Source organism: Amblyraja radiata, chromosome 2, assembly GCF_010909765.2.
Source record: "Amblyraja radiata isolate CabotCenter1 chromosome 2, sAmbRad1.1.pri, whole genome shotgun sequence".
Classification (NCBI taxonomy): Eukaryota; Metazoa; Chordata; class Chondrichthyes; order Rajiformes; family Rajidae; genus Amblyraja; species Amblyraja radiata.
This window is the reverse complement of record NC_045957.1, coordinates 125756039-126023349: the sequence shown is the minus strand read 5'-3', so window position 1 is coordinate 126023349 and position 267311 is coordinate 125756039. Positions and strand designations below refer to the sequence as shown.

Sequence of the window (267311 nt, the reverse complement as noted above, 5' to 3'; positions counted from 1 at the left end):
GTCTGAATGACAAATAAAGGATTCAATTCAATTCAATTCAACATACTTTCTCAGGCCTTCACATTTTTCCTGGATTATTGTACCACGTATGACATAAAATACCAAGAACATTGGTTACACAGGCATGGATGCATGGAGAATAGAGAAGGCCAATTCGCAATATGACAAGGTGGTGGCAGATGGAAATTAATCCTGATAAATGAGATGTAATGCACTTTGAGAAATAAAATTTTGGTTGGGCTTATAGAGTAAATGGCAATGATTCTTTAAAATGCTGATACGTAGAAAGACCTTGGGTTTCCTGTAAGTGATGACAAATGCAGATAGGGTATTGTAAAAGGAATTTGATATACTTGCATTCCATAGGCTGAGACACTGAGTATAAGTGTCGGGATGCCATGTTGCAAATGTATAAATATAGTTTTGACCATACTTGGAATATTGTCCATAGTTGCTGGTTGCCATATTTATGTCGTTATAAGGAGTGATTGGATAGATTCGATTTACTCTCACTTAGATGTAGGAGGATGAGAGGTGACTTCCCAGAGGTTTATAAGATTAAGAGGAGCACGTTTAGAACAGATAGTATCTTTGTCTTTGTCCCTGCAGATGCTTCCAGACTTACGAAGTAAACATAGAAACATAGAAACATAGAAACATAGAAAATAGGTGCAGGAGTAGGCCATTCGGCCCTTCGAGCCTGCACCGCCATTCAATATGATCATGGCTGATCATCCAACTCAGTATCCCGTACCTGCCTTCTCTCCATACCCCCTGATCCCTTTAGCCACAAGGGCCACATCTAACTCCCTCTTAAATATAGCCAATGAACTGGCCTCAACTACCTTCTGTGGCAGAGAATTCCACAGATTCACCACTCTCTGTGTGAAAAATGTTTTTCTCATCCAGTCCTAAAAAATTTCCCTTTCATCGTTAAACTGTGACCCCTTGTCCTGGACTTCCCCAACATCGGGAACAATCTTCCTGCATCTAGCCTGTCCAACCCCTTAAGAATTTTGTAAGTTTCTATAAGATCCCCCCTCAATCTTCTAAATTCTTGCGAGTACAAAGTACTAGAAGTATTTTCAGTTTAATCTATCTTTACTTTTAAGTTCCAGTAATTATTTAGCTATTCAGTGATTAATAACGTTTAATTCAGAATTGTAAAACTAAATGGAACTGAACGATGGAGACAGGGTGCAACGTAACCCCACTCCCCACTCCCCACTCCCCACCCCCTCCCCCTCCCCCATGCCAGGTAACATGCTTAATGCTACTTAATAAGGATGACTGTCTTTCCACATTTGTCCTTCCAAGATTCAGCAGTACACTTCACTTCAAAGTACACTTCACATTTGTGTGCACAGATATCCATCTGCCATAATTCTGACCATGTTGCCATCCTGTCAATGTTATCTTTGTCAGGTTGTACCAAGATGGCAACTTTAAGACCATCTGAATTAATGTAGTGCAATCCCACAGCCTAGATAGAGTGGATGTGGAGAGGATGTTTCCACTTGTGGGAGAGTCTAGGACTAGAGATCATAGCCTCAGAATTAAAGGACGTTCTTTAAGGAAGGAGACGAGGAAGGATTTCTTTAGTCCGAGGGTGGTGAATCTTTTATTTGTTTATTTATTTATTTATTATAATTTTATTTATTAGAAGTACAGTACATTACAATAATACAAGCCAAATATAACTTATTACATTTATTGTACCACTTCATTTTTTAAGCTTTAAAAAGAGAAAAAAGTAAAGAAATTAAGAAAGAATCGTGATAGTGTGAAAAAGTGATCACAAAGAAAGACCCATTAAGCAAAGAGTTAGGGATAAAAGTTAAGAATTAGGCCGTAGAAAATAAAAAAGAGAAAAAGAAACAAAAGCTCTATCATAAAGACTGAGCAGAAAGGGATATACCAACTTTGTATTTTTCATCCCCCCCTTACCAGATCCTGAAACCATTTATTTTTAAAGTATTGTTGCACCTTATACTTGTAGTAAGTCGATAAATGCAGACCACGTCTTTTGAAAGTGGTCTGATTTGCCTGCAAGAAGGAGTCTCATATCTTCCCAGGTGCGAGGGTGGTGATTTGTGGAATTCTTTGCCACAGAGGCTGTGGAGGACAAGTCAGAGGATATATTTAAGGCAGAGATAGATATATTCTTGATTAGTACGGGTGTCAGAGGTTATGGGGAGAAGGCAGGAGAATGGGATTAGGAGGGAGAGATAGATCAACCATGATTGAATGATGGAGTAGTCTTGATGGGCCGAATGGCCTAATTCTGCTCCTGTCACTAGCTTATCATAAGATCTATATGCAAGGCAGGGTCATTAATAAAGATTGTTCAGAATAAGGAATATTGGGAGCTCCAGACACACCTGAACCTTTGGAATCAGTTGGAGCTGACGATAAAAATAGAAACTGAAAAGCCACAGCAGATTTATCAGTGACTAAGGCTGCAAATGAAGACCATTCATCATTACAAGAACTGTGTGTACTTGAAAAACATGGGGAGCTATAATTGAATCATGCTCCAAGAATTGGTATATTCATTTGTTTGATCTCTAAAAAAAACCTGCTAAAATGTACACTGTTTAAAAACCCCAAGACATAAGAAATATCTAACATACTGTGGCTGCATTGCTATATTTTTGTCAGACGCGTAGAAAAAAAATTATAATTGGCAATTTTAGTGCAAATTACTTGGTATACTTTTTATTGTTCTCTACCAAGTATCCTTGCAGAAATTAGATACCAAGTATCCTTGCAGCAATGGGAATTAGATGTTTAAAAAGTAATTCTGCATTATTCTTTAAAAAAAAGTGTCTGTTTCCATCTCTCTGGGCATGCAAATGTTGCAGTTACCATATGCACTGCTGCATTTGACAGGAGCTTTCAAATTAGTAACGTTGGTGCTGTCAGTGCATATTAATCTGTATCAAATAGGTCGAAGGGAAATGTTCCCAACATACATTTTCTCTATAATAAACAATATATGAAACTTTCAGTTTTGAGAGAAGCATATTTTTGAATATTTAGTTTCTGTTTTAGTTTTAGAGGGACAGCATGGTGCTTTGGCCCACCAAAACCATTGATCACCCATTCACACTAGTTCTATATTCTCTCACTTTCTCATCCACTCCCCACACACTAGGGGCAATTTACAGAGGCCAATTAATCTACAAGCACGCACGTCTTTGGGATGTGGGAGGAAACCAGATCACCCGGAGGAAACCCACGCAGTCAAGTTCAAGTTCAAGTTCAAGTGAGTTTATTGTCATGTGTCCCTGTATAGGACAATGAAATTCTTGCTTTGCTTAAGCACACAGAAAATAGTAGGCATTTACTACAAAACAGATAAATGTGTCCATATACCATGATATAAATATATACACACATGAATAAATAAACTGGTAGTGCAAATAGCAGAAAGTGGTTGCTAATAATCAGAGTTTTGTCCGAGCCAGGTTTAATAGCCTGATACTCACAGGGAAAAATAGCAAACTCCACAAATGTTGTATCCGCAGTCTACAATCTGGATCGGATCTGGATCTTTGATGCTGTAAGGTGGCAGCTATGCCACTGTGTCACTGTATTATTTTATTTTAAAGTTAATTTTTTTTGTTATGTATTGTTTCCACAGTTGCCTGCCAGCATAATCATGGAGTGGTTAAAAAAAAAATGCATTGGTGTGAACCTGGATAAAGGCATAAAAGAACAAATTAATTAGCTTTATAATTACTTATATCAATGCTAGATTTCTACATCCTGAGTGTTTTTGGACGTGAAATCATTCTTAACCAATTAACCTAACTTCCAGTGGACATAGGGAATGGCACGTGCTGGAATCATGAGCAAAAAACACAAAGTGCTGGAGTAACTCAACAGGTCCGACAGCATCTCCGATGAACATGGATAGGCGACATTGTGGGTCAGAGCCCTTCCTCAAACTGAAGTAAGGTTTCGACCTGAAACGTCACCTATCCATGTTCTCCAGAGATTCTCCAGAGATGCTCCAGCGATTACTCCAACTCTTTGCATTTTTTTATGCCTGACCTAACTCCTACATCACTGAATCCTTTGTAATTAGAGAACAGTGACTCCTTTTCAAATTTACAATACGTGTCTTATCACCTGGTACTTTACAATCTGGTAGGCTGTAGTAACTGGTAAATCTGAGGAATGCACTAGATGATGAATATACTGGAATATATTTGAGCAATAGAATCACAAGCAACTACAGATGCAGCAATCTTAAGCAATCTTTAAGCAGTGCTGGAGGACCCTTGCAATCTGAAACACCGTCTGTTCAATTGCCACTGACTGGCCTGTTAAGTATAGAAACATAGAAACATAGAAAATAGGTGCAGGAGTAGGCCATTCGGCCCTTCGAGTCTGCACCACCATTCAATATGATCATGGATGATCATCCAACTCAGTATCCTGTACCTGCCTTCTCTCCATACCCCCTGATCCCTTTAACCACAATGGCCACATTTAACTCCCTCTTAAATATAGCCAATGAACTGGCCTCAACTACTTTCTGACTCAGAGAATTCCAGAGATTCACCACTCTCTGCGTGAAAAATGTTTTTCTCATCTCGGTCCTAAAAGATTTCCCCCTTATCCTTAAACTGTGACCCCTTGTTCTGGACTTCCCCAACATTGGGAACAATCTTCCTGCATCTAGCCTGTCCAACCCCTTAAGAATTTTGTAAGTTTCTATAAGATCCCCCCTCAATCTTCTAAATTCTAGCGAGTACAAGCCGAGTCTATCCAGTCTTTCTTCATATGAAAGTCCTGACATCCCAGGAATCAGTCTAGTGAACCTTCTCTGTACTCCCTCTATGGCAAGAATGTCTTTCCTCAGATTAGGAGACCAAAACCGTACGCAATACTCCAAGTGTGGTCTCACCAAGACCCTGTACAACTGCAGTAGAACCTCCTGCTCCTATACTCAAATCCTTTTGCTATGAATGCTAACATACCATTCGCTTTCTTCACTGCCTGCTGCAGCTGCATGCATACTTTCAATGAATGGTGTACCATGACACCCAGGTCTCGTTGCATCTACCCTTTTCCTAATCGGCCACCATTCAGATAATAATCTGAATAATCTCCACAACTTTGTTTTTACCTGATTGGTTGATTAATAGGCACCAACCAAGCCCTACATTAACCCTATTATTTTTTTCTCTCCACATTCACATCAACTACCACCAGATACTACCACTAGTGGCAATTTACAGTGGCCAAGTAACTTCCCAATCTGCACCTCTTTTGGAAATTTGGAAGAAACCAGAGAACATGGAGGAGATTAAATTGTCACAGAGACTAGATACAAACTTCACACAGGATCCCGAGGGCAGGATTGAACCCAGGTCTCTGGTGCTGTTAGGCAATGGCTCTACTGGCTGCACCAATGTATCATGCTATCTCAAAGAAAAGAATGTCAAAGAATCTTGAATTCATCCTCACACTCAAAAAGGTGTTTGATTTGACAGCGTAAACACGTGGCCTAATTTATGTCATGTTGCATTCAAAATATTTCAGAATACCGCAACCCTGAATTTCCCCTGAATAAGGGGATTAATAAAGTTTAATCTAATCTAATTAGAAACAAGGAATTACAGATGCTGTTTTGCAAAGAATGACACAAAGTGCTGGTGGTAAATCTTCTTTATCTTTTCATCTTGGGCCTTTGACAAACCATCTGCCTACCAAAAAAATCATTCACCGTACCCACCTATTTCACGCCAGGATTTGTCCTCTCTCCAGCTCTCTTCCAGCTTCCCCCGCCCCTCTCACCACCACAATTTCTGAAAGAGGGTCTCGACCCGATATATCGCCTATCCATGTTCTCCTGAGATGCTGCACGACCCATTGAGTTACTCCTGCACATTTCCTTTTTTTTAGGGTTAACATTACTATCTTTTGATAGTCCAGGAGTACGTGGATGAAAATGTAAAAGTATAAAAGTGGAAAAGTGAGGCTGGGACTATCCCAACATTTAAGAAACAATTAGACAGGTACATGGATGGGACAGGTTTGGAGGGATATGGACCAAGCGCAGGCTGGTAGGACTAGTGTAACTGGGACAAGTTGGACCGAAGGGCCTGTTTCCACACTGTATCACTGTATGGCTCTATGCCTCTATCATTTAATTACCATGAATCTTGATTCTGCGATTTTATGAGAAAGAATTTGCCGGGTTGCTGGGATAGGGAACACCTGGGATCGTGGTACAAAATGATCTTTATGAACACAAGTCTGGACAACCTGAACTGAATGGGATGGATAGCTCGTGATCTTTGCGTTTGGCTGGAATCCTTCCTGAGCCCACACACAGCTGGTTCTTTAAAGAGAAAAGGAATGATGGCTCTGTAAAGCAGTGCACAGTTGCATTTTTAAGGAGAACACACTTACTAATGGAGGAAAATAAACACTTGAAGAAGTGAAAAAGTTGAAATAGAGTCATAGTGTGATACAGTGTGGAAACAGGCCCTTCGACCCAACTTGCCCACACCAGCCAACATGTCCCAGCTACACTAATCCCACCTGCCAGCGTTTGGTCCATAATCCCTGCAAACCCAGTCCTATCCATGTACCTATTTCTTAAATGTTGGGATAGTTCCTGCCTCAACTACCTCCTCTGGCAGCCAGTTCCATACATCCACCATCCTTTGTGTGAAAAGAGTCCTCCAAGAGATGGCAATTTTCAGGACACTTGAAATGACAAAAGTTGTGCTGAAAGCTGAGGATTGAAAGGCTCAAGAGGTTTTAGAGTTTACTGAAACATCAACACAGAAAACTATTGTTGCTTAGTGACAAACACATGATATAATAAATTGCAGGAAAAGGGCCTTTTAGGATCCATTAGACTGAAAAAAATATATCACAAACGGTGCATGGTTCTTTCAAAACGTATAATAAACTATTAATTTGTGGTTTACTGTGAACAGGATGGGATAATAGTAGTGATAAAAGCATTTCTGTGGTTTAACAGTTTAGTATATTGAAGTCATTGCCGCATGAGATGTTACAATTGTAAAGTGCTTCTATGTTTGTAGCCTTCACTTTAATACCTAGTCAAGTGTGTTGCAGGTGGGGGCTGAGGCAGACAGCAAACTCGTGGGGTTGGTCTTACCTGAACTCCAGGGGAAGAGGTGGGTGGCTGGCAGCTGAGAGCAGGAGCCTGAGCGTTGTTGCTAGGGACCCAAAGGAACATTCGTCAGCCTCCCACTGAGAATTTGGCAGGAATGGATCGGTGAATGCTGTGGTCAGGGAGAGTGATAGAGGCCCAGGGCAGGAGAGGGTCAAGGCTTTTTTTATGGAGCTGGAAGAGAGTAATCCATTTGGATTCATTGTGGCCAAAAACAAAATGACAGTGCCAGCCGTTCATCGGTCCCACTCATGCCCATTTATTTTTTCCTGGCATTTGAACCCGGGGTTGCAGTAAGTTGGTATTACAAATACACCATGCTTCCATTGAGTAGTTGGGGCTTTGATTTGATTTGATTCATTATTGTCATATTGCCGAGATACTATGAAAATCTCTTGTCTGTATGCTATCTAATTTAATTCAGATAATACTATACATGAATAGGTTTAGGTTTAAGTTTAGTTTATTATTGTGAACCAAGGTACAATGACAAGCTTTGTTGTGCATGCTATCCAATCAAATTTAATATTATACATAAATATAATCCAGTCAAACTCAAATACAATAGCAACAGTAAAGGATAATGTACTGAGCACAGAATATACAGGTAATTGTCAGCATTATATTGCCATAGTTCCAGAAACAAAGTCCAATGTCTGCAATGAGGCATAGAGACATTGGACTGCACCCTGGTTTGTGGAAAGCCCATCAGAAGCCTGATAACAGAGGGAAAGAAGCTGTTCCACACTGTGGTGGTGTGCTCTTTCAAGCCTCTATATCCTCTTCCCGATGGGAGCGGAGAGAAGAAGAAATTAAAGGAGTCGGAAATGTCTTTGATTTTGTTGCCTGCTTTCCCGAGGCTGCGTGAAGTATAGATTGAGTCAATGGCGGGGTGTCTGGTCTGTGTGATGGGCTGGGATATATCCACACCTCACTGCAATATATTGTGATCTTGTCCAGAGCTGTTGACCTACCAACCTGACAGTGTAGAATCAAGTCATATACTGTGCTGTACTGTACTGTACTGTACGCAATGAAATGCTGTACTTGTTTTATCATACTGTGGTTGCAAGTGCCATTTTCTACGCTGTGGTCTGCTGGGGTAACAACACCACTGCTAAAAACAGCAAGAAGTTGGACAAGCTGGTAAAACGAGCTAGCTCAGTGCTGGGGGGGAGAGTGGACTCTGTGGTGGATGTCCTTGAGAGACTTATGAGGAGCAAGGTGCTTTGTGTTTTGAATTGAATTCTGTCTTTAATTTGTCTTTAATTTGTGTACTAGTCATGTCTCTACTATTTATTTCATTCCGCTTACATGTTTTTCCTCTACTTGCTAAATTTTTGTAAGGTGTCCTTGAGACTCTTGAAAGGCGCCCATAAATAAAATTTATTATTATTATTATTAAGGTGCTGGTCATCCTCGACAACTCCGGGCACCCCCTCCACGTATTCTCGAGGAGCACACGGAACAACAACCAGCTCCTCTCCCTGCGCTGTAGAACGGAGCGGTTCAGGAGATCCTTCACCCCTGCAGCCATTAAATTTTATAATACTGACCGCTAGGCTGTATGGGGATGCTTTGCATTTTTAATAGTTAATTATTGGGTCTTTTTAAGTATTTATTGCTTTCATGTATTGTCCATATTGTATTTTATGTATTTTTTGTCTGCTTTCATTCTGAATGTGTGGGTTTGTTGGTTGTTGGCTTCTGGACATCTGAATTTCCCTGAGGGGATCAATAAAGGATTTATTATTATTATTATTATTATTATTACTATTATTATTATTATTATTATTATTATTATTATTATTATTATTATTATTATTATTATTATTATTATTATTATTATTACACAAGTACAATGCGTAGACCAAAAATAAAAATATCAGATGCAGGATATAGTTTTCAATTTTGTAGTTCTGAGGGAAAATCCAACATCCACAATGAGGTAGCATGGAAGATTGATACAGCTTCTGTGAATAGGTTGCATCAGCAATGCACCTCTTCAATTAATGGCATCGGTGAGAATGCTGATATTTATTGCTAAATGAAATTATTCAACACTGCTATTGGATATGAAATTCCTAGATTTGAGGGGATTTTGGTAAGATACTTTTAAAACAGGATGGATGTAACTCGAAGGGTAAAATAAAGACGTGTTTTCATGTTCTTGCTGCCCTTGAACTTCTAGATCCAAGATTCAAGATTCAAGAGAGTTTATTGTCATGTGTCCCTGATAGGACAATGAAATTCTTGCTTTGCTTCAGCACAACAGAACATAGTAGGCATGACTACAGAACAGATCAGTGTGCCCATATACCATTATATAAATATATACACACATGAATAAATAAAGTGCAAATAACAGATAATGGGCTATTAATGTTCAGAGTTTTGTCCGAGCCAAGTTTAATAACCTGATGGCTGTGGGGAAGTAGCTATTCCTGAACCTGGTCGTTGCAGTCTTCAGGCTCCTGTACCTTCTACCTGAAAGTAGCGGGGAGATGAGTGTGTGGCCAGGATGATGTGGGCCTTTGATGATGCTGCCAGCCTTTTTGAGGCAGCGACTGTGATAGATCCCCCCCCCCCGATGGAAGGGAGGTCAGAGCCGATGATGGACTGGGCAGTGTTTACTACTTTTTGTAGTCTTTTCCTCTCCAGGGCGCTCAAGTTGCCGAACCAAGCAACGATGCAACCGGTCAGCATGCTCTCTACTGTGCACCTGTAGAAGTTAGAGAGAGTCCTCCTTGACAAACTTACTCCGTAATCTTCTCAGGAAGTAGAGGCGCTGATGAGCTTTCTTAATAATTGCATCAGTGTTCTCGGACCAGGAAAGATCTTCAGAGATGTGCACGCCCAGGAATTTGAAGCTCTCGAACCTTTCAACCATTGACCCGTTGATAAAAACGGGACTGTGGGTCCCCATCCTACTCCTTCCAAAGTCCACAATTCAGTTTCTTGGTTTTGCTGGTGTTGAGGGCCAGGTTATTGTGCTGGCACCATATGGATAATCGCTCAATCTCTCTTCTATACGCTGACTCATCCCCATCAGTGATACGTCCCACAACAGTGGTGTTGTCAGCGAACTTGATGATTGAGTTCGCACTATGACCGGCTACGCAGTCATGAGTATAGAGTGAGTACAGCAGGGGGCTGAGCACGCAGCCTTGACGTGCTCCCGTGCTGATTGTTATTGAGGCTGACGCATTTCCACCAATATGAACAGACTGTGGTCTGTAAATGCGGAAGTTGAGGATCCAGTTGCAGAGGGATGTGCAGAGACCCAGTTCTGCGAGTTTGGTAACCAGCTTGGAGGGGATGATTGTGTTAAATGCCGAGCTGTAATCAATGAATAACAGCCTGACATATGAGTTTTTGTTGTCCAAGTGGTCCAGTGCGGAGTGGAGGGTCAGCGAGATCGCATCCACCGTTGGTCTGTTGTGGCGGTAAGCGTTCTGCAGTGGGTCCAGGTTTTTGTCGAGGTAGGAGTTGATTTGCTCCATGATCAACCTCTCAAAGCACTTCATCACCACCAGCGTTAGTGCCACTGGTCGATATTCATTGAGGCACGTCACCTTGCTCTTCTTGGGCACTGGTATAATTGATGCCCTTTTAATGCAGGTGGGCACCTCAGACCTCAGCAGTGAGAGGTTGAAAATGTCCGTTAAAAACTCCAGCCAGTTGGTCCGCACAGGTTTTTAGAACATGACCGGGTATACCATCAGGTCCAGGCGCTTTTCGAGGGTTCTCCCCTCTGAAGGATTTCCTGACGTCGGCCTCTGTGACTGAGACTGAAATGCCATCACAGCGAATGGGGACAGTGGATAACTGGTTTGGGACGCGATGGAAAGTAGCTAAAGTGTATGGGTTGTTCAGGAGCAAATGGAAAGGCCATGCAAAGTTGGTATTCACAGTAACAGGCGATTTATTAAAACTGGTGCACACCAGGAGACCAGTCAAAGCTGATCTCCAGAGTATGACTTTGGTACAGCTTTTACATTCTCAGGTGACAAAATTACACAAAAACCTGATTAACAGTAAAACTAGGTCTGGGTTACAGAATGGAGGTTACAGAAATACTTAATTGGGTAACAAACTAGGTCTTGATTACAAAATAGAAGATATAGAAATACTTAATTAAGTAATGAACTAGGCTTTGATTACAGAATAAATTGATTATGAATGAATGAATGAATGAATGAATGAATGAATGAATGAATGAATGAATGAATGAATGAATGATGAATGAATAGGTTTATTGGCCAAGTATTCACATACAAGGAATTTGCCTTGGTGCTCCGCCCGCAAGTGACAACATGACATACAGTGACAGTTAGGAATGATACATAAAACATTAAACATTAAACATAATTATCACAAATCTAACATAGTTCACAGTAGATCCAATTTCCTGTTACAACGATGGGTGCATGCTATAACATAATAAATTAAGTTCATGAAACTGTCATCAATACTGCATTCTATGTGTTCAAGAAGGAACTGCAGATGCTGGAAGATCGAAGGTACACAAAAATGCTGGAGAAATTCAGCGGGTGCAGCAGCATCTATGGAGCGAAGGAAATAGGCGACGTTTCGGGCCGCTGAGTTTCTCCAGCATTTTTGTGTACCTGCATTCTATGTCTCTACTTGTAGGCGTTGTCTGCGGTTCCCTGTTGCCACATTAGCACACTCCACATCCCTGTTTACTAGTTATTAGGCCTCACTATTATTTCCCCTTCAACAGTTGTAAATAGTACACACTGCAACCATATGCAGAGCGGTGGAAGGAATGAATGTTTAAGGTGGTGGATGGACTGTAAAACAAGTGGATGATGTTGAGCTTCTTTAGTCCTGTTGGAATAGCACACGTCCAAATTCCTGTCCTGGGAGTCATGGATCAAATGGCTCTGAGGAGTCGGGGATGAGTCGCTCCCTGTAGGATACCCAGCCTCTGATCTGTTCTTCGAGCCGAGCGGATACTCAGACTAAGATAGAGAAGCTTTTTTGTGTAATAGACTCCATCACTGCTGAATGATTTGAATGGCAATCCTAATTAAGAAAAGCAGAAGAGGTATAAAAACATTCTAGTTATTTATTTAATGTTTTGGGAATTGTGGATAGCTGGTCAGCATTATCAGCTATTATTGCCTTCTCTAATTCCCCTTGAGATGATGGTGAAAAGCGCTACTTTGAACTGCTGCAGTCTTACAATTACTCCTCCAGTACTGATCTAGGTTTAGGTTTAGGTTTATTATTTGCACGTGTACCGAGATACAGTGAAGAATTTTGTTGTGCCTGCTATCCAAACAAATCAGATAATACTATTCATAAATACAATCAAATCAAACTCAAGTACAATAGGCAGAGCAAAGGGGAAGATAGATTATGCTGAATATAGTTCTCATCATTGTCGCACATCAGTTCCATAGACTAAATCCAATGTCCACAATAGGGTAGAGGTGAATTGGACAGTACCCTAGTTTATGAAAGGACTGATAACCGAGGGGCAAAAGCTCTTCCTGAGTCTGGTGGTACACTCGTTCAGGCTTCTGTACTTTCTGCCAGACAGGAGCAGGGAGAAGAAGGAATGGCCAGGGTGGGACAAGTCTTTAATTATGTTGGCTGCTTTTCCGTGGCGGTATGTGTAGATGGAGTCAATGGTGGGAAGTCTGATCTGTGTCATCTGAAAGGGTGTTCCCAGTTTTAGCACAATTGACGACAAACAAACAGCATTATGTTTTAAAGGCCGTGTGCTACTTGGAGAGGTGCATGCAGATCCCACTAGGGGCGCCGCATTGAAGGCAGACTGCCTACAGTGTTCGTTTTTTTCTATCTTTTTTAAAATTTTAGTTTGTCTTATAAGTTTGTGTTTGGAGTTTCTTTACTTTTTTTATGTGGTGGAGGGTAAGGGGGAAACCGCTTCTCAGTCGCTTCCTGGCGAGGACGTGACTATTCTCCGAGTCGCGTCCTCTCCCCCCTCTTTGCGGCCTGCCACTGGATCGGAGTGGCCTTTCCTGCCAGGGACCCGGACCAGAGCTTCAGCAGAGGAGTCGCAGCGCTGGATTCTACTTGGATCGCCGTTTGAAGCTCCGGAGTGCCGTCCCAACATCGTGGAGCTGAGATTTGAAGAGCTCCCAACGCGGGCGGCGCTGACCTCAACATCACGGAGTCCCTGGGACCCTTTGCCGAGGGCCGCCAGCTTGAATCTCCGCCCAGCGCGGCCTGTGGACTCTGAGAGCCGCGGACTCTGGTAGGAAGCGGCCGATTCGGAGGTCCAAGCCGCGGAGGTTGTTCTCCTGGTCCGACGTCGGAGTTCCATCCCGGCTAGCGAGCCTGAATATCGGGTATCCCGTAGCGGCGACTGCGGAGGGCTCGGGAGGCCCCGACCATGGGTGAACATTAAGAACAACAGAGGAAGAAGACTGACTTTGGTGCCTTCCCTCACAGCGGGAAACTTTGATTCTGCTGTGTGGGGAAGTTTTATGTTGGACTCTATCGTGTGTTGTGTACTTTATTTTTAATTGTATGGCTGTATGGTAAACGCTCATTTCACCGTGCCAAGCGGCACATGTGACAAATAAATGTATCTTGTATCTCGTATGTGCTTGAAACTGCTATCCGCTTTGATGGTGGAGTTTGGAGGTTTGGGATACCTGTGAGGAGAGCCTACGAGCGCAAATAAAGTGACTTTTGTGGGTGGTATGAACTATAGCCACAGGGGACTACGTATTGGAGGGTATAAATATTTAGAATAGCAAGCACTTTGCTTTCCCCTGGATTGTGCCAAGCTTCATAAGTGTTCCTGAAACTACAAATGTCCAGGCAAGTGAAGATTATTGCATTATGCTACTTGTAGATGTTGGAAATATTTTGAGGTGAAAGAAGGTGAATCATTCATGACAGCATCTGAGCTGCTTCTGTTATCATGATATTTATATGGCTGGTCCAATGAAGTTTATGACCAATAAAGGGAGCCAGGATAATGATGGTGGGACTCAACATCAGAACAATGTGATTTGGAGGGGAGCCTAGAACTTGGTGTTCCTCTGCATCTGCTACTCTTGTCCTTTTTATTATGGTCGATATTTGAGAAGTGAAATCAACATAACCTGGACATTAGAAGCAGTGCATTTTGTAGATGGTGCATCTCGTGAAGAAGTCACATCAGCGGCTGTATTTCCTGAGGTCTCTGCGGAGAGCAAACGTCTCACAGCCGCTGCTGTTGTCCTTCTACCGATGCGCCGTGGAGAGTATCCTCTCCTATGGAATCCTGGTGTGGTTTGCCAGCTGTACTGTGGCTGAGAGGAGGGTGTTGCAGGGAATTATAAAAACTGCGCAGAACATTACAAACGCCCAACTGCCCTCCTTGGATGACATATATAGGGCCCGATGCTTGCGCCGGGCCACAAATATCAAGCAGGACACATCCCACCCTGCCAACCACCTTTTTACTCTGCTACCCTCTGGGAGGCGATTCAGGACTCTGAAGGCTCGCACCGGTAGACTAAAAAATAGCTTCTACCCATGTGCGATAAAAGAGCTAAATTCCAACAGAGAACGCTGGGGAAGCAAAATGTAATTCCAAGAAATGCCGCCAAATTCTTTTAAATTCTTTTAAATTCTTTTAAAATACCTATTTATTTTTTACTAATAAGTGTACATATGTGTTAATGGTTGTCGTGTTTGTATTTTTTTAACCGGAGGAGATGTAATGGAATTTCGTTGCACAGTATTGTGCAATGACAATAAACGTATTCATTCATTCATTCATTCATTCATACAACAGCCATTCTGATGCAGGGAATGAATGTGTTGGATGATGGATCAGGTACCAGTCAAGTCAGATGTCTTGTCCTGGGTAGTGTTCAGGACTGATTGTTTTTATCTGCATAATGCTTCCGATAAATATATCGCTCCTCTAAATGCACAAATTGCGTAACTGTTAGCTGGTGTTCCTCAGGAGTGCAGGAATGCTATGCGGTGTGCAGTAGCTCGGCAACATTGGAAATAGTGAGATTTGGCAGAGGCATCAGTTAAATGGGAAAAAAAACTCTGAACCAGATTTTACTGATGTTGGACAAGAGAAAAGCTAATTGCTCCCAGGAGAAGAGTAGGCATTGAAAAAATATCAATGAAGCTGGCAGCGTCTGAATTAAGCTGTTGCTTTTGGCAAAGTTTTCTAAACCGCTAAGAACACAGTTATTGGTAACAGGAGAGGACAATTTTGGGGAAAATAAGGCTTCCAGCAACAGCAGTACTCCCACTTGGCTTTCAGCTCTTTAACAATGAACCCTCCCACACACCCATACATAAGCCCCATGCTCAGGGTTCACACAATCCTACCCAAATCTCCCCAGATACCCACTGTCTGAGTTCCAGCTTCTCAGTAGCGTCGGGTATTGGAATACAGTGAAGATCAGACCCTGCACCAGATGCACACGAATTTCCCCTGGAACTCTGAATGGAACCTGCATGGTCCAGTGGCCTCTTCAGGAGCACTCAGGAGCACTGAGTTGTCACATAGGCAGGCATCTCAGTGGTTCAATTCAAAAGGTTATTTATTGGTCACATACACCATTGGTGTAGTGAAATGCTTCTTCCCAATGCAGCACATAAAAAAGGTATACAGACATAACAATAATAAAGATATTTAAACATTAAAAAATCATCCCCCCACAATGGTTCCCATTATGGGCACACTGTCCAGTCCCCATCCCATGTCCACACATAGCAATTGGCATCTCAACAGGTTCAATTGAAGTACGCTACTAAATATCCATAGCACATTCTGTTTCTCTGTTTCATTTTTAGATTCAGTTTAGTTTATTATTATATACACCAGGGTCAATGACATTCCTTGTTTGTGCAAAGCTTATAGAATCAATGCTATGTTCCGTTTTGGTCTCTCTAACTAGGGAAGAATGGAGGGAAGGCAACAAATGTTCACCAGATTGATTCCAGGGACCACAAAATTGTACAGGCGGATAGATGGGGCCAATGAGGTCTGTATTCACAAATGTTCAGAAAAAAATGGCAGGAGATCTCATTGGAAAATACAGATGTCTGACACGCTCGATAGTTGCTATGCGGAGAACATGTTTCATTGGTTGGAATGGGGATATAGAAAGGGGCACAATATCAAAGTAAGCTATTTTAGACTGAGATGAGATGAAATTACTTCACTCAGAAGTTGAAATAACTTGTGAAATTTTCTACCAGTGAAAGCTTTGGAAATCAAGATACTAAATATATTAAGAACAAGTATGGTTTTGTACGTGGAAGATCCTATTTCACAAATTTGATTGTTTTTTGAAGAAATAACCAAAAACATTGACGAGGCCAGAGCCGTAGATGTTGTCTATATGGATTTCAGCAAGGCATTTGATAATGTTTTGTATAGTAGGCTGCTCTGGAAGGTTAGATTGTAATGGATTCAGGGGGAGCCAGCTAACTGGATAGAAAATTGGCTCTATGGAAGGAAGCAGTGGGTGATGATGGACGGTTGTTTCTCGGAGTGGAGGACTGTGACTAGTGGTGTGCCTCAGGGATCGGTGTTGGGCCCATTGCTGTTTGCAGTTTATATTTGTAGAGAATATACAAGGTATGATTAGTAAACTTGCAGATTATACTAAAATGGGTGATACTGTAGATAATGAAGATGGTCATCACAAATTACAGCAGGGTCTTTATCAGTTGGGCAAGTGGGCTGATGGATGGTCAATAGTGTTTACTGTAGATTAATACAAGGTGTTGCATTTTGTGAGGTCAAACCAGGGCAGGACCTTCACAGTGAATGGGGAGTGTTGTGGAGCAGAGGGATCTAGAAGTGTAGGTACATTGTTCCTTGAAAGTGGTGTCATGGGTAGATATGGTGGTAAAGAAGGCTTTTATATACATTGGCTTTTATCAGTCAGGGTAGTGATCATAGAAGTTAGGACGTTTAAGAAGGAACTGCAGATGCTGGAAAATCGAAGGTAGACAAAAATGCTGGAGAAACTCAGCGGGTGAGGCAACATCTATGGAGCGAAGGAAATAGGTGACATTTCGGGTCGAGACCCTTCTTCAGACTTAGGATGTTAATTTACAGTTGTACAAGATATTGGTGGGGCCACATTTGCAACAATGGAGTAGGAAAGGTGTTGTGAAGCTAGAAAGAGTGCAGAGCAGATTTATGTTGACAAGGCTTGCTGGTCTGAGCTATAGGGGGAAATGGGCAGGCTAAGACTCTATGCCTCTATGACCCCAAGGAGATTATTAAGAGTTCTGCACACTAAAGAGACCAACAGCTTATGGAGAAACAAAAAAATTATGCATTGAGATAGAGGATCAACCACGTTTGTTTTGAAGGCACAAGAGACTGCTGATGTTGGAATTTTTAGCAAAACGCAATGTGATGGAGGAACCTTAAGAGCAGGCAGCATCTGAGAGGAACTAAACTGGCGATATTTTGGGTTAGGACCCTTCTTCAGACTGATTGCTTTCATTGTTTTGAATGTGGGATGGCTTACCATTTATATTATTTATGTTTCTATATTTCCTTCTCTGTTTATGGAACCTATGATGAATGTTCCTTAATCCACAGAGACCATCTACAAGATGGAACTGGCAGCAAAGCAAGATATGGGGGCAGTGTAACTTTTTAATGGTACAAAGTCAAGCTTCCCCAGATAAAATGGGTTAAATTACCTCAAAATATTGCTATGATTCTGTTATTGACTGAACATTGAGGTCACTTTCACTGTACATGCTTTATCAATTTTCATTTCTACTATCCACATCGGTGAATTATGGACAAAATTCAGATGAATGATCTGGTAATAGATCCCTGTGTTTTCTGCTTGACTTTTTACTTCAGATTCCCAGCATTTACAGTGTTTCGTTTTTGGATTCACCATTGTGCTTGGTTGCAATCATGTTTAACAAGCGCACCAAATAGCCAGCAGCAACTCCCCCAATGTCTCACAAAGGAAGACACAAAGTACTGGAGCAACTCAGCAGGTCAGGAGAACATGGATGGGTGATGCTTTGTGTAAAGGAGTGGAGTCTGACACACTGTAACCTTTACTGAGTCTTTAATCAAGGCACATGTTACACACATCCCAGTACTGACTGCATCTAGTCTTCAGGCGTACTGGAACCAAAGGGAGGAACAAGAGGAGGATATCACAGTTATACTGATATGGCTGGGCGTGGTTAGTGGTTATTGAGGTAGCTACGTTATAGGTTGCATGCATAAACCATCTACACTTTGGGTCAGGATTCATCTTCAAAACTTTCAGTCTTTAGTAAACCAGCACCTGCACTTCCTTGTTTCCCCAAACATGTGACATTCATTTGTAGGTTTTCCCATACACAACAATTGAAAAACATAAGATAATTTCTGAAGCTGTCAATTTAGCTTAGTTTAGAGATATAGCATGGAAACAGCCCCTTTGGCCCACCATGTCCACACCAACCAGCAATCCCCAGACATTGACCTATCCTACACACACTAGGGATAATTTACATTCATGCCAAGCCAATTAACCTACAAACCTGTACGTCTTTGGAGTGTGGGAGGAGAGCGAAGATCTTGGAGAAAACCCACGCGGTCACGGGGAGAACATACAAGCACTGTGCAGACAGCACCCGTAGTCGGGATCGAACCTGCGTCTCTGGCGCTGAAAGCACTGTAAGGCAGCAACTCTAATGCTGCGCCACCGTGCAGTATTTATGAATACTTGGCCTGACTCCCCTATATGGAACAGGCTGGACCAGTTGGATTTCTGGAGGAACATGACCCTTCCCTGAGAGTAGGTATTCATAAAAGCAACGGAATATTGAAGCATATTGGAAACGGCTATGTCTCTTTAAAATTCATAATATTTTTGTTTACTTAAAGTGTGATAAGAAAACATATTGCACATTTTTTATGTATCAGCATATGATCTGTACCACTTTATTTTAACCTGATGAATTTTAATATAATGTATGAGCATTCAGTGTATTCCTCCACTTCAACAAATGTCGATATTATATTTCACAGAACATGCAGAACACAAAACAGCACAGGAATAGGCCCTTCGTCCTACAATGTTTGTGCCAAACATCATGCTGAGTTAAAATAATCTTCTCTGCCTGCACGTGATACATAGAACATAGAGCATTGAACAGTACAGCATAGGAACAGGCACTCTGGCCACAATGTATGTGCCGAACATAAGACCTAAAGAAACTAACTTTATCTGCCTGCACAAGGCCGATATACCTCAGCATATCCATGTGCCTATCTTAAAGGCCTGTCCCACGAGCATGCGACTGCATGTGGCAAGCGCGACCAAACCGGAAGCGGGGGCCGCGCGGAGGTCGAGTGATCCCATACGAGTTGACGTGAAGTTCGAGCAAAGTCCGCGGGAAGTTCGCGCTAGGCGTACGCCGTCAAGACGCTGCGTACGGCGTCGAGAAGATGCGCACGCCCGTCGAGGCGGTGCATATGGCCTTAATTCGGCTGCAGGCTGGCAGGCCGTTGCTGCGCGGAATTTTTGGACAGTGTCAGTATTGCAGAGCCCCGCGCGATGTCGAGACCAGCTCCGCACAACTCCATACGTCGCCGGTGATCGAAGTGGGACCGGCCCCGCGAGGCTGTACGGCTCAAGCGACCATGTTAGGTCGTGCTTGCTGCATGCAGTCGCATGCTCGTGGGACAGGCCCTTAATAGCCTCTTAAATGCCACCAGCGTACCTACCTCCATCACCAGTATGTTCCAGACATCCACTACCCTCGATGTAAACTTGATCCGCTTATCACCTTTAAACTTTGCCCTCTCACCTTCAAGCTTTGCCCTCTACTGAGTACAAGGATTTTAGCAAATCACATATTTAGGAACTGTCTATGTATCGATTAGGACTACAGCAGGCTGTGATAGGCAGTCTAAGACTGATGTAACTAGTGCTCCTGATTGTGATGATATGTAACATTCTATGCCATTAAAAAGATAATCAATAAACTCAATTTGATTAGTGTGTGTCCGTAAGCAAAATGTAACAAAAAACAGTCTTTTGTTTCATTTACCAAATCTATTTATTGAAGCTTGACTTTGTATAAAGTATTACGTAATTGTAATTAAAACACTGAAGAGAACATTTGAAACAGTTGGCCTCATTGCATATGCAAAAGCATATGCTACGATGCTGTGCACAACTACAGGTATAAGTGCCAATTTTAATCATCTCAAGAAGTAGGACAACTATTGAGGTCACCCCTCCTATTTGTAATAAGAAGGAGAAAAACAACTGTGTTTAGAGTGCTACTTACCATAAAAAGTCTACTGTTGGGTTGTTTCACAGCTTGGTTTGGGAACAGCTCTGACAAAAGATTGCAAAAAATTGCAGAGAGTACTTGATGTAGCCCAGTCCATCACACAGACCAGACTTCTCACCATTGACTCCACCTACACTTTACGCTGCCTCGGAAAAGCAGCCAAATAATCGAAGATTTGTCCCACCCTGGCCATTCCTGCCTCTCCCTGCTTTCGTCCGGCAGAAGGTGCAGAAGCTTGAATGTGTACACCACCAGACTCAGGAACAGTTTCTTCCCCTCTGTTATCAGTATTATGAACGGTCCTTCCATTAGCTGGGATACGGTCTGAATCATCTCTACCCCGTTGCCAATATTGGACTTTCTTTATGAAACCGATGCTGAGAACTATTATCGGCACTCTGCATCTTCCCCTTTGTTCTGTCTGTTGTACAGGTACTTGAGTTTGACAATTATATTTATTTAAAGTACTATCTCATCTAATTGGATAGCATGCATGACAAAGCTAATCAATGGTACATGTAACAATAATATACCTAAACCGAAACCTAGACAAATGTAGTTGGAAAAGACAGTAAATAAAGCATGAAAGTGCCGGGATCATTTAACAGATCAGACAGCTTCTGTAGAAAAAGTTGTCATGTTGGGTTGGATTGTCAGTCCCCGTACTGCTGTCTTGTGAAGTATTTTCCAGTTAGAAGCTTATTGATGGCTAAGCCAGCCACCTTATGAATGGGTGCTCACTGACAAAAGCTGTTCTTCTCTGGGTTGCTGGAGGTGGATATCCCCAGGCTTTCCATGCACATTGCTGGAGGAACTCAGCAGTTTGGCCAGCATCTGTTGGGGGGAAAAAATTGTCCATGTTTTGGGATGAGATCCTGTATCAGGACTCTTTCCCCTTTCTTTTCCCTCTCGACATTCCTGAATCCCCCACCCTTCACAGTGGCACATCGGTAGATTGCTGCCTTACAGCGCCAGAGACCCTGGTTCGATCCTGGCTACAGTGCTTGTCTGTACGGAGTTTGTACGTTTTCCCCGTGAGCTGCCTGGTGCGTTCTCCAAGAACTTTGGCTTCCTCCCACACTCCAAAGGCGTACAGGTTTGTAGGTTAATTGGCTTGGTTTAAATGTAAAAATTGTCCCTTGGATTAACATTGATAGTGTTAAGGTGCGGGGTTCACTGGTCGGTGCGGGTTGGTATCTCTCCAGTGTGGCACGAAGAGCCTGTTTCTGATTTGTATCTCTAAACTAAACTAAACTAAGATTCTCCAACAGTTTGCTTTCCTCTGCAGGTTCCAGCATCGGCAGTCTCTTGTTTCTCTCCATTAGCAGCATGCCTCGCCTTTCAGTTATCCAGCTCTGCGGAGCTTTTCCAGGGGAAGTGTTAAGTTATCTCTGGCGCAGGCTTCTACCTGCATTCCGAAGATCATTGACTCCGTCTTGTACTCTGGGCATTGTTGGGGAGGATGCAATGGAAGTTTATTTGCATAAAAGCCCTCATCAGTTTAGAAATCCAAATTAAAAGCTAACAAGCCTGTTTTAAGTAAACAATTAAATGAAGACAGAAGCTGGCCCAGTAAACCTTTTTTTCTGTGGTATCTTTAGAAAACCTTTGCACAATCAAACCATATACAACAATTATGGCGGATGTGCAGGAGTGGGGCCCTATTTGTGTATCATTTTTATTTTATATGGATGTATGGAAATTTCTTCTCTGTAAAGCACTTTGGCTTCAACGTAATTTGATTTAAAAGTGCTATATAAATAAAAATTACTTACTTACTTACTTACTTACTAATTAATGCTAAGGGAAAGGAGAAAAAAAACAGGAAAAGTCAGGTATAATTACACTGTTTAAAATACAGATACATGAATAAAAGTTCAGAGAAACATGAGACAAACACAGGCAGATGAGACTAGTTCAGATAGACATCATGGTCAGCATGGGTGATTTGGGCTGAAGTGCTTGTTTCCTTGCTGTGTAACTCCATGACTCTATGACATACCATCCAATCTTCCTCTGATTTCCTCCACAGGCATTCTCTTTTTGTGGCTAAGTGGCATTCAGAACAGTGACAGTGAGAATGTAATTATTACCCACAGTTGACACTAATTGTTTAACATTTGGAAGTAAATTACAGCTGGTCAACCATAATTATTGAGCGGATGGAGAGTTAGAATTGGTACCAGACAGAGGGCACCAAATGAGCGGTGAAAGTCAAAGGTTGTGGAGAAAGAGAAAGAGGACACGGTAAATGTGAAAGGGAATTAATACGTAGGTTGAACTCTGGTGATGTCAACAAGGCTTGGCTACAATCTTAACCTCAGCTTGGTAATTGTTTGTCAGAAGGTTTCCTTGCCAAGCTATGTGTCAGGTGGTCCATCTATGGTTTTAGGAGGGACGACAAGGTTAGTTTAGTTTAGAGATATACAGCATGGAAACAGGCTCTTTGGCCTGTTGAGTCAATACTAACCATCTATCACCAGTTCAAACTTGTTCTATGTTATCCCACTTTCTCATCCACTACTTACATACTAGGGGCAATTTACAGAGGCTAATTAACCTGCATGTCTTTGGGATGTGGGAGGAAACCAGAGCACCCAAGAGAAACCTACAGAGTCACAGGGAGAACGTGCCAACTCCACACAGTCAGTACATAAGGTCAGGATCGAACTTGGGTCTCTGGCACTGTGAGACAGCAGCTCTAGCAGCTGCTCCACTGTGTCACCTTTAAGAATGTTTTTTTGTATTTCAATTATGGTCCAAGTGTAATACAAGCTCAGTTACTCTGAGGTAAATGATTAGCCTTTTCATGGCAGAGGAAGCACAATGAGCTAAATGGCCTGGTCTTTCCTCTCTTTCTCCTGTTCTCATACTACACAGAGAATGATCTGGCCTTCCCTGTATTAAAGCCCCTCTACTGTCCATTCCCGTGACCATTCCCAAATCCATTCCTGGACACTTACCCTCAATATAAGATTTATTCCATTGGATCCCATTGCAGTGAAGATCAAAAGATAGAAACAAAAAGCTGGACTAACTCAGCGAATCAGGCAACCTCTCTGGAGAAAAGGAATAGGTAACGTTTTGGGTCAATACCCTTCTTTAAACTGAGCAGTGATCATCCAATTGCTTTTATTAGTTCAATGGATGCATCTCACCAACTTCATAGCCATTTTGATCAATAAGATGGGTACCAGGACTTTACTGTGGCAAGTTGGATAACATTTTAAAAATTCACCTTACTGCATTTTATGACAGTTTGAAGTTTATAAAATAATGAGGGACATGGATAGAGTGAATAACCACTGCCTATTCCCCATGGGAGGAAAGTCTATAACTAGACGACATTGGTTTAAGGTGAGAGCGAAAAGATTTCAAAGGGAACTGAGGGGCAACCTTTTGCACCCAGAGGGTGAGACATACATGGAACAAGCTGCCAGAGGTAGTGGCTGAGGTGGGTATCAATATGACATTTAAAAGACACTTGGGCAGGAACATGGATAGGAGAGGACAGACACAAAATGCTGGAGTAACTCACCGGGACAGGCAGTATGTCATGGATAGCAGGTTGGCCGGATGGCAGAAGGCAAAGGGTGGCAATAGAGGGGGCGTTTTCTGGTTGGCTGCCAGTGACTAGCGGAGTTGCGCAGGGCTCGGTGCTGGGGCCGCTACTCTTCCTGTTGTATATTAATGATTTGGATGAGAAGACTAAAGGCTTTGTGGCCACGTTTGCAGATGATACAAAGATATGTGGAGGGGCAGGGGAGGGATAGGTGGAGAAAGCAGGGACTCTGCAGAAGGGATTGGGCAGGTTGGGAGTTTGGGCAGAGAAGTGGCAGATGGAATACAGCGTGACGAAAGTGTGGAGTCATGCATTTTGGTAATAGGAATAAAGGCATAGACTATTTTCTAAATGGGGAGAAAATCTGTAAATTGGAGATGCCATGGAGACTTGGGAGTGCCTGTACATGATTCCCAAAAGGTTAATTTACAAGTTGAATCAGTAGTAAGGAAGGCAAACGCAATTCAAGCATTTATTTCAAGAGGACTAGAATACAAATACAAAGAGACTCTAGAGGTACTGGCAGGCCACATTTGGAGTATTGTGAGCAATTTTGGGCCCCTTATCCGAGGAAGGACATGCTGGCTCTGGAGGGGTCCAGAGAAGGTTTATGAGGATGATCCCAGTAATTAGTGGGTTAACATATGATGAGCGTTTGCGGGCACTGGACCTCTGCTCGCTGGAGTTTGAGGGGAGCCCTCATTGAAGCATACAGAATAGTAAAGGGCCTGGATAGGGTGACGTGGAGAGGATCCTTTCTCTGTGGAAGAGTCTTGGAACGGAGGTCATGGCCTCATAGTTGAGGGATGTTCCTGTGCAGAAGAGATGGGGAGGAATTTTTTTGGTCGGAGGGTGGTGGGTCTCATAAGGTCATAAGGTCATAAGGAATAGGAGTAGAATTAGACCATTCGGCCCATCAAGTCTACTCCGCCATTCAATGATGGGCGATCTATCTCACCCTCCTAACCCCATTAGTGTTGAGGTCCCGACCACGGGGGAAAATGGAGGAGGACTGGCCAATTTTTGTGCCTACCACCACAGTGATGAATGCTGTGGTGGATGTTTGTGTTAAATTTTTATTGTGTTTTTGTGTGTTCTTTTTCATTGTACCGCTGCTGGCAAATTCATTTCACTTGCAATTTATGTACTAATCAAGAATCTATCTGTCTCTCCCTTAAAAATATCCATTGACTTGGTCACAGCTTTCTGTGACAAAAAATTCCACAGATTCACCACCCTCTGACTAAATACATTTCTCCACGCCTCCTTTCTAAAAGAAAGTCCTTTAATTCTGAAAGAAAGTTCTTTAATTCTGATGGGTCTGTGGAGTTTGCTGACGTGGAGGCCATCAATGGATATTTTTAAGGCAGAGATACTGTAGATAGATTCTTGATTAGTATGGGTATCAGGGGTTATGGGGAGATATATCAGCCATGATTAAATGGCGTAGTAGACTTGATGGATCAAATGGCCTAATTCTGCTCCTATCAATTACAAACTTACGACATATGTAAAGAGGATGCCACTGGATCAGTATTGCTTCCGCATTACCTGAATGATGACCATTCAGAAAAGATTTGATCATTCTGCTATTTCAATTTAAGTAGCTCCCTGATAGATTTCAGCTTGCTTGAAAATGAAATAAAGAAACGCCTAGAGTGGATGTGGAGAGAATGTTTCCAGTAGTGTGAGAGCCTAGGACCAGAGGGAACAGTCTCAAAATAAAAGGACGTATCTTTAGAATGGAAATGAGGTGGAATTTCTTTAGCCAGGGGGTGGTGAATCTGTGGAATTTATTGCCACAGACGGCGGTGGAGGCCAAGTCATTGTGTATTTTTACACTTGAGATTGGTAGGCTTGTGATTAATAAGGGTGTCTAAGATCACGGGGAGAAGAAAGGAGAATGGGGTTGAGAGGGAAAGATAGATCAGCCATAATCAATACCATACGATACGATACGATACAATGGAACGTTATTTATCCCAGGAGGGAGATTGGCAACAGTCATAAAAACACAAAATACATGAAACATGAAATTAAACTGACGAGAGGAAAGGATTGGGGGATGTGCAAAGATTGGGGAGGTGGGTGGGGAGTCACTCAGTCTTCCCCACGACAGAAGGGAGAGAGGTCGTACATCTTGATGATCACAGGGAAGAACGATCTGCTGTGGCATTCTGTCCTGCATCTTGGTAGAAACAGTCTTTTGTCGAAGGTACTACTCAGGTTGACCAGTGTGTGATGGAGGGGGTGAGCCGTATTGTCCAGAATGTTCCCAGTTTGAGGAGCATCCTCCTCTCCAAGACCACCTCCCATTAATCCAACTCCGCCCCCAGGATGGAGCCAGCCTTCCTGATGAGTTTGTTGATCCTATTGGCAATCCTGTTGATCGAATGGCGGACAGACCCGATGGGCCTAATGGCTTAATTCTTCAACTATGACTTATGGTCTTTTGGTCTAAAACTCCTCCCAATTTACTAATGGAGAATGCACCAGTAAAGTTACAGCAGATTTCTCTGATCTTTGCCTTGGCCTAGGCACAAAATGTGGAGTAACTCAGTGGGCCAGGCAGCATCTCTGGAGAGAAGGGATGGGAGACGTTTCGGGTCGAGACCCTTCTGCAGTTCTTTCCTACACAAGGAATACAGCCTTCCAGGAACAGCAGACAGATACACTGTTGAGACCTCTCTAATGCACATATGAGATTCTCCACTGCCAACAGATATTTGGAAAAAATTATCAGGAGCCTCTTGAAGTAAGTGCATTTATTTAATTCCAGAAAATTAAAAAGCTCATCTTAGATAAATATATTTTATTATGTTCCTCACCAAAAGAATTATGTTTTAAAAACATTATTTGGCATGACCGATCAAACAGAATAATTTGATAACTACTCAAATTAGAAATTAATATGCTTCATTCTTAAAAAACAGCCAAATATATTAATATTGTACTTGTTGTTATTTTTTGCAACACACTAATTCTTACCAGTTATTTTGTTTCAAATATGATAAATCAAGTTTAGCAAATGCAACAATTTATGAGTGAAGTTATCACAGATACTGCTAAGATTTCAGTAAAACAGTTTCAGATTTTTGCAATTAAAATTGTTCGTGAGAAACAATTGCGAAGTAATTGTTACATATTAGTGATCATTTCCACGCTTTGTATTATTGTTCTTCCCAGTCGCTCTAAGAATTGCTTTTAGATTCAAAAGCACGGTGCCTTATTTGAAATTTTAGCCATTTATTCTTGCTAATTGAGAGCACTTGAGATAAAATTACAGAATAAGTCTGTGTTCAAAAAGAGCAAGAAACAGAAGGCAAGCCCATCCTAGAATCAATCCAATGTTCTGGAAGATGAACAGCAACCAGGGCTGTGTTGTTTGTACATGTGTCATCTCAGGAAGCTGTTGTAAATCAAAAAAAACATAGTTAACTTATGATAATGCAAATGTTTTTCTTTGCATTCAAAAACAGAGCAGTGCATGCTTGAAATATGAAAACAAAGAAATCCTGGATAGACAGCAGGTCAGGCAGAAACTGTAGAGAGAGAAACTGAATTATCAAGTCAGTTTATTGACCTTATTACTGCAATCTTTTCAGTTTGATTTCTGCTCGGTACATTGCCGTTCAGCCAAAACTACAAAGTGGTGCATTGGGCCTCTGGTAGTCTGTAATCAACTCAGGAGTGGTTTCTTGCCTTCCAAAAGGCCGCAAAGACATGTGTTATATTATATCAATGTCGATCTTTCGACAATTCAAGAAGCTGTTTCACTGTAATAACATTTTAAACGAGCAATCTAATTTCTTCATAGATCACATATTTTACATATTCCAACACATTTGGTTAGATGGCACCAGTTGCAATTGCTTAACATCAGAAATTTGGGCAAACCCCAGTAATGCTTGTTTCTCATAGAGTATTTTAATGATACTCTACATGTACTATTTCTACAACTCATATGAATTAATACCACAAGACCGCAAATTACAATAATTTGATTATTTCGTGAAGGTCGAGGTAGAAATCTCCTTTTTTTGCTCTACCAGGGACATGCCCTTCAGCCCGCACTATTGGTGCCGAACATGATGCCAAGATGAACTAATCATGTCTATCTACAAAGATCCATACCCTCAATTCCGAGATTATCCATGTGTCCATCTGAAGGTGACTATGAGAGGGATGACACGCTGAATCACGAATGGCCCGTTAATTTCAACTAACTTCAGGGTTAATGACCAAAGACAAATTTCAATCCCATACAAAGCAAAATTTCAATTAAGAATCAAGTCAAGAGTGTTTTATTGTCATATGTCACATCATCATTACAGCATCATGAGCAAAAGACAACATGGTGCAGGAATTCATGCACGAGATTGATCCCTGGGATGGCGGGACTGTCATATGAGGAAAGATTGAAACGACTAGGCTTGTATTCACTAGAGTTTAGAAGGATGAGGGGACATCTTATAGAAACATATAAAATTATAAAAGGACTGGACAAGCTAGATGCAGGAAAAATGTTCCCAATGTTGGGCGAGTCCAGAACCAGGGGCCACAGTCTGAGAATAAAGGGGAGGTCATTTAAGACTGAGGTGAGAAAAAACTTTTTCACCCAGAGAGTTGTGAATTTATGGAATTCCCTGCCACAGAGGGCAGTAGAGGCCAAATCACTGGACGGATTTAAGAGATAGAGCTCTAGGGACTGGTGGAGTCAAGGGATATGGGGAGAAGGCAGGCACGGGTTATTGATAGGGGACGATCAGCCATGATCACAATGAATGGCGGTGCTGGCTCGAAGGGCCGAATGGCCTCCTCCTGCACCTATTTTCTATGTTTCAGCAGATCAGGCAGCACCTGTGGAGAGAATGGACAGATTACATGTTTGGGTCAGGACCCTTCTTCAGACTGGGAGAAGGGCATCATGGTTGGCTTTGATGAAATATCGGAGAAAAGTGCCATTGTTCAGATGTTGTGCAAGGCAGTATAGTTATGAGGGAACTAATATTGCATTTCCATTATGTGTCTTTTGAGACTGGATAAAAATAATATCTTCTCGCCAGAATTGCTATTGAACATGGATTAGTACTGCACTCAGACTGTATTTCTGTTACATTTACAAATCATTATTCATGTCAGGCCAAACACTGTTGCAAACCTTAAGGATGGAACTGCAGATGCTGGGTTAAACCGAAAATAGACATAAAAAGCTGGAGTAACTCAGCAGGACAGGCAGCATCTCTGGAGAGAAGGAAGGGGTGACGTTTCGGCTCTCGACCTGAAACATCACCCATTCCTTCTCTCCAAAGATGAGTTAATCCAGCATTTTGTGTCAATTTCCTGTTACAAACCTGTTGTGCTGCTGCAACTTCAGACTCAAACCCAAAACGGAAACTATCCATGTTCTCCTGGGATGCTGTCTGACCCATAGTGTTACTCCACCATTTTTGTGTCTTTCCTTGGTAAACTTCATATGTAGTTCCTTGTTTCTACAATGTTATCGTTCCATTTTGGTACACATGACAGTAAAACACTCCTGAATCTCCCTTGAACAGATGTTCTTGGTTCTTGGTTTCTTGGTCCTCCAAAATATTCCAAATGGAATTTAAACTAGAGGTGGTACCTCATGGTGGTACCCCATCTCCCCCCTCCCCCACACCTCTCTCCCCCTCCCCATTCCTCTCTCCTCCCCTCCCTCACCCCTCTCACCTCCCCCTCTCCATCTCCCTCCTCACCCCTCTCCCTCTCCTCCCCCTCCTCCTCCCACCCCATCCCTCTACCCCCCACCCCCTTCCCTCTCTACCCCACCCCCTTCCCTCTCTCCCTCCGCCCCCTTCCCCCTACCCCTCTGTCCCTCTTCCACCTCTCCCCCTACCCCTTCCTCCCCACTCTTCCACTTCTCTCCCACTTATCCCACCCCTCTCTCTCTCCCCGTCCCCCACCCATCTCTCTCCCCCTCCCTTCCCCCTCCCTCCCCTCTCACCCCCCACCCCTTCCCCTACCCCCTGTCACTCTTCCACCACTCCCCCTACCCCTCTACCCCTCCCTCCTTACTGACTCTTCCCCCTTCTCTCCCCCCCTCCCCCCACTCTCCCTCCCCACTCTCTCCCTTCTCTCCCCCCCCCCCCTCTGTTATAAGATGAGTAAATGTAAACGTAATGTAAAATGTTAAATACATGCAAAATGAGTTCAAGAAACCCACTGAACAATACACTTTCATAAATAAGTAGCAGGCTCCCGTGCGGTTAAATAAAAAATAAATTGTTTCCTCTGCCCAGTTTTCTCCGTTAGGGTTCCCTGGGGACAAGCTGGGTAAGAATGTTGGAAATGGAACATAATGTGGGAAAACGTGAGATTATTCCTGGTTGCAAGGGAGGGATAATAAAACGGAGTTGTTTTCATCATTGAACATACAAAGATCCTCTGCTACAGTGGCTCATGATGGCATGCAGAGAGCAAACATGCAATTACCACAAGCAACTTTAAATGCAACTTTAAATGCAGCAAGTACGTTGGTCTTCATCAAAGGAGGCTTAAATATTAGAATAAAGCAATTGTGTTCTGGGTGTGCTCTCCCGATAGCGTGTAGGCTTGTCTTCTCTGTCCAAAGGGGCTGTCCCACTTGGGCGTTATTTGCGCGTCATTTACGCGACATCCTAAAAATTGGTTGGCACGTCGTGACGCTCGCGTGATGCGCGCATGGTGCATGGTGAGGCGTGGTGGCGTATGCAGTGACGAGCGGAAATGTGCGGCGCCCCAGGATATTGCATTGATCAAAATCCTCGTGCACCACCTGCGTGACGTATCCCTTGCGCACGCTGACGTAATGATGGCATACGCTGATCTACTGACGACGTACGTGTAGCGGGTGGTGATGCATAGTTATGCATAGTGACGCACGAACATTGCTATAGTAATTTATTATGCATCAACGTGCATCAACGTCCATAACCATGCGCCACCCGTACGCCATCGGCGCGCCATTGGCGCACAATTTGAGCACCGCATCACGTGACCACCTGGGTATAAAGCGCGAGTAGTTTTTAAACTGAGAAAACCCTTGCCACGGTGATTGGACTAAGAACGAACAACATCGCAAATGGCTCCCAAAAGAAGCAGGGTCCTCAAGAGCACTCGGCGCGCGACTGTCGTTCTGCTAGATGATTTTCGCGCGACTGTCACTAACGGCCTGACGTGTAAATGACGCGCAAATGACGCCCAAGTGGGACAGGCCCTCAAGAAGGACATACCTGGCTTAGAGACTTTGATTCACTAAATTGATTTCTGGAATGAATTTCCTTATGAAGTAGGGAACGGCCCATCACGTTTACGCTGACTTTCAAGACAATTCCATCAATCTCATTCCCCCACTTATTTCCCGGTAACATGTTCTCTCTCACAAAATATTAAACTCCCCCTTCAATTTCCTGCCATCCATATACACACGGGTAAGTACTAACCGTGTAGGAAGGAACTGCAGATGCTGGTTTACACCAAAGGTAGGCAATAAATGCTGGAGTAACTCAGCGGGACAGGCAGCATCTCTGGATAGAAGGGATAGGTGATGTTTCGGGTCAAGTCCCTTCGTCAGACACACAAATCAGAATGGGAGATGATCACATTGAAATATTCTGAAAGGGACTAAGGGGCAAGAGGTTGTTTCTTCATACTGCAGAGCATAGAATTAAGGGGCAAATATTCAGAATAATGAATGAAATATAGAGACGTGTCATTGACCTGAGAGTTTGGAAATGTCTGGAATTGGAATGTGTATGGTCAATAACAGGGCGGCACGGTGGCGCAGCGGTAGAGTTGCTGCCTTACAGCACTTGCAGCGCCGGAGACCCGGGTTCAATCCTGGCTACAGGTGCTGTCTGTACGGAGTTTTGGTTTCCTCCCACACTCCAAAGACATACAGGTTTGTAGTTTATTTGGCTTGGTGTATGTGTAAATTGTCCCTCGTGTGTGCAGAGTAGTGTTAATGTCCTGGGATCGCTGGACGGCGCAGACTCGATGGGCCGATGGGCCTGTTTTCACGCTGTATCTCAAAACTAAACTAAACTAAATTTTAAAAAAAACTGAATATGTTTAAGACCAAGGCTGTGAGATTTTTGGGGACTGAATAAATCAAATCACTTGATAAATACTAGGATTAGAATGAATATGGTGTGAATGGATGAATTATCAGCCAAGATTTTATTAAACAGGGGAATAGGACATTGAGGGAAGTTAGTGTAGAAATAGCAGGGGCTATGACAGAAATATTTCAATTGTCATTAGAAACGGGAATAGTGCCGGAGGATTGGCGTACTGCGCATGTTGTTCCATTGTTTAAAAAGGGTTCTAAGAGTAAACCTAGCAATTATAGACCTGTTAGTTTGACGTCAGTGGTGGGCAAATTAATGGAAAGGATACTTAGAGATAATATATATAAGCATCTGGATAAACAGGGTCTGATTAGGAACAGTCAACATGGATTTGTGCCTGGAAGGTCATGTTTGACTAATCTTGAATTTTTTGAAGAGGTTACTCGGTAAATTGATGAGGGTAAAGCAGTGGATGTTGTATATATGGACTTCAGTAAGGCCTTTGACAAGGTTCCTCATGGAAGGTTGGTTAAGAAGGTTCAATTGTTGGGTATTAATGGTGGAGTAGCAAGATGGATTCAACAGTGGCTGAATGGGAGATGCCAGAGAGTAATGGTGGATGGCTGTTTGTCAGGTTGGAGGCCAATAACTAGTGGGGTGCCACAGGGATCTGTGTTGGGTCAACTGTTGTTTGTCATGTACATCAATGATCTGGATGATGGTGTGGTAAATTGGATTAGTAAGTATGCAGATGATACTAAGATAGGCGGTGTTGTGGATAATGAAGAGGATTTTCAAAGTCTACAGAGAGATTTAGGTCATTTGGAAGAGTGGGCTGAAAGATGGCAGATGGAGTTTAATGCTGATAAGTGTGAGGTGCTACATCTTGGCAGGACAAATCAAAATAGGACATACATGGTAAATGGTAGTGAATTGAGGAATACAGTTGAACAGAGGGATCTAGGAATAACTGTGCACAGTTCCCTGAAGGCGGAATCTCATGTAGATAGGGTGGTAAAGAAAGCTTTTGGTGTGCTGGCCTTTATAAATCAGAGCATTGAGTATAGAAGTCGGGATGTAATGTTAAAATTGTACAAGGCATTGGTGAGGCCAATTCTGGAGTATGGTGTACAATTTTGGTCGCCTAATTATAGGAAGGATGTCAACAAAATAGAGAGAGTACAGAGGGGATTTACTAGAATGTTGCCTGGGTTTCAGCAACTAAGTTACAGAGAAAGGTTGAACAAGTTAGGGCTTTATTCTTTGGAGCGCAGAAGGTTAAGGGGGGGACTTGATAGAGGTCTTTAAAATGATGAGAGAGATAGACAGAGTTGACGTGGATAAGCTTTTCCCACTGAGAGTAGGGAAGATTCAAACAAGAGGACATGACTTGAGAATTAAGGGACAGAAGTTTAGGGGTAACATGAGGGGGAATTTCTTTACTCAGAGAGTGGTAGCTGTGTGGAATGAGCTTCCAGTGAAGGTGGTGGAGGCAGGTTCGATTTTATCATTTAATAATGAATTGGATAGTTATATGGACGGGAAAGGAATGGAGGGTTATGGTCTGAGATGGGACTAGGGGAAAATAAGTGTTCGGCACAGACTAGAAGGGCCGAGATGGCCTGTTTCCGTGCTGTAATTGTTATATGGTTATATGGTTATATGGAATGGATTTAAGGTGCAGATTAGTCTGTTGCATCTAATGCTCTTACCTTGCTCACATAATCAAATATAGCCACTATCAATTTAAATTTCTGTGCTTTTTGAATTAAATTTCTGTCGTACACTTAATTTTGGAATGTGTATGGTCAATCATCGTATCACAACATCATTACTGCCCAGAGAGCCCATTTGAACCATTACGATCATGACTGTTCCACATGGAGCAATCCATATATTCCTAGTCCCCTTCACTTTCTCCATTTCGTTAAAAATTCTTTCCCTCAAGGGCACATCTGATTTCATCTGCAAACTCCAACTGGTTCCATCCCCATCCCATTTTCAGCATTTGAAGTAAGTGTATACAATATTAGGTTCACTGGCTATACCGTTCCACTACAATCTAAATCATACCAATAATATTCAGAGGCTTCAGGATTAAATACTGGAGGAGTGCTTGTGATTGAAATAATTATATTTTGAGTATTGGACTTTCATTTTCACTTAAATTCCAGATTCTCAAATCATATATTCCTGGAGTAAGATTTCTTTCATAAGAATATAAGGAGAAACAGTCAGAAAAAAAGGATGGGGAATCTTAATAAACAACACATCTTCTAAAATATTTATTTACAAGAAAAAATACAATTTTAAAGAAAAGAATGTCTGTAATGTGACATCAATGTATCCTTGACTAAAATATGTTTCCTTGTTTATAATGATCAATCAAAGAATAAAATTATCCTTTTGCAATTTGAGGTCAAGGTATATCAAATTGAATTATGTTTTAATAGCATGAACAGTGTGTTCATTCCATTAAAGACATAATGTGATTTTTAAATTCCTTTATCTTATCACTGGATATCCTAGCTTGATCAACAATGGCCTACTCCAGCCCTCTTCACCATTTGTCATGACAGATTGCAATCCCAAAGCCTGCACAGGCTGGAGATGTTTGTGCTGATGTGTAAGAACTAATCTGAGACAGACTGTTCTGTGATCACCATCAGGAACAGTCTGCAGGTAAATGGGCAGATCCAGGAAATGTATAATTATGAATAGTTGCCAACTGGGTGAAAGACTGAGCATTTTAAAAGCAATGTTTCTTTGGCTGGATTTTGCCTTATAATTTAACTTGTTTTGCTATGAAAGATTCCTTGTCTGACCTTTATGAGTTTTCCCTTCTCCAATATTTTAATCATTTTCCTTGTTTTTTTGTTTGCTTTGAAATGGCATTGTTAAAATAGATGCGGGATGTATATATACATATATTTAGTTTAGTATCTTTGGACATTCCAATCTTGCTAAATTAATTGAAATGGATAAGATTTTGCTGATGTCCTTACACCATTCAGCCCTTCGAGCCAGCACCGCCATTCAATGTGATCATGGCTGATCATCCCCAATCAGTACCCCGTTCCTGCCTTCTCCCCATATCCCCTGACTCCACTATCTTTGAGAGCCCTATCTAGCTCTCTCTTGAAAGTATCCAGAGAACCGGCCTCCACCGCCCTCTGAGGCAGAGAATTCCACGGACTCACCACACTCTCTGTGAGAAAAAGTGTTTCCTCGTCTCCGTTCTAAATGGCTTACTCCTTATTCTTAAACTGTAGCCCTTGGTTCTGGACTCCCCCAACATCGGGAACATGTTTCCTGCCTCTAGCGCGTCCAAACCCTTAACAATCTTATATGTTTCAATGAGATACCCTCTCATCCTTCTAAACTCCAGAGTGTACAAGCCCAGCAATGACCTGCATGTTTTTACAACATTATCCACTGTGGAATGTCTCTATTGTAGTGAACTGCAGCATTTTACAACTATCTGTGCATGTAGTGTTGTAAACTCCAAAGAAAAATGCTGCACGAAACATATCCTGTAGGCTAATCAAAATGGTTCTGCAGATTACATGAGAAAGTTTGCAACTATCTACCTCCTTCACCATGTCCACACCCAGCTGCACAGCACAATGATTTTTTATTGCAAATCACATCTGCTGTATCAACATGAAGTACTTTCATTTATAAAATTCACAACATGCTGTGGTAGAGTTGCAGCCTTACAGTGCGAGAGACCCGGGTTCGATCCTGACTACGGGTGCTGTCTGTACGGAGTTTGTACGTTCTCCCCATGACCTGCGTGGGTTTTCTCCGAGATCTCCAGTTTCCTCCCACACACCAAAGATGTAAGTTAATATGTTTGTAAGTTAATTGGTGTGGTATAATTGTAAATGGTCCCTGGTGTGGTATAGGATAGTGTAAGTGTGTGGGGATCGCTGTTCGGCATGGACTCAGTGGGCCGAAGAGCCTGTTTCCGCGCTGTATCTCTAAGCTAAACTAAATTAAATCAGGACATCCTAAAGCATTTGAAAGCCAATGTAAGTACCTGTACCTTTAAATTGCAGTGACTGTTGTAATACTCAAAAGCAACTACTGGCTTTGTGTTGATCAGACTTCATTTCAGCTATATGCATAATTAATCATGTACATGTCTTTAATATGTGACAAGAATAAATAAACAACATGAAGTTAAAAATTATTGATTGAATTGATTGGAAAATGCAGTGAATACAGGCCCTTGAGCCCACCAGGTCTACCCCCAACCATCAATCACCTGTAGACGCTAGTTCTATGTTATCCCATCTTCCATCCACCCCCTAAGCACAAGGGGCAATTTATAGAGGCCAATTACACTACAAATCCGTAATTCTTTGAGATATGGGAAGAAACCCGAGCCACACAGTCACAGGGAGAACATGCAAACTCCACACATACAGCACCCGAGGTCAGGATCGAACTCTACCAGCTGTGTCAAGCTTACCATGATCCAAATTAAAGTAGAGCAACTGATTAAAACTTTCTACTTACACCTTGCTTTGACGGGAATGTGAGATGCAGGAAAATTGCAACATCCACTTTGCATTTTAGTGAACTAGACTCATAGAACCATCGAGCGCAGAAATAAGTCTTTGGCCAAAAATATCCATACTAGTCATCAACAATCTATCTATATTAATCCAAATATTATGAGCGTGCATCAACAAGTTGTGTCCCAACAATGTCAATACTAATTCTCATTTCAAGATTTTTTTTTAAATTTGGGGTCTTACTTCATCTTGCTCCAACAGTTAAACTATAAATGACATTGGAAAAAAATCATCAAATGGACAAACTGCCAGGACCTATACTGTGAGATTTGCTAATAAATACAATATGTAAAGAAAGTATTGTTTATCTTCGTGAATCTTTCTGTTATTGAAAAACTATAAACAGTACTTGTAAATCAAACATTATACAAAACCTTTGTGGCATAATAAGCTCAAAACCCTTTCAGATGAAAGTGGGGAAGTGTGTACTGATTAGGCTTCAAGCTGGGTGTGGAATGCAAAATTATCCACTCCTTGCTGATTTTAATGTGAAATTAAACACTACATAACATTCAATGAAACATTAAAACCTGCAAGAAGATGTGAGAATTCTTGCATAACTATTCCAGCATTATGAAGGAGGGAAAAACAGAAATCGGGTAGATGCACAGAAACTCTTGCCCAGAGTAGGGGAATCGAGGACCAGAGGGCATAGGTTTGATCAAACAAAAAATCCCTTTGTATGAAATGTTTCAGTATATATCAGTCTACAGAGGAGTTTTAAAGTGCTGGAATAACTCAACGGGTTAGGTATCAATCAATCAACATCAATCAATATCCGTTTTATTCATCACTTGCACATAAAGTAGCCGTAGATAGTCTTCAACATAGTCGAAGGGAGGTCGAAGGGAGGTCGAAGGGAGGTCGAAGGGAGGACGAATGAGACCGAAGGAGGTCGTCTACATAGTCAAAGGAGGTCTTCAACATGACATTTTTTCAAACTCTCCTAAACTTGCCAATTAGGTCGATGCAGTGCGACAGCCCTTTTAGGAAGGCAAATGATTTAGGTTGGCCATTGCTGCTTGAGGATTTGAGTGCAATAGTAAAGGTGTGCCTTGGTGACACTAGACCTGGAGGCACAACATTAGTTACAAGCCTCCAGTAAGAAAAATAACCTTCCACCGTCACTCTCTGCTTCCTTTCATGAGGCCAATTTTCTATCCATTCAATTATCTGTCTTTGGGTCCCATGGGATCTAACCTTCCAGAGCAGCCTAACTCGCAACCTCGTCGAATGCTTTGCTGAAATCCATGTATACAATATCTATAGCTCTACCCTCATCAATCTTTTTGGTCATATCTTCAAAAACTCAATCAGATTTGTGAGACACGACCTCCCACATACAAAACAATGCTAACTCTCCCTAATCAGCCCTTGTCCATCTAAATGCACGTGTAACCTCTCCCTCAGAATACTCTCTAGAAACTTTCTGACCACAGATATTAGGCTTACTGGCCTCTAGTTCCCAGCCATTCCTCTGCAGCCCTTCTTGAATAGAGGCACAACGTTTGTCACTCTTCAGTCTTCCGGCACCTCATCTGTATTTAATGACGACTCGTAAATCTCAGCCGGGGCTCCTGCAATTTCCTCCCGAGTTTCCCGCAGTGTCACAGTGTCCTCAGATCTCAATGAAACTTTGAAAAAAATTAGTGAACTCTAGTGTAGATATGGGAAGGCATTAAAGACTATGTCTCACAGTCGAAAAACAAGGATTAAGCCATTTAACACAGAGGTCACAAAACATTTCTTAACATGGATGATGAACCTAGAATTCTCTACCTCAAAGAGCAGTGGAGGCTCAGTCATTGATGGCCTTCTAAAAAGTGATGAGAAGGAATCAAAAGATACAGGTATAAGGAAGAAAAATTGTGCTGAAAGAGTAGAGCAGCCTTAGTAACATTAGCAAAGGAACATTAGCAAATTTGCAGATGACACAAAGCTGGGTGGCAGTGTGAACTGTGAGGAGGATGCTATGAGAATGCAGGGTGACTTGGACAGGTTGCGTGAGTGGGCAGATGCATGGCAGATGCAGTTTAATGTGGATAAATGTGAGGTATCTACTTTGGTAGCCAATACAGGAAGGCTGATTATTATCTAAATGGTGTCAATTTGGGAAAAGGGGAAGTACAACGGGATCAGGGTGTCCTTGTTCATCAGTCAATGAAAGTAAGCATGCAGGTACAGCAGGCAGTGAAGAAAGCGAATGGCATGTTGGCCTTCAAAACAAGAGGAGTCGAATATAGGAGCAAAGAGGTCCCTTCTGCAGTTGTTCAGGGCCCTCGTGTGACCACACCTGGAGTATTGTGTGCAGTTTTGGTCTCTAAATTTGAGGAAGGACATTCTTGCTATTGAGGGAGTGCAGCGTAGGTTTACAAGGTTAATTCCCGGGATGGCGGGACTGTCATATGCTGAGAGAATGGAGCAGCTGGGCTTGTACACTCTGGAGTTTAGAAGGACAAGAGGGGATCTTATTGAAACATATAAGATTATTAAGGGTTTGGAACATGTTCCCGATGTTGGGGGAGTCCAGAACCAGGGGCCACAGTTTAAGACTAAGGGGTAAGCCATTTAGAATGGAGATGAGGAAACACTTTTTCAAACAGAGAGTTGTGAGTTTGTGGAATTCTCTGCCTCAGAGGTGCAGTGGAGGCCGGTTCTCTGGATACTTTCAAGAGAGAGCTAGATAGGGCTCTTAAAGATAGCGGAGTCAGGGGATATGGGGAGAAGGCAGGAATGGGTTACTGATTGTAGATGATCAGCCATGATCACATTGAATGTCCCCTCAGAGATAAAGTACTTTTTGATTTATTATATATACTGGCTCGAAGGGCCGAATAGCCTACTCCTGCACCTATTGTCTATTGTCTATTGTCAGCCATGATGCTATAGAATGGCTGTTCAGGCTTGTGAAGCCAAATGCTCTAATCCTGCTTCTATAACATGTTCATATGCTAAATTGATTGAACTCTTTCAGATGAATTGCATATGAATGAATAGGAATATGCATATGAATTGCATATGTAAATTGCATATGAATGAAACTCCTCTGAAGAAATAAGGAATTGCAGATGCTGGTTTACAAAAGAAGACACAATGTGCTGTCAGCATCTCTGGAGGACATGGATAGATATGTTTTCGTTGGGACCCTTCTTCAGACAGCTCCGACTGCCGGCCCACGGCCTACTCCTACCGTGGGCGCGGCGGGGATTTGCCATCAGGAGCGGGGTCCCTCGCCGGGGACCCCTGGAGAGGAGCTCTGACCGCCGTTCCTGCGGTCTGCGGTGCTTCCGGCTGCAGCGCGGCAGGGTCTTTAGATCTTCGACCGCCGGCCTGCGGCCTACACCAACCTGAAGCCGCGGTCTCCGGTGGGGAGGCACCGATTCAGGACTTACCTGGACTTTATCTGGACTTTACCTTGTCTACACATCTGGACGCCCGCAGCGGCGGCTGTGGAGTGTTGAGATCCCGACCACGGGAGAAAATGGAGGAGCACTGGCCAAATGTTGTGCCTTCCAACACAGTGATGAATGCTGTGGTGATGTTTGTGTTAAATTTTTATTGTGTTTTTGTGTGTTCTTTTTTTCATTTACCACTGCTGGCAAATTCATTTCACTTGCACTTTATGTGCAAGTGACGAATAAAACGGATATTGATTGATACCTAACCCTTTGAGTTATTCCAACACTTTAAAACTCCTCTGTAGACTTACACCATCGCCCCGCGCGGCTTGGAATGGCCGCGGGACTTTGCGAGCGCACGCCGGGGGCTCTAACAACTAGACCCGGAGTGCGACCTTGCATCACCCGGCATGGCTTTAATGGCCGCGGGACAATCGCCATCGCCAGCCGGGGGCTTTGACTTTGACTCTGACTCTGACATCGGGAGGGGAGAGTGCAGTGGAGAGATAAGTTTTTTTGCCTTCCATCACAGTGATGTGATGGATGTTTGTGTAAACTGTGTTGTGTCTCGGGTCTTTTTTGTTTTGTAATGTATGGCTGCAGAAACGACATTTCGTTTGGACCTCAAGGGGTCCAAATGACAAATAAATTGAATTGTATAATTGTATTGTATATATACTGAAACATTTCATACAAAGGGATTTTTTTGCCTTCTGGTCCTCGATTCCCCTACCCTGGGCAAGAGTTTCTGTGCATCTACCCGATCTATTCCTTTCATAAATGTATACACCTCTATAAGATCACCTCTCATCCCCCTGTGCTCCAAGGAACAGAGACCCAGCCTACTCAACCTCTCCCTATAGCTCGCTCCCTATGACCATATGGGTTTTCTCCGGATGCCTGATTTTATCCCAAATCGCAGGGACATGCTAGTGGCCAGGATAAATGGCTGCTGTAAACAGCCCCAGAGTGTATTGGTGAGTGGTAGAATCTGGGGAGAGTTGATGGGAATATGCGGAGAATATAATGACATTAGTGTAAATGAGTGCTTATTGGTCATTGAGGATGCCAAAGGTCTTGTACCCATGCTGTATGACTCCACGCTCTCTTTGCATTCAGAATCAGAATCAGATTTTATTCGCCAAGTATGTTTTGCAACGTACGAGGAATTTCACTGGCCAGGTCAGTCATACAATTAAACGCAACAGACTCAAAAACACATTTTAACTTGAACATCCACCACAGTGACTCCTACACATTCCTTACTGTGATGGAAGGCGAAATAAAGTTCAAGTCGTTCCTTTTGTTCTTCCTCGGTCTCGGGCCTCGAGCCCTCCGTTGACAGGACGGTCTTGAATCCCGTAGCCGGTGGCATTCGGGCCCTCCGCGTCGAAGTGTTCAGCTGCATCGTGGGGTTGTCAGCTCCCCCGCGCCAGGCGATCGAACCTCGCGTCGGGGCTGGTCGAACCTTCTGCGCCGTTGGAACTCCCGACTAGCCTCTCCCGAGACTGCGAGCTCTTGATGGTAAGTCCCAGGTAAGGGATCCGCTCCGATGTTAAGTCCGCCCCCCATGGTGGGGCTCACGACATTCCGAGGAGGCCTCCAGCTCCAGTGATGATAGGCCACAGAGCCCGGAGAATGTGATCCGAAAAATTGATCACATCTCCGGGAAGGTAAGAACTTGAAAAAAGTTTCCCCCGATCCCCTCCCCCCTCCCCCCACATAAAACAAACCGAAGTACATTAAAACAAACTTTTAACAAACACTAAAAATAACAAAAAGATGAAAAAACGAACAGACTGCCGGCAGGGCAGCCATCTCCCCGGTGCCCCTGGTGGTCTGATTCCTAGCTGATTCCCCCACTGAATATTTTTATTTTGGTTGATTGATAAGAACAAGGCACTATTCTTCATCTATCGGCATTAAGATGCAGACATACCGCGCGAGAATGTAATCAACTCACCATTTCTACTAACGATAGGTAGAGGAACATCCCCGCTGTCACTGTGAAAATCCACTGCTGAACATTGAGATCAGCCGACAGAGAAAGGCCAATGTAGAGTCCAATAAAGGCAGTTAGTGCACTGAGTAAATTCATCAGAAGAGCCATCTTTACTGATAAACCAGAGTTCAGAAGTACAGCAAAGTCCCCTGAATCAAAAGAAAAATTTGTGCCATTATTTTAAGATGCATGCGAAGCAGTACATTAAATACACTAAGCATTTCCTCACTCACAAAAACAGAGGATTCGATTATTTAAACCTGCCAAATCTACTTATTCTGGTGGATAGGGAAGATGGGTGGAGATGACATACCTGCTACATCATCGTAAAACCTGCAAGAGGTAAGAGAAGGTATAAAGTGCTATAGTAACTCAGAGGTCAGGCAGCATCTCTGGAGAACACAGACAGGTGGTGTTTCTGCTCGGGACCCTACATCAGACTGGGGGATAAAGCTGGAAGGACGTTTTACATTTATAAGTTTCCTTTTAAAGATTGAACTATATTTACATAGAGACCAGGAGGTCTATATTCATTGTGTATTTTGACACTGGTCTCATATTAGGTTATACCTGTTATTGTAATCCTGATCCCTATGTATCAATACCATTGTTATGTTTATCATTATTCTTTTTGCTCTGTTTTTTATGTTTTATTTTTGCTTTTTTTGGAAAAAACCCAATAAAAAGATTTAAAAAGAAAGAAAGGACATAATAAAGCCCATCAAGTGATATCTGGATACCGATGTGGGAGGGGGAGAATGGGGTGGGTGGAGGGGGGGGGTGCAGGGTGGAAGGGGGTGAGTGGAGGGGGCGGGGTGGGTGGAGGGGGGGGGGGGGGGGGGGGCTTGATAGCCAGATATTTGGATGAAGGCCAGAAGCGAAATTACAAAATGTGTGAGATCAACATAGAGGTGGTGCAGTCAGAGGAAAGAATATTGGTGGAAGGTGTCAGGGGGAGCGAGATGGGGAGAAATTGGTACAAATCCAGGTGAGGCACAGGGAAGAGCATGAGGGGAGGGAGAAATTAATAAAAGTGGAGGGAAAAGGAAGGGGGATTGTAGATTAGTTAACTAAAATTGGAGAATTCAACATTAGGTTGTAAGCGCTATCCTAGTGGGATACGGTGCAGTCCTTTCAGTTCATGTGTGGTCCCACCCAGACAGTGGAGGAGGTCAAGGACAAAAAGGTCCGTACAGGAATGGGAAGGGGAGTTAAAACGGCTAGCAACCTGGAGATTAAGCAGATCTTGATGGACTGAGCGGACATTGGAGGCAACTGGATCTCTCGGTTGCTACCAAACATAGACCAGAACACTTGGGCGTGGGCTTGGTCCACCAGGGGCTGCTGGATCTCACTTAACATTTAAATTGTGCACAGGCAACATTTTATATTGGAAGTGCAGTTACTCATAATACTAACAATGGATAATCTTGCAACAGCAGGCCAGGTAAGCAGCAAATGTGTGAGAAAGAGTTTGGCTGAGCACTGGGGAAAAAACGACCCGTGTGAGACCACATTCCCCCAGCATGTCTGGCAACGAACAGTTGTGTCTTCAGAGGGGTAAGGGGTGGTTGGGGGGTGGGGGGGAGGGGTTGCGGGGGGGGGGGGGGGTGGTTGGAGCGCTGGAATGCCCCTCCCACCCGGAGTGGCCCGTCCTGCCTTGCAAGTTCAGTGTGACGTGACTTGGATTTATTTTTCCAAAAATCGGTGTATGAAGAAATCGGGCTGTTTTAAAAAAAGTTCAACGATTAATAACTTCGGAAATATAGATGGAAATGCGACGGGAAGATGTTTATCGCCACCATGAGAAAACTGTGGGTAGGATGTGTGAAAATGGGAAGGCTGTGGCCTAGCGTTTGGAAGAAGATAGGAATGAACCAGATTGACATGCACAGAGACACAAACAAAAGAAGACTTTTAGTTATATAGAGATATTGTACAGCCAAAGGATTCTTTCCTTTGGGTCAATGTTGAATATTCAACATGTGTACCTCTTTCTAATGGTAAACGTGTTAATGGTAGCAGTATTCACTTGTACCCAAGTCTTAGCTTGTGCAAAGGAAACCTGTTCTAAGTACTTGAGCAGCATTTCTGCTCATATTATAAGGACATGCTTTCAATAACACAAAGGCTTTTCACCATACCTCAGGATACCTGACAACAATAAACTAAGCTAAGCTAACAGGACCAATGGAAGACCTTTGGATTGAGTCTCAAAATAACAGTCGAGTGATCATGGTGCAGTAACCCATTGAAAGATTGTTACAAGAAACATTGAAAGATTACTCCAAGAGGTCTGGTGCATTTTTAAAGGCTGTTAGTTAACAAAAGGAGCAAGTTCAGATTATTCATTGTTATTAGTTCTGGAATTTGATAAGGGAGTGATCTTACGAAGAAAGTTTGACAGTTTTTCAATAATTTACAACATCGAGTACGTAACAGAATTAATCATCATTGCATGCAGATAGCTCATTTATAAATGTGAATTTCAAGAAATCGGTGGATTAAATATTTGATAGGAACTCACCCATTTCATGGGGAATTTCATGAAACAATATGGCAATAGTCGTGGTGATCCCAGTCTCGATTGATGATGAGAAAGCTGCACCAATAGCCAATCCATCTGCAAAGTTATGCATGCTGTCTCCTACCACAATCATAACTGCCAACACATTCAGTGTTTTCTCTGGAAAGAAAGAAACTCACTCAGGTTAGACAACAAAAATAGAATTTGGATATCCTTATATTGGATTTCTCTTTCTAATTTGAATGAGTGATATTGATACTTAAAATTGATTTCTATTTGGCTTGGATTAGAAAGCATTTCAACTGTAAAAAGAGGCTGGAAGCTCCACCATACCCAAACATATCCACATCCACTTACTTTAGTCGTACAGTGAGTATGAGGTCTCTGTTAAAATATTAAACAACAACATTTCAATTGAATTCAGGATTTGGCCAGACCCATATCCCCATCCTTCCTGCCGATCTCCCAAATGCTTATTCATGTACACGGGGTGTCCATCACTATGGCATTCGTAACCCAGGAAGGCATATATGGAGGATGAGCACTGAGAGAACATAACAAGGTGATTAAATTACACATCTGTGTAATTTGCTGTGCTTTATAAATATATAAATTTGGCTAATTGTTAGCTGCTAATTATTTTATTGTGCCCAAGTTAGCACTATACTGGTCAGCTGGTCTTTTTGCTGGTTTTGCAGTCAGATAAGGACTGAGATGGTTCTTTCATTTAGTTTAGTTTAGTTTAGAGAGATACAACGTGGAAACAGGCCCTTCGGCCCTCCGGGTCCATGCTCACCAGCGATCCCCACACTCTCCTTCACACTAGGGATAATTTACAATTATACCAAGCCAATTAGCCTACAAACCTTTACTTGTTTGGAGAGTGGAAGGATACTGGAGATCCAGGAGAAACCCCATGCAGGTCATGGGGAGAACGTATTGAACCTAGGTCTCTGGCACTGTAAGGCAACAACTTTACCACTGTGCACCATTCTCTAAACCCTTGAGTAGATCTGGTCTACTGCTGAGTTCCCTATTCTCAATCTTTCTTCTTTCTTCTTCCTCTTCCTGCGGTTTGTTTGCCCTTTGCCGTGGCTTATTCTAATCATAATCATAATAATCATAAGCTTGTCCGATCCTTTAGGAATTTTACATGTTTCTATAAGAATCCCTCTCATCCTTCTAAATTCCAGTTTCATCAGGGCCCTGTACAACTGCAGTAGGACCTCATTACTCCTAAACTCAAACCCTGTCGCAATGAAGGCCAACATACCATTAGCTTTCTTCACTGCCTGCTGTACCTGCATGCTTACTTTCAGTGGCTGATGTACAAGCACACCCAGGTTTCATTGCACCTCCCCTTTTCCTAATCTGACACCATTCAGATAATAATCTGCCTTCCTGTTCTTGCCACCAAAGTGGATAACCTCACATTTATCCGCATTATACTGCATCTGATATGCATCTGCCCACTCACCCAACCTATCCAAGTCACCCTGTAGCCCCATAGCATCCTCCTCTCAGTTCACACTGCCACCCAGCTTTGTGTCATCCGCAAACTTGGAGGTGTCACATTTAATGCCTTTGGTTTCTACATTCATCTTATCTATTCCCCTTAAGTTCCATTTTGGCTGCTTTGTTATCAAATTGATATGGATGTTATTGTGCCAACTCTGCTGCCTCCTGGCAGGCTTTGGACCAGATCAAGATGGCTGCTGTCAACAATCAACCACACAAGCTTCAAGAAATCTCCTATTCCCACGTGCTTTTGGCTGTATGAAAGGCAGACATCCTGAAGGTCAGAAACTGGTATATCTGACCATTTGGTCCATTTTGCTGGACTTAGCATGAGTTCCATTTAATAATTGCTGAAAAGCCTTTTACCACTGTCAGGTTGATAGGACCTTCCAGACTGGTCTCGCCCCAAATAATGAATGAGGCCCATTTGCCACACAGGGGTCATTTCACCTCAGCAGATACCTGGGCAACACAAAAGTGAAGCGGTAGACCTGCTGCCTTACAGTGCCAGAGACCTGCTTTTGATTCTGACTATGGGTTTAGTTTAGTTTAGTTTATTATCACGTGTACCGAGAGACAATGAAATGCTTTACAGTGAAGTGGTGTACAGAGTTTGTACCTTCTAACCATGACCGCGTGGGTTTTTCCAGTTGTTCCGGATTCCTCCCACACTCCAAAGACGTTCATGTTGGTAGGTTAATTGATTTTGGTAATAATCCTAGTGTGTAGGATAGTGTTAGTGTACGGGGTGATCACTGGTCGGCGCAGACTTGGTGGGCCGAAGGTCCTGTTTCTGCACTGTATCTTGCTGTATCTCTAGAACTAAAAACCTAAAACTAAGATACCAGTCAGGTTGGAGGATGAGCTGGCTCCGGCCCTCTGCAGAAGGTAAATGTGGTTGGGCAGGGTCCGCAGGTGGTAAATCCTGGCAGTGGCCTGGCTCCAGGCTGATCTGACCACTCACAAACTCGCTTCCTCACCATTCAGCTGCCTGATGCAAATTGTACTACAAACGTGGGAGTGGAAAAGGCATTATACCAAAACAACTCTGTCACCAATTGGACCCAAGGAGACAATATACAATATATACAATACACAATATTTATTCATTGTCATTTGAACCTCAGTGAGGCTCCAACGAAACTCTGTTACTACAGCCATACAAACAAAACAAATTTCTACAAGACACACAAACAATTCAATTCACACAAACATCCATCACAGTGAAACTCCTCCTCACTGTGATGGAAGGCAAAGTCTTTTCTCTCCCCTGCTCTCCATTTTTTTCCCTGAAATTCTCCCGATTTTTTTCTCCCGACGTTGAATTTTATAACCAGGCTCACCTATGCTGAGTCATAATATGATAAACACATCATCGAGAGGACTTCACTATAACATTCAGAATATATAACAATATAATGGCAGCAGCAATATGCATGAGTCCCTCAGCAGTTCTCTACATAACCATATAACCATATAACCATATAACAATTACAGCACGGAAACAGGCCATCTCGACGCTTCTAGTCCGTGCCGAACACGTATTCTCCCCTAGTCCATATACCTGCGCTCAGACCATAACCCTCCATTCCTTTCCCGTCCATATAACTATCCAATTTATTTTTAAATGATAAAAACGAACCTGCCTCCACCACCTTCACTGGAAGCTCATTCCACACAGCCACCACTCTCTGAGTAAAGAAGTTCCCCCTCATGTTACCCCTAAACTTCTGTCCCTTAATTCTCAAGTCATGTCCCCTTGTTTGAATCTTCCCTACTCTCAGTGGGAAAAGCTTATCCACGTCAACTCTGTCTATCCCTCTCATCATTTTAAAGGCCTCTATTAAGTCCCCCCTTAACCTTCTGCGCTCCAAAGAATAAAGCCCTAATTTGTTCAACCTTTCTCTGTAACTTAGTTGCTGAAACCCAGGCAATATTCTAGTAAATCTCCTCTGTACTCTCTCTATTTTGTTGACATCCTTCCTATAATTAGGCGACCAAAATTGTACCCCATACTCCAGAATTGGCCTCACCAATGCCTTGTACAATTTTAACATTACATCCCAACTTCTATACTCAATGCTCTGATTTATAAAGGCCAGCACACCAAAAGCTTTCTTTACCACCCTATCTACATGAGATTCCACTTTCAGGGACTGTGCACAGTTATTCCCAGGTCCCTCTGTTCACCTGCATTCTTCAATTCCCTACCATTTACCATGTACGTCCTATTTTGATTTGTCCTGCCAAGATGTAGCACCTCACACTTATCAGCATTAAACTCCATCTACCATCTTTCAGTCCACTCTTCCAACTGGCATAAATCTCTCTGTAGACTTTGAAAATCTACTTCATTATCCACAACCCTACCTATCTTAGTATCATCTGCATACTTACTAATCCAATTTACCACACCATCATCCAGATCATTGATGTACATGACAAACAACAGTGGACCTAACACAGATCCCTGTGGCACCCCACTAGTCACTGGCGTCCAACCTGACAAACAACCATCCACCATTACTCTCTGGCATCTCCCATTCAGCCACTGTTGAATCCATCTTGCTACTCCACCATTAATACCCAACCATTGAACCTTCTTAACCAACCTTCCATGAGGAACCTTGTCAAAGGCCTTACTGAAGTCCATATATACAACATCCACTGCTTTACCCTCATCAATTTCCCGAGTAACCTCTTCAAAAAATTCAAGAAGTTTAGTCAAACATGACCTTCCAGGCACAAATCCATGTTGACTGTTCCTAATCAGACCCTGTTTATCCAGATGTTTATATATATTATCTCTAAGTATCCTTTCCATTAATTTGCCCACCACTGACGTCAAACTAACAGGTCTATAATTGCTAGGTTTACTCTTAGACCCCTTTTTAAACAATGGAACAACATGCGCAGTACGCCAATCCTCCGGTACTATTCCCGTTTCTAATGACATTTGAAATATTTCTGTCATAGCCCCTGCTATTTCTACACTAACTTCCCTCAATGTCCTAGGGAATATCCTGTCCGGACCTGGAGAGTTATCCACTTTTATATTTCTCAAAAGTGTCAGTACTTCCTCTTCTTTGAATCTCATAGTTTCCATAGCGACTCTATTTGTTTCCCTTACCTCACATAATTCAATATCCTTCTCCTTGGTGAATACCGAAGAAAAGAAATTGTTCAATATCTCCCCCATCTCTTTTGGCTCTGCAGATAGCTGTCCACTTTGACTCTCTAATGGACCAATTTTATCCCTCGTTATCCTTTTGCTATTAATATAGCTGTAGAAACCCTTTGGATTTACTTTCACCTTACTGCCAAGCAACCTCATATCTTCGTTTAGCTTTTCTAATTTCTTTCTTAAGATTCTTTTTACATTCTTTATACTCCTCAAGCACTTCATTTACTCCATGCTGCCTATAATTATTGTAGATCTCCCTCTTTTTCCGAACCAAGTGTCCAATTTCCCTTGAAAACCATGGCTCTTTCCGATTTTTACTATTTCCTTTCAACCGAACAGGGACATAAAGATTCTGTACTCTTAAAATTTCCCCTTTAAATGTACTCCATTTCTCTTCCACATCTTTCCCATAAAACAAAATGTCCCAATTTACTCCTTTTAAATCCTTTCGCATCTCCTCAAAGTTAGCCTTTCTCCAATCAAAAATCACAACCCTAGGTCCGGTTCTGACCCTCTCCATAATTATATTGAAACTAATGGTATTGTGATCACTGGTCCCGAACTGTTCCCCAATGCATACCTCTGCCACCTGACCCGTCTCATTTCCTAACAGGAGGTCCAGCACTGCCCCTTCTCTAGTAGGTACTTCTATGTATTGCTGCAAAAAACTATCCTGCACCCATTTTACAAACTCCAACCCATCCAGCCCATTTACAGAATGTGTTTCCCAGTCTATGTGTGGAAAATTGAAATCTCCCACAATCACTACCTTGTGCTTACTACTAATATCTGCAATCTCCTTACATATTTGCTCTTCCAATTCTCGCTCCCCATTTGGCGGTCTATAATACACCCCTATAAGTGTTGCTACCCCTTTCCCATTTCTCAGTTGCACCCAAATAGCCTCCCTAGATGAGCCCTCTAATCTATCCTGCCAAAGCACTGCTGTAATATCTTCCCTGATAAGCAATGCAACACCTTGCCCCTCCAATTCTATCACACCTGAAGCAACGAAATCCTGGAATATTTAGTTTCCAATCACAGCCCTCCTGCAACCATGTTTCACTGATCGCCACAACATCATACTTCCAGGTGTCAATCCAGGCTCTAAGTTCATCCACCTTTCTTACAATGCTTCTAGCATTAAAATATACACATTTAAGAAACCCACCCTCTCTTATTCTCTGTTTATTGTCTTTCTCCCCTACATTTTGGGTCAGAGTGCTACCATTCTCTGCCTCCTGCCTCACACACTGACTGCTAGCTTTCCCAATTTGAGTCCCTCCCCCCAACCATACTAGTTTAAAGCGCCACTTCATTGTCCTAATCTATTCCCCATATGGATATCCCCATCTTGGTGCCCACTTGGTGCAGTGATAGAGTTGTTGCTTTACAGCGCCAGAGACCTGGGTTTGATCCTGACAACGGGGGCTGTCTGTGCGGAGTTTGTATGTTCCCCCTGTGACCGCATAGGTTTTCTCCGGGTGCTCCGATTTCCTCCCACAATCCAAAGACGTGCAGGTTTGGACACGGCAATCTATTGGGTATGTATATATCTCCGTGTAATGAACAGCCCTGAATTGCAATCATGTTGCAAGTGGTGGCAAGCTCCCGCAAGGTGCAAGCTGATCAAGGGCCAGTGATCAGAGCTTACAATTCATCACTGATTTTAAAACAATGGATTAGTGCAAAGAAGGCAGATCCACATTAAACAGGACATTGAAGTGGCACCTACAGGTATGTGCATGTTCTTTACTTGCCACCTCAATCCTGAACTTAGTATGATGCTTTTAGCATGATTTAAAAATGAGGTTTTGATGTGTCATGAGATGTGTCAACATGCTAAGGAAATGGAGCACTATTCTTTGTTTGTTGCTATTTGATCCAGAAATGATTGCTCGTATGACCTAATGTAAACAAAGCAGTGTCTACACACTATTTATGCATCCAAATCTTATACAAATAACTCATACCGTCATAAGGGATGGGAGTAGAATTAGGTCATTCGACCCGTCAAGTCTACTCCGACATTCATTCTTGGCTGATCTATCTCTCCCTCCTAACCCCTTCTCCCCATAACCTCCGACACAAGGTACTAATCAAGAATCTATCTATCTCTGCCTTAAAAGTATCCACTGACTTGGCCTTCACTGCCTTCTGTGGCAAAGAATTCCACAGATTGAAGAAATTTCTCCCCATCTCTTTCCTAAAAGAATGTCCTTTAATTCTGAGGCTATGAACTTTGGTCCTCGACTCTCCCACTGGTGGAAACATCCTCTCCATATCCAACTTGTTTCTAAACTCCTTTTGTGTGTCCTGCAATCATTGAAAATGATGTACTTACTTGTGTCATTTTCAGAATTACTGCCTATTGCATTGTCGGTAGGGTTTTCAACGTTTTCTGAATCTTCTGGATTTCGCTGTTTTCGAAATGGGATAAAGTTAAAAATATATAACCAAGACCAGCTTGACAATCCTTTTAATGTATTCCCTGCTAAACATTCACAATCAATGTTATGGTGTTAGTTTGGATTAAATGATTGAATGACATTATTATTCAGAGTGAAATGAGATAAATTTAAACATACCAAATGTAATTTTAATGGGGACACAAGAAAGTGCAGTTCTTGGGCAAAACAGAAGGTGCCAGGTTAACTCAGCGGGTCAGCCAGCACCCATGGAGAGAATGGATAAGCGACGTTTCGGATCGAGACCCTTCTTCAGACTGACTTTCCTGCTGAGTTACGCCAACACTTTGTGTTTTGTAATATTAATGAAACTATTTTTACATTAAAAAAAACAATTTTATAAATATTCAGAAATAAAGGTGTGTCATATCAAAGTTTAAAAAACTGGACGTAAACCTAACCATACCTTGAATAAATCAAGTGGGATTTGTAATGCCCCTGTCCCACTTAGGAAACCTGAACGGAAACCTCTGGAGACTTTGCGCCTCACCCAAGGTTTCCGTGCGGTTCCCGGAGGTTTCTGTCAGTCTCCCTACCTGCTTTCACTACCTGCAACCTCCGGCAACCACCTGCAAGCTCCGGGAACCGCACGGTAACCTTGGGTGGGGCGCAAAGTCTCCAGAGGTTTCCGTTCAGGTTTCCTAAGTGGGACAGGGGAGTTTTGAACCTTTGATTAAGTTAACAAATAAAATCTCAAATATACCTTTAGCAGAATATTTTAAAAGATGGGTATAAGACTTAAGTTTTGCAAATTTAATTGGGATCTGATTGTAAATATAGAGTTGGTTTAACAGCAGTTGTGAAATTCTGCAGTGAAGCAAACGATAGGTGCCTCTGTCAACACTTGCTGTCGGTCAGGGGGAGAGGGACCTCATTACTGGTGGTTGACCCATGAAAGCCCTTGGTCAACTTCTCAGTAATTTTCCTCTTTCTATTTCCCCTTGCTGCAATCATCACCCTTCTACGACCCTAATCTTTCCAACTACCATCAGGTGCTGGAAACTCAAGGCAACTCAGTACAGCACAGTAGCGCAGCGGTAGTTTCTGCCTGACAGCGCCAGAGACCTGGGTTTGATCTTGAATACATGTGCTGTCTGTACGGAGTTTGTACATTCTCCCTGTGACTGCAGGGTATCCTCCGGGTACTATGGTGTTCCGGTTTCCTCCCACATTCCAAAGATGCTCAGGTTTGTAGGTTAATTGGCTTCTGTAAATTGTCCCTTGCGTGTAAGATAGAATTAAAGTACGGGTGATCGTGGTCAACGCAGCTTCGATGGGCTGAAGGGCCTGTTTCCACGCTGTATCTTTAAAAAAACTCCTTACCCAAAGATTGCTCCATTGGCCAGTTGCCAGGCCATTATTTTATTTTAAATACTCACTGAGCGCATGACCTTAAAAATAAATTGTCATTTGTACCACAGAACTGAGCTCAGTAAAAGTGTAGGTCGGAACATGCTTGTTTTGCCGTATCTTTCTCTTTCTGGTTAGTAAAATTTACTTTGTTGGAAAATCAGGAGCACTGTAAATTAGGTCAAAGACAGTTTATATCCATTCTCACACTCTGTTGATGGATACTAGTAAAATGTATTTTAACATGTTTTCTGGCTTTATCTTACTGCCTGATCAAACTTAAGATAAGCTTCATCCATGTAGCATCTTACCAGTTGCAGAGTAGAAATAGATTTGCCTCGCTCTGATTGACTGTTCAGATTGGACTCCATTGGAACATCATGTGAATGTGCTAAATGTCCTTTTCCAAATGCCTACGTTGGGAGAAGGAAAGTATTGTTAAATTCCACCAGTATTTCACTAAAGGCTAAATATTTGTGCATTTTCTTTAACTCGTTGATTGACAAGAATCACAGATTGATGTTGCCTCTGCTGCTTACCCCGTAGGGGCTCAGATGTGAAGTGGTTTTGAAATTAAAATCAGAACAGCCCAGAGTCTTCACTTGCCATTGATTCCAGAGCCCAGTTTTGAGACTTGGCTTCTGGCAGTAGGACCACCAGCTGACACTAACTGGAACAGCTTGCATAAGTACAAATGAGAGCAAATGGTATTAGTGCTGCCATTGTCTTAACCTGCCTTGCAACTGTTAAAAGTGTAGGAAGGAACATCAAATGCTGGATTATACCAAAGCTAGACACAAAATTCTGGAGTAACCTGGGGGGTCAGGCAGCATCTCCGGAGAAAAAGAATAGGCGATGTTTCGGGTGGGAACACTTCTTCAGGCTGCAACAGTTAAATCCTACTGTGACTGAGGAATAATTAGTGATGCAAATGAAAATATCTTCAATGTTCTGCTTTTTCATCTATTAATGAAGACATAGATGATATATATTCATCAGCTCCTGTCACTTATAGCTGGAAGGGCTTTTTGGAAAGCTTCTTCACAGCTGTCTAGTCAAAGAGTCATAGGTTTGTACAGCATGGAATCAGGTCCCGTCAGCCAAACGTGCCCACACTGAACAACATGTCCTATCTACACTGTCAGGTTCACTGTCTGAGCACATCTGAGACATTATGCAGATACTGCTATACATTCTGTAATTTTACAGCATGGTTCTACTGTAAGCAGTTGCCCTGAGTGATTCTTCCTCCCCTGTTGGTTGGAATTGCAGGCTCTCGACAGGTGGTCACTACAGTGAGATTTCCAACTGGAACCACAGGTGCACGCTGACAAAAGTCAGACTGCATTAGAAGGGGTTAGACAAGACACAATAAACAATAGGTGCAGGAGTAGGCCATTCCGCACTTCGAGCCAGCACCGCCATTCACTGTGATCATGGCTGATCATCCACAATCAGTACCCCGTTCCTGCCTTCTCCCCATATCCCTTGACTCTGCTATCTTTAAGAGCCCCATCTAACTCTCTCTTAAAAGCATCCAGAGAATTGGCCTCCTCTGCCTTCTGAGGCAGAGAATTCCACAGATTTGCAACTCTCTGTGTGATAGGTTTTTTCTTAACTATGTTCCACATGGCCTACCCCTTATTTTTAAACTGTGGCCACTGGATCTGGACTCCCCCAACATTGGGAACGTGTTTCCTGCCTCTGGCGTGTCCAATCCCTTAGTAATCTTATATGTTTCAATAAGATATCCTCTCATCCTTCTAAATTCCAGTGTATACAAGCCTAGTCACTCTATTCTTTCAACTTATGACAGTCCCGCCATCCCGGGAATTAACCTGTGCTGCACTCCTTCAATAGCAAGAATGTCCTTCCTCAAATTTGGAGACAATACTCCACACAAACAGCATACAATACTCCAGGTGTGGTCTCACTAGGGCTCTGTACAACTGCAAAAGGACCTGTTTGCTCCTATACTCAACTCCTCTTGTTATGAAGGCCAACATGCCATTAGCTTTCTTCACTGCCTGCTAGTGCCTGCATGCTTACTTTCAATGATAAACAAGGACACTCAGATCTCGTTGTACTTCCCCTTTTCCTAACTTGACACCATTCAGATAATAATCTGCCTTCCTGTTCTTGCCACCAAAGTGGATATCCTCACATTTATCCACATTAAACTGCATCTGCCATGCATCTGCCCACTCACCCAACCTGTCCAAGTCACACTGCATTCTCATAACATCCTTCTCAATGTTCACACTGCCACCCAGCTTTGTGTCATCTGCAAATTTGCTGATGTTACTTTTAATCCCTTCATCTAAATCATTAATGCATATGGTAAATAGCTGCGGTCCCAGCACCGAGCCTTGCGGCACCCTCTGCCTGCCATTCTAAAAGGGTCCTGTTAATCCCCATTCTTTGTTTCCTGTCTGCCAACCAATTTTCTCTCCATGTAGGTACCCTACCCCCAATACCGTGCTGTAAATTTGCCCACTAATCTCCTATATGGGACCTTATCAAAGGTTTTCGAAAGTCCAGGTACACTACATCCACTGGCTCTCCCTAGTCCATTTTTTCCTACCCATGCACAGGAGAGGCACTGCAATGTGTCTGTTCCCCCAATCTCTAACAGTTAGTCTTTGGGAAGGACTTTAAGCAACCATATCAACTGGGATCTTCAGTGAAAATTGGCATTGAGTTACTTTAAAATTGATCAGCAGTTGTATCTCGACAGCACGGTTGCGCAGCAGTGGAGTTGCTGCCTTAGAGCGCCAGAGTCCCGGGTTTGATCCTGACTACAGGTGCTTGTCTTATGGAGTTTGTACGTTCTCCCTGTGACCTGCATGGGTTTTCTCCGGGAACTCCGGTATCCTCCCACACTCCAAAGACGTCCAGGTTTGTAGGCTACTTGGCGTGGTATTATTGTAAATTGTCCCTAGTGTGTCGGATATCGTTAGTGTGCGGGGATTGCTAGTCGGCGCAGACATGGTGGCCTGAAGGGCCTGTTTCTGCGCTGTATCTCTAAAAACTAAAAAAATCTCCCTTAGAATAAATGAAAATGAAAATCGACACATACAATGCATATCCAATTGAACACTTAAATGTTTTTCTCTTTTTTCTCCCAATTCTGACGAGGTGTCTTTGTTGCCATTGATGCTGCCTGAATTGCTGAGTATTTCTGCTGTTATTACCCTTAAAGTAAGTTACATTCACACAGAATGACTGTTTGCTTGGTTTGATGAAGGCAGACATAAATGTGCATAAAAAAATGGATTGCTCACATTTCCAGTCTTGGAAAAATGTGCTAATGTAAAAACTGAAGTTGACCAAAAAAAAAAATCATGATTCCAAGATATCCGTGCTTTGAGAAAACATTTACAAGCATTTGGAGATTTTGCGCGGGCTGTTGTTTGTTAGGCAGGCAACAGCAACAACAATCCGATTATTATTATTATTATTATTATTATTATTATTATTATTATTATTATTATTATTATTATTATTATTATTATTATTATTATTATTATTAAACTTTATTTCAGACTCAAGGTCCAGACAAGAGACGGCATTACATAAAATACGTTGCATATAAAAACACCATAAAATACATAAAATCTTAGTATATCACTTATAAAGGCATCATAAATTATATACAAAAAAAAACACAATACATGATTTAAAATCCAGAATAAAAGAATGATCAATGTCCTACAATTAGACAGCGATACCAGTGTCTCCACAAATGGGATTCGTAGCGTGTAGTGCTAAACCTTATGTTTGACAAGGACATAATAATTACATTTTTAGATTCATTTATCCTGTAAATGAATTTATACATATGATTTCTTAGGATAGCTTCTAAAGTACTGACTCCAGCAACCACAAACATGTTACTAGCACTGCACCATCTAGGTTTCCTTAGCAGTGTTCTCATGGCATCATTATAGGCCACCTTTACTCTCTGCAAACTTGTCTTTCCGTAGTTTGACCACAGGTGTGCAATGTGCAGTGGTGTGCAATATGCTCTAAACAGAGACATCTTCACCACATCTGTGCATGCATCAAACTTACGCAAGAGACTATTTGCCTGTACATTCAGCATACGTCGTTGCCTATAAATATCCTCATCATCTATCATTTGTTCTGTAATAAAATGCCCAAGATATTTTACCTCATTACAGACACTAAGTTTATTGTCAGACAATTTAAAATCAGGAAATTTTAGACATTTATCCTCTTTGGTTCTACAGATCATAACAGCACTCTTCCAAGCATTATATTTAATATCATGTTCCACACCATACACAGAACATATAGTAAGGAGCTGCTGGAGACCAGCGTTAGATGGACTAAAGACCACAAGATCATCTGCATACATAATATGGTTCACTAAAATATTACCAATCATGCACCCAGTATTACAGGCTTTCGATTAGTTGGACAGATCATCAATATAAAGATTAAAAAGGACTGGGGACAAAATCCCCCCTTGTCTAACACCATTGCTAATCCCAAATGGGGCTGAGACCCTATTGCGCCATTTTACTTGCATAGTCTGGTGGGCATACCTGTAAGCCAGAATTCTCACAATGTATTTAGGCACCCCTCTTTGACTCATTTTAACAAACTGCTTTCTATGATTAACACGGTCAAAGGCTTTGGAAGCATCAATAAAGCACATAAGAAATTATTTGTTTTTATATTTGTTTACAATCTCCTTTAGGGCATATATGCACAAGTCAGTGCCATGTTTAGCTTTAAAACCAAACTGGTTATCTGTGGAGTTAACAAACTCATTTACTCTATCCAGAATTCTTTCTAGGACTTTTGACAATATGCTGGCTAAAGCTATGGGCCTGTTATTATTTAGGCTGCCTACTTTACCAGCTTTGTCCTTAATGATCGGCACTAGCAGAACAGACAACATTGAGTCTGGTAACAAGCCATGAGTCATAAAGCCAGTAAAACAAATAGCAAGGAGAGGAGCTATCCTCATACTCGCATACTTGAGATGTTCGGCAGAAATATGATCCAAGCCACTTGCTTTGTTGTTGGACAGCAAGGGCATTATTTCAAGGGCTTTATTTTACTAACTGATCAAACATAGGATAAGCTTAATCCATGTAGCATCTTACCAGATGCAGCGTAGAAATAGGTTTGACTCTCTGTGATTGACTGTTCGTGTAGATTCATGGGAAGTAAGTCTAACTACCCTATGTATGCCTCTTATTATTTTCTGAACCTCTAGAAAGTCATCCCTCAGCCTCCTTCACTCCAAGGAAAATATATGCAGCCTGATCAATCTGCCTCCATGCCTAATGTTCTCCAGTCAAGGCACCATCATGATTAATTTCCTTGGCACTCTATCCAGTGCAATCATATCCTGCTTCTACCATGGTGACAAGAACTGCACACAATATTCTGCACACAAACTGCACACAATATTCCAAGTGTGGTCTACTAATATTTTGTAATGTTTCGAAATACCCTCCCACATATTATATTCTCTGTGCTGACCTATAATGACATATGTCTTCACCACCAGTCTATCCACTTCTGGGGAACAATGGGGAACAATGGATTGATTCATTCATGTCTAATTAGGTCTATTACAAGGTCTAATTGATACCTTATTGTCACGTCCTTGGTACAGTGAAATTCTTTGTTTTGCATACGATACACAAGTATGCAAAGAGTCTACAAGAATTTGTATACGGCACCTACAAAGTTACAAAAATAACTTTCATCAATAGTTCTCAGTGACTTTCAATTTACTATATATGTAAATATATAGTTACTGTATATACCTATATATTCACAATATATTTTTCAAAGAGCGTAGTGGTTGATGGTAGATAAGGTTGGAGGTTCCTGACGAGTAGGCTTCAGCTGGGACCTCTGGTGTTTGTGATATATAAATGACTTAGACATAAATATATATCGGTTGGTGAGCAGGTTTGCTGACAACACCAAATTTGGAGGAGTTGCAGACGGTGAGGAATACTGCCAGAGGATACAGCGGGATAGAGACCAGCTGCAGAAATGGGCGGAGAAATGGCAGATGGAGTTTAATCTGAGCAGGTCTGAGGTGTTGCACTTTGGGAGGTTGAATGTAAGGAGAGAGAGAAATGGCAAGACCTTTAATAACATTGATGTGCAGGGGGATCTTGGAGTCCACATTTATAGCTCACTAAAGGTGACACCACAAGTAAACCACAAGTGCTCCTTAGAGAAGGAGTATGGTATGTTTGCCTTCATTGCTAGGGTGGGGTGGAAGATTGCAACTTTCACGTGGTCCGCCCTGTTTCGACTAATGCAATCAACTCGACGTGCACAAATAGAACAAGTTGTCCAACAACTTTAGGTTGTGCATGCCACACGAATGAAGAAGAAGAAGATTGCTAGGGTCATTGAATATAAGTCAGTAAGTTATGATTCAGCTTTATAGGACTGGTTCGGCTGGATTTGGAGGTTGCACAAACATTGTCGGCCAATGGCCCGTTCCTGTACTGTACTGTTCTATGTTCTATATACTCTGAATGGACTTCCCAAAGAGCATCACCTCATACTTTCTGTGATTATCTTCCACCTGCCAATGCTCTGGTTATCTCTCCATCTGATTCTGCGCTATCTTTCAGCAATATTCCTCGTTACATCGCTACTGACTTTTATGTCGTCTGCAAATTTACTCATCATTCTTCCTACATTCTTATTCAAGTTGCTAATTTGGATCACTGACAGCACTGTTCATCACAGGTCACAAATTTCCATTGAAAAACCTTCTTTCCACCTCAACACTCCGCCTCCTATCGCCAATCACCAAATTTGGATCCAATTCCAGACACAAACTGCAGGAGTAATGCAGCGGGACAGGCAGCATCTCTGGAGAGAAGTAGTGGGTGATGTTTTGGGTCGAGACCCTTCTTCAGACGGTCCAATTCTCCAGTTCTCCTTTGATTGCAAATCTCTTTAATGTTCTGGAATAGGCTATCATGTGCAGCTTTCTCAAAGTCTAATATATAGACAACAGATACACAAGAGAATGCAGACACTGGAATCCAGAACGAAAACCAAAACTGGGAGAAACTCAGTGGATGAAGCTGCATCTGTGGAGGCAAAGAGATGGTCAACGATCCCTTTGCTTCCATTGATGCTATGTGACCCCTTGTTCTGGGGAAGTCCAGAACAAGGGGTCACAGTTTAAGGATAAGGGGGAAATCTTTTAGGACCGAGATGAGAAAACCATTTTTCACACAGAGAGTGGTGAATCTCTGGAATTCTCTGACACAGAAGGTAGTTGAGGCCAGTTCATTGGCTATATTTAAGAGGGAGTTAGATGTGGCCCTTGTGGCTAAGGGGATCAGGGGGTATAGAATACTCTCTAGAATTTAGGAGATTGAGAGGGGATCTTATAGAAACTTACAAAATTCTTAAGGGGTTGGACAGGCTAGATGCAGGAGATTGCTCCCGATGTTGGGGAAGTCCAGGACAAGGGGTCACAGTTTAAGGATAAGGGGGAAATCTTTTAGGACCGAGATGAGAAAACCATTTTTCACACAGAGAGTGGTGAATCTCTGGAATTCTCTGCCACAGAAGGTAGTTGAGGCCAGTTTATTGGCTATATTTAAGAGGGAGTTAGTTGTGGCCCTTGTGGCTAAGGGGATCAGGGGGTATGGAGAGAAGGCAGCACCTATTTTCTGTTTCTATTTTTCTATGTTGACTTGCTGAGTTCCTCCAGCAGTTTTTTTTTGTTGCTCCTTATGGATAACATCTATCACCATGCTTTCATCTATCTTTTGAGTTACCTAGTTGCTCAGAGGAATGCCCAGATTCCGCATAAATATTGAGTGAGCATTTCTTTCAATAACAATCTCAAATCATGCTGAATTATTTATTTCAGTAAGTGTTCCTTTTTGATCTTACCTGCCCTCTAACGGTTAAGATGAGTGAAAAAAGCTTTTCAATTAGGAAAAATACATATATTCCTCCGAGTACAGTAAACATTTTCCAAATATATCCTTTGTTTTCATGAGAATGGCCGGTGGCTTCTTGCTCATGTGTGTGTAGACCGAGGACCTAAGTTAAGAGAGATAAGCAAAAACGAGATTTTAGTTTAGTTTAGGGATACACCATGGAACAAGGCCGTTTGGCTCACCAAGTCCGCGCTGACCTTGGATCGCCAGTTCACACTATGTTCTCTCTATGTTATTCACTCCCGAAACACAAGGGGCAATTTACGGAAGCCAAGACTACAAACCTGCATGTTTTTGGAATGTGGGAGGAAACTGAAGCACCCAGGGAAAACGCACGCAGTCACAGTGAGAACAGACAATGAACAGGAGTAGGCCATTCGGCCCTTCGAGCCAGCACCGCCATTCAATGTGATCATGGCTGATCATCCACAATCAGTACCCCGTTCCTGCCTTCACCCCATATCCCCTGACTCTGCTATCTTTAAGAGTCCTATCAAGCTCTCTCTTGAAAGTATCCAGACAACCGGCTTCCACCAGCCTCTGAGCCAGAGAATTCCATGGACTCCCAACTCTCTGTGTGAAAAAGTGTTTCCTCATCTCCGATCTTAATGCCTTACCCCTTATTCTTAAACTGTGGCCCCTGGTACTGGACTCCCCCAACATCGGGAACATGTTTCCTGCCTCTAGTGTGTCCAAACCCTTAATAATCTTATATGTTTCAATAAGAACCCTCTCATCCTTCTAAATTCCAGAGTATATAAGCCCAGCTGCTCCATTCTCTCAGCATATGACAGTCCCGCCATCCTGGGAATTAACCGTGTGAACCTACGCTGCACTCCCTCAATAGCAAGAATGCTCTTCCTCAAATTAGGGGACCAAAACTGCTCACAATACTTCAGGTGTGGTCTGACTAGGGCTCTGTACAACTGCAGAAGGACCTGTTTGGTCCTATACCCAACTCCTCTTGTCATGAAGGCCAACATGCCATTCGCTTTCTTCACTGCCTGCTGTACCTGCATGCTAACTTTCATTGACTGATGAACAAGGCCCCCAGATCCCGTTGTACTTCCCCTTTTCCCATCTTGACACCATTTAGATAATAATCTGCCTTCCTGTTTTTGCTACCAAATTGGGTAACCTCACATTTATCCACATTAAACTGCATCTGCCATGCATCTGCCCACTCCCCCAACCTGTCCAAGTCACCCTGCATTCTCATAGCATCCTCTTCACAGTTCACACTGCCACCCAGCTTTCTGTCATCTGCAAATTTGCTAAAGTTGCTAAAGTTGAATCCCTTCATCCAAATCATTGATGTATATTGTAAATAGCTGTGGTCCCAGCAACGAGCCTTGCGGTACCCCACTAGTCACTGCCTGCCCTTCTGAAAGGGACCCGTTAATCCCTAATCTTTGTTTGCTGTCTGTCAACCAATTTTCTATCCATGTCAGCACTCTACCCCCAATACCATGTGCCCTAATTTTGCCCATTAATCTCCTATGTGCGACATTTTTTCAGAAATGCTATCTGAAAGTCCAGGCACACTACATCCACTGGCTCTCCTTGTCCATTTTCCTCGTTATATCCTCAAAAAAATTCCAGAAGATTAGTCAAGCTTGATTTCCCCTTCATAAATCCATACTGACTTGGACCGATCCAGTTACTGCTATCCAAATGTGCCACTATTTCATCTTTTATAATTGAATCCAGCATCTTCCCCACCAGCGATGTCAGGCTAACTGGTCTATAATTCCCTGTTTTCTCTCTCCCGCCTTTCTTAAAAAGTGGGATAACATTAGCTACCCTGCAATCCACATGAACTGATCCTGAGTCTATAGAACATTGGAAAATTATCACCAATGCATCCACGATTTCTAGAGCCACTTCCTTAAGTTCCCTGGGATGCAGACCATCAGGCCCTGGGGATTTATCAGCCTTCAGTCCCATCAGTCTATCCAACACCATTTCCTGTCTAATGTGAATTTCCTTCAGTTCCTCTGTCATCCCAGATCCTCTGGCCACTAGTACATCAGGAAGATTGTTTGTGTCCTCCTTAGTGAAGACAGATCCAAAGTACCTGTTCAACTCAATTGCCATTTCCTTGTTCCCCATAATGAAATCACCTTTTTCAGTTTTCAAGGGTCCAACTTTGGTCTTAACTATTTTTTTCCTCTTCACATACCTAAAGATGTTTTTACTATCCTGCTTTATATTCTTGGCTAGCTTACCTTCATACCTCATCTTTTCTCCCTGTATTGTCTTTTTAGTTATCTTCTGTTGCTCTTTAAACATTACCCAATCCTCTTGTTTCCCGCTCATCTTTGCTATGTTGTACTTCTTCTCTTTTACTTTTATACTTTCCTAGGTCTCTGGTGCTTTGTGGCAGCAGCTCTCCTGCTGTGCCACTGTGTGATCCTGAATTACTATTATTATGCTTAATTATTTATGTCACTTTTTGAATTTAATCTCCATTGGAAATGCTAGGGAATATTAATAAATCATTTTCATCTACAATATTTGGTATTGCCTTATCAATCCAAATATGTAGTTGAAGATTATTCTATTCAGCTTATGATCTCCGTTTTGAGAAAGAATAAGCCCAAAGCAAATCTAAAACTGGTCCCTAGCCGTTTCCAATGGAGGGACTTTCCTGGCTGTTTGCTGACATATTCATTTAGGCAAATGAGTTCAAGTAGGTCATGGAAAGAAGCTGGTGGGATGAGTTATGGATCCTTCGTGTCCTAGTTGAGCTCAGACCACTCTGCCTCGCCTATCATTGTGCAGCCATCAATACTAATCCCATTTACTAGCACTTGGTCCTTGGCTTTGATCATCCATATTTTGCTGCAAATATTTCTCAAATGTTGTGAGAGTCTCTGCACTTTCAGGCAGGATGTTCCAAACCCCAAGCAGCCTCTGAATGAAAAAAAAATCCTTCCTTACATCCCTTCTAAAACGTTTACACCTTACATAAACCAATGTCCTCGTGTTATAGAAAAAAATGATAATGGAAAAAAAAGTGCTGATCTCTATCCAATTTATGCCCATCATGATTTGGTACATCCTCATCAAATCTCCCATAACCTTTTCCAAGTCTATCCAGTCTCTCCTCATAACTGGGACAATCCATCCCAGGCAAGATTCCAATAAATCTCCAGAGAGTGTGGGAGTTGATATTGGGGGATGGGGTTGGGAGTAATGGTGACAAGACATTACAGCTGTGTGAGGGAGTGAGTGAGTGAGTGAGTGAGTGAGTGAGTGAGTGAGTGAGTGAGTGAGTGAGTGAGTGAGTGAGTGAGTGAGTGAGCAATCATGAGGATACATGACAACAATAAATTTTACAAAATTCACTCAGGCTTCTCATTGCACCACAAAGGTTTACTAGAATGTTGCCTGGGTTTCAGCAACTAAGTTACAGAGAAAGGTTGAACAAGATAGGTCTTTATTCTTTGGAGCGCAGAAGGTTAAGGGGGGACTTGATAGAGGTCTTTAAAATGATGAGAGGGATAGACAGAGTTGACGTGGATAAGCTTTTTCCATTGAGAGTGGGGAAGATTCAAACAAGAGGACATGATTTGAGAATTAAGGGACAAAAGTTTAGGGGTAACATGAGGGGGAACTTCTTTACTCAGAGAATGGTAGCTGTGTGGAATGAGCTTCCAGTGGAAGTGGTGGAGGCAGGTTCAATTTTATCATTTAAAAATAAATTGGATAGGTATATGGACAGGAAAGGAATGGAGGATGATGGTCTGAGTGCAGGTAGATGGGACTAGGTGAGAGTAAGTGTTCGGCACGGACTAGAAGGGGCGAGATGGCCTGTTTCCGTGCTGAAATTGTTATATGGTTATCATTCGAAAGGTCTTCATTGATATTGGTCTTGGTTTATTGTCCAAATGCATTGGAAGCATTTTAAGACATCCTGAGGCTGTGAATAACATTTATGCGACCTCAGATTTTTCCTTTTTTCCCCTTCAATTAACAAGGCAATTAATACAACATGAATGCAAGGCACCTTTTGACATAGTCAAGAGTGTTTAATTGTTATATGTACTGAAACAGAGCAATGAAATTCTGACATGCAGCAGCACAACAGGTTTAAAAACACAATAATCAATAACTCAATAGATAACATAACAATCAAAAAAAATGTTCAATAAATAAAACACCTAATATAGTGCAAAATAAAACAAAGCCCCGTTAGGTTTACGTTTAGGTTTATTACTGTCACATGTACCCTCTTCAGACTGACCTCCCTGCTGAGTTACTCCAGCACTTTGTGTTCTGTAATTTTAATGAAACTATTTTTACATTAAAAACGAATAAACTAAACTAAACTAAGAAGCAGAAACAGAAAGTCATTTCAAAAAGCCATGGTCATGTACCTGCATAAATCTATAGTCTTTAATACCAATTCACTCTCTGCCTTTATGTGCAATATGTGTAATGAGTGCCATTTTTCCAACACACTGATTTTCCAAATGGGAACCAATTTTCCCAGCATGTGCTGTCATCTGAGATTGCTGGTTACAGTGAAATGCCCGCAGGAAATCTGTTGTGAATTTGAACTAAAGTGAAATTATTTTCTACCCGAAGGCTTATCAGATATTTTTTTTTCTTTAAACCATCTTTGACCTTGATAATTCATGCTGCCTTGGAAAAGCAGTCAATGTAATTAGGGATCATTTGCATCCCCTGTCATTCTCGTTTCTCCCCTTTCACATTGGACATAAGATATCATATCATATCATCATATCATATCATCATCATATAACTATTGAAAGTCTGATCTTGGATGTGTGTGTGTGTGTGTGTGTGTGTGTGTGTGTGTGTGTGTGTGTGTGTGTGTGTGTGTGTGTGTGTGTGTGTGCGCGTGCGTGTGCGTGTGTGTGTGTGTGTGTGTGATCACATCTTTGCGTAAAATCTACGCGGTAACGATAACATTTTTACATACTCCGGGAGACATTTTTCCCGTCAAGTCCAAAATTTACTTATCTGAAAATGTCATGCTTTATTTCTCGACTTATTACTGAAAATGTTTTTAAAATACTTTGAATTTAAAATGGATTTTACTGTTAAAATCAATCCTCACTTTGCACAACACACTTCAATAAAAAGTTGCAGGACAGGAACACTCTGAACTTTTCAGCTCAATGCCATCTCACAGTAAGTGCACCCAACATTTGCAACAATGTTGCCATCATAGCTCCTGGCAGGACAGTAAGGGGAGGGTCAATTGGTATTGCAATTTGGGAGGTGCAATTGGGATTATCTTTTTAACTCCAGTGCTGGGGGAGGCTCACAAGCTATGATCTTGGCTGAGGAGTGCTCGAATCTTACCTTTGGCAAAGGGTTGAGTTGGAGGACCACGCCTCCTGTGGGGGCTACAGGTAGGATACGGGTGTGTTGGCGGATTAGACCCAACGGGTCTGCACTTGGTCTAGTAAAAGCTTAAAAGCACGGAATACCATATTCATGAACTGCTTAATTTACATTTTTATCACACTACTGAATGGTCCTCTCGTAGGCTAATGCCGTAGAGGCAAGGAAATGCAGATGCTGGTTTACCATAGAAGACACAATGTGCTGGAGTAACTCAGTGGGTCAGACAGCATCTGTGGAGAACATGGATAGGTGACATTTTAGGTCAGGACTCTGCTTCAGACTCTATGGGTGTAGTCCAATTTCCCAACCTACTTTATTGTGGCCCTTGCACTTTTATCTGCAGTTTGTAATGGTAACGGTTTAATGCTAGAGCACTATATTCTGCACTTTGGTATTTTACTCTGTGCACAATCTCTTGTACTTGTGTAATGGCTTGATTATACTCATGTATTGTATCATTTAACTGAATAGCAGACAAAATGAAGATTTGCACAGTATCTCGATACACGTGACAATAATAAACCAATACCAATACTACTAATTAAATGTACTTGCTATCTCTCAGCACTCATGGCTTCTTGCCGCATGCATTTTAATTTAGTTTAGAGTCTAGTTTAGAGATACATCATGGAAACAGGCCCTTCGGTCCACCGAGGCTGCGCGGACCAGCAATCCCCATACATTAGCGCTATCCTACACACTAGAGACCATTTACAATATTCGCCGATTCAATTAACCAATGTACATCTTTGGAGTGTGGGAGGAAACCTGAGAACCCGGGGAGAACCCACGCAGTCATAGAGAGAATGTACAAACTCTGTACAGACAGCACCTGTAGTCAGATTTGAACCCAGGTCTCTGGCACTGTAAGGCAGCAGCTCTAACACTGTGCCACCATAACACCATTTCTTATGCCTAAACAAATATAACATTACTCACCTGTGGCAAGAGATGTAACAATGCATCACCTGACATGGTTCCGACTGCAATACCAACAAACAGCTGCAGGATGAGCTGGTATGTCTGTTTGCAAGAGTTGAACATCAGTAGGGTGATGCCACACATGGAGCTCACTGTAATTATCAAGACAGCCACCGTACTGTATCCATATTCTGGAAGCAGAAAGTAACAATTGGTGCTTTTGGAATGAGAATATAGTCAAGAAACAAAGACAACTTTTTTCCCAAAAGTTGAAACCTCATTTATTAAATACAGAGATTAATCCTATCAAAAATGAGCAACATGAGACACAATGGTTGAGACTCAAAATAAAGTTGGAATTCAGTAGATATTCGTTAAGTTTAAGTTGGCAGAGCTGTAAGATGTAACTGACTGCTAGAAGTTTTCTAAAAGTAATGGAATCTCATTATACTGTGGGATACAGATCAGGAAATTTCCAATTTTATCCCCATTTGATGCAATGGTAGTGGGAAAGGTTCCCGCAACAGACAACTATTTGATAAAAAAATACCAGCATTTCAACCTCTTTTCTTAATGAAGCAACGATTCCAAGTAAAACAAGCTGTCGCCTTTCCTGCACTTCTTCCTCTCAGTTCTTCTTCATTCACTGACAATAATCGCACACATGTATCGGAATTTAAAAGTGATGAGGAATTTCAACATTTTTTAATAGCATATAAGGATTAATAAACATGTAGCCAAAACAATAAAATCTGACCATGTCAATGGAATCAGTGAAAGTTTTTTTTGTGAATATCAGATGATGAAAATATTTTATAGTGCAAATAATGAAATTCTCCACTGAGATTCACTGTTTGTGTTTAAATGCAAATATTTTTTTTCTTTCAGCTACCACCTTCATAATCCCTTCAGGCTCAGAGGCCAACGGTTTGAACATTATAATTTAAGAAAAACATAAGAGCCTTTTGTAAATAAAATAATTCCCAATCCCTGCTCTCCACTGATACAAATGCTGTTGAAAACTATAAGAAGGATGTGCCTGAGGTTACTTAGAGATTACGTATCCTCCTGCATAACTCTGGGCGTCTTTTCAACACACTTCAAATGGTGGAACTTTCAAGTACAACTTACAAAACACAAAGTAGCCTCGGGACAGGACTGGGGAGCTTAGCTTCTTCTGGAACTAGGGGAGAGCTTGGTTCCCTAGTGCCAGTTCTACTTACACTGAGGTTATGTGTAAAGGCTTGCTCTGATGGAAACCAGGTAAACAAACATAATTCATCTCAAAATAAATGGATGTTATAACTGCACAACCATGCACAAGTCAGCTCCTCTAGGATCCAATCTGACTGGTGCTAAGATTTATTATGGGCGGCAGGATGTAAGGGATGGGTTGGCTGTGATACTGGCTAATACAAGGGTCTACATTTAACATCCCCATTCGTGGAATTAAAATAGTTAGATGGAATCATTTATGGGCTGCTGTCACAACGCACTGTAGTCTCTAAACAACCCTTCAGTAATTTTCCTTGCCCTCCATTTCAGAATAATAGCGTTTTAAGCCAATAACTCGACACTAGCACTGGCAATAAATAAATAAATAAAAGCGCAGCTTTCCAGCCCCTTATCTCATTGGCCACGTTCGGCTTCAAATCGGTGTCAATCTGGTGGACCATCTTCCTCTAGTCGTGGGGGTGGGGGATTGGGAGGGGCCTCACAAGTGGAACAGTTTAGGGCCTCTCTTCATCTAAATCCGGCCCTAGCTCAACCGCTCCCTACAGCTCAGGCCTTCGACTCCTGGCAACATCCTCGTAAATCTTCTCTGCACCCTCTCCAGCTTGACAACATCTTTCCTATAATGCCAAAACTCACAATACTCTAAATGCGGCCTCATCAACGTTTTATACAACTGTAACATGACCTCCCAACTTCTATGCTCAATGCTCTGATTGATGAAGGCCAATGTGCCAAAAGTCTTTTTGACCACCCTATCTACCTGTAATGCCACTATCAATGAACTATATACCAGTACACCTAGATCATTCTGCTCCACAACACTCACCTACCATTCACTGTGTTGGTTCACCCCATGATAGTGCTCCCAAAATTCAACCTCACATTTCTCTGTATTAAATATCTGAGGAAGGATGGCTTTGGTGAGGATCCAGAAAAGGTTTAGGAGAATGATCTCAGGAATGATTGGGCTAACATATAATGAGCGTTTGACGGCACTGGGCCTGCACTCGCTGGAGTTTAGAAGGATGAGTGGGGAATTCATTGAAATTGACCATGTAGTGAAAGACCTGGATGGAGAGGATACTTTCACATGTGGAAGAGTCTAGGACCAGAGACTCAAAGACTCAGAATAAAAGGATATACCTGTGGAAAGGAGATGAGGAGGAAATTATTTAGTCAGAGGGTGGCAAATCTGTGTAATTCATTGCCATAGACGGCTGTTTTTATAAAGCAGATTATTTAAAAGGCGGAGAATAACAGATTCTTGATTAGTAAGGGGGTTGGGTTATGGTGAGAAGGCTGGAGAATGGAGTTGAGAGGGAAAGATAGATCAGCTATGGTTGAATGGTGGAGTAGACTTGAATGGCCAAATGGCCTCATTCTACTCCTATAACTCTGAATTTAAGAACTTTTTATTTGCATTCATTTCTCAAACATTGGGAATATGTAACAGGTTCATCAGCATCTGTAAAGAAAAAAAGCCTGTTCGCAATGTAAATGGTATCATTTCATTTCTGTAAAGTGGCTTTGCAGGCAATGCTAGCTTGTGTTTTCCCTTTGTGGATGCTGATGGATATGCTGTTAATTAACTGAATTTTCTGTTTTACTATCACTTTTTTGTTTCTAACCTCACCTTCCTTGTCAGTTCTGTGCTTTCTTCCATCATAGATGAAAAGGCTGTGCAGCTTTTTAGAAATTATTTTTGGACTTGCTGATGAAACAGATATTTATTACCTATCCCTAGTTGGCCTGAGAATCGTGTAACCCTATCGGTGAATGCGTGGAGTTATATATACTCTCAGATGGTAAGTTTCATTCTGTGAAGGATATATGTTTAAGAGGTACAATATTCAAATTCTAAGCGCTTATTCTGTATTTCTGTCCACTTACAGGATTTTCAACTGAGTTGTAGATTACAAAGCATTGTTTATATCAGCAGAGTCATGACTAGAGAAGAGGAATAATTAATTTATTTTATAATAACAAGGAACTGCAGATGCGGTTTATACCAAAGATAGACACAAAGTGCTGGAGTAACTCAGCTGAGCTACTCCGGCATTTTGTGTCTATCTTTAGTTTATTTTGTTGACGTAAATAGAAAAGGATTTATAAGATTAATGCTTTGTTTCTTTAAATCAAGTAATTTATATTTTCTGCTTAGGAATAATTTTTAACTTGAATCATAGTTTCTTAGATTTAGGCATGGTTCTGAAATCTTCGTTTTTTTGAACAATGCAAGTTTTGTATTTTTCATTTGTCATTTTCAGCAGCTGGTAGAGATGCTGCCTCACGGCACCAGAGACCTGGGTTGACTTTAGGTCCTGCCTGTGTGCAGTTAGCACATTTTTTCTGTGACCCTCCATATTTCCTCCCACATCACAAAGATGTGTAGGTTTGTAAGTTGGCCTCTGGCAACCCTAATGTGTGGGAAGTTGATGAGAAAGCGTGATAACATAGAACTAGTGTGAAGGGATGATCGATGGTCGGCATGGACTCGGTGGGCTGAAGGACCTGTTTCCATGCTGTATCTATCAAGCCATCAATCAAAACTAAGTTCCTTCATGAAGCAGGGTGGTTTATTTCACTTTGATCTGTTCATATGTGTATGATCCAAAGTGCCCTACAAGATATCATTACTTCTTCATATTTAGTACCAGTGTAGATGGGGCATCTTGGACGACATAGATGAGTTAAGCTGAAAGGCCTGTTTCCATGTAATAACAAGGAACTGCAGATGCTGGTTTCTACCAAAGATAGACACAAGATGCTGGAGTAACTCAGTGGGTCAGGCAGCATCGTTGGGAAAATTGGATAGGTGCATTTCGGGTTGAGGGTCGGATGCAAAACATCACATCCATTTTCTCCAGAGATGATGCCTGACCCGTTGAGTTACTCCAGCATTTTGCACCTGTTTCCATGCTATATGACTCTATGACTCTAATATCAGACAGTAATGAGGAAGGCCAGCATGACAAATATATTTTTTCACCATCCTGTCTACCTGTGGCGCCATTTTCAGAGAACCATGTTCTTGGACTCCTCGGTCCCTCTGCTTCATAACACTTCCCAGGTTGAAATGCTGGCATTTTATAAAACAGTCGACTGTTGAGGTTGGCATTCTACTCTTGTCATTTCACTAGTTTTTACTGCTACTTAATTAGAGCATGTATCCAATGGGGTCTGATTCCAATTACTTGCCACCGTTCAAATAGAGTTTCTATTGCTGAAATGTACAGAAAGACAACTTGCAACAAGCAGAGTTGATTAATTAGTCCCAAATGTTAGTTCTGTTGCAGCTATAACCTGCAGCCGTTTCAGCTGTTAAATTTGAAGTAGATTGAATATTTTGGAAATATTGCTTTGTCATTTTCATTGCTGGCTTCTTTATTAACAAAATTGTAGAAATTAATTTTCAGATCTAACTACGAGATTTATTCCTTCCACCAAGCGAGAATGATTTGAAGGAATTATTTCAAATAAATCTTCCAGAGTCTGGCTTTGAGCGAAATTGAAAATAATGTGACAAACATGTGGCTGGTTAACCCTACTACAGACAGAAGGAAATGATGTATACATTGATTTTACCATTGCATTCTGCCAGAACATCAAAACCACGTTATTGTGCGTAACTTACTCTCAGCATTAGTTGGAAGGACGATGGATTGTGCGTATTCCCAGTCACCATGTTGACAAGCTCCACTAAGCAGTTGCTGAACAATAGCAGGGCTGATCTGATCGAAGTGGTCTTTTGATATGGCAGAATCACTCCCATTTAAGAAGATTCCAACCAGCTGGTCCGCAGAAAAGCAAACCTAATTGAGAGAACATGACAATCAATTCCTCTGACATTGAAGATTTTTAAAAAATTGACTAAGATCACAAATTTCAGAAAAGCTACATCAGACATGAATATTTCACATAACATCAATAACTATGAGTCATTTTCCTGCAAAGTGGACAAACAGAGTTAGTTCTGCTCAGGTTCTTGATAATCCTTGTAATGCTGGGCGACCTCGTAACTCCTTCATTCTGGTGGAAACCACGGGGATTAGGTCCAGGTTGCATAGAGCTGGGAAACTGTTCACATCCAACTCTTCATTATTTTGGTGGGTTCTTCCATTGAGTTGAGTCGAGTGAAATATGAATCTAATCTGTCTCATTGACACCAAACCAGGCACCAGGAAATGGGAAGGTGCCAAGTGAGGTGAGGCAGTGTGCTTCTCAGTCAAAGTTCAAGTTCAAGTTCAAGTTCAAGTTCAGGTGAGTTTATTGTCATGTGTCCCTGTATAGGACAATGAAATTCTTGCTTTGCTTCAGCACAACAGAACATAGTAGGCATTTACTACAAAACAGATCAGTGTGTCCATATACCATTATATAAATATATACACACATGAATAAATAAAATGATAAAGTGCAAATAGCAGATAATTGGTTATTAATAATCAGAGTTTTGTCCGAGCCAGGTTTAATAGCCTGATGGCTGTGGGGAAGTAGCTATTCCTGAACCTGGTTGTTGCAGTCTTCAGGCTCCTGTACCTTCTACCTGAAGGTCGCAGGGAGATGAGTGTGTGGCCAGGATGGTATGGGTCTTTGATGATACTGCCAGCCTTTTTGAGGCAGCGACTGCGATTAATCCCCTCGATGGAAGGAAGGTCAGAGCCGATGATGGACTGGGCAGTGTTTACTACTTTTTGTAATCTTTTCCTCTCCAGGGCGCTCAAGTTGCCGAACCAAGCCACGATGCAACCATTCAGCATGCTCTCTACTGTGCACCTGTAGAAGTTAGAGAGAGTCCTCCTTGACAAACCGACTCTCCGTAATCTTCTCAGGAAGTAGAGGCTTGTGGTAAAGGATGTGATACCTCTTGTTTAATTGATTTCAAATTACTTTGCATTTTTAATGTTTCCTGATTAATGAAAACAATATTAATTGTGGAATCATTTAACCATTGCAGCACAATACATTAAGTGGCATCATAGCAGAAGAGCACGGGAGTCACTGAGATATAATTAACATAGACATAGAAAAGTACATCACAGGAAAAGTCCCTTCAGCCCCCTATGTCTGTGCTGAACATGATGCCAAACCAAGCCAACCTCATCTGCCTGCATATGATTCATACTGTGTACTTCCATTCCCTGCAAGTCTAAGATGTGCCCATTTAAAAGCCTCGTTGATTCCACTGTCGTACCTGCTTCCACCACTATCCCTGACAGCATGTTCCAGGCACCCTCTGTGTATAAAAGCCTTGTCCTGCGTATCTCCTTTGAATGTTACATATCTCCTTTGAATGGCATTTGAGTCGGTGCAAATAGGTCTAAGTTGGATAAAAGCTTCCACGAAGTTGATAGATTAAGAATGACCTGCTATTTGAAGACAATTTGTCATTAAGATTTTGCAGTGGATGGCATTCCCCAATGTTTCTTGTGTAGGAAGGAACTGCAGATGCTGGTTTACAACTAAGATAGACAAGGTTCCCGAGGAGAAAAGGAATAGATGACGTTTCGGGTTGGGGCCTTTCATCTGACTTGTCTAAAACGTCTCCAGAGATGCTGCCTCAACCGCTGAGTTACTCCAGCATTTTGTGTCTATCCCCTTCCTTTGTACTGTAAGACTGGAAAGAAGAATGTGAAACTTTGAACAGTAATTAGTGTCATACAGTATGGAACCAAGTCCTTCGGCCCAACTCACCCATGTCAACCAAGTTGCTTATCTGAGCAAGTCCTATTTACCTGTGTTTAACCCATATCCCTCGAAACCATTCTAATTATATGCCTGCCCAAATATATTTAGAACATTATAATTGTACCTGCCTGTACCACTTCCTCAGGCAGCTCATTCCATGTATCCACTGCCATTTGTGCGAAAAAAACCTGCCCTTCAGATCCCCTTTGAATATTTTGCCTCTCGCCTTAAATCTCTACCCTCACATTTTAGTCACATTCCTACTTTGAGAAAAAAAACGGTGGCCATTCACATTATCTCTGCCTCTCATGATTTTATATATATTTAGGAATTCCAAATGTTGAAGACATTTGTTAGTGAATTTCCAGTGAGATGGGAAGGCAAGAAATCTTGCAGAAAATGTAGAAACGAAGGACTGCAGATGCTGGTTAATACACAAAAGGACACAAAACAGCTGTAGTAATTCAGCAGGTCAAGCAGCATCTCTGGGAAGCATGGATAGGTGATGTTTTGAGTTGTGACCCCTTTTCTGCCAATTGTCAGGCGGTGGGGGAGAGAGGAAAGCTCGAAATGGGGACAGGCAGGATAAAATATGATAAAATATAAAATAAGGGATTTTTGTCGGAAGGAACTGCAGTTGCTGGTTTAAACCGAAGATAGATACAAAAGGCTGGAAAAACTCAGCAGGACAGGCAGCATCTCTGGAGAGAAGGAATGGATGACGTTTCAGGTCAAGATTCTTCTTCAGGCTGAAAGTCACGGTAAAGGAAAATGAGAGACATAGACGATGATGTAGAGAGATATAAAACAAGGAATGAAAGATATGCAAAAAGTAACGATTATATAGGAAACAGACGATTTGTTAGCTGTTTGTTGGGTGAGAACGAGAAGCTGGTGCGACTTGGGTGGGGGAGCGATGTAGAGAGAGGGAATGCAGGGGTTATTTGAAGTTAGAGAAATCAAGATTCATACCACTGGGTTTTAAGCTGCCCAAGCGAAATATGAGGTGCTGTTCGTCCGATTTGCGTTTAACTTCACTCTGACAATGGAGGAGGCCTTGGACTGAAAGGTCTGTGTGGGAATGATAAGAAGAATGAAAGTGTTTAGCAACCGGGAGATCAGGTAGGTCCAGGCAGACCGAGCGAAGGTGTTCAGCGAAACGGGATCTTTTGACAGGCAGATGGTTTGGGGGGTGGGAGGGGGATTGGTGGGGGTTGAGGGGTTGACGGGAGAAACAGATGGGAGTCCAGCAAAGGACAAGGAGTGGGAAGGGGGGTGAGGAGAAAGAGAGGGGGGGGGGGGGTGTGAAGGAGAATAGGGGGTGGATCTGTTGAAGGCTATTTAAAATTGGAGAATTTAACATTCATACCGTTAGGTTGTAAGCTACGCAATCGAAGTATGAGGTGCTGTTCTTACAGTTTGTGTGTTGCCTCACTCTGACAATGGAGGAAGCCCAGACCAGAAAGGTCAGTGTAGGAATGCGGACATAGAAACATAGAAATTAGGTGCAGGAGTAGGCCATTCGGCCCTTCGAGCCTGCACCGCCATTCAATATGATCATGGCTGATCATCCAACTCAGTATCCCGTACCTGCCTTCTCTCCATACCCTCTGATCCCCTTAGCCACAAGGGCCACATCTAACTCCCTCTTAAATATAGCCAATGAACTGGCCTTGACTACCCTCTGTGGCAGGGAGTTCCAGAGATTCACCACTCTCTGTGTGAAAAAAGTTCTTCTCATCTCGGTTTTAAAGGATTTCCCCCTTATTTTTAAAATAAAAGTGAAAAAGTCATTGAACATTTTGAATTATCAGTAGTTACAACAAAGCAATTAGGAAGACAAAAGACATATTTTATGAGTGCAGAAGTTGGGAAGAATTGATCCAATTATTTGGAGCCCTGGTGAGACTACATCTGGAATATAGCAAACACTGCTGACATGTAGCATCAACAAAGAGATATTTGTTGACCTAAGGAAGCGAGGCGATGAAAACAACCCTCTGCTCATTAGCAGAGCTGCTGTGGAGATGGTCGACAGCTTCAAGTTCTTATTCATCCATAACACCGGCAACTTTACTTTGTCTCTTCACACTGAAGTAATGATCAAGAAAGTATAGCAGCATATTTACTTGCCTCTGGGAAGACATAGCATTTACTTGCGTCTGAGAAGACACAACAGATACAGTATAGAATGTATCCTGATGGGTTACATATCAGCCTGGTATGGTAACTTCTCTGTCCTTGACCACCTGAACCTGCAGAAAGTCTTTCTGCTGACTGGATTGTGACTTTTGTCTTCCAGCTTTTCACTGTTTCTGTTTCTAAACTGAAACTGAAAGTGAGAAAGTGGTGAACATAGCCCAGTCTATCACAGGCTCATCAATTCACACCATCTTTACTTCCTTCTATCAAGTCTAAAGTGGATTTCAACACAAGGCTGAATGAATTATCAAAGATGCCTGTCACCCCGGCTATACCCTTTCCTCATTTCTATCTTTTGGGAGAAGCTTAAAACCTTGAACATTCAGACTGAAGAATAGCTCCTTCCCCAATGCAAACTAATGCCCCTGTCTCACTTAGAAAACCTGAACGGAAACCTCTGGAGACTTTGCGCCCCACCCAAGGTTTCCGTGCGGTTCCCGGAGGTTTTTGTCAGTCTCCCTACCTGCTTCCACTACCTGCAACCACCTGCAACCTCCGGGAACCGCACGGAAACCTTAGGTGGGGCGCAAAGTCTCCAGAGGTTTCCGTTCAGGTTTCCTAAGTGGGACAGGGGCATAACTCCTGATCTATTCACCTCTTTCACACATCATTCCCGGAGGTCCAGCCATGTACTCCTACTCTTAATTCTATCTTTTTCAATTATTATGGTACTGTATTTTAATCTTTTGCACTACTTGGATTTTACACTACAATATTGCACCGTTCAGGTGTGTTGCACTCGTCATTGTATTTATACTTGTATGTATCATTAATATATAGATATATATTTACATATATATGCTTCATGTGAACAAGGAAATCCATTGCCTCCTGGTGCAGATAACAATAAACAAATCTGAATCTGAATCTAAATCTGAATCAGGTCTCTCCACCTAAGAAAAACTAGACGTGTGAGTGAGAGAGTGCAGAATAGATTCATCAGGTTGAATCCAAGGACAGTTGGGTTTTCATGTTAAGTAAAAGTAATCCGATGAGCACTTGTGTTTAGAAGAGTGTGTCAATGTGTCATGTAGCTATACTGCACAGAAACAGGCCTTTTGGCCCATTTGTCCATGCTGACCAAGATGCCCCATCCAAGAGAGACCCATTTGCCCACATTTGCCCTCATGTCCTGGCAACTTCATAATGAGATGAGATCTTATGGAAACATATTAAATACTAATTGGAGGTAGACACAAACTGCTGGAGTAACTCAGCGGGACAGGCAACATCTCTGGAGAAAAGGAATGGGTGACGTTTTGGGTTGCGACCCTTCTTCAGACTGAATGAGATGCTGCCTGTCCCGCTGAGTTACTCCAGCAATTTGTGTCTCCCTTCAATTTAAACCAGCATCTGCAGTTCTTTCCAAAACATAAATACAAATGAGGGTCAACTGGGTAGATATGGGGATTATGTTTACCATGGATGTGAAGTCCGGAACCAGGCAGTGTGGTCTTTAAAAAAGGGGTTGTCCTTTCAGGATTGAGATTGCAATTGTGAGCAATTTTGGGCACCATATCTGAGGAAGGATGTGCTGGTTCTGGAGAGGGTCCAGAGGAGGTTTACAATAATAATCTCAGGAATGAGTGGGTTAACAGATGATGAGCATTTGACGGCACTGGGCCTACACTCACTGGAGTTTAGATGGATGAGGGAGGACCTCATTGAAACTTACAGAATAGTGAAAGGCTTGGATAGAGTGAATGTGGAGAGGATGATTTCATTAGTGGGAGAGTCTATGACCAGAGATCATAGTCGCAGAATTAAAGGACATTCCTTTAGGAAGGAGATGAGAAGGAGTTTCTTTAATCAGAGGGTGGTGAATTTAATGGAATTCTATGACACATAAGGCTGTGGAGGCTGTCAATGGATATTTTTAAGGGAGAGATAGATAGATTCTTGATTAATACTGGTGTCAGGGATTATGGGGAGAAGGCAGGAGAATGGGGTTAGGAAGGAGAGATAGATCAGCCATGATTGAATGGCGGAGTACATTAGATGGGGCGAATGGTCTAATTCTGCTCCTATCACTTATGACCTTATGAGATAAGAAACAATATGTTCAACCAGCAGGTAATGAATCTTTGGGAACCTCCAACTTAAAACACTGCAGGGAGACAGTCGATGAATGCATGGAAGGCAGATTGATAAAAGAGTTTTGGATTTTAAAGGAAAAGATGTTGATACCAGAAAGTAGTGCTGAGGTAAGGGATCAGCTCCGCTCTTATTGAATGGCTGAGCAGACATGGAGTCATGGACCCATTCCTGCTTGTAATGGTGTTTAAGAGGCTTTTAGATAGACATGTGGATAAGCAGGGAATAGAAGGATATGGATCATAAGCAGGCAAATGTGATCAGGATCAGAGAACAATGTGGGCCGAAGGGTTTATCCCTGTTCTGTACTCTTGTATGTTTTACGTAATAATAATTCAGACCATCACCTAGGTGAAAAGATTAATATATTTAACCCTACCACATTCACTCTCACTGGTCAATTCTCAAAGTCACTCTATCATAAGCTGAATGATGCATTTCCTTCCCTTTGAACCCAGATTACAACTGTACTATCGCCACCCAATTTTTAATGTTTACATCACCATCCATTTCATTCCCTTTTCACTCCTCTAATTTCAATACTGATTACTATCCCTCCCCTTTTTACTGCTCCCTATTATCTACTATTCCACAGGCATCTTTTTTTTCTCCCACTGCTCCATTTTACTTCTCACTCAGAGAAGTGTCTGGTGTACAATGTACTAAACAAGTTACTATCTGCTCTTAACCACCCTGGTTTGTGCTTCTGTTTCTGTTTCTATGTTTTTGTAACCCGCAGGTAGCAATTTCAGCAAACACAGGGCAGTGATCTGGAATATTGAGTGCTTCAAATGTGCTGCCAGGGGTGGAGGTGGAGGCAGATATGATAGTGGCATTTAAGAGACTTTTCGATTGGATATGCAGGAACACAGATATGCAGGGAATGGCGAATATGAACCATGAGCAGGCAGAAGAGATTAGATTCTTTTGGCATAATTTTTACATATTTCTGTACAATGATTGTGAACCGAAGTAGTATGCCACAGCAGTAAAGAAACATATGTGAATTCAGGGAGAGTGGGACTGGAGAAATCCCAGATGATAACATATCTGTGTAAAAATGAACAGGCTTGCATTTAAATAATGTTTTTCCTACCTCAGGAGATTTCAACACTTTAAACGAGGTACATTGCATTAGAGCCACAGTTGCAAAATGAGAGAATACCACTGTTAGTCGATAGAATTTTAATCATCGTGCTAAATCAAGGATATCCAGGGATTAAATTCAGTGCAGCCAAACTGATGTATAGTTTAAGGCATCTAAGCTATGAAGAAAGGTTGAAGAGCCTGGGATTGTTTACGCTAGAGAAGTAAGGGCTCAGAGGAGATCATATTCAAGCATTAAGGATTCTTAAGGGAATAGATAGATGAAATATGTTCGCATTGCCAAAACACTGGAACTAAGGCATGAAGGCTCAGTAGTTCAAGATGAAGAACAGATTTCATTAACAAATTTACATAGAAATGTGGCATTTGGACAAGAATAATGGAGAGACATAACGGCAAAATTCAAGGGACATTTGGATAAGGAACTGAAGGAGTGGGAATTTGATCAAGATTAATTTTTGACTCCAGTTGTATAGTTTTACCAAATGTGTGTTATCCAACTATTTTTCAGAATAATTTCAGAATATTTTTGTGTACCTTCGATTTTCCAGCATCTGCAGTTCCTTCTTGAACACATTATTTTTCAGAATATATTGTTGCAAGCTAATAGCAATTAACGTTGTAATTTCAACAGTTAATCATATGTAATGGCAGAAAAACAAGGTCAAGTGAAATGTAGAGTGCTGCCATCTAGCCCAGGAAAAACACTTTGCTCAATTATTATGTTTAATTTACCTTTGCCCATGAAAAGCTATAATCAGGTAAGAGATCACAATCATGATGATCCTGGTTTTGCTGCTTCACAAAATGTATTTCTCCGGAGCTTTCAATCAGCTCTGTTCCAGTTCCGACATTTTCAGGATCATGCGAAGGTGATTCAAAATATCTTCCCAACCTCAGTTGATGAAGGAGCTGCTTCAAATCTGAATGAACAAAGAAGACAGTGATGCCAACAAGACATTGAACCCACTACTGAACCAATGCAGTTTTCCAGTCAGGAACGGTGCTCATCCAATTCCATTGGCAGGCAAAATATGCCAACCGGTGGAATCATCTACTTTATTTTAAGATTTGAACATGCAATCAGATACAGAACATTGGTTGGCTGCATATAACTAACTTATTTAGAGGGAAGCCCCCTTTAAATTTAAATGCTGTTGGAGAGCTATGGGTGGGCGACTAAACCACTAACATTATGAGGCTGGGGTGGATAGATGAATGGGGATCATAGGTCATAATGTTATAAGGAATAGGAGTAGAATTAGGCCTTTCAGCCCATCAAGTCTACTCCGTCATTCAATCATGGCTGATCTATATCTCCATCCTAACCCCATTCTCCTGCCTTCTCTCCATAATCTCTGACACCTGTATCCTGCATCTGGGTCCTAGGTTGTGATAGCACTGAATATTGTGGTGTAGCTACACACTTAAAAGACCTACTGTTTCTGATTTAAGATAATAGTCAAGATTTAAGATAATTGTTTTGCTCGTGGGATATCAATTTCCATATAACGAGTCCCTTTCAGAATCACACTGCCCACATCACAGGTGTCAAACTTTTCTCATGTGTTACCAGAAGAAAATCCTCTAAATTAACTCCTAAGTAATGTCCTTTATCGATACTTATTAGTTCAGTTTTAGAGATACAGCTTGGAAACAGGCCCTTTGGCCCACCAAGTCCATCCCACCAAGCGATCACCCATACACTATTCTATTCAACACACTAGTGGCAATTTTACAGAAGCCAATCAACCTACAAACCCGTACTTCTTTGGAGTGGGAGTGGAAACTGGAGCACCATGCAGTCACATGGAAAATGAATAAATTCCGTACAGACAGCACGTAGTCAGGAAGGATCAAACTCAGGTCTCTGGTGCTGTAATGCCCCTGTCCCACTTAGGAAACCTGAACGGAAACCTCTGGAGACTTTGCGCCCCACCCAAGGTTTCCGTGCGGTTCCCGGAGGTTTTTGTCAGTCTCCCTAATGGTTTCCGGCGATTATTCCGTCGATTATTTAAAAAAATTTAAAAAATTCAAAACCGGCTGCGACTAAAAATAGGTTGTTTAAGAAGGAACTGCAGATGCTGGAAAATCGAAGGTACACAAAATAGCTGGAGAAACTCAGCGGGTGCAGCAGCATCTATGGAGTCTGAAGAAGGGTTTCGGCCCGAAACGTTGCCTATTTCCTTTGCTCCATAGATGCTGCTGCACCCGCTGAGTTTCTCCAGCTTTTTTGTGTTCTAAAAATAGGTTGCCGTTTTAAAAATCGGTAATTTTTTAGTCGAAGCTGGTTGCGATGCTAGTTGAAGGTGGTTGCCGGAGGTTGCAGGTAGTGGGAGGTAAGACCTTTTTTTCACCCAGTTTTATTCCACCAGGGAGGTCTTACCTTCCACTACCTGCAACCTCCGGCAACCACCTGCAACTTCCGGCAACCACCTTCAACTAGCATCGCAATCGGCTTCGACTAAAAAATTACCACTGTGCCACCTTCAGACCTCAAGATTAACTTTATGCTATGTTGATATAATATTTCAAGAGTTACGAAAAATTACAATTGAGAATTCATAAGCTCAATGCAGCAGTTTATGAAATTTAATTTAATAATAGTGTTAAACTATAGGATAAAGAATTACCATTAAAAGCAATGACATAACAAAGTCTTGCTTCAAAGTAACTATGAATATGTGCTTTGTGAATACAGGTACAATTGGGGAACATATCCAAAACGATGCAATTCGTTTTTATATCTACCTTAAGAATTGTGATTGATTCACACACCCTCCAACAACATTAGTCTTTTCACTTTCTTTGAGAATAATATTTCTTTAACTTACAACATTCAATTTACTGTTACTTTTTTCAAAAGAAAAATATTGCAAATGCTGGGGATCTGATATAAAACACATAAGGCTGAAAGTGTGGAAATGTATTTTGCCTTGTTTTGATTTTCATTTCTAATGACACGTTGCTAAATTGAAATGTTAATTCTGTTTCTGTCTCCACATATGGTGCCTAATATACTGAGCATTTGAGGCGAGGCACTGTAGTGTAGCCAGTAGTGCTGCTACATTACAGCTCCAGGGGGCACAGGAGACTGCATATGCTGCCATCTGGAGCATAAAACAAACCGGACAAACTCAGCGGGTCAGGCAGCATCTGTGCAGCATATAGACCTTACAACAGGACTGACAATGGAGGAGGAAAGGGCCTGTCCCACTTGGCCGTCATTTGCGCGTCACGCAGATGGCGCGCAAAGATTTTGTACATCACAAGATCCTGCAACGCCGCGCCCGGCTGCACGGCGTCGCGTGCGTCATGCCTCGTGACGCGTAAATGATATCGGGTAATTTACGCGCAAATGACGGCCCAGTGGGACAGGCCCTGAAGATAGCCTGTATAAAGAGACGAGGAAGCGAGGGGTGTGACAGGATGGAAGAATGATAGCATTTCTTTGATTAGTTTGCATACCTGTTAACTTTATACTTGTAGTATTGTTTAGTGATCTGAAAATAAATTCAGTGAAAAAGCTTGGGTTGGGCAAACTTAGGCTTCCAATACAGTGACCTTGCAGAACGGAGGTAATGATTGCAGCAGACAGTCGAGGAAGAGATTCTTCATCAGCACCTAGTGGACTCACTATACCAGTCTGCTCCTCCAGCCAGCCAGCATTGAAACACTAAAACATAAAATGTTGCAGTTATGCCTTCATAACCAGGAAAACTCAAAAATGCATTGCAACTTCAAATAGCTGCATTTTACCAGTGCAATTGTTTCCCCCAAAATGTTTATTTTTAATAAAAACACTTGTTGCAGGTGATACAATCAATTAACAAATTGTTCTGTATTTACGGGAAGTTCTTAAGTTATAGGAGCAGAATTACACCATTTGACCCATCAAATTTACGCTGCCATTCTATCACGGCTGATCTATCTTTCCCTCTCAACCCCATTCTCCTGCCTTCTCCCCATAACCCCTGACACCCATATCAATTAAAAATCTCTGACTTAAAATCATCCATTGACGGCCTCAACAGCCTTCTGTGGCAATGAATTCCACAGATTCACCACCCTCTAAATAAATTCCCCCTCCTCCCCTTACTAAAGGTACATCCTTTTATTCTGAGGCTGTGGCGCCAGCTGATAGACAGACCACTTATGGTCAAACCCTCATCAGTGGTCACAAGGGCTGTCACGTGACATCATGGGTTAAGGGGAGTGTCCTGCTACATAAGCATATCTCAACTTGAGATCACCCCAGTCGACAGGTAGCTTGAGCTCGAGCCAACACCCTCGCTCTGCTGCAGCAGCAATGCCGTTATTACGTTAGAGGACCAAACTGTATTTCAAACCTATTATCTCACTGAATAAAGCAACTGTTTATTCACCACGTTTGGTGCCGCTACAAGGCTATGGCCTCTGGTCCTAGACTTTTCCACAAGTGGAAACATCCTCTACACATTCACTCTATCTAGGCCTTTGACTATTCAGTAAGTTTCAATGGACAATAGACAATAGGTGCAGGAGGAGGCCATTCGGCGAGCCAGCACCGCCATTCAATGTGATCATGGCTGATTATCCACAATCAGTACCCCGTTCCTTCTCCCCATATCCCTTGACTCTGTTATCTTTAAGAGCACTGTCTAGCTCTCTCTTGAAAGCATCCAGAGAACCTGCCTCCACCGCTGAGGCAGAGAATTCCACAGACTCACCACTCTCTGTGGGAAAAAGTCCATCCTCATCTCTGTTCTAAATGGCTTACCCCCTATTCTTAAACTGTGGCCCCTGGTTCTGGACTCCCCCAACATCGGGAACATGTTTCCTGCCTCTAGCGTGTCCAAACCCTTAAGGGTTTGTCGCACTTGATGATTTTTTCGGCGACTATCGGCATAATTGACTGACATCACAGGTCACCGAAAAAGTCACGGCGTGATGCGGCGTGATAACGTATTGACGCGTGGTGTTTCCTCAAGTGTCGCAACATTTTTTTATCACCGCTGGATTTTGAAATGTTCAAAATCTTACAGCAACCCTGATACGTCAGTCAATGACGCCAGCAGTCGCCGAAAAAATTGCCTTGGGACAGGCCCTTATAATCTTATATATTTCAATCCCCTCTCATCCTTCTAAATTCAAGAGTATACAAGCCCAACCGCTCCATTCTATCAACATATGACAGCCCTGCCATCCCGGGAATTAACCTGGACTGCACTCCCTCAATAGCAAAAACGTCCTTCCTCAAATTGGGAGACCAAAACTGCACACAATACTCCAGGTGTGGCCTCACTAGGGCACTGTACAACTGCAGAAGCACCTCTTTGCTCCTGTACTCAACTCCTCTTGTTACGAAGACCAACATGCCATTTACCTTCTTCGCTGCCTGCTGTACCTTTCATTGACTGATGAACAAGGCCCCCCAGATCCCGTTGTACTTCCACTTTTCCCAACTTGATTCCATTTAGGTAATAATCTGCCTTCCCGTTTTTGCCACCAAAGTGGATAACCTCACATTTATCCATATTAAACTGCATCTGCCATGCATCTGCCCACTCACCCAACCAGTCCACATCACCCTGCATCCTCATAGCATCCTCTTCACAGTTCACACTGCCACTCAGCTTTGTGTCATCTGCAAATTTGCTAATGTTACTTTTAGTCCCTTCATCTAAATCATTAATTTATATTGTAAATAGCTGTGGTCCCAGCACCAAGCCTTGCGGTAATCCACTAATCACTGCCTGCCATTCTGAAAGGGACCCGTTAATCCCTACTCTTTGTTTCCTGTCTGCCAACCAATTTTCTTGCCATGTCAGCACTCTACCCCCAATACCATGTGCTCTAATTTTGCCCACTAATCTCCTATGTGGGACTTTATCAAATGCTTTCTGAAAGTTAGGGTACACTACATCTACTGGCTCTCCCTTGTCCATTTTCCTAGTTACATCCTCACAAGATTTCAGAAGATTAGTCAAGCATGATTTCCCCTTCGTAAATCCATGCTGACTCGGACCAATCCTGCTACTGCTATCCAAATGTGCCGCTATTTCATCTTTTATAATTGCTTCCAGCATCTTCCCCACCACCGATGTCAGGCTAACTGGTCTATAATTCCCTGTTTTCTCTCTCCCGCCTTTCTTAAAAAGTGGGATAACATTAACTACCCTCCAATGCACAGGAACTGATCCTGAATCTATAGAACATTGAAAAATGATCACCAATGCATCTACAATTTCTAGAGCATCTTCCTAAAGTACCCTGGGATGAAGACCATCAGGCCCAGAGGATTTATCAGCCTTCAGTCCCATCAGTCTACCCAACACCATTTCCTGCCTAATGTGGATTTCCTTCAGTTCCTTCGTCTTAGATCCTCTGGGCACTACTACATCAGGGAGATTGTTTGTGTCCTCCTCAGTGAAGACAGATCCAAAGTACCTGTTCAACTCATCTGCCATTTCCTTTTTCCCCATAATAAATTCACCTTTTTCAGTCTTCAAGGGTCCAACTTTGGTCTTACCTACTTTTTTCCTCTACACATACCTAAAGGAGCTTTTACTATCCTCTTTTATATTCTTGGCTAGCTTACTTTCGTACTTCATCTTTTCTCACTGTATTGCCTTTTTAGTCATCTTCTGTTGCTCTTTAAAAGTTGCCCAATCTTCTGGCTTCCTGCTCATCTTTGTTGTGTTAAACCTCTTCTCCTTTATTTTTATACTGACCCCGACTTTCCTTGTCAGCCACGATCACCCCTTACTCCCCTTAGAATCTTTCTTCCTGTTTGGAATAAACTGATCCTGCACCTTCTGTATTGTTCCCAGAAATACCTGTCATCCCTGCTAGGGTATATTTCCAGTAAACATTGGCCAACTCCTCCCTCATGGCTCCATAGTCCCCTTTGTTGAACTGACGACCCCCCAAGCAATTATTTTAAGGTTAAATAGAACAAAGATGGAGACTCCTCTTTGTCTGCAATGCTGTCATTTGAAATTATTATATGGTTTCTCTGATTATTTTCTGAATATTGTTCGACAGGATGAAACTGCCCTGAATGACACACAGATTAGAAATCTCAGAGAAGTCACATACATGTGAAATGGGAAAACATAACATTGTCTCAGCAAGGGATTGCTTCCTGAGGTATGATGTTGATATGTTATATTTGAGGCTCATACTGATTGGACATTACACAGATATCTTGCAATAGCACAAAAATGGGCAATATTTTACATCTGAACTCATTTTCTTTCCATTGACATTTACAGTAAAGAAAATCAGGTGTTGAGGACAGCAGTTTGTCAATTTACGATGGCCCATTTTCTATTTCTTCTAAAGATTAATTAAAATCCCCAAATGAGAAGCACTCTATTTATAAGCTCTAACATGTTTATCTAGATGATGGCAAAACTCATAACAGAAGCACATTATTCAAAAGATTTCATGTGAAGTAATCTTACTCACTTGACTCCAGGAAGAAACTGTGTAATGCTCTTGAATGTTTTCCAAAAGGTTGCCAAGTTCATCATGTGACAGATGATTTAAATCTTGATCGGACTTAAAACTTAAAATTGCATTAAGATAAAATCTGAAGTCCTTCGCTGTTTGAGGTGTGTCTAATGTACACACATCTTGCATGTAAATAATATAATAAAGAAGAATAACTGAAAGTCTATGAAATGCTTCTCCCTGCAGATGTGGCTCCTTGTCATCTCTTTCTATTATTGAGAAAATAACATCTAGCGCAAGGCACTGTAATTAAAGTGCAATTGAATTTGAATAATTGTATATTTTGAAGCCATTAATTGAACATAATTATACAGGTTGTTAGAATCTGTAATACAGCAGAATGCAAATATTAAGTGCAAGCAATGCTGTCAATTTAAAACATATTAAAGCAAGTTTTGAGAAATGATATTATGAAGCGTATTTGAATAGTTTTAGCGAAATATGTACATATGAACAACAAAACTACAAAATATTGATTAAATCAACATAAACGCTAACATAAGTAACCCCTTAAGGAGGTTAAAAATGAAATATATTTGATCGTCTCATCTACCATTGTTATTTGCCTCATAATTTTCTGATACTTATCTTGTCATCATTACAAAGAGAAGGGACAAATGAGGAAATAAAAATCGACACAGAAAATATATGATCTATTAATTATAGATATATCCAAAGACATCCAAGTTTAAAACAATAATTGGAAAAACAATGTATTAAAAATTGTTTGAAGAAGGGTTTCGGCCCGAAACGTCGCCTATTTCCTTCGCTCCATAGATGCTGCTGCACCCGCTGAGTTTCCCCAGCAATTTTGTGTACCTAATGTATTAAAAATGTTGGATTATTTATTTATTTATTTATTCAATTTATAAAAATTACAGCAAACCTGTTTAATGCATCTGAAATTCTCAACCAACATGCAAAATTGCTGAGACTATTAAGCATTCAACTTTGACTCATGATAGTTTGGTTGAACCTGATGAAATGCTATTAAAATATACAGAACAGAGCAAATAAATTGTCCTTTTGACACTTAGAACTAAGTGTTTTAATTTAAGTGATAGGTTATGCACAAAAATGTATGCATAGCTGACATAAGATTTGTTTTGCTTTCACGAAAATAAGCTCAGTGAACTTTATTACAAGGGTTTTGCAAAATAAAGGTGAAAAAAATGTTCTTAGTGCATTTACATTTGTACGTAAGGACAGTGCAGATGCAGTCTGATTAGCAGCAAACATTTTCTTTGAAGATTTAAGGGCCTGTCCCTCTGCGGCGACCTAATTGGCGAGTTTAGAAGAGTTTGCCCTCAACTCATACTCGCAGCATGGTCGACACGAGGTCCTAGGTGGTCTTTGTAACTCTCCTTCATACTCGAGAGTAGTCCCCACGTACTCGAGGCCTAAACTAGGTTGTGGCGTTTTTTTCAACATGCTGATAAATGCCCGCAAGTAAAAAAAAGTCGCCATGAAAAAATCTTTTTTTTTTTCTCGTAGGTATTTCTCGTAACAATTAGTCGAGATAGGTCCAAGTAGGACGTAAGTAGGTAGTCGAAGGCACTCAAAGGTAATCGAAGGTAAAGCTCGTTGTGATAAGTAAACCGACCGGTAATTTTAAATGCCCGCTAAACTTTATTAAAAGTTGGCTGGCTTCTTAAAAGTGTCTCCACTCATTCCCTCCCACTCCTTCTCTCCCCCTTATCCCCCCTTCTCTCCCATTCTCTCTGCTTCTCTCCGCTTCTCTCCCCCTCTCTCCCCTTGTCTCCCCCCCCCACCCACGCGCTCTCTAAAGGACTTACCGTAACTGTGCCAGCCATCTTTTACCTTCCTGTTCATCGTGGGTGTGAATTTCAGACATCACTCCCCCGCTTATCCCTGGCCTCCGCCTTTGCGATGTGTGTGTGTGTGTGTGTGTGTGTGTGTGTGTGTGTGTGTGTGTGTGTGTGTGTGTGTGTGTGTGTGTGTGTGTGTGTGTGTGTGTGTGTGTGTGTGTGTGTGTGTGTGTGTGTGCAGACGGTCGATCCGGCTCGTGGTTCCATCGCTGACGGTCGAACCAGCTCGAGGTTTTTCAGGCAAGTGCCCTCGAGCTTGAAGGTCTAATACAGTCGCTGAATAGTCGCGTTAGTGGGACAGGCCCTTTAGCATTTCATGTGATGGTGAGCACAGTCATTCATTTGATTTATGTTTTGCTCTATTTAATTTCAGTACGGTTCAGTTTTAAAAAAAGTGAATTCCAGTGCAAAATATTCCTATTTAAAAGGGGAAGGAGATGATATACAGTTTGGCAATTTACTTAAAGGTCTGTGCATTGAGTGATACATAGTAATGTTTTCTTGAGCAATTCCCATGCAACCAGATGCTTAGCGGCTGAGAATAACATACAAATGAAAATACATGTAACACAAAATATAGAGTGGATTTTAAGGGTTTATCTATGAGGTATTTTCTAGCATATATGTCTGGACAATTTTAATTGGTTATCCAAGTTTACAAAATGTAGCCAGCCGATGTGTCAAACGTAATAATACATTTTGATGTGTGGGCAGTACATGGAAGCACAGACAGAATTTGAGACGGGGCTTTTTTCAAAATAAGCCAATGCAGCGAGAATGATGAATGGAATTTAATGGAAAGCGCGAGCTATTGCACATTGGTATGTCAAACCAAGGCAGGACAGACAGAAAGTGGTAAAGTCCTGGTTAATGTTGGTACAGGTGCATGATTCCCTAAAAGTGGCGAGTCAGGTGGAGTACAGTGAGCAAATTTGGGCCCTGTATCTGAGGAAGGACGCACTGGCTCTGGAGTGGGTCCAGAGGAGGTTTACAAGAATGATTCCAGAAATGAGTAGTAGCATATGATGAGCGTTTGACAGCACTGTGCCTCTACTCACTGGAGTTTAGAAGGTTGAGGGGGAACCTCAGTGAAACTTACAGAATAATGAAAGGCATAGATAGAGTGGATGTGGAAAGGATGTTTCCACTGGTGGGAAAGTCTAGGACCAGAGGTCATAGCCTCGGAATTAAAGGGAGCTCTTTTAGAAAGGAGGTGAGGAGGAACTACTTTAGTCAGAGGGTAGTTCATCTGTGGAACTCATTGTCACAGAGGGTTGTGATGGCCAAGTCAGTGGATATTTTTAAGGCAGATATAGACAAATTGTTGATTAGAATGGGTTTCATGGGTTATGGGGAGAGGCAGGAAAATGGGATTAGGAGACAGAGATTCGCCATGATTGAATGGTGGAGTAGACTCGAAGGGCCGAATGGCCTAATCCTACTATAATTTGTGAACATGTGGACAGTGCATGAAGAAGTGTTTGATATGCTTCCCTTCATTGGGAAGGACAAAAGTCAGCTATACAACATTTTGGTTAGACCACAGTTGGAATATCGTGTGGAGTTGTAAACAGGCTGTTTGACCCACCGAGTCCACACTGACTAGCGATCCCTGCACACTTACAATATCCTATGCACACTAGGAACAATTTACAATTATGCATGGAGTATGGGAGGAAACCAGAGATCCCAGAGAAAACCTACGGAGGTCACGGGGAGAACGTACAAACAGCACCCGTAGTCAGGATCAAACCCGGGCCTCAGGCGCTGTAAGGCAGCAACTCTATCACTGCACCATCATGCCACCAAAGAAGAGATAATCCATGCAATTATGGGCAATGAGCCTCGCATCAGTGGTAGGGAAGCTATTGAGGAGCATTCTTTGGAATAGTATTTATTCCCATTTGGAAGGGAATGGATTAATTAAAGATAGTGATTTTTTTGAGGAGGTGACAAAGGTGAATGATGAAGGTAGGGTGGTGAATGGTGTTTATATGGATTTTAGTAATGGGCCTATCCCACTCAGATGACTTTTTAGGCGACTACAGGAGACTGTGCGGTCGCCACATGTTCGCGGGTGGTTGCCAGGGAGTCGCCTTCATGGTAGTGAGCAGTTCCCGCATCCTCGGAACTAGTCGCGGCCTCATTCTGGTCGCTGCTAATTTTTCAACGTTGAAAAATGTTGACGCCATGGAGAGTAGCGAGAATTCTCGTGCTGTAGGTGCAGTGGTAGTGGGTCACCAGCAGGTCGTAGGCTCGTACGTTCTCGTAGGTTGTCGCCGGTGCTGACCGGTGAATGTCATTGGCTCATTGGGGAAAAAAAACATAAACAGTAGTTTTCAGAACCAAGGATAACTGACCGGTAATGTTAATGTCCGCCGAGCTTCACAGCCATGTGTCTCTGGCTTCTTAAAAGTTGTCACCAATCCTCCCCACCCCGTCTCTCCCTTCTCCCCACTTCTCTCCCCTCTCTCTCCCCCCCCTTCTTTTAAAGGACTTAAGTGACCCTTCCCGTACACTGTGCTTTCACCATCTTAATTCCAGTGCCAACCTTCCTGTTCATCGTGGTGTGTGTCTGTATCACAATGGCTGTCCAACGTGTGAATTTCACTCAGACAGCGCTCCCCCCGCTTGCCCTGTCCCCCACCTGCATAACTGGCTGGTGAAGGAAGCGATGTGTGTGTGTGTGTGTGTGTGTGTGTGTGTGTGTGTGTGTGTGTGTGTGTGTGTGTGTGTGTGTGTGTGTGTGTGTGTGTGTGTGTGTGTGTGTGTATGTGTGTGTGTGTGTGTGTGTGTGTGTGTTCCACTCTGACAGTCGCCGTTCAAGTCGCCAGTTTTTCAGCGACCTGCTACGACTTGACAGTCTCCGGCAGTCACCTGAAAAATCGACTAAGTGGGACAGGCCCATAAGAGTCCCTGAAATCCAGGGGATTAAAATGCAATGGATTCATGGTGACTTGGGGAATGGATTCAGAGCTGGTTTACTCATAGATGACAGAGGGATATGGTGGAATGGCCTTATTGTAGCTGGAGGTCTGTGACCATTTGAGTTCCACAGGGATCTGTGTTGGGACCTCTGTTGTTTGTGATGTATATAAATGACTTGGAAGTAACTGTAGATGGGTTAGTTGTTAAGTTTGCAGACAACACTAAAGTGTGTGGTGTTATAGACAGTGGTGAAGGTTGTCAAAGCATACAGGGAATATAGATCAACTACAGAAATGGACAGACAAAGGGTAGATGGAGTTTAATCCGAGCAATTCTGAGTGTTTCACTTTTGGAGGTCGAATGTAAAGGGAAGGTATATAGTCGACGGCAAGATCCTTAACAGCAATGATGAGCAGATGCATCTTGGGGTCTGGAGGTGGAGGGGAGACCTGATAGCAGTATTCAAAATTATGAGAGGCATCGATAGGGTAGACATTCAGAACCATTTTCCCAGCATGAAAATGTGAAAGATTAACGCAGACAGGTTTAAGGACAAAGGACAAGGGACAAAGGACATTTATTGTCACATACACCAATAGGTGCAGTGAAATTTGAGTTACCATGCAGCACACAAATAAGATAAACACAACACTATAGAATTTAACCTAAAACATAAAACATCCCCCACAGCGGAATCAACGTTTCCCACTGTGAAGGAAGGCAATAAAAGTTCAGTCATCTTCCTCTTGTTCACCCGTGGTCGGGGCCTATTTAGGCCTCCGCAGTCGCCGCTATGAACGGCCTGATGTTTCAGGCCCTCTCACTGGGATGATGGAGCTCTTGCATCGGAAGAACACTCTCAGCAGCATGGAGTTCCGAAACGGCCGCTTCCTACCGGAGACCACGGCTCCCGAAGTCCACAGGCCGAGCTGGGCGGAGCTCCAACGCTGGTGACCTCGGCGAAAGATCCCAGGCCTCCGTGATGTTAAAGTCAGCGTCGCCCGCGGCTGAAGGCTCCGTAGACCTCCGACCACCGCAGACCACAGCTCCACGGCATCAAAGTCAACAGTCCCAGCACTCCGGAGCATTCCGACACGGCGACTCCAGCAAGGCCTCGGCCGCTCCGCGATAGCACCCCAGTGCACGCCGCCGCTGAAGCCGAAGCTCTGGCCGGTCTCCGGAAGGAAAGGCCGCGCCAATCCAGACGGTAGGCCGCAAGGAGGGGGCGAAGATGCGGCTCGGAGGAAAGACGCATCCTCGACCCAGGTAGTGACTGTGAAAAACAGTCCTCTCCCCACGTAAAAAGACTAAAAGGCCTCCAAAACAAAACATTTGACGGACTAAAATTTTTTTTAAAGGATGAACAGCTGCAGGCGAGGCTGCCACACTCGATGGCGCCACTACCCAAGGTGAGAGACGCAAAGTTTAAAGGAGATGTGTGAGATAATTTTTTTATACAGAGGGCGGTGTCTAGAATGTGCTGCCAGGGCTGGTGCTGGAGACAGATACGATAGTGGAGTTTAAGAAACTTTTAGACAGGCACATCCTTATACAGAGAATAGAGGGATATGGATCATGAGATTAGTTTATCTTAGCATCATGTTCGGCTTGGACATTGTGGGCTGAACATCTTGTTCCTTTCTATGTTCTATATTCGATGTTCTGAAAGCATTCACACCAGAGCTGGGTGTGTGCAAGGGAGAGGGAAGTTGAGGTATTACTTGAAATAGGAGAATTCAATGTCCATATCCAAGACACAAATTATTGATGTATCTCAGCGAGTTAGGCAGCATCTGTGGAGGAAATGGACAGGTGACATTTCGGGTCTGGACCTTTCTTGATTGTAATGGGGGAGGGAAAGGAAGCTGGAAAGGAGGTGGGGTCGGGTACACAAAAATGCTGGAGAAACTCAGCGGGTGCAGCAGCATCTATGGAGCGAAGGAGATAGGTAACGTTTCGGGCCAAAATCCGGGGTCAGGCCAAAACTGGCAAGTGATACGTAGGTGCTGGTGAGGGGCAGCGCAATATACATGGGTGTCAGATAAGGTGAGAGGAGTGAAATTTATAGCCAGGGAAATGGATACCAGTGATAGGGTTAAAGAAATGGGGGAAGGGAGGATAGTGGAAGAAATGGGTGAGCACCAGGATCGGGCACAGATAAGTGAGAGAGGGTGGGGGGATGGGGAGTTGTTACTTAAGATTGGAGAATTCAATGTTCAGACTGTTGGGTTATAAACCACCGAAGAGTAAGATGAGGTGCTGTTCCGCCAGAAACAAAACGGGGGATGTTGCCCGGACTTTAGGGCCTGAGCGCTGAGGAAAGGTTGGGCAGGCTCGGCCTTTGTTACTTGGAGCGCGGGAGGATGAGGGGTGTGATCTAATGGAAATGTATAAAATCTGAGGGGAATTACCCAGAGTAGGGGAATCAAAAACCAGGAGACATAGGTTTAAGGTGAGATGGGAGAGATTTAACAAGAATCTCATTTTTCACAGCGGGTGGGTATCTGGAATGGACTGCCAGTGGAGGTAGTTGAGGCAGGTACAATAACAACATCCATTTGGATTGGTACCTGGATAGGAAAGGTTTATACACTTCCATAGGATCACCCCTCATCCTCCATCGACGGCAGCACGGGACTTGGCGGCAACGTGGACCTCGGCGGCAAAAGGGGCCTCGGTGGCGGTGTGGGGCCTCGCTATCGATGAGCGTAAGGAGGAAGGTGAAGAACAATGGGGTCCGGGCGTGGGGAGACCGCTGTGAGGGATGGTGGGAGAACATAGAGGGACCTGATGTGGGGGAGGGGGGAGTGCACTTTAGTTTAGAATCCTTTGCCCAGGGGATAAGCCTGCGTTTGTTTGTTTGTTTGTTCTGGCGAAGGCGCTGTGCACACGGCAGCCAGCCAACAACCACTTGTCTTTCTTTTTCTTTTCACTTTAAATTTCAAGTTTTTGTGTGTCTTGTGTGTTGTGACTGTCGGCAGACCAATTTCCCTCCGGGGATGAAGAAAGTTTTGTCGTGTAATATCGTATCTTAGGAGGATAAGGGCCAAACGAGTGCTGGTGAAACTAGTGTAGATCGGCCACCTTGGTCAGTATGGGTAAAGTTGGGACGAAGGGCCTGTTTCCGTGCTGTATGACTCTGTGCTCTGCGACTTTAATGAGGATTATAATAGAAAATACAAAATGTTTGAAATACCCAACTGGTAAGGCAACGTCGATGGAATGCATCATCATCATCCTTCATCAGTAAAGCCAGAAATATTATGTCTTTATCTACTGTTCACAATTCTTAACCGACTTTCTGAGCGTTTCCAACGTTTTTCCTTTAACTTATTTTGAATATCTAGCTTCTACAGTGCTTTGCTTTTGGCAATGGATAAGACCTTGCTGTGGTCATTCAGATTAATTAGCACTAGAATAAGCGCACATTGTTTTCCATTTCGTAAGTACAAAGCTCAGGAGCCAATCTAACGGTATTGCAAATGAAAGATCTCATTGTTTCTTATAACTCAATTTGATTGGTATAGGTGTCAAGGGTTATGGGGAGAAGGCAGGAGAATAGGGTTAGGGGGGGAAGATAGATCAGACATGATTGCATGGGTGGAGTAGACTTGATGGGCCGAATGGTCTAATTCTGCTCCTATCACTTATACCCTTATTTTAATCCGGTCCACACTAAGTGGCATGGTGGATGCAAATGTATTCTATTCTTACTTCAAGACTTTGGTGGTAACACAGCTGCATCGAATGCTGTGTGTCTTCGACAAAGAGCAGCAGTTGCACCTTAGTCAGAGGATGGTGAACCTGTGGAATTCATCACCACAGAAGGCTGTGGAGGCTGTCAATGGATATTGATCTTGAGAATTGTGGGGGTAAGGGGTTACGGGGAGAATGCAAGAGAATGGGGTAGGGAGGGAAGGATAGATCGGCCATGATTGAATGATGGAGTAGACTTGAAGGGCTGAATGGCCTAACACAGCTCCTTTAACATGAGCTTATGAGCACAGAGCATGGTCTGCATTTCTCAGAGTTCAGAAGAATGAGGGTTGGTCTTATTCAGACATATCTGATCTTAAGTGGACCTGACAGGGTGGATGTTAAAGGTGGACACAAAATGCTGGAGTAACACAGCGGGACAGGCAGCATCTCTGGATAGAAAGAATGGGTGATGTTTCGGGTCGACACCCTTCTTCAGACTGGATGTTGATACATTATCTCTAACGGGACAAGTGGGCATGGCTGCATTCTAAGATGTTCATTTAAAACTGCGGCATGTAGAAATGTCTTCTTTCCGAGGGTGGTGAATCACTGAAATCAGTGGCGGACTGGCCAGGGTGTCAGCTTGCCCGATGGCAAGTGGGCCCCTGATGAAGTGGGCCCCCTTTGTCTCCTGGCAACCAATATTTTTAGACCCAGTCTGCCACTGACTGGAATTCACTTGCCCAATGGGTCATGGAGGCCAGTTCAATGGATATAGTTAATATGGAGATAGATAAATATTTTAAAGATCGAGAAAATGAAAAGCTATTCACTGTACCTCGATACACATGACATTAAAATAAACTCAACTCAAAATGAAGGTGTTGGGATCTAGCATAACAGAGGAGTTTAAGCCATGATCATATCGAACGGCAGGTAGACTAGAGGCTGTTTAGTGGGCTACTCCTATTCTGATCTTCTTGTGATCTACCTGCACCAGGAACTATTTGTTTTGTTCATTCAGGCTGAGTCATCATTTCATTTCCCATCCCTGATTGTCCTTGTGAAGGTGGTGGTGAGCTGCTATTTTGAGCCACTGCAGTGGTGGCATGGTGGAGCAGCGGTAGAGTTGCTGCCTTACAGTGCCAGAGGCCCGAGTTCAATCCTGACTATGTAGAAAACATAGGAAGTTTGTATACGTTCTCCTTGTGACCGTGTGGGTTTTCTCCAAGATCTTCAGTTTAACTTGCACACTCCAAAGACATACGGGTTTGTAAGTTAATAAAAAGGTTAGTAAAAATTGTCCTTAGTGTGTATAGGAGAGTGCTAATCTGCGGGGATTACTGGTTATTGAGGACTCGGTGGGCCGAAGGGCTATTTCCAAGTTGTATCTCTAAACTAAACTAAATTAAACTAAACTAAACAGTCCTTGAGGTGTGGAAAGACCAAAAATGCTATTAGTGAGGGACTTCCAGGACTATGACCCAATGACAGTGAAAGAATGGTGATATATTTCCGAGTCCGGATGGAGGGCAATTTCCAGGTGGTGGTGTTGCCTTGCTTTTGATGTTCTTGTTCTTGCTGGTCATGGTCATGGGTTTAGAAGGTGCCATCTAAGGAGTTGGTGATGGAATCATGGATTTCCACAACATGGAAAAAGGCCCTTTAGCTCACCTTGTCCATACTGTCCAAGTTGACATGCAGGACTACTCCCATTTGCCTATTTGTGGCCCATTTTCCACTCAACCCTTTCTATCCATATATCTGTCCAAATGTCTTTCAAAAGTCATTATTATATTTGTTTATTCAGACTCATTCCAAAAATGAACTACCCTCTGAGTGAATAATGTTGACCCTGAGATCCCTCTTTACTCCCTCTCCTCTCACCTTAAGCCTATGCAGTGTAGTTGTAGAGTCCTCTACTTTTGGAAAACAATTTTGAGCATTTTCTTTGTCCATGCCCCTTGTGATCTTGTACACCTTCACTCAAGATCATGATCAAGAGAACAGGGCAGAAACGTTGCCTCGAGGGTGTTTAGCAAAACCTTTAACAAAGTCCCGCATGGTAGGTTAGTCTGGAGGGTTAGATCTCATGGCTTCTCTCTAAAGCCCTCAAGCCCAGACAACATTTTTTTTTGTGAATCTCTTTTTAACCTTTTGCAACTTAATATGTAGTCAGACGACTAGAACTGCACACAGTACTCCACTGACAACTTGTACAGCTTTTGCATTCAATGCCCTTCCCAATGGACACATTCTGGTAAACGTCCTCTGCCACCCATCCAAAACCTCCACACTCTTGCTGTAATGGGGCAATCAGAATTGCACACAATATTCCAAAATGCAGCCTAACCAATGTCCTATAGAGCAGTAACATGGAGCTGTGAGATATGCACATCCCAGAAAATGGGGGCTCGTGGCTGACATGTGGAATTCTTTATTTATACTTGAATAGTCTCTCAGAATGTGGGCACGAAGGTTGTCAGCTTCATGCAGTTGACTGCAGATTTCCCTCATGGCTGAGAATATTGGAAATTTGGCCCTGGAACACCACAACAACAATATATCACATGCAGTTGAACACCATGTTCATTGAAAGGACAGAGCCTGATCTATCACTTGGAGTGGAATCTCAGACACAATGGAAGCTCACAATCACCAAGATCCCACCAATACACACACTGGATCACCACTTGTACTGGAACACCACAGAGACTGGATTCTCACGGAGCATGGAACATCATGTGCTGTCAACCTGATAACCACTCATTCAACAAACAAATTTATGGTACTTGAAGTATACGCTGAATGCTATTATTCTTTCACTCCCCATTAGTTTCAAAAGGCAGCAGCTGCCCTGCGGCAGTTGGAAGACATGGATAAACTTGATAAGTAAATAGAAGGAGATCTGGATTAAAAAAATACAATACCGAGGTTCCTCACTGTGAGACCCTCCCACACAGGTGTCACTGGATGTTCACATTCACGTGCTGCTGATGGTTGCTAATTAGTTCATTCTGTGATGATGAAGAGTCTGCTGCACTCTTTGCTTCTGTCAGTGCTCTGCAGAAATGCTGTCATCTTGCTGAACTTTTTCATCAACTTGCCCACTGGTTAGCATGTGAGTATGCAGCCAATTAAGACTTTATTATTCAGAATATTATTAGCCCAGCTGCGTAATCCTGGAACTTATTTGCAATGTGGCATTTTGCAATGTGGCAATTTGCAATTTCCAACGAGCCCTCAATGCCCTCAATGACTCTGAACAAACAACCATTTTTGGCTCACTACTTTGGCTTATTTCTACTTTCTAGAAATAAATGTACCAGAACGTATACCTTGGTCATCCCCATCAGAAATTTAAATTACAAAGAATATGCTTCCTCATTCAAACTTGTAACCTCAGTTGTAAATCTTTAGAATAGTTTGTTGCTGTTTCTAGCTATTAAATATATTTAATGCCAGTCTAAGAATGTTTAAATACTTCCTTGACATTTATAGTTAGGATTCCTGTCAGCTTTCTTTTCCCATTCTTTCTCCTTCGTTTGAAACAAAAGATTTTGTGTTTTCAATTATTCAGAGTGCCCCATTGTATTTTAAGATAATTAATTATTTTTGAAGTATTTGCTCAGAATTGGATACCGAGCAATGAGATAAGTGATGGATTAATGTGGAGTTGTGGAATTAATGTGGATGTTGATTGAGACGTAGATTTTGGCCAAAGCAATGACAAACATTATTACACTTCAAGAAAGTACCAAGGAACCTATTAAATGTATCTGATTTGAGGCTTTAATTATGCTTTACATCCTCCATTCCAACTTATATAGCACTTTTAATAGTTGGAATGCTGCTTGAACTATCAAAGGCAGGAACTGGACTTCATGGCAGCTGTAATGATGAGGAATCAGGAGACAAAGTCTGCACCATTTAGAATTTGTCAGTAGTTACTGTGGTGTTTGATGCTTGCCAACAAAAGATGAGTTGCTTTGAAATCATTGAATTATTCATATAGAAGCAAACTTTCCTGTGTAGCCTGGAGGGGAAAGAGTACTTTCTTGGTGATACTTCATGCCAGTTCAGCCACAACTAATCCCACCATCCTGATTTCTCTATTGTGACTTTAGATCCACTCTGCAGTTGCAGCTAGCAAAACAGGGATTTAGACTTGAAGGGTGGGGAGTGATGGCAGGGATTAGTGGTTTCGGGAAGGGGGAAGAATTGATACCATTGTCTACGGGACGACAGATGGCACAATGGGCTAAGTGTTCGGCTGACAACCGGAAGGTAGCCGGTTCGAATCCCGCTTGGAATCAAAAACCTGCAAAATTTCCTCTTCATCTCAGCGGGAGAACCTCACTTCAGAACTGAATTTTAAGATTGTTCAGCTCTCTGCTTGCTTTTGAGTTACACAAAACTGACAGTCACAATTGCTCTAAGCAATAGAAAAGTTAAAGAACATAGACAGACCTACCTTCTCACATTGGTCCTTGGTACCAGCTATTCTTTTTGTACATTGCACTCGATCCCACAACTTTTGAATCAGATTGCTTGTTTGATTCTTGGATAATCCACTGTGATTACTCGGTGACAAAGGTTGTAGAAATACCTTCAGGTCATCATGCGTTTGCTCATTAGTTTGGCTGTGCTTGTTAGTGTGGCCTTTGGTGTGAATGCATACTGAGCTGACATAGATCATCCAGATGGCAAAGGAAAAGTTGCAAACCAGCATATTTTTTACTTTTCTTTTTTTTTTCTTTCTAAGATACTTTTTTCCTCCTCGAATTCTCAGATCTAGAGAAAGGCATAGTTCCAGAAAAGCAGTTAAGTACGTTCCATAATGAAATGTTGCAACAATGATGGCCAAGCTGCTGTCCACCTGTTTTGCCTATAAAAGTTATTTTCAAAACTATTTAATTGCACAGTAGAAAATACTTTATTCTTGATAGACAGTTTGGATTATAAATAATTTGTATGTGTTCTCTTTTCCAATGAAGACTTTTTGACTGAGATTTCATATTTCATCTCTGGCATTACATTTACTTTTTACAAATGTTAAATAGTTGTATTTCAAGTTTAAATAAAAACAATTGTTGAATAATATCTTATATAATTGTTGATCTAATGTTAATTATTAATTTTGATGGTCCTTAGCTTTTATCATCATTTTATTGTAACTGAAAATGCCAAATATTTCACATGGAACTTATTAGATCCTAATTTCTATTTGTAATTCAGGTCAAGGGCTTTTACTAAATCAGTGATATGGACAGTTGACGGCTGTTCACTTTCTTCGCTGCCTAATTACTGTTAAGGACAAACAGTTCCACTGCATTGAAGAAAGACCATCCTGATGTTCAATACTGCAGGTAGTTTTAGGTCAAGGGTCTGAATGAGGACAAACCAAAATTAAAAAGGAACCCTCTCTGGCCCCTTTCTTCTGTATCTTCTATTCCTTTGCTTTATTCTTTCTTGCATTTATTTTCTGTTTCTTTGCTTTTCCCTTCTCAGAATAGCTGGGCACTAATGATATGCCCTGCAATTGTGTAATCAGCGGATTGAAAGACAACGAACTGTTTCAGTTTCCATACAGAAAACCAATATTTCTTTCAAACAGTCACAAACTCCCATACGAGTTTGATTTTGTATGTTTGCAACTATTTCAGTTGCAGAACATCAAAGCCCGGTGCGTAGGAACCACAAAAAAACACAAGGGTGACAAGCAAACAGTGAAACTCAATCAATCACGTTCGAGAAAGAAAATATGAGGATAGGGGACTAAGGCAAACAGAAAATGAAGGGCACCAGTCAAATGAATATAAATAGGAAAGATGGATGGAAGAAACAAAAATTAGAGACAGGGAAAAAGAGACCACGTTATGAGACAATGATTTGTTCCCCTTGAAGCTTTGACCTAAATACACCACTGTAAACATTGCAAGTAATCTCGGGCATTTGATGCAACTTTATAAGATCTTTTTACCTTTCCACTCAATGCACAGATTTCTTCCTCCGATCTAAGACCTCTAATGTCTTCCCTCCGTTCTTATTAGTAAGAATTGGATAACAGATGAGAGATTAGCAGCTACTACTCAAAGTGTTCTGGTTGTCATGGAAACGCTTGGATTTATTTCTGCATTGAGTATATGGGTGTGAGAGGGGGAGGGGATGTGGGAGGGAGAAATGGTCACAGTGGGGTTCTGATGACCAGTTATTTCTTTATTAATATCTTCTTAATTCACTTTAGTAACTTTTAATCATCTGCAACTTAGTGTGCATGCAGTGCACAAACATATTAACTGTTAACTCACTGTTCTATTTGTCTGGTTCTTAAATATAAAGCATCTAAATCCAACATTTGTTCTGTGCTTTGCAAGTTGGAAAGTTTAAACTAAAATCTCTGGGGTTTAGGGCTATAACACTGGTGATTATTTCAGATGAAATGAAGGACAAATTTTAATATTTCTCACTGGCAAATAAGTTGCATTGGCTATTAAAAACATAATTTACAATCCTGTTAAGGCTGGCACTTGGTCAACAGCCCATCTTGAGTGGGTTCCCCATCCCGACCGAGATCAAACGATATGAATTTTATTTTGCCATGTTTTGGACATTGTTTAATACCTCAATATTGCCAATAATCTACAGATTAATCCTCAAAGTCACTGGAATCCATTTAAAGCTCAAGCATTATATGTTTAATTTTTTTTTTCCTCACGGAAATATTCTTCTGGGGCAATCAGAGATGGACAAAGGCAGAGATAGACAAATTCTTGATTAGAAAGGGTGTCAAGGATTATGAGGAGAAGGCAGGAAAATTGGATTAGGAGGCAGAGATCAGCCATGATTGAATGGCAGAGTAGACTCAATGTGCCAAATGGCCTAATTCTACTCTTATAATGTGAGATTATGAATCAAAAAGCTCCCATCTATTACTTGTTTATTCAAACTCTCCCTGGTTCAGAATTGAAGTGGGCAAGCCACATAGGAATACGGACCAGGTTTTTAAACTGGGTTGGGCCTGACTGCAATAAGAATGGAAGGTGCGAAACAGAAAATGCTAGAAATACTCTGCAGGTAATGATACTTGACTCTGTCTCAGCGTGTCTGTTCCTGAAACTAATGTTACCTCCATACTATTCCAACAGCTCTTGACTGGCATTCATTGTTGCCCTTCCCATACATCTGATGCCAGCCAAAGCATTGCTGTTCATGTTCTAAATTGCACTGTCCTATTCATCCCTTGCCACATATGCAATCTCCCTCCAATCTTTTTTCAGATTCAAACTTTATCAGATTCAAACTTTATTGTCATTGTGCAGTGTACAGTACAGAGACAACGAAATGCAGTTAGCATCTCCCTAGAAGAGCGACATAGAATATGAGCAATAAATAAATATATTTACGTGCATACAGTCATAGTAGTGCAATTATTTTTTTCCTGGTGGAAGGAGTGTCCAGGGGGGGGGGAGTGATTGGCAATACCGAGGTACAGTGTTGAGTAATGTAACAGCCGCAGGGAAGAAGCTGTTCCTGGACCTGCTGGTCCGGCAACGGAGAGACCTGTAGCGCCTCCCGGATGGTAGGAGGGTAAACAGTCTGTGGCTGGGGTGAGAGCATTCCTTGACGATGCTGAGCGCCCTCCGCAGACAACGCTTGCTTTGGACAGACTCAATGGAGGGGAGTGAGGAACCGGTGATGCGCTGGGCAATTTTCACCACCCTCTGCAGTGCTTTCCGGTCGGCGACGGAGCAGTTGCCATACCATACTGTGATACAGTTGGTAAGGATGCTCTCGATGGTGCAGCGGTAGAAGTTCACCAGAATCTGAGGAGACAGATGGACCTTCTTCAGTCTCCTCAGGAAGAAGAGATGCTGGTAGCCTTCTTGACCAGAGTTGAGGTATTGTGGGTCCAGGAGAGGTCATCGGAGATGTTGACCCCCCCAGGAACCTGAAGCTGGAAACACGTTCCACCTCCGTCCCGTTAATGTGGATGGGGGTGTGCGTGCCGCCCCTAGACATTCTGAAGTCTACAATGAGCTCCTTGGTCTTCTTGGAGTTAAGGGCCAGGTTGTTGTCAGCGCACCATGCTGCTAGGAGCTGGACCTCCTCCCTATAGGCTGACTCATCGTTGTTGCTGATGAGGCCAATCACCATTGTATCATCTGCATACTTGATGATGGTGTTAGTACCATGTACAGGTGTGCAGTCGTAGGTGAAGAGGGAGTAGAGGTGGGGGCTCAGTACACAGCCCTGTGGAACGCCGGTGTTCAGGGTGAGGGTTGAAGAGGTGTGCTTGTCTAACCTAACAGACTGGGGTCTGTTGGTTAGAAAGTCCAATATCCAGTTGCAGAGGGGGGGGTCGATGCCCATGTCACCGAGTTTGGTGATCAGTTTAGAGGGTATAATGGTGTTGAATGCTGTGCTGTAATCGATGAACAGCATTCTTACGTAAGTGTCTCTGTTGTCGAGATGGGAGAGGGCGGAGTGAAGTGCCGTTGAGATGAAGAATGCATTGATTATTTCTCATCTTCCAATACAGCCCTTTAAATAGAAGTGGCAACATAGGGCTGCTCATTACCTCTCGAGGGCCTGAGCTATAGGGAGAGGTTGAGCAGGCTATAACTTTATTCCCTGGAGTGCAGGAGGATGAGGGGTGATGTCATAGAGGTGTATAAGATCATGAGTGGAATAGATTGGGTAAATGGAGTCTGAAGAAGGGTCTCGATCCTAAACATCACCTATCCATGTTCTCCCGAGATGCCTGCCCTGCAAAGGACAGAGTGTGTCCTTTTGGGTAAATCCACACAATCTTATAAATTTCCCCTCGCTTACTTTTATCTAAATATCCAAAGTGTTGCCCATTTACACTACAAATGTGCCAATGATAAACTGTTTACACCTGTCTGAAAGTTCATCTGTGTGCATCTTGGTTAATTCCATGATTGCATGATCACCAAATTACAAACGCAGCAAATTGGATGGAAACAGATCGCAAAGTGCAAGTTATTTTGTGTCTATAAGTTTACAAAAGTAATGATTATTAATATGTGCCTATTTTATATAGATATCTATATTAAAAATATAAACATGCAGATTATGGCAGACAGACAAGTTTTGAGCTAATGTTTTCATTTCCCACAAAATATAGGTTATTACAGCAACTTAACTTTTTCCGCATTTTCTTTATTGGAACAAATAACCAGAAAATTACAACAATGCATTTTTGGAGTAGAGCTAACCCTTAAAAATATCATTCCATCATTATCTTTGTCCTGAAGCAATAAGATTTAACTTTCTCCTATTTACAGAAACAAATTATAGTATTGAAATAGTAACATTACTAAAACACTGAGCATTAAATCTAAAAGGTTATACCTGATATTTGACCTTTAACAAACAAAGTAATCAATATATATATATATATATAATTCTCATAAAATGACAATAAACAGTACAGAAGAATAATCATAGAGTCCAGTGCAAAATATTGCAGCAAAAGCATATATCAGCCAAATTCACCACTAACATTAATATCCAGTCTCACTGCTTTCAGTTTCTGGTACATTTATTTCAATATATTTCAAAAACTTTAGTAAATTACATTAATTCTACTCATTTGATTCTATATTTGGCACAAGAGATTTTAAGTCACAGGGTCCAGATGTAACCTCTCTATTGAAGTAAAGAGTATTGTCAAAATTTGTGTGTCCATCTGTGGTCTTCCTCCTGTGCTTTTGAAAGAAGAAGCCTCCAAGAACCACAATTAAAATGGCGACGATGACCAGCAACACCACAATTCCCGTGATGTTGTAAACCGGAGTCTCTTTTGGCTGGGAAACTGATGGAAAAAAATGACAATAAACTTCCAAAGTAATGATATCAAAAATAATACTCAAGAGCACATCACTCAATCCATCAGCACAGTTGCCAGCTATTAAGTTGGAGCTTCCTACTTAAGATATTTTCTCTATCCGAAGCATTAAAATATAAGAAAACAGAGCAGGAGTCAGCTAAAGGGCCCCATTAAGCCTACTAAGGAAAATTAGTCAATAGCTTTGATAGCTATCATTGCTGAGTTCTTCACCATCAATATCGAGGTCAAACCGAAAGATTAAAGAACATGACATAAATATTATGGGGGTGGCTCAGTGATGCAGCTGGTAAAGCTGCTGCCTCACAGTGCTGGAGACCTAGGTTTGATCCTGACCTCGGGTGCTGTTTGCGTGGAGTATGCACGTTGTCCCTGTGACTACATGGATTTCCCCTGAGTTCTTTAGTTCCGGATGTCCGGATTTGTAGATTAATTGGCCTAAATTACCCATTGTGTGCAGGAAATGGATGCAAAAGTAGAATAACATGGAACTAATGTGAGCAGGTGATCGATGATCAGCATGGACTTGGTGGACTGAAGGACATGTTTCCATGCTGTATCTATCTCTGAACTGAATCATGTCAAGAAGAATAGGCCAGAGCCTGAGTTCTTTCCCATAAATGATTTCCATCATCTGCAAAGCACACTGAGCAGGTGTGCATGAATATTTACGATTTGCATTGATGAATGCAGCTCTAAGGCAAAGCAGCCCACTTGGTATGCACCCTGCCTGACATTTATTCCTTCTGCTATATATGGTCTTTGGCTACAATGTCCACAAGGTGCACAGCAGCAACTCGCCAAGACCTCTTTGACAATACGGCCTGGTCCTGTGACCATGACTGCCCAGAAAGACAAGGGCTGGATGAAATCATCACTTCCTAATCACACTGCAGTTGAATTTGTCAACATTGCATGCGTTGCCCCCTCATCCATCACTGGAGTTGTTCAAGAACGGAGTACACCTTCTCAAGGACAATTCAGGGTAGCAATAAATGCTGTACACCTATGAGCAATTAGGGCTGACAAAACATTAATTTTCCAAATTTCTAGCTGTATTTGCTTGTTAATGGGATTTCTATAAAACATCAAGATAACTTTAATCATTTTCCTATTTTTTTTTTAAAGATATTTCCTTAATGTTACTGAAATTGCAACCTCCCTCAACAACTAAAGCTTTATTCAGCCTATCACTTTGTACCTTCTTTGTATGTTTCTTACAACATACTTTCTGTTAGGCCATTGTATTCGCAAAGTTCAGTGTGTTGAACTTTGTACCTGCAATAGCTTTGGTAAATCGCTGAGGCCGAACCACCGATACCTATGCAACTTTCTTGATTACATCGTATAGACCTGAAAACGACATTCCGTATTCCGTTGTTAGTCACTCCCAACCGGCAGGCATGGTGCACCCGCCGTGGAATCGGGAACCCGCCCGGAGGGGGGAGTCTGGCGACCCCTGCCCCTGAAGACCGGGAATCACGGAGGAAGATGGAGGGAGTCAGCGACAGTGGTGGAACGCTGGTCAAAAGTCCCGGTAAGAAGAACTGGGAGTCTTACCTTCCAAGCCCTCAAGGTCATTGTAGGAGGCGCCCGCTGGAGAACAAGGACTGAAGAGGGCCGTGCAAGGAGAGGGACGACGGTTCACGCGACGATCGGAATGGATGCGATGGCTGCAATGACAGGCAGCATCTCTGGAGAGAAGGAATGGGTGACGTTTCGGGTCCAGACCCTTCTTCAGACTGAGGTCGAGCTTTCCCATTCCTTCTCTCCAGAGATGCTGCCTCCATTCCTTCTCTCCAGAGATGCTGCCTAACCCGCTGAGTTACTCCAGCATTTTGTGTCTCCCTTCGATTTAAACCAGCAGGGGTTTAGACAGTGGGCTGTTCTATATATTCTATACATATGACACGTACATTCTGTATTAACTGGAGGATTGTGCATATATATGGCAATAGTCTTGCTGATATATATGCAAACAAAGAAAAATCATTGCACCTCGGTACACGTGATAATAAAGAAACTATTGAACCATTGAATCATTGTGTTATAGCATCTTGACTGCCAAAAGTAAGAGTATCAGTGAAAATTCTCCACATACAGTATAATGTTACTTTGTGTTAATGACACTTGCCATATCCGTCAGAACTTTCCTCAACAAGCAACAACCAAAAGCTACTTTTGCAGCTGGATCAGTAAGTACCAATTTTGGGTAAGTATAAATTTATCTAACAGGGATAATGCTAGCAATTTCTAAGGTGTAAATAATTCTTACCTTCCTGTTCTTGTGGTGCCTCAGTTACTTCCACAACTGTAAAGAAGAAATGTTAATTATTACTGAGTAAATACCACAAAGAAAACGAGACGGTGGCACAGCTGTAGAGTTGCTGCCTTACAGCGCCAGAGACCTGGGTTCAATCCTGACTACAGGTGCTATCTGCACAGAGTTTGTACGTTTTCTCCAGTTGCTCTGGTTTCCTCCCACATTCCAAAGACGTACAGGTTTGTAGGTTAATTGACTTTCGGTAAAAATTGTAAATTGTCCCTAGTGCGTACACGGCCTGTCCCACTTGGCCGTCATTTGCACGTAAATTATACAACAACATTTACGCGTCACGACGCACGCGATGTGACATGCACGTGATGCGTGCATAGTGCGCATTACGCACGCACGGTGTGCGATGACATAGGCAGTGAAGTGCGGCCGCGTGCGGCGTCGCAGGATTTTGTGATGTACAAAATCTTCGCACGCCATCTGCGTGATGTGCACATGACGGCCAAGTGGGACAGGCCCATAAGATAGTGCTAATGTACAGGGATCGTTGGTCGGCGCGGGCTCGGTGGGTCAAGTGACTGTTTCATGCTGATCTCTAAACTAAACTAAATAAACTAAAGATCACCAGGAAGTTGGTTAACTTACTTTTAGGCATTTTGCATATGTAGTTTCTATAAGTTGAACATGGAGCATTATTCCAAGTACTCAGGTGTGAATACATTTCAACACAATCTTCCTGCTTGTGATCGGAAGGCTCGCCTTTATTCCAATTTACAAAATCCACCACACTGTTATCTAACCATAACCAGGCACCTGCAATGAGAAAAAATAAATAGCATAAGGGTGGCACAGTGGTAGAGTTGCTGCCTTACAGCGCCAGATACCCGGGTTTGATCCTGGGTCTGTACAGAGTTTGTACATTCTCCCCGTGATCTCTAGTTTAGTCCCACACTTCAGAAACATACAGGTTTGTAGGTTAATTGGTTTGGTATAATTGTAAATTGTCCCTAGTGTGAGTAGGATAGTGCTAGCATACGCGGTGATTGCTGGTCGGCGCAGACTCGATGGGCCAAAGGGCCTGTTTCCACGCTGTATCTCTAAACTAAACTAAACTAAAATGCTTTTATGTGTCTGCTCCATCCATCCTCCCTGGCTACAATCAACACAAAGAATCCACCATATAACATCCTGCCTGTGCCAACAGTGGAAGAATGATGGCACATTTGATTTTGCCCTACATCCACGTTCCTGCCTGCCCCTCATCATTTTGTCTCCCCTGAGAACTATAAATAAGGTCATAAGGTCATAAATGATAGGAGTACAATTAGGGCATTCGGCCCATCAAGTCTACTCCACCATTCAATCATGGTTGGTCTATCTCTCACTCCGAACCCCATTCTCCTGCCTTCTCCCCATAACCTCTGACACTGGTTCTGGATAGTAAAAGCTTCTTTAGGTGTGTGAAGAGGAAAAAATTAGTTAAGACCAAAGTTGGACCCTAGAAGACTGAAAAAGGTGAATTTATTATGGGGAACAAGGAAATGGCAGATGAGTTGAACAGGTACTTTGGATCTGTCTTCACTAAGGAGGACACAAACAATCTTCCTGATATAGTAGTGGCCAGAGGATCTGGGGTGACAGAGGAACTGAAGGAAATTCACATTAGGCAGGAAATGGTGTTGGGTAGACTGATGGGACTGAAGGCTGATAAATCCCCAGGGCCTGATGGTCTGCATCCCAGGGTATTATACGAAGTGGCTCTAGAAATCGTGGATGCATTGGTGATAATTTTCCAATATTCTAAAGGTTCAAGATCAGTTCCTGTGCATTGGAGGGTAGCTAATGTTATCCCACTTTTTAAGAAAGGCGGGAGAGAGAAAACGGGGAATTATAGACCAGTTAGCCTGACATCGGTGGTGGGGAAGATGCTGGAGTCAATTATAAAAGATGAGATAGCCGAACATTGGGATAGCAGTAACAGGATCGGTCCGAGTCAGCATGGATTTACAAAGGAAAAATCATGCTTGACTAATCTTCTGGAAATTTTTGAAGATGTAACTAGGATAATGGACAAGGGCGAGCCAGTGGATGTAGTGTACCTGTACTTTCAGAAAACATTTGATAAGGTCCCACATAGGAGATTAGTGGGAACAATTAGGGCACATGGTATTGGGGGTAGAGTGCTGACATGGATAGAGAAGTGGTTGGCAGACAGGAAACAAAGAGTAGGGATTAACGGGTCCCTTTCAGAATGGCAGGCAGTGACTAGTGGGGTACCGCAAGGCTCGGTGCTGGGACCGCAGCTATTTACAATATACATCAATGATTTGGATGAAGGGATTCAAAGTAACATTAGCAAATTTGCAGATGACTCAAAGCTGGGTGGCAGTGTGAACTGTGAGGAGGATGCTTTGAGAATGCAGGGTGACTTGGACAGGTTGGGGGAGTGGGCAGATGCATGGCAGATGAAGTTTAATGTGAATAAATGAATGAAAACTTTATTGTCATTCAGATATACACCTAGACACAGTGCACCTTGAACGAAATTTCGTTGCATTTGACTCTCCAATCAGGTAAATAGTAAAAGTAAAAGTGCTAGGTGCGTCCATAAAAATGCCTCATGTGCATGGTTCTGTAAAATAAATGTATATAAAAAGTTTTTTAAAAAGTGTCTATATTTAAAAAGTTCTAGCCTCGGTTTTGTTGATTGTTCAGTAATCTTATGGCCTGGGGGATGAAGCTGTTGCAGAACCTGGTTGTACCTGTAATGTACCAGAACCTGTAATGTGAAGTTATCCACTTTGGTAGCAAAAACAGGAAGGCAGATTACCATCTAAATGGCGTCAAGTTGGGAAAAGGGGAAGTACAACGGGATCTGGGGGTCCTTGTACATCAGTCTATGAAAGTAAGCACGCAGGTACAGCAGGCAGTGAAGAAAGTGAATGGCATGTTGGCCTTTATAACAAGAGGAATTGAATATAGGAGCAAAGAGGTCCTTCTGCAGTTCTACAGAGCCCTAGTGAGACCACACCTGGAGTATTGTGTGCAGTTTTGGTCCCCTAATTTGAGGAAGGACATCCCTGCTCTTGAGGGAGTGCAACAGGGTTATTTTCCCGGGATGGCAAGACTGTCATATGCTGACAGAATGGAGCAGCTGGGCTTGTACACTTTAGAAGGATGAGAGGAGATCTCATTGAAACATATAAGATTGTTAAGGGCTTGGACACGCTAGAGGCAGGAAACATGTTCCCGATGTTGGGGGAGTCCAGAACCAGGGGCCACAGTTTAAGAATAAGGAGTAAGCCATTTAGAACGGAGATGAGGAAACACTTTTTCTCACAGAGAGTGGTGAGTCTGTGGAATTCTCTGCCTCAGAGGACGGTGGAGGCAGGTTCACTGGATACTTTCAAGAGAGAGCTAGATAAGGCTCTTAAAAATAGCAGAGTCAGGGGATATGGGGAGAAGGCAGGAACAGGGTACTAATTGGGGATGATCAGCCATGATCACATTGAATGGCGGTGCTGGCTCGAAGGGCCAAATGGCCTCCTCCTGCACCTAGTGTCTATTGTCTAACCAAGAATCTATCTATCTCTGCCTTAAAGATATTCCCTGACATGTTTTACAGCCTTCCGTGGCAAAGAATTCCACAGATTCGCTACCCTCTGACGAAAGAAATTTCTCCTCAACTTCCTAAAAGAACATCCTCTAATTCTGAGTCTATGACCTCGAGTCCTAGACTCTCCCACTAGTGAAAACATCCACTCCACATCTATTCTATCCAAGACTTTCACCGTTCTGTATATTTCAATGAGGTCCCCCCTCATTCTTCTAAACTCCAGCATTTAGCATTCCAGCATTCTTCTAAAATCAGTCTATATAGTGGGGTGGAAGATTGCAACCTTCACGTGGTCCGCCCTGTTTCGACGAATGCAATCAACCTGGCGTGCACAATCAAGTAAGATCAAATAGAACAAGTTGTCCTACAACTTTAGGCTGAAGAAGTCTATATCGTCCTTATATTTTATGGACTATGCATTTCTGTGATAGGGAGTTCCAGAGAATTATTCTTCCAGGAGAAGAAACTCCTCCTCATGTCATAGAACATAGAACAGTGCCGCACAGGAATAGTCTGTGCTGAACATGATGCCAATATAACCTCATCTCCTCTGTCCGCACATTATCCGTATCCCTCCATTCCCTGCATATCCAGGTGCCTATCTAAAAACCTCGTAAACGCCACTATCCTATCTGCCCAAGGGAAGAAATATCATTTCACCGTCCATCCATACATAATTTTGTATTTCAATACAATCCGCTGCAATGCTCCTAAACACCATTTGTCCAATCTGCTCAATCTTTCATTCCACAGCAATCCCTTCATTTTTGGATAAAGAACTTCTTTTATTTCATGCTATTTTGAATTCAACAGCAATATGCTTTTATGTAGTGCATGCTTTGCTGCAACATTTTGTAAGAAACTTACAAAATTCTTAAGGGGTTGGACAGGCTAGATGCAGGAAGATTGTTCCCGATGTTGGGGAAGTCCAGAACAAGGGGTCACAGTTTAAGGATAAGGGGGAAATCCTTTCGGACCGAGATGAGAAAAACATTTTTCACACAGAGAGTGGTGAATCTCTGGAACTCCCTGCCACAGAAGGTAGTTGAGGCCAGTTCATTGGCTATATTTAAGAGGGAGTTAGATGTGGCCCTTGTGGCTAAAGGGATCAGAGGGTATGGAGAGAGGGCAGGTACAGGATACTGAGTTGGATGATCAGCCATGATCATATTGAATGGCGGTGCAGGCTCGAAGGGCCGAATGGCCTACTCCTGCACCTATTTTCCATGTTTCTATTTCAGAGAGAACTATACTACAATTAACAATCTCCCACATATCAGAGCAAATGGCCAAAATGGCCAGTGGTCAATGAGATGGATTCTAAGAACTGTGGTTGTTTGAGGAGTTAGCCATACACAGGTTTGACCCAAGACCAATTAATCCCAGAGAACCAATAGGTCAGCAAGGAGGTCAGAAGTCTGCTCTCCCAGCTTTGACAAAGAGTTTAATTTGTTAATTTCAACCTGTTAATTGCTGCAATTGCCTTCTTCCATCAGTCCATCGGTCCAAGGAAATGCTGTGGTAAAGGTTTATCCTCATATGGGCACAGCTAACATTGCATTTAGGCAGAATACACCTTTTTACTTGATAATCACAACCAAAACAGCCAAACAATGGGTAGCAAAGGTCTGCTAGCACCAGTGGAATTAAATCAAATTTAATAATATTTAATTGATTATGAGTAAATAATACAGTACCTTCAGTACAGAAACAGTTCCTTTGGCCCAACTCGCCCAAGCGGATCAAGATGCCCCATCTAATCTAGTCCCATTTGCAGAGATTTAGTCTTTATTCCTCCAAGCCTTTCCTACCCATTCACCTGTCCAATAGGCTTTTAAATGCTCTTATTGTACCTGCTTCAACTACCTCCTCTGGCAGCTAATTTCGTACCCCCATCACCCTTTGAATGAAAAGCTTGTCCCTCATGGTTACTATTAAAGCTTGTCCCTCAGGTTACTATTAAAACTTGTCCCTCAGGTTACTATTAAAACTTGCCCCTCTCACACTATGCCCTCTGGTTCTTGATTCCCCTGCCCTGGGTAAAATGCTCTGTGCATTCACACTATGTATTCCCCTTAGCCTCTTCAGCTCCTCCACTCCATGGAATAAAGTCCTAGCCTGCTCAACCGCTCCACAATGTTGAGGCCCTCGAGTCCTGGCAACATCCTTGTACATCTTCTCTGCACTCATTCCAGCTTAATGACATAAGCATACATTATTCTGAGTGCTGGCAGTATATGCAGGAAGTGGAGAGGAGAGAATAAAAACAAGGGCAAAACATTGCACTTTTGCTTCTACAACAACATATATGTTGTTATAGTTAAAATATGTTTATATATGTTCATGATTACTTTACCAATAGTTTTGAAAAGCATAAGACAAATTAACATTTTCTCGTACACGTTATTTGGAAACGGGTGTAAGGATTGCATGGCATAAATTGTACTCGGCTTGTACTCGCTAGCATTTAGAAGATTGAGGGGGGATCTTATAGAAACTTACAAAATTCTTAAGGGGTTGGACAGGCTAGATGCAGGAAGATTGTTCCCGATGTTGGGGAAGTCCAGAACAAGGGGTCACAGTTTAAGGATAATGGGGAAATCCTTTGGGATCGAGATGAGAAAAGCATTTTTCACACAGATAGGGGTGAATCTCTGGAACTCTCTGCCACAGAAGGTAGTTGATGCCAGTCCATTGGCTATATTTAAGAGGGAGTTAGATGTGGCCCTTGTGGCTAAAGGGATCAGGGGGTATGGAGAGAAGGCAGGTACAGAATACTGAGTTAGATGATCAGCCATGATCATATTGAATGGCGGTGCAGGCTCGAAGGGCCGAATGGCCTACCCCTGCACCTATTTTCTATGATTTTCTATATATGTTCATGATTACTTTACCAATAGTTTTGAAAAGCATTAGACAAATCAACATTTTCTCAAACACCTTATTTGGAAACGGGTGTAAGATTGCATGGCATGAAGATAAACTCATAGGTTGTCCTGAACCTTCTAATTTTGAGACAGGGTAAAATTAGGACACTGGAAGCGTTTTTCTTACCTTCAATATTCCTGTACATTCCTATCCAGAAGGCCGGTGACTTGTCAACCATGATTTCTGTTGTTTGCAACAAGAAGTTGCTTTCTGGAGTATCATCAATACTTACTAATGAAGCCCCTGATAATGAAGAACAATGTGTATTATTGATTCAATGGTTCAACGATTCATTATTGTCACAGCACAGTGACATTCTTTTGCACAACCCACAAATGCCCTGTCACCACATTTTGGTGCCATTTAAAAAGAAAACGTCTTTGTGCCAAAAAGGAAAAATGGCAGCAAAGTTCAAACCAATGCCAATGACTTCACATTTTGTGATCGACTAACAATTATTGAGTGAAGAAGCTGACAGTAAATATACAAACAAAATGAATGCTTCTGATCAAAGGTTTTTGAGCTGAAATATCTTGTTTCTCTCTCCACAAATACTGCTGAATATTTCCAGCAATTGCTTTATTTTTTTATCATCGGGACATATGCCACATCTCATGAGTTTGAAGTTATTACATTTACAGAATGATGTGGAAATTACTATAATATTTGGTATTTATTTATATGAAGCAGTTTGCTGGTGAGATAGATGTGGATTAATTTAAAAATATATAATAAATTGACCCTTCCAGTTAATCTTTAAAATGATGTGTTTTCACACCTACCATAAAGGAAAGTTCTTACCATAACGAATGCAGTCGAGGCTGGCAGAGGCCCATTGTTTTTTAAGTGCTGTTTCAAAGAAGTAACAGTGGCCATGGAAAGGGATCCAAGCTTGGGTCACCTTTTCTGGACATTTTCCAGGGAGTTGAGGTCGCTCGGTAACCACGGGCTCTGATGAAATTAATCAATGATAAAATTGATCATTCTTCCTTACTCTTCAGTTAATTCGAACGCTTTTATTCACAGGAGACAATACAATGCAGGTGCTGGAATCTTGAGCAAAACACACAAAATGCTGGAGGAATTCAGCAAGTCAGGCACCATCTGTGGTGGGACTCTTCCTGAGACTGATCCCGTCCCAACCCGAGACCTCTCCATTCCCTCTCCAGATGCTGCCCGAGCTGCTGAGTTCCTCCAGCACTTGTGCTTTGCACTTTTATTCACACTTCTGAAGATTCTCTGAACACACACAATTACCATTTGAATAAATGAACTATTTTTCTGCAAGAAGCTTATCCATGGTGTACTTGACTTGGCCTGTCAAAATACCTTTCAAATGTTGTAATTTTAAATGTTGTAAATGACAACTAATTATGTACTGAATTTTGGAATGATTTACTTTGCAGTTTCCACTTTTGAATTGGAATTATTTCCTTTGCAGATTCTATAATTGATGACACTTTCTACTAAGTAAATTAGCTGTCACTTTACAATATTTAAAATTGCAACATTCAGAATGTTTAAAACAGGACAGCAAGATTTGTGGTGGTTTCTTTCATCTTGAATGCAGTCTGTTTCCAATAAAATCTACTTCCATTTATAAACTTCCAATTAATGATTTTCTCATAGATTCATAGAAACATAGAAAATAGGTGCAGGAGTAAGCTATTCGGTCCTTCGAGCCTGCTCCGCCATTCAATATGATCATGGCTGATCATCCAACTCAGTATCCTGTACCTGCCTTCTCTCCATACCCCCTGATCCCTTTAGCCACAAGGGCCACATCTAACTCCCTCTTAAATATAGCCAATGAACTGGCCTCATGACATTATACAGCATGGAAACAGGCTCTTTGGCCTGACTCGTTCATGCAGATCTAGATGCCTTTCTCAGCTAATCCCAGTTAGAACATAGAACAGAACAACATAGGAATAGGCCCTTCAGCCCACAATGTCTACGCCCAAATTAAACTAGCCTCCTCTGCCTGCATGTGATTAATATCCACACAATTGTCTGTGTTTGGCAAAAACTCGAAAACTTTCGAATCCACGTCCCTGTCCAAATGCTTTTTAAATTGTACCATTCTCTACCACCTCCTCTAGCAGCTCGTTTGTTATAAAGCAATGTACGCGTACTTGATTTGTTAGTACCTGTACAAACAATCTTTCAATAGCAATTGATATGTGAGACAGGTGAAGATTTGTCATCACATTGACTGGCTGTAGTTCTATCATACATTGTTGTTGTACAGGCCATTCCCTTAAATACCGACTGATATTAACCACAGTTCATTGGCATAATTTACTGTTGACACAATTAGCTATTGCAAATAATCTCTTTTGGATGTAACAGAATGTTATCTCTAGAAATACATTGTGTGTTACGAAGTACACAGATGATATAATGGAAAGAAAGGAAAAAGAGCTAAGTGGCTAGAAGATAAAAATCAATGGCATGTGCTTTTGAGTTTGAAGATGATTCATAGAAAAAGCACGATTATTGTGGAAAGATATAAAATAATGGATCTTCTGAAAATGTTTGTGTAGCTTTGGCTGGATTTGAATTGTAGGAATGGTGTAAGGAAAATAAAATGTAATCAGTGAGACAAAGTGTAAACGGTTTTACCAAACGCATGCGCTCTGTCCACAAAGGCCCGTGGGATCTCTCTGTTTCTGCCAATTTAACTCCCCTTTGCATTCCCAGGCCAACCTTTCTGACCTTAGCCTCCTCCATTGCCAGAGTAAGGCCAATGCAAATTGAAATAACAAAAACTCATATTCCACTTGGGTAGCCCACAACCCCTTCTCTTCGAACCTCGCAGGCCGCCACCCCCCACTAGTGCTCACAAGTTTCACTCATCACCCCCTTCTCCCTGCTCCTTCTCACTGCTCTTTATGTTCACCTCCCACTCTCCTCATCTCCAAGTCCCTTCACCATCTATTTTAACCCTCTCCCCTCTTTCTCCTGCCCCTTGTCCCCATCCATCCATATGCCTCCCTCCAGTTTGCATTTCACTCCTCTGTTTCTTTTGACTTCTTTTGACACTTTTTTGGTCTTCTTTTCACCTTCAGCTTTTGTTGCTTACTCGATCTATCTGCCAAACATCCTTCCCCACCTCACCTGTATCCACCTATCACCTGCCAGGCTTTCCCCCAACCTCAGCTGTCTTTTGCAGCTTTCTCCCATCTACTCCATCAGTCTGAAGATGGATTCCGACCCAAAACATCATCAGTTCATTTCCCTCCACAGATGCTGCCTAACCCACTGAGTTCCTCCAGCAGTTTGTTTCCGGCTCATGATTCCGGCATCTGCAGTACCTTACGTCTCCATACCCATGGTGCGTGTATATCCCCCACGGATTTGAAAACATAAAGAATCTCCATGGTCACATTGGTAATTGAGGCTGGGTTTGACCAAGTAGATCAGGGTGATGCAGGAGCTCATGAGGAAGAGCTCACAAATGAGGAACAGTTGGCGCCTTTGCACAGAGTGTGATCATTAAGCCACCAACATAGCAACGCAACCACCGAAACATCTTCCTACAAATAAATATATGGAGATGTGCTGCTGCAAGGAAAAGGCGATCGGCATCTTCAGAGATGCTGATACCAACATGGAGCACAGCATTAGATGTGGCAAATTAATGGAAAGTGTCTTATTTGATCGAGACATCAGTTGACACCTTCTTTAAGTCTCGCTCATCTGCCATTCCACAACATTCATAGGTTGAACCTTGGCCATCAACTCCATCCAGCTCAGATTCACCAGCTTCACCAGCAGCTGAAACCCCATGATGTTTACCTCCCCACCTGCCAACATCACATGCAAAGTCACCGCAAGGGAGAGGGGGAGGGGGGAGAGGGGGAGCGAGGTAAAGAAACATAGACATAGAAACATAGAAAATAGGTGCAGGAGTAGGCCATTCGGCCCTTCGAGCCTGCACCGCCATTCAATATGATCATGGCTGATCATCCAACTCAGTTTCCTGTACCTGCCCTCTCTCCATACCCCCTGATTCCTTTAGCCACAAGGGCCACATCTAACTCCCTCTTAAAGATAGAGAAAGAAAGGAAGAGAGAAGTACAAGAAGATAGGGAAAGAAAGAGGGAGAGAAAGAGAGAGAGAAATGGAAAGGGAGAGATCCCATATGTTTCTCTTGATGAGTACCCTTGATTTAACCATATAACCATATAACCATATAACAATTACAGCACGGAAACAGGCCATCTCGACCCTTCTAGTCCATGCCGAACACATAATCTCCCCTAGTCCCATATACCTGCGCTCAGACCATAACCCTCCATTCCTTTCCCATCCATATAACTATCCAATTTATTTTTAAATGATAAAAACGAACCTGCCTCCACCACCTTCACTGGAAGCTCATTCCACACAGCTACCACTCTCTGAGTAAAGAAGTTCCCCCTCATGTTACCCCTAAACTTCAGTCCCTTAATTCTCAAGTCATGTCCCCTTGTTTGAACCTTCCCTACTCTCAGTGGGAAAAGCTTTTCCACGTCAACTCTGTCTATCCCTCTCATCATTTTAAAAACCTCTATCAAGTCCCCCCTTAACCTTCTGCGCTCCAAAGAATAAAGCCCTAACTTGTTCAACCTTTCTCTGTAACTTAGTTGCTGAAACCCAGGCAACATTCTAGTAAATCTCCTCTGTACTCTCTCTATTTTGTTGACATCCTTCCTATAATTAGGCGACCAAAATTGTACACCATACTCCAGAATTGGCCTCACCAATGCCTTGTACAATTTTAACATTACATCCCAACTTCTATACTCAATGCTCTGATTTATAAAGGCCAGCACACCAAAAGCTTTCTTTACCACCCTATCTACATGAGATTCCACTTTCAGGGAACTGTGCACAGTTATTCCCAGATCCCTCTGTTCACCTACATTCTTCAATTCCCTACCATTTACCATGTACGTCCTATTTTGATTTGTCCTGCCAAGATGTAGCACCTCACACTTATCAGCATTAAACTCCATCTGCCATCTTTCAGCCCACTCTTCCAACTGGCATAAATCTCTCTGTAGACTTTGAAACTCTACTTCATTACCCGCAACCCCACCTATCTTAGTATCATCTGCATACTTACTAATCCAATTTACCACGCCATCGTCCAGATCATTGATGTACATGACAAACAACAGTGGACCCAACACAGATCCCTGTGGCACCCCACTCGTCACTGGCCTCCAACCTGACAAACAACCATCCACCATTACTCTCTGGCATCTCCCATTCAGCCACTGTTGAATCCATCTTGCTACTCCACCATTAATACCCAACCATTGAACCTTCTTAACCAACCTTCCATGAGGAACCTTGTCAAAGGCCTTACTGAAGTCCATATACACAACATCCACTGCTTTACCCTCATCAATTTCCCGAGTAACATCTTCAAAAAATTCAAGAAGATTAGTTAAACATGACATTCCAGGCACAAATCCATGTTGACTGTTCCTAATCAGACCCTGTTTATCCAGATGCTTATATATATTATCTCTAAGTATTCTTTCCATTAATTTGCCCATCACTGACGTCAAACTAACAGGTCTATAATTGCTAGGTTTACTCTTAGACCCCTTTTTAAACAATGGAACAACATGCGCAGTACGCCAATCCTCCGGCACTATTCCCGTTTCTAATGACATTTGAAATATTTCTGCCATAGCCCCTGCTATTTCTACACTAACTTCCCTCAATGTCCTAGGGAATATCCTGTCCGGACCTGGAGACTTATCCACTTTTATATTTCTCAAAAGTGTCAGTACTTCCTCTTCTTTGATCCTCATAGTTTGATCCTCATAACATTTATTTTTGTGTTATGTTTTTATTAACAAACTTCTTAAGCTGTGGAATATAACCAGTTGTTATTATATTGATGGAGAATTATTCACTTAATGGATTGTGTTTCTCAGAATGTAAATCCTTTCTAAATTGAGGGATACCTTTATTGGAATGACAATAGACAATAGACGATAGACAATAGGTGCAGGAGTAGGCCATTCAGCCCTTCAAGCCAGCACCGGCATTCTATGTGATAATGGCTGATCATCCACAATCAGTACTCTGTTCCTGCCTTCTCCCCATATCCCCTGACTCCGCTATCTTCAAGAGCCCTATCTAGCTCTCTCTTGAAAGTATCCAGAGAACCGGCCTCCACCGCCCTCTGAGGCAAAGAATTCCACAGAATAACCACTCTCTGTGTGAGAAAGTATTTCCTCATCTCCGCTCTAAATGGCTTACTCCTTATTCTTAAACTGTGCCCCCTGGTTCTGGACTCCCCCAACATCAGGAACATGTTTCCTGCCCCTAGCATGTCCAAACTCTTAATAATCTTATATGTTTCAATAAGATCCCCCTCATCCTTCTAAACTCCAGAGTATACAAGCCCAGCCGCTCCATTCTCAATGGAGGTGTCAACATGCAAATTAATGTTATAAAAATGTTAAAACAAGTATATGTTCATTTGCAATTTTGATGTAAATTGATATTCAAAGACGTCCATTTAGTACAAACACCATTGAAGTGCATGGTGGACTAATTGATTCTTACCAGAAGATATTTTGCAATTGGCATAAGATTCATTGTTGCAGTTTGAAGTTTTCCAATATCCATTCAGATCAATGAAGACACATTCTTTATTGTTCTTGGGCTCGCCAACATCCCAATTTGAATAGCGCAGTTTCCACCCGTCAATCCATCTGTATTGTCCGTCAGTCTGAAATAAATTTTATTTTAAAATACTACAACAGTACCTTCGCCCATTTTGATTCACGAGTCTCTGCACTAAGCTGTTTGCTAGTTAAAGTGGCAGCAACTGGCTTTCTTTTGAGGCTCCCATGCCTAACATCTCTTTCCATTTTAACTCAAATACTTAAAATAATCCAAAGGATTGCTTCATATTTTTGAAATAAATGAGGCTACACAAGCCTGGATACAACTACACGTGTGTCCAGACTTGGCATCATTGTGCTGTGCCTCTACACCCATTGATGAACCCCACTGAAGAGTGGGAGATAGGGATCGCTGGGACCCAACTCTGGGAAATTCAGGAATTTGCTATTGCAGCGGAACAGGCCGGGACGTCAGGAATGAACTGACCCGTGCTTCACATGTGGCCGAATATTGATTCCCCCACTCTGGGTAAAACAAAACTGTGCACTTGTTCCAAAGAATACCATTAGAAGTCTGTTTAATTTATTCTTTGATTTACACTGTTTCTTTGTTTCTTACCTCAGCGGCATTTAATCCAATCCAAAGTTTCTCTCCAAATTTGTCTGCATCTAACATCATGTAGGCATTTTCAAAGGCATTCCTAATGCTGACAAGCTGAGCACCTTCTGCTTCACACACTTTACGAGCATCTTGCCATTTCAACTTGACTGTGATTGTTTTGTAGGAACTGTTGGCATATTGAAAGTAATCTTGTGCAGGGACAGTTGTGGGGTCCGCACTTAATGCAGGATCTGTGGAAAGAATTACATCTTGTTTCTTTCTTCCCATTGAAATTTCTATGCATTTTGCTCTTTCTAAATAATGGCAAGAGAACACTCAATTTTTCAATCTAAACAAAAGATGTTTCAGGAAAGTTAATGAGCAGTAACGCAACAGGTACATGAAATAATAGTGCAGATTTTCAAAGTGAACACTTTGTCACCAGGAACCTTTGTCTCATCCCAGTGGAAATTAGGAAACAGCAGATATAACATAATTTGTTTAAGAAGGGACTGCAGATGCTGGAAAATCGAAGGTAGACAAAATGCTGGAGGAACTCAGCGGGTGCAGCAGCATCTATGGAGCGAGGGAAATAGGCAACGTTTCGGGCCGAAACCCTTCTTCAGACATAATTTCAATGACTAGGAATTAAAGGGAAAGACACAAAGTGCCAGTGTATAAGGCTCAGGGCCAAGGTTACGCGATGTCAGTGATGTCTTTATATTGACCATGATTTAATTTGCGATCACCTGCGGATTCAAACCAATGTTCAAGACATTCCTTGAAACAGTACTTCCTTTCTCATATAAATGAAAATCACAAAAACTGCAGATGCCTGAAATCTAAATTGAAAAATAGAAAACCCTCAGCCGGTCAGGCAGCATCCTCAGACAGAATAATAGTCACAGAGTCATACAGCATGGAAACAGGATCTTCAGCCCAACTTGCCCATGCCAACCAAGATGCCCCATCTAAGATAGTCCCATTTCTTAAGATAGTCTAAGATAGTGCCCTTCCAGGACAAGGGGTCACAGCTTAAGGATAAGGGGGAAATCCTTTAGAACCGAGATGAGAAGAACATTTATCACGCAGAGAGTGGTGAATCTCTGGAACTCTCTGCCACAGAAGGTAGTTCATTGGCTATATTTAAGAGGGAGTTAGATGTGGCCCTTGTGGCTAAAGGGATCAGGGGGTATGGAGAGAAGGCAGGTACAGGATACTGAGTTGGATGATTAGCCATGATCATATTGAATGGCGGTGCAGGCTCGAAGGGCCGAATGGCCTACACCTGCACCTATTTTCTATGTTTCTATGTTTCTATTTGCCCATGTTTGCCCTATATCCCTCTAACCTTTTCTATCCATGTAATCATCCAAGTGTATTTTAAATTCCATTATTGTGCATACCTCAACTATCTCCTCTAGGAGCTCGTCCATACACCCACATTCCTCTGAGTAAATTGCCCCTCAATTTCCTATTTATTCTTGCTCCTCTCACCTTAAACCAGAACAACAGCAGGGGTAACAACAGCAGGGAGGCACAGTGGCACAGCTGGTAGAGTGCTGCCTCAGAACGCCAGAGACACAGGTTCAATCCCAACCTTGACTGCTGTCTGTGTGGAGTATGCATGTTCTGTAAATCGCCCATACAGTGTAGGGATGAGAAAGTGGGAAACCATTGAACTGGTGCTAATGTATGATCGATAGTCAGCATGGACTCGGTGGACCTAAAGGCCTGCTTCTATACTGTATCTCCAAACTCGAAACTAAACTGAAACTAATGAGTTGCAGGCTTGGTGAGGCCACAACACAGAACTAGTTGTTAGCTCAGCAGCAGAACCAGGATGCTATAACTAAGCACTACAACGACCAGCTGGTTAGCTGATCAGAATTCCATTATTTATTCATGTTTGTCTGTTCACTGTACCTTGCAACCAACAGTAAATCGATACTTTTTCCCATCCCTCTGCTACATTCATGTAAAATCTCCCCTAAAGCATGAATAATAATAATAATAATAATGGATGGGATTTATATAGCGCCTTTCTAATACTCAAGGCGCTTTACATCGCATTATTCATTCACTCCTCAGTCACACTCGGTGGTGGTAAGCTACTTCTGTAGCCACAGCTGCCCTGGGGCAGACTGACGGAAGCGTGGCTGCCAATCTGCGCCTACGGCCCCTCCGACCACCACCAATCACTCACACACATTCACACACATTCACACACAGGCAAAGGTGGGTGAAGTGTCTTGCCCAAGGACACAACGACAGTATGCACTCCAAGCGGGATTCGAACCGGCTACCTTCCGGTTGCCAGCCGAACACTTAGCCGATTGCGCCATCTGTCGTCCCTAAGCATTCCAGATTGGTTCCGCGGCCCAACTGAACAAATTCTCCATCAATAATTTGGACGAGAGGACCCAGAGCAATATACCAACGTTTGGCAATGATACAAATCTAAAAGGTAATGGAGGCTATGAAGAGGATACACTACGCCTTAGGGGGTTGCAAGATTATGACAGGTGGAAGGTATGCAAGGTTATCCACTTTGGCAGAAAACTGGAGAGGCAGTGTATTTCAAATGGTGAGAGACTGAGAGCCACGGGTGATCACAAAGACCTGCGTATCTTTGTACATGGATCATTAAAAATTAACCTACAGATGCAGTAATCAAGGAAGTCAAATCTTCTGTTGACCATGAGGCGATACCTCAAAAAAGCAGCCAGCATCGTAAGAGACCCACACCACCCTAGCCACACTCTCATTTCATTCCTGCCATTGGGATAAAGGTATAGCAGTTTGAAAACCGTGACCTCTCCAGATTCAAGAATAGCTTCTTCCCAACAACTATCAGGCTCTTGAACACTACAAAACACTAACTAAACTATGAACTAAGAACTATCTCAGTTGCACAGAGGAATCTGGGCTTTCTTCAGTAATATGGAGCTTTTAATTTATTGTTTTTTTTCATTCATTATCTTATCTATGAGTACTATAATGCCGCTGACAGTAAGAATTTCATTGCTCCATTTTTGGTACATATGACAATTGACATGTGCCTCTAGGCCGCAAGGGAATTTGAGAACATTGAAACAAGGACATCCTACTCCTAGCAAGACTACGCACAATACCTTGCACACCAGAAGAACATGCTTACGATTGAGGGAAAGAAATGAAGTTTCAGATTGATTGTAAAGGTGCTGGATTTGTTGACTCAGCAAAGATACATATAATCACGTAATCTTTATCTCTTGAGCTTAGAAGGAAGTGGACTAATCAAACATTCAGAACTCTTCAGGGGCTTGATATGTTGTATGCTGAGTTGTTCTTTCTCTGACCATTTGCCTGGAACCAGGGATTACAGCCTCAACATTAGGGACCAGTCATTAAGGACAGAGATGAGAAGAAATTTCTTTACCAAAAGGGCAATAAATCTTTGGAATTCCCTACCGAAGATGGTTGGGAAGGCTTGGTCATTGAGGAAAATGTGGATATGTGGCTTGTGAAGGAAAAGGTAAAAGGTCACCCATAATTTGATTGAATGGCTGAGCAGGTGTGATGGACTGAATGACCTGCTTGTTTTTATTTCTCAGTCATAGAGTCTTACAGCATGGAAACAGGCCCTTCAGCCTAACTTGCCCACACTGACCAAAATGTCCCATCTACACTAGTCCCACCTGCCTGCATTTGGCCCACATCACTCTAATCCTGTGCTATCCATTTACCTGTCTAAAAGTTTCTTAAATGTTGCGATTGTACCTGCCTCAACCACCTCCTCCGGCAGCTTGTTTCATACACCCACCACCCTTTGCATGAAAACATTACCCCTTGGCTTCCTATTAAATCTTTCCCCCCTCGACTTAAACCTATGCCCTCTGGTTCTCGATTTCCCTCGGTTCTTGGTGTTGCGTAGCACAACACCATTATAGTTTTACTCAACTTTATTTGCCAGATATAATTTTAGATTTAAAATAACACACAGACTCCTGACGGGCACCCGAAAAAGGGACCACATCACCCTGATCCTGGCCTCTCTCCACTGGCTCCCTGTGCGGTTCCGTATACATTTCAAGACATAGAAACATAGAAACATAGAAATTAGGTGCAGGAGTAGGCCATTCGGCCCTTCGAGCCTGCACCGCCATTCAATATGATCATGACTGATCATCCAACTCAGTATCCCGTACCTGCCTTCTCTCCATACCCTCTGATCCCCTTAGCCACAAGGGCCACATCTAACTCCCTCTTAAATATAGCCAATGAACTGGCCTCGACTACCCTCTGTGGCAGAGAGTTCCAGAGATTCACCACTCTCTGTGTGAAAAAAAGTTCTTCTCATCTCGGTTTTAAAGGATTTCCCCCTTATCCTTAAGCTATGACCCCTTGTCCTGGACTTCCCCAACATCGGGAGCAATCTTCCTGCATCTAGCCTGTCCAACCTCTTAAGAATTTTATATGTTTCTATAAGATCCCCTCTCAATCTCCTAAATTCTAGAGAGTATAAACCAAGTCTATCCAGTCTTTCTTCATAAGACAGTCCTGACATCCCAGGAATCAGTCTGGTGAACCTTCTCTGCACTCCCTCTATGGCAATAATGTCCTTCCTCAGATTTGGAGACCAAAACTATACGCAATACTCCAGGTGTGGTCTCACCAAGACCCTGTACAACTGCAGTAGAACCTCCCTGCTCCTATACTCAAATCCTTTTGCTATGAAAGCTAACATATCATTCGCTTTCTTCACTGCCTGCTGCACCTGCATGCCTACTTTCAATGACTGGTGTACCATGACACCCAGGTCTCGCTGCATCTCCCCTTTTCCTAGTCGGCCACCATTCAGATAATAGTCTGCTTTCCTGTTTTTGCCACCAAAGTGGATAACATAGACCATCCTCCATGTCTACAAAGCCCTCAATGGGCTTGCCCCCACCTACATAAAAGACTTCTCACCCACCACTCCACCTCCAGGTCCCTCAGATCGGCCGACTTGGGGCTGCTGAATATCCCGCGGTCTAGGCATAAGCTCAGGGGCGACCGTGCCTTTGCGGTTGCAGCTCCTAGACTGTGGAACAGCATCCCCCTTCCCATCAGAACTGCCCCCTCCATCGACTCCTTTAAATCAAGACTAAAATCTTATCTATACTCCCAAGCCTTTCCTGACGCCCACTGAGCGAGGGCTACATGTATATATGTATGTAGTTTGTTTGTCTACACTATTCTTATAACAAATGTAAAGCACTTTGGTCAACGAGAGTCGTTTTTTAAATGTGCTATAGAAATAAATGTGACTTGACTTGACACAGTAATATATTGTATAAAAAGCAGCTCATTGCTCACCTTTATATTTTTGACATACGAAGCCTCTCTTGACGTGACAGTAGTTATCCTTCCAGAGGCCAGCAATTTTCTTTGCAGTTACACTCACAGTCACACAGTCAGATTGCCATATGAAGAAAGCAAAAAATAGTTAACACCATAAACCAACAGAAACTGAACTGTGTGAACAGAAACTGCGGTGAGAACGGAGAGGTTGAGAAGGAGTTTCTTCCCAGAGGCCATTCGGACTGTAAACTCCTATCTCACCAGGGACTAACTTTACTGAACGTTTTTCCTTCCGCCCACAATATTTAATAAGTAAAAGAATATGTGTGTGTTTATGATTGTGTTTATAGTTTGTTTGGTTGTTTGGTTGTTTGTCTTTTTGCACAAAGTCCGCGAGCATTGCCACTTTCATTTCACTGCACATCTCGTATGTGTATGTGACGAATAAACTTGACTTGACTTGAAAGTACAGTGGCACACCTGGTAGAGCTGCTGCCTCATGGCCCAGAGACCCAGCTTAAATCACATCACCCATTCCTTCTCTCCAGAGATGCTGCCTGTCCCGCTGAGTTACTCCAGCATTTTGTGTCTTTCTCCCATTACACTGCAGGTACTTTCCATGGATTCAGATGAAAGATGATCAACTCAAGATATTGATTCTGCCCTGCTATCCACTGATGCAAATTGGCCTGCTGCCACTTCCAGCAACTTTTGTTGTTAATTTCAAATTTCCAACATCCACAATACTTTGCTTTAATGCCATTTCCCCCATAGATTGTTTCTACAGATCAATGCCCCTGGGGGAGGTGGGAGTTATATCGGTGCCTGATCCACACAAATGGACAAGCAGGTAGCTGGCCGTTACTGCCATCTTTGCAGTACTCTCTACCCCAATTCCACTCTTTGACTTCCTGAGGAAACATGGTCCTCCAGAGTATTTATTAATTCATAATTTTGTTGTCAGGCAAGCTTTTATAGAGATTTTAAAAGTTCCAGCTAAGATTATTTTCTACAGTGACTGTTTCCATCGTCCCAATGGAGTTATTGACCAGTTTTCCTCTTGAAGCTGGAGAACTCATGAAGTCAAATGTTGCTAAAAACAATTCCACTGCACTACTGCTGAAGCCCATCAGCAGATATTGATACTTACCGGGTTATCATAGCTGTGTGATTTTCCAGTTGGGAAACCTTTGGCCCAGTTGGTATAGAATGCTCTTTTTCCCTCAGTCCAGAGATATGTACCCTCACTATTAATATCATTTAGTCCAATCCAGACATCCATAGCAAACCCATTCAGGTACAAGGTAATAAATGCTGCAAAGTCAGAAAGAAAATTCAGGATAATGGTTAAATTCAAAGCTGGAAAAAAAAAACATTTCATTATATTAATCTTGTGATTCAATATGTAGTTATCATATGTACTGGGATCGAGTTGTAACATTTATAACACTTCAATATGTGCTTTTTAAATACGTCACAGCTGTGAACAAGGTAATAAAAAATATATAATAATGAGTTAATTCGAGAAATTCCATTGAAATTACATATACAGCACTTTGGTTTGCACCATTGTCATGTGGTTTACCAAGAATAACTGATCATTTATTGTAAATGTATTTGTTCTATAATTGATTGAATGTAAATCTGCAGCAAGTAAGTATTTCATTGTCTTAATCCCAGTGCATGTAACGATTAAATAGTCTTGACTTTTGAATAAAATTAAATTATTTCCAGCTTGCATGGAATAAATCTACCACTTTTTTAAAATCAGAGTTATGTGCATAATTTGGCAGCTCGGTCACACAGCGATAGAGTTAATGCCTTACAGCGCCAGAGACCCGGGTTGGATCCTGACTATGGGTGCAGTCTGTGCGGAGTTTGAACGTTTTTCCTATGATCTGCGTGGGTTTTCTCCGGGAGATCCGGTTATCTGCCACACTCCAAAGACGTAGAGTTTTGTAGGTTAATTGGCTTGGTAAAATTGTAAATTGTCCCTAGTGTGTGAAGGATAATGTTTGTGTGCGGGGATCAATGGTCGGCGTGGACTCCGTGGGCCGAAGGGCCTGTTTCCATGCTGTATCTCTAAACTAAACTAAAGTCTAAAGAAGGGTCTCGACCCCAAACACATCACCCATTCCTTCACTCCAGAGATGCTGCCTGTCCCTCTGAGTTACTCCAGCATTTTGTGTCTATATACTAAACTAATATATTTAGTGATATAGGTGACTTGGAATAGAAATTTGAGGTATCTAATTACCGATGGAAATACAATGTTTTACTGAAGAGGAGATCATTCAATCCTTCATGCTATTTGAAAGTGCTGTTTCTTTAACCAATTTTCCTACAATTTCCTATAATTTTTTCAATATCATTTTCATCAAGGGGTGCCAGGTAGATGGCCGCCCTGCCAGCAGTCTGTTCGTTTTTTCTTTCTTTTGTTATTTTTTAGTGCATTAAAAGTTTGTTTTAATGTCCTTCGATATGTTTTATGTGGGGGGGGGGGGGGAGGGACGAGGGGATCGGAGGAAGCATTTTTTCAAGTTCTTACCTTCCCGGAGATGTGATTAATTTTCGGATCACATTCTCCGGGCTCTGCGGCCTACCATCGATGGAGCTGGAAGCCTCCTCGGACGGTCGTGAGCCCCACCGCGGGGCGCAGACTTAACATCGGAGCTGATCCCTTGCCTGGGATCGCTCCCACCGCGACCACCGTGGAACCAACACCAAGGGCTCGCAGTCTCGGGAGAGGCTAGTCGGGAAGCTCCAACGTCGCAGAAGGTTCGACCAGCCCCAATGCGAGGTTCGATCGTCCAGAGCGGGGGGGGGGGGGGTGGCTGACATCCCCCCGATGCAGGAGCTGATCGCCCCGATGCGGAGGGCCCGAATGCCGCCGGCTACGGGAGTCAAGATTATCCCGTCAACGGAGGGCTCGAGGCCCACGACCGAGGAAGAACAAAAGGAAGGACTTGAACTTTATTTCGCCTTCCATCACAGTGAGGAATGTGTAGGAGTCACTGTGGTGGATGTTCATGTTAAAATGTGTTTTTAAGTGATCTGTTGCTTTTAATTATATGACTGACCTGGCCAATGAAATTCCTCATATGTTGCAAAACATACTTGGTGAATAAAGTGTGATTCTGATTCTGATTCTGAATCTGAATCTTCTGATTCTGATCAAACATTTATGCCCAATGGTTTTAAAATGTCACTGTTTAGTTCACTGAAAGTAGCATCGCAGGTAGATAGGGTGGCTTTTAGCATGCTAGCTAACAGTTACGGAACTGAATGTAGAAGTTGGAATATTATGTCACAGTTGTACAATACGTTGGTGAGGCCACACTTGGAATATTGTGTTCAGTTTTGGTCACCCTGCTATAGCAAATATGCCATTAAGCTTAAAAGAGTGCCAGATGAAGAAACTGAGACCGGCACAATAACAACATCTAAAAAACATGTGGTCAGGTTTATAAGGATATGGGTCAGGCATAGACAAATGGGGTTAGCTTAGATGGAATATCTTGGTCTGCATGAACGAGTTGGGCCAAATGGTCTGTTTCCATGCTGTAGGTCAGGTCTCTATGACTCAATGTTACCTTTCTGAGAGGAGAATTTATGATGTACTAGACCAAGTGGGACCCGTTGGGTCTGGTCCCCCAACGCAATTTTCCACCTCTCCACCAATTCCAATATTGGTGACCAGTGGGGGGGGGGGGGCGCTTTCTGGGGTGCTAGTACGGGTGTTGTGGGCTGAAGGGACTGGTTTCCAGAGGGCTAGTATGGACATTGTGGGCCAAATGGATTCTTGGGGTAACAGCTCAGTCACTGAAGCCTGATGTGCTGGCAGCTCACTCATGGTTGGTGGGCTGGCAGTTGAAATTCCTTGAAATTCCATTTCAAGCAGGGTGCAAGGCCACCAAATTCAAATGGAGTTTCCTACCATTTCAAGCAGGGTGCAGGGCCACCAAATTCAAGTGCAGTTTCTTACCACTTCAAGCACGGTGCAAGACCACCAAATTCAAGTGCAGTTTCATGCCACTTCAAGCAGGATGCAAGGCCACCAATTTCAAGTGCAGTTTCATACCACTTCAAGCACGGTGCAAGGCCACCAAATTCAAGTACAGTTTCATACCAATTCATGCAGGGTGCAAGGTCACCACATTCAAATGCAGATTCATACCATTTCAAGCAGGGTGAAATCACCATAAAACCACACAAAACACAACATAAACACCACACTCACAGTTCAGTAGACATTCAGTGTGTTCAGTTGATTCACAGCTCAGACAGAATCGTGACCTCTCCCTCCCCCATCTTGCAGAGACTGAGCCACACCCACACTTTCGGGTTTTATAATCCCTCCCCCCTCCCACCGGAAGGGTGTGGCCTTCATGGCGTGATTGACAGGAGAGAGATTCTCAACATTTTTTAAACACTAATAACACTTTTATTTTTCATTGATGGGAAGAAGCCTCTGCTCCTGATGAGCGGAGGGGGACTGAAGTTGCCCAAAATTCACAGTCGTAAGTGGTAGCGTTTTATCTAAAATTAATATAAAGTGCAAACAGGAAGTTGTCAAGTTTCCACCACCAACAGCCATTTGCAGTGCTTCACTTCAATCAAACCAACCACCACCAACAGCCATTTGCTGTGCTTCACTTCAAACCAACCACATTTTCATTTTCAAACCACATTAAGGGCACTCACAGTTAGTAAAACCACACTCACAGTTTAGTAGACATGTGTCCTGTGTTAGTCACAGCTCAAACTGAGAGACGTGACCCTCGCGCTCCCCCATTTTGTAGAGACTGACTGAGGCACTCAACAATTCCGGGTTTTATAGTCCCTCCGGACGGGGCTTGGCCTTCAGGAGAGAGAATCTCAACATTTTTTAAACACTAATAACTCTTTTATTTTTCATCGATGGGAAAATCCTCTTGTCCTGCACAGCGGAGGGGGACTCTGAGTAGGATGACCAAAAATCACAGCCGTAAGTGGCAGATTTTGTTAATAAAATCAATATACAGAACAGGAAGTGGACAAGATCAGACTTTTAGTAATATACAGTAGATAATACATAAACTATTCTCCTTTAATTTTTATATTGTTTTCAGTTAGTCATAAATCAATATCTTCATGTTTCCATCTCACTAACAATGGGAAGCTTTTCCCTCCAGATACCCATTCACTCACCACCTGAAATAACTGTTCCCAGTGTACCCAATGAAAACAATAATTTACAAGCTAGCTGATGGATTGCCATTATCTGCTGCTCTATTTTAGTGTTGTGCAATCAGGTTTCATGCTGTTACTTTCCCTTTAGACTTCATTTTATTGCACAATTTTTTTGCATAAATTCTTCTCACAGATAAAGAGAAACAAAGAACCAATTTACACTCTACACCTGACCAATTAAAATTGTGTATTAGAATAGGACAGGAAAAAAATCATTTAATAGCTGTTGTAATCATAAATAATTAAAACACCTAATCTGTGACTGCAATGCATTTAATAAAGGCATCATATTTCTAAATTGAACACCCAAATGTTCTCATTAAAAACAAAGGTTCCAAATTACCGGTCTGTTATTATCCAGGACGGCGACGCCCCTTCTGGCACCCGCTATCAGTCACCGGCCGTCAGAGTTAAGCTGAAGGAGCGTAGTGCGTAAAGTGCGGGAGGGGGCTGTGCTCTGTGTTCTGCGAGCTGGGGCCCACACCGCCCCCTCCCACATACACCCCCTCCCACATACACCCCCTCCCACATACACCCCCTCCCCTACCCCTGCCCCTGCCCCCACAACCCCCCCCCACACCCTCCCTCCCCTACACTCCCCCACTACACCGCCACACACACCCCTCCCCCACACACACTGCTCCCCCACACTTCCCCCTACCACACACACCCCTCTCCCCCTACCAGACATGCCCCTCCCCCTACCAGACACACACACACACACCTGTCCCCACAACCCCCCCTGCCCCTACCATCCCCTTTACCCCCACCATACCCACACCACCACCCCTACCCCCACCATCCTCCCCCTACTAACCCCCCCACCATCCCCCCTACCCCCACCAACCCCCCCACCATCCTCCCCTACCCCCACCACCCCCCCCCTACCTCCAGCAACCACCCCCCTACCTCCACCACACCCCCCTACCACCCCCCACCCCCACCACCCCCCCCCCCTACCCCCACCACCCCCCCCACCATCCTCCCCTACCCCCTCCATCCCCCCTACACCCACCAACCCCCCCACCACCCCCCCACACACACCCACACATCCCCTCCGCCCCCGACAGGCCCCGCCTGAAGATGCCCCCCTTCCGTGGCTGCAGGACGCTCCGTGCCTGAACCCGTCGCTGTCCCCTGGCTACAGAATGCTCCTGCCGTTGCGTTGGGGGAAACAGGTGAGTGGTGGAATATTGCGTTGGGGGACCTGGCCTGCCATGTGACTGGGACCCAATGGGTCCCACTATGTATAGTAAATAATAAATACCATAATTACATACCTTGTTCTTTAGCATTTTGAATTGTTGCCAGATTGCCTCCATCCTTTATGCAGATATCTCTCGCAGACTTCCAGGGCTGAAAGTTTCCTGTTTTACCATAAAACTTGAAGCACTGGGGGACAGAATTTCCAAATTGTTAGAGCACAGTTGTGCAAGAACTGACTAATTTATAAGAGCTCAGCAATAAGGTAGCTGCAAATTTACACCAAAATGTATGTAATTTGCCGATCATTATTATGGTATTGGTATTGGGTATGTCATGCTATTTTAAGAAATGTAATAATACATTTAAATAGAAAATGTAAAAAATGGTCAATGATATTGACAATTTTTTGAAGTCTGTGGAAGCAAGGATGTGTTCATTGGCACAGAGAACTGGAGATTGTCAGCATTACCGTAATGGGCCTGTCCCACTTTGGCAACTTTTTATGTGACTGCAGGAGACTTTGCAGTCACCACATGGTCGCCACATGTTCGCTGGTGGTTGCCGGGGAGTTGCCTTCATCGTCGTGAGGAGTTCCCATATTGTGGGAATTAGTCGCGGCCTCATTATGGTCACCGAGAATTTTTCAACATGTTGAAAATTTAGCGGCGGCCAAAATGAAGTTGCATGGAGATTAGCAAGAATTCTCGAGCCGTAGGTGGGTCACCAGGAGGTCCTAGTGGGTTGCCAGGAGGTCGAAGGTTCTCTGAGGTTCTCTTAAGTTGGAGCCAGTGCTGACCGGTGAATTTCATTGGCTCATTGTGGAAAAAAAAGGTAAGCAGTAGTTTTCAGCACCTAGGATAACCGACCGGTAATGTTAAATGTCCGCCGAGCTCCACAGCCGTGTATCTCTGCCTTCTTAAAAGTTGTCTCCACTGCTTCTTCCCCCTTCTCCCCCATCTTTTAAAGGATTTACCGTACACTGTGCTTTATTGCAGCGCCAACCTTCCTGTTCATCGCGGTGTGTGTCTGTATCACCTTGGCTTTGCACAATGGGAATTTTTTAGACAGCGCTCCCCCTCTTGGCCTGCCCCCCGCCTTTGCGATGTGTTTGTGTGTGTGTTCCACTCTGACAGTCGCTGTTCCAGTTCCCGGTTTTTCAGGCGACTGCCGGCAACTTGACAGTCGCCGACAGTCCGCTGAAAAATCGCCAAAGTGGGACAGGCCCATAAGTAACAGCAACCTCAGGACTACCACACAAATAAATTACTCAGTTAAGTCAGCTGTTTGTAGATATTTTCATGACTGCACTCTGAAGCTGAGCGTCTCATGGTTCAGAATCAGCTTGAAAGTCTTGCACCAGGGCAGAGTCTCTCATTTAACTTCAAAGGACAGGAACAACACTGACAAACAAAGCTATTTTCTTGTGCCAGCTCTCCTTACAGCTGGTCAGCAGCCAGAATATTTCTCCCTGTAATGTTTTTCGTCCCAAGCGAACCTTGTCTGGAAATGGAGGGCCAATTGAACCTCCAGATCTTAGACATAAAGTGCTGGAGTAGATCAGACAGTCCCACCAAACCCAGTGAGTTACTCCCTCACTTTGTTTTCTACATGAGTTTTCCATATCTGCAGTTCCTTGTGTTTCCTTATTTTAGAATTGTTCCAGGAGAGGGAGGAAGTCCTGAGCAGTAACTAGGCTTCAGGGGAAGAAAAAGTGAGCATAAATAATCTCCAGTCCAGGGAATCAAGAACCAAAGGACATAGGCTTAAGGTGAGGGGGGAAAGATTTAATAGGAACCTGAGGGCCAACTTTTGGGACACAAAGGATGGTAGGGATATGGAACGAGCTGCCAGATGAGGTAGTTGAGGCGGGTACTATCACATGCTTAAAAAATATTTGGACAGGTACAGTACATGGATAGGATAGGATAGGTTTAGAAGGATATGGGCCAAACGCAGGCAGGTGGGATTAGTGTAGATGGGGCATGTTGGTCGGCGTGGGCAAGTTGGGTCATTGGGCCTGGGTCCACACTCTATTGTCCCTGAGAAATTGATGGAATGGTTTAATTTTGTAAATTGAAAATGGAAAATGTTTTTTTTTTACTTGGCTAGTACTAAAAAAAACAGTAGTTTGGGCTGCATCTGTTGAATCATGTACCTTCTTTCCAAATGGTTTCCAGTCCTTGGGACATGCTCCTGTACTGACATCCTCTGTGGGAGCTTGTGTAGTATTTATTGAACTGTTACTTCTTTCACATATAAAGGGTAATATGTTGCCACAGTTCATGTCATTCCAATATCCTTGGAGAAATAAAGCAAAGACAAAAATCACTCTTAACTGAAAAATATTATTTTATCAGCATGTGTGGATGTTGTGTTTAATTGTTTTTTAATAGGCATATTAAACCTAAGAATGAAAAGACAAGATTTTTTTATCATGATAATGATCACTTATTATTAAAGATTAATGTTTGAGAATAGTTACAAATGATAAGCATGAATATGCATTTACATAAAATCTCAGAATTCACAGTGCATTCAATATTTTCTAACATATTTTAAAGTGTAGTGATTCATACTTCTGTGGGTGAATGGAGCAACCATATTATGCATTGCAAGTGATAATTCAATTAATAACTGTGGGATGAAATGCTCAGAAATTTGCTGCAATACTTCAAAATGATGGTATGATGTCTTTTATATACTGTAAGCGAGTTCGGTTTTCTGAAAAACGCAAGGAATCATGGGATTTGTCAAAGGTCGAATGCTGTAAATATAAATCGAACGAAGTGCTGTAGATTAAGTGAGTATAGTTTGTTTTTTGTCTTTTTTCAGTGGGAGACGGGGGAGGGGGGGAGAGATGGAGGACGGAGAGAGACGGGGGGCAGACAGGGGGGAGAGATGGGGGAAGGGGAGGGGAGAGACGGGGTGGGGAGAGATGGGGGGGGGGGGAGATCGGACCGGCTCTCGGAATCTGCACGCCTCATCCACTGCCAGGATTGAACTTTTGTCCCCGGCACCGCAAGCTCTGCCGAACTGCCACTGGACCATCCACGGCCCCCCCCCCCCCCCCCCCCCCTCTCCTCGAGTGGCCCATTCCTGCCCTGGGGGTGGCTGGAGATGTCCGGAGCGATGGGACACCAGCCCCCAGGGATGAGGGGAGGGTAGGGAGCTTTTGCATTTTTCAGCTTGAAATTGTGCAACCTGGTACATACTGCAGCGTGTCTTTTAACTTGAATGCAACAATTATGCTTCAAATTAGATTAGGTATGAATAAGGTTAGGCTAAATTATATTCCTTATAACATTCCACAGTAGAGCCAGGCTCTGATCAACAGGTGCAGCACATGAATGACCTTAGTATATTCATATTATATTCAGATATAATTATATTATATTCATAGTATATTCAGATAATTTATGCTGCTATGCATATAGAGAGAGAAACAAAAACATAGAAACAAGGCAAGAGGAGTCAGACTTCCATCACTGTTCTGCACAAATAAATCAATCAACCTTACACTTTGACTATAGAAACAAGACGAAAATAATGCCACATATTTAACTGTATATGGTTCAATGAAATTAAGATATAATGTAAAACATATACATGGAAACAGGCCCTTCGGCCCACCAAGTCCACACTGACCAGCAATCTACCATAAACCAGTTGTATCCTACACGCCAGGGACAATTTACAGAAGCCAATTAACCAACAAACCTGCACTTCTTTTGGATGTGGGAGAAACCGGAATATCAAGAGAAAACCATGTGGTCATAAGGAGAATGTACAAATACTGTACAGACAGCACAGGATCAAATCTGGGTCTGTGGTGCTGTAAGGCAGCAACCCCACCGCTGCACCACCCTGCCACCCCATTAAATTATTTTTTTCTGTAATATATTTATTATGGTGTCACGTCAATAAAGATGAACACATGATTCTGATTTCTGCCCTTAGTTGGATAACACACCTCTCCAGTCATTGTGTTTTATGGCTGGTTTTCAACCTCTTCAGTCTGAAGGTCTCGACCCGAAACATCACCTATTCTTTCTCTCCAGAGATGCTGCCTGTCCTGCTGAGTTATTCCAGCTTTTAGTGTCTATCTTCAGTTTAAACCACCATCTGCAGTTCCTTCCTACACTCGTTGTTAAGCGAAACAGGTCCCATTCTCGTAATATTATTCACCTCAACTAAGTCTTTTCTTCACCTCTGTTGCTGCAGAGAATTCAATCCCAGTTATCAAACCTTTCTTCAAAGTGAAAAAAAAATTCCAGCCCTGCCAATATGTTCATAAATCACCCCTGGATCCTCTCCAGAGCAATTGCACCGTTTCTACAGTGTGTCATAATCGTCCAGCATGGAAACAGGCCCTTCATCCCAACTTGTCAATGCAGATCAAGATGCCCCATCTAAACTAATCACATTTATCCACATTTGGCCCTTGTCCCTTTAAACCTTATGTGTGCCCGTGTGTGTGTAAGGGTGTGTATTAGGTTGTGTGTGAGAGTGTCAGTGAAGCGGCGACAACACCCGGAGTGAGCGGAGACTTGGCGATGTCCGGGGAGCATTTCCCTCTCTCCTCCCCGGGAATTCAGGCCGGCCCAGGTGCTCTGTGTCCAGCTGGGGTCCGGGGGAGGTGAGGGTCAGTGACCCGGGGGTCGGGCATCGGAGCGGAGCCTTAGCCCGAGATTCATCCCCGCGGCTCCGGATGCGGCACCGACGCACCCACTCACCCGGTCCGCTCCTGGCTCCGGGCCGGGATTAAAACTCCATGGGGTGTGGACAGAGTGGCCGCCGGACACAGAGCCGCCGGAGGTGAGGGTGGGAGGTGTGAGCGGTGCCTCGGGTGGGGTGGGGGGGGGGGGCGCATCTATGGAGCGGTAGACAAAAATGCTGGAGAAATGCTTGAGTCTGAAGAAGGATCAAACTTAGACATAGATGCTGCCTCACCCGCTGAGTTTCTCCAGCATTTTTGTCAACATTGCTATTTTAAATAGTGTACGATGGGCTTAAGCCAATTGCTCATTCTTTATGGGAATTCCACCGACAGAAAACTATTCTCATTGGTGAGCGTGGAGGAGTATGACTTTATTTATTTATGTGTATTTTTATTTATTTTTTGAGCGTGAGAACTTCTGTCATCAGCATGAGAGCGTGAGAATTTCATCAAATGCGTGATTCAAACAGTCTGTTCGTATTGGTGGAAATGTGTCAGCCTCAATAACAATCAGCACGGGAGCACCTCAAGGCTGCGTGCTCAGCCCCCTGCTGTACTCACTCTATACCCATGACTGCGTAGCGAACCACAGTGCGAACTCCATCATCAAGTTCGCTGACGACACCACTATTGTGGGGCGTATCACTGATGGGGATGAGTCAGAGTACAGAAGAGAGATCGAGCAACTGTCCATATGGTGCCAGCGCAATAACCTGGCCCTCAACACCAGCAAAACCAAGGAACTGATTGTGGACTTTGGAAGGAGTAGGAGGGGGACCCACAGCCCCATTTATATCAACGGGTCAATGGTTGAAAGGGTCAAGAACTTCAAATTCCTGGGGGTGCACATCTCTGAAGATCTTTCCTGGTCCGAGAACACTAACGCAATTATCAAAAAAGCTCATCAGCGCCTCTACTTCCTGAGAAGATTACGGAGAGTCGGATTGTCCAGGAAGACTCTCTCTAACTTCTACAGGTGCACAGTCGAGAGCATGCTGACCGGTTGCATCGTGGCTTGGTTCGGAAATTTGAGCGCCCTGGAGAGGAAAAGACTACAAAAAGGCGTAAACACTGCCCAGTCCATCATCGGCTCGGACCTTCCTTCCATCGAGGGGATTTATCGCAGTCGCTGCCTCAAAAAGGCTGGCAGTATCATCAAGGACCCTCACCATCCTGGCCACACACTCATCTCCCTGCTACCTTCAGGTAGAAGGTACAGGAGCCTGAAGACTGCAACAACCAGGTTCAGGAATAGCTACTTCCCCTCAGCCGTCAGGCTATTAAACCTGGCTCGGACAAAACTCTGATTATTAGCAACCACTTTCTGTTATTTGCACTACCAGTTTATTTATTCATGTATGTATATATTTATATCATGGTATATGGACACATTTATCTGTTTTGTAGTAAATGCCTACTATTTTCTGTGTGCTTAAGCAAAGCAAGAATTTCATTGTCCTATACAGGGACACATGACAATAAACTCACTTGAACTTGAACTTGAACTTCTCACGCTCAATGCGTGAGAATTGGCAGCCCTGAAATATGGTGTTCGAAAGGTGGAGAGAGAATACAAGGAACTCTCAGCCAGTAAACTAACATCAGATGAAGGGAAAAGCTGGAACTTATCATTAACGACATGGTAACTGAATGCTTGAAAAGTAATTATATTGGGCCTAGTCCACATGGATTAATGAAATTGAAATCATCTTTGACAAATCTGCTGGGATTTTTTCGAGGTTGTAACCAGCAGAGCAGTTAAGGCAAATTAAACCATAGGGTTTTCATTAGGTTTTTGTAATCGGGCTAATATATTGGTGCTTTCATGTACCGAGGAAGCGGAGTGCTCTTGGGATCAGTTCTGTGATCCTCAGCTGCTCACAATGAATGATTTGGATGTGAGGATCTCTTGTACCACATCCCTGTTTACTGAAAACACAAAGCTAGGTGGCAGTGTGGTATATGAAGAGGATGCAGAGACACATAGGAAATGAAATATACTATGAAAAAATAATGAAGTCGTTCAATTTAAAACATGGAACAGTACAGGCACGGGAAAGTTGTAAAGGGTCGTTATACAGAGTGACTTTTTCATCCATGTACGAAAATCAGCAAAAGTTAATAAAAATGAAAAATCTGCAAATTCTCTAACTTATTTCCAGCGTCTTCAATCCTAAAGTGCTACTTCTGTTTCATTTTTCATAGATACTGCCTGACCTGCTGAGCAATTCCAGCATTTTCTAAATTAAGTGGTCACGGTGGCGCAGCGGTGGAGTTGCTGCCTTACAGCGAATGCAGCCGGAGAACCGGGTTCGATTCCGACTATGGGTGCTTTCTGTATGGAGTTTGTACATTCTCCCCGTGACCTGCGTGAGGTTTCTCCGAGATCTTCGGTTTCCTCCCACACTCCAAAGTCGTACAGGTTTGTAGGTTAATTGGCTTGGTAAATGTAAAAAATGTCCCTAGTGGGTGTAGGATAGTGTTAATGTGTGGGGATCGCTGGTCGGCGCGGACCCGGTGGGCCGAAGGGCCTGTTTCCACTCTGTAACTCTAAATTCTAAACTAAACTCTAGAAAGGCAAACAATGTTGTAAGAAGATTAGAATGCAACAGCAGAGACATCTTGTGGTATTAATATAGGGCCTTTGTGAGACTTCATGAGGAATATTGTGTACAGGAAGATCATTGTCTACATAATGTTTGAAATCAAGGAAGTGTAGCAAAGGTTCACAATTGAATTCTTGGCTAGCGGGATTGATGTGTGAGGAATAAGTATGCAGACTGTACTCTTGAGTTTGGAAGAATGGACAGAAATTGTATCTCACCGAGATTATGATATAACAGGCAGCATATTGTTGTGGACAGATAATTGCCCACCGAGCAGGAAACAGTAAATGGGCCTTTTCTGGTTGGTAAAATGTAATGAGTGGAATCAATGCTGGAGCCTCAGCTTTTATAATTTACTTTACTAAGTGGGGGACCAGCATCACACAGGATGGCTGGTCCCCCAACGCAATATTCCACCTCTCCACCAATTCCAGTATTGGTTGCCAGTGGGGGGGTAGGGGGCTAGTATGGGGGTTGTGGGGTGAAGGGACTGGTTTCCAGAGGGCTAGTATGGACATTGTGGGCCAAATCGATTCTTCGCCTGGCGGCTCAGTCACACAAACATGTTGTGCTGGCAGCTCACCCACTCACGGCTGGCGGGCTGGCAGTTGACTCACGGCTATTCCATGAAATTCCATTTCAAGCAGGGTGCAAGGCCACCAAATTCAAGTGCAGTTTCATACCATTGCAAGGCCACTAAAGACAGCGAGTCATGACCTCTCCCTTCTCCATCTTGCAGAGACTGAGCCATGCCCACACTTCTGGGTTTTATAGTCCGTCCCCCCTCCCACCAGAAGGGGCGTAGCCTTCATGGCGTGATTGACAGGAGAGAGAATCTCAACATTTTTTAAACACTATTAATTCTTTTATTCTTCATTGATGGGAAAAGTCCTGGGCATGTGATGAGCGAAGGGGACTCTGAGTAAGATGGCCAAAAATCACAGTCATACATGGTAGCGTTTTTTCTAAAATCACTATAAAGCGCAAACAGGAAGTGGTGAAGATTAGACTTTTAATTATATAGAAGACGGCAACTTTAATTAGGCAACACAGCTTTAGCATTTCCAAACCAAAGGCAACACAACTTTAGCATTTCCAAACCAAACGCAACACAACTCTAGCATTTCGAAACCAAACATAGAAACATAGAAAATAGGTGCAGGAGTAGGCCATTCGGTATCCCGTACCTGCCTTCTCTCCATACCCCCTGATCCCCTTAGCCACAAGGGCCACATCTAACTCCCTCTTAAATATAGCCAATGAACTGGCCTCAACTACCTTCTGTGGCAGAGAATTGCACAGATTCACCACTCTCTGTGTGAAAAATGTTTTTCTCATCTCAGTCCTAAAAGATTTCCCCCTTATCCTTAAACTGTGACCCCTTGTTCTGGACTTCCCCAACATCGGGAACAATCTTCCTACGTCTAGCCTGTCCAACCCCTTAAGAATTTTGTAAGTTTCTATAAGATCCCCCCTCAATCTTCTAAATTCTGGTGAGTACAAGCCGAGTCTATCCAGTCTTTCTTCATGTGAAAGTCCTGACTTCCAGGAATCAGTCTGGTGAACCTTCTATGTACTCCCTCTATGGCAAGAATGTCTTTCCTCAGATTAGGAGACCAAAGCTGTATGCAATACCCCAGGTGTGGTCTCACCAAGACCCTGTACAACTGCAGTAGAACCTCCCTGTTCCTACACTCAAATCCTTTTGCTATGAATGCTAACATACTATTCGCTTTCTTCACTGCCTGCTGCATGTGCATGCCTACTTTTCATGACTGGTGTTCCATGACACCCAGGTCTCGTTGTATCTCCCAAAGACAAACCAAAGGCAACACAGCTTTAGCATTTCCAAACCAAGGGCAACACAGCTTTAGCATTTCCAAACTATATTTTCAAACCACATTAAGGGCACTGACAGGTCAGTAAAACCACACTCACAGTTTAGTAGACATGTGTTCAGTCTTATTCACAGCTCAGACTGAGAGACGTGACCCTCTCGCTCCCCCATCTTGCAGAGACGGACTGAGGCACTCAACACTTCCGGGTTTTATAGTCCCTCCAGAAGGGGCGTTGCCTTCAGAAGAGAGAATCTCAACATTTTTTAAACACTAATAACTCTTTTATTTTTCATCAATGGGAAAAATCCTCTTGTCCTGCGGGAAGGGGACTCTGAGTAAGATGGCCAAAAATCACAGCCATAAGTGGCAGCGTTTTTTCTAAAATCAATATACAGAACAACAGGAAGTGGTCAAGATCAGACTTTTAGTAATATAGATATTGATGAAGATCGAAAAGTATGCTTAGTCAATTTGGTTTTGACACAAAGCTATGTTGGAAAGTTAAATATCAAGATGACATTAAGAGATTTGAGAGGTCAACAGTTAAGTTAAGTGAGCAGGCAAAAATTTGGCAAATGGAGTATAAATAGGGGAAATATAAAAATGTCCATTTTAGTAGGATTTTTTTTTTTTTTTTTAAAGGCTTACTATTTAAATGGTGAGAGACTGTAAAACCCTGAGATGTAGAAACATTTGGATGTTCCAAAGTATGATTTACAAAAGGATACTTTGCAGTTACAACAAATAATCAGAGAAACAAAGTATAACATGTATTGCTGGGGGGCACGGGGTTGACGATGGAGTTGGGAGATTCTGCTTCAGTTCTATGGAGCAATTATGAGATTACCACTAGAAAATTTTGTGGTGTTTCTCATCCTTTCTCATCCACTCCCGTCACACTAGGGGCAATTTACAGAGGCCAATTAATCTACAAACTTGCACGTCCTTGGGATTTGGGTGGAAACCCATGCAGTCACAGGGAAAGCATGCAATCTCCACACAGAGAGCACCCGAGGTCAGGATTGAGCCAGGGTCTCTGGCGTGAGAGCCAGCAGTTCTACTAGTTGCGCCACTATGCTGCCCAAGATGATGGCACAATCACCCGCAGTGTTTCAAATGTCACCATTAACATAGTTTGCTATCTTTAGGGGGTCTTTGACCACTTTTCCCTGATGACCATCGCTGACAGCAAGCTTCCATTATTGGGAGACACATGGTGCCCGCTTGCATCTTAAACCCACTAATCATAACCAAACCTGCGCAAAACCTGCTCAATTTGAAGCACCGCTTTCAGCTGAGAAAGCTGCCTTTTTTTTTCTTTTTTTTTTTTAACTTTTCCCAACTTTTATTTTTGCTTTTTTGAAACTTTTACATAATAAACAGCTGTTTTTCTTAATCTATTTGATTCCGTCTGGCATCAAGTGAATCCATCGATCGGTCACCGCTCTTAGAATCCGACCGGCCTTCGAACCAGCGTTCCTTGACATGGCTAAACATTTGATGGGTCAATGGGATCGGAACTCAAATGTAAAATTGAGGGAGTACATATACTCTGGGATATACGGTACACACCATAATTGTGACACTCAATTGCACCATCAGTATTTTGTCAGTCAAATGTTAAACAGCAATCATAAACCGGAGTCATGTTTGTGAATATAATATATATATATCTTTGAGTTAGTGTATCAAATGAAGAGGTACGTCTACTGAAACTACTGTGGAATGGGGGCAGGGGGTAGGGGGGAGAGGAAGGGGGGGGGAGTGATTGGGGGATGTTTCATCAGGACCAAGGCACTAGCATCAACTATGATTGTATCGGGGTGAACTAGTATCTAGGAATGTTATCAGCAGTCTTGTTTCCAAAGCAGAATAGAGAAGAGAGGTCGAGAAGCGAGAGTCGGAGGGGAAGGGTGACGGGGGCTTCTTTTGCTTTTTTACGACTGCATTTCTGCCCTCAACATCCATGGAAACCAACAACAGAAAAGTAATCTGGATAAGGAGCTCTCTGACGCGATGTCTTTGGGGGTCCTCACCGCCGCCAGGTTGCGCTTGGGCTGTGTCATTGTAACCTGGTGAATTTTTTTACTGATGCTGCCATCGCCTGTAGGAGAAAGCTGCCTTGGGAGTCTTGTGAGAGATCATTCTTTTAAGTTTGGGCTTTGCATGACCAGAGAACTTAAGTGTGTGTTTGTCGGTTGACTGGCCTCTGGTAAGTGCCCCCTAGTGTGTAGGGACTGGATGCAAAAGTGGGATAACATAAAACGATGGTAAACGGGTGATCACTTTTGCATGACCAAGCAATCCAATCCAATATGGTGAAGGGTAAAAGGCTTCATAGGAATCTGAGGTGTAACATTTTCACACAAAGGGTGGTGGATGTATGGAACAAGGTAGTTGAGGCTGGGACGATCCCAACGTTTAAGAAACAGTTAAACAGGTACATGGATAGGACAGGTTTGGAGAGATACGGGCAGGTGGGAATAGTGTAGCTGGGACGTGTTGGCTGGTGTGGGCAAATTGGACCGAAGGGCCTGTTTCCACGCTGTATGACTCTATGGCTTTCAAACACATGCTTGGTTATTGCACTTAATTGTACACAAGGACACTGATTTGCAGGATTAAGGGAATTGTAGAATCACATACCATGTTTGTACTGAAATCACCGCACCCTGTGCAAATGAGTAATTGAAGCATGCACCCTGCACCATTTTAGCAAATGTTTTCAAGAATCAGCAAAGATTATTAAGATTATTAGCAAAGTAAATTCTTACCCATGTTTGTGTACATGGTGACACAATTTTCATCATTATTTGCAAAATTGGGTTCATTCTGGGCCCAGGCAATGTAAATAACTGGAGAATTGTCTATCCACCTGAGAAATCATAACAAAAATGTCAGTCTCAATAGAAGAGTATAGGTTAGTGGGAGTTCCAATACAGACACAGTTTGGGGAACAGGTTGCTCTGGGGTATCCAAAAATACACAAAATAGAACCTCTACCCACTTTTAGTTTACCTCTGTTCTCCACCACCTATCCCATCATCAACTACATATTGAGTTAACAACTATATCTATGATACCATTGAATTGCCTTTTAAAAGTCTGTAGCAATTTTAGTTTAGTTTAGCTTAGTTTAGTTTCAAGATACAGCATGGAAACAGGCTCTTCAGCCCATCAAGTCCACACTGACCACCGATCATTCGTTCACCCTAGAATTGTGTTATCTCACTTTTGCATCCAGTCCTTACACACTAGCGGGCGATTACCAGTGGCCAATCAGTCTACAATTGCACACCTGAAAGAACCCTTGTGGCCACAGGGAAAACATGCAAACTCTACACAGACACAGAAACATGTTTACTGCCTCTAGTGTGTCCAAGCCCTTAACAATCTTATATGTTTCAATGAGATCCCCTCTCATCCTACTAAACTCCAGAGTGTACAAGCCCAGCTGCTCCATTCTCTCAGCATATGACAGTCCCACCATCCCGGGAATTAACCTTGTAAACCTAAGTTGCACTCCCTCAATAGCAAGAATGTCCTTCCTCAAATTAGGGGACCAAAACTGCACACAATACTCCAGGTGTGGTCTCACTAGGGCTCTGTACAACTGCAGAATCTGTGGAATTCTCTGCCTCAGAAGGCAGTGGAGGCCAATTCTCTGGATGCTTTCAAGAGAGAGTTCGATACTCTTAAAGATAACGGAGTCAGGGGATATGGGGAGAAGGCAGGAACGGGGTACTGATTGGGGATGATCAGCCATGATCACATTGAATGGCGGTGCTGGTTTGAGGGGCCCAATGGCCTACTCCTGCACCTATTGTCTATTCTTTATTGTCTATTGTCATTGATGCCAATTTCATTACCCACAACGGTTACCTGGTTGTATTTACCAACTTTGAGACTTCGTGAAGTCCCAGGTTAGAAGCTGAAGCAACTAATTATGCAGGCGAATATAACTGATTATAGTTTAATTTAGTTTAGTTTAGAGATACAGGGCCTTCAGCCCACCGAGTCCTCGCCAACCAGCGATCCCCGCACATTAACACCATTCCACACACACCAGGGACAATTTTACATTTATACGAAGCCAATTAACCTACAAACCTGGACTTCTTTGAAATGTGGGAGGAAACCGGAGAAAATCCACGCAGGTCACGGGGAGAACGTACAAATTCCATATAGTCAGGATCGAATCCGGGTCTCTGGCGCTGTAAGGCAGCAACTCTACCGCTGCGCCACTGTACTGCCCTTCCCCACTATAAATATCCAATTTACATGGCAATGTCAAAAAAGTCCCTTTCAACGCCACCATGGCGAAAATCCAATTCCAACAACAAGGAAAAGTGAATCTAAGTCACATAAAGCTGGAGTAACTCAGCGGGACAGGCAGCATCTCTGGAGAGAAGGAATGGGTGACATTTCTGGTTGAGATCCTTCTTCAGACAAAGGGTTACTCCAGCTTTTTGTGTCTATTTTCAGTTTAAACCAGCATCTGCTGTTCCTTCCTACACAAAAGTGAATCTAAGTCAGATTTTGAGTTGGATGCATAAATCTTTCAGAATATTTGGCCATACAAAGAAGTATGTGAGGTGACATGGGAAACAAAATATTTTAAATGCAAAGAATGATATCTAAGATATTCAAGGTCAATTATCAAAACATTTACTCACTTTATAACTTTGTCAAGGCCCACAAGCAAGCCTATAAAGTATTGATTGTCGGGACTTTTCAAAATCTGCAAAGATATTTAGGTTATTTCCAAAATATGCAACAATATTAAAAACATGATTCTGACCAATAACTTAAAGAGAAATCCTCCAAAACCAAGTTTACATTACCTGTTTCCATAAGAACATTCTTTCAGAAGCACCGCTGATTATAGCAAGGTCACCAAACCCTTTCTTACAGAATTCCCTTGCTTCATCCCAAGCAACTGGGTCTTGACTAATATAATACTGAGATTCGCCATGTATGATCCAGCCATCTTCGGTTTTTGCAACTGTTGTTCACCGTTCGTAACAAAAAGTATTAGTTTAGAAAATAATGCACTTTTTACTCATTCAGAAATCAATACAACTTTACATGTACAAAATCGATGGATGACATGTGCACCAGTAACAAAGGGCAACATTCAGGGAGCAAACACAAACTGCTGGAGGAACATGCAGGTCAGGCGGCATCTGTGGGGGGAATGGATAGGCAACGTTTCAGGTTGAGACCCTTTTATAGACTGTTTGTAGAAACATAGAAAATAGGTGCAGGAGGAGGCCATTTGGCCCTTCGAGCCTGCACCGCCATTCATTGTGATCATGGCTGATCATCCCCTATCAATAACCCGTGCCTGCCTTCTCCCCATATCCCTTGACTCCACTAGCCCCTAGAGCTCTATCTAACTCTCTCTTAAATCCATCCAGTGACTTGGCCTCCACTGCCCTCTGTGGCAGGGAATTCCATAAATTCACAACTCTCTGGGTGAAAACGTTTTTTCTCACCTCAGTCTTAAATGACCTCCCCTTTATTCTAAGACTGTGGCCCCTGGTTCTGGACTCACCCAACATTGGGAACATTTTTACTGCATCTAACTTGTCCAGGCCTTTTATAATGTTATGTTTCTATAAGATACCCCCTCATCCTTCTAAACTCCAGTGAATACAAGCCTAGTCTTTTCAATCTTTCCTCATATGACAGTCCCGCCATCCCAGGGATCAATCTCGTGAACCTACGCTGCACTGCCTCAATCACAAGGATGTCCTTCCTCAAAATAGTAGTAGGGAAAAGAAAGCTGGAAAAGAGGTAGGGCAGAATGGGATAAAGTCTGGCAAGTGATAGATGAGTGCAGGTGAAGGGGGTAGATGGGTGGAGTAAGTGACAAGGAAGACAATATGGTATCAGATAAAGAGAGGAGTGAAATGTAAAGCCAGAAGAAGGGATGTAGGTGGAAAGAGTCACAGGGGAAGGGGAGAGAGGGGGGATTAAAATGGAAGTGAAAGACTCGGGGATGGGAGGTGAGTGTACAAAGGAGGGTAAAAGAGCAAGAAGACTGGAGAGTTCAAAAGGGAACTGCAGATGCTGGAATATCGAAGGTACACAAAATAGCTGGGGAAACTCAGCGGGTGCAGCAGCATCTATGGAGCGAAGGAAATAGGCGACGTTTCGGGCCGAAACCCTTCTTCAGACTGATGGGGGGTGGGGAAAGAAAGAAGGAAAAAGGGAGGAGGAGGAGGAGCCCGAGGGCGGGCGGATGGGAGGAGACAGCTAGAGGGTTAAGGAAGGGGAGGAGACAGCACGGGCTAGCCAAATTGGGAGAATTCAATGTTAATGCCATAAGGACGCAAGGACCCCAGACGGAATATGAGGTGCTGTTCCTCCAATTTCCGCTGTTGCTCACTCTGGCAATGGAGGAGACCCAGGACAGAGAGGTCGGATTGGGAATGGGAGGGGGAGTTGAAGTGCTGAGCCACCGGGAGGTCAGGTAGGTTATTGCGGACTGAGCGGAGGTGTTCGGCGAAACGATCGCCCAACCTACGCTTGGTCTCACCGATGTAAATCAGCTGACATCTAGAGCAGCGGATGCAGTAGATGAGGTTGGAGGAGATACAGGTGAACCTTTGTCGCACCTGGAACGACTGCTTGGGACCTTGAATGGAGTCGAGGGGGGAGGTGAAGGGACAGGTGTTGCATTTCTTGCGGTTGCAACGGAAAGTGCCCGGGGAGGGGGTGGTGCGGGAGGGAAGGGAAGAATTGACGAGGGAGTTGCAGAGGGAGCGGTCTTTGCGGAAGGCAGACATGGGGGAGATGGGAAGATGTGGCGAGTGGTGGGGTCACGTTGGAGGTGGCGGAAATGGCGGAGGATTATGTGTTGTATTTGCCGGCTGGTGGGGTGAAAGGTGAGGACCAGGGGGACTCTGCCCTTGTTGCGTGTGCGGGGATGGGGAGAGAGAGCAGTGTTACGGGGTATGGATGAGACCCTGGTGTGAGCCTCATCTATGGTGGCGGAGGGGAATCCCCGTTCCCTGAAGAACGAGTATTACATTACAAACCCACTGACTCACATGGCTATCTGGACTACACGTCTTCCCACCCTGCCCCCTGTAAAGACTCCATCCCCTACTCCCAATTCCTCCGCCTACGCCGCATCTGTTCCCAGGATGAGACATTTCATACCAGGGCATCGGAAATGTCCTCGTTCTTCAGGGAACGGGGATTCCCCTCCGCCACCATAGATGAGGCTCACACCAGGGTCTCATCCATACCCCGTAACACTGCTCTCTCTCCCCATCCCCGCACACGCAACAAGGGCAGAGTCCCCCTGGTCCTCACCTTTCACCCCACCAGCCGGCAAATACAACACATAATCCTCCGCCATTTCCGCCACCTCCAACGTGACCCCACCACTCGCCACATCTTCCCATCTCCCCCCTTGTCTGCCTTCCGCAAAGACCGCTCCCTCCGCAACTCCCTCGTCAATTCTTCCCTTCCCTCCCGCACCACCCCCTCCCCGGGCACTTTCCGTTGCAACCGCAAGAAATGCAACACCTGTCCCTTCACCTCCCCCCTCGACTCCATTCAAGGTCCCAAGCAGTCGTTCCAGGTGCGACAAAGGTTCACCTGTATCTCCTCCAACCTCATCTACTGCATCCGCTGCTCTAGATGTCAGCTGATTTACATCGGTGAGACCAAGCGTAGGTTGGGCGATCGTTTCGCCGAACACCTCCGCTCAGTCCGCAATAACCTACCTGACCTCCCGGTGGCTCAGCACTTCAACTCCCCCTCCCATTCCCAATCCGACCTCTCTGTCCTGGGTCTCCTCCATTGCCAGAGTGAGCAACAGCGGAAATTGGAGGAACAGCACCTCATATTCCGTCTGGGGTCCTTGCGTCCTTATGGCATTAACATTGAATTCTCCCAATTTGGCTAGCCCGTGCTGTCTCCTCCCCTTCCTTAACCCTCTAGCTGTCTCCTCCCATCCGCCCGCCCTCGGGCTCCTCCTCCTCCTCCCTTTTTCCTTCTTTCTTTCCCCACCCCCCATCAGTCTGAAGAAGGGTTTCGGCCCGAAACGTCGCCTATTTCCTTCGCTCCATAGATGCTGCTGCACCCGCTGAGTTTCCCCAGCTATTTTGTGTACCTAAGAAGACTGGAGAGGTTGGAGACAGTGGGAGAAATGGATGCGCACTAGCGGGAAAAAGAGCAGAGTAGGAGGCTACATCTTGAAATTGAAGAATTCAATGTTCATACTGGTGGTTCATAAGCAGAATACGAGTGGAAAGGAGTTACTAAAGTATCATAAAACATTAATGATGCTTCTATTTGTTGTCAGTTATCTGATATCTCCATAGCATTTTCTGTGACACTCCTTCGTAATAGATAAAGATCTAAAAGTAAATGTTTGTCTTCTGCAGAGACCGTTCCCTCCGCAATTCCCTGGTTAACTCGTCCCTTCCCACCCAAACCACCCCCTCCCCAGGTACCTTCCGCTGCAACCGCAGGAGATGCAACACCTGTCCCTATACCTCCGTCCAAGGACCTGACATCCTTTACAGCCGAGGTAGAGGTTCACTTCCACCTCCTCCAACCTCATCTACTGTATTTGTTATTCCAGGTGTGGGCTCCTATATATCGGCGAGACTAAGCGCAAGCTCGACCAACGTTACCCTGAACACCTCCGCTCAGTCTGTCTAAACTACCTGATCTCCCGGTTGCTAAAATCTTTAACTCCCTCTCCCATTCTGATCTTTCTGTCCTGGACTTCCTCCACTGTCAGAGTGAGGCCCAGCGCAAATTGGAGGAACAGCACCTCATATTGTGTTTGGGCAGCTGACACCCCAAGCTATGAATATTGACCCTTGCTTTCCCTCTCTCTCCATCCCTCCTCCATCCTAGTTCTCCGACCAGTCTGACTGTCCCCGATTAGATTTTAGCTCTGTATGCTTCGTTGTCAACTTCCCCAAGCTAACAATGATCCATTGTACATTTTTCTTGCACTTCATCCCTTCATGTCTCGTTTTCACACCCTACCCTTTCTTATCTCTGTGTCTCCCTCTCCCCTGACTCTCGGTCTGAACAAGGGTCTTGACCCGAAATGTCACCCATTCCTTCTATCCAGAGATGCTGCCTGTCCCGCTGAGTTACTCCAGCATTTTGTGTCTATCTACATCCGGTTCTATGTTCTACATCTCTTTGAATCCATCGGCCCTTTATGGACTTGTCACGAGGTTTGAGCTTATCAGTTGTTTGCTCTAATGGATGTCACTGTGGGGAATTCACAATGATTAGCTGTAGAAATAAAAGTGAGATTCTTCATTCAATCAGATTGAAGAACTCTCTCCGAGACTCACATTGTACAAATCAGGAAATAAGGGACAGGAATAATTGTATTTAAATCATTGACTCAGGAAACTAAATAACGATTGAAATATTGCATTTGGATGTGAATAAAAGAAAAAAAACATTTAATGAATCAATTTTTGACAATTTCAACAGTTTGGCACCTTGGACAGTATGGATTAGTTGGGCCGAAGGACCTGTTTGTGTTTTGTTTAACTCCATGACTCTAACATAGCAATTTGAGAGTGCAAAGTGTTACATGAAAAAGAAATCACAATAAAACAGCGATAAGGCCACAGATGGATTATTGAACAGAGTTCTGGTCACCACATTACAAAGGGAGGTGAGTTTGATGTAGAAGAGGCTGAACAGATTCACCAGTATGATACCCGAGATGGAGTGCCTTACTTCGGAAGAGAGACTACATAGTTGTCCTTGTTGCAGAGTTGGCCCAGGAGCCATGTGACAGAGCAATGGCAATTACAAACATTATAGAACAGATAAACACCAGGATTTCTTTTCCCTGTGGCAAAGGTATCTAAAACCTGAAGGGCAGAGGTTTAAGGAAGGGAGGAATACTTTTAGAGAAATAAATCTAGTCACGCAGATGGACCAAGAGTTGATAAATGGGACACAAAGTGCTGGAGTAACTCAGCAGGTCAGGCAGCGTCTCCAGAGAACGTGGATAGGTGACATTTTTGGATCGAGACCCTTCTTCTGACCCTTGCTAAATGGGATTAGGAGAGAAAGGTAGTTTATGATTGGCTTCGACATGGTGGGCCAAAGGACCAGTTCTGTGCTGCATGACTATATCAACCTACAACATTAAAATGATAATTTTACTCACCTCCAACAGTTTCAGTTTTAGATTCAGGTATTACATTTTTTCCTAGGGAATCAAAAGATTAAATTATTAATAGTTAATAGCTGATAATATGGATAGGAAACTTATAGAGGGATACGAGTCAGGTACAGGGAAAAAGGACGGCTTGGTTGGGAATGTTGGCCTGCATGGGCATGTTAGGCAGAAGGATCTGCTTCCATGCTGTATGAGTCTATGACTATAATAGATAATTAACCTTGGGAATGCAATAGAGACTCTTATTTTTATTTTCTGGGATTGGCACATTCATGGTTTAGATTTTACAGGTCATAAAACCATAAGACATGGAAGCAGAATTAGACCATTCGGCCCATCGAGCTGCTCTGCCATTCGATCATGGCTGATCTATTTTACCATCTCAACCGTATTCTTCATCGTCTCCCTGCAACCTTTGACCCCCTTACTAATGTCCTCTTGTTTGAAGGGAAGGTTCAAACAAGAGGACATGATTTGAGAATTAAGGGACAAAAGTTTAGGGGTAACATGAGGGGAACTTCTTTACTCAGAGAGTGGTAGCTGTGTGGAATGAGCTTCCAGTGGAAGTGGTGGAGGCAGGTTCGATTTTATCATTTAAAAATAAATTGGATAGGTATATGGACGGGAAAGGAATGGAGGGTTATGGTCTGAGTGCAGGTAGATGGGACTAGGTGATAGTAAGTGTTCAGCACGGACTAGAAGGGCCGAGATGGCCTGTTTCCGTGCTGTAATTGTTATATGGTTAATTAATAACCTATCAATGCCTGCTTTAAAAATACCCAATGATTAGGCCTCCACAACTTGTCTGCAGCAATGAATTCCACAGATTCACTACCCTCTGGCCAAAGAAATTCCTCCTCATCTCCATTTTAAAGATATGCCCTTTTATTCCTAGCAAGTGCCGTCTGATCCTGGACTCCCCCACTACTGAAAACATCCTCTCCACATCCACTCTATCTAGGCCTATTACTATTTGACAAGTTTCAACAAGATTCCCCCTCATCCTTCTAAACTCCAGTGAATGCAGGTCCAGTGCAGTCAAACTTTCACAATATGTTAACCCAGTCATTCCTGGGATAATTCTCGTAAACCTCTGGACCCGTTCCAACGCCAGCACATTCTTCCTCAGATACGGAGCCCAAAACTGCTCACAATACTCCAAATGCGATCTGACCACTGCCTTATAAAGCCTCAGCATTACGTCCCTGCTTTTACATTCCAGTCCTCTCGAAATCAATGGTAGCATTGCATTTGCTTTTCTTACTACCGATTTGACTTGCAAATTAAATTTTTGGGAATCTGGCACCAGCACTCCCAAGTCCCTTTGCACCTCCAATATCTGAATTCTCTCCCCATTTACAAAGTAGTCTATGTCTTTATTCCTACTACCAAAATGCATGACTCCACACTTTGCTACGCTGTATTCCTACTACCATTTCTTAGCCCACTCTCCCAACCCGTCCAAGTCCCTCCGTAGTGTCCCTGCTCCCTCTACACTACCTGCCCCTCCACCTTTATTCGTATCGCAGCATCTTTTTCTTTTCAGTGTCTTGTATAATGTTACAGTTTTGTTGTCGTGTGCTGTCTGTGTCTATAGTATGTGCCCACCCGAGATTATGCTGCAAGCAAAGGTCACTGGGTTATTTGTCTAGTTAATGCCATGCAGTCTGGGGTATGCTCTCTATCCCACTGTGTTCCTCCAGTTCTCTGTGTTTTTCTCAAGATTCCAGCATCTGCTGTTCCTTGTGTCTCTATTTATTTTCAGTTTTCTATTTGCAATAGAAGCATGTAAAATAAGAGCAGAAGTTGGCAATTTGGTCCATTGAGTCTGCTCTGCCATTTAAAGCGTGCTTGGCTAGTAAGATCATAAGATATGGGAGAATCAGAACAGTTGGCCACTCAAGTCTGGTCCGCTATTCAATCACGGCAGATCTATTTTACCCTCTCATCCTTATTCTCCTGCCTTCTTTGACACCCTTACTAATCAAGAACCTATCAATCTCCGCTTTAAAAATAACCAATGACTTGGCCTCCACAGACATTTGTGGCAATGAAATCCACCACCCTCTGACTAAAGAAATTCATCCTCCGGACTTTCTCCAATGCCAACACATCCTTCCTCTGATATGGGGCCCAAAACTGCTCACAATTTTCCAAATGTGGTCTGACCAGTGCCTTATAAAGCCTCAGCATTATATCCTTGCTTTTATAGTCTAGTCCTCTTGAAATAAATGCTAACATTGTATTTGACTTCCAAGTAAACAACATCCACTAACTCTCCTTTGTCTATCCTGTTCAAAGAATTTCAACAGATTTATCAGGCAAGATATCCCCTTAACAAAACCATGCTGACTTCGGCCTGGTTTATCACGTGCTTCTAAATACCCCGAGACCTCATCCTTATAAATGGACTCCAAAATCTAACCAACAACTGAAGTCAGGCTAAGCAGCCTTTAATTTCCTCCCTTTTGCCTCACTCCTTTCTTAAACAATGGAGTAACTTTTGAGATTATTCAGTCCTCTGGGAAGCATTCCTGTCTCATAAAAGATCACTTCTAATGCCTACACAATCTCTACGCCTACCTCTTTCAGAACCCTGTGGTGTACTCCATCTGGTCCATGTGACCTATCCAGGTTTAAGCACCTTCTCCTTTGTAATAGCAACTCCACTAACTTCACTCCCCCTGACTCTTGAATGTTGCTGGTGTCGTCCACTCTGAAGTCTGACGCAGAAAACGTCTTCATTTCTTTGTTCTCCATTACTACTGTACAGTATCATCCTCCAATGGTGCAATGCCCACTCTTTCCTCCTTTTTATGGAAGTGCAGGGAATAGAGGGATATGGATCTTGTACAGGCAGGAGATCAATTTAACTTGGCATCATGTTCAGCCCAAACACCTTAGGCTGAATGGCCTGCCCCTGTGCTGTACTGTTCTATATTCTATGTTACCCAGCCAAGCCAGAGGAAATATGCTATCGATGTCCAACTTGTTAAGCTTTGTCGGAATTTTGAACCTTCCAAGCAGATTGCCTCTTCCTTCCCTGAATGCTCTTGAATACAGGCCTTATTGACTGACCTGACTCTCCTCATAAAACAAACCCATCATTCATGAGCAGCCGGCACAACCTTGCACTACCTTTTTGGCAGCGTATCTCCTCTTAGTTAAAGAGACCAAAAGGTGGTCCAGAAGAATGTGTAAACTTTCTACGTCTTTCTCCTATTTTAATGAAAGTGTTCATCTTAAAAGACATTCCATCTTCATTAAAACCAATGGGAAATGGGGAGGTGGGAGTAAGAGGACACAATATATCATAGATTTTGGGTTTGCCAACTACAAAGATATAACTGTAAGTATCTTCCGCATTTTTGCATTCAGAAGTTTTGGCCTTCATCGAATTTTATATTTAATTCTATATTTTGTGATGAAAGTTGAGAACGCATTCTTTAATATTTGCCTCTCTTAATTTTGCATATCCAATCACGTAAGGCTTCACAATGTATGTCGTTCCATCGCAAATGATCTGTGTTTGCTTCACCACAGTTCTCAACGCCACGATGATTGTTCGGTTCTCCAGCATTCCAGTTCTCATAGCTTACCTACAACAAACATAAAAATAACGACAGTTTAACTGTCTGAATATATAGCAACAAAACAGGTTCTGTGCTGAGACCTCTGCTGTATGCTGATGGGTTGGTTAGTAATGCCCCTGTCCCATTTAGGAAACCTGAACGGAAACCTCTGGAGACTTTGCGCCCCACTCAAGGTTTTCGTGCGGTTCCCGGAGGTTGCAGGTGGTTGCTGGAGGTTGCATGTAGTGGAAGCAGGTAGGGAGACTGAGAAAAACCTCCGGGAACCTCCGGGTACCTCCAGGAACCGCATGGAAACCTTGGGTGGCACAAAGTTTCCAGAGGTTACCGTTCAGGTTTCCTAAGTGGGACGGGGGCATAAGTTTGCAGATGACGCCAAGATTTCTGGGGTCATAGATTGTGAGGAAAACTGTCAAAGTATACGGTGGGATATCGATCAGTTGCAGAAATGGGCAGAGAAATGGCAGATGGAGTTTAATCCGAGCAAGTGTGAGGTGTCGCCCTTGGGGAGGTGACGTGTCTGTGGTAAATATACATTTAAAGGCACGACTCTTAACAGCATTGTTATACAGAGGCTCTTGGGGCAGGCACGGTATGGTGGAGACGCCCCTCAAAACAAGGGAAGGTATCCCACGCCAGGGGGCCACATGAGTGGCACGGGTGGGGGACAGACTTGAGAAATGTATAAACTGTATTGAACAAGGTGTAGAGCCTCCGAAAATGTTGGATGATTTTTTTTCGCACGGTTCACGTATTGTATATATTTATTATTTTAATAAAGTCTATTTTGAAATTAAAAAAATAAATAAAAATAACTTCCTGAAAGTGGCAATACAATTGGACAAATAAGGCAGAAAGCATTCTTGGTCAGGTCATTGAGTAGAAGAGTCAGAAAGTCATGATGTAGCTTTATAGGACTTTGAACGTATGAACTTATGGGCAAAACCTGAAGAAACATGATTGCCATGTGATGATAATTGGTGTAAAGACAGTTAAAGAGCTTTCTCTGGCAGTTAGATCACGGTGTAAATACCCTATTAGAAACTGTGCTATTCCATAATACTTAAACCTATGTGGCATGGAAACGGACCCTTTGGCCCTCTTGGTCAATACTACTTCAATGTCTTTTAAGTGGAACTGTGGAGTACGGAAATCATAATGTGAGTAGGTAAGTAAAATTCAAAACTCTCCAAATCATCGCTATTAATGAACTTTTTTAAAGCCTTAAACTTCTGAAACTGAAAAATGCAACCTAAGATATACAAAACATATCAACTAAATACAATGACATAATATGGTGCAGTCAAAGGCATAATGATCATACGATGGTGCGGTGACACAGCTGTAGATACAACGCCAGAGACCTGGGTTTGATCCTGACTATGGGTGCTTATCTGTACGGAGTTTGTACGTTCCCCCCGTACGTTTTCTCCGAGATCTTTGGTTTCCTCCCACACTCCAAAGATGTACAGGTTTGAAGGTTAATTGGCTTAGTGTAAATGTAAATTGTCACTAGTGTGTGTAGGGTAGTGTTAATGTGAAGGGATCGCTAGTCAGTGCGGAATTGGTGGGCCCAAGGGCTTGTTTCTGCACTGCATGTGATCCATATTCCTCCATTCCCTACATAACCATGTGCCTATCCAAAAGCCTCTAGTCTAAGCCAAGTAAATTAATCAAATTGAAATTGATTGCTCAATATTATTGAACTGCACTTTTTAATTCAGTTTCTGCACTGTATCTCTAAACCTGCTGCCTTACAGTGTTGGACCCTTGTTCAATCCTGAACTCAGCAGATGACTTGTGGTATTTGCATGTTCTCCCCGTAATGCCGGGGCCGTAAATCGCCCCGCGCGGCCTAAAATGGCCGTGGGACTTAGCATCACCCGCCTGGAGCTTGGACATCGGGAGAGAAATTGAGAGCAGGGCAGAGAAAAGACTTTGCCTTCCATCACAGTGGGTTCACTGTGATGGATGTTTGTGTGAACTTAATTGTGTGTATGTCTGTAGGACATTGTTTTTGTTTGTATGGCTGTGGAAACAAAATTTCGTTTGAGTCTCACTGGGGCTCAAATGACAATAAATGTGTATTGTATTGTATTGTTGTAATGCATGAGTTTCCCCCTGTGCCCTGATTTCCACCCATATCAGAAAGACATGTGGCTCAATAAGTTATTACACTGCTGTACAATGCACCCCAGTGTGTGGGTGAGGGGTAGGGTAGAGGGGTTATGGGGGGAAGGCAGGAGAATGGGGTTAGTAGGGCAGAGTAGACTTGATGAGCTGAATGGCCAAATTCCACCCCTAATACTTGTGAACTTATGAATCTGAGGGGAGTTGATGAGAATGTAGAAAGAATAACATGTAGGATTGGTGTAGATGTGTGTTTGATGGTCTGCACAGACTCAATGGAGACAGGTGGCTTGTTTCTGTGCTATCGCTAACACTTTACCAGCTGTAATGTGAGTAGTGAACTGTTTTAGAATTCTGAGATAGAAAATCACTTCAAATCATGCACATTTATTCACATGAAAACAAAACTCTTACTGGACTGCCATCACTCCAAATAAATCCAGAAGTTGGGCCAGGCTTATTTATTCCGATCCACAAAGGGAAAGAAGCGAAAGTTGACCTGCGTGTATTAAAAAGAGCAGTTCAATAATATTATGCAATCAATTTGAATCTGATTAATTTACTTGGCTTAGCCTAGAGGCTTTTGGATAGGCACATGGTTATGTAGGGAATGGAGGGAAATGGATCACATGCAGGCAGAGGAGATTAGTTGAACTTGGCATCATGGTCGATACGGACATTGTGGGCCAAAGGGCCTATCCCTGTGCTGTACTGTTCTACGTGCCATGTTTTAAGATTAGATAGAAACTCAGAACCATTTGTCCACAAATAATTGTGAAGCTACCCATGAGTTCTCATGCAAAGGGTTCTGAGAGATGAAGAAGCACAATTTGAAGGGCAACCTTTGGGGCCCTGTCCAGAAAAAACGCCTTTTGCCTTTTTTTTAAATCTATTATCATCACCACGTAGTTGTTTAGTGAGTTCCATGAGGAAGATGTGACCCTGGATGTGATGGGGAGCACGAGGTATTCCTCTCAAGATATTCTTGAAGAAGTGAATAATTCTATCACATTCTGCCCCTCTCCTAACCCAACTCCCAAGCACATCTGTTCTCCGTTGGATCAAATATTTATCCCAGAAAGATGCTCAGGCATTCGAGACGCGAAGAATCTCCATGTGAATAAAAAGTTTAGTTTGGAGATAAAGCATGGAAACAGGCCCTTCGGCCTACTGAGTCCATACTGACCGTCAATCACCCATTCACATTAGTTCTATGTTATCCCACTTTCGCATGAACTCCCTGCATACTGGCGGCAATCTACAGAGGCAAATTAATCTAGAAACACGCACATCTTTCGGAAGTGGGGGGACATTGGTGCACCTGGAGAAAACCAACACAGACGTAGGTAGAATGCGCACAACCCACACAAACAGTACCCATGGTCAGGATCGAACCCGGATCTTTGGCACTGTGAGGCAGCAGTTGTAACACTGTTCTGCCTTTCTCTGAAACTTGATCTTTATTTCTCAAATTGCAGCAATAATTCCATGCCTCCCACTGCTGGTTCCCCAATCATTATGAAGTCATAAGGAATAGGAATAGAATTAGGCCATTCGGCCCATCAAGTCTACTCTGCCCTTCGTTCATGGCTGATCTATCTCTCCCTCCTAACCCCATTATTCTTGATTAGTTACATCAGCAAAACCAATAGTAGTTTTAATTTTATTTGCTATTAAGTCTCTACTTCACCTTCTTTACAATAGTTGAGTATATTTGAAAGTTATGTTTGAAGTAAAATGTTGAATTCCAACACAATCAAATAGCTTTGTAACTCCTAATAAGTTACTGGTAAAACATTTGGAAGGTGTGGTAAACAGTAAATACGTACACAAGTTGATTCCAGATGAAATCAGTTTCAGCGCTATCCTGGATGCTCATTAGATCTGCTCCTCTGCTGTGACAGTAATCACGTGCTTCAAACCACGATTTCCTGAAATGTGGCGCTTTTATGAAAATCTGAATGGGAAAAGGTGCATCGTATTATTCATCAGATACCAGGCAGATAAAGGCTAACAATAAAACTCAGCAAAAGGCTCAAAGTTGAAAAGTGGTTGAAAATGAATCCTGCAAAGAGGCTGAAGTCATACTAAGCAAGTTAAAGCAAGCCTGAAGAAAGGTCCTGACCCAAAACATTGCTTATCCAGACATTCTCCAGAGATGCTGCATGGCCTGGTGAATTAGCAAAAGCAAATCTTTTTGCTTAAGATTCCAGCTTCTGCAGTTCCTTGTGACTAAGTTAAAGGACTTTTGGTTGGATTTTTCACATGCCCAATAATTATGGTGCTTTTGCTTTCTCTCCAACTGTTTTACAGAACCTGTAGCATGTTGTCTGTGGCAAATCACCGTCCCACTGCAGGCATTGCACACCTTGCAATGTATTCCTTAGCATTACATATTGTAAATGGCTCGATTGTAATCATGTATTGTCTTTCCGCTGACTGGTTAGCACGCAACGAAAGCTTTTCACTGTACCTCGGTACGTCTCACTTGACGATTTTTTCGGCGACTGCCGGCGTCATATCAGGGTCGCCAAAAGATTTTGAACATTTCAAAATCCAGTGGCGACAACAAAAATGTTGCGACACTTGAAAAAAACACCACTCGTCAATACGTCATCACGCCGCGTCACCGCCGCGTCATGCCGTGTCACGCCGCATCACGCCGCTAATTTTTGGGTGACCTGATACGTCAGTCAATTTGCCAGCAATCGCCAATAAAATTGCCAAGTGGGACAGGCCCTTAAACTAAACTGAACTAAACTGAGAATGAGCAGTTTTCCCATCATCATCCTGTGGTGGATGGAGCATGCTGGAGGATAACTCCTCTTGTATACATCATTAGTTGAAGAAACATTTCAGCAAAAAAAAATAGGTGGGTTAATTAGTCAAATAAAGAACAGTAAGAGAAATAATAGATTTAATCGAATAAAAAGAAAGGGAAATTAAGATAAAAATGAAACTAACATTTCTGGAATAATTTGCTGTCCGCAGGAAAAAGACGGTGCATTCTCAGTTACAGTGGTTAATTGATAATGCATTAACAACTTTTGTTAAAATGATACCAAAACTTCACTATCTCATGTTACCTGTGCAGCAAGTTTAAGTGGGCAATTAACGTGCAAATTCTGGGGATTTTTTTAAATAACAGTAAACTAATGGTGAGGTTTGTGTGAACCAAGATTTTGAGTGGTGTAAATCATGTGTGAAGTTAGAGCCATACAGTGTGGAAAAAGACCCCACAGCCCAACTCATCCATGCCGACCAATATGCCCCATCTCAGCAAGTCCCATTTTCCCGCATTTGTCCCATAACCCTCTAAACCTTTCTTATCCATGGACCTGTCCAAATGTCTTTTAAGTGCTGTTTTAGTACCTCCTCTGCTCAGGTCCTTCCATATAATCACCATCTAAGTGAAAAAGTGATGGAGTGGCAGTAAGTCAGCTAATAAATTTTGTGGATTCAAAACTCTCAGCATATTTTTCAGGCCTCTTAATCTACCGTCTGATATAGACATGATTAATGGTGGAAATACAGATTAAAATGACTTGTTGTCACAAGACAGATACTAAACAGATAGCACAAAGTGGCATCAACATGCAGACAGCCAGCTGCCACAGTACAATCCTTCCCCGAGATGCTGAGAGCATGGATTCGGACCATTTCAAAGGGATGAATGGTGTCCATATGAAAGACCATATCCTAATCCCCATTACTGTGGGATTCAGCCACTGTGATGAATGCTGGAAGATCAGGCAATTGCCGGAAAGAGATTACCGGAAAGAGATTAGGCTGTCTGAAAGGTGGGAGCAGGAGGGACAAGGATGAGAAGGTATAGAAGAGGTTGTGAATTTGGTCAAAAGGAGAAAGGAATTACACGTAAGGCTGAGGAAGGTGAAGTAGACAGGGACTTGGAGGAATGCCTTGGCCCTTTGGCCCACACTGTTTGTGCCGAACATGATGCCAAATTAAACTGATCTCATCTGCCTGTACATGTTTCATATCCCAGTCATCCCTGCATTTCCATGTGCCGATCTAACAGCCACTTAAAGGACGCTATTGCATCTGCCTCTACTATCACCGCTGGAATTTCAAATCCATAACTCCCTGGAAGTAGCAATACCAGATGACAGAATGGTAAAGAATGTGTATGGTAAGCTTGCCTTTATTGGTTGGGCTATAAGTGTAAGAGTCAGGAAGTCATGAGGCAGCTTTATAATATGTTGGCTGGGCTGCATTTGGAATATTGCGTCCATAATTGGTCACCCGATTATAGCTTGTATTGGAGCCGACCTTGGAGAAAGCAATTCTGGATTTAGTGTTATGTAATCCACTGTCATCACTGCTAGTGTATCTTTCCAGTCAACTTTGGCCAGCTCCTCCCTCATGGCCCCATAGTTCCCTTTATTCACCTGCAACACTGACACCTCCGATCTACCCTTCTCCCTCTCCAATCGTAGATTAAACCTGACCATATTATGGTCACTGCCTCCTAATGGCGCATTAACCTCAAGTTCCTGGATCAAACTGGATTTGATAAAGGAACTTGAGGTTAATGCGCCAAATCATTGATGTATATTGTAAATAGCTGTGGTCCCAGGCTCGGTGCTGGGACCACAGCTATTTACAATATACATCAATGATTTGGATGAAGGGATTCAAAGTAACATTAGCAAATTTGCAGATGACACAAAGCTGGGTGGCAGTGTGAACTGTGAGGAGGATGCTATGAGAATGCAGGGTGACTTGGACAGGTTGGGGGAGTGGGCAGATGCATGGCAGATGAAGTTTAATGTGGATAAATGTGAGGTTATCCACTTTGGTATCAAAAACAGGAAGGCAGATTACTATCTAAATGGCATCAAGTTGAGAAAAGGGGAAGTACAACGGGATCTGGGCGTCCTTGTTCATCAGTCTATGAAAGTAAACATGCAGGTACAGCAGGCAGTGAAGAAAGCGAATGGCATGTTGGCCTTTATAACAAGAGGAGTTGAGTATGGGAGCAAATAGGTCCTTCTGCAGTTGTACAGAAAAACACCTGGAGTATTGTGTGCAGTTTTGGTCCCCTAATTTGAGGAAGGACATTCTTGCTATTGAGGGAGTGCAGCGTAGGTTTACAAGGTTAATTCCCAGGATGGCGGGACTGTCATATGCTGAGAGAATGTAGCAGCTGGGCTTGTACACTGGAGTTTAGAAGGATGAGAGGGCATCTTATTGAAACATATAAGATTGTTAAGGGTTTGGACACGCTAGAGGCAGGAAACATGTTCCCGATATTGGGGGAGACCAGAACCAGGGACCACAGTTTAAGAATAAGAGGTAAGCCATTTAGAACGGAGACGAGGAAACACTTTTTCTCACGGAGAGTTGTGTGTCTGTGGAATTCTCTGCCTCAGAGGGCGGTGGAGGCCAGTTCTCCGGATACTTTCAAGAGAGAGCTAGATAGGGCTCTTAAAGATAGCGGAGTCAGGGGATATGGGGGGAAGGCAGGAACGGGGTACTGATTGGGGATGGTCAGCCATGATCACATTGAATGGCGGTGCTGGCTCGAAGGGACGAATGGCCTACTCCTGCACCTATTGTCTATTGTCTATAGGAAGGATGTTGGAGAGGAATCAGAAGAGGAACCAGAGGAACCAGAATACTGCCTGGATTACAGGGTAGTAATTAAAAGTTAAAAGAGTTGAACAATCTTGCATTGCTTTCTCTGAAGCGTCAGAGGCTGAGGGTTGATCTGAAAGAAGCTTATAAAGTTATGGAAGCCCTAGACAGGGTAGACAGTTAGAATCTTTCTTGCGGGTGAAATACCAAATACTTGAGGGAATTGCTTTATGATTAGTGGGCAAAAGTTCAAATGAGATGTGTAAGGCAAGTTCTTACACAGAGAGTAGATGCCTGGAATACGTTGCCAGAGGAGGTGGTGGTAAGTAAGATAGTATAACATTGAAGAGGTTTTTAGATAGACAGGAAATGGAAGGATATGCATCACATGCATGCACAAACATTTGATTCTCTTGACATCTTTGTACAGGCAAAAACCCAAAGATGAGTGGAAATAAAGTTTGATATCCCTCAAGGAGGTTCTCAGCTGCTGGGTTACATTTTAAATGTAGTCACTTTTATATTGTAGGACATCAAGGCCACAAATCTTACCTAAGCTTTAATTAAGCCATGAACACAAAATCTTAACCCAGTGCAAAGAATTTAACAGGGTGGCACAGTGTACATCAGTCGAGTTACTGCCTTACAGCATCAGGGGCCCGGGTTCGATCCTGACTACTGGTGCTGTCTGTATGAAGCTTGTACATTTTCCCTTTGACCACATGAGTGCTCTCAGAGCACCTGCTTCCCATAGCAACCAGGTGTTCCGGTTTCCTCTCCTACTCCAAAGACGTACAGGTTTGAAGGTTAATTGGCCTTGATTGTCCCTAGTAAATTGTCCCTAGTACGGAGGATAGTGTTAGTGTGCAGGTGATCACTGGTAGACTCGGTGGGCCGAAGGACCTGTTCCTGCAATGTATGCCTAAACTAAATTAAACTAATGCCCCTGTCCCACTTAGGAAACCTGAACGGAAACCTCTGGAGACTTTGCGCCCCACCCAAAGTTTCCGTGCGGTTCCCGGAGGTTGCAGGTGGTTGCCGGAGGTAGCAGGTAGTGGAAGCGGGTAGGGAGACTGACAAAAACCTCTGGGAACCTCCGGGAACCTTGGGTGGGGCACAAAGTCTCCAGAGGTTTCCGTTCAGGTTTCCTAAGTGGGACAGGGGCATAAGCTCAACAATTCCTCTCGACTCAAGTGGGGCCATCACCCAAAAACTCAGCTCATTCAAACTCACCAAAGTGGGGGAAAGGCTTCCATTTGAATTGCAGCCTACTTTTCCAAAAGCAGCACAGACAAGCAGGATCGTGCCAAGCTAAGTTTAACAAGATGGCACACAGATCTAGTCATTACATACAAAACCTATTAAAGGGTAAGATTTAAATCTTGTATCTGACTCACTTGATAGCAGTATTTGGAGTTTTTATACGTTTTCCACTGGGACGAACAAGTTGCTGGAACAGTTGTTGGAATGACTGGAGGAGATGTGGCACCAGCTGCCCAGGTCCTGCAGATATATTTGGCTTTGCTATTACAATCACGAACATCCCATAACCCAGCAGCACGTCCAGTTGCAATGCCAACACATCCAGTGTTTCTCCCTGCAAATGATATATTATATTTCATACTTGCAAGAAAATAACTTCCAATATGTAAAAAAAATTCAAACAAATTAAACCAATGGATTACGGTAAAAATAATTGTTAATTTAGTGAAGGCCATTATATCTAAATGGTCCAATTTTAATCCATGTAGATGTGTCCGTCTGGAGATATGATCATTCACACCAGATCTGGAATACTTTATTTTTATGTAAAACATTTATCCTACTGGTACCAACCAGTCAGAGCTCTGGAAGAAGTCAGCGGATCAATTAGCATCAATGGAGGATAAATCAATGGAGTGTAAATCAATGCGTTGGGTCAAGACCCTGCATTAGGACTAAACCCTCACTGAGTTCTTCCAGCAATTATGTTTGAGAAAGAAAGAACGAGTTATCTAAAATAGGTGAATTTGCTATTAACACCAGAAGGCTGCAATTATTTATTTAGGTTGTATTGAGCCTCATTGTAAAACTGCAGGAGGCCACAAAGAGAAAGATCTGAGTGGGAGTGGGATGAAGAATTATAGGCAACTGAAAGCTCAAGGTCATTACAGCTCCACTAAGTGATCAACCAAAGGCACACAAAAATGCTGGAGAAACTCAGCGGGTGCAGCAGCATCTATGGAGCGAAGGAGATAGGCAACGTTTCGGGTCTGAAGAAGGGTTTTGGCCCGAAACGTTGCCTATCTCCTTCGCTCCATAGATGCTGCTGCACCCGCTGAGTTTCTCCAGCATTTTTGTGTACCTTCAATTTTCCAGCATCTGCAGTTCCTTCTTAAACACAAGTGATCAACCAATCTGTGTTTGCTATCTTTGATGCAGAGGAGTCAAATCCATGTAAACACATGGTCTTGAGTATCCTCCAGATACTCAAATTTGGCTTGGCAGGTCAATTGGCTTCTTGTGTTGGTGAGTGGTGACATTGGTAGGAATATAGGAAAAATATGGTACAGGGAAACGTAGTGGGGAAATGGCAATAATCTGTGAGTGAGCATGAAGCAAATGGGCTGAATGGCCTCATTCTATGCTGCAACTTGGGTCTTCATAGGAAGTTAGCTGTGTGCATTGTCTGCCACTTTTCGTATTTTACAATCATAACCATAACTCAAAAATATACTATGGCTTGCATTATTATTTCCTGCCTTATAATGGTAATAAATAAATTGTCCAACAGGATGCCATTTGTTCTTATTGCCCACCTGGCATGTTAATGTTCCAGTGCGTAAATGATACTGGCTTATTGTTCACTGATATGAAGGTCCCTTCATTATTTGTATCAGATTTTATTCCAATCCAAAAAGATGCTTCAGGCCACAGACCAATTACGCTTGTCAGGAAAGCTTGCTCAAATCTGAAAAGGAGAAAAGTTATAAAACAATAAAGAATATAGTTGCTATGCAATAAGCAAGAAAGGGTTTTCCAAAAGCAGGAGTGCCAGGTCAAATCTTAAAATGGAATTAAATCTTCATGGAATTAAACATCACAGTATAATTAGTATTGGTATATTATTCCCACTCGTACCGAGATCCAGTGAAAAGCTTTTGCTTGCGTGCTAAATAATTAAATCGGATAATGGTAAACATGAGCACAATCAAGTCACACACAAATAGATAAAGATGAAAATAACAGATCGATTAAAGAGAAAAATACCAGGGTGCAGATTCTGAGGGCGGAAAACCCGGGGGGGGGGGGGGATAGGGGGGACATAACTCAGTTTTGAGAGGTGGGGGACATCTCCCCAAGTTTTTGTAATCCGGATTTTTAAACCCGGTGAAATCTCCGCTTTCCGCGAGACAGTGGGGGTTGGACTGCTGATCGAGGGCGCCGATTGGACGAGAGAGACGTCGGTCAGCAGGCAATGGGTGCGGGACATGATGATTCAGCGCGATCATTGGAGGAGGGAGGAGTGGGGGGGGTGGGACTGAGGATAGAGCGCGGTGATTGGAGGGGGGAGACGTGGCACAGACCTGCGCCTCATCCACAGCCAGGATCGATCCCGGCCGGGTCCCCGGCACTGTCCCGAGTGCCCCCCCCCACCCCCCCCATGGGTGGCCAGAGAGGTCGGGAGTCAGACGGGAGCTGTACCCCCAGGCCCACAGCCAGCGCAGAGAAGCAGCGCTAAACCCAGCTCAACTCTGCCTGTCCCGCCAGGTTAACCTGCCTGGGCTTACGGGAAATATGGCCAGCGTGGAGAAGCAGCGCCGGTATCCCGACAGTCCAGGCATGGCTGTCGTTAACCCGGCGAGAACAGACAGAGTTGAGTTGCATTTAGCGCTGGATTGAGCCTCCGAAGCCTCTCGCGTGTATGTGTGAGTGTGCGCATGCGCGCGCGGCTGCCAAAGAATTGTGTCCCCCGGTCCCCTCCATGTTTTGATAGCAAGTTCCGTGCCTGAATAGTTCTCAACATTGCATCTCTCCAAGCAGACGTGAAGCTCACCGTTTGACCTGTTTTTACAAAATGTTAAATGGTCAGCTCGACATAGACTACAAGACCTACACCAAACCCAAACCAATTAGGAGCAGACGAGGGCATTCGATCCAATTTGTGATCCCAGCTACAAAGACAGATGTATACAGCAATTTGTTCTTCCCCCGCACAATTAAAGCATGGAATAATCTCCACCCAACTATAGTTACCCAACCAGATGCAACTAAATTTAAAGTAGCTCTTTCTTCCCAATAACCCTTTCTGGCTTAATCCCTCCCTTCACCACCTCCAGTTTAAATTCCATTTGGAATATTTTGGAGGACCAAGAAACCAAGAACAAGAACAGCACCACAGTTCCAAAGAGAAAGTCCAATCACTGCGATGAAGTAGGTTAGAAGAATGGCAATAATCCCTACGTTATGGAAGAACTGGTCAGAAGCTTGATAGAGGGAGAGAAAGTGTTCCCGAATCTGGCGGTACATGCTCTCAAGCTTTTGTACCTTCTGCCCAATGGAAGCATGGCGAAGTGGGAGTAACAGGGATCAGACCAAGCGCTGGCTTGGCGAATGCTTCGCCCAACACGTCCGCTCAGTTCGCAATAACCAACCTGATCTCCCGGTGGCCCAGCACTTCAACTTCCCCTTCCATTCCGAATCCGACCATTCTGTCCTGCACATCCCCCATGGCCAGAGTAAGTCCCACCGCAAATTGGAGGAGCAGCACCTCATATTTCACTTGGGTAGTTTAAACATTGACTTATCCAATTTCAGGTAGTCCTTGCTTTCTCCCGCCTTCCCCTCCCCTTACCAGCTATCCCACAGCCTACAGCTTTCTTTTCCCCTCCCCCCCCCCCCCCCCCCCACCCCACCCCCCATCCCCACACATCAGTCTGAAGAAGGGTCTCGACCCAAAACGTCGCCTATTCCTTCGCTCCACAGATGCTGCCTCACCAGCTGAGTTTCTCCAGCATTTATGTCTACCTTAATTACATTAGCTGCTTTCCCAAGGCAGTGTGAGGTTAATGATGAGGAGTCTATGATGGGAATAAATTAATTTGTTCTTTTTTGCCTATACGAGTTTAACATTAGGTTTACCCCACTGTTGAAGATCTTTTAAAGGCATTTCCATGTGTTCATGCTGGATAGTTATATGGATGGGAAAGGAATGGAGGGTTATGGTCTGAGTGCAGGTATATGGGACTAGGGGAGATTATGTGTTCGGCACGGACTAGAAGGGTCGAGATGGCCTGTTTCCGTGCTGTAATTGTTATATGGTTATATGGTTCATAGAAATAAGATAATCTTTTGGTCAGCACAATTTTGGTCAGCATAATCTTCAGTGAAACCAGACATCGCCAGTGGAGCACAACACACAGCAGATGGAAACCAGACATCGCCAGTGGAGCACAGCGCACAGCACATATAGTATTATGTCTAGTGGTTAAATAATTGGATTTGCATCCAGAAATCTACACCAGAGACTTGAGTTCAAAATAACATTTGAAGAATTTAAATAAATTTGGAATGAAAATATTTTCGCTGCAACGACGGATTTAAACCGTCTGTCACAAAAACACATCTGGTCACCAATGTCCTTCCAGGAAGGAAATCGGACATCTCTTCCTGTTCTGGCCCATGTCCGAGTCCCACCACTGTAACTCTTAATTGTCCCCTGAGTTCAGTGGCATTTAGAAATGCACAATAAATGCCAGAGACAGCAGATGCTGGAAACTGAAGAGAGAGCCGAGTTTTTAATCGTCACATAGTCATCTGTCCCGAATTGGAACAATGAAATTCTTATTCAGATTTTTACCATTTCGCTAGCGATTTCACTTTAACATTTGCTCATCCACTCCTCATTAAATTTAGTCTTTTTCTGTACACATTTTTCATAAAATCCTCCCCCCCCCACTCACTAATTTTTTCGCCTCACGCTGGGCACTTTCTCATCGCGTGCCCCGCGCGACCATAACGGCTGCTGCCGCCCGGCTCTCCTCCAAAAACACCAATATTTCTACCATTTTGCTAGCGATTTTACTTCCTCCACTCTACCCCCCCCCCCCCCCCCCCCCCGCCCCCCCTGGACCCCCGGCTGCTTTTCGCCGTCCTCGATGGCGGCTCACAGGCTTGCACTGTCCGAAAATCCCGCGCGCCAACGGCCTGTCGGCCCGCAGGCGCATTGAGGGCGTACGCAGCGTCTCGACGGGCATACGCAGCGTCTTGACGGCGTACGTCTAGCGCGTAGCGGTGCGCGATGACGTCAGGCCGCCCCCTCCCCTTGCAACTGCGCCTTGCGGGAACAGATCTGCACTTGGTCTAGTATAGATATATAAATGTGGCAGAGACAGAGACAGGGAGAAAGGGTTGACATCCTTACGAGAGATAAGATGGGAAGAGATGAAGGTTGCTGTGGAAGTCCGTAGGTTTAGAGTAAATGTCAGTGGACAATTTATCTCATGATTGGATAGCTAATCTCCTGAGATGGAGAAAGAGAGATCAGAAAAGGTAGAGGTGACAGAAATAGTCTAAGTAAATTTGAGTGAGGAGTGGAGGTTAGAGGCGGTGAAAAATTTGATGAGATCTGTATGAGTGCAGAGAGCATCAAAACCATGGAGAATGAGTTTTACTTTAGTTTAGTTTAGAGATAGAGCGCGGAACAGGCCCTTCAGCCCACCAAATTCGCTCAGGCCGAACATTAACTATCCTACACATACATGGAACAATTTACACTTATACCAAGAATACAAATCAAAGCCTACAAACCTGCACATCTTTGGAGTGTGGGAGGAAACCGAAGATCTCGGCGAAAATTCACACGAGATTTTCTTGTTCTCGGGGAGAACATACAAACCCTGTACAGACAGCATCTGTAGTCGGGATCGAACCCGCATCTCTGGCGTTGTAAGCTTTGTAAGGCACAAACTCTACCGCTGCGCCACCATGCCGCCCCGTTAGCGAGTGGCACGAGGAGGTTTGGAACAAGGACTATTTCACATAGCCATCGAAAAGGCAGACATAATCAGAAAAAATATTGATGAATGGATACCATTAGCTGTGATAAATTGATTTTCATCAACTATTAACATTTCTTGACATTTTTGTATATTCGATAATGATTTCAAAAAGATTTAATCGTTACGTGCAACGTGTTTCTTTGTAGTTTTGACGTAAAGTTGCCTACCTTCCTTGAACGTTAACCAGAACTGCGTCGTCATTTTGACACTGCTTATTTGCATCGTCGAATGTCATTATAGATGATCCAATCAGATAACAAAATGTCTGGTACCTCTTCCAACCCTGTAAATAAAAATCCACATATGGTCCTTTACATGGAACTTAATGCACAGGAGACATTGAGCAACAGGAGGTGTGAATTTGAAAAGGCACAGTTTTATTTTGCCAATTAGTTTGCTGCTGACACGAAGGAATAAGAGCCAGGCAGCAAGCCCACTGAATAGGGCTAGCTGGCCAAATGAAAATAATAGCAGGAAACTTGATCTGTTCTGGTCCAGCTGTGTTAATATGTTACCAACGGCCAACGTTGCACACTTGACACCTCACAGATTTTCTTTATTGGCTTTGAGTGGTGGAGGCTTCCTTCGATCAGCTTTCTTGTTGTTGATTGCTAACCAGAGAAACCCTCTGGAAACCCGCGTACGAATTGGGTGATTATATGGTGTTCCTGCAAGATTGTGAATGATTGAATAACATGTAACTCCATACACAAAGATGGAATATTGCAACAACAGCTGGGCCCCATTGAAATGACAAAATGGACAATTCCATTTGCTAGTTCTGCTGAAGGCGCATTGATCTAACTGCTCCCACCAAAGATGCTGCTTGACCCATGGAGTATTCCTTGCACTTTCTGTTCTTATTTCAGATTTGCAGCATGTGCAGTATGTATCCTTTTAGTTTCTGTTGAATTCTCTATACATCTCTTCGAGAAACGCACCCTGAAAAATCTCTGCTCCTTTCGCAGTATCATATAGCACTGAACCATTCCTTCAACTCATCTATTCCATTGGTTGAAACAATGGAATTTCTATTTGTCCATTTATTTTATGTACACTCAATGCTTTCTGTCTCCCTTCTTGTTTTTGATGTTGTTGACCTAACCTCATTTCCAGCATCATATCTTTCTTCAGCTTCAGCTTACTACACATGGATTCCAGTTTTTACATTTCTGATCCAACCTTTATTGCAGGTATGTTCAATACCAATCCAACTCAACTTACAAATTTGCAGACAACAGCACAGTAGTGGGCCAGATATCAACTAATAATGATACGGAGTACACGAAGGAGATTGCGAACCTTGCTACCTGGTGCCAAGACAACAATGTAGGGTGGCACAGTGGTGCAGCTGGTAAAGCTGCTGCCTCACAGCACCAGAGACCAGGGCTCGATCCTGATGTCAAGTACTGTCCGTGTGGAGTTTGCATGTTCTCCCTGTGACCACATGAGTTTCATCCAGGTGATTGGTTCACTCCCATATCCCAAAGATATGCAGGTTTCCAGTAGAATTGACTGTTGTAAAATTGCCCCAAGTGTGTAGGGAGTGGATGTAAAAGTGAGATAACATAGAACTAGTGTCAATGGGTGATCAATGTTCAGTGTGTACGCGGTAAGCTAAAGGGCCTGTTTCCATGCTGTATCTCTAAACTAATGTCAGCAAGACAAAGGAGATTGTGATTAACTTCAGGAAACAAAGCACTACACGTAACCGGGTATACATTGATGGCACCTAAGTAAATATGATTGAAAGCTTCAAGTTCTTAGGAATTAATATCACCAGCAATTTGTCCTATTCCAGCCACTTTGAAGTGCATGAACTCCTCTATTTCCTTAGAAGGCTGAGGAAGATGGTCAAGTCCTCGACAACCCTCATCAACTTCTACAGATGTATGGTGGAAAGCATTTTATCGGGATAAAAATACAGTAAAAAGTCATTAAAATGTCCAGGGCAGCTGATTTAAGTGGCCAGTGCCAGAGTTATTAAATTGTCAGTGCAAAGCAGCAGAATCAGGTGGAGTGACTGACATCAGTCTGAAGAAGGGTTTCGGCCCGAAACGTCGCCTATTTCCTTCGCTCCATAGATGCTGCTGCACCCGCTGAGTTTCTCCAGCAATTTTGTGTACCTTCGAACTTCCAGCATCTGCAGTTCCTTCTTGAACACAGGTGGAGTGACTGTTTAGCAGCCTCACAGCCTGTGGAAGGAAGCTGTTTAACAGTCTGGTTGTCCGGGCTTTGATGCTACGGTATCTCTTGCCTGATGGCAGGAGATCCAGATGTGTGTGGAGGGGGTGCAGTTTGTCCTTAGCTATTCTCAGAGCTTTTTTCAGACAGCGGCTCTGGAACAGTTCTTGTACCGAGGTTAGGGAGACGCCAATGATCCTCTCTGCTCCCCTCACTACCCTCTGCAGAGCCTTCCTGTCCGAGCAGTTACAGTTGGAGTACCACGTGTTTATGCAGTATGTGAGTACAGACTCCACCGTGCCCCTGTAAAAAGTCCTGAGGATGTTGGTGGGGAGTGAGCACTGTTTGAGTTTCCTCAGGTAGTGCAGTCGCTGATGGGCCCGTTTGACAATCCCAGCATTGTTCCTGGACCAGGTGAGACTGTCTGTAATCTGCACTCCGAGGAACTTTATGCTCTCCACTCTCTCCACCGTGGTACCACTGATGTTGAGGGGTGTGTGTTTTGGCTGCGCCCTCCTAAAGTCGTCAATCATCTCCTTTGTTTTGTCGACGTTTAATGCTACATTGTTGTTGCCGCACCAGTCCACTAGTTGTTTCACTTCATCCCTGTACATTGATTCATCATCTCCGCTGATGAGTCCCACCACTATTGTCATGGTTTGGGAACAGCTCCATCCAAGACCTCAAGAAATTGCAGAGTTGTAGACGTTGCCCAGACCATCATGCACCCAACTAGAAATTTGAAAATGAATACCTCTAGATACAGAGACAGCTTCTTCCCAGCCGTTATCAGGCAACTGAGCAGTCCTCTCTCCAATGAAATAGCGGTTTACCTCATTTTTGAACTTTCTTTAATTGAACTTTACTGGACTTTATTTTGCACTAAATGTTATACCCTTTATTTGTATCTGTATACAGTGGACAGCTTGGTTGTAATCATGTATAGTCTTTTTGCTGACTGGATAGTATGCAACAAAAAGCTGCACTGTTCCTCAGTACACATGGCAATAATAGACCAAACCTATTTAGTGCTGGATGATTAGCTATTCTCAACACATTCAGAGACCTTTGTTTAATTCTATGTATAATCATATGTATTCAGTTCTCTCTACAACCACACTTACTCTTTCTCTCAAGCCTGCCCGTTAACTAAAGACTGTTTCCCCTTCTTTAAGACATGAAAGAGCACAAAGTTCAACAACGTTTAAATTCTATTATTCACCCTGTCCTTCTCTCTCGTCCGTTTCCTCCGTCTGATCTCTTCCCTCAGTTTTACACCCTTTTGGATCTTCAGTATCCTTTCTGATCCACTCTGATTCTAAACACCCGTTCTGCACCAGAATGATGTTAAGGCTTCAATGTAAGATGGATTTGTGGGTGTAGTTCGGGTGAGCGACTGCAATGAATTATGTAAATGGTACACATTTACACCCCTGTGTGTGGGCCAATGGTGCTGGGAAATTTAAAAAAAAAACACAATTCAATGAGATTGTATGTTATTAATGGTGACGATGCTTTAAGATGTCAGGAGGTGAGTCCAGGATAGCCCAGATTTCAATCTGCTCTACCACACCTTGTACTTAGGTGGCTGGAACAATTTAGCTTCTGATCACTGGTGACTCACAGAATACTGATGCTGAAGGGACTTGACAATGGTAATGCACTGAATGTCTCTTTTTTAGATGATCATTGTCTGATACTATTGTATCGCTATTAGTTTCTTATTGTCACATGTACCAAGATATAGTGAAAAAGTTTGTTAGCAGGTTATTCAGTAAAACACTACTATACCCAAGTAAAAGCAAACCATTCACAAGTACAACAGGCAGAGGATAAGTACCAGAATGCAGAACATAGTGTTACCATGTTATCACATTACAGGTACAGAGAAAGTGCAGAGAAAAAAAGTGCAAGGGCTTCAATGAGGCAGGTTGGGAAATCAGGACTTAGATTATGAGCGAAGTGTTTAGTAGTTTGATAAGAGCGGGGAAGACGCTGCTCCTGAACCTGGTGATAAGTGCTTTCAAGGTTTTGTATCTTCTGCTTGATGGGAGGGGAGAAGATAGAATGACCAGGGTTCTTGATTATGTTGGCTGCTTTCCCGAGGCAGCATGAAGTGCAGATGGATTTAATGGGCCACATCCACAACTCTCTGCAATTTATTTTAGTGCTGGAACTGTTGCCAAATCAAAGCATCTGATAGGATGCTTTTTAGGGTGCAACTGTAGAAGTTGGGAATGGTTGTTGAACAGGTCAATCTTTTTTAGTCTTCTGAGGATTTGTTGGCATTAATGTGCTCTTTTTTGGCTGTAGATTTAGTGTGGCTGGGCCAAGATAAATTATTGGTGAAACTCATGCTTAAGACGTTGAAGCTCTCAAGTTCAAGTTCTCTTCAGCATCTTCTCTTCAGCACCTTTGATGCTGACTGGAGCATGTACACCACCACTTTTCCCAAAGTCAATAATTAGCACTTCCGTCTTGCTGACATTGAGGGAGAGGTTGTTGGCTTGATGCTATGTTCCTAAGCTCTCTATTTCCTTCCTGCACTCTGTGTTGTCATTGTTCATACTGCGGAGTGAATGTTTCTTGCCATTCATCAGCCCATGCCTGAATGTTGTCTAGGTCTTGCTGCATTCAGCCATAGACTTTTGCATTTGCTGAGGCATTGTAAAGAGAATTGAGTATTGTGAAACCAATCCACTTTTAGACTTTATGAAGAGGGAAAAATTATTGATCAGATCATTACATCTGGCTTGGCCCAGGACACAATCATTGATCTAAAACATTAACTCTGTTTTATCTCTGCATATGTTGCTCATACTCTGAGTATATCCAGTACTTTTTATTTCCTTGTATTCCAGTTGTGGGTTTAGACTGTAAATTACTACATTTTACCAGATTTAATGAATCAAATTTGGACAATACCAACTTATAAATACAGAATTTGGAGATCAATTTTAGAACATGGCATGAATTCAATTATGTGTTAAGGAACTATCTTAATGTTATTGTAATTTTAAATTAAAGTTTCAAGACGGAAATACTAAAAATAGCTTTACTTCAAAGCTGAAAGCAGATACTATAGTAAGTAGATGAAGTGCTGACTTAATTCTTCCTGTTAGGGTCAATTAATTTTGATGTATAATAAAACCAAACAACATCTACAATAGCATTTCTATAAAAGGTAAATATGATTTGAAGTCCAAATGGCCAGCTGGCAATCTTATCAGCGGCAATATGGTAAACATGTCAAATTTTTTGGCAGTCCTAACTCTTTCGTTACTAAATTAGTTCTGTCTTTCAGCACTTTGATAAAAATCCTAAATATGTTCCTGAAAATTTGCTGATATCTGGTACATTTGAGTTGAGGTGTTTCAACCAATGGTTTATCCCCATTCCAGAGACAATAAATCCTCAGTTAGTTCAACAGTTATGAACGGGGGATAGAACCGTTGTGTATTACAGAATACTAATTGAGACAAATTGAGACTACTGAGTCATAGAGTCACAGAGTTGTACAACACAGAAATGGGCCCTTTGGCCCACCATGCCCATGCCAACCTTTAAGCCCATCTACTTGAATAGTCAGAAGGTAGTGAATATGTGGAATTATTTGCTACAGATGGCGTAGGAGGCCTAGTCAATTGATATTTTTAAAGCAAAGATTGACAGATTCTTGATTAGTAAGGTTGTCAGGGTTTGTGGGGAGAAGGCAGGAGAATATGATTGAGAGTGAAAGATAGATTAGCAATGATTAAATGGCAGAATAGACTTGATGGGCCAAACAGCCTAATTCTGCTCCAATAACTTATGAACATGAATATGGATTGCCAGTATTAAGACTGTATCTGTCTATGCCTTGTATATTTAAGTACCTGTCTAAATATCTCTTAAAGAAAGTATCTAACTCCACCTCCTCTTCTCTCACTGAGTTCCAGATATCAATGAGCGTCTGTGTAAAAAGCTTATCCCCCAGTTCCCCTTTAATACTCCTTCCTCTCACCTAAAATCTATGATCTCTTGTTTTCGATACGCTTCCATGGTAAAAAAAAGATGTTGATTGACTACACTATCTATGCATCTCACAATATACATTCTGCTTGAAGATTAACAACATGCTCGAAGATGTTCGTTGATCTGCCTGAACCTTCTTGCAGGTATTCCAAAGCAATGTGCGCTCCACAACTGAATGATTCAGAGTGGCACATTGCAAGGGCAGCACTCACTGCTAAGAGACACATCGTCACAAAGTCTCTCTAGACAAGGACAATAGTTTATGGCCCATTCACCATTGTACATCGTGGAGTTCCATTTAAAACCTTTTTGAGTAGGAAGGAACTGCAGATGCTGGTTTAAACCAAAGATAGACACAAAAGGTTGGAGTAACTCAGTGGGTACTTTTGAGATCTTTAGTCATGGGAGGTATGTACAAGAAGTCCTGCTGATAAAAGATCACATTTTTTAAAGTGCTGGAACTTCAGCTCTGACTATTATAATAGTTAAAATTTAGTTTCCAATATTTCATTTATCACATAATAAATAAAATTACAGTAATATAAAGAAGAGTTCAAATTATCCACCTTCCATCTATCATATATTGCTTGTTCAGGTTTCTATAAAGTTGGTCAATATGTTGAGTTAATGGAAAATACTTTTAAAGTTACCAACCTCCAGCCACGCCCCGAGAGATTGAAAATGGGCCAGGAGGTGGTGTCCAAAATGATTTTTTTTAAATTATGGAAAATTCCGACAAGTTGTTGAAACGATTGATGTGCAAGTTTCAGCACGCAAGGGGCAGGCAGGTAGACCAGTAGGTGCATTCAATGTTGCCATTGTGAAACTTTTCTTTCATGCTTTTGATTTTGTTTTCAATGATTACATTTGATTGTATTTAATGCTTTAATTTTGTGATTAATAATCTACAAAGCCAAAACAAAATGTTTTGAAATCTCGAATCACATTGACAAAACAAATAGGGTAGCTCGGTGGCGCAGCGGTAGAGTTGCTGCCATACAGCACCAGAGACCCGGGTTCGATCCTGACTATGGGTGCTGCCTGCATAGAGTTGGTATGTTCTCCCAATGACCTGCATGAGTTTTCTCCGGAATCTCCGGTTTCCTCCCACACTCCAAAGACGTACAGTTTTGTAGGTTAATTTTCGTGGTATAATTGTAAACCTGTCCCTAGTGTGTGCAGAGTAGTGTTAGTGTGCGGGGATCGCTGGTCGGCACCGATTCGGTGGGCCAAAGGGCCTGGTTGTGTGCTGTATATCTAAATTAAACTAATTCATTTCATGCTATCTTAAAATATGGGCCTTAAGTCCAAATATTTGATCAATTTTTGTCCACGGATGAAACGGTTCGGGAGCCACTGGTCCAAACATTTAAAGTGGCATCAGATTTATCATTTTATCAGTAAAAGTTTTATCTGACCTTCTTGCATCCTTCTTCTGCAGGAATTTCGAGCGCCTTCCCTGGTTTATTTGGAGGTGGTTTGCATTTACAAATATATCCATATTCCATTTCACACAGCTGATCTGCCCAATAGCCATTCTGGAAAATACATAAATATGTTATGCAATTTGTTATTGATAATCATTTTATCAAAAGACAAATTTTGTGTGTGTGTGTGTGTGCATGTGTGTTATGTTAGACATAAGAATAAATTAAATTGGACGTATACGGAAATAGATGTGAGGGTGAGGCCACAGCAGGAATATCCATATCACTGGCCCAACTAGTCCATCAACACCTTTCACAAGTATATGTAGAAACAAGGAACTGAAGTTGCTGGTTTATCTCTGGAGAAAAAGGATGGGTGACGTTTGGAGTCGGGAACCTTCTTCAACCCTAAACGTTGCCCATCCATTTTTCTCCAGAGATGCTGTCTGACCCACTTAGTTACTCTAGAACTTTGTTCTCTAATTTTCACAAAAATATGTATAGTATTGTGTGTGTGTGTGTGAGAGAGCCAGAGATTCATAATGAGATAGATACACACACAGACACACATACACACATACACACACACACACACACACACACACACAAAGTAAAAAAATAGAGAGTGAGACAGAGTCAGAGTCAGAGAAAGAGGAAGACAAACAGTACGACAGATAATCCGACAGAGTAAAACGCACCTTGTTTACAGGAAAATTGCAAGGGGGACGTGAACCAGACAGAGTAATGCAGGGGCTTGAGTAAGAGATAAGATTGAATGACCTAATTGACCTTTCCCATTTTTAACAAGAACATCCTTCTCCTCTGGGCCTCCCCAATCAAGATCTGCAGCAATGCATTCAATAAACTAGGGGAAAACTCCCGAAGCCTCAAGATATCTCTCCAAGTTGGCTTCTCTTGTAGTCTCCAGGAAAGCAGGAGTTAATCAGGCCTTGAATGCTAAACTTGCCGTTGTCAGGTTCAGCAGCTGCATTGACATTTAAATCATGATACACAGCAATTAGCCTAAAAGCTATCTACCAAACTTTTACCTTGGGTTCAGGCATTTCAAAACAGCAAAGCATGCATTCTGCATCTGTTTTAACAATCTGGTCAAAGTAACTGCTCTTGCTCGCACTCGCTCTCGCTCCCACTCCCCTTCCCACCCACCTCAAATAAATGAGACACCTTCCCTTTTATGTAAACCAATCGTTTGCATATTTAACTTTCAACAAAAAAACATGCATTTCTCTTCCGTTGCCTCATTCTCTTTTACACTTTGGAATATCCATTACATTGGACATTTATTTCTGTATCTTGAAAAGTCTTTGCTTATTGTATATCAGCTTATGAGAAGGAGTGCATAATATAATATGAAAACTGAACAGATTGTATTGCCACTCTCACCGTTGTATTCATCATGACACAGTTCTCATCCCTATTAGTTAAATGGCTTGGTTCTTGATAGCTCCAAAAAGTATAGGTCACAGGGGATCCATTTGACCATGAAAACAGCATTGATGTCTTAAGATCATTCAATCCAAGCCACACCACATCAATGGAAGCTGTAACAGAGCAGAAAAAATAATATGGTTTAACTGATGTAAATCGATTCCGATCATGGAGATTATCCTGAAATATGTTCTCCTTTGTCATACACCTATGACACTCATGTTCCCCTGAAAATGTATTCATGAGATACATCATGTTTTCTCCCCACCTCCAGCTCATACTGAGATGCCTGTGCATCTGCTCCTGCATTTGTATAAGAGTGCAGTTCCAGCAGTATACAGTGCATTCAGAAAGTATTCAGACCCCTTCACTTTTCCACATTTTGTTACGTTACAGCCTTATTCTAAAATGGATTAAATTCTTTTTTTTTTATCATCAATCTACACACAATACCCCAGAATGAAGAAGTGAAAACAGGCGTTTAGAAATGTTTGCAAAGTAATTAAAAATAAATAACTGAAATATCACAATTACATTAGTATTCAGACCCTTTGCTATGACACTCAAAATTGAGCTTAGATGCAACCTGTTTCCATTGATTATCCTTGAGATGTTTCTACAACTTGATTGAAGTCCACCAGTGGTAAATTAAGTTGATTGAGCATGATATGGAAAGGCACACACCTGTCTATATAAGGTCCCACAGTTGACAGTGCATGTCGGAGCAAAAACCAAGTCTGAAGCCAAAATTATTGTCCGTAGACCTCCGAGACAAGATTGTGTCGAGACACAGATCTAGGGAAGGGTATAAAACAATTTCTGCAGCATTGCAGGTCTCAAAGAGCATAGTGGCCTCCGGCATTCTTAAATGGAAGAACGTAGGAACCACCAGCACTCTTCATAGAGTTGGCCGCCCAGCCAAACTGAGCAATCGGGGGAGAAGGGCCTTGGTCAGGGAGGTGACCAAGAACCCGATGGTCACTATGACAGAGCACCAGAGTTCCTCTGTGGAGATGGGAGGACCTTCTAGAAGGACAATTATATCTGCAGCACTCCACCAATCAGGTGTAGATTGATGGCAATAAATGTTTTTTTTAATCCATTTTAGAATAAAGCTGTAATGTAACAAAATGTGGAAAAAGTGAAGGGGTCTGAATACTTTCTGATTGCACTGTATTTTAAGCATTTTAAGCTTCTAGTTTCCGGGTGCTCAGAGAGAGAGCAAACAAAAAGACTAGTGAATCTTTGGAATTCTCAATTCAGCAGAGTTGTGGACACTAAGATCATCAAGGTTATTTAACAAGCAAGTAGATACATTTCTGAACGATTAGCAATTTGAGGGCCATGGGAAACTGGCAAAGAGATGAGGCCTGGGGTAATCAAAGGTTCAAAAGGTTATTTATTGGTCACATACACCTAGGTGTAGTGAAATGCTTCTTGCCATTTTGCAGCACATAAAGAAAGAATACAGACATAACATTAATAAGAGATTTAAACATAAAGAACATCCCCCCACAATGGCTCCCACCATGAGGGAAGGCACAAAGTCCAGTCCCCAACCCCAGTTCACCTATAGTCGGGCCTATTGAGGCCTCCACAGTTGCCTCTACGGAGGCCCGATGTTCCTGGCCGTTCTCGCCGGGTGATGGTGCTCCGGCGTCGGGAGAATCCTCACAGCGGCTTGGGACACCTGGAATGGCCGCTTCCGTACTGGAGGCCGCGGCTTCCGAAGCCAATAAGGCCGCGCCGGATGGAGCTCCACAACTGGTGATCTCGTCGCGAGATCCCAGGCTCCCGATGTACAGTTCAGCGCCGCTGCCCGCGGCTGGCCACTCCACAGTCCCGCAGCTCCGCGATGTTGTTCCCGGCGGTCTTCAGCTCACCGGAGCTCCAGCGCGGCGACCCAGGCAAGGCATCGCCCGCTCCACGATAGCGCTCCAGCGCTGTGCCGCCGCCGAAGCCGAGGTTCTGGGCAGTGCCCGACAGGAAACGCCGCTCCAGGCCCGCTGGTAGGCCGCGAGGACGGGTCGAAGCTGCAGCCCGGAGAAAAGCTGCCTCTCCGACCAGGTAGGGACCCTGAAAGGTAGTTTCCCCCTTCCCCCCCCCCCACCCCCCACATAAAAAAGTCTAGAACTCCAGAAACAAAAACACTTTAACTAACTAAAAATAAGAAAAAAAGATGAAAAGACGGACAGCTGCTGGCTGGGCAGCCGCGCACAGGTCAGCGCCCCCACGCACACAGGTCAGCGCCCCCAGCACACAGGTCAGCGTTTGTATTGAGTGAAAAGGCAGGATTCAGGGATGTGGTCTACAACTGTTCCTATTCTCCTATGTTTGTATATCACTTAAAAAACATTGTGTAGTTTAGTTTAGTTCAGAGATACAGTGCGGAAACAGGCATTTCGGCCCACCGAGTCCGCGCCGACCTGCGATCCCTACACACTAACAGTATCTTACACACTCTAGGAACAATTTACACTTATACCAAGCCGATTAACCTACAAACTTGTACGTCTGGAGTGTGGGAGGAAACTGAAGATCTCAGAGAAAACTCACGCAGTCATGGGGAGAACGTACAAACTGCATACAGACAGCGCACATAGTCGTGGTCGAAGCCGGGTCTCTGCCGCTGCAAGGCAGCAACACTACCGCTGTGCCACCGCGCTGCCCTGAGGTAGAGGTCTTCTTCCAGCCCTTGGGTACATAGCAGTTCATGTAGTTGCCTCACAGATATACTGTATGTGACCATGAGCATTTCCCCTAGGTGTTCCAGTTTCCTCGTACATCCCCAAGACATCCTGGTTGGAACAATATCTGGATATTATATGTTTTCCTTGGTGTAAGTGGGTCAAAAGATGTCACGAGTGTTTATTTGTTTTATGCACTGGATATGAGCAAGAACAATGAAATCCTACTTACTGCAGCTTTACAGGCACATTAGATGCACCAAAAACAAATAGGAGACTCAGGGAAGACTCGCCATATGCGATACAATAGGTGATTAAGAAAATGGTAGAGGAATGGAATTGGTGGGATTGCTCTGAGAGTCAGCATAGACTCGATGGGCCATATAGCCTCCTTTATGTTATCAAGAAAAATGGGATGGAACAGATGTCTACAGTGACTCCAGGAGACGATTAAAAATGAAGTGAAGATTTAATTTTTAATAGATGGCAGCTCCCTCCACCCTGCGGGAGATGTTCAAGGATTTAAAGCCTTCTGCAATCACACTTCAGCCTATCTTGGTAGCCCAAAGCATACGCTGCATACTATCTAGGGACGACAGCCAGCGTCTGCCATTCCATCATCCCTGAAAATAAGCTTATTAGCACATACATTAAGGGCCTGTCCCACGAGCATGCGACCTGCGGCAAGCGTGACCAAACCGGAAGCGGGGGCCGCGCGGAGGTTGAGTGAGTGCGGTGAAGTTCGAGCGAAGTCTGACGGGCGTGTGCAGCGTCAAGACATGCGTACAGCGTCGAGGCGGTGCGTACGGCGTCGAGGTGGTGCGTACGGCGTCGAGGCGGCTGCGGGCCGGCAGGCCGTTGCCGCTCAGAATTTTTGAACACGGTCAGTTTTTCGGAGCCCCGCGCGATGTCGGGACCAGCTCTGCACAACTCCATACGGCTCCAGCGATCGAAGTGGGACCGGCCCCGCGAGGCCGTACGGCTCAAGCGACCACGTTAGGTCGCGCTTGCCGCATGGAGTCGCATGCTCGTGGGACAGGCCCTTTAGGTCGCGATTGCCACATGGAGTCGCATGCTCGTGGAACAGGCCCTTTATAGGAGCAGAATTAGGCCTCATTGGATTCGGGGCAGGTGGCCAGATCATTAACATGAGATCATTGTTGCATTGTTTTGGGCAGAGCACCAAGGAGCACCTGGGAAAAACCCACATGGTCACAGGGAAAACATGCAAACTGCATCCAGACAGCATACGTGGTCAGGATCGAATCCAGGGCTCTGCCGCTGTAAGGCAGCAACTCTACCGCTGTGCCACTTGATTTGTATTCAAGCACGGTGGAGTGATTTGTAGAAGTAGGAAATCATTGAGTGCTTCTTCTCAAACATTCGTATCTTACAGAAATCATTTGGTACTTACAAATTCCAAGCTGAGCTATGATAAAGCTCTGGTCTTCAATATTTTGAATGCTAGCTAGATCTCCTTCCTCCTTTCGACAGGCTCTTAAAGACTGCTGCCATGTCTTGCGATTTTTGTGTAGAATATAGCAATAACCTGCATACGATTGCCATCCATTTGGGCAAGCAATGGGTATATCGATCACTGAAAAAGATTTATATGACATTTGATTTAATCGTTCATAGATTCGACACATATTCAAACTATATGCCATCTATGAAATTCAAACAGGTGAAATACATTTTGCAACTCAGATGTCTGATTGCCATTTGTCATTCTCAGTTTTATTGTACAACATATTACATTTAATTATTTGATAATAATGTTACATGAGATGTATAAATGTGCTAATCTTTGTCAACCATATTTCTCAGTAATAGCCATCATAGAAATAAAAATTAAGGTACACTTGAATTTGGTGTCAGACTGGATTACTTATAAATTGGATGGTGTAAAAAATGTTTATTTCACTGTAAAGTGTACTTATCCCAGAGTGAAACATAATAATAAACATTTATGGACAGATGATCTCTTCTCCAGAAATATGACCAGGTAATTTCAGAGTGAATCACACATACACATCCAACTTAATGTGAACATCAGACACACATCGAGAGCCCAAATTAATGGCACTTAATAGTCAGCATGGACATGTTTTTAAAAATGTCTATATTCTTCTTGATATAGAGACCATAACGGTAAACCATATTCCAGAATTGGTGTCGCAATTGATAAATCCACCCACCTATCAGGAGGTTCCTGCCCCCATCTATGGAAGAGTCTGCAGTTCCCACATTGGCCTCAACAACTATCTCAGAAACCACCAAACCCGAGCGGCAACAAACCCCCTTGATCCTGAGGACTGCGCAAGACAAAAACCTAAGGTATGTTTGAAATGTTCAAGAACAACTTTCAACCAAGCGCAGAATTCTGTGGATGAAGTGCAAAAGGAACTTACAGTAGTTTAAGAAACTGTGGGAGGGAATTTGTGTGTGATTCAAATCCGTTATGGATTGGTGTCAAGGTTTCGCAGTTTTTCTGGAGTCAGCATTGAATTTTTTTTTGCTTTGAAAAGCAGGCTTCCCTCTGACACAGATCCCATGCTCTATGATAAGTCTTTTCCTGTTTCCTTCCTATTTTCTTAGCAAGCACTGCTAATCTAGGTAGGGCCACTATTGATTGATCTGCCAAAAATGGTAGAACTATGTTCAGCTACAATTAGAATGCGTATGTTATGTCATGGGGAACCCATTTTTGAAAGGATATTGAAGTTTTAAAATAAAATATTGCACAGAACTTGTGTTCTCTGCATCTGGACTTCTGAACCAGTCCTAAGCTTTTTGCAAGTGCATGTTGTTGCTGTACAATGAGACTGCAGTTTGAGAGCAATCCACGGGCAAAGGCTCAGGCACACTTCTCTGGATCAGCACTTTTAATGGAAGGGATGCAGCTCAGTTGTAGCCAATATTTTTTGTACCAGAATAAACATCCCATATGGACAATAGACAATAGACAATATTGAGCAAGCTGCCAAGTGCTATGTCGGGGTTACACTGAAACAAAACTGGTGGTTGTGGCATAAGCACCTTGCTGAGAGAGTTGTTGGAATCAATTCCAACCCTTGTTATGAATTGTTATGAGACAATACGAGCCAGCACCGCCATTCAATGTGATCATGGCTGATCATCCCCAATCAGTACCCTGTACCTGCCTTCTCCCCATATCCCCTGACCGCTATTTTTAAGAGCTCTATCTAGCTCTCTCTTGAAAGCATCCAGAGAACCTGCCTCCACCGCCCTCTGAGGCAGAGAATTCCACAGACTCACCACTCACTGTGAGAAAAAGTGTTTCCTCATCTCCGTTCTAAATGGCTTACTCCTTATTCTTAAACTGTGGCCCCTGGTTCTGGACTCCCCCAACATCAGGAACATGTTTCCTGCCTCTAGTGTGTTCAAGCCCTTAACAATCTTATATGTTTCAATGAGATCCCCTCTAATCCTTCTAAACTCCAGAGTGTACAAGCCAATTCTCTCAACATATGACAGTCCCGCCATCCTGGGAATTAACCTTGTAAACCTACGCTGCACTCCCTCAATAGCAAGAATTATTCCTCAAATTAGGGGACCAAAACTGCACACAATACTCCAGGTGTGGTCCCACTAGGGCTCTGTACAACTGCAAAAGGACCTCTTTGCTCCTATATTCGATTCCTCTTGTTATAAAGGCCAACATGCCATTCACCTTCTTCACTGCCTGCTGTACCTGCATGCTTACTTTCATAGACTGATGTACAAGGACCCCCAGATCCCGTTGTACTTCCCCTTTTCCCAACTTGACGCCATTTAGATAGTAATCTGCCTTCGTGTTTTTGCTACCAAAGTGGATAACCTCACATTTATCCGCATTAAACTTCATCTGCCATGCATCTGCCCACTCCCCCAACCTGTCCAAGTCACCCTGCATTCTCATAGCATCCTCCTCACAGTTCACACTGCCACCCAGCTTTGTGTCATCTGCAAATTTGCTAATGTTACTTTGAATCCCTTCATCCAAATCATTGATGTATATTGTAAATAGCTGCGGTACCAGCACCGAGCCTTGCGGTACCCCACTAGTCACTGCCTGCCATTCTGAAAGGGGCCCGTTAATCCCTACTCTTTGTTTCCTGTCTGCCAACCACTTCTCTATCCATGTCAGCACTCTACCCCGAATGTCATGTGCCCTAATGTTGCCCACTAATCTCCTATGTGGGACCTTATCAAATGTTTTCTGAAAGTCCAGGTACACTACATCCACTGGCTCTCCCTTGTCCATTATCCTAGTTACATCTTCAAAAAATTCCAGAAGATTAGTCAAGCATGATTTCCCCTTCGTAAATCCATGCTGACTCGGACCGATCCTGTTACTGCTATCCAAATGTTCGGCTATCTCATCTTTTATAATGGACTCCAGCATCTTCCCCACCACCGATGTCAGGCTAACTGGTCTATAATTCCCTGGTTTCTCTCTCCCGGCTTTCTTATACTGTACAAGAAAATACTGCTGTTAATGCCCATGTTTAATTCAACTACACACAGCAGGCATATTGACGGGGTTGCTTGTTGGTCATCAGGCATCCAACCCTCTGGCTGCTCCATCTCCAGCACCTCAATGGTTCAATGGTTGGTTATTATCACATGTACTGAGGTACAGAGATATATATTTTTTCATACAATTCAGTAAATTATTAAAGTACGTAAATACAATCCCATATTAAGTACAAAGTGTAAATACAATCCCATATTAAGTACAAGTGCTGCTAAATTTGTATAAGATAATTATAAGCAGTTGAATAAGGGGTGGGAATTAATAAGCTTTGGCTGCTTCCTGCTCCTTTTCGGACACATACGATTTCATTTATTTATAGATATTGTTTATGACACTTTATAAATATTCTTGTTTTGTTTTTTGTATGCTGTTTCACACTTGCTTTTTATTCTTTTATTCTGTTCGAAATAAAGAATTAAATAAATAAATAAATAAATAAATATAGAAACCACCCACTGAGACCATGTACAAGAGTCGCCAGGTTTTGCAGCCGTCGCCTCAATCCGGACTGTCCAGTGAAGCATCGTCCTTGTCCTCGCCCGGCCACCATTCTGCCTTTATGCTCCAGGGCCGTCTACCGCAGCTGACCTTGAGAGCACAGAAGGTAAGGACCCTGGCTCTTCCTATCACCCCTCCACTCTTGCGTCTGCCATTGCCAACTCCTTCCACCCTCCTCTCCGGATCACCGGTCCTCGTGGACAAGCAGGGTCCGTTTGGCGGCTTCCCTCTGCAGGCGGGTTTCCTGATGATGCCCCTGTCCCACTTAGAAAACCTGAATGGAAACCTCTGGAGACTTTGCGCCCCACCCAAGGTTTCCGTGCGGTTCCCGGAGGTTGCAGGTGGTTGCCGGAGGTTGCAGGTAGTGGAAGCAGGTAGGGAGACTGACAAAAACCTCCAGGAACCTCCGGGAATCGCACGGAAACCTTGGGTGGGGCACAAAGTCTCCAGAGGTTTCCGTTCAGGTTTCCTAAGTGGGACAGGGGCATAATTCTGCGCTGGGCAAGCCAGGCCTGTGCCAGGGAATGGGCATGGCCCGACGGTTTCTTGTGTCACCTCTGATCCCACGCCAACCCCATGTCATGGGCTAAAATCTGAGTCTCTGGGCCTTTACACCGGTGGATCACCTCCACTCCCAGCATCCCAGCTCTGCTGCAAATTCCAAGCACCATCCAACTGTACATTGGTGAAGGGAAAACGGGGTCTTAAGCTCAATCCAGGATGGGGAAACGGAACAATTCCAGTTTCAGCACTTTTGCAATCACTTTACAAGCCTGTGACCCCTCAGACAAAAATATCCACATCCATCATTAAATCTAATTAACAGTACAACCCTGTGCTCACTGTTATCTCGTGGAAGAGGCAGAAAACACTGCAGTTAATTTAGAAAAATAAACACTAAGAGATTTATCTCTGATTTTTTATGGTAATCAAGGCATGCGTTGAGGTTGTCAATGACTAATAACCACTCTAACCAACAAGTAATCCTCATTAATTGCAAATTATATTTTTGTTTAAGCAACTTTGAAGTTCCTTTCCAACTGCCTTCCTGGTTCAATGATAAAATTAACTTAAAGTAAGTGCTTTGTGTCACCTTTTATAAACCAGTACCTGTAGATTTCATTGGTATTTAGTCCTGCCATTACCATCTGTTTCACATAACCTATCTAATCAATTCTACAGAAAGGGAATCATAATGTCATAGAGTCACAGAGTCAAACAGCGTGGAAACAGGCCCTTCAGCCCAACTTGCCCATGTCGGCCAACATGCCCTATCTACACTAGTCCCACCTGCCTGCATTTTGACATATCCTTCTAAATCTATCTTATCCATGCATGTATTCAAATGTTTTAAACAGTCACTCCCCACCCTCTATCTAAAACAACGTGCCCCTACATCTCCTTTATATCGCAATATTATTTGTGTATTCTTATCTGCAATCATGCTTAAATATCCTAAAGGTGTTTCATATTGTTCACAGGTCCTTTATGCTGTGCCAGGATACAATACCAATTTCCTGTCTTCAAGAGTTACCAGTCTCGGTTATAAAGTTGCTTAAATCTTGGTTGTTGACATTTGTGACACACTGCCACAATCATGTAAGTTAACTAAATCATTCTGGAATCAATTGATTTTGTGGGGTGGAACATTGCAACCTTCACGTGGTCTGCCCTGTTTCGACTAATGCAATCAACTCGACGTGCACAAACAGAAGATCAAATAGAACAAGTTGTCCTACAACTTTAGGCTGTGCATGCCACACGAAAGAAGAATTGATTTTGTATAAATTACGAAACCATAAATAACATTCTGGAATTCAAGAATGGTTCTGCTATATCACCAATTAAAATATTGTACAAATGTCATCACAGTACAGTAACGTACTTAATACATTCTTAAATACTAAAATGGAAACCGTACTTTAAGCCAACTCAGCTAATGAAGAACCCTAAAGTGTCTCTCCTGCCTCCATTTAACTGTGCATTCAAATACAGTTAAAATATAAATTTTGCTTTGATAATCATATTCTCCATGGCAAACTTCCCCGTAATATTTTAGTAGCATTAACAATCATTGTGGAAATAGTGGTTTAAAAACATAACACATTGAAAAGGCAAAGGTACACAAAATTGCTGAAGCGAAGGAAATAGGCGACGTTTCGGGCCGAAACCCTTCTTCAGACTGATGGGGGGTGGGAGAAAGAAGGAAAAGGGGAGGAGGGGGAGGAGGGGGAGGAGCCCGAGGGCGGGCGGATGGGAGGGTGGGAGGAGACAGCTAGAGGGTTAAGGAAGGGGAGGAGACAGCAAGGGCTAGCAAAATTGGGAGAATTCAATGTTAATGCCATAAGGACGCAAGGTCCCCAGACGGAATATGAGGTGCTGTTCCTCCAATTTCCGCTGTTGCTCACTCTGGCAATGGAGGAGACCCAGGACAGAGAGGTCGGATTGGGAATGGGAGGGGGAGTTGAAGTGCTGAGCCACCGGGAGTTCAGGTAGGTTTTTGCGGACTGAGCGGAGGTGTTCGGCGAAACGATCGCCCAACCTACGCTTGGTCTCCCCGATGTAAATCAGCTGACATCTAGAGCAGCGGATGCAGTAGATGAGGTTGGAGGAGATACAGGTGAACCTTTGTCGCACCTGGAACGACTGCTTGGGTCCTTGAATGGAGTCGAGGGGGGAGGTGAAGGGACAGGTGTTGCATTTCTTACGGATCCCATTCACATTTTCTGCTGGGATAGATCTATAAAAATTACTAGTCTAAGTGGGTCCCATTTTCACACGGGAGGGCTGGTACCACCAACGCAATATTCCACCTCTCCACCAATTCCAATATTGATGGCCAGTGGGGCTTTCTGGAGGGTGTAGTGGGCCGGAGGGACTGGTTTCCAGAGGGCTAGTATGCACATTGTGGGCTGAATGGATTCTTGAGCTGTCAGCTCAGTCACTCAAGCCTGGTGGGCTGGCAGCTCAGTCACTCAGGCCTGGTGGGCTGGCAGCTCAGTCACTCAGGGCTGGTGGGCTGGAAGCTCAGGCCTGGTGGGCTGTCAGCTCAGTCACTCACTCCTGGTGGGCTGGCAGCTCAGTCACGACTGGAATATGTTCCAAGCAAGTTCCAGTGACATCAGTGAGTTCGCGGAAGCGGTCACTGACTTCATTGCAACAATAGTCGATAACATCGTCCCTACGGTAGGGATTAGCATCTTTCCTAATCAAAAACCCTGGGTGGACAGTCCATTCGCGTTCCCTTGAATGCTCGCACCACTGCTTACAACTCTGGCCCGGCATCCGGAAATATGGACGACTACAAGATAGAGTCCTACCGATAGCAAAGGGTGGTGAAGGACGCAAAAAGGAGGTACAGGGACAGGATGGAGTCGCAGATGGAGCAGCAGGATACCAGACGCCTTTGGCAGGGGCTACGGACTGTAACCAATTACCGGAGCAGCCCCCCTTCAACCGGAAGTGCCGGCACCTCCCTAGCTGAACTCTTTCTACGCACGATTCGAGACGGGCAACATCACCCTTAGCTCGCCGGCTAACAACAACACTGCCAGCGCGCTGGCTAGCGAGGCTGGAGGGAGGTCCACCGCTGGGGATGTGCACACATTCTCATTGTCCGAGCATGACGTGAGGGGGGCTCTGACGCGTATGAACACAAGGAAAGCTGTAGGCCCAGATGGTATATCTGGGCAAGTACTAAAGTCTTGTGCTAATCAGCTAGCTCCAGTGCTCACTACAATATTCAACCTCTCCCTGGCCAAGTCCATGGTCCCTGCCTGCTTCAAAAGATCCATCATTGTACCTGTACCAAAGAATGCCTCTCCAGCTTGTTTGAATGACTACCGACTGATGGCCCTCACCTCAGTAGTCATGAAATGCTTCGAGAGGCTGATCAAGAACCACATCTGCGCCTTCCTCCCTCGCAACATGGACCCTCTGCCTCAGAGGGCGGTGTTGAGGCGGGTTCTCTGGATACTTTCAAGAGAGAGCTAGATAGGGCTCTTAAAAATAGCGGAGTCGGGGGATATGGGGAGAAGGCAGGAACGGGGTACTGATTGGAGATGATCAGCCATGATCACATTGAATGGCGGTGCTGGCTCGAAGGGCTAAATGGCCTACTCCTGCACCCATTGTCTATTGTCTATTGTCTATTGACCCCCACAGTTCGCATACCGTCCAAACAGATCCACGGACGATGCAGTCTCCCAGGTTCTGCACACCGCTCTCTCTCACCTTCACAGCCAGAAGGGGGGCTATGTGAGGATGCTGTTCATTGACTTCAGTTCAGCCTTCAATATGATGGTCCCCACCAGACTTGCTGAGAAGCTGCTGGAACTGGGGGTGAACACTCCCCTGTGTGCCTGGGTCCTGGACGTTCTCATTGCCAGGCCCCAGGTAGTCAAGATGGGAAGACATACATCGAGCATCCTCACCCTGAACACAGGATCCCCCCAGGGTTGCGTCCTCAGCCCCCTACTGTACTCCCTGTACACACATGGCTGTTCAGCTCCAACTCCATAATCAAGTTTGCTGATGACACTGTGGTGGTGGGCCTGATCGCCAATAACAATGAGAAGGCCTACCGGGAGGAGGTGGTTGATCTGGCACTCTGGTGTCAGGATATCAGCCTCCTCTTAAATCTCATAAAAACTAAAGAGCTGATTGTGGGCTTTAGAAGGGCACAACATCCGAGGACGTACACGCCACTGGGGATAAATGGGGCTACTGTGGATAGGGTGAGCTGCTTTAAATACCTGGGAGAAATCACAGAGGATCTGACATGGACATCACACACGCTGCCGCACTGGTGAGTAAGGCAAGGCAGCGCCTTTACCACCTCAGGCAGCTGAGGAAATTCAGAGTCTCTCTGAGGATCCTTCAGTGCTTCTACTCTGGGGCTGTGTGAAAGGCAACATCACAATCTGGTTTGGGACCTGCTCTGCCCAGGACAAGGCTCTGCAGAGAGTAGTGTATTCGGCTGAATGCACTCTGGGAACTACACTCGTCCCCCTGCAGGACATATACATCAGAAGGTGCAGATCCAGAGCCAGCAACATTATGGGGGACCACTTGGCATCATTAAGCACCAGATACTGACACCGTAAGGGATCAAAATGGTGAAAAATAGATGCATGGACTATGTGGGGGGAGATGCCTGGCAACAATGAGCTAAAGGCAAAGGGAAGCCAGTTTGCCAGATCAACTGTGCACGGCATTGCAGACTAATGTTGCACAGAGTGGACAACAATAGGAAGAGCTGGTATGGAGGTAGAGCAGAATCCTAAGTACAATGTCTGACCTGCCAGGCAAATTGTAAAGATAGGGAATCCATCAACAGCCTCACGAGACTTTGTCTGGAGTCGAAAGGTCACTATTTCATCTCAGAAATAGCTATTTACTTTAGTGCCAGCTGGAATTGACAGATGCTTTAGTAAAACAGTCTGTGGCAGGCTCATACATTTTTTTTGTTTGTTGCTCTGCTGCTGGGAAATGCAGTGTGGTAGGCGTACATAAAATAAATCAGGTACATGCAGGGAGAGAGGACTGGGACCAGGTCCAGGGGTCACAGATGACCCGTGAGTGGGAATAAAGGTCAGGGAGCATGAGTGAGGTGAGGGAAAGTTCAGCCGATGATGATACGCAGATGATGAAACTGGAGGAGGGATGAAGGAGATTGGAGGATCCCAAAGAGTATTGGGTGTGCCCACTTGAAATAAACTTACTTGAGTACGATTCCTGGGCTAGTCTGCCAGCTGCTCTTTAAGCCAAACAGAGCAGACTTCGCAATCTGCTTCCCAACAGAATCCTCCATGCATAAGCCATCAGGCACAAAGTGTAGACACAAGGAATATCACTGACTTTGCGCAATGCCATTGATGTCCCTGATTTTCACTAATATTTTAGTTTTGAATTAATTTGGATTGCTAAATGGGCAAAATAATGCGGTATTATCTGATACAATTTCCATAACGATTTGCACTTTGGTAAATTGGTATTAAGTGCTAAACCAGTTTGATATTGGCATATTCCTTTGTTAATTTTAGTCATAGAGTTAGAGTCATACCATGCGGAAACCAATATGTAGAAAAACCGAATAGAGGACAGGCCATCCTAAACTGGGTATTGTGTAATGAAGAAGGATTAGTTAGCGATCTTGTTGTGCAAGGCCCCTTGGGCAACAGTGACCATCATATGGTGGAATTCTGCATTAGGATGGAAAGTGACACGGTTAATTCATATTAGGGACCTGAACAAAGAAAGTAGACTTTGAAGGTATGAAACGGGAATTGGCTAGGATAGATTGGCAAAGGGTTGACGGTGGAGATGGATGAACTCCAAAACTAAAACTGGGAAGGCAACCGTGGCAAATGATGGAAATCAAGGATAGTGTTAAATCTAAGGAAAAGGCATATAAATTGGCCTGAGGAAGCAGCAAACAGGAGGACTGGGAGAAATTTAGGACAAAGGGGTTAATTAAGAGGGGGGGGGGGGAAGAGCATGAAAGGAAGGTTGCAGGGAATATAAAAACTGGCTCTAAAAGCTTCTTTAGATGTAAAATGGAAAAGATTAGTGAAGACAAATGTAGGTCCCTTAAGGGCCTTTCCCACTTGGGTGTCATTTGCGCATAATTTACACTGCATCATTTACGCGTCACGATGCACGGCGCGCATTACGCACGCATGTTGCGTGGTGACGTAGGCAGTGAAGTGCGGTCGCGCGCAGCGCCCCAGGATTTTGGGATGTACAGAATCTTCGGGCGCGCAAATGATGCCCAAGTGGGACATGCCCTTAACAATCAGAGACAGATGAATTTATAATGAGAAACAAAGAACTGGCAGAACAGTTAATTGAGTACTTTGGTTCTGTCTTCACTAAGGAAGACACAAACTATCTCCCAGAAATACTAGAGAACCGAGGATCTAGTGGGAGGGAGGAACTGAAGGGAATCCACATTAGTTAGGAAATTGTGTTAGGTTAACTGTTGGGACTAAAGGCTGATAAATCCCCAGGGCCTGATGGTCTGCAACCCAGAGTACTCAAGGAGATGGCCCCATAAATCATGGATGTATTGGTGATCATTTTCCAATGTTTTCTCAACTCTGGATCAGTTCCTGTGGACTGGACGGTAGCCAATGTAGCCACTTTTTAAGAAAGGAGAGAGAGAAATCGGGGAATTATAGACCAGTTAGCCTTACATCGGTAGTGGTGAAGATGCTTGAGTCGATTGTTAAAGATGTTATAGCAGCGCATTGGGAAAACAGTGACAGGAATGGTCAAAGTCAGCACGGATTTATGAAGGGGCAAAATTCTGCTTCACTAATCTTCTGGAATTTTTTGAGGATGGAACAAGTAGAATGGATAAGGGAGAAACAATAGCCTTTGACTAGGTCCCACACAAGAGATTACATAGAAACATAGAAATTTGATGCAGGAGGAGGCCATTTGGCCCTTCGAGCCAGCACCACCATTCATTGTGATCATGGTTGACCAGCCACATCAGTAACCTGTGCCTGCCTTCTCCAAATACAGCTTGATTCCGCTACCTTCCAGAGCTCTTTCTTTTTCTTTTTTTTTTAATATTTAATTTTATTAGAAGTAAGTACAGTCATATGGCACCAAAGTGCCTAATATATATTTTCATAATACATTTTATGTACAACTTCTCTTTTTTTTGTTACATTGAAAAAAGATTAGAATAAGGAAAAGAAGTTAGATAGTAAAGGATAGAAAGATGTGAAATATATAGTGTGTGAAGAAAGAAAACGAGTAAATGAAGAAAGTTGAGAGAAAATAGAGAAAAGAAAATAAAATAAAAAAGAAAAGGAGATCATTATTTATAATCTTGACCAACCCTCGTCCAGTCCTGAAACAGTTCTTTTACACTTGTGTTGCACCATATGATTCCAAAAAAACGACGAATGGAGACCAACTCGTTATGAATTGGTCTGATTTATCCATTAGGAGGAACCAGAGCTCTTTCTAAAGGGCCTGCCCCACTGCAGGGACTTAATTTTTACATTTGTTCGCAACGTATGCTGGAGAGTGCTAATAGCCCTTGGTGTTGTCAACATCCACTGGAGCCATTGAAATCTCCAGTTATCTGTTCTAACGCTGGCATGAATACCTCCAGATTACCAACTACTGACCTTCCTCAGCTGATGAATAAATCCTCCTGCATGTTGAAGATCACTTTAAAGGATCACTGAAAGTTGCAAGGGGACTGAGTATAAACTGAGCACAGAATTGAATTGATTCGTCACTTTACACTTTATGGAGCAGATCTTATGTTTCATCCACTGTGGGGGGAAAAAACCAACGTATAGGATGTTAAGGCCCTGTCCCACTGCGGTGACCTAATTTGCGAGTTTACAAGAGTTTTCCCTCGACCCATACTCGCAGCATGGTCGACACGATGTCCTAGGAGGTCTTAAAGGAGGAATTAAATGTGACATCTCCAAGTTTGCAGATGACACAAGGCTGGGTGGCAGTGTGAGCTGCAATGAGGATGCTATGGGGCTGCAGTGTGAATTGGATAGGTTGGGTCAGTGGGCAGAAGCATGACAGATGCAGTATAATGTGGATAAATGGGAGGTTATCCACTTTGATGGCAAGAACAGGAAAGCAGATTATTATCGGAATGGTGTCTGATTAGGAAAAGGGGAGGTGCAACGAGACCTGGGTGTGCTTGTACATCAGTCACTGAAAGTAGGCATGCAGGTACAGCAGGCAGTGCAGAAAGCCTGCTATTATGGAATTCTCTGCCAGAGAAGGCATGTTGGCCTTCATTGCAAGATGATTTGAGTTTAGGAGCAAGGAGGTCTTACTGCAGTTGTAATGGTCCCTGGTTAGACCACACCTGGAGTATTGTGTGCAATTTTGGTCTCCATTCGAGGAAGGACATTATTGCTATTGAGGGAGTGCTGCGTAGGTTCACCCGGTTAATTCCCGGGATGGCGGGACTGTCATATGATGAAAGAATGGATCGACTAGGCTTGTGTTCACTAGAATTTAGAAGGATGAAAGTGTATCTTATAGAAACATATAAAATTCTTAAAGGATTAGATGCAGAAAAAATGTTCCCGATGTTGGGGGAGTCCAGAACCAGGGGTCACAGTTTAAGAATAAGGGGTAGGCCATTTAGGACTGAGATGAAGAAAAACCTCTTCACCCAGAGTTGTGAATCTGTGGAATTCTCTGCCACAGAAAGCAGTGGAGGCCAATTCACTGGATGTTTTCCAGAGAGTTAGATTTAGCTCTGAGGGCTAAAGGAATCAAGGGATATAGACAATAGACAATAGGTGCAGGAGTAGGCCATTCGGCCCTTCGAGCCAGCACCGAAGGGCACATAAGAAAAAAGTAAGAACGGGATACTGATTTTGAATGATCAGCCATTGAATGGCGGTGCTGGCTCAAAGTGCCAAATGGCCTACTCCTGCCCCTCAGCCCAACCTGCCCACTATGACCAACATGTCCCTTCTACACTATTCCCGCCTGCCTGCATTTGGCCATGTCCCTCTAAACCTATCATATCCATGTACCTCTGTGTGAAAGGTTACTCCTCAGGTAACCTCTCATTACATCTTTCCCCCCCTTCACTTTCAACCAATGTCCTCTAGTTCTTGATTCCCCTACTCCGGGCAAGAAACTCTTTGCTCCTACCTGAGCTCTTCCTCACATGATTTTATATACCTCTATAAGATCACCCCAAATCCTCTTGCACTCCAAGGAACAGAGTCCTAGCCTGCTTAACCTCTCCCTATAGCTAGGTGCCTTGGGACCTGTCAGCATCCTCGTAAATCTTCTCTGCACCCTTTCCAGCAATACTTTAGTGTTAAGAGGTATAACTTCTCTGATTTTATATGCACAGTTCAACATACCTTGCGATGGAAGGGTCTTCGATACCGTGGTGTCACCTTGACAAATATATCCCAATTTCAGATGGCAAGCTTGGCTCTCCCATTTTGATGCCTGCGATGGATTCAAAACCACACATGTATCCTCTCTGGCATATGACGGATGACCTTTGACCCAGAAAGAAATATAAAACTGTTAATGTTGGCACATGAAGAATTAAAGTCCAAATTATAATATTCCAATTAATGCACAGAATAAGTCATCCCTGGGACAATATCATTGCCGTTTAGTTTGAACTTCAGTGCAAAATATTGTGTAAGATTGTTATGGGAGTGGTCAGCTCAGCCAATGATCGTTCAGTTCTACAAGCAGATCGGCATCCGTGAAGACAACAGTCAGTTTCAGATACAGTATATGCTCTTCAGTGCATTGATTTATTAATGTAATGCCCTCACTACAAGTATTATTCATCCTAATTGGAATTTGAAACAAAATGCCCAAGGGGTAGAATCCAACTGGAGCTAGTTATCAAGGCAACAGTCTTAGGGGAGAAGGCAGGAGAATGGGGTTAGTGGGGAGGGATCGCTCAGCTATGATTGAATGCAGAGTAGACTTGATGGACTGAAGGGCCTAATTCTGCTCCTATCACTTATGACCTAAACCTCCATCTCCATGGACTCCAGGGATCATTAAAGCAGTGCTATATCTCCCATTTCTTCTAAGACTGAAACATATATTTTGCAAATACTTACCAGGAGCCCAGTTCAAGTATCTGAAGGGGCTTTGGTCACTCCATTGCCACCCGCTCTCGTAATCTTGAGTACTGAGTCCAATCCAGAGTGGTGTTTTTATTGGATTCAACAGGCCTGAATCAAAGAAAGATGCATTCCTTAGAACTAAATGTTACTCGCAACATGCAAAACACAAAGTTCTGGAGGACCTCAACAGGTCAGGCAGTTTCTATGGAGGGAATGGACAGGTAACATTTTGGGTCGGGACCCTTTTTCAGACTCAAGGTGTTTCTGGAAGCTTGCTTGCATAAATTTGCTTTCCTTTTTTGTACAATGATGGTCCTTCAAAAGCATTTTACTGACAGAACAAAGAAATTACCTTGAAGGGTTCTCTGGCTGAGTTGTAACTACATGACACAATATAACACAACATTGGCATTTCAACATGCCTTACCGCAAATCCCTCATGATAGAATAGTTAGTATTTTCAATATTCCACAGGTTCCGGTTGTAATGTCACTTATGTCCACTAATGAACCAAGTAGCAGCTCCTGTGCAGAAACCATTAAATATCTGTCTGGAAATAGATTCATTGATAGGATCATTTTGATCCGTGCAGGTGAGCAATACAAACCTGCAGTAGTGATTGAAAACCTGATAGAGATTCAGCAGTAAAGGGCCTGTCCCACGAGCATGCGATTGCATGCAGCAAGCGCGACCTAACGTGGTCGCTTGAGCCGTACGGCCTTGCGGGGCCGGTCCCACTTCGATCGCCGGAGCCGTGTGGAGTTGTGCGGGCTCCGAAAAACTGACAGTGTTCAAAAATTCCGCGCGGCAACGGCCTGCCGGCCCGCAGCCGCCTCGACGCCGTACACACTGCCTCGACGGGCGTGTGCAGCGTCTCGACACCGGACGCAGCGTCTTGACGCCGTACGTCACGTGCGAACTTCCCGCGGACTTCGCTCAAACTTCACATCACTCACTCGACCTCCGCGCGGCCCCCGCTTCCGGTTTGGTCGCGCTTGCCGCATGCAGTCGCATGCTCGTGGGACAGGCCCTTTAGGCATGCATTGTAGAATGGGTCAGCTAAATACATCATAATTATAAAGCATGAATCAACATGCTGTAATATTGACAAGATGTTTCTTTGTTTCAATACTTGCACATGGTTACAAGTGAGAGAACCCAGCTTCCACTTTGGCAAGCACAATTGACTCTGGGATAATAATGATAGCTTTTTGATCTATGCAGACACGAAGAGTTTGACAGATTACAATGGGATTTACTTAAGTTAACTCATGGCCTTCCTCTTCTTGGACATATGGCCCATGTCCCTCTTTTCTGTTCCAAACCGTGCAACTTTTGAAATGTGGTGATTGTACCTGCTTGTACATCTCCAACCTCCTGCATGCCAGTAAGAACAATCTCCCATTATAACCAAAGCCTTTCATTCCAAGCAACATCCTGGTGAAACTCTTCTGCACTCTTTCTAGTGCTGCAAGATCCTTTCTTTAAATGGACACAAAATGCTGAAGTAACTCAGCGGGACAGGCAGCATCTCTGGAGGGAAAGAATGGGTGATGTTTCAGGTCGAGACCCTTCTTCAGATCCGAAACATCACCCATTCATTCTCTCTAGGGATGCTGCCTGTTCAGCATTTTGTGTCTATCTTCGGTTTAAACCAGCATCTGCAGTTCCTTCTTACACAAATCCTTTCTTCAGTGCGGTGGCAGGACTGCACATAGTATTCCAAGTGTGGCCTAGCCTATGTCTTGCATTTAACTGCAGTATCATTGGTCAACTCTTACGCTCAATACCCTGCTTATGTAGAATGCCTTCTTCACTGTCCCTGTGTCGACATTTTCAAAGAGTTATGAACCTGCACCCCAAGGTCCCTCTGTACATTAACATCAACGTTATTTATACATATATCACAAACAGTAGATGTCCCAGCACAGATCCCTGCGGATCAAAAACGTCCTGCCTGAATATTGTCCTTCCACCGTCACCCTTTGTCTTAGATCTGTTCTAAATCCATATGATCAAGTCACTGTTAATCCCATGCATGTCAATCTCCTGACGTGAGGTTGACTGTCTTATAATGCTATGGGTAGGAAAGAACTGCGGATTCTGGTTTAAATCGAAGATTGACACAAAATGCTGGAGTAACTCAGCGTGACAGGCAGCATCTCTGGAGAGAAGAAATGGGCGACGTTTCGGGCGAGACCCTTCTTTAGACAGATGTCAGAGGAGTGTGCGGTCCCAGAAATAAAATGTAGATAGAGACAGTTATGCCCCTGTCCTACTTAGGAATCCTGAACGGAAACCTTTGGAGACTTTGCACCCCACCCACGTGCGGTTCCCGGAGGTTTTTGTCAGTCTCCCTACCTGCTTCCACTACCTGCAACCTCCGGCAACCACCTGCACCCTCCGGGAACCGCACGGGAACCTTGGGCGGGACGCAAAGTCTCCAGAGGTTTCCGTACAGGTTTCCTAAGTGGGATAGGGGCATAACTGTCTCTACCTACATTTTATTTCTGTACCGCCCACTCCTCTGACATCAGTCTAAAGAAGGGTCTCTGGAACTCTCTGCCACAGAAGGTAGTTGAGGCCAGTTCATTGGCTATATTTAAGAAGGAGTTAGATGTGGCCCTTGTGGCTAAGGGGATCAGAGGGTATGGAGAGAAGGCAGGTACAGGATACTGAGTTGGATGATCAGCCATAATCATATTGAATGGCGGTGCAGGCTCAAAGGGCCGAATGGCCTACTCCTGCACCTATTTTTTATGTTTCTATGTTTCTATAAGACTGGTGGGAGAATTGGGAAGGGTGAGGAGATGGAGAGAGAGGGAAAGCAAGGGCTACTTGAAGTTAATTCTATGGATTCGCTCTACTTCTCTTCTTAAATAAAGGAACAACATTAGATACGTTCCTGTCCTCCTGGACCTTGCCTGCAGCTAGACAAGACGCAAAGATCTTCGTCAAGGCTTTTGTAATCTCCTCAATTGCCTCCCTGAATAACCTGGGATGGGTCCCATCAGATCTGAGGATTTATCTTTCAAGAGACCCAACAACGTAATCTCAAACTGACCTTAGCATATCAGTATCCTCTGCATTCACTGATAAATTTGCAAGTATAAGTAATAACATAAGTTGATTAAAACAAGCGCTGATTGTCATGGAGTAAGAATCCCATATTGAGGAACTTAAGTGGATGTCATATTGAAATTAAATCAATATTCCAAGTATTCCACAGCTTTGTGAAATGCATGTTAAAAACCCCAGGTAAAAACATCTTGCATCAACATTGGATGGACCAGAAGAGGTGGGATAGATTTTTGTCTTTCTGTGTAACAACTACAGGTTGCAGAAGAACAGAGTTCATGTGGCATTTCCCACTAAAATAGCATGTGCAATATAGAGTTTGTAATGAAATCATTTCTATGGAAGCTGCAAGAAAGGACAACTCCCAAGTAAAGGCTTTCAAAAACCTTCAGGCAATACCAAGTCTGCAGTAATTCTACTCAAGTTAGAGTTTGTTTCACAAAATGCTTGAGTAATTCATCAAGTCAGCTGGTATCTGCGGAAGAAATGCATAGGTTTCTGAAGAATGACCCTGACCCGAAATGCTGCCTATACATTCCCTCCATGAATGCTGCCTGACACACTGAGTTACTCCAGCACTTTGTATTTTGCTGAAGATTCCAGCATTTGCAGTTTCTTGTATCTCTATTCAGGGCAGGGCTCACTGTTCGTGAGAGTGGAAGTTTGGAAGCTGGACGTAGTGCGAACTCCATCATCAAGTTCGCCGATGACACCACTGTTGTGGGACAAATCACTGATGGTGACGAGTCAGAGAATAGAAGTGAGGTCGACCGATTGACCAAATGGTGCCAGCACAATAACCTGGCTCTCAACACCAGCAAAAGCAAGGAACTAATTGTGGACTTTGGAAGGGGTAGGATAGGGACCCACAATCCTGTTTATATGGTGGAAAGGGTCAAGAACTTCAAATTCCTGGGTGTGCATATTTCCGAAGATCTTTCCTGGTCCCAGAACACTGATGCAATTATAAAGAAAGTACATCAGCGCCTCTACTTCCTGAGAAGATTACGGAGAGTCGGTATGTCAAGAAGGACTCTCTCGAACTTCTACAGGTGCACAGTAGCGAGCATACTGACTGGTTGCATCGTGGCTTGGTTCGGCAACTTGAGCGTCGAGGAGCGGAAAAGAATGCAGAAAGTTGTGACCACTGCCCAGTCCATCATCGGCTCTGACTTCCCCACCATCGAAGGGATCTATCGCAGTCGCTGCTTCAAAAAGGCTGCCAACATCATCAAGGACCCACACCATCCTGGCGGTAGACACTTATCTCCCCGCTGCCATCAGGTAGAAGGTACAGGAGCCTGAAATCTGGTACATCCAGGTTCAGGAACAGACTCTTCCCCACAGCCATCAGGCTATTAAACGCACCATCAAACAAACTCTGAACTATAACAGCCTATTGTACTTTATCTGTTTATTTATGTGTGTGTATATATGGTCAATGCTATATAGACACACTGAACTGTTCTGTATTTATGCTTACAATACTCTGTTGTGCTGCAGCAAGCAAGAATGTTATTGTCCTATCTGGGACACATGACAATAAACTCTCTTGACTTGACGACTTGACTTGGTGATCCATTCCAGAGCCCATGTGTGGCTTTAATTGCTACTCCTGAGACCTTGTAACCACTGATTTCTTCTGGAACTCCGGGGATGATAAGACGGTCTCCATGACCACACAAGCTTCCATCATTCTTACTACAATCTCTCTGTTGCATTGAAATTTAGAATTAGAAACAAGAAGCTGAAAAATCTGACCAAAATAAAGAAAAGAAAATTATGAATGTCAGATAAAGAGCCTGCCCCCCGGATCTCAGCAGTTTATTCTTTATACAGATGACAGCACCGAGGCATATTAGTCAAATAGAAGCAGTGGAATTAATTTCCATGAATTAATCGGAGTTAGTGGCTGGTGAAACAAACGGTTTCTCAGGGTATTCTAGTGCGTGTAATGGAATGCTTTTGTTTGATGATTTTAACAAAACATCTCAGTATTCAGTATTCAATATTTACTTTAATGTCATTTTAACTGTGCTTACATACACAGATGAAATGAAAAAATTGTTTCTCAATCAGTTCCCGTCAGTGCAGTTAATAAAAACAGAATAAATACAATTAGCAATAAAAATTAAAATTACCCTATCTAGAATAGGCCGAAAAATTGAAATAGAAACAGACATTAAAAAGACTGAACAGTGGCTTTGCTTTAACAGGTGCCTAGCTGTCAAAGTGTGGACGAGGTTAGATGTGTTGGTGAATGATGTATGGGGAGGGGACACAGTCCGTTAACCAGTCTTATTGCCTGTGGGAAGAAGCTGTGTAGCATCCTGCTGGTTTTGCAGCTGATGCTCCTCTACCTCTTCCCAGATGGCAGAATGGAGAAGATGTGGTGTGATGGATAATAGGGGTCCTTGATAATGGAGATGGCTCTGCTGATGCTCCGCTTCTGATAGATCTCCAACAGGAAAGGGAGTGGGGCACCAATGATCCTACTGGCTGTCTTCACTATCCTGTTAAGTTGGTTTTGCTCATCTCTCGGTCACTGCCAGAATTTCTTACCTGCCAAATATGCCTGTGTGTGCAATTCTGTCACGCTCATCAAGTCCGAATTTTGCTGCTGACAGCTTCTTCGTGCCTCGTGCCATGTTAGAGCTGATTCACTGTTGATCTGGTAACATTTGGTCGATGAAGGATCTTTACTCCACAAAGATTCGCAGAGGTCAGCTATAAAACAAGCAGATTTTATGATTAAATATATGTCCCTCTGGACTAACTTTAAATAAATGGATAGCAAATATCTACAGCACTGACTAATGTGCAACAAATGGAAAGGTATACACAAAGCTGCTAATAACTTTCAAAATCGTTATTTATATCAGGATAAGCATGGCCTGGACTCATTGACATAAACCTTATAGTGAATGGCAACAGTTCTGAGGCGAAATTATGCCATTTAAGTTTCAGTTTAGGTTTAGATAAAAAGCTATGTTTTGCATGCTATCCAAATCAAATCAGATAATACTCATTATAATGGACCATTGGGGGGAGGTTTGGTGTCTGTTATTACCGATTGTCCGCTATAACTGAGCAAGGTATTCGCTCCAACCATCTGGTATTCGCTCCAACCACTTCGTTTTCAAATACAAATTATTTTTAACAATTAAAAATGTTTCTTGTTACTACAAACTAAAATAACTTTAGGCTCTTTGTTACCTTGTTTAATAGAGTATAATTGTATGTGTCGATTGAAGCAATTGCTGGTCTATGTCAATTACCCCCCCCCCCCCCCCCCCCGCCCCCCCCCCCCTACCCGCAGTGTAACTAGCAGCCTGTGTTCTTAAAGAGACAATGGTGTCTGGGACTCTCCATCTACTATTACAAAATCAGTTATAAAGAGTGCCGTAATAACAAGGGTAGACTGTACTATGCCTAAATAGAAGCAAGTTTTTCCCAGTTGTTATCAGGCAACTGAGTCATCCTACAACAATGAGAAAGCAGTGCCGGACTACTATCTACCTCTTTGGTGACCCTCGGACTAACTTTGATCAGATTCTAATGGCTTTACCTTGAACTATTTGTTATTCCCCTTATGATGTATCCATAGAAGGGCAATATTGGTGGGAGAAGAGAGGGCGCCAGGGGCAAGGAGGAACGGGCATTAGGGTTCCTGTCAGGCTCACTACTTGAGGAGTCTGAAGGAGTGGCTGTAGTGGTTTCCTCTACCCACTACACAATGGAACAATGCTGAGATAAACATTCCATATGTCAGGGTGAACTGCGCACCACTGCTTAGACCTGCAGAGTGAAGGTTCACAGAGAAAACCTTCCTTCGTGCAGTGGTCTGAGTTCTTTACATACACATCCCTTGCTTAAATATAGAGACATTTATGTTTTGCAATTTAAATAATTGGAGCTGGGAGTCATCTATTGATGTGTTGTGACATGAGCCAGTGGATCTGCAAAACAGGATGTGAAGATATTTAAGCTCATCTATCCTTCAATCGTTACCACTGGGATAGAACATCCATAATCCAGTGGAAGGGTTAATTGGTTTAGTTTAGTTTAGTTTAGTTTCATTTATTGTCACGTGTACCGAGGTACAGTGAAAAGATTTTTTGTCGTGTGTTATCCAGTCAGTCGATGATTACAATCAAGCTGTCCACAGTGTAACATATGCAAGATAAAGGGTATAACATTTAGTTCAAGATAAAGTCTAGTAAAGTCGATTGAAGATAGTCTGAGGGTCTCCAATGAGGGTGATGGTAGGCTAGGACCACTTTCTAGTTGGTGATAGGCAACAGAACCATCCTATCATTAGTAGGCATAGCTATACGGTAAGAGAGGGAAATACAGTGATGTGCGGGGTACGTTCTTTGTTACAGGGAGTGGTGGGGGCGTGGAACGCAGGATGGTGGTGGTAGCAGAAACAACAGAGGCGTTTAAGAAGCTTTTAGATAGGCACATGGATTTGCACGGAATAGAGGTTTATGGACCTCTTTCAGGCAGATGAGTAATTCAGTTTGGCATCATGTTCAACACAAACAATGTGGGCCGAAGGGCCCATTCCAATGCTGTACTGTTCTATGTTCTGTGTTCTAGGCAACCCACAATGACAATGCTTCTCCACTCATCTGGGAAATAAGGCTGTGGATCTGAGTAAGGACATCCCTCCCGTCACCTGCATCTTCCTTCTTCTGATGCTCTCGATCACCATCAATATCATTTTTTTTTAAATTGTGCTGCCACAGGAAGACGGCATCTATCATCAACGAACCATACCATCCAAGCCATGACCTTTTCATGCTGCTACTGTTGGGCAAGAGATACTGAACCCTGAAGTCCCACACCATTTGGTTCAGGAACAGCTACTTCCCTATAACTATCAGCTTCTTGAACCAACCTGCACATCCCTCATCCTATCTTCTACCTTTGCAACTGAATAGTACAGACCACCTTTTGCATTACCATGGACTTGTTTTCCAATTGTGCTTTGCACTAATGTCATGTTACTATTTGAAAAGTCTTTTTTGTTCTAATGTATTTGTAAAATGTATATGTCATTAATATATAATTTATGTATAATTTATGTTTCCGTGTTTTGTCGGAGTCTATATGCCAGCTATGTTGTTGTAAGCAAGATTTTCCATTGTACCTGTACCTCACCGTACTTGTGCATATCAAAATAAACTCGATTTGACTTGATTTTAGTAACTTAGAAACATAGAAAATAAGTGCAGGAGTAGGCCATTCGGCCCTTCGAGCCTGCACCGCCATAATATGATCATGGCTGATCATCCAACTCAGTATCCTGTACCTGCCTTCTCTCCATACCCCCTGATCCCTTTAGCCACAAGGGCCACATCTAACCCTCTTAAATATAGCCAATGAACTGGCCTCAACTACATTCTGTGGCAGAGAATTCCAGAGATTCACCACTCTGTGTAAATTTTTTTTTTCTCATCTCAGTCCTAAAAGATTTCCCCTTTATCCTTAAACTGTGACTCCCTTGTTCTGGACTTCCCCAACATCGGGAACAATCTTCCTGCATCTAGCCTGTCCATCCAACTTGAGTTTGATTTAGTAACATGTAATTATCAAAAATGATGACAAAATCGACACTAAAATTGAGGATTCAAATTTTGTAAAATATGTCAAAATCAAAACCGATTTTGTAAAATATCATTAAACATTGTGGGCATTGAAAATGGGGAGAGGTGCAGGAGTGGGTAAGGATGGGGATTTGTAGAAATTTACATCACAATACCATTGTTACACCATAAGGTTTTCTGGCAGGTTGACCCTGGATGGAATATAGCATCGATTAGGCTGAAGGATAAAATAGATCTGGCAGCGACAGTGGAACAAATGAGTTTACATTTCTGGGCCTGATCATTGATCAAATATTCTATTTGTTCTAACTATTACTCCACCACCTTCTCTGTTGCTGAAACCTAACTTGTTTTCTCACTTTAAAAAAAGACACAAAGTGCTGGAGCAACTCAGTGGGTCAGCCTTATCTCTGGAGAAAATGGGTAGGTAATGTTTCAGGTCAGGACCTTTCTTCAGACGAGACCCTTCTTCAAGTTCAAGTTCAAGTGAGTTTATTGCCATGTGTCCCTGATAGGGCAATGAAATTCTTGCTTTGCTTCAGCACAACAGAACATAGTAGGTATTTACTACAAAACAGATCAGTGTGTCCAGATACCATAATATAAATATATACACACATGAATAAATAAAATGATAAAGTGCAAATAACAGATAATGGGTTATTAATAATCAGAGTTTTGTCCGAGCCAGGTTTAATAGCCTGATGGTTGTGGGGAAGTAGCTATTCCTGAACCAGGTTGTTGCAGTCTTCAGTCTTCAGGAAGGTAACAGGGAGATGAGTGTGTGGCGAGGATGGTGTGGGTCTTTGATGATACTGCCAGCCTTTTTGAGGTAGCGACTGCGATAAATCCCCTGGATGGAAGGAAGGTCAGAGCCGATGATGGACTGGGCAGTGTTTACTGCTTTTTGTAGTCTTTTCGCAGTCGCTACCTCAAAAAGGCTGGCAGTATCATCAAAGACCCACACCATCCTGGCCACACACTCATCTTCCTGAAGACTGAAGACTGCAACAACCTGGTTCAGGAATAGCTATTAATGACTATGATATAGTTGGGATCACGGAGACATGGCTCCAGGATGACCAAGGCTGAGAGCTGAACATCCAGGGATATTCAATATTCAGGAGGGATAGACAGAAAGGGAAAGGAGGTGGGGTGGCATTGCTGGTTAGAGAGCAGATTAACGCAATAGAAAGGAAGGACATTAGCTTGGAGGATGTGGAATCGATATGGGTAGAGCTGCGAAACACTAAGGGGCAGAAAACTCTAGTGGGAGTTATGTACAGGCCACCTAACAGTAGTAGTGGAGTTGGGGATGGCATCAAACAGGAAATTAGAAATGCGTGCAACAAAGGTAAAACAGTTATAATGGGTGACTTCAATCTACATATAGATTGGGTGAATCAAATTGGCAAGGGTGGTGAAGAAGAGGATTTCTTGGAATGTATGCGGGATAGTTTTCTAAACCAACATGTAGAGGAACCAACGAGGGAGCAGGCTATTCTAGATTGGGTATTGAGTAATGAGGAAGGGTTAGTTAGCAGTCTTGTTGTGCGTGGCCCCTTGGGCAAGAGTGACCATAATATGGTTGAGTTCTTCATTAGGATGGAGAGTGACATTGTTAATTCAGAAACAAGGGTCCTGAACTTAAAGAAAGGTAACTTTGAGGGTATGAGACGTGAATTGGCCAAGATAGACTGACGATTGATTCATAATGGGTTGACGGTGGATATGCAATGGAAGGCATTTAAAGACTGCATGGATGAACTACAACAATTGTTCATCCCAGTTTGGCAAAAAAATAAATCAGGGAAGGTAGTGCATCCGTGGATAACAAGGGAAATCAGGGATAGTATCAAAACAAAAGATGAAGCGTACAAATTAGCCAGAAAAAGCAGCCTACCAGAGGACTGGGAGAAATTCAGAGACCAGCAGAGGAGGACAAAGGGCTTAATTAGGAAAGGGAAATAGATTATGAAAGAAAACTGGTAGGGAACATAAAAACTGACTGCAAAAGCTTTTATAGATATGTGAAGAGAAAAAGATTAGTTAAAACAAATGTAGGTCCCTTGCAGTCAGAAACAGGTGAATTGATGATGGGGAACAAGGACATGGCTGACCAATTGAATAACTACTTTGGTTCTATCTTCACTAAGGAAGACATAAATAATCTGCCGGAAATAGCAGGGGACCGGGGGTCAAATGAGATGGAGGAACTGAGTGAAATCCAGGTTAGCCGGGAAGTGGTGTTAGGTAAATTGAATGGATTAAAGGCCGATAAATCCCAAGGGCCTGATAGGCTACATCCCAGAGTACTTAAGGAAGTAGCCCCAGAAATAGTGGATGCATTAGTGATAATTTTTCAAAACTCATTAGATTCTGGAGTAGTTCCTGAGGATTGGAGGGTAGCTAATGTAACCCCACTTTTTATAAAGGGAGGGAGAGAGAAAACGGGGAATTACAGACCAGTTAGTCTAACGTCGGTAGTGGGGAAACTGCTAGAATCAGTTATTAAAGATGGGATAGCAGCACATTTGGAAAGTGGTGAAATCATTGGACAAAGTCAGCATGGATTTATGAAAGGTAAATCATGTCTGACGAATCTTATAGAATTTTTCGAGAATGTAACTAGTAGAGTGGATAAGGGAGAACCAGTGGATGTGTTATATCTGGACATTCAGAAGGCTTTCGACAAGGTCCCACATAAGAGATTAGTATACAAACTTAAAGCACACGGTATTGGGGGTTCAGTATTGATGTGGATAGAGAACTGGTTGGCAGACAGGAAGCAAAGAGTAGGAGTAAACGGGTCCTTTTCACAATGGCAGGCAGTGACTAGTGGGGTACCGCAAGGCTCAGTGCTGGGACCCCAGCTATTTACGATATATATTAATGATTTGGACGAGGGAATTGAATGCAACATCTCCAAGTTTGCGGATGACACGTAGCTGGGGGGCAGTGTTAGCTGTGAGGAGGATGCTAGGAGGCTGCAAGGTGACTTGGATAGGCTGGGTGAGTGAGCAAATGCATGGCAGATGCAGTATAATGTGGATAAATGTGAGGTTATCCACTTTGGTGGCAAAAACAGGAAAGTAGACTAATATCTAAATGGTGGCCGATTAGGAAAAGGAGAGATGCAACGAAACCTGGATGTCATGGTACACCAGTCATTAAAAGTAGGCATGCAGTTGCAGCAGGCAGTGAAGAAGGCGAATGGTATGTTAGCATTCATAGCAAAAGGATTTGAGTATAGGAGCAGGGAGGTTCTACTGCAGTTGTACAGGGTCTTGGTGAGACCACACCTGGAGTATTGCGTACAGTTTTGGTCTCCTAATCTGAGGAAAGACATTCTTGCCATAGAGGGAGTACAGAGAAGGTTCACCAGACTGATTCCTGGGATGTCAGGACTTTCATATGAAGAAAGACTGGATAGACTCGGTTTGTACTCGCTAGAAATTTAGAAGATTGAGGGGGGATCTTATAGGAACTTACAAAATTCTTAAGGGGTTGGACAGGCTAGATGCAGGAAGATTGTTTCCGATGTTGGGGAAGTCCAGAACAAGGGGTCACAGTTTAAGGATAAGGGGTAAATCTTTTAGGACCGAGATGAGGAAAACATTTTTCACACAGAGAGTGGTGAATCTCTGGAATTCTCTGCCACAGAAGGTAGTTGAGGCCAGTTCGTTGGCTATATTTAAGAGGGAGTTAGATGTGGCCCTTGTGGCTAAAGGGATCAGGGGGTATGGAGAGAAGGCAGGTACAGGATACTGAGTTGGATGATCAGCCATGATCATATTGAATGGCGGTGCAGGCTCGAAGGGCCGAATGGCCTACACCTGCACCTATTTTCTATGTTTCTATGTTTCTATGTCTATGTTTCCTCTCCAGGGCGCTCAAGTTGCCGAACCAAGCCACGATGCAACCGGTCAGCATGCTCTCTACTGTGCACCTGTAGAGAGTCCTCCTTGACAAACCGACTCCGTAAACTTCTCAGGAAGTAGTGGTGCTGATGAGCTTTCTTGATAATTGCATTAGTGTTCAGACATCACCTATACATCTTCTGCAGAGAAGCAGTTAATTGTGCCAAACAGCATCTTCAGTGCTTTGTGCCGTGTACTTCAGAGATGCTGCCTGGCCCATTGAGTTACTCCAGCATTTTTGTGCCTTTTTTTGTAAACCAGAATCTGCAATTCCTCATGTCTACTTTTTTTTTGTTTTCCCACTTTCCCAGTTCTGTTAAAGAGTCCTGAACCTGATGTTAACTGTTTCTCTATCCACAGACACTGTCTGGCCTTCTGAGCGTTTCAGGAATTTTCTTGTAGAGTGGCAGCACGGAAACAGGCCCCTCAGCCGACTGAGTCCATACTGACTATCCCCACCAATTTACACCACTACAACATTTTCAGCATTTTCGTAAATTCACCCCAGATTCTACCACTCTTCTCCATATCAAGGGTAATTTACAGTGACCAATTAACCTTTTGACTCGCACGTCTTTGTGTTGGGAGAGAAAACCGCAGCACCTGGAGAAAACCTATGTGGTCACAGGAGAAGAAGCAAACACCACACAGATAGCACAAGATCAAGGTCAGGACCAAAGTCTTTCTTTCTCTGTTTAGTTCCCCATGTAGAAAGTTCTTACCTCTTCGAATCGAATATAGGAGCAAAGAGGTCCTTCTGCAGTTGTACAGAGCCCTAGTGAGATCACACCTGGAGTATTGTGTGCAGTTTTGGTCCCCTAATTTGAGGAAGGACATTCTTGCTATTGAGGGAGTGCAACTTAGGTTTACAAGGTTAATTCCCGGGATGGTGGGACTGTCATATGCTGAGAGAATGGAGCAGCTGGGCTTGTACACTCTGGAGTTTAGTAGGATGAGAGGGGATCTCATTGAAACATATAAGATTGTTAAGGGCTTGGACACACTAGAGGCAGGAAACATGTTTCCGATGTTGGGGGAGTCCAGAACCAGGGGCCACAGTTTAAGAATAAGGAGTAAGCCATTTAGAACGGAGATGAGGAAACACTTTTTCACACAGTGTGGTGAGTCTGTGGAATTCTCTGCCTCAGAGGGCTGTGGAGGCAGGTTCTCTGGATGCTTTCAAGAGTGAGCTAGATAGGGCTCTTAAAAATAGCTGAGTCAGGGGATATGGGGAGAAGGCAGGAACGGGGTTCATGTTCACATTGAATGGCAGTGCTGGCTCGAAGGGCCAAATGGCCAACTCCTGCACCTATTGTCTATTGTCTCTTCTTCTGCCTACAGCAGTCATCAAAATACATAATGCCTGAGATAAACATTATTGTATTTGATTACAGAACTTTAGTTGCTTCTTAAAGAGTTAGTTAGAGTTAGACCAAACAGATGGTAGATATTATTTTAAGTATAATCAAATGGTTGGAATATATTTTAAAAATCAGTGGCAGAGAAAATATGGCCTTTTAGTTACATGACAAAGGCGAGAGATATATAAGGTACTATATATGCAAATCAAATAGAGTCCCTTCCTTTTCCTGCTTCCAAACAACAAAAACTTTCTGAAGCTAAAAAAAGGGGGAAAAATGTGAAATTGATTAAGAAGGGAAGGAAACCAGGGTCACTGACGGCAACTTGCAAAGTGGCAATTGTTTTCAACAGGAAAATAAAGTTTTTGCAATACACAAATAATAATCTGCACTCACTGTCAGAGAAAAAGGAATACTATACGTTTAGAGATGTGAAGTTAAAGTTACAATTGGAACCTAATGATATTAAAATGTGTTTGTGAGTATTTAACTTACAGAAATAACTTTACAGGCCTCACCACTTGCAGCCTTTGTATGATTTACTCATTTGCTGTGTGGCAAATGCTATCAAACTGGCTGTACTTGCCTAATGGAAAACCAGTGTTAAACAGGGGAACCTGGATCTGTTTTGTGTGAAGGTACACAAAAATGCTGGAGAAACTCAGCGGGTGCAGCAGCATCTATGGAGCGAAGGAAATAGGCAACGTTTCGGGCCTAAACCCTTCTTCAGCATTTTTGCCTATTTCCTTCGCTCCATAGATGCTGCTGCACCCGCTGAGTTTCTCCAGCATTTTTGTGTACCTTCGATTTTCCAGCATCTGCAGTTCCTTCTTAAACACTCTGTTTTGTGTGAGATGCGCTAAAATGAAATTTTATCACACAAGGTGGTATTATGTCTAATCAAATTGTCTTTGCACACCATAACCTGGTATAAAAGCTTGTTTCCGTGCCGTTTGATTCTATGACCCTAACACACTAAAAAGCTTGTGGAACAAGAACCATAAAAACACCTTCGTCTGAAGAAGGGTTTCGGCCCGAAACGTTGCCTATTTCCTTCGCTCCATAGATGCTGCTGCACCCGCTGAGTTTCTCCAGCTTTTTTGTGTACCATAAAAACACCATATTGTCATCAGGTTCACAGACATGCTACAGGTAAGGAGATCTGCCATTCTTCTTTGATCTGGCTTGTTTGCGACTCCAGGCTTACCACAGAGGTTGCCTCTCAACTGCTTCCTCGGTTCATGGTCAACTAATTCGAAATGTTGGCTTTGCCAGCAACATTTACGCTCACGTTCCAAAAACAAGTAAGTAAGAAATAAAATAATTTCTAATTTAATTTAGTTTCATTGAGTTTAGTTTAGTGTCATCTGTACCGATTGTCATGTACACATTTTAATGGAACTGCCGGCCTTCTCTATAAAAAAAGTGCTTGTCCATCAGATTTCAGTACGGTCCAAATTGTTGTCTGTCTGTCGGTCTGGGGATTGTGGCATGCACTTTGTATTGGATGGTACTTAGATCAAAGTAGAAACGACAGATGCTGGTTAATATGCAAAAGGACACAAAGTGCTGGAGTAACTTAGCAGGTCACGCAGCATCTCTGAAGAACATGGATATGTTTTGGGTCGAGACGTTTCTTCAGAGTCTGGAGTCTGAAAAAAGATCTTGACCCAAAACTTTACCTATCTATGTACTCCAGAGATACTGCCTGACCTGCTGAATTACACTGTTTAAGAAAGAACTGCAGATGGTGTTTCTCCAGCATTTTTGTCTACCTTTGCTGAATTACACTTGCACTTTGTGTACTAAGATCATAATCTATTTCACAAGAATCATTTCACAACGTAATAAAAACATGCAGCTCAACCAATAATACACAGAGCTTGCAAATTTACATGATATAACATGGAGCAGCCCATTTCAAACTTGATATCAACACAACTATCACCTCATGCCAAATATATTGTTAATTGTTAAACGCTACTACATACTTATGAGTCATTAAGGCAAGATGACAAGTGGGTTTGATAAACAGGGATCTTATCAATGGCTATCTAAGAAAAATAATCCCGGTTGGGTGGAAAAAAAATGACCATCAGCAATTTAACTTCCTGAAATTGCCAATTAAAAAGCAGATTTGCAAAACACAATTTTGTTTGGACAAAATAAACGATTCAAAGCAGCAAACCTTAACAAAATAAATGTGCTTACTTCTCTCAATATCAATCTGAACACCACAATCATTCAGCTAAGTAATTTCTTAGAACATAGAACAGTACAACACAGGAACAGACCCTTTAGACCGCAGTGTCTGTGCCAAACTTGATGCCAAATTAAATTTTTAAGAAAAAACTGCAGATGCTGGAAAAATCGAAGGTAGACAAAATTGCTGGAGAAACTCAGCGGGTGAGGCAGCATCTATGGAGCGAAGGAATAGGTGACGTTTTGGGTCAAGACCCTTCTTCAGACTGAATTAAATTAATCTTGTCCGCCTGCACATTATCCATATCCCTCTGTTCCATGCATTTTCACGTGCCTATCTAAAAATCTCTTCATTTAAACATAATGATGTACAATAATAAATCTATAACTGATTAAAGTCAGTGTTGATCTGTAAGATTTAATCCAGTGTTAATTTCTGAGGTTATCAATGTCATGAGTGAAGGGTTTTTTTAAAAACAGAAAAGTTGTATTCGTTATCAACAAATTCTGAAACAGATCCTCTGGTTTTGCTTCCACTCTGGTTTGGTGTGTTCTGAGCTGGCTGATGGCTTCAATATTGGAATAACAGACTCTTCCACATGAACTACAAAATTGGGAAATAACTTAAATTGGTAAGGGTTTTTGAATGTGCCTATTATCCAGAAGTTGCATATCATTATATTGGAAAGGCGTTGAAAATTGAAATTTTACTATCATTAAATGATAGTATTCATAAAAATGCAAGGGCATTGCTATAACACACAAGAATAAGTTATATTTTATAACCTAGTAAAGTTAGGTGTATTACACTCCCGGAAGATCCTAGAGGGCTACAGGCCACTGCCATACCCCGGCAGCAGGCATGGCTCGCCTGCCACTGAACCGGGAACCTGCCTGGAGTGGGAGCCTCGTTTGAGGTTCATCTCCTGCCCGTCCCTGAAGACCGAGATCCAGAGAGAAGAGTGGAGGAAGTCGGTAATGGCAGCGAACACTGAACAAAGGGCTGGTATGAAGAGCCGGGGGCTTTACCTTCCACACCCTGAAGATCGGCTGTGGGAGGAACCCACAAGGCATGAAGGCTGAAGGTGGCCGACCGAGGAGAGCGACAACAGTTCGCTGGACATTCTGGATCGAGCCGACGGCTGCAACGGGCCTTTATGGCTAGCTGCAGCTGGGACTTTGAAAATGGTTCAAAACCTGGCGACTCTTGATTAGGGACTCAGTGGGCTGTTTCTATACATAATGTACCTAACCAGTGAATTTACGATTTCTCTGCACTCTTTCCCGCTGAACGGCATCTTTCTTAGTGAAGAATAACAAAAACGGAACATTATACTCGACGTGTGGCCTCGCAACCATCCTGTACATCCATAACATAATGTTCCAATTTATTGATATAGATGACAAACAGCAATGGGCCCAGCATTGATCCCTAACCACTGGTCATGGGCTTCCAGTATGTCAAACAACCTTCCAACACCATCCTCTGATTGTTACCGTTAAGCCAATTCTGTATCCAGTTACCGACCTCTTCTTGAATCCCATATGACCTAACCTTCCGAAGCAGACTATCATGCGGAAACATATGAAAGGCCTTGCTGCAATCTATGCAGACTAGGACTATGTAGTCTATGCTATACCCTTCCCTCAATAACCTTCTTGATTACTTTTTCAAAAAACTCTATCAAATTCATGCATAAAACCAGGCTCTTCAGCCCTCCTCATTACAATTTCTTACCCCTCAAAATCCTCTCCGGTAACATCACTGTCACGGTTTACAGGCTTAGTAGTTGTTAGTCTCCAGATTTTTCTTTGCAGCTCTTCTTAAATAGAGGACAAAATTAGCCACCCTCCAGCCTTCTGGGACCTCATGCACGTCTAACGATCATTCATTTATCCGACAAGTCATCCTCGAACACGAGGGACTGCCTTAGAAGGAGAAGGAGATCTCTGATATTTTATTACAGATGATGGTTGGTGAGGGGCAACATGTTGATATGATTTAGGAGGTAGCCAAGATTCAATCTAAGTGCATATATGAGGTAATGTTGAGAAATGTATGCAGGTGATGTTGCAAGTAGAATGAGATGACTGAAGTCCACCTAGTGGAATGTCAATGAAGGGAAATTAGAAGCGAGTAACATGGTCAACCTTGTCAGAGATTGCTGAATGGTTAAGTATGATAAATTGCCTCAGACCTTATTGTAGAACACAGGTTCAATCCTGAACTCCTGGTGCATGTTTTTGTGTAACTCCGTCAACTACACTGAACTACATTCATCCCTTCCACTGCTGTCACAGGCACACAGTGACTGTTGTGTGTACTATCTACAAAATGTATTGCAGTTACCTGACCAAACTTCACCAACAACTCTTACAAAAATCTCAATCTCTACAACCAAGAATGACATGGGCAGCAGGTATACAAATATTATCACTTCCGGGTGTTCTTCCAATACACACAGAAATATATTTGGTCTTTCATCATCACTGGTTCAACATCCTATAATTCCTTGCTCAGGAGCACTGTTCATAAGTTGATAGGTTTTAGGAGCAGAATGAGGCCTTTCACAGCATCAAGTATACTCCGCCATTCAATTATGACTGATCTATTTTCCCCTCTCTCAACCCCATTCTCCTGCCTTCTCGCTATAACCCCTGACACCCAAACTAATCAAGTATCTGTCAATCTCTGCCTTAAAAATATCCATTGACGGCCTCCACAGCCTACTGTGGCAATGAATTCCACAGATTCACTACCTTCTGGCTAAGGAAATTCCTCCTCATCTTTCTAAAGATACAGTACGTCCTTCCTCTTATTCTGAGGCTATGACCTCTGGCCCTAGACTCTTCCACTAGTGGAAACATCCTCTCCACATCCACACTATCTAGACATTTCACTATTCAGTAAATTGCAATGAGAGTTCTGAACAGTGGCACTGTGGGAGTAAACATCTACAGAATGACTACAGTGATTCAAGATGGGCTACTTGCATTAGGGCTAGGCAATAAATATTGGCTGTGCAAGCAAAGCCCAGATTCCAAAAGCGAATGCAAAAAAAAAATATCAGCAAGTTCAGGATTTCTACACTTGCTTGTGTGAAGACAGAGGTCTGTGATTTCCTGGTGGTTGTTTTTCCAACTGCACTTCATTGCTTCATTGATTATAGCAAACTTCCTGTAATTGTCCAGCGCTGATGCTGGGGAATCTACCCACTGAACCTTGACTCGGTAAGTCTTCGCTCTGGAACAATGGCTTCTTTACAATGGGGAGGCAATAGCTGTGAAGGGTCTAGGTATTGGTTGTTTACATTTGTTTAGACTTGATTCCATTTATTGAACTTTTTTTTAAAAATCGTGCTTTTATTTAAAATCTAAAAGACAACCTTGAGCAAAGGAGACACAGGAAAATGCAGACGCTGGAATGTTGACTAAAACACAAAGTGTTTGAGTAACTCAGTGGGTCAGGCGACGTCTGTGGTAGGAACAGATTGGCAAAATGTTCCCCATCTGTTCCTTTTACTGATGCTGCCTAACCCATTCGGTTACTCCTGTATTTTGTATTTTACCTCAAACAAAGGATATCTCTTTGGTGGCTGAAAGTCCCTGTATGTGTTGTGAATCTGTGGAATTCTCTGCCACAGAAGGCAGTGGAGGCCAATTCACTGGATGTAGTCAAGAGAGAGTTAGATATAACTTAGGGAAAACAAGGGATATGGGGAGAAAGCAGGATGGGGGTTCTGATTTTGGATAATCAGCCATGATCATATTGAATGGCGGAGTTGGCTCAAAGGGCCGAATGGCCTACTCCTGCACCTATATTCTATGTTATATGTTTCTATATTTCTCACTCCCTCCCTTCCTCCATTTCCCACATTTGAAAAGCCTAGACCATGAATAATTATTCATCAACTTCTGTAAGAACAGTTATAAGTGACTCTGGCTGTGTAGTTTTGTGAACTTGGTTATATTCTCCAGCAACTGCAGGTGCAATGTTTGACACTAGGACAGACTTGGTGACATCAAAATAATTTTTTTTTTTAGGTTTACACATGACGTCTATTTCAATGGGCATTAAGATTCTATCAGAAGCATTGCTGCTCAAGAGTAACAGATCTGCTTTCAACAGGAAATTCTACCAAGTAGACATGGCGTCTTACATTGAGACTCTGCAGATACGATATACGTACTTCTGTAGAACAATGAGAGGAAAAGGTCTTGGATGCCACTGACCTTTTCTGGCTGACAAGGTCAGTGGCTGCCGGTGATGGATAAAGGATGTGCTTTCATTTCTTCAGTCTATTATGACTTCCAGGCTGATTACTTTGCAGCTGTTTTATACTAAGGAAACAGAAGCTATCCTAGATGATTACACGTTTATTATGAATTTATATCAGTGGTTTAACTTTCATTCTAATTTTCCTTTTGGGCACTTTTAATGATCGATTGTTTGTATGTCCTGCACTACCTTTTCTCAGTTCCCCTGGAAGCACTTTTAAATATTTTCCAATGAGCAACTTTGAAGGCCAGTTCATGTTTAACTTTATTATAGTTATATCATCAAACATCTCACCATCCACATCGGATTTTATGCTAGTATACGGCATGGAAACAGGCTTTCAGCCCACGCTGACGAGTGATCACCCGTACACTAGTTCTATCCTACACACTAGGGGAAATTTAGAGACCTACCCATCTTTGGAATGTGGAAGGGAACCAGAGCACCTGGAGAAAACTCACATGGTCACAGGGAGAATGTACAAGCCCCATATAGACAGCACCTGTACTCGATCTCGAACTCAGGTCTTCAGCACCATAAAGCAGCAACTCTACCACTGCACCACTGAGTCGCCTAGTTTCTGCAGTAATATTAGACCATAAGACATAAGAGCATAAGACATTGAATGAAAGTAGACTCGATGAGCTGAATGATCAAATTTGATCGTTCAGCCCATCGAGTCTACTCATTCATTCAATCATGGCTGATCTATTTTTCCCTCTCAAACCCATTCTGCTGCCTTCTTCCCATAATCTTTGATGCCTTTCCCAATCAAGAGCATATTAATGCTTTAAAATACACAATGTCTTGGCCTCCATTGCCATCTGTAGCAATAAATTCTATAGATTTCCCACCCTCTGGCTAAATAAATACTAAATGTATGTCCTTTTATTCTGAGGCTGTGCTCTCTGGTCCTAGATTCTCACATTACCAGACATATCCTTTCCATGTCCACTCTGTGTAGGCCTCCCATTATCCAGTAGGTTTCAATAAGATTCCCCCTTCATCTCATTGTTGACATGTATTGTAAATGAATGGAATCAATATATCAATAATTTATCAATAAAACAACATAATCAGAATATTGCTGCAATGGGAATCATGGGCTTGAAATTGTATTGGCCATAAATACTATATATATGCTATGTGGGAACCTAGGTCTGTTGAACACAATGCCATAATCGGTACTTAGTTTACATGTGGTGTTTCAGGGAAGATTATTCACACTTTGAAATCAAGACCCGAGTGCATTTAAACGTGAGTGATCATATGAGAATCACACATCTGCTGTAATCAATCAATGTCCTTCCTCCAACTCTTAAAGGGGAATAGCCATTGAGTCCGAGACACATTCCAACCACTGCTGAGAGCAAAATCTAAGAGACAACCAAGCACCAAGCATGACAGCTACAGGGGAGGTGTTGCACATTTGGAAATGCAGCTACACTGTATTTCTGCTTCCTCCATTAGTCAGTGCCTGGATAAAGGTGGAGATGGTAACTTGGGAGATAAGTACAAGCAGTGAGGCCGTACAGGCCTGAACCCAAAACCATACATTTAATTATCCCAGTATCACAATTCTAATCTGCCACAGCATCATCACCATAACAACGCACTTTCTTTTACCTCAGCAATCTCACATCTCATTCCTCGCTCACAGTTGCAACCTCTCAACCATTGAAGGTATTTGCTCACATAGAGAAACACTCACTACAGTCTTCATTACTTGATGAGGTATACAAAATCATAAGAGAGATAAAGATAAGGGAAGTGGTCATGGCCTTCTTCCAAGGATAGAGGAGCCCAGAATTAAAGGGCAAAGGCTTAACGTGAAATGGCAAAGCTTTAAAAGAAACACAGTTCCTTCACCCAGAGAGTGGTTCATATATGGAACAAGCTGCCAGAGAAAGCTCTAGAGACAGGAAAAATAGTCACATTGAAAATAAATTTGAACAGGCTCAGTTATAGCAACTAACTATAGATTCATTGAAGCAAACAGTTTGTCGGGTTGGAGGCAGGTGACTAGTGGGGTGCCTCAGGGATCTGTGTTGGGTCCTTTGTTGTTTGTCATGTACATCAATGATCTGGATGAAGGTGTGGTAAATTGGATTAGTAAGTATGCAGATGATACCAAGATAGGGGGTGTTGTGGATAATGAAGAGGATTTCCAAAGTCTACAGAGTGATTTAGGCCATTTGGAAGAATGGGCTGAAAGATGGCAGATGGAGTTTAATGCTGATAAATGTGAGGTGCTACACCTTGGCAGGACAAATCAAAATAGGACGTACATGGTAAATGGTAGGGAATTGAAGAATGCAGTTGAACAGAGGGATCTGGGAATAACCGTGCATAGTTCCTTGAAGGTGGAATCTCATATAGACAGGGTGGTAAAGAAAGCTTTTGGTATGCTAGCCTTTATAAATCAGAGCATTGAGTATAGAAGCTGGGATGTAATGTTAAAATTGTACAAGGCATTGGTGAGACCAAATCTGGAGTATGATGTACAATTTTGGTCGCCCAATTATAGGAAGGATGTCAACAAAATAGAGAGAGTACAAAGGAGATTTACTAGAATGTTGCCTGGGTTTCAACAACTAAGTTACAGAGAAAGGTTGAATAAGTTAGGTCTTTATTCTTTATTCTATGGAGCGCAGAAGGTTAAGGGGGGACTTGATAGAGGTCTTTAAGAGGGTCAAGAGCTTCAAATTCCTGGGCGTGCACATCTCTGAAGATCTTTCCTGGTCCGAGAACACTAATGCAATCATCAAAAAAGCACATCAGCGCCTCTACTTTCTGAGAAGATTACGGAGAGTCGGATTGTCAAGGAAGACTCTCTCTAACTTCTACAGGTGCACAGTCGAGAGCATGCTGACCGGTTGCATCGTGGCTTGGTTCGGCAATTTGAGCGCCCTGGAGAGGAAAAGACTCCAAAAAGTAGTAAACACTGCCCAGTCCATCATCGGCTCTGACCTTCCTTCCATCGAGGGGATTTATCGCAGTCGCTGCCTCAAAAAGGCTGGCAGTATCATCAAAGACCCACACCATCCTGGCCACACACTCATCTCCCTGCTACCTTCAGGTAGAAGGTACAGGAGCCTGAAGACTGCAACAACCAGGTTCAGGAATAATTACTTCCCCTCAGCCATCAGGCTATTAAACCTGGCTCGGACAAAACTCTGATTATTACCAACCACTTTCTGTTATTTGCACTATCAGTTTATTTATTCATGTGTGTATATATTTATATCATGGTATATGGACACATTTATCTGTTTTGTAGTAAATGCCTACTATTTTCTGTGTGCTTAAGCAAAGCAAGAATTTCATTGTCCTATACAGGGACACATGACAATAAACTCACTTGAACTTGAACTTGAAAATGATGAGAGGGATAGACAGAGTTGATGTGGACAAGCTTTTCCCTTTGAGAATAGGGAAGATTCAAACAAGAGGACATGACTTCAGAATTAAGGGACAGAAGTTTAGGGGTAACATGAGGGGGAACGTCTTTACTCAGAGAGTGGTAGCGGTGTGGAATGAGCTTCCAGTGGAAGTGGTGGAGGCAGGTTCGTTGGTATCATTTAAAAATAAATTGGATAGGCATATGGATGAGAAGGGAATGGAGGGTTATGGTATGAGTGTAGGCAGGTGGGACTAAGGGAAAATAATTGTTCGGCACGGACTTGTAGGGCCGAGATGGCCTGTTTCCGTGCTGTAATTGTTATATGGTTATATGGTTAGCACAGGGCAGCACAATGGTGCAGTGATAGAGCTGTTGACTTTCGGAGCTAGAGACCCAGATTTGATCCTGACTATGGGTGCAGTTTGTATGGAGTTTGTACCTTCTCCCTGTTACTGTGTGGGTTTTCTCCAAGTGCTCCAATTTCTTCCCACACTCCAAAGATCTCGCTACATGTGACAATAAACCACACTAAAACTAAAACTAGTGTGTTGGATAGTGTTAGTGTACGTGGTGATCACTGATCGGCCTGGACTTAGTGGACCGAAGGGCCTATTTCTGCACCATATCTCTAAAGTCTAAAGCATAGAAACAGGCCATTCAGCCCATCTTGCCAATGCTGACCAAGGAACAAGCTGCCAGAGCAGATAGTTGAGGCAGAGAATAGTGCAACGTTTAGGAAACAATTAGACATGTATATGGATAGGACGTTTAGAGGGATATGGGTTAAACGCAGGCAGGTGGGACTACTGTAGATGTGACATGTTGGTCGGTGTTGTCCGAAGGGCCTTTTTCCATGCTGTATCACTCTATGACTCCAAGCACACAAAATCAATGGCCAACAACAGCTAACCCAGAAGCACCAGTAAATATATTTACTTTAATGTTGGCATCAAATGAAAAGCATTAGATAAAATTCGACCATTGTGAGACAAGCTCGTTTTACCCTACTGATGATGCGTTGTTGCAATAGTAATCCTGCTCAGTACATGAGGAGCCGCAGGTTCGTACATTTGGTGTATGTGCTTGGATGAGGAGTCAATGGTGCGAAGCTACCATCCGCAGGATTATGACTTGTTTCTATCAAGAGGGAGTTAGATTTAGCTCTTAGAGCTAAAGGAATCAAGGGATATGGGGAAAAAGCAGGAACGGGGTACTGATTTTGGATGATCAACCATGAATGTCGGTGCAGGCTCGAAGGGCCAAATGGCCTACTCCTGCACCTATTTTCTATGTTTCTATGTTTCTATAAGACTGTCCTAAACATGGTCATGATTTATATAGGGAAAGTTAAAATCATGGGACATCATGTTACAGTTGTGTAGAACATTGGTGATGCCGCATCCTCTCTAGCTAATTCACATCCTTCCTATCGTGCTGTATGTGCGGTTCTGGTGTTTGTATATATGATTAAGCTAGACGGGTGACAAGAACAGATTCACAGCAGTTGCTGGAACAGGAAGGCTTAATATAAGAGACTGGGACTGGTTTTCCTGGAGCAAAGAAGGTTGAGGGGTGACCATAACGAGGGTTATGAAATCACAGGGAACCTAAAACGGGGGATGGTCACAATTTAATTTCCTGGGTGAGGGAGTCTAAAAGTGGAAGGAATAGATTTAAGGTGAGAGGGGAGAGATTTTAAGGAGATGTGAGAGGCATGTATTTCAACAAGGAAGGTGATGGGTATATGGAATGGGCTGTCAGAGGAAGTGATAGTGCCATGTACAATTACAATGTTTAAAAATCCATTTGATAAGCTCATGGATAGGAAAGGTTTAGAGGGATTCAGGCCAAAAATGCAGCAAAACGGGATTAACGCAAGAAGGCACATTGAACATTATGGACAAGTTGAGCCAAAGGGCTGGGTTGTGTGCTGTATAATTCAATTACTTTATTACATGGAGTAGACTTGCTGCAATGTCCAAGTGTGGATGTCAAGGAAGAATGAGATGGGAGGTATTGCACAGTCCCTAGCAATCCTTCCAACTGCTGATATTTCTTTGGTGAGACCTTTGCTAACCATGGTTCTTCTTCTTCTCTGGTAATCTTGATGAAGCTCTCATAAGAATGAATGAGCATAAGTGAATTAAAGAAAGACTACATCAGGCCAATTGTATCATGACTGAATCAACTTCAATTATCATTACCCATGAAATCCAGAAACATATCCACACTCCTGGGATATATTAAACAGACCAATCTGCCCAGATTAATTCAGAGGACAAAAATTCAATTTTAATCTGCCATAATCCTGGAAGAGAGAATTGTCCTGAAATGCATATTATGGGAGTAGTGCTGTTGCCTACAAATGAGGAATTAAAAATATAACTTGCACTGGGAATCTTGATACTCAACAACGTACCTCGGTGACTGCCAATCACCCCCCACCCCCCGGACACTTATTATCACTTATTATTATTTATTCAAATAATTTGCTATGTCGCTCTTCCAGGGAGATGCTAAATGCATTTCGTTGTCTCTGTACTGTACACTGACAATGACAATTAAAATTGAATCTGAATCTGAATCTGAATCTGAATGAGTAGTAATATCAATTTCTGTTTATTTGTTTGTAGAATATGAGCATTGCTGATAGGTCTAGAATTTGTTGTTTGACCCCTGAGAAGGTTTGGTGAGTTACATTGAATCACTGCAGCAAGCTGACTCATGCACTGTTATTATATAATTAATTCCAAATTTCCACCTAAAATCAATATAGAAATTACAATACATAATCCTGTCAAGATATTGTGCAACCTGGATATTGCAGGCAGTGTAGTTTCCAAGGCCATTCATTCCCACTACATACCATGGTAATATATCCAACAATGGTGATGCAGAAGTTTGGACTGGCTGGAAAGTTAGATTCTTTTATGTATGCTTTATCAATGAAACCAAGCCATTGCTTCCATCTGTGTGAGAGCTTCCCTTAATATTGTCATGTAGGAAGATATTGACGAGGGGGACACTCTACGGCAGACAGGGATGATTATCCATTTTTCATGTCAAAGTGCTTCATTCAAAGATATGGGTTTTTTTCTCAATATTAGTTATTGTAGCTGCTCTGGAGTTTATTCCGTAATTTTGAGGGCATTTAGCGACAGTACAATGGATCTTGAACCACATTTAGGCTTGTCCAAAGATTTCAAATCCTGTAGAACATTTGCAAAAATGGCTGGGCCTTTACAGCAATCCAACGGTTTCATGTTCACCATTACTGAGTAGAATTTATTATTCCAGATTTATTTAATCAATTTATTTTAAATTTGCTTTATTGACTTGGGTTCATTGGAGTAGGTGACTCTGGAAAACTGGATTTATAGCTATAATGGCCAAAAGTGATAGGTATCTTTCCTGAGAATGCAATCTAATAAGTTAAAGTACTTAAAAAAAAATGAAACACCACAAATTGTTTGAATTTTTATTCACGTGAGCTTAGTAAAAATGGCTCCTGCAATATTGATAAGGACCTCTGAGTGTGTTTGGCTAAAATTTCCCTTTACACTACTTTTTCAAATCATAGACATATTTAATATTTCCAATGTTTGACTTGCTTATACATTTAGCAAGTGTCCAAGGATCATTCTGGGACTGGAATTGTGCATTTAGCAATAATAGCATGTGCTATTAACCCTAATTTACTCATTAATGAGTACAAAAAATGAACGTCAAGAGCTGTAAACCACTCAAATTTGGCGATGATTTGCGAAAGGTCCATTTCACACATAAAAGGACCGTGGCTTCTCTTTTAATGTCAGCAATTACCTCATGTGCTGACTCACATGGTACACAGATTGAACCATGATAGCAATGGCATCTAAAACGATTTTAGGTAATTTCTGACGTGTCAGTGAAAGCAGTTGCAAATGACTTTGCTTGCTGGATTAGATGAGATAAGGTACCACGTTTTAACATCATATGGTATTTATTGAATCCATCATCAACAAAATAACAAAACAGGAAGCAACAACTGAACTACTGGAGTAGATAAACTTAACTAAAATGGAAACAGTATCATGACACTACAGAAATTTCTATGCAGAGATAGGGTTTTTTTTTAGCCCATTTTACTCATGATACAGTGAAAGTAAGGCTATCCAGAAACTTATGCGTGGTACCTTTTTCCATTTTATTTCTCAAATGCTATTATTTTTGTTTAGAATATACACCTGCCACTTGTTTGAGCAATGTCCCAACAATTTCTTTGCAGGAACAATTTCTCCAAAACACAAAGTGGTTCAGCCAACATCTGGGGAGGGAATAGACAGGCAACGTTTTGGGTCAGGAACCTTCTTCAAATTCCAATATCTGCGGTCGCTTTTGTCAACAATTTTTCTCAGTCATCCCCCTCACTTTTGTTTTAGTAATGGTCTCAAGTTTAGCTTTTTGTACTTCAAGTATAAGGAATACGAGTTTCTCTTTCTAGCCATTCTGGACACCCTTACTGATACAAAGGCAATTTGGGATACCTCAGAGAAGGGAAGACCAGTTGCAAATGGGGACTGGGTGTATATTTGGGGATTCGGTTAGCAAGATTCCACTCATACAATGGTACACAAATAAACTCTGTTGATCCAGCCAGACTACACTATTGTTTCTCAGCTATTAGAATCCAGAAGCTCCTCTCCTAGCCCTATCACTAGCACAGTATATTTTGTACGTAATGAATTAACTATTGTTGCGAATCCTGGAATCCTAGAACATTTATAACACAGAAGGAGTCATTCATATCCGTGCTGTCACAACTCCTCCATTATACCCTCAAGTGTTCTTTAAATGTACTGAGGATGTCTGCCTCTACCAATTCTTCGGGCAGCAAGTTCCAGGCTTCCATCATAGCTCAACTCCACAGTAATCCATCTCCTAATTACTTTGAGCCTTTGGCGCCTGACTTTTAACCCTTTTGCTATCTAGCTCTTTCATAAATTTGTACATCTCGTTTAAATCTCCCTTTTGCCTTGTAAGCTCCGAAGGAAACAACTGCAGTCTTATCATTTTTTCCTCTTGGCAAAAATGTTCCAGTTCCAGCAAATTTCTTCTATGTTCTCTGCAGTGTAAGCACATTTTCCTGAAATGCCATGGTCAGAACAGTGCATGGGAATCTAGCTGTGGTCCAACTACTGTAGATTTAGAGTAATTGAAGCATGGAAAATTTCAGGACTCCTTTGGTGGAGGGGCATATAGTATAGAGGAAGCAGGGGCTTGGACAAGGGGGTGAGTGGGCAAAGAAGTGGCAGATGGAATAAAGCGTAGCAAAGTGTGCGGCCATACACTTTGAGAGTAGGAATAAACGCATATACTATTTTCTAAATGTGGAGAGGATTCAGAAATCAGAGGCGTAAAGGGACTCGGGGGTGCTGGTGCAGGATTCCCAAAAGGTTAATTTGATAGTTGAATTGGTAGTAAGGAAGGCAAATGCGATGTTAGCATTCATTTTGAGGGAACTAGATTATAAAAGCAGTGATGTAATTAAGAAACATTTGTTATCCTCTTTTATATTATTGGTTAGCTTACCAGCATATTTAATCTTTCCTCCTCATAATGCCTTTTTAGTTACCTTCTGTTGGTAACGTCAGTTAAATGTTACCACTGTACCTGCCTCAACTACCTCTTTGAATAAAATGCCTGTCACTAAAAGTTTTGCCTGCTTCACATGTTGTTATATACAATCCCATGACATGATTTCAAGGAGCAAAATGTTACAGAGATGTCTTAATAAATACCTATCCCTCAATCTGCATCATTGAAGTATTTCTAAAGTATCATTTTCTAAAGTAGTTGAGAAGAAATTGGAACAAAATCGGAGATCAAATTAGGATTTGTAAAGAAGTGCATCAGATGGTGGATTCCTGAGGAGATAGTTGAGGCAGGGACTATCCCAACATTTAAGAAGCAGTTAGACAGGTTTATGGATAGGAGAGGTTTGGAGGGATATGGACCAAATGCTGGCAGGTGAGGCTATTGTAGCTGAGACAAAGTGTTTTGTTGGAGGTCTAGACTTTTTTTTATGTGGGGGGGAAGGGGGGAAACTACCTTTCAGGGTCCCTACCTGGTCGGAGAGGCAGCTTTTCTCCGGGCTGCAGCTTCGACCCGTCCTCGCGGCCTACCAACGGGCCTGGAGCGGCGTTTCCTGTCGGGGACCGCCCAGAACCACGGCTTCGGCGGCAGCACAGCGCTGGAGCACTATCGCGGAGCGGGTGATGCCTTGCCCGGGTCGCCGCGCTGGAGCTCCGGTGAGCTGAGACCGCCGGGTAAAACATCGCGGGACTGTGGAGCGACCAGATGCGGGCTGCGGCGCTGAACTTTACACCGGGAGCCTGGGATCTCTAGATGAGATCGCCAGTTGTGGAGCTCCAACCGGCGCGGCCTTGTTGGCTTCGGAAGCCGCGGCCTCCAGTGCAGAAGCGGCCGTTCCAGGGTTCCCAGGCCGCTGGGAGGACTCTCCCGACGCCGGAGCAACATCACCCGCCGAGAACGGCCTGGAACATCGGGCCTCCGTAGAGGCAACTGTGGAGGCCTCAATGGGCACGACTATGGGTGAACTGGGGTTGGGGACTGGACTTTGTGCCTTCCCTCATGGTGGGAGCCATTGTGGGGGGATGTTCTATGTGTTTAAGACTCTCATTGGTGTTATGTCTGTATTCTTTTTTTGTGTGCTGCAAAATGGCAAAAAGCATTTCACTTCACTACACCTGGGTGTATGTGAATGTGATTAATAAAATACCTTTTATACCTTTGATACATGCTGGCCAGTGTGGGCAAGTTGTGCCAAAGGGCCTACTTCCACACTGTATCCCTCTACGACTTTGATCAAAAATGATTTACAAACTTCTCCAGTGAATGTAATGGGCCTGTTCCACCGAGGCAACTTTTTAGGCGACTGCAGGAGACTTTGCAGTCATCACATGGTCGCCACATGTTCGCAGGTGGTTGCCGGGAGTCGCCTTCATGGTCGTGAGAAGTTCCCACATTTTGGGAACTAGTCGCAGCCTCATTATGATCGCTGCTAATTTATCAACATGTTGAAAAATTAGCGCCGACTAGAATGAAGTCACCATGGAGAGTAGCTCGAATTCTCGAGCCGTAGGTGGGTCGCAAGGAGGTCCGAGTGGGTTGCCAGGAGGTCAAAGGTTCTCGGAGGTTCTCGTAGGTTGGATCCAGTGCAGACCGGTGAATTTCATTGGCTCATTGGGGGGAAAAAACGGTAAGTAGTAGTTTTCAGAACCAAGGAAAACCGACCGGTAATGTTAATGTCCGCCGAGCTTCACAGCCGTGTATCTCTGGCTTCTTAAATGTTGTCTCCACTTCTTCTCCCTCCTTCTCCCCCCCTTCCCCCCCCCCCTCCCCCCATCTTTTAAAGGACTTACCGTACACTGTGTTTTAGCCGTCTTAATTACAGCGCCAACCTTCCTGTTCATCGCGGTGTGTGTCACCTTGGCTTTGCACCGTGGGAATTTTTTAGACAGCACTCCCCCGCTTGCCCTGGCTCCCGCCTTTGCAGTGTGTGTGTGTTCCACTCTGACAGTCGCCGTTCCAGTTCCCGGTTTTTCAGGCGACTGCCAGCAACTTGACAATCGCCGACAGTCCGCTGAAAAATCGCCTAAGTGGGACAGGCCCGTTACTTCTAGATTCTGTAACTATTTTTGAGGCTCCTCCAGAGAAATGCTGAATGCAATGATGACATGGACAGGTAAAGAACACAACACAAATGTATAAATTGAGGCACAAAATAGCTCAATGTAATTTATGCCTCTCTTGCGTGGTAAAGCTGAAAAATGGCAGTTACTGGATGTGTGACCATTATTTATTATTGACTGGCAGCATGGTTCAAGTTTTATAATTATAGAATCATAGTCAAACTTACATTTTCTGGGACAAATGCCCCACTTGTGATCCGCATAGTCCGAGGTAGTTGCGCACCAAAGATTCCCGTCCGTTCTGCCCTCTTTTGTACACTTTGTATACCACGTCTTTGAATATTTGAAAGGAATTACACAGGGTTGTCCATTTGAATTTCCGTATATTGTAAATAAATCTGAAAGGGAAAGAAGATTTTCCAGAACTGATTTACTTAAATCTCTGTGTTAAATCACATGATGTTAGAATCAATCCCATGCTCTTTCCACACTAGGTCCAGATGAGAAAAACCTACCTTCCCACTCAAGGCATCATCAGTGTCTTGATAGCAGTGCAAAGGGAAATCTCCCTGTTAGCTTTAGGGCCCTGTACGCGTTCATTCCAAGAGCTCTCCCGAGTTTAAAAAAAATCAAACTCGTGGTAAGCACGGAGAATGAACGTAGCGGGTACGTCGGAGCTCGGGGACGTCTCTTAGCGCTAACTGCAGGTACTCGGGAAGACTCGCTAACGGCAGGTAAGCATGGGAAGATTCGTGAAGATTTTTTAACACGATGAAAAATGTCCACAAGAGCCCCGAGTACCGACGAGTGGCCATTACTGTAAATCTCTGAGTTCGAATCAGGGCAAACTCGGGGGAACTCTTGGAATGAACTCGTACCGTGGGACAGGGGTTTTAGCAGCTGGAAATCCTTACCCTGAATCTTGCCAACCATCTAAGGTGGGATTCATTTAACACAAATTTTTAATGTCTGTGGCATACAGTTATATTTAAGCACAACAAAAGATTGGGTAAATAATTTTTTAAATGAGATCATTAAAAATGTAACTCCAAGTAGTGAAATAGAACATAGAAAAGCAGCACACTAAAACACCCATGCAGCCCACAATATCTGTGCCAAGCGATGCCAATGTAAACTAATCTTCTCTGTCTACACATGATCCATATCCCTTCCATTCCCTGCATATCCATGTGCTTATTTAAAAGCCTCTTAAATCCCACTATTGTTCCTGCCTCCACCACCACCCCTGGCAGTATGTTCCAGGCACCCACTACTCTCTGTGTAAAAAAATAGCACAGCATATCTCCTTTAATCTTTGCCCCTCTCACATTAACCCATTGCCCACTCACCCTAAACCTTTGCCATTTTGCCTTTGGCATTTGTACCCTGGTACGAGATGTTCTGAACATCTACCCTACTCTACTCTATCTACCCTATATGTGCCTCATAATTTTATATACTTTATATACAAGGAATTAAAAACATGTAACAGCTCTGCAATAAGTCTTAAAATAACTTCATATCCAAAGGCCTCCGCTTCAAATTGGAATTTTGCGGTCTCAGGTCCCACATCAGATTTTATCTGTCGCAGGACCTAAACGACAATTTCCTGGCGCACATGTTTAGAATTCTCAACAGGGTTGGGCTTCACCATTGAAATTCCCTCGGTAAATCTGGGATTTTTGAGTACAAGATTGGAACTTGGTGTGCGATTTACAAAACACACCTTCCCTCACAAATGCAACATGGATTTAAAAATTAGGAATAGCACGTTAAAGGGCATTAACTCTGCCAATACGATTCACCTTTACCCGTCTGCCTGTTATTAACACATATTTGGTCAATGATATGGAAATATTTATTAGGACTGGCAGCTTCTGTGGAGAGAGAATCAGAATAAATGTTTCAGTTTGATGAACTTTTGACACAAAAAGTAAACTATGTTTCTCTCTCCCGTCTTGTTGCCTAACACAAATATTTCTAGCACTTCATTTTATGTCAAATTTGCTGCATCTGCAGTTTTTTTTACATTTAAAGTTTCTAATATCTTTTACTTTCATCTAGAATTTTATATAATGGATTGGGAAGCATAAACATAGAAACATAGAAACATAGAAATTAGGTGCAGGAGTAGGCCATTCGGCCCTTCGAGCCTGCACCGCCATTCAATATGATCATGGCTGATCATCCAACTCAGTATCCCGTACCTGCCTTCTCTCCATACCCTCTGATCCCCTTAGCCACAAGGGCCACATCTAACTCCCTCTTAAATATAGCCAATGAACTGGCCTCGACTACCCTCTGTGGCAGAGAGTTCCAGAGATTCACCACTCTCTGTGTGAAAAATGTTCTTCTCATCTCGGTTTTAAAGGATTTCCCCCTTATCCTTAAGCTGTGACCCCTTGTCCTGGACTTCCCCAACATCGGGAGCAATCTTCCTGCATCTAGCCTGTCCAACCCCTTAAGAATTTTGTAAGTTTCTATAAGATCCCCTCTCAATCTCCTAAATTCTAGAGTATAAACCAAGTCTATCCAGTCTTTCTTCATAAGACAGTCCTGACATCCCAGGAATCAGTCTGGTGAACTTTCTCTGCACTCCCTCTATGGCAATAATGTCCTTCCTCAGATTTGGAGACCAAAACTGTACGCAATACTCCAGGTGTGGTCTCACCAAGACCCTGTACAACTGCAGTGTACAGAAGATAGATGTGGGCCAGGCGCAAGCCAGTGTGACTAGCTCTGTTAATATTCATTCACCCGTGCTTAACAAGTACTTATCTCCATTACATTAAAGATATTAAAAGACTCTGCCACCACCACCCTTTGAGGAAGAGACTTTCAAAGACTCATCAATTTAAAAAAAATCATCTTTAGTTTAGTTTAGAGATAAAGCATGGATACAGGCCTTTTGCCCCACCAGGACCTGTACACTAGTCCTATTATGGTACACCAGCGACAATCTACAGAGGTTAATTAACCTACAAACCTATAACCTACAAACCTACGGGTCTTTCTCCCAGCAGCTCAATCTTTACCAAATGGTCGCAGTTTTGTTCTCAGATTTGTCTCAGTGACTCAGTCTTCCTCAAACCTGTGACAGGGGAACACAGCTAGCAGTGATCCTCTCCTCTCCACATAAGAAATCCACTGATTCTCGTTTTTTGCCTTGAACCGCTCACTGGAAATTAATATTGTTCCCCAAGTAAGGATATGGCTATTACACACAGTAATCTAGATGTATGCTCAACAATGCCTTAACTAATTGAAGAATATCCTCCCAACATTTGTATTTGCCCAACATTAAATGTTAACAGACTCTGAAGAAGAGTCCTGGCCCAAAATGTAGTTTATCCATGTTCCCCTGAGATGCTGCCTGGCCCGCTGAACTACTCCAGCATTCTGTGTCTTCTTTAGTAAGCCAGTACCTTGTAGCGGCACCATACGTGGTGAATAAAGGTGAGACGTCAGGCCGGTTGAAAGACTTGTTTATTCAGTGGTAACAGTTTAGGTTGGTGCGCTAACTATAATCCAATGTTGCTGTAGCTGAGCGAGGTTGTTATGTCGGGCTCAGCTACCTGTCGACTCATCAAGATCTCGAGGTGAGAGACCTTAAGTACCAGGACACTCCCTCTAGCCCATGACGTGACGTGCCCGCCCTCGTATCTCCTGACGAGGGTTCGAGCATGAGTGGCCCGTGTTTAGGCTGACGTCACAACCTGCAGTTCCTTGTTTCTACAATATGAACAGTCTGTCAGCTTTCCTAACTAATTGCAGCATCTGAACCTTTAATGAATCATGCTGTAATCTTTGCAAGAATCTATGAAAGTAACAAACCACCACACACAAAAAAATGCTTATTCAGCAAAAGGAGTATTTTGCAATGGGATGCAATGTTAAACAATGAGAGGGGATGGGGAGGGGGACAAAACAGAATCAGGGGAGACGAGGACATGCAGGAAAGTGGCACTGAGTTACAACATAGAATACAGAACAATGCAGCACAGGAACAGGCCCTTCGACCTGCAATGTCCGCACTGAACTGGATCTAATCTCCTCTGCCTGCATGTTATCCATATCCCTCCATTCCCTGTATATACATGTGCCTATCCCAGAGCCTCCTAAGTGCCACAATCATTCCAAGCAATGTTAAAAACCTATGCTATGATATTATTGAATGGCAGAGCAAACTTACTTCTGCTTTATTTTGAAGAAAGAACTGCAAATGCTGGAAAAATCGAAGGTAGATAAAAATGCTGGAGAAACTCAGCGGGTGAGGCTGCATCTATGGAACGAAGGAATAGGTGACGTTTCGGGTAGAGACCCTTCTTCAGACGTCTGAAGAAGGGTCTCGACCCGAAACATCACCTATTCCTTCGCTGCATAGATGCTGCTTCACCCACTGAGTTTCTCCAGCATTTTTATCTACCTTCTGCTTTATTTTTTATGCTTTGTGTGAGAGCGAGAGAGATGTCCCTGAATGCCTGCTGTCAGAAAAATGCTGCACCATTATCAAACTCTCAGGACTCCTCCTGTGCCGATGGAAAAGTGGATGATATCTTCTCTCTGTCAGTGTGAAGCTTGTCTCATTTCCCTAATGCAGCAGTGAGAGCAGAGATCAGCAGTGGCCTGGAATGAACCTCAGGCTTGCAAAGCTGAAGGGGCTTGGACACACTAGAGGCAGGAAACATGTTCCCGATGTTGGGGGAGTCCAGAACCAGGGGCCACAGTTTAAGAATAAGGAGTAAGCCATTTAGAACGGAGACGAGGAAACACTTTTTCTCACAGAGAGTGGTGAGTCTGTGGAATTCTCTGCCTCAGAGGGCGGTGGAGGCAGGTTCTCTGGATGCTTTCTAGAAAGAGCTAGATAGGGCTCTTAAAAAATAGCGGAGTCAGGGGATATGGGGAGAAGGCAGGAACGGGGTACTGATTGGGGATGATCAGCCATGATCACATTGAATGGTGGTGCTGGCTCGAAGGGCCGAATGGCCTACTCCTGCACCTCATGTGTAAAAAAAAATAAAAACAAAAAAGAAGTGTGAAAATGCACACCTCCAGACTCAGGGGCAGTTTCTTCCCAGCTGTTATCAGGCAGCTGAACCATCCTATCACCAACTAGAGAGCAGTTGTAAGGTACTATCTACTTCATTGGAGATCCTCAGACTAACTCTAATTGGACATTACTGGACTTTATCTTGTACTAAACGTTATACCCTTTATCCTGTATCTGTATACTGTGGACGGCTTGATTGTAATCGTGATTCGTCTTTTCACTGACTGGATAGCATGCAACAAAAGCTTTCCCCTTTACCTCAGTACATGTGACAATAATGAACAAAATTAATCTAAAGAGAGTTTTAGAAACAAAATAGCTGATAACATTTAAGAAGTGTCTAGATGAGCAGTTAAATCACCTAGGCATGAAGAGTATGGGCCAAGTGCTGCAAGATAGGATTAATACAGATGCTTGCCCACTAGTTGGCATGAACGTTGTGGGCCGAATGGCCATTTTCTATGTTGTATCTGAGCATCGCCCTGTTATAAATAATTTCCCTTTTCCCACATCCCCATGGTTTATAGTATAATGTGCATCATAAGTTTGTGCCATTTCTGTTGCAATTCCTTATCTTTAGAAACATAGAAATTAGGTGCAGGAGTAGGCCATTCGGCCCTTCGAGCCTGCACCGCCATTCAATATGATCATAGCTGATCATCCAACTCAGTATCCCGTACCTGCCTTCTCTCCATACCCTCTGATCCCCTTAGCCACAAGGGCCACATCTAACTCCCTCTTAAATATAGCCAATGAACTGGCCTCGACTACCCTCTGTGGCAGAGAGTTCCAGAGATTCACCACTCTCTGTGAGAAAAAAGTTCTTCTCATCTCGGTTTTAAAGGATTTCCCCCTTATCCTTAAGCTGTGACCCCTTGTCCTGGACTTCCCCAACATCGGGAGCAATCTTCCTGCATCTAGCCTGTCCAACCCCTTAAGAATTTTATAAGTTTCTATAAGATCCCCTCTCAATCTCGTAAATTCTAGAGAGTATAAACCAAGTCTATCCAGTCTTTCTTCATAAGACAGTCCTGACATCCCAGGAATCAGTCTGGTGAACCTTCTCTGCACTCCCTCTATGGCAATAATGTCCTTCCTCAGATTTGGAGACCAAAACTGTACGCAATACTCCAGGTGTGGTCTCACCAAGACCCTGTACAACTGCAGTAGAACCTCCCTGCTCCTATACTCAAATCCTTTTGCTATGAAAGCTAACATACCATTCGCTGTTGCATTATTTTTCCTTAATGCAACAGCTGAGCTATCCTTATGTGTTAGCACCATGATAGAAGCCCTCTCTCTTATTCTCATTCATGATCTTCCTATTCCCTACTGAAACTGTTAGAACTAGCAACATAAAAACCTGTCGTTTTCAGTTCACTTAAAGTACTTCCAATTAAATTTACACTTCAAATTCAGCAATTATTGGAAGGCAGATGATCGCTTCAGTTAACTTTGAATATAATTTTAAATGGATCACACGATTAATGACATGCACTTTGAACGTTAATGGAGTCAGCTGTGCTACTTCAGAGACATTTACTTATTACTTTCATTAATTAAACGAAAATGGTTTATGTTGCAAAGCTCTGGAAATTCCAATAATTATAGGGGAAAAAAGACTGAGATAACCTCCAAACAAAAACTAGGCTTATTTCTGTTAAAACAAAAGAAAAAGAGGTTTTTAGATAGGCACATGGATGTGCAAGGAATGGAGGTATATGGATCATATGCAAGCAGATGACATTAGTTTAGCTTGACATCATGTTTGATGCAGACATTGGGGGCCAAAGGGCATGTTCCGGAGCTATTATTTTCTATGTTCTATGAATTTATAAATTGATAATCATAGGAAGTGAGCCCTACAAAACTTTTTAGAAATTCTATGTAAAGTTCCTCCTGAATTCACCAGTCCAAAGATATTTTAGATATATAGCTTGGTAACTGACTCTTTGGCCCACCAAGTCCATACCCAGCATCGACCTATACATACAAGTTCTATGTTATCCCACTTTCACATCCACTCCCTGAACACTAGGGGACAATTTACAGTTCTTAGAGCATAGAAGAATATAGCACAGGAATAGGTCCTTCGGCTCGTAATGCCGCGTCAAACTGATCTCATCTGTCTGTGCATTATCCATATCCCTCTATTCTCTGACTTCCAAGTGCCTATCCAAAAGCCTCTTAAACACCACTATAGTATCTGCTCCACCACCACCCCAGGCAATGCATTCCAGGCCTCAATTACTCTCTGTGTAAAAACATAGCCTGCACATCTCCATTAAATTTCCCCCTCTCACCTTACGCTTATACCCTCCAGTGTTGGATCTGTCCACCCAGGGAAAAAGATTCTGCTCGTCTTATAAAATGTTATCAGCCTACAATATTAAATAATTTTTTCTCTTACTACAAAGCCTCCTGACCTGATGAACGTTTCGAGTAGCTCCCGGATCCAGATCCTTGCAGAGGACACCAAGTGCTCTTGGCGAGAGTTTAAACAAGAAGAACATGGGGTGCAGGGACTTGAGAGTCCGGATAGAGACAAACAAAGCAGAAAGTGGAAGTTAAAACCAAAGCATGCAAAGTAAATAGGCAGTGGAAGCAAAAGTTAACAGAAAATAGGATGAGGCAGTGGAAGCAAAAGTAAACAGAAAATAGGATGAAAGTATCAAACCTATAGTCACCCTATCTAAATGCATACTGCATCACAACGAACAAAACAATTAAAGGTATAAATAGCTGAAGATACCCATGATGTAATTATTAATAGATAAACATAGTAATAAAAGGGGAACTAAATAGCCAAATGTACGTGACATATAGAAAAGAGATGCAAAAAAGAGGAGGTGAGTTACATCAGTGCAATGGTTGGAAAGGAACTTATCTTACCCGACCACGCTGCAGAATTATTATCTGTTTGGGTGGAACAGGTGATTAGTGGGTGGTGGGTAGTTTTGGTTAGAGTTATTTATATGACTCAATGATGTCAGGCCTGATGCAAGTGTGGAAATTGGAGAAGCACATTACAAGGCCAATAGGTTAATCATAAAACTATCATTTAATCTATGCATAAATGAGCAAATCAAATTGGTATTGACAAAAGAAAGTGTTAATTCCAGGAATATTTATGAGATGGATTTCCAGTACATTGAGGAGTAAGCAAGAGAACAAGTCATTTTAGATGTGTAGGAAGGAACTGCAGATGCTGGTTTACGCCAAAGATAGACACAAAATACTGGAGTAACTCAGCGGGTCAGGCAGTATCTCAGGAGAAAAGGAATAGGTGATGTTTTGGGTCGAGACCCTTCTTTGGTCTTTTCTCCAGAGATGCTGCCTCACTCGCTGAGTTACTCCAGCATTTTGTGTCTATATTAAGTCATTTTAGATGCAGAGCAGAGCACCAAGAAAGGACCGCCTAATAACCTTGTAATGGGATTCCTAGGAAAGATTGTCCATGAGAGAATTTTACACTAAATTTAAAAGTGATGGACTTTAATCTGAAGTTGGGATCAAGGAAAGAGCATTCACGTCGATCGCGGCCCTGTTTCCACCAATCTTCCCACCACCACGCACAAGAAGCACAAGGCAGACACCATTGTATGCAGATGCCGAGAACTGTGTTCAGCTCTGGTTGAACAACTTCTAATCTTGGGTGTGGACTCAATAAAAAGAAGAAGTTCTGAAGTTAAGGTTTTTGAGATAAGCAAAGGCATGAGGAGCAGATTGGCTGTGGTAGGCTGAGGAAAGTGTGATATTGCAAAGGCAATTCCTTGCAGTTAAAAGAAAATGGGCGATATGCAGATTACATGAAGAACAGAGACAGCGGTCCAGAGACACAGGACACACATACTCCATACCCCAACACTACTTCTCAACTCGTTCTCCTTCACCATTTCCCAACTCTCTGCCCACACCTTAACAATTTCTCTTTTGCCTCGCTCACTTTTTTCAAATCAAAGGTATCATCATGGCCCCCAGTTAAGCCTGTCTTTTTTGTCATTTAAATTTGAAGATTCCTTGTTCCAAACCATTCTGCAATTTTTTTCTCCGCTGATCTGAAGAAGGGTCCCGACCAAAAATGTCATCTGACATTTTCTCCACAGATGCTGCCTGACCCATTGAGTTCCTCCAGCATTTTATGTTTTGCTCAAGAAAGGTAGTCCAACCATGGGACAGGAGATAGAAACATAGAAAAAGACAGTGTTCAATTTATGGAAGAAGCTTACAACAAAAGCATTTAAAGTGAAGTTTGGGAATGTTTTAGAGCTCAGTGAAGGATTACCAAGAGATTGATAGAGAAAGGGAAACCAGAATATGTCAATAAACCAGTGAGAAACATAAAATAGCTTTAGCAGCTTCCTCATGGGGCTGTCCCACTGTACGAGCTAATTCAAGAGTTCCCCCTGATTTGAACTTGGAGAATTACGGTAATAGCCACTCGTAGGTACTCGGGGCTCTCGTGGACATTTTTCAACATGTTGGAAAATCTTCATGAGTCTTCACGTGCTTACCGCGTTTCCCGAGTACCTGCCGTTAGCGTTACGAGCCGCTAAGAGACGTCCCGAGCTCCGACGTACCCGCATTCTACGTGCTTACCACGAGTTTGATTTCTTTTTAAACTCGGGAGAGCTCTTGAATTACCTCGTACAGTGGGACAGGCCCTTAACTTATGTTAAAAGGGAAACAACTAGCAAGAACAAATGGCAATCCCATATGGAGAGAGAAATGCGAAAAAATGTAAATGGGAATAAGGAGTGGGAATAAGTAAATGGAAACAAATTGTGTTTGGCCTCATTGACAACACAAAAACACTCCCAAAATATAGGAGAATCAAGGGTTATGTGCATTTGAGGAAGAAAAATAAATTAGTACAAATAAAGAAATACCACTATAGAGGTAACGAGACAGAAAACTGTTAATTTCCATGGATCGGATGGCAGATATAGTTAATTGATCCCTGGTTTTCATGTTCCAAAATTCTACAACTTCTGGAATGTTTCTTAAGAAGTGAGGGAGAGAGGAAACAAGGGACTACTGATCTGTTGAACTTGCACTGGCAGAATGATGCAGTAGTAGAGTTGCTGCCTTCCAGCTCCAGAGACTCAGGATTGATCCTGACTACGAATTCTGTCTGTACAGAGTTTGTACATTCTCCCTGTAGGTGGGTTTTCTGCAGATGCTTTGATTTCCTCCCTCATTCCAAAGACGTGCAGGTTTGTAGGTTAATTGTCTTGTGTAAACTATCCCTAGTATGTCGGGTCGAACTAGTGTAGGGGTGATCATTAACTTAGTGGGCCGAAGGGCCTGTTTCCACACTAAATTTCTAAACTAAACAAAAAAATTCTGAAATATAACATAAAGATGTTATATCAAAATACATTGAAAATAACAATGTGATTGAGCCAAGGTGGATTTATGGAAAGCAAATAAAATTTGACATCTATCAGAGTTCCTTGTGGAGGTATCTAGTAAACTACATGAGGGAGAGCAAGTGGATGTGGTATATTTGGATTTCAGAAAGCTTTCAAAAATATTCCACATTGAGATTGGCAAGCAAAGTTAGATCATATCGATTTGGACTAATCTATATATGAGCATGGATTAGGAGTTGGGACTCAGATAGACCAGAGTAGGAATTCTGGAACTTTGTTTGATTGTCTTGGTAAATCAGGAAATAAATTCCCATACTTTTTTCTAAATAATTTATAAGACATTGTTTTTGTTCCCTCTCCACCTGAGCTGCATTGTTAAGATGTTTGTTAATGATAATTGATTTTACAGGTTGATGGACATCCTGCCATCCTATTTGTATCAACAACTCTTGTATATTCCATTATCAAAAAAAATTTTTAAACCTCATGTGTAACATCACCCATATTTTACAGATAATCCATTAATCCCCACTATAAGCATTCATAATTCTTCTTAGGATAATTTGGGTTAGACTGAGGATGATGATGCAACCAAAGGGTTTTGCACGGATTAGATAACAAATTTCAGATTTGGGGTATTTGCAGAGGAGGATCATTTCAGTCAAAATTACTTAATATTACAGATCTCCATTAGACTGAAAACTAAAAGCAAATCTTTAGTTTTCACCATCCCGTAACATTATGCGTACTCATCCACAATGCTCAAGGTACACAAAAATGCTGGAGAAACTCAGCGGGTGCAGCAGCATCTATGGAGCGAAGGAGATAGGCAACGTTTCGGGCCGAAACCCTTCTTCAGACCTCCTCACTAACAGCATTTTTGTGTACCTTTGATTTTCCAGCATCTGCAGTTCCTTCTTAAACACAATGCTCAAGGCTAAGGTGTACCGATTTTTCGATTGTAAGGATAGGAGAATTGAAAAGTGATGTGGCCTTGAGTTAAAAGATTAGCCATGACTTTATTCAATAGTATTTGCAGAGCAAATACTAAGTGGTTGTACAGCCTACTACAGGTCCAGCCACGATTGTACGGCATCCTTGATTGCAGAGCCTTTCTGGATGATCTGTTTTGTCAGACCAACAGAGGTCCCGGCCTCCGAGAGGAGTCCAACTGTACCGGAACAGTCCCCCTAGGCAGCCGAGGAGTCGAGGTACCGGCCTGAAAAGTCAGCCTCAGAAGCTGGCTATGGAAACGGATCTGCCGGCTCCAAACTGGTCGGAGTTCCAGAGTGAGGCAGTGAGGCAAATTCAACCCAGCGATTGGCGAGGACGTCTCGATGAGGTCGAGATTGGTCGCCACACCCGGATTAGGTGCCACATTTTCAGGGTTGACTTCCAGGCGGTGTGGGGGGAGGTGAGGGGGGGGGCGGAGGGGGATTTCAAGTTCGCCCTCATAATTTTGGCCGGATTAAAGGAGGTGCTGTACATTTTTTGCCGGAAAATCAGTGGAGGACCTGTACCATTTTGTTTTTAATTCTTATCCACAAGGAATAATATCACATTTATACATTATATTGCATTAATACAGCAAATATTCTCTTTAATGGCGAATATTAGATATTTCAACATACCTTCATAGTGTTTTGAGCAAAGATCATTTTGGGTGCCATGAATTTTCCACCTGCTCCAAACCCCCGATCCTTTGTAGAGCATTATATTTTTCTCGTTTTTGTTTCCATAATTGAAGTAGAGATCAGCCCCGTCGATACTCAGCAAGGTGTCATTCCTGCATATCCAGCTCTGCAGATTGCTGGTGTCGTTGCATTGATACAGAGCTACAGGTACCCAGTTTGCTTTTCTGAGGACTCCAAGGCACAGTGTGAACTTGACACTCATGAGCCTCTGACCAGAACCCCACCTAAACTGTTGTGACTCTGCATTGGCATCACATTCACTTGTTTCCACAATTTGTTCACTTTTCGCTTCGACACACTTCTGATGATTTTCATTATGTATCAGAAAGACGTCGGGATCTGAAAACAAAAGCAGAATTGATGAGTATGTTTCTCTTCTTATCTCAGTCATTTGCTTGCCCTTACCTAATTCCAACACACAATAATTCACTCTTGATGTGTGTCAGACAGGGCAAGATGAAAAATGTTCATGTTTCAGTTACCACCTTAAAGCAAAAATCGATTCTTGCACTTCTTCTTCTTCTTCTTTCGTGTGGCGTGCACAGCCTAAAGTTGTTGGACAACTTGTTCTATTTGATCTTCCGTTTGTGCACGTCGAGTTGATTGCATTAGTCGAAACAGGGCGGACCACGTGAAGGTTGCAATCTTCCACCCCGATTCTTGCAGCGTACAATGCTCACTGTGCCATGTTTCCAAATAGGAAAATCATATAATCTAACTTCAACTGTTTAATCAATTCTCCGCCCTGAAATTTCAGAAATATTCCCAACTCTGAAAGGGAGCTCACAAGGTTGTTGGACTGGTTGATTGTTAATAGTGTAGGACACAAAGTGCTGGAATAATTCAGCGGATCAGGCAGCATCTCTGGAGGATATGAATTGGCGACAGTTCAGGTCGGGAATCTTCTTCTGTCTCAGAAGGGCACTTTGTATTCTATACAAGATTTCGACGTTGGCAGTTCCTTGTGTCTAATATTAGTAGTGTGTTTTTGGTAAAATGCCACTTCATAGAAACATAGAAAATAGATGCAGGAGTAGGCCATTCGGCCCTTCGAGCCTGCACCGCCATTCGATATGATCATGGCTGATCATCCAACTCAGTATCCCATCCCTGCCTTCTCTCCATACCCCCTGATCCCTTTAGCCACAAGGGCCACATCTAACTCCCACTTAAATATAGCCAATGAACTGGCCTCGACTACCTTCTGTGTCAGAGAATTCCACAGATTCACCACTCTCTGTGTAAAAAACGATTTTCTCATCTCGGTCCTAAAAGACTTCCCTCTTATCCTTAAACTGTGACCCCTAGTTCTGGACTTCCCCAACATCGGGAATAATCTTCCTGCATCTAGCCTGTTCAACCCCTTAAGTTAATAGGCGTCCCCATGGCCTCCATATGAGCGGAGCTTTATGCCAAATCTATGGGTGAACCTTTAATATTCGTAAAACACCTTTTGCCATTTAATTCAAAACTCTTGTCTAGTTTAGTCCATAGATGATATTGAATCACTGATAATAATGTCAGGAAGCATTGTTATTTTGTAAGCTGAACCATGCATATTTAAAATCCCATTGATCAGTTCCTATTATAATGGTCCATCAGTCTGAAGAAGGGTTTCGGCCCGAAACGTCGCCTATTTCCTTCGCTCCATAGATGCTGCTGCACCCGCTGAGTTTCCCCAACAATTTTGTGTACCTTCGATATTCCAGCATCTGCAGTTCCCTTTTGAACACCTATTATAATAGTGTTTTTCCCCCCAAAGAGTGAGTGATGAATGGACCAGTCATACAGCATTTGCTATCTTAATATTTATATATATATCACAACAAATTGTAATCTTACATCTTCAGATCTCATCTTCATTATTATATAAAAGTGTGGTTTAGTTAAATTTGTTCTGTGAAGTCAATCATCCTGCAGTCCATTTTTACATCAACTTAGTTCTAAACAGTGAAAACAACGTCTGCTAAACAGCGTCAGCAGTCAAGAGGAGGCAGTTGAACTAAAGTAACGTCCAATGAATAAATATCTTTTGGCTCTGTTAAATCACAGAAAGGTACTAAAAGTCCAAGATCTTCACATGGACTGAGCAAGACTCCTGCACAATGAGTCTTTCTGCTCACGTAGGTAAAGCATTGTTACACACAGAATAATAATACAAGTTTACAGCATAAGAGACCCCTCAGCACAGTAAACCTCAGTACTTGGGTAAACTCTCTCAATTTAACTATCCGACTAGTAAGAATTTTAACGTTATTATATGTGACGCCTAATTTGGGCCGAAGTAGATACCCACCCCAGGTTTTCTCAGTTAATAAAATATTTGAATGTTTCAATTAGATTTATAAACATCAGCACAAGTCAGTAAAGTCAGTAAAAACCATACCTGTACATCTCGCTGTTTGCATAAAACAAACAAAAGCAGCAAACAGAATTCCGGACTTCATAATTTCATAATTTTCTCTTTGCAATAATAGCTTTTAAATGGTCTCACTTTTTCTAGAAAAAAAAGTAATTGGTGGTAAAGGAAAGTCAAAGTTACAAGTGCTCCTCCTTGCTGTAACCGCGCTGTTAAGTACAGATAACCAGCCAGAATATCCTGTCATGTGACAAGCAGGCAATAACAGGAATCCAGGCGAGAGAATTTGCTTTCATCAGCTTTGTTTAATACTTACATCTCTCTTTCTTTGCCCTGTTACAGGGCATAAGATATTCTGACAACAAAATTGGTCAGTCTTTTTTAACTCGGTGCATCTAAGTCATCTTTAGAAAGGCCTTTGGGATATTTCGATGATTTAGAGTCATAGGATCATACAACATGGATTCTTCTTCTTTTCAGGTTCTGTATAGAGCTCAGAAGAACCAAAATAAATTGAACTAAAAAAAATCAATTTCTATTCTACGCCAGTGGTTAGTACGGCAGAGGTATGATGGGCTGACTTGACTCCAAGACACATTGGCGTTTGGGAATAGAAGGGATGTTAAATGCACAGTAACAGCGCATCAGGAAACAGCTCGTAAATCCATTGACCTCCACTTAACTGTAGAGTAGCAAGCTGCATGTGAGCAATCTCTGTGCGAAAGGCCGGTTGCCCATTTCAATTTGGTATCAACTCATTATTAACAACTGTAAACTTTTACTAAGTGTGCATGGCTTTCCTGGAATCCAACGGTCAAAGTAAGCAAGAAACCACAGCCATTAGGCACAACTGTTGTGAGCAATGCAATCTAGCTCTGCTTTCATGAGTAACTCTATGAATGCCTTTGTTTACAGAAGCAGAAGCTGCATGGGGGCTGGGTCATGCTGAACAGGAAGAATTTCTTTAGTCAGAGGGTGGTGAATCTGTGGAATTCATTGCCACGGATGACTGTGTCAATGGATATTTTTAATGCTGAGATTGACAGATTCTTGATTAGTAGGAGTGTCAGGGGTTATGAGGAGAAGGCAGGAGAATGGGGTTGAGAGGGAAAGATAGATCAGCCGTGATTAAATGGCATAGACCTCAAGGGCTGACTGGCCAAATTCTGCTCATATAACTTATGAAGTTTTGATCTTATGATCAAACTGGTTCCCTCAACATCCTCATCCTCCTCGACCTGAGCGCAGCCTTCGATACAGTGAACCATAACATCCTGCTCACCAGACTCAAAGACCTCGGCATTGAAGGCTCTGCACTCAGCTGGCTCCGTTCCTACTTTTCCAACAGATCCCACTTCATCTCTCTCCACAACCACACCTCTGCTACAGCCACAGTCACTAAAGGCGTTCCCCAAGGCTCCGTACTCGGCCCCCTCCTCTTCATCATCTACATCCTCCCCCTTGGTCAGATACTCCGCCACTTCAACCTGGACTTCCACTGTTACGCCGATGACACCCAGATCTACCTCGGCACCAAATCCCCCCACAACCCCCCCCACCCCCCCCACCCCCCCCCCCCTCTCCCATATCAACTCCTGTTTGTCAGCTATAAAAACCTGGATGCAACATAACTTCCTCAAACTCAACAGCGATAAGACAAAATTCCTCCTCATAGGCTCCAAAGCCACACTCAGCAAAATCAATAACCCCACTCTCACCATCGACGGCACCACTGTCTCCCCATCTCCCAAGGCCCGCAACCTTGGCGTGATCTTTGATTCCACCCTCTCCCTTGAGCCTCACATCCGCCATGTCATTAAAACCTCCTTCTTTCACCTCCGCAACATCGCCAAACTCAGACCCTCTCTCACACCTCCCGCTGCTGAAAGACTCATCCATGCCTTCATCTCCTCCCGACTGGACTATTACAACTCACTTCTCCTTGGCATCAGCTCCACCTACATCAACCGACTCCAACTGGTCCAGAACGCAGCCGCCCGACTCATCACCCACACCCAATCCTGGCATCACATCACTCCAGTCCTCAAACAACTTCACTGGCTTCCCATCTCCCACCGGATCACCTACAAAATCCTGATCCTCACCTACAAAGCCCTCCACCATCTGGCCCCCCCATATCTCACTGACCTCCTCTCCCCCTACCAACCCTCACGATCCCTCAGATTCACATCAGCCGGTCTCCTCTCCATCCACAAGTCCAACCTCCGCAGTTTTGGGGACAGAGCCTTCTCCAGGGCAGCTCCCAGGCTGCAAGGTGACTTGGATAGGCTGGGTGAGTGGGCAAATGTATGGCAGAAGCAGTATAATGTGGATAAATGTGAGGTTATCCACTTTGGTGGCAAAAACAGGAAAGCAGACTATTATCTAAATGGTGGCCGATTAGGAAAAGGGGAGATGCAACGAGACCTGGGTGTCATGGTACACCAGTCATTGAAAGTAGGCATGCAGGTGCAGCAGCCAGTGAAGAAAGCGAATGGTATGTTAGCATTCATAGCAAAAGGATTTGAGTATAGGAGCAGGAAGGTTCTACTGCAGCTGTACAGGGTCTTGGTGAGACCACACCTGGAGTATTGCGTCCAGTTTTGGTCTCCAAATCTGAGGAAGGACATTATTGCCATAGTGGGAGTGCAGAGAAGGTTCACCAGACTGATTCCTGGGATGTCAGGACTTTCATTTGAAGAAAGACTGGATAGACTCGACTTATACTCGCTAGAATTTAGGAGATTGAGGGGGGATCTTATAGAAACTTACAAAATTCTTAAGGGGTTGGACAGGCTAGATGCAGGAAGATTGTTCCCAATGTTGGGGAAGTCCAGGACAAGGGGTCACAGCTTAAGGATAAGGGGGAAATCCTTTAAAACCGAGATGAGAAAAACATTTTTCACACAGAGAGTGGTGAATCTCTGGAATTCTCTGCCACAGAGGGTAGTTGAGGCCAGTTTATTGGCTATATTTAAGAGGGAGTTAGATGTGGCCCTTGTGGCTAAAGGGATCAGAGGGTATGGAGAGAAGGCAGGTACGGGATACTGAGTTGGATGATCAGCCATGAACATATTGAATGGCGGTGCAGGCTCGAAGGGCCGAATGACCTACTCCTGCACCTATTTTCTATGTATCTATGTATATTAGCTTGCTTTGTTTGATCTCCTCAAACACGACCTCACATATCTCCAAATGAAAATGAATCTGCCAACTTTGTGCCGAGTTAAGCAATTCCTGTAGCCTAGAAGGTACACAAAAAAAGCTGGAGAAACTCAGCAGGTGCAGCAGCATCTATGGAGCAAAGGAAATAGGCAACGTTTCGGGCTGAAACCCTTCTTCAGACTCCTGTAGCCTAGAACTTTCTCAACGTCAACCAGATTGACCAATTTAGATTCTGTGGCGACAGGTGAGACTCAAGGAAGGTGTGTTGCCTCCCAGGTGCCAGGGTCCAAGATGTCTCAGACCGACTTAAGAACATCCTCGAGAAGGAAAGTGAACAGTCGGAAGTAGTTGTGCAAGTAGGCACAAATGACGTGGGTAGGAAGAGGAAGGAGGTTCTGCAACGTGAGTATTGAGAACGAGATAGGAGGCCGAAAAGCAGGACTTCTAGGGTGGTTATCTCTGGGTTGCTTCCAGTACCTCATGCTAGTGAGGGTGGGAACAGGGAGAAATGGGATCTGAATGTGTGGCTGAGGAGTTGGTGCAGGGGGCAGGGATTTAGATTTCTAGATCACTGGGATCTCTTGTTGGGCAGGGCTGACCTGTACAAAAGGGACGGATTGCACCTTAATTAGAGGGGGACCAACATTCTGGCAGGTAGGTTTGCTAGTGCTACACGGGTGTGTTTAAATTAAACAGGGGGGGGGGGGGGGGGGTGGAGTCAACAACGTGGAAGCATATGCGTGCAGTTAACGGGAACGAGAGTGTAGTAAAGGTCACGTTTAAACTAACAGGGCTGGGGGATGGGAACCAATGTAAGGAGACAGAGGGACATAAAAGGAGGACAAAAGCAAAAGGTAGAAGGGCGATAAGAAAAATAAATCTGAAAGCTTTGTGCCTTAATGTGAGGAGCATTCGTAATAAGGTGGATGAATTGAATGTGCAGTTAGTAGTTAAGGAATATGATATAGTTGGAATTACGGCGACATGGCTCCAGGGTGACCAAGGCTGGGAGCTAAACATGCAGGGGTATTCAATATTCTGGAAGGATAGACAGAAAGGAAGAGGAGGTGGGGTGGCATTTCTGGTTAAAGAGGAGATTAATGCAATAGCAAGGAGAGACATTAGCTTGGATGCTGTAGAATCAGTATGGGTAGAACTGTGAAATAACCAAGGGCAGAAAACACTTGTTGGAGTTGTATACAGACCACCAAACAGCAGTAGGGAGGTTGGGGATAGCATCGATCAGGAAATTAGGGATGTATCTAGCAAAGGTACAGCGGTTATCATGGGTGACTTTAATCTACATATAGATCGGGTCAACCAAATTGGGAACAGCGCTGAGGAGGAGGATTTCCTAGAATGTATACGGGATGGTATTTTAAACCAATATGTAGAAGAACTGACTAGAGGACAGGCCATCCTAGACTGGGTATTGTGTAATGAGGAAGGATTAGTTAGCGATCTTGTTGTGCAAAGCCCCTTGGGCAACATTGACCATAATATGGTGGAATTCTGCATTAGGATGGAGAGTGACACGGTTAATTCGGAGACTAGGGTCCTGAACTTAAAGAAAGGAGACTTTGAAAGTATGAGATGGTGGAGATGCAATGGCAAAAATTTAAAAACTACATGGATGAACTCCAAAAATTGTTCTTCACTGTCTGGCGAAAAATGAAAATGGAATATGCGGCTCAACCGTGGCTAACGAGGGAAATCAAGGATATTGTTAAATCCAAGGAAAGGGCATATAAATTGACCATAGGAAGCAGCAAACCAGATAACTGAGAGAAATTTAGAACAGAGGAGGGCAAAGGGGTTAGTTCAGAGGGGGGGGGGAAAAGAGCATGAAAGAAAGCTTGCGGGGAATATAAAAACTGACTAAAAGCTTCTTGTAAAAAGGAAAAGATTATTGAAGACCCTACTGAAGACAGTCCCTGACAATCAGAGTCAGATTAAATTTAAATTAAATTTCTTTATTTATATAGCACATTTTTAGTCAACTTGCATTGACCCCAAAGTGCTTCACATAATTACATCCACACACACAGGCAAAGGTGGGTGAAGTGTCTTGCCCAAGGACACACACAGGCAAAGGTGGGTGAAGTGTCTTGCCCAAGGACACAACGACAGTATGCACTCCAAGCGGGATTCGAACCAGCTACCTTCCGGTTGCCAGCCGAACACTTAGCCCATTGTGCCATCTGTCTTCCCGATGAATTTATAATGGGAAACAAAGAAATGGCAGAACAGTTAAACAAGTACTTTGGTTCTGTCTTCACTAAGGAAGTCACAATCAATCTCATAGAAATACTAGGGGACCGAGGATCTAGTAAGAGGGAGGAACTGAAGGGAATCCACATTAGTCAGGAAACTGTGTTAGGTAAACTGTTGGGACTGAAAGCAGATAAATCGCCAGGGTCTGATGGTCTGCATCACAGAGTACTCAAAAAAGTGGCCCTAGAAATCATGGATGCATTGGTGATCATTTTCCAATGTTCTCTCGACTCTGGATCAGTTCCTGTGGACTGGAGGGTAGCCAATGTAACTCCACTTTTTAACAAAGGAGGGAGAGAGAAAACAGGGAATTTTACTTCGGAGTCACGTGAGTGACCACATGAAGAAGGCCGTCATCTCGCCTGACGCGTCATTACGTTGACTCGCTTTGCGCAAATGAGCCGACTGGCGGCAGCATTTGCGCTGCCCAGCGGTAAGTTTAAACCAACAAGGTAAGTTTTAAACTTACTTCTGGGGTTGGTTTTCGTATTGCAGGAAACTCATTAGAGTTTGCCTGCTGGATTCGGGGCGAAGTCCGGACGGGCCACGGGTGAACCTTTATGGACCGCAGGAACCCGTCACGGACCATAGGGAATCCCGGTCATGACCTCTGGGAATCCCGGAAACGGACCACGGGCCCCGCTACGGAGACCGCGGAAGTGCGAGTAGCAGGCAGCGGTTGAAATGCGCCTTTCGAGTCGCTGGCGGAGGAGCCAGAGGCGTCAGACTGGTGCCGGCAGCACCTAGACAGCCATTTGGAGGATTAGTCACTAAATTGTATCTCCCTCTCTGCGGAGGGGAGCGTAGGGAAGAGGCCCGTTCATTCAAACAAGATGGGCCAGGAGCACCTAGGCAAACCCACTTGAGGGTAGCCACAATATTATATCTTCCTCTCTGAGGGCGGGAGCATAAGGAAAAAGCCCGCAAACGAGTCGGGCCAGGAGGATTCCTGATGGAGAGGATCCCCCCCTTCATGGGTAACGTCTTTAAACGTTCAAACCCACATGGAGCACCTGATGGAGAGGTGCTCCAACAATGTATACTCCAAAGGAGGGAGTTATCAGCCCGGGTATTATGGAGAACCCACAGGCAGCGGCACCTGTTTCAGGGTTGCACAATGTCTCCCGCTCTGAGGAGAGGAGCATTCAGGGTCAGTTTTAGTCTGACCCAGAGCAAAAAACCTGATATAGGTCCGCTGGAGGAGCCATGTCAGCGCAGGTATCCTCAGGGGCCTGCGGTAGCACCTGTTCTCAGGGCTGCCTACAAATCTCACTCTCTGTGGAGGGGAGTGCGAGTGGTCGGCATGTAACTGATTTCAAATTCAAAGTATGAACATACTGGAGCACATGCATTTGGCTTCAGAGATACTCGCAAACAAAGGGTTTGCTGCCGGAAGAGTTGGTCTCCAGCCGTTGGCAGAATACCCGTAAGGGGCCAGAGTTCTCAAGCTACAAGTGCCGGCAAGTGAACAATCCAGGAAATGAAACCAGCCGCCGAATCCTCTCTTCAGGTAAGACCTATCCCACAGGTAAGACCAGGAGGAGGAAGCAAAAAGCTGTCTGACTAATCAATGTACCAACGATGAGCAAAGCTTCATCAGTAGGCGACGACACACCCCATGCCTCCATAGGGGGTAAGCGGTTCACTGAAGCTGGTTGTAGCCTGAAAGCTGGGCACGGAAATATGGCCAGAGTCGTCTTTCAAGGCAGGCTCAGAATTATGGCCAGAGTTGTCTTACAAGGCAGGCTCAATATGATGAGGTTTCAGACCAAGACCCAAGCCGGTCTCAGGAGAAACATAGAATCCACGCACCCTACCAGTCCTATTCCCCAATCAAGGAGGGGAAAAGAACCCGCATCAGCGGCCTTTGGGCTTACCATAAGACCACCAGTAGCCATGGAGGTAGATGGGTCTGATTTTTCTGAAAGATGGGGTAGTGGACCATTTACATGTTGGTAATATTTACACTTGTGTTTTTGTACAAGCGACAATGAAAAACAACATGAGATTAAGATCTGGTTTTAAAAAACAGATGATAACATGTGATTACTTATACTGCACAACATACATAGGTTCCAAGCAGGCTTGGAATTGGGGCCGGAGTTGTCTTTCGAGGCAGGCCCAGTATTATGGGCAGGATTGCCTTTTAGGACAGGTTGACAGATGGAGGATGTCACTTCATCCAGATTTAACTCGTATGTGCAGTACAGACTTTCAGAATAGCAAACTTTGTTACTGTCTAACAACTGATTTCTATAGGAGCTATATGGCAAGCATCGATCTCAAAGATGCATGCTATTTAGTTCCCATTCACTGGGATCACCGGAGATATTTGAAATTTATCTGGATGGGTCAATGATAACAGTTAATGCGTTGCAAAATAGGCTAACTTCAGTTCCCAGGTTTATTTACCAAATTACTAAAACCGGTGCTTGGGCTGCTCAGAGCTCAAGAACATTAGTTATCGCCTATCTGGATGATGTTTAAATGCTGTATTTTACTAAAATTAACTGTTGTAGGCCCAAACTATATTTGAGGTTGGGGTCCCTCACCCATCCAGTTAAATTAAAGTTGATATCAATCAGAACTACTGATTATAGAAACATAGAAACATAGAAAATAGGTGCAGGAGTAGGCCATTCGGCCCTTCGAGCCTGCGCCGCCATTCAATATGATCATGGCTGATCATCCAACTCAGTATCCTGTACCTGCCTTCTCTCTATACCCCCTGATCCCTTTAGCCACAAGGGCCACATCTAACTCCCTCTTAAATATAGCCAATGAACTGGCCTCAACTACCTTCTGTGGCAGAGAATTCCAGAGATTCACCACTCTCTGTGTGAAAAATGTTTTCCTCATCTCGGTCCTAAAAGATTTCCCCCTTATCCTTAAACTGTGACCCCTTGTTCTGGACTTCCCCAACATCGGGAACAATCTTCCTGCATCTAGCCTGTCCAACCCCTTAAGAATTTTGTAAGTTTCTATAAGATCCCCCCTCAATCTTCTAAATTCTAGCGAGTACAAACCGAGTCTATCCAGTTTTTCTTCATATGAAAGTCCTGACATCCCAGGAATCAGTCTGGTGAACCTTCTCTGTACTCCCTCTATGGCAAATTATTGGGATTTACATTTAACAATCAACTTAACAGGGACTCCGCCCTGGAGCAAGAGATGCAATTAACAGAAGCCTGTAACAACTTCGTTGATTATGAAGCAGCCTTCTATTAATCAAGTGTAATTGGCAATATAGCAGCTGTGTTTCAGCAGTGCAAATTGGGCCTTAGCATTACCAGAACTTATAACGTGCAAAGAATTAACCTCTCAAGTACCATATAGGTCATTATTAATAAACCTATGCTATTCTCAGCGGAAGCTACCAGATGGTGGCAGTATTCAGCATTGCTCCAGTATTTTGGTCAGTATTCTTCAGTAATTACAAACTGATGCTAGTGCTCAAAGATGAGGTTACGAATGCCATCTCCAGTTATGGAGGCGGATGCGGGTTGCATGAGTTACCGATTTTTCAGTAATTGATATTAACTACCTATAAACACTAGGTGCATTCTATACGTTAAAAATTATTGTAAGAATGTGCATAATCTGCATGCTCAACTCCAAGTTGATACACTATGGTGGTGGCATATGTTAGTCACATGGATGCAATCAAATTTAAATATCCTGTGATATTTACCTAATCCTATTTGACGCTATTGTATCATGTGAAATCAATGACAACACAGAATGGATGTTGGATCACAAAGTATTTAATGTCATTTTGGCTCGATGGAACACCGAATATCGATATGTTTACATCCAGGCTCAATTACCAGCTGCAAAACATGTGGCATACAGTGGCGAGAGATACATTATCGCCACACTGGGGAGGAATTTTATTGCATGTTTTACTCCATTCTGCCTCATCAGTCGGGTCTTGCAATAAATCCAGCAAGATTTCTGGCCTTCAAACTGCCTGACTGGCATACGCAGCCATGGTTCCCGCTAATGTTGGGAATAATATAGAACCTTATATGGTTATTCAAAACATAAAACTTGCTGGTTCAGCCTGTGACTCGGGAAACCAGCCTCTGCATGATACATCAAGTCATTAACTTGCAGACTGACACGACTATTCCTGCGGCTCGGGTTGTCAGACCAATCCGTGTAAGTGCTCACTGCAGAGTGCAGGGCAAGCACCAAAAGGCAGTACATCTCCACTTTAGCAGATGGGAAACATTTTTGTCTGAATACATATGTTACATACTGTACAGCATGGATAACTGACGTCTTAGAATTCATTTTCAAATGAGTCTTTGACAATAATTAAGTTACAGTGCCATTAACTGTGCCAACGTGCTTTCCCATCATATTTGCTGCAGCAAGTGGGACCCACACTGTCCGGCCTCACCCTCTGATATCCAGAATTACATAGGATATCTTAACACAAGGTCTCCCAGGCCCAGTTACACGGAAGTATGGGACAATGACGTTATGCTAACATTACTTCACCAGGGGGCTCCAGCTACATCCTTATCTTTAGCCGGCTCTCATAAGGAGATAATCCTCATGGCACTGGCCTCAGTGCAACGGGTCCAGTCACTGCATAAATTGTGACTGGTCAGGGTGGTTACATCTGCTAATAACATAATATTTTATGTTTTTGATTTAATCAACCAGAACTAACCAGGGGCGTTAGGTCTCAAACAGTTTCATGGCATACCCTATGGACCTTTCGGGAATGTGTGGTCACACATTTACAACAATACGTCTAGATCACCTAGAACCTCAAAGGCTCCAAACTAAGCAATGTTTGTAATAAAATAATTTTAAAAAACTTCATTAGAAGTATTAGTTCTACCATCTCCAGGTGGTAAAATGGCGTTTTGGCTAATGCAGAAGTCAATACTAATATTTTCAACACTCACTCCACTGGGGCTGCTACCACATCAGCTCCAAGGATTATGTACGTTTCCACTGGACCACATCCTAGCAGCTGCAGGATGGTCAAACAAACATACTTTACCAACATTTTATATAACCCATTGCCAAATCCCCCCGATTTGGCAATGGGTTATATAAAATGTTGGTAAAGTATTTGCCAACTCCATTTTAGATTCTGTTTTATAGTTTCCCCTGGATGAAATGGATCACTATTATTTTCATTGGATGATTAAGCATCAGCATAACAAACCAAGTCATGTCTGAATGCATTAATCTTTTTCACTCATCCATGGTCACTTCATGCAGTGTGTAACGCATGGACTCGTTTCCGGCATGAAATCACAGGGCTTCGAAATCTTCACGTAGTCACTCACGTGACTCCGAAGTAAAATAGAAAGATTAAACGAGAACTTACCAGTTTTAAGTTTGATCTTGATTTTATGAGGAGTTACGATGAGTGATTACGTGACCACCGCTCCCACCCTCATATTATCAAGGTCATCTGGTAGTTCCAGTTCTCAAAATCTTACTATGTTCAGTTCAACTACTGTTATCTGTGATTCCACACCGCTGCTTTGAAGTATGACGCGCCAGGCGAGATGACGGCCTTCTTCACGTAATCGCTCATCGTAACTCCTCATAAAATCAAGATCAAACTTCAAACTGGTAAGTTCTCGTTTAGTCTTACTATAATAGACAGTTAGCCTTACATCGGTAGTGGGGAAGATGATTGAATCGATTATTAAAGATGTTATAGTAGTGCATTTGAAAAGCAGTGACAGGATCGGTCAAAGTTAGCATGGATTTATGAAGGGGAAATCATGCTTGACTAATCTTCTGGAATTTTTTGAGGATGTAACAAGTAGAATGGATAAGGGAGAGCCAGTGGATGTGGTGAATCTGGACTTTCAAAAAGCCTTTGACAAGGTGCCACACAAGAGATTAGTGTGCAAAATTAGAGGATTATATTGGAGGTAGGGTATTGACATGGATTGAGAACTGGTTGGCAGACAGGAAGCAAAGAGTAGGAATTAACAGGTTCTTTTCAGAATGGTAGGCCGTGACTAGTGGCGTGCCGCGAGGCTCGCTGCTGGACCCCAGTTATTTACAATACATATAAACGATTTAGATGCAGGAATTAAATGTGACATCTCCAAGTCTGCAGATGACATAAAGCTGCGTGGCAGTGTGAGCTGCGATGAGGATGCTATGAGGCTGCAGGGTGACTTAGATAGGTTGGGTGAGTGGGCAGATGCATAGCAGGTGCATTATATTGTGGATAAATGTGAGGTTATCCACTTTGGCGGCAAGAACAGGAAGGCAGATTATTATCTGAATGGTGTCAGATCAGGAAAAGGGGAGGTTGAATGAGACCTGCGTATGCTTGTACATCAGTCACTGAAAGTAAACATGCAGGTACAGCAGGCAGTGAAGAAAGCTAATGGCATGTTGGCCTTCATAGCGAGAGGATTTGAGTTTAGGAGCAAGGTCCAACAGCAGTCGTACAGGGCCCTGGTGAGACCACACCTGAAGTATTGTGTGCAATTTTGGTTTCCTGATTTGAGGAAGGACATTATTGCTATCGAGGTAGTGCAGTGTAGGTTCACCAGGTTAATTCCCGGGATGGCGGGACTGACACATGATGAAAGAATGGGTCGACTGGGCTTGTCTTCACTGGAATTTAGAAGGATGAGAGGATATCTGGTAGAAACATATAAAATTCTTAAAGGTTTGGACAGGCTAGATGCAGGAAAAATATTTCCAATGTTGGGGTAGTCCAGAACCAGGGGTTACAGTTTAAGGATAAGGGGTAGGCTATTTAGGAATGAGATGAGGAAACAATTTTTCACCAAGAGAGTTGTGCATCTGTGGAATTCTCTGCCACAGAAGGCAGTGGAGGGCAATTCACTGGATGTTTTCAAGAGAGAATTAGATTTAGTTCTTAGGGTTAAAGGAATCAATGGAAATGGGGAAAAAGCAGGAATGGGGTACTGATTGTAGATGATCAGCCATGATCATATTGAATGGTGGTGCTGGCTCAAAGGGCCGAATGGCCTACTCCTGCACCTATTTTTCTATGTTTCTTTTGCATATGTTTATATCACTGGCAAAGTTAATGGCAGCTCCTACATTTATGCCTATTAGTTTAACACTATCGTCTGCATGGTTTGTTTGTATATATGTTTTTGGATGATCTACCTGCACAGCACACAAAAAAAATCACTAACTTAATTTACATGAAAATAATAAACCAATACCAATAAATTATCTATATTATGAACAAAATGTAGGATGACTATTCAGACTGGTAGAACCCCATTACAGACCAACCTGCAACCACTAAAACTCCTGTTGGCATGACCATTTGCTTTCTACTACTGAGCCGTTCATTGAACTACGAAATATGAATTAATGGGGTGTCTTGAATGCATTTCAAACATTGGTTTCCTCTAATATTAACTATGTCCCAGGAGCAGTTGAAATCTCTCTACTACTGCCTTATAATGTATGCATTTCTTTGAAACATGCCACATAATTGCTTGTTGCTTCTATCTAGAAGAGGTAGGATAATGTCTGTGCAGTCCGATTAACGTGATTACCCCATTTTTGTTCTTCAGTTCAACTCAATAGGCTTAATTTATTGGATTTCCTATATGACATCTTCACCAATATTATTATGCCTCATTCTATTTTACTCTGACTTATGGAAGGACCATTCAGAAGCCTGATAACAGAGGGAAATAAGCTGTCCGTGAGTTTGGTGATGTGCGCTTTCCAGGGGCAAGTATTTGATTAGGTTGCTTGTCCCATCCAGTCATTCCTCCTTCTCCCTGTTCCCATCCAGCAGAAGGTACAGAAATTTGAAAGCACACATCACCAGACTCACGGACAGCTTATTTCGCTCTCTTATCAGGCTTCTGAATGGTCCTTCCATAAGTCAGAGTAAAATAGAATGAGGCATAATAATATTGGTGAAGATGTCATATAGGAAATTCAATAAATTAAACGTTTCGACCCGAAGCGTTGCCTATTTCCTTCGTTCCATAGATGCTGCTGCACCCGCTGAGTTTCTCCAGCATTTTTGTGTACCTTTGATTAGGTTGGCCGCTTTTCTGAGGCAGTATGAAGTGCAGATGAAATCAATGGTGGAAAGTCTGGTCTGTGTGACGAACTAGACTCAATCTATGACCCTCTACAATTTCTTGCATTATTGGGCAGAGCAGTTCCCAGAACAAGTTGTATTGTAACCCAACAGTATGCTTTCTTTGGTTCAATGCAGAACAACACCATTGCTTTTTGTACAATGTAGATTAAATATTTTAATCCATTTCAGAACATCAAGTCTCCAGTTTAAATTCCATTTGGAATATTTTGGAGGACCAAGAAACCAAGTCTCCAAAACAATTGGGAGTTTTTTTATTTTTTATTTTTAGTTTTAGAGATAGAGTGTAGAAACAGGCCCTTCAGCCCATCGAGTCCACGCTGACCATCGCTCACTCATACATTAGCTCGATGTATCCCATTTTAGTATCCTGCACACTGGGGGGCAATTTACAAAAGCCAATTAACCTAAAAACCTGCACGTCTTTGGAATGTGGGAGGGACCGGGGCACCTGGAGGAGAACCCACATGGTCCCGGGGAGAATGTACAAACTCCATACAGACAGCAAACCCGACAACATTCACAAGCAGATGTAAGGATGTACTGTATTTGCATCAATTCATGGCCCTTTTCTTGAGGAGTTTAGATAATAGAGCTCATTATCCAATAGTTGTGTAGGAAGGAACTGCAGATGCTGGTTTATACAGAGGATAGAAATAAAGTGTTGGAGCAACTCAGCGGGTCAGGCAGCACCTCTGGTTAAAAAATCATGGTGCTGTGAGTGAGGGGTGGGCGAAGATGTGTGAGAATTGCACCGGGACTCATCAACCAGCAGGACCCTTAACAGTATGAAGGTACAGCGGGGGTCTAAAACCATGGCTCACTGAAAGTAACAATACAAGTGGTAAAGAAGGCGTATGATATGCTTCCCTTCAACGGTCATTGAGTATAAGGTTCAGGAAGTCATGGTGCACGTTCCTCAACATCCATATCGCAAGCAACGTAACCTGAAACCTTCACACTGAAGAAAGTGCTTAATAAATTTTAACCAACTTCTTAACGATAGATTTTGGTTATAGTGGACGGACCTACAGACAGGGGCCGATGCCATTCCTGGCTTGCACCCCCTCTCCGGTTGCTGCAGCCCTGGCTGCCCATGCTATCCCCATTCACACCGCCATCCCAGCCGCTTCCAGGACAGGCCTGCCATTCTGAAAAGACCCGTTAATTCCTACTCTTTGCTTCCTGTCTGCCAACCAGTCCTCAATCCAGGACAGGCCTCGTGCTGCCTCTGTTGGCCCTGGCTTCTGCGCCCGTTTCCAGGCTGTGCCAGCTGCTGCCGTCACCATCGCCGACCCTTACCTGCACCCCGGCCACCAGCGGATCACGACCAATGACTCCTTCGATCCTTGCCTCTCCCCCAGACTCCAGCAGCCGAGGGCAGTCAGTCAACTCACCTGAATTCCAGGCCCAGTTCCAGACCGAGAGTCTGCTGAAGGGTCTCGACCAGGTAATGATAATACCTTACTCGGTTATGGAGTACAATCGGCAATAACGGATACCATTCATCTTCCTATGGTCCATTATAATGAATGTTTACTGTATTTTCTTTCTTGGTCCTCTGAGAAAATGCGGCATTTCCACAAAGATTCTCTCAGACTTCTACAAATGTGCTATAGAGATTATTCTAATGGGATGCATCTAAGGCTGGTGTGGCAACGTCTCTGATCGTGACCACCTGAGTTTGCTGAGTGTGGTGAACAGAGCCATCTTCATTGCATCAGGAAGGCTGGAAGTAACATCAAGGATGCCTGGCAGATTGGCAATTCTCTTTTCTGACTTCTACCGTCTGGGAGAAGATAAAGGGGCTTGAAAGATTTTTTACACAGAGAGTGAAAGGTGCCTGAATTGCACTATACCCAAGGGCGATGGTGGAAACAGATACGATAGTGGCATTTAGGAGATTTTTAGACAGACACATGAATATTTAGAGAATGGAGGGATATAGATCACGTGCAAACAGATGGGCATAGTTTAATTTTCCAATATGTTTGGCACTGACATCATGGGCCAAAGAGCTTGTTCTTGTGAAGAACAAGAGAAGATAAGGATAGAATAAAAATAAAAGAAAATATGTATAACACAGCAAAGAGTAGCCGGAAACCAGAGGATTGGGAAACTTTCATAGGACAACAGAAGGAAACAAAACGGGCAATACGGGCTGAAAAGATGAAGTACGAGGGGAAGCTGGCCAGGAATATAAAGAAGGACAGTAAAAGCTTCTTTAGATATATTAAGGGGAAAAAGAGTAGCAAAGTCAAATGTGGGTCCCTTGAAGGCAGACACGGGTGAAATTATTATGGGTAACAAGGAAATGGCAGAACAGATTTGAACAGGTACTTCGGATCTGCCTTCACTGAATAAGACACAAATAATCTCCCAGATGTACAGGAGGACAGAGGATCTAAGGGGGCAGAGGAACTGAACTAAATTTTCATTAGGCGAGAAATAGTATTGGGCAGGCTAATGGGACTGAAGGATGATAAATCCCCTGGGCATGATGGTCTGCATCCCAGGGTCCTCAGGGAGGTGGCTCTAAATAGTGGACACATTGGTGATCATTTTCCAATGTTTGATTGATTCAGGATCAGTTCCTGTGGATTGGAGGATAGTTAACGTTATCCCACTTTTCAAGATAGGAGAGAGAGAGAAAACAGGGAATTACAGACCAGTTAGCCTGACTTCGGTGGTGGGAAAGATGCTGGAGTCAATCATTAAAGAGGTAATAATGGGGCATTTGGATAGCAGTAAAAGGATTAGTCCAAGTCAACATGGTTTTATGAAAGGAAAATCATGCTTGACTAATCTTCTGCAATTTTTTGAGGATGTGAGAAGTAAAATGGATGAAGGGGTGCCAGTGGATGTAGTGTATCTAGACTTACAGAAAGCCTTTGATAAGGTCCCGCACGGGAGACTGGTGACTAAAATTAGAGCACATGATATTGGGGGTAGGGTGTTGACATGGATAGAAAATTGGTTGGCAGACAGGAAGCAAAGAGTAGGAGTGACCGGGTCCTTTTCAGAATGGCAGGCAGTGGCGAGTGGAGTGCCGCAAAGCTCGGTGTTGGGGCTGCAACTGTTTACCATATATATTAATGATTTGGAACAGGGAATTAGGAGCAACACTAGCAAGTTTGTGGATGACACAAAGCTGGGTGGCAGTGTGAATTGTGAAAAAGATGTTAGGAGATTGCAGGGTGGCCTGGACAGGTTGAGTGAGTGGGCAGATGCGTGGCAGATGCAGTACAATATAGATAAATGTGAGGTTATCCACTTTGGTGGCAAAAATAAGGGGGCAGATTATTATCTCAATGGGGTTAGGTTAGGCAAGGGGGGGGTGCAGCGAGACCTGGGCATCCTTGTACACCAGTCACTGAAAGTTGGCGTGCAGGTACAGCAGGCAGTGAAAAAAGCTAATTGAATGTTGGCCTTCATAACAAGAGGATTTCAGTATAGGAATAAAGAGGTTTTTCTGCAGTTGTATAGGGCTATGGTGAGACCACATCTGGAGTATTGTGTCCAGTTTTGGTCTCCGAATTTGAGAAAGGACATCCTTGTGATTGAGGCAGTGCAGCGTAGGTTCACGAGATTGATCCCTGGGATGGCAGGACTGTCATATGAGGAAAGATTGAAAAGACTAGGCTTGTATTCACTGGAGTTTAGAAGGATGAGGGGGATCTTATAGAAACATATCAAATTATAAAAGGACTGGACAAGCTAGATGCAGGAAAAATGTTCCCAATGTTGGGCGAGTCCAGAACCAGGGACCACAGTCTTAGAATAAAGGGGAAGCCATTTTAGACTGAGGTGAGAAAAAACTTTTTCACCCAGAGAATTGTGAATTTGTGGAATTCCCTGCCACAGAGGGCAGTGGATGCCAAGTCACTGGATGGATTTAAGAGAGAGTTAGATAGAGCTCTAGGGGCTAGTGGAGTCAAGGGATATGGGGAGAAGGTAGGCACGGGTTATTGATTGGGGACGATCAGCCATGATCACAATGAATGGTGGTGCTGGCACGAAGGGCCGAATGGCGTCCTCCTGCACCTATTTTCTATGTTTATGTTTCTATGTTTCTAATTTAAATCCGCATTTTAATCTGAATGAAGAAGGGAAGGGAAGGATCGAGGTGAACCACAAAAGCAAGGATCAATTCTGGAAACAAAGATTAACATTTTTTCCAATCTAGGGCAATAGCAGGAAGTGGCTCTGACAGTCATCGATACACTGGTAAAAGGGAGAAGGAGGATGGGTTAAAGTGAGCACAGAAGACATCAAACCATCAGTGTAGGAAAGAACTGCAGATGCTGGTTTACACCGAAGATAGACACAAAATGCTGGAGTTATTCAGTGGGACAGGGAGCATCGCTGGAGAGAAGGAATGGGTGACATTTTGGGTCGAGACTCTTCTTCAGCCCAAACCATCAGGATTTACAGATAATATGAGAGTAGATGTTTAGAGTTACACTGCAGTGGAGCAGCATTGAGAGCACAATACAATCTTTGGTTGCACATTTACCAGAGTTAGCTTCAGAGGCCAGGATAAGAATGTAAAATGTAACACAATTGAGCAGAGAAGGTCCTCTTTCCGGAGCTTTACCTTGTTGAATAAATTGTGCTTTGCAGAGCCACCATGTGGTATTCATATAGATTTATTTTCAAGAAACCAAGGAGAACAATATAGAAGGACGCCGCTTCCCAGGCATTTCTGCCTTTTCAAAGAAACATAGAAAATAAGCCATAGAACAACACAGCACTGCAACAACAATGTTTGTGCCGAACACAATGCCAAGATAAACTGATCTCATTTGCCTGCACATCATCAATATCCCTCTATTCCTTGCACTTCCAAGTGCTTATCTAAAAGTCTCTTAAACGTCACTTTTGTATCTGCCTCCACCACCATCCCTGGCAATGCAATGCGTTCCAGGCCCCCACCACTCTCTGTGTAAACAACTTGCCCCACACATCTCCATTACACTTTCCCCCTCTCACATTATCGCTACGCCCTCTAGTGTTGGGCATTTGCACACTGGAAAAAAAGGTTTTGACTGTCAAATACTGAATTGAAAAATGTTGACTAACAAATCAGAAAATTGTTTACCTTAAAATCCATGGATTTTTAAAATTATTTTAAAATTGGTACTTCATTCCATTATGAGAGAAGTATATTTCACTGCTGCAAAGAGGACTGGATGGACACAGAGGCTGGAATTGAGATGAGGGCATTATTGCAGGCACTGAGGAAAATAAAGCACTCTGCCCTCACAGTATCAGTTCTGCCCTCACATTCTGATGAAAATATGTGACAGTGAGACTTATAAAAACCACATAAAGCATGATTAGCCAGATGTCTGGGATATGCTTTGTTCAGTCTCTGCTTTATTAGCACTTCCTGCTCTTAGCATTCAGTGCCAGATACTACACCACAACTGTCTGACACAATATGTGACGTTTCGGGTCGAGACCATTCTTCAAACCAGACTGAAAGAGGGTCTCAACCGGAAACACCACATTCCTTTTCTCCAGAGATACTGCTTGACCCGCTGAGTTATTCCAGCATTTTGTGTCCAATGTAAACTAGCATCTGCAGTTCAAGTTCAAGTGAGTTTATTGTCATGTGCCCCTGTATAGGACAATGAAATTCTTGCTTTGCTTAAGCACACAGAAAATAGTAGGCATTTACTACAAAACAGATAAATGTGTCCATATACCATGATATAAATATATACACACATGAATAAATAAACTGATAAAGTGCAAATAGCAGAAAGTGGTTATTAATAATCAGAGTTTTGTCCGAGCCAGGTTTAATAGCCTGATGGCTGTGGGGAAGTAGCTATTCCTGAACCTGGTTGTTGCAGTCTTCACGCTCCTGTACCTTCTACCTGAAGGTAGCAGGGAGATGAGTGTGTGGCCAGGATGGTGTGGGTCTTTGATGATACTGCCAGCCTTTTTGAGGCAGCGACTGCGATAAATCCCCTCGATGGAAGGAAGGTCAGAGCCGATGATGGACTGGGCAGTGTTTACTACTTTTTGGAGTCTTTTCCTCTCCAGGGCGCTCAAATTGCCGAACCAAGCCACGATGCAACCAGTCAGCATGCTCTCTACTGTGCACCTGTAGAAGTTAGAGAGAGTCTTCCTTGACAAACCGACTCTCCGTAATCTTCTCAGGAAGTAGAGGCGCTGATGAGCTTTTTTGATAATTGTTCCTTCCTACACAATACAGAAACATAGAAAATAGGTGCAGGAGTAGGCCATTCGGCCCTTCGAGCCTGCACCGCCATTCAATATGATCATGGCTGATCATAGAAATCAATATCGCATACCTGCCTTCTCTCCATACCCCCTGATCCCTTTAGCCACATGGGCCACATCTAACTCCCTCTTAAATCTAGCCAATGAACTGGCCTCAACTACCTTCTGTGGCAGAGAATTCCACAGAATATGTAGCATGTTTAGATCAGTTTGAGAGTATATTCTTTCTTGTAAATTAAGATTCTGCCTGGACAGATTCAGTGCTTTACACACTTTTAATATATTCTTTCCATTTTCTGTGTGAAAATGGCTGCCAAAGTTTTGTTAGCAATGTTCCACATTTAAGAGCAAGGATCAGCCACAGCCCACAAAAACTGGTAACTACGAGGAAGACAACGGTTGGTTTGGATCCAAAATATATTTTAAGTCATCGGACATGGAATCTGTTTTATTTTATATTTAAGCAGACCCTCGCCTGAAACACTTGCTATGAATATTTACCAGTTCACTACAAAGCCACTAGATGGTGCCATTACAGCTCTACCACACTGCATCAGAAAAGGCATCTGATTTAGTTTAGTTTAGCAATACAGCTCGGAAACAGGCACTTCGGCCAACAGAGTCCACACCGACCAGCAATCCCCGCACACTTACACTATCCTCCTATCCACACTAGAGACAATTTACAATCATACCAAGCCAATTAACCTACAAACCTGTACATCTTTCGAGTGTGGGAGGAAACCAGAGATCCCGGAGAAAACCCACGCAGGTCACGGGGAGAGCATACAAACTCGGATACAGACAAGCACCTGAAGTCAAAATCAAACCTGGGTCACTGGCTCTGTAAGGCAGCAGCTCAACCGCTGTGCCACCATGCCGCACTTTTATTTAAATAAAAATAAATTCAATTTTTAATTTAATTTAAATTATACTTAATTTATTATTTACAGAACAAGAAATGTGGACTTCCCGTGCCTTTTCAGTGTAAAAAACACAATGCTGGAGTAACTCAAGCTGTAAAGGGTACAGAGAAGATTTACGAGGATGTTGCCAGGACTCGAGGGTGTGAGCTATTGGCAGAGGTTGAGTAGGCTGGGTCTCTATTCCTTGGAGCGCAAGAGGATGAGGGGGCTCTTACAGAGGCGTATAAAATCATGAGAGGAATTGATCGGGTAGGTGCACAGAGTATCTTGTCCAGATTAGGTGAATCGAGGAACAGAGGACATAGATTTAAGGTGAAGGGGAAAAGATATAATAGGAATCTGAGGGATAACTTTTTCACACAAAGGGTGGTGGGTGTATGGAACAAGGCTGCCAGAGGATGTAGTTGAGGCTGACACTACCCAAACATTTAGGAAACAGTTAGACAAGTACTGTACATGGATAGGACAGATTTGGAGGGATATGGACCAAATGTGGGCAGGTGGGACTAGTTTAGCTGGCACATGCTGGTCGGTGTGGGTAAGTTGGGCCCGTTTCCATGTTGTATCACTCTATGACTATGACTATAGCAGGTCAGGCAGTGTCTCTGTAACATGTGATGTATCAGGTGTAACACTATTGGGATTGCTACTCAGTGAGCGGAGGACTGTGAATTTAGAGGGGTGAGATTGGAGTGGTTAGGGGAGTGGAGAAGTCAAAACAGTTGATGTTGCATCAGCATTTTGAACTAAAAAGCCCCAAAATGGAAACGTTTAATGGAGATATGCGGGGCAAGTTTTTTTACACAGAGTGTGGTGGGGGCCTGTAATACAATGTCAGGCATGGTGATGGAGGCGGATACAATAGTGGTATTTAAGAGACTTTTAGATAGGGACATGGAAGTGCAAGCATTAGCGGGATATGGACCATGTACATGCAGATGAGATTAGTGTAGAAGGCTGGCAGGGGGTGTCCATGAGGAGGAGGAATATTAGAGACAGAAGGGTCCTGACCCGAAACGTCACTCGACCTGAAACATCATATCTTCCAGAAATGCTGCCTGACCTGCTGAGTTACCCCAGCAGTTTGTGTTTTGTTTTTTGTTTTAAACCACCATCTGCAGTTCCATAGTCTCTTTTCACAGTATTGTTTATTACCCCTTTTCCATGATTATTCCATTCATGACCACATTTAAACCTTTCTCAGATCAATGTCAGTTGCAAGTCTGGGTGTGCTGCAGTAGAATAGAATATGTATAAACACTTTAAAGAAACAATTAAAACTTTAGTATCATTCTATTGTTTGGATTGACATGTGACCACTTACCACTCATTAGCACTCAATGCTTTCAGAGCATTAGAAAACCTTAAAGACTTACATCAACATTCAGATCCAGCTAAACAGCTGAATATTTAATGTGTTTATGTCCAGAAAAAGAGCCCCATTAAATCCTTCAACGTTATGCCTGCTCACAGAGCATTCTCAGTCCGACACTAAAACATAGGAAACATGGAATAATAGGTGCAGGAGTAGGCCATTCGGCCCTTCGAGCTAGCACCGTCATTCAATATGATCATGACTGATCATATAAAATCAGTATCCTGTTCCTGCTTTTTCCCCATATCCCTTGATTCCTTTAGCCCTGAGAGCTAAATCTAACTAAATTTTCTAATCATCTAACTAATCTTCTCTGTAACCTATTCTCCTCACTTTCTCACTAATTATCACGTACACGCAATGGGCAATTTGCAGCAGTCGATAAGCCTATGAACCAGAAATCTTTAGGATGCTGGAGTAAACGTGGCAAACGGCTGCAAAAATGGAGATCACAGCACTTCTACCACCATAGTCTGTAACCACATATCCTAGCAAATCCCTTCATCTACCTTTCCTGCCAAGTCAGGGAATCAACCTTAGTTTAGAAAGGGGTGAAAAAAGGAACAACAACCAGGCTCACCAAATTTAGGTGCCACCAGTGAACCTGCTACACAGGACTAGGTGCAAGCTAAAATACAAACACCGCATGAACAGACAGAGCTAGGTAT

At 43.0% G+C, this 267311-nt stretch overlaps 2 protein-coding genes and 2 long non-coding RNA genes across 4 annotated transcripts; 1 reads left to right on the top strand and 3 right to left on the bottom strand.

The window, feature by feature from the left end:
- Nucleotides 1-2507: 2507 nt before the first annotated feature.
- On the bottom strand, nt 2508-21456 carry LOC116984666. The gene is made up of 3 exons (XR_004415097.1): nt 21403-21456; nt 18457-18462; nt 2508-2518 (listed from the first exon to the last, which is right to left on the bottom strand). It is a non-coding gene; the product is annotated as an uncharacterized LOC116984666 (long non-coding RNA).
- A 5418-nt stretch (nt 21457-26874) lies between these two features.
- slc39a12 (solute carrier family 39 member 12) lies at nt 26875-101833 on the bottom strand. The gene is made up of 13 exons (XM_033015280.1): nt 101689-101833; nt 100180-100499; nt 87205-87492; nt 83221-83428; nt 80488-80675; nt 72296-72473; nt 67444-67616; nt 61073-61225; nt 53458-53559; nt 51673-51748; nt 44627-44785; nt 42061-42248; nt 26875-27435 (listed from the first exon to the last, which is right to left on the bottom strand). Exons 2-13 carry the CDS (start codon nt 100435-100437, stop codon nt 27307-27309), a joined length of 2100 nt encoding a protein of 699 aa, XP_032871171.1. The 5' UTR covers nt 100438-100499; nt 101689-101833; the 3' UTR covers nt 26875-27306.
- Nucleotides 85875-108777, top strand: LOC116968520. The gene is made up of 3 exons (XR_004410477.1): nt 85875-86098; nt 93171-93179; nt 108767-108777. It is a non-coding gene; the product is annotated as an uncharacterized LOC116968520 (long non-coding RNA).
- On the bottom strand, nt 104821-244741 carry mrc1 (mannose receptor C-type 1). Its single transcript, XM_033015268.1, has 30 exons — nt 244575-244741; nt 242126-242527; nt 230297-230467; nt 204161-204325; nt 198515-198628; nt 197786-197929; nt 184284-184466; nt 180138-180295; nt 178725-178844; nt 171276-171391; nt 166867-167018; nt 165466-165665; nt 160300-160427; nt 158885-158969; nt 156208-156349; nt 152739-152780; nt 147406-147566; nt 147238-147302; nt 145336-145436; nt 135556-135698; nt 133475-133586; nt 128113-128276; nt 126978-127083; nt 121656-121888; nt 120975-121140; nt 115200-115349; nt 114525-114641; nt 108500-108667; nt 107855-107890; nt 104821-105546 (listed from the first exon to the last, which is right to left on the bottom strand). Exons 1-30 carry the CDS (start codon nt 244633-244635, stop codon nt 105317-105319), a joined length of 4335 nt encoding a protein of 1444 aa, XP_032871159.1. The 5' UTR covers nt 244636-244741; the 3' UTR covers nt 104821-105316.
- Nucleotides 244742-267311: the final 22570 nt, after the last annotated feature.

Bases quoted from the DNA above. Each gene is read 5' to 3' on its own strand.
- mrc1 (XM_033015268.1), bottom strand. From the start codon at position 244,635: ATGAAGTCCGGAATTCTGTTTGCTGCTTTTGTTTGTTTTATGCAAACA. The intron at 178,845-180,137 runs GTGAGAGTGGCA...TGTATTTTCCAG, and splicing joins GTGTCATGATGAATACAACG to AATGGCTATTGGGCAGATCA. The intron at 152,781-156,207 runs GCAAATATTAAA...TTGATTCCCTAG, and splicing joins GATATGCAAAATTAAGAGAG to GAAAAAATGTAATACCTGAA.
- slc39a12 (XM_033015280.1), bottom strand. From the start codon at position 100,437: ATGCTGGTTTGCAACTTTTCCTTTGCCATCTGGATGATCTATGTCAGC. The intron at 87,493-100,179 runs GTAGGTCTGTCT...CTTTAATTACAG, and splicing joins CCAAGGACCAATGTGAGAAG to TGCCTTGCGCTAGATGTTAT. The intron at 67,617-72,295 runs GTAAGTTACGCA...TTCTGCTTCCAG, and splicing joins CCTTCCAACTAATGCTGAGA to AATATGGATACAGTACGGTG.